Source organism: Bos indicus x Bos taurus, chromosome 14 (genome assembly GCF_003369695.1).
Source record: "Bos indicus x Bos taurus breed Angus x Brahman F1 hybrid chromosome 14, Bos_hybrid_MaternalHap_v2.0, whole genome shotgun sequence".
Taxonomy (NCBI): domain Eukaryota; kingdom Metazoa; phylum Chordata; class Mammalia; order Artiodactyla; family Bovidae; genus Bos; species Bos indicus x Bos taurus.
The window spans coordinates 24,937,320-25,181,385 of NC_040089.1; the positions used below are offsets into that span (position 1 = coordinate 24,937,320).

At 42.5% G+C, this 244,066-nt stretch overlaps 3 protein-coding genes, 2 non-coding genes and 1 pseudogene across 6 annotated transcripts; 1 reads left to right on the forward strand and 5 right to left on the reverse strand.

The window, feature by feature from the left end:
* Positions 1 to 30,820: 30,820 nt before the first annotated feature.
* Positions 30,821 to 41,241, reverse strand: LOC113904194 (cholesterol 7-alpha-monooxygenase). Its single transcript, XM_027561028.1, has 6 exons — positions 41,071 to 41,241; positions 38,678 to 38,918; positions 36,908 to 37,485; positions 34,684 to 34,814; positions 33,104 to 33,279; positions 30,821 to 32,289 (listed from the first exon to the last, which is right to left on the reverse strand). Exons 1-6 carry the CDS (start codon positions 41,145 to 41,147, stop codon positions 31,990 to 31,992), a joined length of 1,503 nt encoding a protein of 500 aa, XP_027416829.1. The 5' UTR covers positions 41,148 to 41,241; the 3' UTR covers positions 30,821 to 31,989.
* TRNAG-CCC lies at positions 38,011 to 38,083 on the reverse strand. Its single transcript has one exon. It is a non-coding gene; the product is annotated as a tRNA-Gly (tRNA).
* Positions 41,242 to 62,857: 21,616 nt separating the features above from the next.
* On the reverse strand, positions 62,858 to 63,021 carry LOC113904515. The gene has a single exon (XR_003514538.1). It is a non-coding gene; the product is annotated as a U1 spliceosomal RNA (small nuclear RNA).
* Positions 63,022 to 95,703: 32,682 nt separating this feature from the next.
* On the forward strand, positions 95,704 to 130,143 carry SDCBP (syndecan binding protein). 2 transcript variants are annotated; one of them, XM_027561030.1, is made up of 9 exons: positions 95,704 to 95,808; positions 111,408 to 111,473; positions 118,504 to 118,582; positions 119,848 to 119,957; positions 122,623 to 122,784; positions 124,337 to 124,512; positions 127,059 to 127,230; positions 127,914 to 128,005; positions 129,031 to 130,143. In XM_027561030.1, exons 2-9 carry the CDS (start codon positions 111,423 to 111,425, stop codon positions 129,083 to 129,085), a joined length of 897 nt encoding a protein of 298 aa, XP_027416831.1. In that variant the 5' UTR covers positions 95,704 to 95,808; positions 111,408 to 111,422; the 3' UTR covers positions 129,086 to 130,143. The 2 variants fall into 2 exon arrangements, with proteins under 2 accessions (XP_027416831.1, XP_027416832.1); XM_027561031.1 differs by having other exon boundaries at positions 122,626 to 122,784.
* Positions 130,144 to 130,668: 525 nt separating this feature from the next.
* On the reverse strand, positions 130,669 to 197,086 carry NSMAF (neutral sphingomyelinase activation associated factor). Its single transcript, XM_027561029.1, has 31 exons — positions 196,867 to 197,086; positions 178,552 to 178,641; positions 172,736 to 172,814; positions 172,564 to 172,631; positions 172,440 to 172,476; positions 165,702 to 165,752; positions 162,835 to 162,906; positions 162,503 to 162,550; positions 162,347 to 162,399; positions 156,773 to 156,902; positions 154,065 to 154,136; positions 152,029 to 152,137; positions 149,770 to 149,946; positions 148,075 to 148,154; positions 147,449 to 147,539; positions 147,289 to 147,352; positions 145,995 to 146,046; positions 145,775 to 145,895; positions 144,897 to 145,028; positions 144,139 to 144,181; positions 143,216 to 143,379; positions 141,591 to 141,699; positions 139,843 to 139,901; positions 137,333 to 137,400; positions 136,456 to 136,523; positions 135,748 to 135,871; positions 134,386 to 134,469; positions 133,437 to 133,587; positions 132,721 to 132,823; positions 132,496 to 132,605; positions 130,669 to 131,357 (listed from the first exon to the last, which is right to left on the reverse strand). Exons 1-31 carry the CDS (start codon positions 196,923 to 196,925, stop codon positions 131,263 to 131,265), a joined length of 2,763 nt encoding a protein of 920 aa, XP_027416830.1. The 5' UTR covers positions 196,926 to 197,086; the 3' UTR covers positions 130,669 to 131,262.
* On the reverse strand, positions 158,541 to 160,194 carry LOC113904197 (annotated as a pseudogene).
* Positions 197,087 to 244,066: the final 46,980 nt, after the last annotated feature.

A 244,066-nucleotide genomic window follows, 5' to 3' on the forward strand; every position in this document is an offset into this window, starting at 1 on the left:
TTTCACCAGCTGACTCCAGTCTTAAAATTAGCAGCCCTGGATGTCAGAGAAGGAAGCCCGACATTTCTTCCTCTGTGTACATACAGAGAGAGAGAAGCCACGAGGGGTCAAACAGTGAGTGAAGAAAAAAATGTTTTCATATGTCATCATCTGGCATAAATATCTAAGGCCGCAGGCCCTGTTAATCTTTACTTGCTGATAGTAAAATCTCCTAGTTACCTTTGCCAAGGTAACATTAGGACATCTGTGTGGGAATCTGGTTACTTACTATTATCTTCACCAGGGGGCGTGCGGGCCCTGGGAAAGAATCATTGTTATCTTTGCCTTGGCTGGTTGGTTCTTGGTTTATTTATTGAAGTATAGTTGACTTACAACAGATACTAGTTTCAGGTGTATAACACAGTGATTTGACTTTTTAATAAAGAGAGGATGAAAGTTTTTTAAGAACTAGGAATTACCCAAGCATCAATATCATTTAGTACTGCTTTTTTCTGACTTTCACGTTATAGATGAGGAATGTGTGCTAGACGCTCAGTCGTGTCCAACTCTTTGAGACCCCGTGGACTATAGCCCACCGGGGTCCTCTGTCCATAGAATTTTTCAGGAACATTAGAGTGGGTTGCCATTCCCTTCTCCAGTGGATCTCCTGATGCAGGGATCGAACCTGGGTCTCCCATATTATGGGCAGATTCTTTACCATCTGAGCCACCAGGGAAGCCCCATAGATCAGGAATACTTGGCTAGAGATAATTAGTGTTTTTAAAGATGTAACAATGTTAAATCATAAAAATGCTGCTAGTATCAAAATGTATTGGGCCTTGGGGCTTTTCAGTGCGATATTGCCCATTAAACATGACCTCAGTTCAGTTCAGTTCAGTTCAGTCACTCAGTCGTGTCCGACTCTTTGCAACTCCATGAATCGCAGCACGCCAGGCCTCCCTATCCATCACCAACTCCTGGAGTTCACTCAGACTCACGTCCATCAAGTCAGTGATGCCATCCAGCCATCTCATCCTCTGTCATCCCCTTCTCCTCCTGCCCCCAATCCCTCCCAGCATCAGAGTCTTTTCCAATGAGTCAACTCTTCGCATGAGGTGACCAAAGTACTGGAGTCTCAGCTTTAGCATCATTCCTTCCAAAGAAATCCCAGGGCTGATCTCCTTCAAAATGGACTGGTTGGATCTCCTTGCAGTCCAAGGGACTCTCAAGAGTCTTCTCCAACACCACAGTTCAAAAGCATCAATTCTTCGGCGCTCAGCCTTCTTCACAGTCCAACTCTCACATCCATACATGACCACAGGAAAAACCATAGCCTTGACTAGACAGACCTTTGTTGGCAAAGTAATGTCTCTGCTTTTGAATATGCTATCTAGGTTGGTCATACCTTTCCTTCCAAGGAGTAAGCGTCTTTTAATTTCATGGCTGCAATCACCATCTGCAGTGATTTTGGAGCCCAGAAAAATAAAGTCTGACACTGTTTTCACTGTTTCCCCATCTGTTTGCCATGAAGTGATGGGACCAGATGCCGTGATCTTCGTTTTCTTAATGTTGAGCTTTAAGCCAACTTTTTCACTCTCCACTTTCACTTCCATCAAGAGGCTTTTTAGTTCCTCTTCACTTTCTGCCATAAGGGTGGTGTCATCTGCCTATCTGAGGTTATTGATATTTCTCCCAGCAATCTTGATTCCAGCTTGTGTTTCTTCCAGTCCAGCGTTTCTCATGATGTACTCTGCATATAAGTTAAATAAGCAGGATGACAATATACAGCCTTGACAAACTCCTTTTCCTGTTTGGAACCAGTCTGTTTTTCCATGTCCAGTTCTAACTGTTGCTTCCTGACCTGCATATAGGTTTCTCAAGAGGCAGGTCAAGTGGTCTGGTATTCCCATCTCTTTCAGAATTTCCCACAGTTTATTGTGATCCACACAGTCAAAGGCTTTGGCATAGTCAATAAAGCAGAAATAGATGTTTTTCTGGAACTCTCTTGCTTTTTCCATGATCCAGCAGATGTTGGCAATTTGATCTCTGGTTCCTCTGCCTTTTCTAAAACCAGCTTGAACATCAGGAAGTTCACAGTTCACATATTGCTGAAGCCTGGCTTGGAGAATTTTGAGCATTACTTTACTAGCGTGTGAGATGAGTGCAATTGTGCGGTAGTTTGAGCATTCTTTGGCATTGCCTTTCTTTGGGATTGGAATGAAAACTGACCTTTTCCAGTCCTGGGGCCACTGCTGAGTTTTCCAAATTTGCTGGCATATTGAGTGCAGCACTTTCACAGCATCATCTTTTAGGATTTGGAATAGCTCAACTGGAATTCCATCACCTCCACTAGCTTTGTTCATAGTGATGCTTTCTAAGGCCCACTTGACTTCACATTCCAGGATGTCTGGCTGTAGGTCAGTGATCACACCATCGTGATTGTCTGGGTCGTGAAGATCTTTTTTGTACAGTTCTTCTGTGTATTCTTGCCACCTCTTCTTGTTATCTTCTGCTTCTGTTTGGTCCATCCCATTTCTGTCCTTTACTGAGCCCATCTTTGCATGAAATGTTCCCTTGGTATCTCTAATTTTCTTGAAGAGATCTCTAGTCTTTCCCGTTCTGTTGTTTTCCTCTATTTCTTTGCATTGATCGCTGAGGAAGGCGTTCTTATCTCTCCTTGCTGTTCTTTGGAACTCTGCATTCAGATGTTTATATCTTTCCTTTTCTCCTTTGCTTTTCACTTCTCTTCTTTTCACAGCTATTTGTAAGGCCTCCCCAGACAGCCATTTTGCTTTTTTGCATTTCTTTTCCATGGGGATGGTCTTGCTCCCTGTCTCCTGTACAATGTCGTGAACCTCCGTCCATAGCTCATCAGGCACTCTATCTATCAGATCTAGTCCCTTAAATCTATTTCTCACTTCCACTGTATAATCATAAGGGATTTGATTTAGGTCATACCTGAATGGTCTAGTGGTTTTCCCTACTTTCTTCAATTTAAGTCTGAATTTGGCAATAAGGAGTTCATGATCTGAGCCACAGTCAGCTCCCAGTCTTGTTTTTGTTGACTGTATACAGCTTCTCCATCTTTGGCTACAAAGAATATAATCAACATGACCTAGATGTCCATTACTGGCGTCTTGCCCACCGACTCTTCTCCCTGGAAAGTATTTAAAATACCCCACTAAAGGTCTCAACATTCAAAAAACTAAGATCATGGCATCCAGTTACATCACTTCATGGCAAATAGATTGGGAAACAATGGAAACAGTGAGAGGCTTCATTTTATTTGGGCTCCCAAGTCACTGCAGATGGTGACTGCAGCCATGAAATTAAAAGATGCTTGCTTCTTGGAAGAAAGTTTTTGACCAACCTAGACAGCATATTAAAAAGCAGAGACATTACTTTGCCGACAAAGGTCCATCTAGTCAAAGCTATGGTTCTTCCAGTGGTCACATATGGATGTAAGAGTTGGACTATAAAGAAAACTGAGCGCCGAAGAACTGATGCTTTTGAACTGTGGTGTTGGAGAAGACTCTTGAGAGTCCCAAGGATTGCAAGGAGATCAAACCAGTCAATCCTAAAAGAAATCAGTCCTGAATATTCATTGAAAGGACTGATGCTAAAGCTGAACCTCCAATACTTTGGCCACCTGATGCGAAGAACTGACTCATTTGAAAAAGACCCTGATGCTGGGAAAGATTAAAGGCAGGAGGAGAAGGGGTCGAAGGAGGATAAGATGGTTGGATGGTATTACTAACTCTATTGCCATGAGTCTGAGTAAGCTCTGGGAGTTGGTGATGGACGGGGAAGCCTGGCATGCTGCAGTGCATGGGGTTGCAAAGAGTCGGAGACTGAGCAACTGAACTGAACTGAAGGGTCTCAACTCTCCCACCAAGACATTCTCTGTTGTAATGCACTGCCATAAACCTTCTTAACTCTTTTTCTTGTTGTTGTTTTGTAACCCATGCCATTGCCCTTCCTGTTTTCTGTAGCTAAATTCTGATTACTCAAATTTCAGTTCTTTATTCTTTTCTATCTGCAGTCACCAGCTCTTACAATGGTGAATTCTATTTTGATTTTTCCCACTTACGAAACTGTGCATGCCCCTTTACAAAACACAAGGCCGCTAGCAGAGACATGAGTGGCAGAATTATAAATAATGATGTGAAAAAATTTATGATAAGAAAAAGGTCAAGTTAGAAAAGATTTGCCCTAGGATTACAGTTTAGTTAGGAGGGGCAAAACTGCTCACCATTTCTAGCCCAAATTTTGATCTCTCATACTATTCCAGAGCCACTTGAAGAAACAGCTGCCTCCAGTTGAGGCAAAGGGAAGTACAAGATGAGCAAAAAGTGAAGAAGCTTTAAAAGACCGACGGCATCCTGTCAAAACGGCACAAAAGCCAGGTTGCTGTAGTTTTCTCCAGCCTAATTTGGCCCCATTTGAGCCAAATTGTTAAGATCATATAGTTAACTGAAAAACACTGAGTTCATGAAAACCCGTAAGTTTTTTGCAGTTACCAAATGAGTCACTAAAATCCCTTTGTCACCGTTTGATGTAGCCATTAAACCAACTCCTTCCTTTGAAAACTTTACGCATTTATTCTGCATTTCCAGGAAGACCATTATATCTCAAAACCAGTAGCCCTAGTTGATAGTGAAAGCTGTACCTAAAAAGGAATACCAGCTAATAGAGGTCGATGGTGATAAATGGAAAAGTGAAGTCATCGTTGCGCAGTCCCCTGTGAAACCACTGGCTCAGACAAGGATTATCAATTGGTATTAAAATTATTAGATGATAGGTGGATGGCGAAGTGAATTTTGTATGTGCCTTGCCCGAGTAACATCAAAAAAGATTACATTCATCAAAGGAGGAGATCTTAACTGTACAACAGAGAAAAAGGAGTGAGGCTAAAATCATACAATATGAAGAATAAGGTCAGGACTTCCCTGGTGGTCCAGTGGCTGAGAATCTGCCTGCCAATGCAAGGGACACTGGTTCGATCCCTGGTCTGGGAAGATGCCACGTGCCATGAGGCAACTCAGCCCATGCACCACAGCTGCCAAGCCCATGTGGCAAGAGCCCGTGCTCTGTAACAAGAGAAGCCACCACAGTGAGAAGCTCATGCACCGCAATGAAGAGTGACTCCTGCTTGCTCCAACTCAGTAAAGCCCGGTAACAAAGACCCAGCACAGTCAAATAAATAAAATAAGATTTAAAATAATAATAATGAAAATTTAAAAAGAATACAGCAATCTGTACACTAATTCAGTGGCCAGACTTGGCACCTGTCATGGTGGATAGCCAGGTACTGTGCATCCCCTGGTAGACTGTCTGTGGCCTGCACATCTCCTGGTGTGTATTCTCAACTGAAAAATTTACCTTGAATCTGTCAAGCCTTCAGATGTTAACTTTTGGTCTACAGGAAGTACATAGAAGTTAAAGCCTACCACAGAGAAGTAATCAGACGAGCCCAGATGAAACATTTTACAGGACAAAAAAAAAAAAAAGACTCTTCTAGATTATAAGACAAGAAAGGAATACAGCTAGGCTGGTGTAGCTCAGACTGGATCCTGATTTGGATAGACCAGACCTATCATATTTTGAGGGCAACTTGTGAAATATGGACAGGGTATGTTGAAATGATAATTTTGTATATGAGATCATGTTTTTAGCTATGTAAAAAAATACATATTTAATGTGTGCTGAAGTCGTCCAAAAGTGTTCATGCTCATTAATACAAAAAAGCTAAAGGTGGTGAAGTTCAGGTTTGGAGATAGGCCTGCATATGACCCCTGACCTCAGCACTAACCTGCTGGCCAAGGCATTCGGACTCCATGCCTTGGTTACCTTGTATGCTATACCTGAAAGGTTGTTGTTGAATCACGTGAAGACACCGGGATTCTTGGCCCCCGGAGGAGAAGAATTCAATCCGGGGCCAGAGACGAGGCTTGATCGCTCAGAGCTTTTGTATAATAAAGTTTTATTAAAGTATAAAGGAGATAGAGAAAGCTTCTGACATAGGCATCAGAAGGGGGCAGAAGAGTACCCGCTTGCTAGTGTTAACAATGAGGTTATATAACCCAAAGAATGTCTGGAGGTTGTAAAGACCTCATCAGACCTACTCCCATAATTTACATTTTAAGATAACACTGTCCTCAGGCAGGATACATCCTTGTAAAGACCAGGTCTACTCCCATAATTTACATTTTAAGATAACAGAAGGTTTAATCCAGAGACTGTACTTAGGCAGGATACATTTTTATTGTTACATAATCCTAAGGAATGTGGAGAAAGAAAAAGGTTTGTCCTTTCTTCCTCCTTGAGAATTCCAGACCCCTCTCTCCTTGGGAACCCCTAGACTCCTTATCAACCTGCCTAGGAAATGACTCTCTCATACCTACCTTTGATGGGTAATGGGAGTTATGTGGGATCATGCACCATTTAACATGAATTTGAGCAGACTCCAGGAGATAGTGAAGGACGAGGAGCCTGGCATGCTGCAGTCCATGGGGTCACAAAGCAGTGGACACAACTTACCAACTAACAATGAGCTACTATGCCACCTCCTTCCCAAAGCTCAACCTATTTTTTTTTCTATTTTACATTTTTAAAAAATCTCTTCATTGTTCCTTGCTATTTTTAGCTTTCACTTGGTTTCATCATTTTCACTCATTATTCTTTCATTTTCTCTGTACTAGGAACACTCAGTGTGAAATTATCCCTTGTTATCTCTCTCTCTGTGCCATTGAGTACTTGGATTACATAATTATCCACTTCTCTTAGCTTTTTTTGTCACTAAAATATTCAAAGCCCCTGCCACTTGGTCACTTTGTGACTCTTAGGTTAGTATCATTTTATTATTGACAATTCATAACCTCCTTCAGCTGTTTATTTCCTAAGATAATCCATCCATCCTTCTTTCTTTCCATTCTTCCTCTCTTTGCTTCCTTCCTCCCTTTCCTCCCACTCTCCCCCTCTTTGCCTCTCTCTTGCTCTCTCATCAAAGAGATAAAAGGGAGGCCACTTTCTCTTCGATGTCCCCACACCTCTGCTATCTCCATACCTCCTGTGTCTCACTCCTCCATGGAGTCTGAGCCCACTTTGCCCCTGACGTACTCTGCTGACCCCTGAGTTGCTTCTGTGTCCACCCTCCAGTTCTCCAATTCCAGCTTTGACTTTGTCACCCCCAGTTGTCAGAAACAGCCATGGTAAGGTCTCCTTTAACCTCCTCTTTCTAAACCCAAAATCCCCTTTCCATGTGATCACCAGTGCTCATGTTCTTCAGCTGCCCGTGCTTAGCGTTCTGGTCTCACCTGTAACAATTTGCATTCAACTGGCTTTCTTAGTTTTCCAGTAACTTACTGAACTCTCTCATTTGATCGTGTTAGGTAGGTAGAATAGGGAAAAGGAGTCCAAAATGGCGGTGGCTAAAAGACAAGGAATGTCCAAGGACCAGAGTGAAGACTTCAGGCAGAACAAACAGCACTCCTGGCTAATCCCAATTTGCATAGGGCAGGCCCAGGTGGAGGAAAAACATATAAAAGGAGGAGCCAAAGTGCTTTCTCTCGGACTCTCTCTCCCCCGGGTGCATGCGCGCTCTCTCTCTTTCTCTTTCTCTCTCTCTCTTTCTCTTTCTCTTTCTCCCTCCCCATGCACTCCTCCAACTCTCTTCTCTTCAAGTCTTGGATTCTCCTGCTATCTTCTAAATAAAATAGAGCTGTAACACTGATTTGCCTAAGAGCTGTAGCACAGTTTGTCCAAGACCCGAGAGCTGTGACACGCCGAGGGCCTTAATGTCCGTCGCTCCAAATCTTTGTTGTGACGAGACAAAGAACCGAGGAACATACATTCGTGTGACAATCGCAACCTTGTTGTTGTTGTTTAGTCACTCAGTCATGTCCAACTCTGCAACCCCATGGGCTGTATCCCATCAGGCTCCTCTGCCCATGGGATTCTCCAGGCCACTAAGAGTGGGTTGCCATTTCCTTCTCTAGGGGATCTTCCTGACCCAGGGATCAAACCCCCATCTCCTGCATTGCAAGTGGATTCTTTACCACTGAGCCACCTGGGAAGCCCTTGATCACAACCTGCTTGTCCCTTATTTGCACATAATGAATTCTTTTCCATGTTTTCATCACATTTACTTTCCAGTTCCTACAATCTCTACTACAAGAACCAGAAGCATTCTATTTTCTGGAGGCAGTTCCCCCAAGAAGACTGACTCTTGTTGACAGATAAAATGAAAATGACAACAGAGCAAAGGTCATTTGTTCCTTTTAAATCTCCTACCTATTTCCTTAGGGATCTGATACATAGAGTCACTGCTGCTACTGCTAAGTCACTTCAGTCGTGTCCGACTCTGTGTGACCCCATAGACAGAAGCCCACCAGGCTCCCCCGTCCCTGGGACTCTCCAGGCAAGAACACTGGAGTGGGTTGCCATTTCCTTCCCCAATGCATGAAAGTTAAAAGTGAAAGGGAAGTCGCTCAGTCGTGTTCGACGCCCAGCGACCCCATGGACTACAGCCCACCAGGCTCCTCCATCCATGGGATTTTCCAGGCAAGAGTACTGGAGTGGGGTGCCACTGCCTTCTCCACATAGAGTCACTAATACATGGCAAACCAAGCTTTTTAGACTGTAAGTCAGCAGAGGTTCTCCCTGCCCCTACTATGAGTAAGTATGCTTTACGGCAGTTCTGGGGGTCCATGTCAGCTGCATGAGCCTGGTGGAATAAACATCACTGTGGAACCAGATCTCAGTTTAACCCCTAAGTGGCTAGTATTCTTGCTTGGAAAATTCCATGGACAGAGGAGCCTGGCAGGCTTCAGTCCATGGGGCCACAAAGAGTCTGACACTGAGCATGCATACATGGCCCTGGAAAAATGACTCAGTTTAATCCCTAAGTGTCCTGAGAAAAGTGACTCTGAGCTCTTGTGTATTCATCTATAAATTTAAATATAAGCTGATAATGTCTCCCAAGGGTGAGAAAATTAAAAGTTGTGTCAAGATAATTTGTCATTGCTCTTCAGTCTCTAAGTTGTGTCCAACTCTCTGGTACCCCCATGAACAGCACACCAGGCTTCCTTGTCTCTTCATTATCTTCACAAACAGAGTTTGCACGAACTCGTGTTCATTGAGTCAGTGATGCCTTCCAACCATCTCATCCTCTGTCGTCCCCTTCTCCTCCTGCCCGCAATCTTTTCCAGCATCAGGGTCTTTTCCCATGAGTCAGCTCTTTGCATCAGGTGGACAAAGTATTGGAGCTTCAGCTTCAGCATCAGTCCTTCCAGTGAATATTCAGGGTTGATTTCCTTTAGTATTGACTAGTTTGATCTACTTGCAGTCCAAGGGACTCTGAAGAGTCTTACTTTCATTTAACTGGTTGGATTGATGAACAGACACCCCACTGCCCCACGCTTGAGGTTTCTGTTCCATACTTCATTGACACAGATGTCAGATTAGACAGTGATTTCCTCACCCACCCAAGCCTCCCAGAAAATCAAAGCTCAGCAAAAACAAAACTCCCCACACAAGGTCTTCTTTCTGCCTCAGCCAGCACCAGTAAAAGGAGACTGCAGGGAAAGAAGAATGAAATCTTACAGCCACACAAACAACCTCAGTCGAACGTTCAACAACTATTTTCAAAGCTCTTTGCCCCGTCCATCCCTAGAGGTTTTTCTTTGGCCACCTTGCTCCATGTCACACTTTCTGGTTCAGGCCATCAGGCCAGTTCTGTGCTCCCTGTTTGGAGGTCAGTGCTCCCTGGAACTCCAAATTCTCTCTCTAGTAAGTGGAGCAAATCACCTCTTTTTTGTCTCTAATCCTAAACTTAACCCCTCAGCTGGACCTGTGGAAGCCCTCACTGGAAATTGGTGGACAGTTAATTCAGTCAGATTTGCCTTCCTTAGAGGTCATGAAAAACATGCTGCCCATCATTACATAATGATTTGGATGATCATAAAAGTGTGGTCATAGTATCTCAGTTAATTTTTAACAGCATTTACCTAGAGTTCATAGACCTAAGAATAGAGGACTCCCTCAGCATAAACATAAGAAGAGGAGCACACACAGGGTCAAGGCTACATGCAAATGCAGTTTGGTTTTGGTGTTCCCAAATGTTGTAGTGCTTTAAAAAATGGCGGGGGGGGGGGCGGGGGGGCGGGACTTAATAAATACTGTTCAAGGTCTCCTCTTATCAGTAAATGGCCTTGATCTTGGCTATTGGGTTCAGAGTTGAGTGGGTTCTGTCTGTAACCTCTTGTGGCTCCTGTTGATTTTGGAGGTTTTATGATTCTTTGGGGCCAGTTCTTGCCATCTCTGAACTTTCTAACATACACACAAGTGCACACTTCACCTCTACTGAGATTTCTTTGTCCTTCATAGGTATAGTTAGGAGTTTACCTCTTTGTGTCAGCCTATTGTTTGTAGGCTTTGAAAAGTGTGCCATATCAAAGTGAACCAAGACAAAGAGAATAAAATAATATTAAATCAATGACCACAATCCCAATAGAAATAACTTTGGATCCTCCTGTTTTATTTGAGATAGGTGTTTTTTAAACACCTATAGAACCTGGAGAAGGAAATGGCAACCCACTCCAGTGTTCTTGCCTGGAGAATCCCATGGACGGAGAAGCCTGGTAGGCTGCAGTCCACAGGGTCACACAGAGTTGGACACGACTGAAGCAACTCAGCAGCAGCGGAACCTAGTATGTGTCCCATATAAGATGAACTGGATGTGAACTGGAGGCTGGCACATGGAGAAAGTTCTTGCTTTCTCTGCACTTCAGCTAAGCAGCCAACAGAAACTGTATCCCCCATGATTTCAGATGTTGCAATCAGCTTCCCAGTTAAGTTCTGTAGGTTAATGTGTGGCAATGAGCTCACTGGATTACATGTTTGATGTGGTGTATTTCTCAAATGTACATGTCTCCTGTGTGTTTCCATAGGAGTTGTGTGGTCTACAGTTTTATGACTACAACCTGAATCCTAGTCTTTATTCACCATTTAGCATCTTTATTCGCCACTAAGAGACCTTAGACAAACTACCCAATCCTGTAAAATGTTATACAACATAATAAATTATAGTGCATCTACCATCTGTTTACTTAAGGTCGCCTTGCTTTGCTCACTACTATCTATGAAGTAGGGATTATTCCTTTTCATTTTGCTAAAATCTGTTTACATCTTAAGGAGCCTGTACTTTTTAAATGATTTGGAATTTGATGAAAAATAAAGTCACCCTCTTGGTTACTATCATAATCTAATAGTCATCCCCCAAAACTCCTCTTATCATTTGATTATAATAACCACAAGTGGACTTAGAAGCCTACTTATTTCTCCCTAAACAGGAAATCAGTGTTGATCAGGTCTTTGAAGATTCTTTCAACTTTCAAATGCTTTGGAGATTTCTTGAGGACTATGACCAGAATGGAAAGAAATAAAATATAAATGTAAGGTATTAATCATTTATGCCCTCAGTTAAGTATTATTTGAACTTTCTGTGCATGAACTGTTTCATATTTAGCTCAGATTAACTCCATCTGTGCTAATTGCCCTATTTGCCTAGATTTTTCAGAAATATCTTAATTTTTCTTTTGGTTTTAGTTTTGAATTAGACAAAATTGTCCAAGCTCACAGATAGACTTAATTTACTGTATGCAAAAAGCAAGATTTCAATGTGAGCAAAGCTTCTTCAAACCAAGCCTTCTATAATGAGTATCACTTCTAATCAAACAAACCCCAGAGTCCACGCAGGCCAAAGGGAGGGAGAATCAACCCAACTTCCCAAAGACCAATTATCACCATTAGTCTGCCACAATGTCACTTTCCAGAAAAACCATCTCAAACATTTTTACCTAAAGTGTCACTTCATAAAGCCAAGATGGATTCTAAGAGTGACAGAGGCAACATTTGGCCTGAGATACAGAGGACTTTTTCTTTGTTTGTTTTGGAATTAAGTGGTAAACAGCCCGCCTGCAATGCTGTACACACAGGGGATACAGGTTCGATCCCTGGTCCAGGAAGATCCCGTGGAGGAGGAAATGTCAACCTACTCCAGTGTTCTTGCCTGGAAAATCCCACAGGCAGAGGAGCCTGGGGGGCTACAGTCCATGGGGTAGGAAAGAGTCGGACACGACTGAAGGACTGAGCACACACATAAATGTAATGTAATATGTAATGGTGTCTAGCACAATGCCAATGCCCTACTTGGAGCACCCATTTTCCTTGTTATTAAAGCTTCAGAAAATACTACTCCAGGTTAGAATAAGTTATTTCAATAGAATTTGTGGCTGGTTGGATAGGGAGAAGAAATAATTTTTCTGAAATCAACTAATATTTATATTTATATCCAAAAGTAATAGTGAACCCTAAAAATAATGTCTCAGGGCCTGATAGTTGTGCTTTATCTACTTTAGTAAACAACTAACACTTGTTCTTATTTTCAGTCTAGTCTCCACTAACATCTGAGGACCCACTAATAGCAGCTAGTCACTGCTATGAGGTACACATCATGTGGTGTTCAAGGCTTTGCAGGTAAAAGTCAGCTATAAAACAACAACGCAAGCAGAACTTCTCCATCTTTTCAGACTGCAGGTTACGCCACATGCTTTGTCAGCTTTGGAATCAAGCCACTGACCGAGGTAACAATCCTGTGAACAGACCCAGGGGTATGGGCTGCCCAGTATGTGTGTGTGAAAGGGCAACTGGAGGGCAGAGAGGGCCAGCACCTGGGGAGCTGCTTGGGCTCTGGGACCCTGGGAAGCCCCAGACCACCCTCAGCTCCAAGCAGGCCCTTCCAGTTACCCTCATGTGTACTGTGCTCACTCACCCTGTTATGTCTGACCCTGAGGCCCCATTGACTGTAGCCGCCCCCAGGCTCCTCTGTCCATGGGACTTTTGAGGCAGGAATACTGGAATGGGTTGCCATTTCCTTCTCCAGGGGATCTTCCTGACCAGGGGATTGAACGGGAGTATCTTGCATTGGCAGGTGGATTCTTTACCACTGTGACACCTGGGAAGCCCACCCCCATATGTCAAAATAGAATGATTTTCCATGTGTACCATGAATGGGAGAAAAATAGAGGATAATAGCTAGCCTCAAATTTTTAAGCAGTGGGGTGAAAGGTCATCTAGTGTAACATCTAACTTATCAATAATTAGATTTGTTTTCTAACAACAAGGTTCCATAGCATTCATTTTACCAGTTGATTTTTTTTGTTGTGGTGGTGGCAAATACATAAAAACTTGACCATCCTACCCATTTTTATGTGCACAGGTCAGTGGTATTAAGGACATTCGCATTGTTGTGCCGTCAATCTCCAGCACTCTTCATGTGACAAAACTGAAATTCTGTACTCCTTAAACAACAATTTCCCAACCTCCTGTCCCGAGCCCCTGGCAACCGCCAGTCTCCTTTCTGTCCCTACAGATTTGACTACTCTGAGTACCTCATGTGTGTGCGTGCTAGGTTGCTTCAGTCTGTCCAACTCTTTGCGACCCCATGGACTATAGCCCACCTGTCTCCTCTGTCCATGGGATTCTCCAGGCAAGAATACTGGAGTGGGTTTCCATTTCCTTCTTCAGGGGATCTTCCTGACCCAGGGATCAAACCCATGTCTCTTATGTCTCCTGCATTGGCAGACAGGTTCTTTACCACTAGCTCCACCTGGGAACCCCAAGTCCCCCATGTAAGTGGGATCATACAGTATTTGTCTTTTTGTGACAGGCTCATGCACTTAGCAGTGTCCTTAGGATGCACATGTGCTGTAGCAGATGTCAGAGTTCCTTCCTTTTCAAGACTGAATAGGGGGATTTCCTGCTGCTCCAGTGGTTTAGATTTCACCTTTCAACACAGAGGGAACAAGTGTGATCTCTGGTCAGGGAGCTAAGACCACACCTGCCTCATGACCAAAAAACCAAAACATAAAACAGAAGCAATATTGTAACAAATTCAGTAAATACTTTAAAAATGGTCCACATCAAAAAATATATATATATTGAAAACAAACCTTACTAACATCCCACTGGGTTCACTTACCACACTTTGTTTAATCTATTGATGATTCTAGATGTTTTTAAGATTGATACAAACTTACTTGACCTTCTGGAGCAAGGTCAGGGTATCTAGAAGCCACTCATGATCCATTTTCATTTACATCCCTCTTAGTTAAATGTGGGCTCCCCAGGTGGCCCACTGGTAAAGAATCTGCCTGCCAATGCAGGAGATGTGGGTTCAATCCCTGGGTCAGGAAGATCCCCAGAGCAGGAAATGGTAACTCACTCCAATATTCTTGCCTTGAAAATCCCATGGACAGAGGAGCCTGACAGGCTACTGTCAGTCCACGGGGTTCCTTTCTCTTGATGGATTGGGGGATGGAGAAGGATCATAAAAATCTAGAATTCTCACCCTGCCATGACCTGAAGAAGACGTGTTTTGGGAAATGGCCCCTGCACCTTATGTGTGACCCTCACAGGGGCTGAAGCCTGGCCTCTGACCTGCCATCTCCCTGCCCCCTCCAGCCTGGCAGGTGCCTCCTGAGTGCCCTTTGCATTTTCTACACTGGCAGTGGCATTTTTCAGGCCTGGTGGGGAGGCATAGCCTTGCTCAAAGGTCAGAAGCAACTGGCATAGATATGTTTACTTTGAATTTAGTTTAATTGAAATCCTGTAATCTTGAGCTCAAATGGACAGTTCTCAAGTATATCTTTTCTGCAGGGCAAACTCAAGAGGTTCCCCCATCTCTTCATTTCTCCAAGAATAGAGCTAAAAGGAACCATCAGAAGCAGCTCAAAGATGCCGCTCTTCGGGTTCTGTATTCTAGGACTTTCCACCATGAGATGTTGGCTTCTCCAGTCCAGCCCTGCCTTTCATATGAGGCCCTTCCCACGACAAGGAGGTCTATTCTCTGTCATTCTTGACATTGAACTATATTATCTTTCCCTCAGTCCCATCTCATCCCTCATCCCAATACATTTCATGCACTTAAATGTATTGCCTACTATGTAAACTAATACAGCAAGTTCTCATTTTTACTCCCCAGAACATTCTGAAACCAAGGGCAGTAAGCAAACCTCTGTAATTATAACTAGAACTTCTGTAAGGCTTCCTGAGCGCCAGGCAGTGTTTTAGGCACTCATGTATTCCTCATAACGTCTCTATGGGGCTGCTGCTTTATAGTCCCCTTTTTAAAGTAATTCCATAGACAGAGGAGCCTGGTGGGCTACAGTCCATGGAGAAGCAGTGTCAGACACAACAGAGCGACTAACACTTTCATCTTCACTTTTCACAGTTTGGAACATTCAGGAAGGTCCATATCATTTAGTTGTTGCTGTTCAGTTGCTCAGGTGTGTCTAACTCTTTGTAACTGCAGCACACCAGGCTTCCTGGTCCTTCACAATCACCTGGAGTTTGCTCAAACTTGAGTCCATTGAGTCAGTGATGCCATCCAACCATCTCGTCCTCTGTTGCCCCCTTCTCCTCCTGCCCTCAATCTTTCCTAGAAGCAGGGTCTTTTCCAATGAATAAGTTCTTCGCATCAGGTGGCCAAAGAATTGGACCTTCAACATCAGTCCTTCCAATGAATATTCGGGGTTGATTTCCTTTAGGATGGACTGGTTTGATCTCCTTGCAATCCACGGGACTCTCAAGAGTCTTCTCCAACACCACAGCTCGAAAGCATCAGTTCTTCAGCACTCAACCTTCTTTATCGTCCAACCATACATGACTATTGGAAAAACCATAGCGTTGACTATATGAACCTTTGTCAGCAAAATAATGTCTCTGCTTTTTCATATGCTGTCTAGGTTTGTCATAGCTTTTCTTTCAAGGAGCAAGCATCCTTTAATTTCATGGCTGCAGTCACCATCCTCAGTGATTTTGGAGCCCAAGAAAATAAAGTCTATCACTGGTTCCATTGTTTCCCCCATTCCCTTTTCCAGGGGATCTTCCTGACCCAGGGATCAAAGCTGTGTCTCCTGCACTGAAGGCAGATTCTTTACCATCTGAGCCATCGGGTAAGACCTTATATCATTTAGTAACTTGCGGTTTTGCCAGCTGATATTTATGTACAGGAGTGAGGCACTCACCTCACGAGTAGACACCGGATCATCAAACCAGCATCACCGTCCTAGCTTAATTCTTTGTGGAAGGTATGTTTTATGGAGGAATTATATGTCACAATGGTATTTGTAAATTTGAAAGAAAGTATTAGTGAAAGTGTTAATTTCTCATTTGTGTCCAACTCTTTGTGACCCCCATGAACTGTAACCTGCCAGGCCCCTCTGTCTATGGGATTTCCTAGGCAAGAATACTGGAGTGGGTTGCTATTCTCTTCTGCAGGGTATCTTCCTAACCCAGGGATTGAACACAAGTCTGGTGCATTTTAGGCAGATTCTTTACTGTCTGAGATACCAGGGAAACCTGGTTTTGTAAATTTGTTAAGTTTAAGTCGTCTTAAAAGTATATCTCTGAGTGCCAAGGAAGCACTTAGTCTGTTTATTGTTAGTCTTTCTTCTCAGAGTTCCTTGCCTTGCATCATTTTCAGTTTACCATCTCATTTCAAGATATTTCATTATTTAAAAATATTTTTTCCTAGCCATATTTTATATGGATGCAAAGCATTAGTTAATTGCATATGTGTTGTGTACATGTGTGAGTGTGTGTGTACATGTATGAGTGTGTGTGTATGTTCGTTTCAACCAGGCCATATTTGGGCAAGAGTAGGGTTTTCTACATTTACCCATCAGCCCTGCCACTGCCCTTAAATGACTTTAGAGTTAAAGGATACCTGATTTACCAAAGATACAGCAATGTTTACATCATTTCACCAGAGGTAACCAAAGCAAGTACTTTGCAAACAACTACTGACCTCGGGTCCCTTGCCAAAATTTCAAACACAATGAGACAGCACTGGAAGAGAGCCAGGGAGAGTTCTCAGTTTGGAGCACTGAGCCCCGGAGTTGTTTTGCAGGATTTATACATCATACAAGTATTGTTAAGGACACAAGAATTATGATGAATAAAGCAAACAGCTTCCCAGAAAACAACCCTTGGTGTTTTGTAAGTGAGCAGACAGAAGAAGCAGCCATCTTGTCCCTAAGACTGGGCCAGTGCCAAAGAGGGTTTGTTTCCAGGCCTGACAGCATGCTTCTAGAACAGTCTCGCCCATCTGTACCTGCAGGTCCTCTCGCCTAGAATGGAGTCTGTTCGTTCTGCAAGTAGAGGTGACACTTTAAATACCTACCCACCCTGGAAAAAAAAGGATCAGTTCAGTTCAGTTCAGTTCAGTAGCTCAGTCATGTCTGACTTTTTGTGACCCCATGAGCTGCAGCACGCCAAGCTTGCCTGTCCAACACCAACACCCACAGCCCACCCAAACTCATGTCCATTGAGTCGGTGATGCCATCCAACCATCTCATCCTCTGTCATCCCTTTCTCCTCCTGCCCTCAATCTTTCCCAGCATCAGGGTCTTTTCAAATGAATCAGCTCTTCGCACCAGGTGGCCAAAGTATTGGAGCTTCAGCTTCAACATCAGTCCTTCCAATGAACACCCAGGACTGATCTCCTTTAGGATGTACTGGTTGGATCACCTTGCAGTCCAAGGGACTCTCAAGAGTCTTCTCCAATACCACAGTTCAAAAGCATCAATTCTTCGGTGCTCAGCTTTCTTTATAGTCCAACCCTCATGTCCATACATGACTACTGGAAAATCCATAGCTTTGACTAGACAGACCTTTGTCGGCAAAATAATGTCTTTTTTTTAATATGCTGTCTAGGTTGGTCATAACTTTCCTTCCAAGGGAGTAAGCGTCTTTTAACTTCATGGCTGCAATCACCATCTGCAGTGATTTTGGAGCCCCCCAAAATAAAATCTCTCACTGTTTCCACTGTTACCCCATCTATTTGCCAGGAAGTGATGGGACCAGATGCCATGATCTTAGTTTTCTGAATGTTGAGCTTTAAGCCAACTTTTTCACTGTCCTCTTTCACTTTCATCAAGAGGTACTTTAGTTCTTCTTCACTTTCTGCCATAAGGGTGCTGTCATCTGCATATCTTGATTCCAGCTTGTGCTTCTTCCAGCCCAGCGTTTCTCATGATGTACTCTGCATATAAGTTAAATACCCTGGGTGATAATATACAGCCTTGACGTACTCCTTTTCCTATTTGGAACCAGTCTGTTGTTCATGTCCAGTTCTAACTGTTGCTTCCTGACCTGCCTACAGATATTTCAAGAGGCAGGTCAGGTGGTCTGGTACTCCCATCTCTTTCAGAATTTTCCACAGTTTATTGTGATCCACACAGTCAAAGGCTTTGGCATAGTCAATAAAGCAGAAAGAGATGTTTTTCTGGAACTCTCTTGCTTTTTCCATGATCCAGCAGATGTTGGCAATTTGATCTCTGGTTCCTCTGCCTTTTCTAAAACCAGCTTGAACATCTGGAATTTCACGTTTCACGTATTGCTGAAGCCTGGCTTGGAGAATTTTGAGCATTACTTTACTAGCGTGTGAGATGAGTGCATTCTTTGGCATTTCCTTTCTTTGGGATTGGAATGAAAACTGACCTTTTTCAGTCCTGTGGCCACTGCTGAGTTTTCCAAAATTTTTTTTTTTTTTTTACTTATAAGTAAACATTTTATATTTTGGTGATTTTTTTTAAAATTTTATTTCATTTTTAAACTTTACATAGTTTAGTTTTCCAAATTTAAAGGGGTCATGTCATTTAAAAAAATCCACCTTTAGGTTTGTGGGTGTTGGAATTAGACCCACTAGGGCTTCTGACATGATTGGACTAAACTCCTTGCAGGCAGGAACTGAATCTTTTCCTTCCTATAAATCACCATTCCTGACCCCAACAGCTCTTCATTCTCTCATGCATGAAAGATGGACGCCATGAGGTGAGCAAGGGGCCACCAAAGACACACCTCACTCTGTACTTTCTCTTTGCCTTGTTTTCAGGCCTGAGACTCGAATAACACTGGGTTCGTCCAGAAGTTCAGTGGGGGTCATTCTTGCTGTGGTCTGAGCACAGTTTGGAAAGGAATTTCCAGACACAGAGTATTTCAGAAAGAAGTGAGTCTATTAGGAACAAAAAGCAAAGGTATTGAGGGCATTGCAAGCATAGTGGGCCAACCTCCTGACAGGGAGAGCTGATCCCCTTTAATGGATTATCAGCCAATTTTTATAGCCTCAAACCAAAATTCCTGCTGGAAGGGTGGCATGAGGTGACTGGTTAGGGTGGGTATTTTTACCTAATATGGGGTCAGGTTGCTTCTTGATTTAGATCAGGGGGGCTTATGGCAACAGTCGCTATGGGACTCAGTCATTTCTGAGATGACCTTGGTGTAGGGCTCTGCATCTGCGGCCTTGGTTGAAGGTCTTGCACCGAAACCCTGGTCTAGGACTCGACAGTTGCAGTTACATGAATGCTGTAGGCTCCGGGTAGTTGTAGTATGTGTTATCTGCTAGCTCCTAAGGGACCCACTGCCTGCAGGTAATACAAGGTACAGGTGAGGCTGAGGCTTGCTCTGTGGTCCCTGTAGTCCTGCCATCACCTGCCTACCCAGTAGAACCTGAGTGGGGAGAGGCTTCCGCATGCATAGATGTTTATGCTTTGTTTCTGACCCTTGGGTTGAGGTGAATGAGTGGTAAGTTGATCACACAGTAACAATGATCTGTGTGTATCAGTTGCTCAGTCGTGTCTGACTCTTTGTAACCCCTTGGACTTTAGCCCACCAGACTCCTCTGTCCTTGGGATTCTCCAAGCAGGAATGTTGGAGTGGGTTGCCATGCCCTCCTCCAGGGGATCTTCCCAACCCATGGAGAGAACCCAGGTCTCCTGCACTGCAGGCAGATTCTTTACCATCTGAGCCACCAAGAAAGCCCAAACAAGGATCAGGATCAGACCAAATCCATGTTCCCATCAAAGCCCTAAGCTCCAAGTGGGAGAAAGGGATTCTCAGCCTCTCCTTCTTCATCCTGAACAGATCAGCCGGGTTTCAGGATTCTGAGTTCCTTTCCCTGGAAAGCAACAGAGCAGGTGCCAGCCAGTTCTGGAATGTGCCCCTCCTCAATGGTTCCACCCCACCCGTATCACAGCGGCTCATCAGTGCCTTCCGGAGAGCAGTTTTGGCAAATACTTGGCTCATTGTGACCCTCAGGGGTCAGCCGCTCAGCCGAGCCGCCACCGGTCTGACTGATTCTGATGCTAGATGCACACAGGAGAGCGGGCTGAGATCTGGGAAGTGAACCTCGGATCTGCTGCCTCACAAGTTGTTCGAGGCTTTGGAAAGCAAGCTGTGGGGGGAATTGTGAGAAGTGAGTTACAGCACATACGATGGGCTGGAATTTCAAACACAAAATGTCTGTGAAAGTAAATACCGAAGAAGATCTTAAGGGAAGTAAACAAGGGAAGAAACAAGGAAACAGTGAGGCAGCCTTGGTGTCAGAAAGGCTGGGAGGTGCTAGCATTCCAGTAATTGATCACGATGCCGATTTCCTTCTCACTGACACAGCTTCCAGGTGGCTTCTCCCCATCGTGTGCTCATCTCTCACCATCACCTGAGGTCACCATGGCAGAGGTGAGAGCAGCTGCAGATCTTGGAGGGGGTTTTTCAAGGCCAGGTTGGGAGTGTCCACAGTGCTGGGGCCTTGTCCTGTTAGCCAGAACCAGACGAGTGGCCCCAGCCTAACTGTGCAAGAGGCAGGAGTTGATGGTTAAGAGGATGATGAACAGAAACTGATGAGCCCATGTCATTATCTGCAATTATCCACCTTTCTGATCAGTTCAGAGCAGCTCCCTTCTTGAGCTAAAACGGGGCCTCCCTGGTGGCCCAGACAGTAAAGAATCTGCCTGCAATGCAGGAGACCTGGGTTTGATCTCTAGGTCTGGAAGATCCCCTGAAGAGGGGAATGGCTACCCACTCCAGTATTCTTGCCTGGAGAATTTAGGAACCAGGCTGGGGCAGAGCTAGATAAGTGCAAGGAACCAGTCCCATTCAGCTTGGAGAAGAGTGGGATGCAGACAGCGGTTCCCAGATGCCCTGAGGACATCCTGAAACTCCCGTGAGACACAGTGAAGATCTTCCAGCACAGGGTGGGGGCTTCTTGGCTATCTGCGTATCTGAAACAGGAGATGGGAAGGGGATCCTCCTTAGGAGCTGCACAGTCATCTCAGCCAGCCTCCCATTCAAGACCTTAAACATGGGATAAGAGTGCCCTTGATGGAGGCCATGTGTGATGGCACTGGCATTTAGGGCCCCGAAGGCAAAAGTAAAATTCAAGGTGATGAGACTCAAGGCTTCTTAGTCAACTGCCCCATACATACCCATATACACACAAACACACACAGAAAAAACGGTGGTTGAGGCTGACCCAGGAGCCCAGCCCTCATGTTCACTCCCCCACCCTCCCCCACCCCTTGTGACAGAGCCTGCTCTGTCTGTCCCAGCACAGCTCTGTGGGCCCTGCCCCATCCCTTTGACCATGGGCAGCACTACTGCCTCCCTGACTTTCTTCTTGCTTCCTCTCCTTTCTCTGCTCATATGAGCTGAACCCTGTCCTCCCAAAATTCATACATGGAGGCCCTAACCCCCAGCACCTCAGATTGCGACTGTATTTGGAAAGACAGACTTTAAAGATGTGATTAAGGTCAAATGAGGCCGTAAGAGGTGGAGGGGGACCTAATCCAACACCACTGGTTCCTTGTAAGAAGAGGAGGAGATAGCAGGGATGTGACTGCACAGAGAAAAGACCGTGAGGTCTGCAGGCCAAGGAGAGGCCTGAGGGGAGCCAGACCTGCCTATGCCTGGATCTTGGATGTCCAGCCTCCAGAACTGTTGAAGCCACCCAGCCTGGTCCACCCCATTTTCTCACATTCTTCCTCATGTCCTGTTAGCTGTGTCCCCCACCTCCCCACCATTACTGACACAGCTAAGCAGAAAGAAAAGAAAATGGTTAAGCTTCACAGTAAGATAAGTAACCTTCTGCTTCTTGTTTCCCTCAGCTACAAAGTGATTGTCCATAATCTGGAGACGCCATGATGTTGACCACCTGCTATAGAAGTACCCAGGTAACCCCTTTAGAGACATCGTGTCCCATCTCCAGTCCTCTTTTTGAGACCTCTGTTTTCAGGGAAATTAATACTATTTCTTACTTGATTTGAGCATTTTCTCCTCTTTTTCCTTGCATTGAAGAATCATTCTGAACAGAATGACCGGCAGGATGTGACAGACTAAATTAGTTTTTTGCATTTCTCTGGAAATTTAAGTCCCTCTTCTAACACAGTTTCTTCCATAAAATAGGCTCAGAGTTCCAAACCTTCTAGTCACAAGTGAATCTTTGGAACATACTCCTTACACATTGTGCTGTATTGTGCTTAGTCACTCAGGCGTGTCTGACTCTTCACGACCCCATGGAATGTAGCCCACCAGGCTCCTCTGTCCATGGGGATTCCCCAGGCAAGAATACTGGAGTGGGTTGCCATGCACTGCGCCAGGGGATCTTCCCAGCCCAGGAGTCGAACCCAGGTCTCCCGCATTGCAGGCAGATTCTTAACTGTCTGCCACCAGGGAAGCCCACTCCTTATACATTGGGACTGTCTAAACATAGTTGAATGAAAGAAGTATAAATCTTGACTTTTTTTTTTTTTGGCAGTACCCTTTTATCATGATGAAACAATCAGCTTGACCTAATTATAATAAGAACAGTCATCTAAGAGGTGACTGGCATTATAGCTTCATCCTCCAGTCTAGAAAACTGTACAATGAGTGGGTTCCCTCACCAGGCCATGAGCAAAGGCCTGATTAAAACCAAAAATAGGCCCAGCTGCTCAGCAGGCCGCACATTTCTGCAACTTCACTGAGTAACAAAACAGAGTATAAACATGGGGTATTCGGTAAACTAATGACTGAATAGGAGCCCGTGAAGTTCTGTGTGATTCCTGCCGGCCTCTGCTCCACTTCTGCCTCCGACACCATCCACCTGATTTTGGCAGAGAACAAACCTGCCTTATCACGCAGCATGGACCTGAGTATGCGACAGCTGTGTTCTCAGATCTGTGTGTAACTCTTTCCCAATATTTCAGTAGATGGAAGATCAATAGAGAGAAGCAGAAAGGTCTGCCCACAAAGCAGCCAAGTAAATCGTTTGCAACTTTTTGGTGCCTGGGCTCAGAAAAACAGAGACCTCAGGGTGCACTCTGCCTCCTCACAAAAGTCATTCCTTCCCTTCGTCACTGTTTTCAAATGTGGGTGCTTCTACCAAGCACAAGGTGCCAGCTAGATGCTTCCCTGAACTGTAGACCTGAGTACAATAGAGAACTGCTCTTCATGTGGGGCTGGCATTCCTGGAATCACTCCCCAAAAGTGATGAAGCAAAGGCCCTTATGGCCAGGTTTCTGAGAAACTGCTGACTCTGCTTGATAGTCAAGTCTCTGTGGCCAGAGTGCTCTCAGGGACACCTGCACTCACTCCTCGGGGCATACCCTGGTCCCTTGCCCCAAGGACAGCCCTTGACAACAGGCCATGTTACCTGAGCACTGAATACTCTAGGGGACACCATCACTAAGCTCCCTGCACCTCCTCCCTAACCACATTCTCCCCACAGGCGAAGAAAATCTCTGGAGAAAAATTGTTCCCTGTATAGATGTCCATATATATATATATATTTTGAACTATAGAAACTGTTTATTAGAAAACAATGGTACAATGATAATTGAGTGCTATGTGAGCTTATTTACCAGATTACCACTTTGAGCTACTGACAGTCATTTTGAATTTGCCCAACTTGGGGAAAAGGGAAAAGTGAAGTCGCTCAGTCATGTCCGACTCTTTGCAACCCCATGGACACCAGGCTCCTCCGTCCATGGGATTTTCTAGGCAAGAGTACTGGAGTGGGTTGCCATTTCCTTCTCCAGGGAACTTCCCAACCCAGGGATCAAACCCAGGTCTCCCGCATTGTAGACAGACATTTTACCATCTGAGCCACCAGGGAAGTCCAATTTGGGGAAAGGAGAGACCAAATCTAGTTACAGCTCTGCCATCACTTAACTGTGGCAATGATCTTGGGAGTGTCAGAACCTCTAGGAACCTCTGTTGGTTTACAAAGCAAAAGGAGAAAGTTAGGATATTGCTATGGTGTGGCTCAGCTGGTAAAGAATCCACCTGCAATGTGGGAGACCTGGGTTCAATCACTGGGTTGGGAAGATCCCCTAGAGAAGGGAAAGGCTACCCACTCCAGTATTCTGGCCTGGAGAATTCCATCGACTGAGTCCATGGGGTCGCAAAGAGTCAGACACGACAGACTGACTTTCACTTTCACTTTCCTGGTTTTATTACTAACTATGGAGAGATTGATAATCTCCACTCTAAGGACAGAAAGACAGGAGGAACTAAAGAGCTTCTTGAGGAAGGTGAAAAAGGAGAGTGAAAAAGTTGGCTTAAAACTCAGCATTCAGAAAACTAAAATCATGGCATCCAATCCCATCACTTCATGGCAAATAGATGGGGAAAAGTGGAAACAACAGGTTTTATTTTCCTGGGCTCCGAAATCGTTGCAGACAGTGACTGCAACCATGAAATTAGAAGCTGCTTGCTCCTTGGAAGGAAAGCTATGACAAACCAAGACATCACATTAAAAATCAGAGACATCACTTTGCTGACAAAGGTCCGTACAGTCAAAGCTATGCTTTTTCCAGTAGTCATGTACAGATGTGAGAGTTTGACCATAAAGAAGGATGAGTGCTGGAGAATTGATCCTTTTGAACTGTGATGTTAGAGAAGACTCTTGAGAATCCCTTGGACTGCAAGGAGATCAAACCAGTCCATCCTAAAGAAAATCAACCCTGAGTATTCATTGAAAGGATTGTTGTTGAAGCTGAAGCTCCAATACTTTGGCCACCTGATGCAGAGTAAACTCATTGGAAAAGTCCCTGGGAAAGATTGAGGGCAAAAGAAGAAGAGGGCAGCAGAGGATGAGATGGTTAGATAGTTTCACTGACTCCATGGACATGAGTTTGAGCAAATTCTGGGAGATAGGGAAGAACAGGGAAGCCTGGTGTGCTGCAGTCCATGGAGTCACAGAGTCAGACATAACTTAGCAACTGAACAGTAACAATAACAACAGAGAGATTGAGTTAAATAAGCATCAACAAGAATGGTTAGACTGTCAACACAGACATCAACTATGTCAGTTTGGAGAATTGGGTTCTGTGTGAAGTCAGGGCAGGAACATGACAGGCCTGCTGTCCATTCAGGAGGAAAAGATAGGAGATATCCTAGTACAGAGTAAGAACCTAAGTGTGAAATGATAGGCTGACCCCTGAGCTGACCTATAAAAGTCACTGACCCCATGGTCTCTGACTCTGGGGTCTCTGACTCCGTGGTCCCTCTTAGTTTGATTTAGAGGGTGGGTTCCTTAATATTAGGCTTTCCAGGTGGCACGGGTGAAGTGCTGCCAGTGTAAGAGATGTAAGAGATGCAGGTTTGATCCTTGGGTGGGGAAGATATCCTGGAGAAAGGAATGGAAACCCACTCCACTATTCTTGCCTGGAGAATCCCATGGACAGAGGAGCCTAGTGGGCTACGTTCCATAGGGTCACAAAGAGTCAGACATGACTGAAGTGACTTAGCATGCATAGCATGAAATCTTTAATATTAAATGTATACAGGTTAATTTCATGGATGTGGTATTTGCTGGCAAACAGGAGGTTTCAGGCCCAAACCTGCCCCTATAACTTGCTGAGCAGGCTTCTTCACAAAATCACTTCTCCTTCACCAGATGTCAGTTTCTGACTAAAACGAGAGCTTAGACAAGTGACGTTGAATCTGCAGTTCTCTTTGAAACATCAGTGTCCCTGTCTTGGTGTCACTTTCTAGGTTTGAGCCTCGGACTTGGTGTCAGCCCAGGCAGATGGAGAAGGGGGCTGGTGACTATGGTGTTGGCATTTCATCTTCTATTAATGAGACCAAGGCTTTGATCCTAACTGCAAAAATGACTCAAACTAATCCTGAGAGCAACGTGAGATTCCACAGTTAACAAGTCCAAGCTGCTAGTGAGTTGAGGGAAGGCCTTCCTGTGTGGAAGGGTGGGACATAGTTTAACATTGCAATACTGTATGGGGTCATGGTTAGAGTCATAATAAAAATGTCTTGACTAAATGGGAAAATTTAGCCTTTAATAAAGTTCTAAAATAAGATCATTTACAAGAAAATTATACCTTGTTTTTGCTTTAATGTAGCCCTCTCACATACTTTCTTTTTTTAAATGAAAAAACAAAAATCTCATATACTAGTACACTTTTCAGAAGTTTAATAAAAATTATAGAACAAAACAACCTTTGGGATTACTCTACAGCAGGAGTTGGCAAACATTTTCCATAAAGGCCCAGATAGTAAATCTTGTTGGTTCTGCAACCACGTGGTCTCTGTTGCAACTACACAGCTTTGTGATTGCGTTATAAGAGCAGACCTAGACAAGAGCACTAATAAAGAGGCAATAAAACTTCACTTTGGGGCCTTCCCTGGTGGTCCAGTGGTTAAGAATTTGCCTGCCAGTGGAGGGAGCATGGGTTCGATCCATTGTCCTCAAAGATTCCATGCTGCAGAGCAACTAAGCCCGTGCACCAGAACTGCTGAGCCCGCGCTACAGAGCCTGCGAGCTGCAACTATTGATGTCTGCATGCCCTAGAGCACATGCGCTGTAACAAGAAAAGCCACCACGGGAAGCCTGAGCGCTGCAACTAGAGAGTAGTCCCTGCTCGCTGCAACTAGAGAAAAACCCTGTGTAGCAACAAAGACCCAGCGTAGCCAAAAATAAATTTAAAAAAAAGTTTACTTATGGACATGGAAATCTGAGCTTTGTGTAATTTCCATATGTCATGAAATATTATTCTCTTGATTTTGTCCAACCAATAAAAAACGTAAAAACCACTCAGGTTTCAATCTGTACACAAACAGGACACCTTTGGCCCACAGTGCTATGGACTGGCAACCCCTATTATACAAGAATAAAGATGTGGAAAGATGTGTGGACACATTCAGCAAGAGACAGGCATGCCTCATTCTATTGCACTTCCCTTTATTCTGCTCCACAGATGCTGTTGTTTTTTGTTTTTTTTTTTTTAACAAGGTTTGTGACAACCCTGCATCAAGCAAGTGTGTTAGCCCCATTTTCCAACAGCATTTGTTACTCTGGTCTCTGTGTCACATTTCGGTAAGTCTTGAAATATTTTAAATATTTTCATTATTATTATATTTGCTATGGTGTGATCCGTGATCTTGGATGTTACTATTGTAACCATCTGAACCATGTTCAAGTAAGAGAATGAACTTAATCAATGCTGTGTGCGTTCTAATTGCTCCATCTGCTGGCTGTTCTCCTGTCTCCCTCCCTCTCCCCAGGCCTCCCTATCTCCTGAGACACCACAGAATTGAAATTAGGACAATTAATAACCCTACAATGGCCTCTAAGTGTTCAAGTGAAAGGAAGAGTCCCATGTCTCTCATAAATCAAAAGCTAGAAATGATGATGTTTGGTGAGGAAGGCATGTCCAAGCTGAGACAGACTGAAAGCTAGGACTCATACCAGTTCAGTTCAGTTCAGTTCAGTCACTCAGTCGTGTACGACTCTTTGAACCCCATGGACTGCAGCATGCCAGGCCTCCCTGTCCATCACCAACTCCTGGAGTTTACTCAAACTCATGTTTATTGAGTCGGTGATGCCATCCAACCATCTCATCCTCTGTCGTCCCCATCTCCTCCTGCCTTCAACCTTTCCCAGCATCAGGGTCTTTTCCAATGAGTTAGTTTTTTGCATCAGGTGGCCCCATCAGCTGGAGTTTCACCTTCAACATCAGTCCTTCCAATGAATATTCGGGACTGATTTCCTTTAGGATTGACTGGTTGGATCTCCTTGCAGTCCAAGGGACTCTCCAGAGTCTCCTCCAACACCACAGTTCAAAAGCATCAATTCTTTGGCACTCAACTTTCTTTATAGTCCAACTCTCACATTCATACATGACTACTAGAAAAACCATAGCTTTGACTAGATGGACCTTTGTTGGCAAAGTAATGTCTCTGCTTTTTAGTATGCTGTATAGGTTGGTCATAAATTTTCTTCCAAGAAATAAACGTCTTTTAATTTAATGGCTGCAGTCACCATCTGCAGTGATTTTGGAGCCCCCAAAAATAAAGTCTGTCACTATATCCACTGTTTCCCCATCTATTTGCCATGAAGTGATGGGACCAGATGCCATGATCTCAGTTTTCTGAATGTTGAGCTTTAAGCCAACTTTTTCACTCTCTTTCACTTTCATCAAGAGGCTCTTTAGTTCGTCTTCACTTTCTGCCATAAGGGTGGTATCATCTGCATATCTGAAGTTATTGATATTTCTCCCAGCAATCTTGATTCTAGCTTGTGCTTCTTCCAGCCCAGCGTTTCTCGTGATGTACTCTGCATAGAAGTTAAATAAGCAGGGTGACAATATAAAGCCCTGATGTACTCCTTTTCCTATTTGAAACCAGTCTGTTGTTCCATGTCCAGTTCTAACTGTTGCTTCCTGACCTGCATACAGATTTATCCCAGTTAGTCAAGATGTAAATGCAAAGGGGAAGTTCCTGAAGGAACGAAAAGTGCTGTTCCAGTGAACACAGGAAAAATAAGAGAGTGAAACAGCCTTATTGCTGATATGGAGAAGGTTTTAGCGGCCTGGATAGAAGGTCAAACCAGCCACAACATTCCCTTAATCAGAGCCTAATCCAGAGCAAGGTCCTAACTGTATTCAGTTCTGTAAAGGCTGAGAGAGGTGTGGAAGCTACAGAAGAAAAGTTTGAAGGCAGCAGAGGTTGGTTCATGAGATTTAAGGAAAGAAGTTGTCTGCATAGCATCGAAGTGCAAAATGAAGCAGCAAGTGCTGATGTAGAAACTGCAGCAAGTTACCCAGAAGATCTAGCTAATCATGATAATCATAAAGGTGGCTACACTAAGCAACAGGTTTTCAGTGTAGAAGAAACAGCCTTGTGTTGGAAGAGGATGCCATCTCAGGGTTTCCTGGTTAGAGGGGAGAAGTCAATGCATGACTTCAAAACTTTGAAGGACAGCCTGACTGTCTCATCAGGGGCTAATGCAGCTGGTGACTTTAAGTTGAAGCCAATGCTCCTTTACCATTTTGAAAATCCCAGGGCACGTAAGAATTATGCTCAACATACTCTGACTGAGCTCCATAGATGGGACAGAAAAGCCTGGATGACAGCACGTATGTTTACAACATGGTTTACTGACTATCCTAAGCCCACTGTTGAGACCTACCATGCTGACAAAAAGATCTCTTTCAAAATATTACTGCTCTTTGACAATGCCCCTGGTCACCCAAGAGCTCTGCTGGAGATGAACTATTAGGTTAATTACTCTTCCCGTGCCTGCTAACACATCTTTTTTGCAGCCCATGGATCAAGGAGTAATTTTGACTTTCAAGTGTTATTCTTTAAGAAATATGTATTTCATAAGAAGTATATATTGCCATAGACAGTGATTCCTCTGCTAGAGCCAGGTAAAGTGATTTGAAAATCTTAGGGAAAGGATTCATTACTCAAGATGCCATTAAGAACATTCATATTTCATGAGAAGAGGTCAAAAATATCAACAGGAGTTTGGAGAAAGTTGTTTCCAAACCTTGATAGATAACTTTGAGAAGTTCAAGACTTCAGTGGAGGAAATAACTGCAGATATGGTGGAAATAGTGGGGGGAACTAGAAATGGGGTCTGGAGGTGTGAGTGAGTTGCTGCTTCCTCAGGATAAAACTTTAACATATGATGAGTTCTTCTGATAAGTGGTATCTGGAGATGGAATCTACTCCTGGGGGAGATGCCATGAAAGTAGCTGAAGTGACAACAAAGAACTGAGGATACGTAAACTTAGTTGCTAAAGCAGTGGCAGGGTTTGAGAGGACTCACTCCAATTCTGAAAGAAGTTCAAACCATCAGGTAATGATTAGCACTTTTTAGCAATTAAGTATTTTAAATTAAGGTATGTACATTGTTTGTTCAGGTATAATACTATTGCACATTTAATAGACTAAAATATACTGTAAAAACATAACTTTTATATACACTCAGAAACCAAAAAATTCTTGTGACTTGCTTTATTGGGTTGGTCTGGAACCAAAGGAGATCCAACCAGTCCATTCTAAAGGAGATCGGTCCTGGGTGTTCTTTGGAAGGAATGATGCTAAAGCTGAAACTCCAGTACTTTGGCAACCTCATGCGAAGAGTTGACTCATTGGAAAAGACTGATGCTGGGAGGGATTGGGGGCAAGAGAAGAAGGGGATGACAGAGGATGAGATGGCTGGATGGCATCACTGACTCGATGGACGTGAGTCTGAGTGAACTCCGGGAGTTGGTGATGGACAGGGAGGCCTGGCGTGCTGAGATTCATGGGGTCGCAAAGAGTCGGACACAACTGAGCGACTGAACTGAACTGGAGCCAAACCCATTATATCTCCAGGATGTGTCTGTATGAAATATATTAGGGAACCATATTAGAAATTTAGTCTAAAACAAATTTTTTGTAAAAGGGGATTTTGTTAATCTTGGGGCACATGTAAATGAGTTTAATTTTCTTGATATGAAAAATAACTTACATGGGAGATAATCCCATGGTTATATTATTAATAAATTCAATTACTAATGAATTAAATAAATAGATTTAAAATCTTTAATGAATTTTATAAAGTATGGAGGAGATTTTTGAGTGAATAATTATTTTGATTTTTCTATGAGATGCAAAATGAGCAAAATTGTTGTAACTTAGTAGGTGATCGCTTTAAACATTTGGAATACTTAAAAATTTAAAACAAAAATTCACACTTTTATTTCTGAAAAGTGAATCATTTCAACATTAGCAAATATTACAATATATCTTAGTATTTGTAGTGCAAGGAAAAAGTTAAATATAATTTACAATATATACATAGAGAAATATCAGTAAAGTATTACAGTTCATAACTCCAGTACTTAAAATATTTCACTAAAGCACTGTTGTACACAGTAGCTGAACACTGTCCTATAGCCTAAACTATATTTCCTTTGATTACAACTTGTTTAAAGATAAAAAGTTTTCAAATAAAACACAATGCCAATTTAATGAATTCTTTGCAGTTTCATATCCAAAACATTCAGATGGTCATTATCATCCAATTTTAATTTTAAAATACATCACATGAGAGCTACATTGTTTTCATGGATGCATGTTAATAACATCAGAAAAAAACCTGCCTTTTCTGGAAAAAAAATCTTCCAATTAATATGAAATCTAATAAAAGTGTAGGTAAAATGATTGAAACCTGACACAGATATTAGAGTTTCCAGCAAAAATAAATTAAATATAAAGAGAATATAGTAAGACCATCTTTAATGTTCTCAAGACATCAAGACAGTCATTTTAAAAGCTATAAATACTAGATATAAGGAAAGCTGAAAAAAATTTTTATTAAAAGGCATGATATAATCCTTTAAAATATCCTCTGTAATATACATCTATGCCCAAAGAGCCCCATATCTGATCAGAAAGTCATGCATTTTCACTAAAACGTGAATGTGTACCTTTTGTATAACCGTGGGAGGTTTATATAAAAATAAAACAGTTTCCTTAGGAAAACAAAAAAAGAAGAACTTTTGCCAAATACTCTGGGAAAAAACAAGCAAAAAAAAAAGACTTTTTCCTCTGAAAATAATAAAGTTCAGTTCCTGGCAATGTGAACACTCACAGACTTATTCAAATGAAAACAAATTATTGGGCTTCTAGAAACTAGTTTCTTTTTTTTTTCACTTGCAGAGTCTGAAACAGCATCTGGAAACCATCACCAAAACGTTAAGATTCACAAGCAAGCACTGCTGGGCAGAAGGGAACCTGCTGCACCGTCGTACTGCCACTAAACACGTCTGCCCACAGGGCACCGGTGAGTGATGGTGCCCGCAGCCTTGTAACAGCACCAGGGGGCCTCCAAGCATATGTTCACGAATGCTTGAATTTATATCTAAACTCAGTATCATATAATGGTGGTAAAATGCCCAAGCCTGCCCGGGATTGGTCCAAAGGTGGACATTTGACACAGCTCTCCACAAGCTCCAGTTCGAAATAGGAAAGCATCAGGATCAAAAACTGCTTGATTTCCTGGACAGCGAATAATCTTCCAGGACATATAGTGACTCCTGACCCAAAGGGCATGTAGTAATATTTTAACTTGAGTCCATTACTGTAGAAGGTGGTCTTTGTCTTCCCATTTTCATCAAGATAGCGATCATATTTAAAAGTCTGCAATAAAGATACAAAGGAAACAAATGCATAAGCTAGTTTAAAAAGAATCTTTTTCTAAACCTGGAAGTTCCAAAGGGTTATTTTCTTTTTTAATCCAATATATGAGTAACATAGCACATACCCTACCTTGAATCAGAAAGTAATAAGAAATAGGAATTTAAAGAGAATTGAGGGGAATGGGAGAGCTTTATACCTACCATCCTACCTGGGTGACTAGTTCCTCCCTCCCTTAGGCAGAACGAGAAAGAAGGATTTACATCAGAAATTAGAGGAGTCAGTATATTAGCCTCTAATTTCCTAGACTTGGGAAGAGGCACTTTTTAAGGAAGGAAGGAGGCAGCTTTATTATTGCAACTGCAGATATAATCTATTAGAGATTGTTGTTGTTGATATTTAGTCGCTAAGTCATGTCTCACTCTTCTGGAACACCATGGGTAGTAGCCCAAAAGGCTCCTCTGTCCATGGGATTTCCCAGGCATGAATACTGGAGTGGTTTGCCATTTCCTCCTCCAGGGGATCCTCCTGACCCAGGGACTGAACCTGTGTCTCCTGCATTGGCAGGTGGATTCTCTACTGCTGAGCCACCAGGGAAGCCTCTAGTAGAGATATGATGTCAAATACCAAGAATAAAAATTAAAATTTCAGCCATCATCCAAATTCTCCAAAATATAATATGAATATTTGACATTAATAAAAGAGACAATCCCTGTGGTTTCAATGATCAAATGAATTCTGCAGTGGTAAATTTCCTCTTTATTTCAGTCTGAGTACACATCACCCGGACACTGAACTTTGATGAACAGTCACTTACCAACGGGTCTGGGTAGATTTCTGGATCTAAATGCATTAACTGTGGATAAAGAGCTATGATGTCATCTTTGCGGATATTATAGGAACCGTCCTGGAGGTGCAAAGTGAAGTCCTCTTTAGCAGTACGGATGTTGAGGGAAGCACTGGAAAGTCTCAGAGACTCCTTGATGATACTGTCTAAAGATTTTAAGAGGAATAAAGGAGGAGAGAAAAAGAAGAAGAAAGAACAAAGTATTTATAAGGCCATGTAATCTAGAGTCTGATATACCCCTAGCAGCCAGTAACACAAACCTAAACAGACTAGGGGAAGCTGGCCAGATCCAAATTTCTCAAACTTTTTTATGTGCTGTGATCAATGGTTTAGTTGTGCCTAATGTATTTTTAATCCAATAATCTGAGTTATAATCTCTTGATATAATCTTGATCATCAATGAGAACTAGACTTTCATAATTTTAGAGAAAAACAATCTTATTTCTACATGATACTAGACATCTAATAATTACAAAAAATCAGTAAATAACTTTTATGTGAATTATTCAAAGTTTATCACTTTTGATATTTAATATACTAACACTTTTTTATGGAAATATTTGTTCAAGATGCAGCTTCACTTTGGTGTCTATGTTGCTGTTTCTGCTGCTAAGTCACTTCAGCCGTGTCCAACTGTGTGACCCCATAGACAGCAGCTTACCAGGCTCTTCCATCCCTGGGATTCGGTGTTTATAAGAACCTGTACTTATCATTACACTGCCTGGGGTTATGTGAGTACACCCTGCATTCTCGTAGGGACATAAAGGGACACAAAGAACATGCTGAGAATAGCTGAAATATATGATGAGACCTTCCAGTTTCTGTCCTTTTAATTGTCGTGCTTTAAGTGCTCATCACACAATTGTGCATAAAATCATAGCACGTTAGCACTTGATTTCACAAATGAGAAAATAAGGTCCCCAAAGTGAAATGACATGTCCGAGGTCTCCACAGCAAGTCAGAGTCCTCCCACGGGGCCCGTGCTTCTTGCCTCCCTGTCCCTTCCGCTAAGACACACTGCCCCGAAAGCATACACTGGTTTCTTTCCTCTAAAGAAACGTAACAAAAGCAAGAGAAAACTTTTTTCTTACTTAAAAACATAGTACTTCTGTATTTCTATAAAATCCAGAGAATCAAACATTTTTCAATGAAATAACCGTCCACCCCATTTCCCAACCCATGCAGCTAATTGTGGTTTCATGGTGATACCTTTTCCCCTTTGATTTCATGCACACGAATAATGTACTAACTATAAGAAGAGTGGTAAAAGCAGTAACAAGGGAGGAAGTGCAGAGAAGAGCTTGAGAGTATAGGGTCAAGAGCTCCATGTCAGGCTGTCACTGGTTCCTCCATCCCATCCCAGGCTGTGACGTAACCTGTAAATGCCCGTCTGCTCACTTGTTATATAGAAACAGTACTAGTCTCCAGGCATAGGGTTGCTGGAGGGTCAGATGGGACATAACGCCTGCAACAAGTAAGTGTGTGATGTGAGCTGACGATCGCGGGTAGGAGGACACAGAAAATAACACGGAACACACACACAAGCACACCTAGCACGGGCATGTTGTCCAGCTGTGTCTGATTCAAATGAATAGGACTGTCTTCAAAGCTAACTTTTTGACCAGCATTCTCTAGTGTTTTATTTACTTCTTCAGTGGCCGCTTTCATTGCCTCCGGGTTTCTATGAAAAGTTAAGAGAAAAGAAAAGATGTACAGAGCATAAGTTTTTTCTCTACCAAAAAGTCTGCAAATAGGCATTTCCCCCTTCTTTTAATCAGATACAGGTCAAGATACAGAGAAGGTGATACAGGGACATTCCCATTTATTTTTTACTCTGTTTTATAGTTGTGCTTTTAAAGTATTTTTCTAGTTACTCCAGGCCTTAGTTGGAGCGTGTGAACTCTTAGTTGCGGCTTGTGAACTCTTAGTCCCTGACCAGGGATCGAATCTGGGCCCCTGCACTGGGAGTATGGAGTCTTAGCCCTGAACCACCAAGGAAATCCCTATAGTTTTTTAAGTCCTTGGATATCAGCAAGAACTGATGAAAGGGTCTCGCTACATAAAAGTAAAACTTTGGCTAGACTTTTAAATAAGTGATTCTAGTGAGGATTAAGTGGTCAAAGTAGTCATTACATGGCAAGTGAGAGAGAAAGTTGCCTCCAAGATAACGATTCTAAAGTACTAGCTAAACTGCCAAAGGAAATTTAAATTCACTCTTAAAATCCCTATGATTCCACATGAAGCAGCTTTTCCACTTGTATGATAATGTATTCCTCTGACACTTGGACCTGTGAAATGAATGTTAGGACACTGACACTCACTGGATCCTCAGCACGTGGTGAGGTGTCCATGGACCAGGATCACAGTCTCAGAAACATCTGATTGATGTTTCTGCATGACTGTCAGGAAATCACTACTATTGCTTATAGGATATAAAACTGCTGTTGTAACCTTGCTGTTAATATGTGAATTTACTCCAGACAGAGCTTTCCGAAGTAAACATTTTAGAAGACATTTAATCTTTGAGACAGATGAGTTTTTTATCTGAAATTAAAAAATATATATATTTTAAAGACATAAAATTAGAAGCCCTCAACAGAACTTTGGCATTCCCAATCCAATTGAAGAGTAATTTTGTGTCTGTGCAACATCCAGTTTAACTGGAATAATTCAATAAAACGTTTGAATGTCAAATTCCCAAAAGACTAACCTTTGGGAAAGAAATCACGTTATGCAAAGTTTATGTTGCATCCAAGTTTTTTTTTTATATACAGTGTTTAAAAGGCAAGGCTATGGCTTTTCCAGTGGTCATGTACGGATGTGAGAGTTGGACTGTGAAGAAAGCTGAGCGCCGAAGAATTGATGCTTTTGAACTGTGGTGTTGGAGAAGGCTCTTGAGAGTCCCTTGGACTGCAAGGAGATCTAACCAGTCCATTCTGAAGGAGATTGGCCCTGGGATTTCTTTAGAAGGAATGATGCTAAAGCTGAAACTCCAGTACTTTGGCCACCTCATGCGAAGAGTTGATTCATTGGAAAAGACTCTGATGCTGGGAGGGATTGGGGGCAGGAGGAGAAGGGGACAACAGAGGATGAGACGGCTGGATGGCATCACTGACTCGATGGACATGAGTCTGAGTGAACTCCGGGAGTTGGTGATGGACAGGGAGGCCTGGCGTGCTGCGATTCATGGGGTTGCAGAGTCGGACACGACTGAGCAACTGAACTGAGCTGAATTTAAAAGGCAAAATCTAGCTAAATTCCATCAATAACAGTATATTATGATTGATTCATAGGTATTAGAGTTGGTCAAATAGTATTACAGCAACCACTGAGTGAAAAAACAGCTAATGTAGGCAGGCTGAAGTGACTTAGCAAGCATGCACGCACTGTCCTTTTTGCTGACAGTTCATCAGCAATCATATAAGGATATTTTTATGATTATAAAGACCAAATTCATGCACTTAAAGAGGCGTCATGAAGAACAACCTGGCCTTAAGGAGAAGGGCTCTGGGTGCAGACAGCCTCATTGACCCTGTACCAGTACGTTCCTTTCCCCAGGATGATCAGTCTCTGCTTCTATAAGATGCATTTACCGGTCACAGCTCTTTTTAGAGGATCAGATGAGCCGATGTAAATGTTGAACATTTACGAGGGTAAATGCCACATTCATGATTGACAGCATGAGAAGGTACCATGAGTTTTTCTTTGAGTTACAATGGTTGAATTTCTGCTTTCAACTAAAATAAAGAAATTAATGGATAATCTGCTAATTACCTAATCATCTGAAACAAGCTCCAGAAAGTGGCTGGAATGGTGTTTGCTTGCGATGCCCAAAGGACTGCGAGGAGTGACTTGGCTCTCTCTGTGTCGTCCAAAGTGGCGAATGTGTCATTCAAAAATCTGACCAGCTCTGAGATGTGGTCTCTTTCTCTGAACTTCTGGAGTCTCAAGCCCTCCGTCAGCTTCTCCCGGGCGTAGTGTCCTGTCTTGAACACGTGGATGGGGAAGCCAGCCACCAGGGCGGGAAAGATTTTGTCAAATTGCTTGAAGTTGTCCAGGCTGTTTAGAATGAGCGCCTTTTGGGCATCTTGCCCTGCGAGATCGCGGCCAAAGAGCGTCAAGTAGCCAGCTTCAAACATGACCCGGTAGCAGAAGGAGTACATCCCCTCGGTCACCCAGGTGGGTGTGGGGGGCTGTGGTGGCCCCTGGGGTCTCAGGACAAGCTGGAGGTTTCCCATCATGGCTTCCGTGAGGGAGCTCAAGGCGTCACCCTGCAGGGTCTTGATGATAGTTTTGCTTATGGTATCAGTGGTGTTTCCATCGCTCGGGTCAATGCTTCTGTGTCCAAATGCCTGATGGGCAATAAAATGTGGGGAGAAAAAGAAATTAAGCCTGACCCGGGACTAGTAAATGAGGAGGGCATGGCAACCCACTCCAGTACTCTTGTCTGGAGAATCCCCTGGACGGAGGAGCCTGGCAGGCTGTGGTCCATTGGGTCACACAACTGAAGTGACTTAGCAGCAGGAATAGTAAACAGCGTGATTCTTCATGATTCTCTACTTGTTAAAAAAGGGGAGGAGGGGGAACCAGCCTTCCCACCTGCAATTTCATAGCAGTTATATTTGAAATAACTCTTCAAATAAATGGCCAAATCACGTCCTTCAAGGCCAACTTTAAGTCCCAGATTATCAGTGAAACTTCCTTCCTTGTACCACTCTGCTGTTCTCTTTCTTATTTTTCTATGCTTCTACATTTATTTGCATGTTAATTTGGCATTAATCAAGAGTATTTCTTTAAAATGTTTATTTATTTATTTGGCTGCACTGGGTCTTAATTAGGGTACTTGGGAACTCTTAGTTGAGGTATCTGTGATCTAGTTCCCTGACTAGGGATCAAACCCAGGCCCTCTGCATTGGGAGTGCAGAGTCTTAGCCACTGGACCACCAGGGAAGTTTGAAGAATTTTTTTTTTATCACTGGTTCTCTTTCATATTCTTTGTAGATATATCTTAACCAGATTTTAAGTTACTTAGGAGCAGAGACCAGGTCTAATATTTCTTTGCAGAAACTCAGTTAATATTGATTCATTTTTCTCTGTAGAAGAGCCTTTTAAAGTGATGCCAAAATATATGGACAATTCCTTAACAAAATTAAACAATTGTGTGGCATGAGTGTGGTAAAACAACTATTGAACGTTAAGTTCCCACGTGCACTTTGGGTGGTGTGTAAAAATTATTGACATGAGTGAGTTTTTAATCTGTCTTATACAGTACCGTCTACTCCAGTAAAACATTTAGTTTTTATTTCACCCTCGTAAACTGGTTAGAAAATGACAAATCTATACCTATTTCAACTTTTTAAATGGTTAGTACCAAGAGATTATGTCCAATTTGGTTTATTGTGTTTCTAAGAATCTTCATGTAAGTGTAGCTCTCTTCAACATCTCTGTCTTTCAATTGAAGTACATCAGAATGGTTAAATAGATTGACATAGACAAGGTAGAAAATAAGCAAGTCTAATGTTATGTAAATGCAAATCTGGTTACCTTTGCAGAAGCAGTAAAGTGAAATTTTTTCCAATCAAAGTATTTTCCATGGCACAGTACTTTATGATATGACAAGGGATTTGTGATGAAGTGGACATAGTTTCCCATCAGTCTGCAGGTGAAAACGTGACCATGTTTCCTTTGATTCGCCCTGAGGAACTCGAGAGGATTGGCACCAAATTGCAGAGCACAACCCAGATACGGAATCAGCCCATTCTCCAGAGGGGGTTCGCCCATCTGCCTGTAAGAAACAAGATGGTAAATATGGAAAACTGTACATAGTTCTTTGTTTATTTTAAGTTTACTACCACTGATGTCAAATTTCAAACTCTATAGTTTATTGATTTTTTTTGGTTGATGGGGCCCTGCTCCTTTACTAAAATAATGAGTCATCTTAACTTAGTAACATGATATGTTGGTAAAAATGATAGATAAATCCATCCATCCATGCATCCATTCAGCAAACACGTATATGTATGTGTGCACACGTGTGTTTCTGTACAGTATGCTCAATCATGTCCAACTGTTTTGCAACTCCATGGACTGTAGTCCGCCAGGCTCCTCTGTCCATGAAGTTTCCCAGGCAAGAATACTAGAGTGGGTTGCCGTTTCCATCTCCAGGGGATCTTCCTGACCCAGGGAATCAAACCCGCATTTCTTGCATCTCCTGCATTGGCAGGGGGATCCTTTACCCCTGCGCCACCCGAGAAGCCCTTACTAAATGTCTAATATATGCTGCTCATTCTTCCCAATCATGAGGATAAAAGGATCAACCAAGGCCAATAAGATTTTTGCTCTCAGTGTAGAAATGAAATTACATTGTAGTGTTTATATTTGTTTCTAGGCATTGTTTGCCTGAGTATCTCAAAATGTTTTATTTTATTGTCTTCTCTAAAGGTAGCATACTGAATGACAGAAAGGATTGCAGAATTGAAGTTTTAAAAATCTTCATAGTTTAAACATTATTCTGTAATGATAGTTGAAGAGGGGAATCTGAGAAATTAGCACATTATAGAATGAAATTGAATAAGATAGGTATTGACATGGTTATTGATTATAATTTAATGCTCTTTCTTATAATCTAGCATTATAATTTAATGTTCATGCTATTTTAAATGTTTTCATTTAATAAAATAAACATTTATTTTCCAACAGAAACCACTCTCCCTCTTTGTAGAATAACATAGCATAAAATAATGATTTTTATTTTTGTAGTTTGCAGGTAAGCAGTTTAATTAAAAATAGAAATTACTAAGCCTGAATTAAAATACTGAAAAGGAAAAAAAAAAAAAACCTGTTAAAAGGTGGACAACCCATAGCAACCTACATAGCTGAAGATATGCAGTGGGTAATTCTGTTTTGGAGACTGACATAGTTGAGAATATTTATATGCCCTCCCCCAAATGCTCTTTGAACCAATCAGAAGTTAAATAATTATGGTGGATATATCTGACTTTATTGTATTTCTTCAACCAATTGTAAATGATGCACACAAATAAGTGATGTCTCATGTGTTTAGCAGTTTCCCAATTCACCATGATTGATTATCATTAGTAATAATAATAGATTCTTAACCCTGATGTTAAGGGGACATGGGTTTGATCCCTGGTCTGGGAAGATCTGACCTACCGAGGAGCAACTAAGTCCATGTGCCACAACTACTGAGCCTGTGGTCTGGCGCCAGCGAGTCACAACCACCGAGTCCACACATCCCAACTCCTGAAGCCCGCGAAGTTTGAGCACCTAGAGCCCGTGCTCCACGACAAGAGGAAGCACTGCAGTGAGAAGCCTGAGCACTACAGCAAAGAGTAGCCCCCGCTCACCACAACTAGGGAAAGCCCTTGCAGCAACAAAGTCCAAGTGAAGCTAAAACTGAATGAATACATAAAATAAAGCTTAAAAAAAAAAAGAATAACAGGATGATCACTGCAGGCTCTATGCTCTTGTCCAGCTCAGCCTGAGTGTATACAGTGCACAAGAACTAGCTAAAAAGAGAACATTTATTTAGTCAGAGCATCTATTTAATCTACGAGATAGAACTGTGGATCCCACTGACCACATCTGTCCTTACTACCCCACACTTTATATGCACACGTGGACACACAGACATACGCACACACACAGATCTTACAAAGTTTCTGTCAGTGATGTTTAACAAGTTTGTCCATTTTTACATTAAGACTAATATATTTCAATGCTAAAAAGGAAACATTGCCATTATATCTCTTGTGAGATATAATAAAAAAGATACTTAAAATTTTTTTTAATTTAAAAATATTAAGTAAGAAAATGCCAGCATTTGTAAGTACAGAAAACCAACTCTATGGTATAACAATGAAAGTTAAATAACTTTAAATGAATGAACAAAAATGCAATTTAAAGATAAAACTTACCTTCTTCTCATTCCAAGTAGGTATAAACAACAACACACTGCTATAACAATCCCCCAAATCAAAGAGAGGCTCATCATTTTGCAAATCTAATGTGAAACCTCTGAGGAGAAGCGTCTGTGATGAGAAAGGTAAGGATGTAACAACAGACTCCAGCTAGACTTTTTATACATGGTAAGATGCTTCACTTGAGTGATCAAAGCAAACAATTAACCATCCCTATTAGGTAAAAAAATAAAATAAAATAACTGGCCTTGAACTAAGTCCACAAGTATCAGAAGAGGTTCCAAAACAATCAGAGGCCTGCCATACTTGGTAAGTTGAAGGTCACTCAAACATATGTTGACTTAACATTCAGACCTGGGAATGACAGCCAGTATTACAAATTTAGGACTCTTATGAAAAGAACAAATAAACCTGTTCAAGATGAACATATCAAATAGAGATGTAAAATATAATAAGGCAAAGAAAAGTAAGTACAAGTTATCATTAAGCTAATGATTTGATCTTGTTACCTTTAAAAAGAAATCAATTTAAATGATTTACAAGAGAGAGAGCTGTAAAGTTCAAAGGAAAGAGAACTGAGTGAAATGTTTCTGCTGCTTCACGTTTCAGTGCTTTTACAAAAGCAGAGAGATTTTACTATATATAGTAACATGTTACTTACCTATCACCCTCAAGAGAGAAAGTTTCCCACAAAAATTTATCCTCCAGCTAAACACAGTCTAGTGTTTTAAGTCTTTATTAAATTTATGACAATATTCCTTCTGTTTTATGTTCTAGCTTTTTGGCATGTAGGATCTTATCTCCCTGACCAGGGATTGAACCCACACCCCCTGTACTGGAAGGTGAAGTCTTAACCACTAGACCGCCAGGCAAGTTCCCCACAACACAGTTTATCTTAAAGCATCAAAACTTTATCAACCACTTTTTTCTAATTGAAAATAAGTTTATTAATTTTTCTGATTGTTAAAGGAGTATAGCTTAATTTCAAATAATTCAAGACTAACTGAAACATATCTTAGTAGAAAGGGAAAGTCAACTCATAATCTACCTCTGCCACATCTCCCCACTCAGAACTGTTAGCTGTTTGGTGTGTATATCCTCCCAAACTTTATTTCTTTGCACACTTACGTAGTGATTGAACGTCTATTCTGTACCAAGAACTCTTTAAAGGTATTCTGACTACAGGTATTAATAAGACCTGATTCCCTGCTTTAATGAAGGCACTATTTTCGTCGAGAGACAGATAATAAAATATAAGTCATAAAATAAGGCAAAGTGCAGAGAGCTATCAGGGCATGAGAGCAACTGTAGGCGTGGTGACTTGCTCCTCTGAGATCAAGGGATTAGCCAAGACAAAACTACAAGGACGAGAAATTCAAGAAGAAAGAGCAAATGCAGAAGTCCTGAGTTAAGGATGAGGTTGGTCTATCTAAGAACCAGAAAGGATGTAGGATACATTGGAGCAGAGTGAATGAGGGGAAGCTTGGTTAACATGTAAGACAAAAGACAGGCAAGAGCTCAGTCACATACAGGACACTTGAGAGAAGGGAAAGAGATTTTGGAGGGCGGCAGATCAGAACAGTGTCTTCAGCTACACAGACTGCTGTGTTGTCAGGTTAACAATTGAACTTGAGTTTGAAACAAGGGAGAAGAGTCAAAGGTGGAAATAGGAATCACAAGTCATCAGTGTTTGAATGATGTTTAGAGCCCAGAAACTATATCATATCACCTTGGGAGACAATGTGAAATTGAAAGTTGTGAGTCGCTCAGTCATGTCAGACTCTTTGCAACCCCATGGACTGTAGCCTGCCAGGTTCCCCCGTCCGTGGAATTTTCCAGGTAACAATACTGGAGTGGGCTGCCATTCCCTCCTCCAGGGGATCTTCCTGACCCAGGGATCAAACCCAGGTCCCCTGCATTGCAGGCAGATTCTTTATCATCTGAGCCACAGGAAGTCCAGGGAGACAATTAAGCCCAAGAAAAGAATAGAATCCAACACCAGACCCCAGAGCAGCCCATTTCTTGAGATCAGTCAGAGAGTGACAAAGAGGAGATGGGGAAGAAACAGCAGGAATAAAACTGAGAGAATACAGTGTCACAGGAAGAGGAAGATGCCCTTGAAGAAAGATGAGTGCATCACACGCTACTCTAAGGTCAAGGAAGAGGACAGAGAAAGGACCGCTGGACTCGACAAGGAGGAGATAGTTGGTGAGTCACACATAGACACACATGCAAAGGTGGGATTCCATTAAAGACTATATAGCACAAAAAAATGAATATCGTGAATGTTTCCCATGACAACACACATCTGTATGTATTACATTTGTATCTGTAAGATCTCTTCATTTTTTTTCTGTGTGTATAGTCTTCCATTGACTAAATGTACTATTATTTAGTTAACTGATTCTCTACTGGTGGGTACTTGGTCTCCAGTTCTTGGCTACAGAATCCATAGATTCATTTCATGCTTTTTTGCCTCCTTAAACAGAAACTACAAATATTTTCTCATGGGGGATTTGTGATCATAGTCATGAATATCCACCATTCCGTAGCAGTACATAGACTTTTCAGTCCATTTAGATATTTCTAGGGCATTGCACCCATTAAATACATTTAGACTGGTGTGCCTTTTTGAATTCCTGTGTCTGTTTTCTATATGACTCATCAAAGGTGAAACCTTTACATTAACTGGGCTGTCACAACAGAATGTCACAATCAGAGTAAACACAACCTAAGAGCCAACCAGTTTAACCCTTGGGTTAACCAGTTTAACCTCTCAAGCAAACAAATGACAAATGTGGAAAAAATGGTACTTGGGGCCTCTAGAAATTATCTGAAGTTTCCGGTGCATTTTTAATTTTGTCAAAATTAGAATGTTTTCAAAATGCTAAAGGAGAAGTACATTCACAACTCCAAGAAAATGTTCTTAAGCCTTGTCTTCCCCATCCCCTCTCAGCACACCACGAAACTCCTTTCAGATATAACCTGGATTCCCTTTAGCCTCATCTATTCTTCCTACTTCTTCTCTCACTGTCCCTCTTCTAGAAAAAAAAAGCCCAGGACACACACACACCCTTTTCTTCAGTGGGCTGAGGAAAAGCAGAGACACAGATGTCCATGTTCATACTTTTCTTTGTGGTTTACATCTTCCTTCTAGGATGTCACTTCTCTCTACCGTCCTGTCCGCACAAGGACCCATCACACCCCTAACATGCTGCCTCTAATCTGCCGAGTGGGGACTGAGATGCTCCTTATGTCATCACAACTCTTCATGGGTTGCAGGTAAATACCTGCAAGGTCTCCTGAGGAGTCAAGCACACCGTTTCAGGCTTGGATGCCATGGCATCTCAGTGTGGCTAGTGCAGTGATCAGAGTATCAGGAAATAGGCAAATGCCAGCTGAACTGGAAAGTCATTTACTTGCTTTTTTATTCTCTACTATGTTTCAAACTGTGAATTTTTATTACAAACACATACATACATGCTGAGCATGTGTGTCTGGCATGGGCTCTGACCTATGGGGTTTCCACAGCAACAAGACAAAAAGTAAGTGCTCTGATGCAGAAAGGAGGATGTTTGAGCTGCCAGAAGGCCTGGCATGAACCGAGCTTATATAAACACTTTAATCCCTCTGTAGTCTATCAATTTCCTCTGTATTTATAGGGTAGTGAAGGGTCCACGCTGATGTTCAGAGGAAGAGCTTGTTCTGAGCCTCAGAGAACACAGAGCCCGAATCCAACACCCCATCCCATGAACAGGGACATACAAAACTTGGGAACTCAAACTAGAGGAAGAGAAAGTAGAGAGAACTGCTCAAGCTATCTGCTTATGTAACCTGATGGCATAACTGGTTCCTTCTATTGAGAAACGCTGTAAACATACTTTACATATGTGTGATTGTTCAAAATAAAATAAGCTGTCAATATGGTTAAACAATTGAGTCAAACCAGTTGTTTTCCTGAATTCACAACCAAAACTAATTCAGTGGTGGAACATGTGTGTATGTGTGTGAGCTTGCATGCTCAGTCATGTCAAACTCTTTGTGACCCCATGGACTGTAGCCTGACAGGCTTCTCTGTCCATGGAATTCTTCAGGCAAGAATACTAGAGTGAGTACCCATTTCCACCTCCAGGAAATCTTCCCAACCCAGGGATAGAACCTGGGTCTCCTGCATTGTAGGCAGATTCTTTACAATATGAGCCACCAGGGAAGTGGCAAATCCAGGATGCAACCTCAGATTTTCTGAATTGAATTTAAGCCTTCCTCTTTTACGGGCTTCCCAGGTGGCGCTAGTGGTAAAGAATTCACCTGCCACTGTAGGGGGTGCAAGAGACTAGGGTTTGATCCTGGGTTGGGAAGATCCTGTGGAGTAGGAAATGACAACTCACTCCAGTAAAGAATACTGGCAAGAAGCCTGGAAAATTCCATGGGTAAAGGAGCCTGGTGGGCTACAGTTCATAGGGTCACAAAGAGTCAGACACAACTGAGTGACTGAGCACACACATTCCTCGTTTATAGCTCAGAACCTATGGGTGCCTGACTCCAGATTAAGGAAGAATAAGCACTCCACCTGCACATTCAAATGTAAAGTTGATTCATCAAACATGTTCTGAGCACCAAGTGTATAGAAGGCCCTGTTAAGCTAGATAGATGATTTAACAAACATTTCATTCATTCACGTTAACTTAGCACCCACTTGCTGTAAAGCACTTTCTTTTTTTTTTTAATTTTGCTATTTATTTTATTTAAATTGATAAATATAAAACATTATTTCTTGAACATGTAATCAATGTAAAGAATTTTATTTTATTTATTTTTTTAAATTTTATTTTATTTTTAAACTTTACAATATTGTATTAGTTTTGCCAAATATCGAAATGAATCCGCCACAGATGTAAAGCACTTTTTAGGTGATGGAGATACAGAGATAGGTAAGACAGGCAGGCTCAAGGGGACACAGGCAATTGACAGAAGAACAAACCCACTATTTGGTTTCTGATAAAGAAAGCATCGTGTGTATGATCAGAAAAGGTCAGGCAATGCATCAACATGTTGTGCCAAGATCCTCGCATGCTTGCTCATGTAATCAACACTAGTACATGGAATCAGACACAGTTGCCTCATTTATGGGTGGCTTCATGCTGTAATGTCCTGGTTCCAGTCCCAGCGCAGCCCCTGCCAGGCCATGTAACAGGGGAACTCCTGTTGCCCAAGGGAAAGACAGGCCCAAGGGCTAGAATTAGAGAAGTTGCTGGCTTTGCTTTTCAGTTTCACCTTAAGCTGAGCCTCTGAAGCTTATCCATGAAGCTCAACTGGACAGAGGTAAGAAGTGAGAACCATGGTCCCTTGGACCCGCTGGGCCCAACCAAGCTCCCCAGAGAGTAAGGGAACTTGGGTAGAGAGAGAAAGGAGAAAGCAGGCAGGGGGATGAGACAGAGAGAGAGAGAAAGGGAGGAAGGTAAGGAGGGCAGAGCCTTTTCCTACTTGTTATGAACTGTGCTGCTACAAACATTCATATCCAACTTTTTGTGTGAACATAGGTTTTAAAGGTCCTATATGAGGCTGAGCACTGAAGAATTGATGCTTTCAAACTGTGGTGTTGGAGAAGATTCTTGAGAGTCCCTTGGGCTGCAAGGAGATAAGTCAATCCTAAGGGAAATCAACCCTGAATATTCATTGGAAGGACTGATGCTGAAGCTGAGGCTCCAGTTCTTTGGCCACCTGATGGGAAGAGCTGACTCACTGGAAAAGACCCTGGGGAAGATGGAGGGCAGGAGGAGCAGGGGATGACAGAGGATGAGATGGTTGGATGGTATCACCGACTCAGTGGATGTGAGTTTGAGCAAACTCTGGGAGATGGTGAAGAACAGGAAAGCCTGGCAGCACTTGGGGTCACAAAGAGTCAGAGATGACTTAGCGACTGAACAACAACACGGAGCTAAGAGTGGATTCGCTGGATCATATGGTGACTCTATTGAACGTGAGGGTACTCATCAGTTAGATCAGTTAAACTGTAACTTGCTAAAGAAATAATAAACTTCACATCAAGTTTGATTTAATTGTCCTGACACCTGCCTTCACTGATCAAGCTTGATTTGTCTACCAAGGTTCGTGGTTCATGGTTCAAGGTTCAAGGTTGCCAAGAGAACACACTGGTCATAACAAACACCCTCTTCCAACAACACAAGAGAAGACTACACATGGACATCACCAGATGGTCAATACTGAAATAAAATTGATTATACTCTTTGCAGCCAAAGATGGACAAGCTCTATACAGTCAGCAAAACCAAGACCAGGAGCTGACTGTGGCTCAGATTGCCAATTCCTTATTGCCAAATTCAACTTAAATTGAAGAAAGTAGGGAAAAAAACTAGAACACTCAGGTATGACCTAAATCAAAACCCTTACAATTATACAATGGAAGTGAGAAATAGATTCAAGGGATTAGATCTGATAGAGTGCCTGAAGAACTATGGACAGAGGTTCATGACATTGTACAGGAGGCAGGGATCAAGACCATCCCCAAGAAGAAGTGCAAAAAGGCAAAATGGTTGTCTTAGGAGGCCTTACAAATAGCTGTGAAAAGAAGAGAAATGAAAGGCAAAAGAGAAAGAAAGATATACCCATTTGAATGCAGAGTTCCAAAGAATAGCAAGAAGAGATAAGAAAGCCTCCCTCAGTGATCAGTGCAAAGAAATGGAGAAAACAATAGAATGGGAAAGACTACAGATTTCTTCAAGAAAATTAGAGATACCAAGGGAACATTTCATGCAAAGATGGGCTCAATAAAGGACAGAAATGGGATGGACCTAACATAAGCAGAAGATATTAAGAAGAGGTGGCAAGAATACACAGAACTATCTCCATGACCCAGACAATCACAATGGTGTGATCACTCACCTAGAGCCAGACATCCTGGAATGCGAAGTCAAGTGGGCCTTAGGAAGCATCACTACTAACAAAGCTAGTAGAGGTAATGGAATTCCAGTTGAGCTATTTCAAGCCCTTAAAGATGCTGTGAAAGTGCTGCACTCAATATGCCAGCAAACTGAAAATTCAGCAGTGGCCACAGGACTGGAAAAGGTCACTTTTCATTCCAATCCCAAAGAAAGGCAATGCCAAAGAATGTTCAAACTATCTCACAATTGCACTTATCTCACACGCTAGCAAAGTAATGCTCAAAATTCTTCAAGCCAGTCTTCAGCAGTACATGAACCGTGAACTTCCTGATGTTCAAGCTGGATTTAGAAAAGGCAGATGAACCAGAGATCAAATTGCCAACATTTGTTGGATCATTGAAAAGGCAAGAGAATTCCAGAAAAACATCTGCTTTATTGATTATGCCAAAGCCTTTGACTGTGTAGATCACAACCAACTGTGGAAAATTCTTCAAGAGATGGGAATACCAGACCACCTGACCTGCCTCCTGAGAAATCTGTATGCAGGTCAGGAAGTAACAGTTAGAACTGGACATGGAACAACAGACTGGTTCCAAATTGGGAAAGGAGTATACCAAGGCTGAATATTGTTACCCTGCTTATTTAACTTATATGCAAAGTACATCATGAGAAATTCTGGGCTGGATGAAGCACAAGCTGGAATCAAGATTGCTGGGAGAAATATCAATAACCTCAGATATACAGATGACACCACCCTTATGGCAGAAAGCGAGAAGGAACTAAAGAGCCTCTTGATGAAAGTAAAAGAGGAGAGTGAAAAAGTTGGCTTAAAACTCAACATTCAAATAACGAAGATCATGGCATCCGGTCCCATCACGTCATGGCAAATAGATGGGGAAACAATGGAAACAGTGGCAGACTTTATTTGGGGGGGGCTCCAAAATCACTGGATATGGTGACTGCAGCCATGAAATTAAAAGACGATTGCTCCTTGGGAGAAAAGTTATGACCAACCTAGACAGCATATTAAAAAGCAGAGACATTACTTTGCAAACAAAGGTCCGTCTAGTCAAAGCTATGGTTTTTCCAGTGGTCATGTGTGGATGTGTGAGTTGGACTATAAACAAAGCTGAGCGCCAAAGAATTGATGCTTTTGAACTGTGGTGTTGGAGGAGACTCTTGAGAGTCCCTTGGACTGCAAGGAGATCCAACCAGTCCATCCTAAAAGAAATTAGTCCTGAATATTCATTGGAAGGACTGATTCTAAAGCTGAAACTCCAATACTTTGGCCACCTGATGTGAAGAACTGACTCCTTGGAAAAGACCCTGATGCTGGGAAAGATTGAAGACGGGAGGAGAAGGGGACAACAGAGGATGAGATGGTGGGATGGCATCACCAACTCGATGGACATGACTTTGAGTAAACTCCAGAAGTTGGTGATAGACAGGGAGGCTTGGTGTGCTGCAGTCCATGGGGTCATAAAGAGTCAGACACGACTGAGCAACTGAACTGAACCGAAGGTTCACGGTAGCCTAAACAAGAGGCTTGTGGGAGTTGTTTTTCAGGAACGTGTATCCAATTTGAGCTGAAGCCTGTAAAACCCTGGTTGGGACCACAGACCCTCCAACTGCACAGGCTCAAATGTCTGATCATGACTTTGTGACCTGAGATGGCCCAAAACATCAGAGCATCCCACAGAGAAGCAAGCAGCTCAGTTGTACCTGCACAACCAGAATGACTTCACCTTTTTCTTATCCTCAGTCACCTTTCCCCACGCTCCAGACCCCCCACCCCAAGGCTTATTCCATAATTAGCCCAAGCCCCTCCCCTCTGGGCAGGTGGGACTGAGGTTTCCTGCATGGCTGTCTTGTGAGTAAGTGCTTTCTCTGAGGGCAAACCTCAGCGTCTCAGCATTTGGCTTGCTGCGAGCCAGGCAAACAAACCTGGTTCGGTAATAGTGTGTTTTTAACTTTTTCCGACAAACTATTTTCCGAAGTGGCTGCACCACTGTACATTCCCACCAGCAAGGTAAGAGGGTTCCGATTTCTTTGTGTCCTTGTCAACTGTTACTTTTGTCTCCATGTTTTTAAGTACAGCCCTCCTGGTTGGTGTGAAATAATACCTCATTCTGGGTTCGATTTGCATTTCCCTAATGAGTAAAAATGTTTTTATGTGATTATTGGCCCTTTGTAAATCTTTGGAACATGTTTACTCAAACCGTTTGCTCATTTTTTTAACTCAGTATTCATCTTTTCTTGTTTACTTTTGAGAGTTCTTTTCATATTCTGGATGCCATACCCTTATCAGACATGATTTTCAAATATTTCCTCCCATTCTGCTGGTTGTCTTTTCACTTTCTTGATAATATCTTTGGGTGAACAAAGGTGTTTAATTTTGTTGAAGTCCCATTTACCTATCTTTTAAAAAAATATTTATTTGGCTCTTCTGGGTCTTAGGTGCAGCACGTGGGATCTAGTTTCCTGACCAGGGTTTGAACCCAGACACCTGCGCTGGGAGTGCGGAATCTTAGCGACTGGACCACCAGGGAAGTTGTACCTGTCTTTTTATTGGTCACTTTGGGTGTCATATCTAAGAAGCATTGCCAAATCCAAGGTCGTGAAGACTTAAGGCTCTGTTTTCTCCTAAGAGTTATACGGTTTTAGCTCTTATACATAGGCACTTGTAGGGAAAGAGCAAATCAGCCAAGTTGGCAGTGGTCACTCTCTCTCGTGCTGCAGCCTCTCACCCCGCAGTTTGTAAATATATGATTGTGCAACAGCTGAGATCACTGAGAGCACTGCACATGCTGGTCACAATGTACCCGCTTGGCCGTGGGCCACTTTTGTTCTGTCAGCATATATAAGCTCCACCTGAAAAGCCCTTGAGGCTGCGTTATGGCTGTATCCACTGGATCAACCATGAGAATACACAGCATGTCTGCTGCTGTGGCCGCCGTACCAGCCATTAGAGAATAAACAAGTCTGAAGTTCATACGGCTCCTCCCATCATCTTTCAGCTTCTTTTTATCCACTTTCTAGCTCATGCCTTGCCTACCCTGAGTTGAGCGAACCAGTAAGATACAGCAAGACAGTATTTGATCCATTCTGTGTTATTTTTTCAATACGGTATGAGGTTGGGGAAAATCTCATGGACAGAGGAACCTGGTGGGCTGCAGTCCATGGGGTCACAAAGAGTTGGGCACGACTGAGCGACTAACACTTACTTAACACTTACTATGAGGTTGAGGAAGTGTGGCATGCTGCAGTCCATGGGGTCGCAAAGAGTTGGGCACGACTGAGCAACTGAACTGGGGATCCAACTTCACTCTTTTGTATGTTGATATTCAGTTGTCCTCCACCATTTGGGGAAGTGAATCTCTTGGCTTCCTTTTTGAAATCCAATTGACCATACAGTTAAGTGTTTATTTCTGAACTCCTTTTTTCCTTCATCAGTAGGTCTATCCCTGGGCTTCCTCGGTGGAGCAAATGGTAAAGAATCCACCTGCCAATGCAGGAGCACAAAAGACAAGGGTTCTATCCCTGGGTTGGGAAGCTCCCTTGGAGAAGGGAACAGCTACCCACTCCAGTATTCTTGCCTAGGCAATCCCATGGACAGAGGAGCCTGGTGGGTTACAGCCCATGGGGCTGAAAAGAGTCGGACATGACTGAGCATGAGCCTATACGTAGGTCTATCCCTATGCCAGGATCGAAGTCTTTTAGGTGGTTAGTTAACTATGCTGGGTCTTCATGTAGCATGCGGGATCTTTAGTTGCAGCATGCGGGATCTAGTTCCCTGACCAGGGATCATACTCCTGCATTGGGAGCACTGAGTCTCGGTCATTGGACCACTGGGGAAGTCCCAAGCACAATTTTTATTACTGTAGGCTTGTACTCAGTTTTGAAATCAGGAAGTGTTGAGTCCTTCCACTTTGTTCTTTTTAAAGATGTTTTGGATATTCTGTGTCTTTTAAATTTGTATATGAATTTTAGAATGAAGTTGTAAATTTCTTTAAAAAAAAAAAAAGCTGGGATTTTGATAGGGAATGCATTCACTCTGTCAAGTTGGAAAGTATTGTTATCTTACCAAAATTAAGTCTTCTGACCCATTAAATGGGTTATCTTCCCATTTATTTCCATCTTTGAATTTCTTTCAATGATGTTTTGCAGCTTTCAGTTTACAATTCTTGTCCTCTTTTGTTAAATTTATTCCTAAGAGTACATCATGCGAAATGCCAGGCTGGATGAAGCACAAGCTGGAATCAAGATTTCTGGGAGAAATATCAATAACCTCAGATACGCAAATGACACCACCCTTATGGCAGAAAGTGCAGAGGAACTAAAGAGCCTCTTGTTGAAAGTGAAAGAGGAGAGTGAAAAAGCTGGCTTAAAACTCAATATTCAAATAACGAAGATCATGGCATCCGGTCCCATCACTTCCTGGCAAATAGATGGGGAAACAATGGAAACAGTGGCAGACTTTATTTGGGGGGCTCCAAAATCACTGGATATAGTGACTGCAGCCATGAAATTAAAAGACACTTGCTCCTTGGAAGAAAAGCTATGACCAGCCTAGATAGCATATTAAAAAGTAGAGACATTACTTTGCCGACAAATGTCCATCTAGTCAAAGCTACGGTTTTTCCAGTAGTCATGTATGGATGTGAGAGTTGCACCATAAAGAAAGTTGAGTGCCAAAGAATTGATGCTTTTGAACTGTGGTGTTGGAGGAGATTCTGGAGAGTCCCTTGGACTGCAAGGAGATCCAACCAGTCAATCCTAAAGGAAATCAGTCCCGAATATTCATTGGAAGGACTGATGTTGAAGCTGAAACTCCAAGCTGATGTGGCCACCTGATGCAAAGAACTAACTCATTGGAAAAGACCCTGATGCTGGGAAAGATTGAAGGGAGGAGGAGAAGGGGACGACAGAGGATGAGATGGTTGGATGGCATCACCGAGTCAATAAACATGAGTTTGAGTAAACTCCAGGAGTTGGTGACGGACAGGGAGGCCTGGCGTGCTGCAGTCCATGGGGTCCAAAGAGTCAGACACAACTGAGTGACTGAACTGAAGTTATTTTATTCTTATTGATGTAATTTACAAGGAATTTTTTTCTCAATTTCATTTATAAATTGTTCATTGTTAATATATAGAAATAAGCTGATTTAGCAGTGTTGGTTTCACATTTTCTGAACTTGTTTATTAGCACTCAGAGATTTTTTCATGGATTCTTTAGGCTTTTCAGTGTATACAAGAGTATTGTTATTTTAGTTGATAAGTCATGTCCAACTCTTTTGCAACCCCATGGGTTATAGACTGCCAGACTCCTCTGTCCATGGGATTTCCTAGGCAAGAATACTGGAATGGGTTGCCATTTACTTCTCCAGTTGATCTTCCTGACCCAGGGATCAAACCTGCTTCTTCTACATTACAGGCAAGTTTTTTACCACTGAGTCTCCAGGGAAATATATACAAGATTATGTCTTTTGAAAAGAGAGAGTTTTCTGTTCAAATGTGTATGTCTTTCCTTTCTTTTTCTTGCCCAGCTGCTCTGTATGTAGCTTCCAGTTGGATGTTGAGCGGTTACGATCTCAGGTGAATTCAGCCCACTGCTGCCTGAAGCTGAAGGTTTCAGTTCCCAGCCAGAGATTAAAGTTGAGTAGAGGAGGTGAGAGCACCAAATCCTCACCACTAGACCAGTGATCAGTGACAAGGCCCTGACCTTTTGGCTTTGAAGAAAAGAATTCCCACAAAGACAGAAAGCAGTGAAACAAAAGAAGTGTTCATTAGAAGGAGAAAGAGGACATGTGGGTAGACACACGGGTGGGCTCAGAGAGAGAGTCTGCCCTCGTGGTGGTGTCAGTCAGTTTTACGGGGCATCTGTCTGGGTTTCCTTGGGCCAACCATTTTTATTTGCCTGGTTCTGAGTCCTTATTTCAAACATCTCAGGATCCTGCCTTGTATGCGTGCAGTCTCTCAGCGAAGATATATTCCTATGAAGAGGCCTGTGGGTAGACTTAGCACCACTCCACTTCTGACCTCCAAGGAGTTTTCTAGTCAGGAAGTTTTCCTTGATTTTCAGAATGAGAAATGTGTGGTCTCATCTTTTAGCTGGCCAGGGCACAGCCTCCTGGGCTCCACAGATATTTTGGAGTTGCAGTCCACAGGGGAAGAACTCCAATTGCTTTCCCTGGGAGGAGTGGGGGGAATCTACTTCTAACTTATTAAGACTTATTTTCTGGCCTAACGTATATCTGTCCTAGAGAATGTTGCACACGTACTTGAGGGCACTGTGTATTCTGTTGCTGCTGTGTGGCCTGCCCTCTGTACATCTATCAAGTCTAGTTTGCGTACACTGCTGTTCAAGTCTTCTATTCTTGTTGGCCTCCTATCTCACTGTTCTATTACTGAAAATTAGGTATCAAAGGCTCTATAATTGTTGAATCGCCTGTTTCTCTCTCAGATTCTGCCAGTTTTGATTCATGTATTTTGTAACTTGTAGGTGGATTTATACTTACAACTGTTTTTGCTAGATGGATTAACCCTTTTATCATCCTAGCAATACCATTTACCTTACATGTGCTTGATTTTTCCTCTATTAATGTGTATTTTTAAGAAATGTTAGACATGTTACAACCATAGCACAAACCAAAAGGTAATATGAAAAATTAAATTTGTGTTATTTAGGAGTTCATTTATTTTTTCAGTAATGTATGCTTGTGCTGGAAATCTGTGGCCTCATGTTTTAAAAACCTAATGCTTATATTGCCCTCTAGTGGAGAGCTGTGTGCACTGACACTTCCTCTGTAGTTAAGGAAACCAGAAGCAACACTCACCTGAGACAACTCTGAACTAGAATAGCAAGAAGAGATAAGAAAGCCTTCCTCAGCGATCAATGCAAGGAAATAGAGGGAAACAACAGAATGGGAAAGACTATGGATCTCTTCAAGAAAATCAGAGATACCAAAGGAACATTTCATGCAAAGATGGGCTTAATAAAGGACAGAAATGGTATGGACCTAACAGAAGCAGAAGATATTAAGAAGAGATGGCAAGAATACACAGAACTGTACAAAAAAGATCTTCATGACCCAGATAATCACGATGCTGTGATCACTGACCTAGAGCCAGACATCCTGGAATGTGAAGTCAAGTGGGCCTTAGGAAGCGTCACTACAAACAAAGCTAGTGGAGGTGATGGAATTCCAGTTGAGCTATTTCAAATCCTGAAAGATGATGCTGTGAAAGTGCTGCACTCAATATGCCAGCAAATTTGGAAAACTCAGCAGTGGCCACAGGACTGGAAAAGGTCAGTTTTCATTCCAATCCCAAAGAAAGGCAATGCCAAAGAATGCTCAAACTACCGCACAATTGCACTCATCTCACACGCTAGTAAAGTAATGCTCCAAATTCTCCAAGCCAGGCTTCAGCAATACATGAACCGTGAACTTCCTGATGTTCAAGCTGGTTTTAGAAAAGGCAGAGGAACCAGAGATCAAATTGCCAACATCTGCTGGATCATGGAAAAAGCAAGAGAGTTCCAGAAAAACATCTATTTCTGCTTTATTGACTATGCCAAAGCCTTTGACTGTGTGGATCACAATAAACTGTGGAAAATACTGAAAGAGATGGGAATACCAGACCACCTGACCTGCCTCTTGAGAAATCTGTATTCAGGTCAGGAAGCAACAGTTAGAACTAGACACGGAACAACAGACTGGTTCCAAATAGGAAAAGGAGTTCGTCAAGGCTGTATATTGTCACCCTGCTTATTTAACTTATATGCAGAGTACATCATGAAAAACGCTGGGCTGGAAGAAGCACAAGCTGGAATCAAGATTGCTGGGAGAAATATCAATAACCTCAGATATGCAGATGATACCACCCTTGAGTCAGAAAGTGAAGAGGAACTCAAAAGCCTCTTGAAAGTGAAAGAGGAGAGTGAAAAAGTTGGCTTAAAGCTCAACATTCAGAAAACGAAGATCATGGCATCCGGTCCCATCACTTCATGGGAAATAGATGGGGAAACAGTGGAAACAGTGTCAGACTTTATTTTTCTGGGCTCCAAAATCACTGCAGATGGTGACTGCAGCCATGAAATTGAAAGACGCTTACTCCTTGGAAGGAATGTTATGACCAACCTAGATAGCATATTGAAAAGCAGAGACATCACTTTGCCAACAAAGGTCCATCTAGTCAAGGCTATGGTTTTTCCTGTGGTCATGTATGGATGTGAGAGTTGGACTGTGAAGAAGGCTGAGCACCAAAGAATTGATGCTTTTGAACTGTGGTGTTGGAGAAGACTCTTGAGAGTCCCTTGGACTGCAAGGAGATCCAACCAGTCCATTCTGAAGGAGATCAGCCCTGGGATTTCTTTAGAAGGAATGATGCTGAAGCTGAAACTCCAGTACTTTGGCCACCTCATGCGAAGAGTTGACTCACTGGAAAAGACTCTGATGCTGGGAGGGATTGGGGGCAGGAGGAGAAGGGGACGACAGAGGATGAGATGGCTGGATGGCATCACTGACTCGATGGACGTGAGTCTGAGTGAACTCCGGGAGTTGGTGATGGATAGGGAGGCCTGGCATGCTGCGATTCATGGGGTCGCAAAGAGTTGGACACAACTGAGTGACTGAACTGAACTGAACTGAACTAGAATTATAGAAAGCACCACATAAACCCAACTTACAGAAAGAGAGCCCAGTCTCACACCCCACATTTTGGAGCCTGCAAAACCTAGGCTTGGAGATCCTCTATTCTGTTGTTGTAAGCCAAGGCACTGGTATTCTCAAAAACAAGGTGGTAAGACCACGAAGGTGCAGGACTCTGGAGAAGCTCCAAACCCAGAGACGCCAGGACTAGTCCTCATGAGCTTCTCTGTCTCTGTAGCCTGTGGACAGAGATGCAAAATCCAGCAGTGGGTCAGCCTGCCAGTCACTCACGATGATCAGCCTGTGGTCCTGGATCTCTGTGTAATGTACTTTCCCCTCTATCTTCAAGTTTTTGCTTTGAAACTTTGGTTCTCAGCAGTTTGATGTTTTTAGGGGTTTTTTCCTTCCTTGACTTTATGGCTTGTGTTATTTCACTGATTTTTGGAAAATTCTTGGCTGTTATATCTTCAAGTAGTCTTCTGCCCTCTCTCACTCTTTCTCTGGGATTCCAATTACATGTATGTTAGCTTGTTAACCCATCTGTTGTTCAGTTGCTCAGTCTGACTCTTTCCAACCCCATGGACTGCAGCACACCAGGCTTCCCTGTCCTTCACCGTCTCCCAGAGCTTGCTCAAACTCATGTCCATTGAGTCAGTGATGCAGCCCTGGAAGGTGGAAAAGGGAGAAGAGACGAGGAGGGAGAGCTTTCTCTCCTGAGAGGAGAGGGAGGCTCCGTGCTGCCCTGGTTGTGTTGTGGGTGACGTCACTGTTGGCCTATATGTATTTGTAGGGCTGTGGAAAGATTCCACTGAAGATAGTCACTACTCTTCTATGCGTGCATGCTAAGTCACTTCAGTCCTATCCAACTCTTTTTGACTCCATGGACTGCAGCACACCAGGCTTCCCCATGCTTCACTATCTCCCGGAGCTTGCTCAAATTCATGTCCATCGAGTCGGTGATGGCATCCAACCATCTTGTCTTCTGTTGTCCCCTTCTCCTCCTGCCTTCAATCTTTCCCAGCATCAGATTCTTTTCTAATGAGTTGGCTCCTCGCACCAGGAGGCCAAAGTACTGGAGCTTCAGCATCAGTCCTTCCAATAAATATTCAGGGTTGATTTCCTTTAGGATTGACTGGTTTGATTTCCTTGCAATTCAAGGGACTTTTTGTTGTTAACCCATAGTTGACAATAACTTTACAATAACAAGAACATTTTATTGTTAACCCATAGTTGTTCCTTATTTTTTTTTTTTGTCTTTATGTTTGTATGATCCCTACTGACTTATTTTCAAGTCCATTGCTTTCCTTCTTCTCTAGTTTTCAGGCTGCCCATAAGCTTATTGAAGAAATTCTTCATCTCTGATCTCATGTTTGTTTCTGGCATCTCCACTTGACTGTTTTATGGTTTCCGTCTTTCCTATGAAAGTTCCCTTTTTCTAGTGAAATTCCCCATCTGTTAATGCGCTGTCCTTTTAATGCCTCTAGATCGGTTGACATTTCTTTCATGGTTATTTTAAATTCCCTATCAGCGCCAACATCTTGGTCATCTCTGAGTCTGGATCTTTTGAACGCTTTATTTCTTGAAGATGGTTGATTTTTTTTTTCCTTTTTGTAGAATCTATTTATGATGAGATTTAAATTCATCCATGTTAGATAGCAGGAACTAAAAACTCACCGTGAGAGAAGAGAACATCTGTACTGCGGATTGGGCTTCAGTAGGAAGGTTTGGACATTTCTGGTTAAGAGCTGACTCTGCTTGAATTTGTGACTGAGGCAGAAAATGGAAAATTAGAATGGTGAGGAGGAACCAGAATTTCTCTCTGCAAACTGGAGCATGCAACCAAGGCATATATACCCAGGACCATTTTTTTACTGTCTTTTTCTGGGCATCCAATTACATGTATGTTAGTAATTGACCCTCAGAAAGCTGCATCCCAGGAGAAAGGACTAACAAAAAATTGCGTAGTTGGACATTTAAAAAATTTTTTATTTTGTCTAGTATTTTAGGGGTTTTAGTGAAAATGAAGAAATTCTTTAAGAAATCAGCAGTACAGTTTCTCTGATATTTATTTTTGCTCCCCAGATAATGGAAGAATGAGGGGTTTTTTCCCCTCACCTCAAACTAAACAAGAGGGTTTCAAAGAACTGCTCCAGGAGCCTTCATGTGCCCCCTGGCATTTGGTGGACACAGCTAAGAGACTTGCTGGAGCCAGGGGGCTGACAGAGAAGAGAGCCTCACAGGAAGCAGCCTACACCTCCAGCATTGGGCAAAGAAAGTCTCCGGCTAAGTCACCTTGACAAGGACACGCCCAGAAGGATGACCTGGAGGAGAGAAACTCCAGAGGAAGGGTACAAGTGGGTTGAGACTTCAGAAACAGGAGCTGAAGGTGGGTTACAAATAGGGGCTTCCTGGTAGGAGATCCCCTAGGAACAGGGGCTCCAAGATTAGACAAAGCACATCATCAGAAGTAAAGTGAAAGTCACTCAGTTGTGTCCAACTCTTTGCAACCCCCTGTACTGTAGCCCGCCAGCCTCCTCTGTCCTTGGGATTCTCCAGGCAAGAATACTAGAGTTGGTTGCCATTTCGTGCTCTGGGGGGCCTGTGGGGTGTGGAGGCATGGAAATGGACTTCAGGAAGTCAGGAGGCCAGATAACCACCATTCCAGTCTATAAAGTCCACCCAACTCACCCTGCCTGGTCAGGGGTTGGGTGGGGGCTGAACTAGCAACAGACATCCAGTGAGGGGGGTGGGGTCAGGGAGGAGAGAGAAGACTGCCACCCCACCCCTCTTTTCCACTGCAATTTTCCAAGCTTCAGTTCAGTTCAGTCGCTCAGTCGTGTCCGACTCTTTGCGACCCCATGAATTGCAGGACACCAGGCCTCCCTGTCCATCACCAACTCCCGGAGTTCACTCAGACTCACGTCCATCGAGTCAGTGATGCCATCCAGCCATCTCATCCTCTGTCGTCCCCTTCTCCTCCTGCCCCAATCCCTCCCTGCATCAGAGTCTTTTCCAATGAGTCAACTCTTAGGTCAGACATTTTCAGGTGGAAGGGGAGAGGCTTAAATTGCACACAAAAACGTCAAAGTGAAATCTACAACTAAGAGAGGAACTGTGGATCTGCTGGCAGATGTCCGCTATTCAGGAACAAAAAATCAGCTATTTTAAACTATCATTCCTAATATGTGTGCTTAGTCGCTCAGTGCTTTGCAAACCCATGGACTGAACCCCACCAGGCTCCTCTGTCCAAGGGGATTCTCTAGGCAAGAATACTGGAGTGGGTTGCCATGCCCTCCTCCAGGGGATCTTCCCAACCCAGGGATCAAACCCAGGTCTCCCACATTGCAGGCAGATTCTTTACTGTCTGAGCCACCAGGCAAGTCCATCAGTCCTAATAAATTTAGAGTTTATCAATAAGCCAGTTAAATACATTTCTCTGGGTAATTTTTTTTATAACTTTAAAAGTCTCTGTGCCCAGTACTTATATATCTTTCCTGTTTCTACTGTTGTTTAAATGTATCTTAATTCTAGATCAGATTTATCTATTTTATTCAACTAACAAACTTTTGATGATAATTGGTCAAATTGTTGCAGGAAGGGGGACCCCTTCCAGGGCCCGAAACTGGGCTCTTGTCTAACACTCGGAAATGAATTGTCCGAGGAGACACATCCGCTGACAAAGCAAGAGATTTTATTGGGAAAGGGCACCCGGCTGGAGAGCAGCAGGGTAAGGGAACCCAGGAGAACTGCTCTGCTGCACGGCTCGCAGTCTCGGGTTTTATGGTGATAGGATTAGTTTCCGGGTGGTCTTTGGCCAATCATTCTAATTCAGAGTCTTTCCTGGTGGCACATGCATCGCTCAGCCAAAATGAATGCTAGCAAGAGGGATTCTGGGAAGTGGATGGACACGTGGTGTCTCCTTTCAACCTTTCCCAAACTCTTCCGGTTGGTGGTGGCTTATTAGTTCCGTATTCCTTATCAGGATCTCCTGTCATAAAACAACTCATGTGAATGGTTACTATGGTGCCTGGCTAGGGTGGGAGGTTTCAGTGTGCTTCCCCTAACAAAATCAGTTTTTTGTTTCTGATTTCATTTCAGCTTTTGTATTTATTGATTCCTTCTCTTTGGGGGTGGTGGCTATTTGATATACTTTGCCTATCTTCCTGAATTGTATGCCTAGTTTATTTTCAATCTTTCTAATATCTGTTTTTAAGGCTATATTTTCACTTGCATACCATTTTAAAGCTATATTTAAGTTGCTAACCCAAGATTGCAGAAGCATCCTTTTTCTTTAATAGTACTCAAGTTACTTTTTTTCCCATAAAGTAATGAGAATCAGAATGCCAAGAGGGAGGCCTCAGATGAATGTTTTTCAAGACAGTCCCATTTATTTTTTACTTAGGATCATTACGTAATTGAATGTTCTCTGCCGTGATTTCTCAACCATCTTTTATTTAGACTTCTCCAACATTACTTCAGAGCTGTGTACAATGAAGGAACTTCCCTTTTTATGTCTTAGTGTTGTAGCCACACATTCCGGGAAACAAACTCACTCAGAAGGACGATGCAGAGAGTGGACTGCAGTTTATTACACCAGAGGGCCCAAGGCAGAGTCTCCTCTTAGCCAAGAACCCTGACCAGTTTTTGTGAAAACATTATATACCCTAAGTGTACGTGCACAAACCCGCTTCCCCAAATTCTGTGAAACTGGTCTGAACAAAGGAAAAAGAAAGATACAATCAAAGTTAACCTGTGATTCACATGCCTTAAGCCTAATTAGTTAACAGTGGAGAATTATCATTAGGCCTGTGGTCATACCCCAATAAGCATAATAGAATGTATGATTCTATGCAGTTATACAGATAATTAGGGTATTATTTTACGCAACAGAGAGTCTAGGTACGAGCCCTGGGACTCTTCCTTCCGGGGGCCTGGTTTTCCAGCTGGTGTGTCGTTTCCATAGATACTGGGCATATAGCTCAAAGTCCACAGTCCAGCCCAAAATGGAGCCCTGCTTTCAAGATAGAGCCTGTTCTGTTTCTTCCTAAATTAGGAGAGACACAGACAGGAGAGAGATCATCACAGACTGAATTTGTGTAACAATCTGGTCATTGCATCCAGAGATAATTGACAGTGATAATGTTTAACTGCATAACTTTTCACTTTTTCTACAGGAGTACTAGAAGTCATGTTCGACTCTTTGCGACCCCATGGACTATAGTCTGCCAGGCTTCTCTGCCCATGGGATTCTCCAGGCAACAATACTGGAGAGGGTTGCCATGCCGTCCTCCAGGGGATCTTCCCGACCCAGGAATCGAACCCATGTCTCTTTAGTCTTCTGCCCTGGCAGGCAGGTTCTTTATCACTGGTGCCACCTGGGAAGCCCTACTAGAAGACAGATTTCTTCAAGTTTCTAACAGATGTGGTCCGAATCATCAAGCAAGTGTGAATTTTCATGACTTAGAACATGCTATAATGACTCAGCAACACAACTCATAAGGAAATAGTCTCAGATTGTGTGGAATTCAGATGGTAAATAATCTGCCTGCGATGTGGTAGACCTGGGTTCGATTCCTGGGTCAGGAAGATCCCCTGGAGAAGGGAATGACTACCGGCTCCAGTATTCTTGCCTGGAGAATTCTATGGACAGAGGAGCCTGGTGGGCTACAGTCTACGGGGTCACAAAGAGTCAGACACGGCTGAGCAGCAACTAACACACGCACTGCTCTCCTCAGTGACACTTCATGTATTCTACCTTTTTCCCAAATGAAGGCAGTACTGTGACTTGGCAGATCACCAGAAAACCTTAGCTCGTGAAGTGGTTTCTAACTATTCCTTATCTTAGTCTACTTTTCAGCATTTATTGATTAGAAATTGTTGGGTGTTATTTGGGGCATGATAAATCCTTGTATTTAGCCATTAAGCAAGACAAAGTGAGACAGCCATTATCTGGTTCAGCTGCAGCAGTGAGATAATTATATGCAAGGGCAGGGCTGACATGCATGAGTGGTTTACCCTGCTGCTTAAATATCACCATTTGAGTTTTAAAAACTGGTTACTAATTAGGCAATGTGTCCACCCTGTCTTTAGGTTTGTTTAATGAATAACTTTATGGACTCGGTATATTGTATTGACTTTTTATATAGCAGTAGATGACGTTATTTTATTTTGGTTTAAACTAATAAAGATGATCTACATTTTATTTATTTTTTTTCTCTCTCTTTTTTTTTTTTCAGGAGAAAGCGCGAACGCAGTCCCCCACTACCACAAATTATGCAGTCGAGTTTCCCACATTTGGGGAAATCGCAGGGGTCAGCGCATCCGGAGTGCAATGGATAAGCCTCGCCCTGGGAAAACCACCTTCGTGATCATGGTATCTCCCCTGCCAGGTAAGTATGATCTACATTTTAAGCCGATGAGCCCAGTGATATTATTTCTGGCTCTAATAGTGTTGATCCACATATCGAATTCTCCTTTCTAGGTGTCTGACTTTCCTTCAGCTGTTGGGGGGTATTTCCCATAGCTTCTCAGGCTATGACCTTCAAAGCAATTTTGATAATGATATTCATTACTTTCATTAAATCATCATTCCTTGTTCTTAGGATCAATGTAAGAACTGCCCAGTAGTGATATGATGTGGCCCCCACTGCCCCTTAGGCTTTGAGCAAGGCAGATATTTTTCAGAAGTTGCGTTGATAGAATGACAGGGTTGCCAAATTGAGCCAGTCAGATCTCCTGTAGGATTAGCTGTGAATCACCAGCAAAAGTTTAAAATCGAAGACCTCTTACTGCAGGGAGGAAGTCAATTCTGACTCCATGTTGGAACTGTGTCTTTGACTTGCTTTTCATTGCTTTTGTTATTATAATCATACAGAATGATTTGCCTCAGAATCCTGCCCCTCTGCCTAACTGTTAAACTAAAGTGCCTTTCTTCAGAACTTTGGCCACCTGTGGATGGCAGGAAGGAAGAATTAACACGTCCCCTGCCTGAGGCTTGCCATTCTAGGAGACATTTGCAAGATTAATGGGATTTTTTACTTTGCTTCCTCACCTCCCGTCATCTGTAATATATAAAAGAACCTGGTATTCAGACCCTGATAAAATAGTTATTTTGAGGCAATAGGCTGCCATCTTCTCGGTCTGCTGGTTCCCAGGTTAAAGTCTCTTCCTTGCCTCAACACCTCATCTCTCAGTTTCATTGGCCTATCATGGGGCGAACAGAGCGAGCTTGGCCTCGGTCACACTCTGGTTAGAAGAAAAACAGAGAACTGATACTTCTAAGAATGTGGAAAATTCATGGGCAGATCTCCGATCTTTATATACAATGGGTCTCTGATATCAGACCCTAGAACTGAGATAGTTTTCTTCTTTTAATTGTTGTTTAGTTATTAAGTCATGTCTGAGTCTTTGCGACCCACTGGACTATAGCCTGCCAAGGCTCCTCTGTCCATAGGATTTCCCAGGCAAGAATACTGGAGTGGGTTGCCATTTCCTTCTTCAGGGGATCTTCCTGACCAGGGATTGAACACAGGTCTCCTGCATTGGCAGGCGGAGTCTTACCACTGAGCCACCTGGGAAGTCCTGCTCTTGATTATCTGGATTTATCAGCTCTGCTTCCTTGTGACATGCATATTTAGCATGCTGTGACTCACTATGACACATCACTGTCTAGTTCATCACTTTATAGGTCCTTTGTACCTGGTCCACCACAGGTATTGATTGGGCACAGGTGTTATGCTGGACAACTTAACCCACACGGATAACTAAATACTGAAAACTCTGACTCACTGCATTGTGACCTTGTGCACAACTGCAGCCCTACCCAGAGATTTCCACAGCCCCCTCCCTACTCCTACTCCCCTAACCCCACCCCTTCTCCAGCCCTGCATCCATTCCTACAGCAAGTCAGAGTTTATTCCTTAGGCTTCCCTCATGGCTCAGCTGGTAAAGAATCCGCCTGCTATGCGGGAGACCCCTGGGTTGGGAAGATCCCCTGGAGAAGGGAAAGGCTACCCACTCAAGCATTCTAGTCTGGAGAATTCCATGGATGGTATAGTCCATGGGATCACAAACGACATCACTGAGTGACTTTCACTTTCACGTATTCTTATTCTGTTGTTTGTTTGTTTTATTGTGCTGGGTCTTCGTTGCTGCTCAGACTTTTCTCTAGTTGCAGCAAGCAGGGGCTCCTCTCCAGTTGTGGTGCACAGTTTTCTCATTCTGGTGGCTTCTCTTGTTTCAGGGCACAGGCTTTAGGTGAGTGGGCCTCAATAGTTGCAGCCCTTGGGCTCAGTAGTAGTGGCTCCTGGGCTCTAGAGCACAGGCTCAGTAGTTGTGGTACATGGACTTAGTTGCTCCATGACATGTGGAGTCTTCCTAGATCAGGGATCAAACCCATGTCTCCTGCATTCGCAGACGGATTCCTATCTACTACACCACCGTGGACATCCCCTGGTTCCAGTTTTTCATGTTTTCCTGGCCCATAGAATTTTTAAGGATTCAGTTCAGTTCAGTCACTCAACCGTGTCCGACTCTTTGCTACTCCATGGACTGCAGAACACCAGGCTTCCCTGTCTATCACCAACTCCCAGAGCTTGCTCAAACTCATGTCCATTGAGTTGGTGATGCCATCCGGCCATCTCATGCTCTGTCATCCCCTTCTCCTGCCTTCAGTCTTTCTCAGCATTGGGGTCTTTTCCAGTGAGTCAGTTCGCATCAGGTGGCCAAAGTATTGGAGTTTCAGCTTCAGCATCAGTCCTTCCAATGCATATTCAGGACTGACTTCCTTTAGGATGGACTGGTTGGATCTCCTTGCAGTCCAAGGGACTCTCAAGAGTCTTCTCCAACACCACAGTTCAAAAACATCAATTCTTCGGCGCTCAGCTTTGTTTATAGTCCAACTCTCACATCCATACATGACTACTGGAGAAACCATAGCTTTGACTAGAAGGACCTTTGTTGGCAAAATAAGACTGCTTTTTAATATGTTGTCTAGGCTGGTCATAGCTTTTCTTCCAAGGAGCAAATGTCTTTTAACTTCATGGCTGCAATCACCACCTGCAGTGATTTTGAAGCCCCCTAAAATAAAGTCTGTCATTGTTTCTATTATTTCCCCATCTATTTACCATGAAGTGATGGGACCAGATGCCATGATCTTCGTTTTTTGAATGTTGAGTTTTAAGCCAGTTTTTTCACTCTCTTTCACTTTTATCAAGAGGCTTTTCAGTTCTTCTTCACTTTCTGCCATAAGGGTGGTATCACCTGTGTATCTGAGATTATTGGTATTTCTCCTGGAAGTGTTGATTCCAGCTTGTGCTTCATCCAACCTGGTATTTCTCATGATGTACTGTGCATATAAGTTAAATAAGCAGGGTGACAATATACAGCCTTGATGTACTCCTTTCCCAATTTGGAACCAGTCTGTTGTTCCATGTCCAGTTCTAACTGTTACTTCTTGACCTGCATACAGATTTCTCAGGAGACAGGTAAAGTGGTCTGGTATTCCCATCTCTTGAAGAATTTTCCACGGTTTGTTCTGAGCTACACAGTCAAAGGCTTTAGTGTAATCAATGAAGCAGAAGTATATGTTTTTCTGGAATTCTCTTGTTTTTTTATGATCCAACAGATGTAAGCAATTTGATCTCTGGTTCCTCTGCCTTTTCTAAATCCAGCTTGAACATCTGGAAGTTCATGGTTCACGTACTGTTGAAGCCTGGCTTGGAGAATTTTGAGCATTACTTTGCTAGCATGTGAGAGGAGTACAATTGTGTGGTAGTTTGAACATTCTTTGGCATTGCCTTTCTTTGGGATTGGAATGAAAACTGACCTTTTCCAGTCCCATGGCCACTGCTGAGTTTTCCAAATTTGCTGGCATATAGAGTGCAGCACTTTCACAACATCATCTTCTAGGATTTGAAGGAGCTCAACTGGAATTCTGTCATCTCCACTAGCTTTGTTCATAGTGATGCTTCCTAAGGCCCACTTGACTTCGCATTCCAGGATGTCTGGCTCTAGGTGAGTGATCACACCATGGTGATTATTTGGATCATAGAGATCTTTTTTGTATAGTTCTTCTGTGTACACTTGCCACCTCTTCTTAATATCTTCTGCTTCTGTTAGGTCCATACCATTTCTGTCCTTTATTGAGCCCATCTTTGCATGAAATGTTCCCTTGGTATCTCTGATTTTCTTGAAGAGGTCTCTAGTCTTTTGCATTCTATTGTTTTCCTCTATTTCTTTGCATTGATCACTGAGGAAGGCTTTCTTATCTCTCCTTGCTCTTCTTTGAAACTCCTAATTCAAATGGGTATATCTTTCTTTTTCTCCTTTGCCTTTCACTTCTTTTCTTTTCTCAGTTATTTGTAAGGCCTCCTTAGACAACCATTTTGCCTTTTTGCATTTCTTTTTCTTGGGGATGGTCTGATCCCTGCCTCCTATACAGTGTTATGAACCTCCATCCATAGTTCTTCAGGCCCTCTGTCTATCAGATCTAATCCCTTGAATCTATTTCTCACTTCCACTGTATAATTGTAAGGGATTTGATTTAGTTCATACCTGAGTGGTCTAGTGGCTTTCTGTACTTTCTTCAGTTTCAGTCTGAATTTGGCAATAAGGAGTTCATGATCTGAGCCACAGTCAGCCTCCAATCTTGTTTTTGCTGACTGTATAGAGCTTCTCCATCTTTGGCTGCAAATAATATAATCAATCTGATTTTTGATATTGACCATCTGGTGATGTCCATGTGTAGAGTCTTCTCTTGTGTTGTTGGAAGAGGGTGTTTGCTATGACCAGTACATTCTCTTGGCAAAACTCTGTTAGCCTTGCCCTGCTTCATTTTGTACTCTAAGGCCAAATTTGCCTGTTACTCCGGTATCTCTTGACTTCCTAGTTTTCCATTCCAGTCCCCTATGATGAAAAAGACATCTTTTTAAAGGATTGGCTGCAATGAATTTACGTCTCCACATGGCATCCCTGTTATACAGCACTAATTTAAAGTTGAAAACTAATTTCTTTACAGATTCTATCACTCTGAATTGTATTGGTAAACATTTAGCAAGTCCACGGGGTTGCAAAGTGTCAGATACGACTGAGCGACTTCACTCATTCACTCATTGCCTTGCTGGGATAAACTTATTTATAGTCAAATATTGCTGGGTATATTCTGGTATACTTTCTCACTCTGTTCACACACCAGTCATCTAGACATCGCTTTAAAGTTGAATGTGTAGACACCAATTACCAATATTACTTGTTTCAGTGCATTGATTCCTCTCATCAGTTACTTCAAAGAAGAGTTTGATCACTTCTCTCTAGATGGGTTTGCTACCATACAGCTCAGCCTCTTCCCACTGGAAACCTCCTAAACATATTTCCAGGCATTTTTAGTACATAATGAAGAGTCCTTGGTTGGTTCTCCACATAGAGGCCACCCAATGAGGGGAGACTGGTACAAACCCATGCCTCTTGGCAGGTTTCTCCCGCATTGACAGGCAGAATCTTTAAACAGTAGTGCCTCCTGAGAAGTCTGGTAGAAATCCAGTCTTTTCTAAATATAAGTGTTTAATCAGATAGTTATACTATAACTTATCAGTAAAGGAAAGAGTCTCTTCTAGATATAACACATGGAAGTCCAGCCTGAAGAGGAGTTGCTATTATCAAATGCAAGATTAGGAAAACATACTGAAAAAGGAAATTAATATTAAAGGATCAACTTAAAAGATTGCCAGCTCTTCGGAATTCTGTGACAGTCCAATGGTTGGTACTCCACAATTCCATTGCAGAGGGTGTGGGTTCCATTCTTTGCTGGGGCATGAAAATCCTGCATGCTACTCCGTGTGGCAAAAAAAAATTTTTATTGCCAAATCTTAAGTTATTTTCACCATGCATTCTTTCTTCTTCTTATTCAGTATTACTTGACCATTAATTTTGCACTTTGGGGCATAGTTCCTAGATAATTCATTTGGACAAAGGTAGGTTTCCCTTTTTACATAAATCTTTTTGGCACATAGTAAGTTGTGAACTTATATTCTGGTTTATTCACTCAATTGCTATCAGATTGTTTCCCTGGTTTATGTAAACAAAAATGCATAAGGATTAAGCAAACAAAGTTTGATTCTAATCCCGATAATGAATGATAAAAATCAAGTCCATCAGCTTTGTTAAAAATAGTAACTGCCGAAGAATTGATGCTTTTGAACTGTGGTGTTGGAGAAGACTCTTGAGAGTCCCTTGGACTGCAAGGAGATCCAACCAGTCCATCCTAAAGGAGATCGGTCCTGGGTGTTCTTTGGAAGGAATGATGCTAAAGCTGAAACTCCAGTACTTTGGCCACCTCATGTGAAGAGTTGACTCATTGGAAAAGACTCTGATGCTGGGAGGGATTGGGGGCAGGAAGAGAAGGGGACGACAGAGGATGAGATGGCTGGATGGCATCACTGACTTGATGGACGTGAGTCTGAGTGAACTCCGGGAGTTGGTGATGGACAGGGAGGCCTGGCGTGCTGCGATTCATGGGGTCGCAAAGAGTCAGACATGACTGAGCGACTGAACTGAACTGAACTGAACTGATCTGTCAATGTTTGGAATGTGTTTTGTTTTTATATTCAATTGATATAGAAAAAATAACACACTAATGTAATTTAAAATGCTTATTTCTATTTTTTTTTTTACCCAAGTGTTTCAGTTGACCCTTGAATAATCAGAGTTTGAACAGCGTGGGTTCACTCATATGCAGATTCTTTTCAATAACTATACAGAAATACACATGGAGATGCTTCCCAGGTGGCTCAGTGGTAAAAAATCTGCCTACCAATGCAGAAGACATGAGTTTGATCCCTGGGTCAGGAAGATCCCCTGGAGGAGGAAATGGCAACCCACTCTAGTATTCTTGCCTGGAGAATCCCATGGAGAGAGGAACCTCCTGGGCTACGGTTTGTGGGGTCCCAAAAGGGTCGGACATGATACAAGAGGTTAAAAAGTATGTTATTCTATTTATAGGACATGCATAGATTAGGCAAATTCATAGAGACAAAGTAGAGAGCAGTAGTTCCTAGAGACTGAGGAGCAGGGATAATGTATAGTTATTGTTCACTTGGGCTGATGAGAAAGTTCTGGAGATGGATGATGCTGGTTGCACAACACTGGGAATGCACTTAATCCCTCTGAATTGTATACACTAAAAAATGGTTAAAATGGTAATTCCCTGTTATACGTATCTTACTACAATAAAAACTTCAAAGAAAAAAAGTCAGACACAGCTTATCGACTAAACAACAAAAACAGTGTGCAAGACTTGAAGTGGATGGCCTATCCTTACAGAGGCATAAGGTCAGTGATGTTTAATATTTTATTACTGTTTTATAACTTTGTTTTCAAAGAATTCCATTACTATACAGTATGCCTCTCTCTCATAATTGGAGGAACTGCATCTCAGCCTACCATCACAAGTGTTTTTTAAAGTGGAACATTTCCAGTGCTATATTATGAAATATGACTATAATACTGGGAGACATGAAATTTTTATAATGATTCATTCATTAGTGTACAAGCTGAGCCACTGTGAAGCTTTCCTACTGAAGCAGTCATATTGGTAACACACTTGTAAATAATGTGACAAAGAAACATTTATCTTTTATTTGTGACGTCTAGTGTTAGTAATACATATAACATACAGAGTTTTCTATCATGTAAGACAGTGTTGATATAGATACTGGCAGTTGATTCATTTTCTAAGCATAGGATGTAAAAGTATTGTACTGATAAATAGAGTACAGGGTACTTCCCTGGCGGTCCAGCGCTTAAGACTGCACTTCCACTACAGGGAGTGCTGGTTCAATCTCTGCTCAGAGAACTAAGATCTTTAATGCCTCAAGGCACAACCAAAAAAAATTTTTAAATAAATATTTAAAAAATACAGTTGAGTGCAGTTGCTCAGTCATGTCCAACTCTTTGCAACCCCATGAACCATAGCACGCCAGGCCTCCCTGTCCATCACCAACTCCTGGAGTTTACTCAAACTCATCTCCATCGAGTTGGTGATGCCATCCAACCATCATCCTCTGTCATCCCCTTCTCCTTCTGCCTTCAATCTTTCCTAGCACCAGGGTCTTTTCAAACGAGTCAGCTCTTCACATCAGGTGACCAAAATATTAGAGTTTTAGCATCAACATCAGTCCTTCCCATGAACACTCAGGTCTGATCTCCTTTAGGATGGACTGGTTGGATCTCCTTGCAGTCCAAGGGACTCTCAAGAGTCTTCTCCAACACCACAGTTCAAAAGCATCAATTCTTCTGCACTCAGCTTTCTTCATAGTCCAACTCTCACATCCATACATGACCACTGGAAAAACCACAGCCTTGACAAGACGGACCTTGGTTGGCAAAGTGATGTCTCTGCTTTTTAGTATGCTGTCTAGGTTGGTCATAACTTTCCTTCCAAGGAGTAAGCGTCTTTTAATTTCATGGCTGCAGTCCCCATCTGCAGTGATTTTGGAGCCCGAAAAATACAGTACAGCACAGCACTATAAATGTGTTTTTCCTTCCTTATGATTTTCTTAGCACTGTCTCTAGCTTTATTGTAAGAGTACAATAGATCAATATGTAACACATATAGCATCCAAAACATGTTCATCTACTGTTTATATTATCAGTAAGGCTCCCCATCAATAGCAGGCTATTAGTTGTTAAGTTTTGGGGGTGTCAAAAGTTATATGCAGATTTTTTGACTCAATGAGGACCCCCCCCCCAACATTGTTCAGAAGGTTGACTATATTTATAAGAGTGATTGTAAAGTTTCAAATGAAGGAAGTGTGTTTGTTTTTATTATTATTCTGTTGTGAATTTCCACATTTTTGCATTCTGGTCAGAAAATATGATCTTCTATGAACTCTGCTTTTAGGGCTCTTTTTGAAATTTTCAGTGTGATCTAATAATATATTATCAGTTTTTGGTGAGTACTTCATGTGGATTTCACAATTAAGTACTATATATTTTTACATGTTAAGAGTAGATTTTGGTTTGACAGAAAACAGCAAAACTCTGTAAAGCAATTATCCTTCAATTAAAAATAAATAAATTTATAAAAAATAATTTCTGTATCCCTTTTTAAGGAAGAATTATTACTTATACAAAAAATTTTAATATCCTTTCTGTTCTCAGTTTGATATTTTCATTTCTGAGTTATAATAAACTTTCCTACTATGGTTGAGGATTTGTCAGTTTCTCTTCATGATTCTGTCAGTTGTATCCTTTTCTTTGTTGTTCACTGTATGTTTGAAGTTGTGATGATAGGCATACACAGTTAGCCCTCAGTGTCTGCGGGATTTGTAGATACTGTAGAACCAACTAGCCTGGAATCAAAAATATTTGAAAAAAAATTTCCAGAAAAGTTCCAAAAAGCAAAACTTGAGTTTGCATGCCTCATATTACTTACATTGTATTTGCAACTATTTACATAACATTTATGTTGTATCAGGTATTATAAGTAATTTAGAGGTGATTTATCATATATAAGGGGGCTTCCAGGTGGCACAGTAGTAAAGGAGTCCACCTGCCAATGCAGGAGATGAGGGTTTGATACCTGGGTTGGGGGTCCCTCCTCCCTGGAGAAGGAATGGGCAATCCACTCCAGCATTCTTGCCTGGGAAATCCCATGGACAGTGGAGACTGGCAGGCTACAGTCCATGGTCTCGCCAAAGAGTCGGATACAACTGAGCAACTGAGCACACACAAAGTATATTAGAGGGGGTATGTAGGTTATATGCAAATACTATGTCATTTATATGGGACTCGTCATTTTATATGGAATCTACCTGCAATGCAGGGGGTCCGGGTTCAATCCCTAGGTGAGCAGTATCCTCTGGAGAAGGAAACGGCAACCCACTCCAGTATTCTTGCCTGGAGAGTCCCATGGACAGAAGAGCCTGGTGGGCTACTGTCCATGGGGTTGAAAAGAGTCACACAACTGAACGACTAAACCACCACGTCATTTTATATGGGACTTGAATATCCACGGATTTTGGCATTTATGAGGGATCTTGGAACCTAGAGGGACAAATGAAGAGCTTCATGATTAAGGAATGACTATCTCATTAATAAAGCCTTTTGCTTTGTAGTCTAATTAGTTTTGTATTTATGTTGTTATCTTCTATATATTAGTATCTGTCTTGAATATCTTTTCCATTCTTGTAATTAAAAAATTTTAGTGTGTAGTTTTTAAACACAAAAGAGCTGAAATTTGTTTTTATTTCAGTATGAATACGTTTTTTTTTAATGGAATGAAATTATCCTTTTCATGTTTATTTTGCTTTCTCATATCTGTCCATCCTGCTTTTTGTTTTCCAGTTATCATTTTCTTATTTCTTATTCCCTTCATACTGGTGTTGGCTTGAGGTTTCTTTCTCTCTGTATTTAATTTTCATTCTCTTGTGGCATAGAAGATACACATGTATATGTGCACATATATGTATTTGAAATTACATATATTTGAAATAATGTATATATTACTGAAATTACATATAAGGAGAATATATACATAGAGGCAAATCTTCTATGTCCTAATAGTTCTGTACTCCAATTCTTATACCTAGAAACAACCTGCTCTCTCAGACAATCAGTTACATTCTAACAGCTAATATATATTAACTGTTACGGATTAATGCTTCAGTGTCAATGTGCTCTTTTGCTTCTTGTGTTCACTTATTTGGGCTTGGAGTTGCTGTGAAAATAAGCTTGCCTTCTCATCTGCCTATCTTCAGGGCTTTTTTCTGGCGGAGCAGAAATCCACCTCAGCACCTGTACACATTGTCTAAGTGCTTCTGAGTGTCTGGAGGGAGGAGTTGTTCCCCTAGGACCCGCCTCAGTGAGCTCCCAGCAGCAGAGTTGCAAGCTGAATCCCATGAGGCTGTGGGGAGTGTGGTGTCCAAGGCAGGAAGCTAAACAATCTCTTGTTTTCCAGAGGTCATGTGTGCTAGGGTGGCGCAGTAGACAGAATAATGACCTCCTAAAGATGTCCATGTTCTAGTCCCCAGAACTTGAAAACATGTTGACTTACATGGCAAAGGGACTTGGCAGGTGTAATTAAGTCATTGGTCATGAGATTCGAAGGCCGTCCCGTAATCCCAGATTCCTTGTAAGAGGGAGGGGAAAAGTAGATGTGGTACTGGATGCAGAGTTTGGAGGGATGCACTTTGGAGATGAAGGGTCCCTGGGCCAAGAAGAGGAAATGAACTCACCCCTAGAACCTCTAGGAGGGCCACAACTTTGCCAACACCTTGACTTCAGCCCATAAAACCCACTTTTGACTGCTGATCTCCAGAACAGCAAGATGATACATTTGTGCTAGGTAACTCACTAAGGGCTCCCCTGGCTCAGCAATAAAGAATCCACCTGCCAATGCAGGAGACATGGGTTTGATCCTGGGGTTGGAAAGATCCACTGGAAGAGGAAATGGCAACCCACTCCAGTATTCTTGCCTGGAGAATCCCATGGACAGAGGAGCCTGCTGGGCTACAGTCTATGAGGTCTCAGTCAGACACGACTTAGTGACTGAACAGTAACAACAACAGTCACTAAGGTTGTTCTATTTTGCTACAGCAGTAGTGGGGGAACAAAGGCAGGTGGTGTCTTTCCCCAGCAATAGTGACCGTCAGGTGTGGGTTTCCTCTTCTCCAAGCTATCTTCAGTGAAGGGCTGTCCCAGCCAAGCCAGCCAAAGTTCTCTAGGTCTGCTTCCTCCTTCCCTGCCCAGACTCAAGAGAAGAGACAGGCGCCAGTCACCTCGCAGGTGGGGGTCGGGGGAGGTTTGCACTTCTGTGGCACAATGCGGTTGTGTTTTGTTGGCTTCTGGGAAGGCGAAGATGGTCCAGGCGTGGAACGGAGGCTGGTGAAAAGTGAAATATTGTTCAGAAACATGGTGGAAACACAGCAAGGAAAAGAAGGGTCCTCTACCCTGGTGGAACCGCCCCTGAGAGCTAGGAGGAAGGCGTGGCTCTACTGCCTCACCCCTCTGCTCCAGCTGCTCCCCTTGAGACTCTTGGCTGTGGGTCTCGGGGGAAGGACATCTCTAGGATTATGATACTACAGTTCTGCACCCCAGCTCTTATATCTAGAAGCAACATGCTCTTTCCAATGTTTGAGTACTTCCCAAGCACAAGTTGTTGGCTGGAGACTGGGTGAATTCAGTCTCAGGACTCAAACCTCACCAGCCTCAGATACACTGTCCCTTCGAGTCTCTCTCTGACTCTGTATCCCAGCTGGTGGGATACAGAGTCTCTTATAGTGCCTCTCTTTGTGTGTGTTAGTCGCTCAGTCATGTCAGACTCTTTGCGACCCCATAGACTATAGCCCACAGGCTCCTCTGTCCATGGAATTCTCTAAACAAAAATACTGAAGTGGGTTGCCATGCCTGCCTCCAGGGGATCTTCCCAACCCAAGAATCAAATCTGGGTCTTTTGCATTACAGGTGGATTCTTTACTGTCTGAGCCACCAGGGAAGTCCTAACTGTTTGGGTAGTCCCATTTTAGATAGCTAGCCCTGAAATTTTATCTAGATCATCCTTTTTGATTCTGGAAGATCTCCATAGCTTCATATCTTAGAGGACTAGACTATAGAGTCCTCTCTTCCAAGAAATCTGACTTCTTTAACCAGAACTGGTTCTTTCTCCTCCTCGTGTAAGAAAAATCTGCTTCTTCAAGATGACCTTTACATCCCTGGCTGTGACTGTAAAGCACGTGGCAATGTCTGTGTGTGTAGTCGTTCAGTCTGACTCTTTGTGACCTCACGGATTTTTTACCATCGGAGCCAAAAGTTAAGCAAATATGGCTTTTGGTGCTGCATCCATAAATGGGCTTGATATGATATTTCTCCTTCTCTGTCTGACTTACTTCATTCAGTATGACATTCTCTAGGTCCGTCCATGTTGTTGCAAATGGCCTTATTTCATTCTTTTTAATGACTAATATTCCATTGTATATGTACCACATCTTCTTTATCCATTCCTCTGTTGATAGATATTCAGGTTGCTTCCATGTCTTTGCTATTGTAAACAGTCTTCAAGGAACATCATGGTGCATGTATCTTTTCAGGCCATGTTCTTCTCTGGATATATGCCCAGAAGTGGGATTGCAGGGTTATATGGTAGTTCTATTTTTAGTTTTTGGTTTTTTTAAAGGAACCTCTATACTGTTCTCTCGGAGAAAGCAATGGCACCCGACTCCAGTACTCTTGCCTGGAAAATCCCATGGACAGAGGAGCCTGGTAGGCTGCAGTCCATGGGGTCGCTAAGAGTGGGGCACGACTGAGAGACTTCACTTTCATTTTTCACTTTCATGCATTGGAGAAGGAAATGGCAACCCACTCCAGTGTTCTTGCCTGGAGAATCCCAGGGACAGAGGAGCCTAGTGGGCTGCCATCTATGGGGTCGCACAGAGTCGGACACAACTGAAGCGACTTAGCAGCAGCAGCAGCAGCATACTGCTCTCCATAGTGGCTGTATCCATTTACATTCCCACCAACAGTGCAGGAGGGTTCCCCTCTCCTCACGCCCTCTCCAGCATTTGTTGTTTGTGGATTCTGGATTTCTTTTATGTGAGAAAGAATTTATGTCTGTCTTATTTAAGCTACTTTATTTTAGATTTCTTTTTACAGCTAAACACAATACTACTAAGTCAAGCCTATTTTTTTCTTGCTTGTTAGAACAAAGAAGAAAAACATGGAGGATTGAGGAAACAGGGATGAAAAAAGCAAAACAATCTTAGGCTTTTAGGGGTGGTGTTTTCCATGAAGTCTTTCAAAGAACAAAATGTGCGGTTTGTGGTGCCGTCACATTTGTTTCGTGAATGGAGTTAGCCCATGCACAGTTGATAAATGGGAGTGATGTCAGTGTAATGATGCTGATACGGGATTTCCAAGAGATTAGGAGCAAACTTTCTCCACAGTTAGAAAGCAAGCCATAGCCATATACAGGCTCCTTAGGAAAGAAATCCTACCGCAGTACCTTTCTTTAGTGAAAGCAAGGACTGGGTTAGTGGCTTCAAGAATTGCTCTACATTTCCCAACATGAAGCTATCTGGTAAAACCATGAAGACAAACAAGGAAGTTGCAAAAGAATTTTCCTTTGTGTTGGGGAAAAAAAAAAAAAGACTCCTAGATCAGATTTCCAATTTTGAGAAACTGGTCTCTTAGAAACACATGCCTCTATATCTCAAAGTGGAAATGCAAGCCCCCAAGTTCAAAGGCTGCCTAAGGGGACTTCCTGGTGCTCTGGCGGTTAAGACTCCACGCTTCCAATGCAGGAGGCACAGCTTTGGTCCCTGATTGGGTAAGTAAGATCCGCTGCTGCATGCTATGGTCAGTCGCTCAGTCATGTCCGACTCTTTGCTACTGTATGGACTGTAGCCCGCCAGGCTCCTCTATCCGTGGGGATTCTCCAGGCAAGAACACTGGAGTGGGCTGCCATGCCCTCCTGTGTCATACATAGTTCACCCAAAATTCACCTGTAATTGGGTAACTGGTCACATCTGTTAGCTAATTGCATTTATCCAAAGGAGAAATAAGATATCTCTTATCTCTGTGACAAGCATGTTGCTACAACTTGGGGCCAGGTGCCTAAGTGAAACTCCCAGGAGACCTGGAGATACAGGTGCTGCATTGGCATGTCCAAAAAAACTACTAAGGAGGAGCGGGAACGCAGCATAGGGCAGGCTCTAGTGGAGGTTGACTGAGCACTTTTTTTTAATAGATGTTTATTGTTTTTGTTGTTGCTCCTGTTACAAAGTTGGGTGGTGTGGTCTGCCCCAACCCTGTTTATTCCATATGCCCTGTTATTTTTAGTGTATGCGTTTGGAGAATGAAAAGCTTTAAGTGAATGCATATATGACTTTATATACAGCTGGTTGTTCAAAGGAAACAGTAAGCATCAGGGCAGACTAGAAGCAAAAATACACTCCTCTTTCACATCTTAACACCAATGCTTCAGTCAGGGTTGGCTCTCCAACCTGCCTCTTTGCATAATTTTATTTTCTTTTGTCATTGACAATAAAATCTTGAAAAATGGAAAGCTTTAAATGTTTTTCCTTTCATGCTTCTTATCAGGAAGCTTCTCATGTAGCTCTTCCAAAGAGGAGCCTGAGGGGATACAGGAGTTGGGGGTACAGGAGACCAGGCAGGTGAGGACCAGATGATGGGGATGGAGAGTCCCCAGGCTGACAGTTGAGCAGATTAGTCAGATGGAGCTCGGGAAGGGAGGTTCCAGGGGAAATGGGGTGGAGAGGATATGATGCATGTGGAAAAGTGACGTCAGTAGGTCTATTGCAGCTCTGTTGGGGAAACCAGGAAGAATTAGCCGTAAGACCATGCAAAGCCAGTTCTAACTTGATTCAGAAACAAGAAACAGGACAGTTCTTGCACCTCCCACAAGGGAGAGCAGGTCACCTATCCTGCACCAGCTTGTGGTATTTAAGAATAAGAAAACAGCTGAGTAATATTCCATCGTGTATATGTAACACATCCTCTTTATCCACACCTCGCTGATTGGTATGGTTGGCTGTCATCAGTAGCACTGCAACGAACACTGGGATGCATGTGTTTTTTCGAATTATAGTTTTCTCCAGGTTTATGGCAGGAGTGGTATTGCTGGATCATATGGTAGGCTCTGGTTTTCTTTCTTTTTTTTTTAAAGGAACCTCCATACTGCTCTCCATAGTGTTTTATCAATTTACATTCCCATCAACTGAACTGAACTGAACAACAACAAGAGGGTTGCATTTTCTCCACACTCTCTCCAGCATTTACTGTTTGTAGATTTTTTTGATGATGGCCATTCTGACCAGTGTGAAGTGATACCTTACTGTAGTTTAGATTTGCAATTCTACAAACTAACACAACATTGTAAAGCAACTATCAGATCAGATCAGTCGCTCAGTCATGTCTGACTCTTTGCGACCTCATGAATCGCAGCACTCCAGGCCTCCCTGTCCATCACCAACTCCCGGAGTTCACTCAGACTCACGTCCATTGAGTCAGTGATGCCATCCAGCCATCTCATCCTCTGTCATTCCCTTCTCCTCTTGCCCCCAATCCTTCCCAGCATCAGAGTCTTTTCCAATGAGTCAACTCTTCACATGAGGTGGCCAAAGTACTGGAGTTTCAGCTTTAGCATCATTCCTTCCAAAGAAATCCCAGGGCTGATCTCCTTCAGAATGGACTGGTTGGATCTCCTTGCAGTCCAAGGGACTCTCAAGAGTCTTCTCCAACACCACAGTTCAAAAGCATCAATTCTTCGGCGCTCAGCCTTCTTCACAGTCCAACTCTCACATCCATACATGACCACAGGAAAAACCATAGCCTTGACTAGACGGACCTTTGTTGGCAAAGTAATGTCTCTGCTTTTGAATATGCTGTCTAGGTTGGTCATAAGTTTCCTTCCAAGGAGTAAGCGTCTTTCAATTTCATGGCTGCAGTCACCATCTGCAGTGATTTTGGAGCCCAGAAAAATAAAGTCTGACACTGTTTCCACTGTTTTCCCATCTATTTCCCATGAAGTGATGGGACCGGATGCCATGATCTTTGTTTTCTGAATGTTGAGCTTTAAGCCAACTTTTTCACTCTCCACTTTCACTTTCATCAAGAGGCTTTTGAGTTCCTCTTCACTTTCTGACTCAAGGGTGGTGTCATCTGCATATCTGAGGTTATTGATATTTCTCCCGGCACTCTTGATACCAGCTTGTGTTCTTTCCAGTCCAGCGTTTCTCATGATGTACTCTGCATAGAGGTTAAATAAACAGGGTGACAATATACAGCCTTGACTGTACTCCTTTTCCTATTTGGAACCAGTCTGTTGTTCCATGTCCAGTTCTAACTGTTGCTTCCTGACCTACATACAAATTTCTCAAGAGGCAGGTCAGGTGGTCTGGTATTCCCATCTCTTTCAGTATTTTCCACAGTTTATTGTGATCCACACAGTCAAAGGCTTTGGCATAGTCAATAAAGCAGAAATAGATGTTTTTCTGGAACTCTCTTGCTTTTTCCATGATCCAGCGGATGTTGGCAATTTGATCTCTGGTTCCTCTGCCTTTTCTAAAACCAGCTTGAACATCAGGAAGTTCACGGTTCACATATTGCTGAAGCCTGGCTTGGAGAATTTTGAGCATTACTTTACTAGTGTGTGAGATGAGTGCAATTGTGCCGTAGTTTGAGCATTCTTTGGCATTGCCTTTCTTTGGGATTGGAATGAAAACTGACCTTTTCCCATCCTGTGGCCACTGCTGAGTTTTCCAAATTTGCTGGCATATTGAGTGCAGCACTTTCACAGCATCATCTTTCAGGATTTGAAATAGCTCAACTGGAATTCCATCACCTCCACTAGCTTTGTTGGTAGTGATGCTTTCTAAGGCCCACTTGACTTCACATTCCAGGATGTCTGGCTCTAGGTCAGTGATCACACCATCATGATTATCTTGGTCGTGAAGATCTTTTTTGTACAGTTCTTCTGTGTGTTCTTGCCATCTCTTCTTAATATCTTCTGCTTTTGTTAGGTCCATCCCATTTCTGTCCTTTATCAAGCCCATCTTTGCATGAAATGTTCCTTTGGTATCTCTGATTTTCTTGAAGAGATCTCTAGTCTTTCCCATTCTGTTGTTTTCCTCTATTTCTTTGCATTGATCACTGAAGAAGGCTTTCTTATGTCTTCTTGCTATTCTTTGGAACTATGCATTCAGATGTTTATATCTTTCCTTTTCTCCTTTGCTTTTCGCTTCTCTTCTTTTCACAGCTATTTGTAAGGCCTCCGCAAACAGCCATTTTGCTTTTTTGCATTTCTTTTCCATGGGGAAAGCAACTATACTCCAATAAAATACTACACTAATAATAAAAGAATAAGAAAACAGGATGTCATCCTGTTACTTGTCAAGAGTTCTAGTAACAACCCTGAACTTCAAATAGATTTACCTGCGGCGTTGTTGTTCAGTCACCCAGTCATGTCCGACTCTTTGAGACCCCATGGACTGCAGCATGCCAGGCCTCTCTGTCCCTCACCATCTCAAGGAGTTTGCCCAAGTTCATGTCCATTGAATCGGCGATGCCATCCACACATCTCATCCTCTGATGCCCTCTTCTCCTTCTGCTCTCAGTCTTTCCCAGCATCAGGGACTTGTCCAGTGAGTCAGCTGTTTGCGTCAGATGACCAAAATACTGGAGTTTCAACTTCAGGATCAGTCTTTTCAATGAGTATTCAGGGTTGATTTCCCTTAGGATTGACTGCTTTGATCTCCTTGCTGTCCAAGGGACTCTCAGAAGTCTTCTCCAGCACCATAGTTCGAAGGCATCAACTCTTCTGCACTCTGCCTTCTTTACGGTCCAACTCTCACAACCATATGTGACCACTGGGAAGACTTGACTGTCTGGGCCTTTGTTGGCAGAGTAGTGTCTCTGCTTTTCAGGACACTGTCTAGGTTTGTCATAGCTTTCCTGCCAGGAAGCAAACATCTGATTTCATGGCTTCAGTCACCATCCGCAGTGATTTTAGAGGTCAAAAAGAGGAAATCTGTCACTATTGCCTCCTTTTCCACCTCTGTTTGCCATGATCTTAGTTTTTTTACTATTTAGTTTTAAGCCAGCTCTTTCACTTTCCTCCTTCACTCTCATTAGGAGGCTCTTTAGTTCCTCTTCCCTTTCTGCCATTAGAGTGGTATCATCCACATATCTGAGGTGGTTGTTTCTCCCTCCTGTCTTGATTCTAGCTTGTAACTCATCCAGCGCGGCATTTCTGATGATGTGCTCAGCGTATAGATTAAACAGGGTGACAGCAGACAGCTGTTCTTTCTCAATCTTGAACCAATCAGTTATTCCATACGGGATTCTAACTACTGCTTCTTGACCCGCATACAGGCTTCTCAGGAGACAGGTAAGATGGTCTGGTATTTAAGAGCTTTCCACAGTTTATTATGATCCACACAGTCAAAAGGTTTGGCGTAGTAGATGAAACAGGGGTAGATTTTTTTTACCTGCAGTAAGGACATGAAATTCTTCCTGCTTTTGTGCTGGTGACCAAGCACAGAGGGCAGCTAGACCTCCCAAAATCCTGGTCGGAGAGCCTCATCACTGTACCTCCCTATGGGCATAAAATTCCAATCATTCATGTTGCTCATCTCAGTATCCTTACCCAGATCTTTGGCTTCAGATAACAACAAGGGCTTCCCTGGTGGCTCAGTGGTAAAGAATCTGCCTGCAATTCAGGAGACTCAGGTTCAGTCCCTGGGTCTGGAAGATCCCCTGGAGAAGGGAATGGCAACCCACTCCAGTATTCTTGCCTGGAGAATCCCATGGACACAGAAACCTGGTGGGCTGCAGTCCATGAAGTCCTAAAGAGCTGAACACAACTGAGCAAACACAACAGCAGAGCACCTCTTTCTCCCAGTTTCCTATGTCAGGCCTGACACCTCAGAGTCCCCTGCTGATTTGATCTACCTCTCTTACAGATGTTAGGTCTACAATCATGTACGCACCTCCCCGCCACTCCGCTGGCCCGAGAGGGTGGCCTGCTTAGGGTCAGTCTCTGGAGAAGAGGCTAGTTCTCAGGGAGGAAAGGAGAACTCCTGAAAACCAGGCAGGGCAATGATAAGAAATTCTGTCTCTCTCTGGCCTTGTGATTGTGCCTTTCGTTGCACAAGCCATTTGCTTCCTCCCTCGTGGTTTTGAGTTACTTCATTGCATAACCTTTCTGAAGGCAGTTTTCAGTAACAACAAGGAATGCAAGCTTAAGATGAAAGTGTAACAGTTGGAGTGCAAATAAAGCAGCTAGGTGACCTCTGTTCATGAGGTTGCTGGGGAGCTGAAAGGAACGCTGAGCCTGCGAAGAAGACTGTCCCAACTTCCTCTTCTCCTGACAGCTGAAATATTCTACCAAGACCGATTATTATAAATATCTTTAGTTCTGAGTTGTTAAAATGTGGAAAACAACTTGGCTTCTAGAAATAGGAAAATACGGTACATTCTAGAATTCCATAATACTTTTCTGTTCCTCGGGCACTGTGCCAGGCATCAAAGACCATTTAAAGCATAGCTCCAGGCCTCAGGAAGTAATGATTAACACAGAAGAAACCACAGGGAAGAAAAGCAAAGGACGTTTCTGTAAAATACTGTAAGGTGCCTGTCCAAAGGTCAGATGAATACAATTGCCTATTATTCACACACTCCGGAAGCTAAAGGAGTGATAGAAACTCTGGTAATTTTCCATAGGACCAGGCTTCAGAAGTTATGCCTTTTCCTGGCTACGTAAACACAGCTAACTGGGTTGATTCGGATCATCTGGAACGCTTTTGGCCACGTGTAACTTGGAACAGAGCGTTTGGCATCCTTTCTAAGGGTGTGTGTATTCACAGCTTGGTGAGGAATCTCAAATAGAATTTCACAGTTAAAATCAAAAACATCTTTTAGCAAACTGAAAAAGTACTGTCCTGTGTGGTAGAGAAATAGCCAGTGATCGATGGAACCCAGGGCAACCCAACTGCCCACGTGGCACATCTCCTGTGGAATGTGGGTGTATTCAGAGACTACAGTGATTTCATGTTCTTAATGCAACCTGATGCACCGAAGTACTCCAGATACTATTAAAAATGAAGCTGAATAGCGGTGGCCACAAAATATTGTAGTTAGTGTTTATATACTAGTTTTGAACACTGATGTGCAAAGAGCTGTATCCTTTCATCAGCATGATTCTTTCAAATCTCTTTCAAGTTTTACGTATTATTGATCACTTTTTAATATTTTCTGTTATAAAAATCCTGTATCAACGGGGGTAAGATATTTAAATTTCTTGCCTTGTAGTTATTAATATCATCATGGTCAGTGTAAGGAGGTAGAAAATAGAACCTTGAAAATAAGCCAATGGACAATTGAAACTCCTTATTTTTAAAGTCACATGTGATTTTACCTTTGTTTTAAAGTTTTTCAGCAGCCCCACAAACTATTTTGTGGAGGAAAGAAATCTCTAAACATCGTAAAATGTGTTTTAATTTTTAGGAAAGCAGAACTCAACATACACCGTTGAAAGGGGGGCCAAATGCCATACTGTAAGTTAATTTAACTTACATTTGCAAGTTATATTTAACTTAGTGGCATGTCAACAACCAACTATATTTTTATCAAATGTTAAGAGACATGGCTCGTGACTGTGATGGAATTATTGTTACAGATAATCACTTAACTGTGGGCAAAAGAACCTCTGATGAAAGAACTGTAAAAATAGCTTTGTAAAAATGGTAAACACCTAGGGGAATGGTAATTTAGCATCATTTACACAGGAATGTTCCATTATCAGATAACCCCTTTCACTAAATGCAAATGTGAAAAGTAATACTTAGCAAGGAATACTTACTCACATTTCACCAATGTTTAGGCTTAACAAAATGATTTCTTTCAATGTTCTTTTTATATATGAAGCCCCCATAGGCATTTAAAAAGTGATCAAGTTGACAAAATAATCATTTACATTTTTTTTTTTTGCAAGGACATATTCCCTTTTAAAGTGAGATCATCTAGAAGGTATATAGACAAATTTGTCCCAGGAAAGTCAGCTGGGGAGTATGCTGAGTGGCGGTTTCACTCCTCAACAAAGCATTGTTCATAACTTTGTTGATATAAAACCCTGCAGAGGGAAGCATATCCGGAATGAAGGCTAATGTCACAAGTTTAGGGCAGTCCGGTCTGTCATGTGGCTGGGATTTTTAAAAGGAAGAGGAAGTTACATAATTCAGTAGAGCAAGTGGCCTGCAAGGGTTTGACTATTTTTGGTCTTCAGGGTGAGGTTAAATCTTTAGAAACAACAATACTAATTATGATAGTACTATTCATATTTCAGGGACCTTTAAAAAGACAAAATTCTCAGTGCTGAAAATTGAATAAAAATGAATAGTAATTATTCACTTCCTTACTTCTTCCTATGAGCAACATTATCAACCAGAAAGATATCTAAGAGGCATCCTTTTAAGTCAGAGCACTCACTGTACTTTAGGTTTCCACTGTACATGGAATACTAAAGAGATTTTAATGTACAGTAATATCTTTGGGTAGAGTAGTAAATTGGCCACACAGTGTTCCAGGACGGTTTCGGAGACAATATTCAAAAGCAGAGACATTACTTTGCCAACAAAGGTCCGTCTAGTCAAGGCTATGGTTTTTCCAGTGGTCATCTATGGATGTGAGAGTTGGACTGTGAAGAAAGCTGAGCGCCGAAGAATTGATGCTTTTGAACTGTGGTGTTGGAGAAGACTCTTGAGAGTCCCTTGGACTGCAAGGAGATCCACCCAGTCCATTCTGAAGGAGATCAGCCCTGGGGTTTCTTTGGAAGGAATGATGCTAAAGCTGCAACTCCAGTACTTTGGCCACCTCATGTGAAGAGTTGACTCATTGGAAAAGACCCTGATGCTGGGAGGGATTGGAGGCAGGAGGAGGAGGGGACGACAAGGATGAGACAGCTGGATGGCATCACCGACTCAATGGACATGAGTTTGAGTGAACTCCAGGAGTTGGTGATGGACAGGGAGGCCTGGCGTGCTGCGATTCATGGGGTCGCAAAGAGCAGGACATGACTGAGTGACTGAACTGAACTGAATACCTTTGGGTAGTCATACCCTACCAAAGTAATTCTTAGCATATATTCATATTTGTGGATCTGTTTTTACATCAGACAACTGAAAGTTCTAAAAAATAGTAACATGTTCCGGAAAATAGCTATCAATACATTCATGTTATAGCTAATGTATGATCATGGTTTAATCTTAAACCAATGATATTTTGATCTTACTATGTTTTCATAAATATTATTCAAAGATAAATCATGTAGAGTGACATGATTACATTTCTTGGTTAATTTCCCTCACTTCTTTTGCAGTGATTTATACTCTAATTTCTTATCATTTTCACCTCCCCACCCCCAGAAGCAAGAATCCTTCACTATGTTCAAATTACTACTTTTTGAGGAATTCCCTGTGAGAGCCCGTGGGTAAGATTCTATGCTTTCACTGCTGAAGGCATGGGTTCAGTCCTTGGTCAGGGAACTGAGATCCTGAAAGACACATTGGCTCAGCCAAAAAAAAAAAAAAGATATGAAAATAAAGCAAGGCAAAACTCAACAAGTTAACTGTGACTTTTTGTGGAGACACTCATCCTAGAGTGTCTGCCACCCAGTTTTCTCTGGGACTGCATAGCCCACATCCCGGAGTCTCCTGTCAACGTCACCCGTCAGCTCTTTGGGACTCTCTGCAGTGCTGACGCCTTTTTGTCATGGGAACCTTCTCATCCTACTTTCCTTTCTTCTTGTATTCTTATTAAGTGCAGCACAGTGCGCATTTCCTCTGTCATTTACAGGGCTTCCCTGGTGGCTCAGATGGTAAAGAATCAGCCTGCATCTTTTCATGTGTTTGTTAGTCTGTATGTCTTCTTTGGAGAAATGTCTATTTAGTTCTTTGGCCCATTTTTTGATTGGGTCATTTATTTTTCTGGAGTTGAGCTGTAGGAGTTGCTTGTATATTTTTGAGATTAGTTGTTTGTCAGTTGCTTCATTTGCTATTATTTTCTCCCATTCTGAACGCTGCCTTTTCACCTTGTTAATAGTTTCCTTTGATGTGCAGAAGCTTTTAAGTTTAATTAGGTCCCATTTGTTTATTTTTGCTTTTATTTCCAGTATTCTGGGAGGTGGGTCATAGAGAATCCTGCTGTGATGTATGTCAGAGAGTGTTTTGCCTATGTTCTCCTCTAGGAGTTTTATAGTTTCTGGTCTTACGTTTAGATCTTTAATCCATTGGAGCCTATTATACAGAGTGAAGTAAGCCAGAAAGAAAAACACCAATACAGTATACTAACGCATATATATGGAATTTAGAAAGATGGTAACAATAACCCTGTGTACAAGACAGCAAAAGAGACACTGATTTATAGAAGTCTTATGGACTCTGTTGGAGAGGGAGAGGGTGGGAAGATTTCGGAGAATGGCATTGAAACATGTATAATATCATGTATGAAACGAGTTGCCAGTCCAGGTTCGATGCACGATACTGGATGCTTGGGGCTGGTGCACTGGGACGACCCAGAGGGATGGTATGGGGAGGGAGGAGGGAGGAGGGTTCAGGATGGGGAACATATGTATACCTGTGGCGGATTCATTTCGATATTTGGCAAAACTAAAACAATATTGTAAAGTTTAAAAATAAAATAAAATTTAAAAAAAAAATCATAAAAAAAAAAAAAAAAAGAATCAGCCTGCAATGCTGGAGACCTGCTTTCGATCCCTGGAAGATCCCCTGGAGGAGGGCATGGCAACCCACTCCAGTATTCTAGCCTGGAGAATCCCCACGGACAGAGGAGCCTGGCGGGCTATAGTCCATGGGGTCACAAAGCGTTGGACACGGCTGAGTGACTAAGCACATAGCACATTTGTCATTTACTTCCTGAAAAAGGCAGCTTCAGAGAGAAGCTTGTGGATTCTTGCTGGTGTCAGAATGTCTTCATTCTGTCACACAGGAATGATCTAGTTTGGTCCAGTTAGACATCATTTTTTTTTTTTTTTATCACTTTGAAGGCATTGTTCCATTGCTTTCTAGCTTCAGGCATTTCTGTTGAGAAGTCCAGTCTCTTCTGATTCTCAATCATGGGTATATGACCTGTTTCTTTTTCCTGGGAATTTATAGGATCTTATCTTTAACGTTTCAAAATATTGCATTGTGGTGTCTTTCTGATGATGAATTGTTCTGGGTTTTCAGTGGTGGTGGTGGTGGTTTAGTTGCTAAGTTGTGTCCAACTCTTTGCAACCCCGTGGACTGAAGCCTGCCAGGGTCCTCTGTCTGTGGAATTCTTCTGGCAAGAATACTGGAGTGGGTTGCCATGCCCTCCTCCAGGGGACTTTCCCAACCCAGGGATCAGACTCGTGTCTCCTGCCTTGGCAGGTGGATTCTTTACCACTGAGCCACCAGGGAAGCCCCAAAACAAAGATGGGCCTTGTTAATGAGGGCCTACATTACAGAGTAATTAGGTCAACTCTGGGTATTTTTAGGTCTTTCCTCCTGAGTTTCTCCTGAGAGGAATCTCTGAATCAACAGCATACTGGAGGCAGGGATGGCTTCAAGTCTGACTGTGGGTTGTCCTTGAAGCTAATGGACAGGTGGACAGTGGGGCTGGGGGGTCTCACTAGTTGGTACATATTTCCATTCCCTCTCCCTTCATTCACTAGAGAGCAGGTCTTCAGTTTCTCCAGACTCAGGTAGTGGACACATTAAGATCCGTGTAATAAGATGTTGACAGGACTGATTCCTTGTGGAGCCTCCAGGGGAGAATGTGTTCTTTATCTTTTCTGGAGTCTAGAGGCTGCCCACATGAGTCCTCTGACCCACAACCACATAGTTTCAATCTTTACTCTCTTCCTTGCATCATCTACTGCCAGCTTTGATTCTCTAGCCACCCCCTCACCCCACCAAAGGACCCTTGTGATTACAACAGACCCAAGTGGATAATACAGAAAGATCTCCCTATCTCAAAATGCTTAACCTAATCTGCCAAGTCCCTTTACCTTATAAGGTAACATATTTACAAGTAGGGGGTTAGGACATGGGCATCTTTGGGGAGGGGTCATTATTCAGCCTACCACCACTGGGAGCTCATGTCACTTCAACTTTAATAAAGGCAAAAACAGTCCTCCCATATTCCCAGCTTCTGAGTCAGCTCATCTTTCTGTGCCACCTCAGCAAATGTACCCTACCTATTTGCTCATCCCACCAACAACTAAGTCTTCCTGATTTTCTTTATCCTAACATTTTTTGGGATTTCTCTGATTTTCTCCATCTCTTCTGTAGTTGACATCAGGACTACTGCAATAGTGTCCTAGTGTGACTCTGCACATTCCAGACTTATCCACACATCCTGTCCATCTCAAGCAATAAGCAGAGTAGTAGTCATTTAAAAGACCAAAGACCCTGATGCTGGGAAAGATTGAAGGCTGGAGAAGGGGACAACAGAGGACGAGATGGTTGGATGGCATAACCGACTCATTGGACATGAGTTTTAGCAAACTCCAGGAGATAGTGAAGGACAGGGAGGCATGGTGTGATGAAATCCATGGGGTTGCAAAGAGTCTGACATGGACATGACTGAGCATCTGAACAACAACAACAAACAACAACAACAAAATCATTTAAATGCAAATCTAATCACCTCTTTTTCAGGAGCTTCTGAACATCCCTGCCTCCTTCTCCAGGTTCATCATAAGCCATCCTTCTCTTCCTGTTGTGTGATGGCCAAAATGGCCTTTCAGCTCCTGAAATGCATCAAGCTTCATTTTAACCAAAGTGCTTTTTTGATTGATCTTCTCTTTGCCTGAAACACTCCCTCCATTTGTCACTTGGCAAACTCTTACTCTTCAGCTTAAGACACATCTTCAAAGATGGCTTCTTTGAACTCTTAAGACTAATTTTTGTTCCCTTATAATATCTTTCCTTGACCTTTTTCTTTTCAAAATTTATTGATGTATAGATGATTTACAGCGATGCATTGATTTCTAACCTACAGCAAAGTGATTCAATTCAGTTCAGTCGCTCAGTCATGTCTGACTCTTTGTGACCCCATGGACTGCAACACACCAGACCTCCCTGTCCATCACCAACTCCCAGAGCTTACTCAAACTCATGTCCATCAAATCGGTGATGCCATCCAACCATCTCATCCTCATCCCCTTCTCCTCCTGCCTTCAATCTTTCCCAGCATCAGGGTTTTTTCCAATGAGTCAGTTCTTTGCATCAGGTGGACAAAGTATTGGAGTTTCAGCTTCAGCGTCAGTCCTTCCAATGAATATTAAGGACTGATTTCCTTTAGGATGGACTGGTTGGATCTCCTTGCATTCCAAGGGACTCTCAAGAGTCTTCTCCAACACCACAGTTCAAAAGCATCAATTCTTTGTCTGGTTCCAAATCAAGAAAGGAGTACGTCAAGGCTGTACATTGTCACCCTGCTTATTTAACTTATATGCAGAGTACATCATGCAAAATACCAGGCTGGATGAAGCACAAGCTGGAATCAAGATTGCCAGGAGAAACACCCAATAACCTCAGATATGCAGATGATACCACCCTTATGGCAGAAAGTGAAGAGGAACAAAAGAGCCTCTTGATAAAAGTGAGAGAGGAGAGGAAAAAGTTGGCTTAAAACTCAACATTCAAAAAACTAAGATCATGGCATGCAGTCCCATCACTTCATGGCAAATAGATGAAGAAACAATGGGAACAGTGAGAGACTTTATTTTTGGGGGCTCCAAAATCACTGCCAATGGTGACCGAAGCCATGAAATTAAAAGATGCTTGCTCCTTGGAAGAAAAACTATGACCAACCTAGACAGCATACTAAAAAGCAGAGACATTACTTTGCCAACAAAGGTTCGTCTAGTCAAAGCTGTGATTTTTCCAGTAGTCATGGATGGATGTGAGAGTTGGACTATAAAGAAAGCTGAGCAAAGTGATTCAGTTGTACATAAATATATTTTTCATATTCTTTGCCTTTATCACAGGATATTGAATATACTTCCCTATGCTATACAGTAGGACCTTGTTGTTTATCATTCTGTATAAACCCTTGAGCTTTTTCTTAAACACTCATCACCACTCTATTTGTGTAATTATTATATTTTAAATTAATTTTTTACAACAGTTTTAGGTTTGCGGAAAAATTGAGCAAATAGCACAGATTGTTTTCATGTACTTCTATCTCCCTAATCACAATTCACCCTTTTCCTAACCTATAGAATTAGTGGTGACTGCAGCCATGAGATTAAAAGACACTTGCTTCTTGGAAGAAAACCTATGACCAACCTAGACAGCATATTAAAAAGCAGAGACAGAATTTTGTTGACAAAGGTCTGTCTAGTCAAAGCTTTGATTTTTCCAGTAGTCATGTATGGATGTGAGAGTTGGACTATAAAGAAAGCTGAGCACTGAAGAATCGATACTTTTGAACTGTGGTGTTGGAGAAGACTCTTGAGAGTCCCTTGGACTGCAAGGAGATCCAACCAGTCCATCCTAAAGGGAATCAGTCCTGAGTGTTCATTGGAAGGACTGATGTTGAAGCTGAAATTCCAATACTTTGGCCACCTGATAAGAAAAACTGACTCATTGGAAAAGACCCTGATGCTGGGAAAGACTGAAGGCAGGAGGAGAAGGGGACGACAGAGGATGAGATGGTTGGATGGCATCACTGACTCAATGGACATGAGTTTGCATAAGCTCTAGGAATTGGTGATGGACAGGGAAGCCTGGCATGCTGCAGTCCATGGGATCACAAAGAGTTGGATGCAACTGAACTTAACTGACTATTAGTATTGTACATCTGTCACCAATGATGGGCCAATACTGATACATCACTGCACATCAGGGTTCTTGGCCATTGTATAGCAAGTTCCATTCCATCAACAATTATTTGACAACAACTGGGTGTCCTGTGGTTTCATTCAACCTGACACTAACTACCCAGAATTATTGTTAGATCCTACAAGTCAAAGGACAAGATCTCTAACAAGACTGCATTCACATCACACAAGAGCCCAAATGGCATCCTCATGATGTTGGCACTTCTGTCCAACTGGTTACACATTCAGTGATTCCCACAGTGCCCCTTCAAGTTTGGTACTTAGCTACTAGTCACTGGAAGCACTGTACTTTGGATTGTGGTTTTATGGCACCCCACTCCACTACTCTTGCCTGGAAAATCCCATGGATGGAGGAGCCTGGAGGGCTGCAGTCCATGGGGTCGCTGAGGGTCGGACACGACTGAGTGACTTCACTTTCACTTTTCACTTTCATGTATTGGAGAAGGAAATGGCAACCCACTCCAGTGTTCTTGCCTGGAGAATCCCAGGGACGGGGGAGCCTGTTGGGCTGCCGTCTATGGGGTCGCACAGAGTCGGACACGACTGAAGTGACATAGCATTAGCATACACAAATAAATTGCCAGGTAGATACATAGAGCAAGGTCTGGAAGAGTCCCCAGGGCAGGAGGTTCTCGTTGTAGACTTGGAGGTGCTTCACTCTCCTGGTACTTCGATATGTTCATTAACCAGGAAGCTCCATCAAGCCCTGGTGTTTAGATTTTTTATTTGGGGTTTTGTTACATAGGTACAATGGATAATATTACTAGCCCATAGATGAACTCACTCTTCAGCACCCTCCCCTTGCCAAAGGTTGGGGAGTGGTGCTGAAAGCACCAACCCTCTAATCTCAGGCTTGGTCTTTCTGGTGATCAGCTTCCATCATGAAGTTTTCTAGGGCCCCTTTTCCCCCGAGCCCTGCTCCAATCAGGAGCCACATTATTAGCATAACAAGGACACATTGGTCACGCATGAAACTCCAAGGGTTCTTAATGCTCCAATCATGGAACTGGAAATGAAGACTTAATATATATACATACATAATTATACTACCTGCTATCCAGAATGTCATGGATCTACCATTACAGTAGCATACAGAATAGCTTCATCATCCTAAAAAAAAATTCCCCTCTGCTTCACATACCTCATCCTTCTCCTATTTTCCAAACCACTGGCAATTGCTGATATTTTTACTGCCTTTATCATTTTACTTTTTTCCACAACATCATATAGTTGGAATCATATAGGATGTAACCATTTTAGACTACCTTCTTTCACATACAATGTGCATTTAAGTGCTTCCCAGGTGGCTCAGAAGTAAAGAACCTGCCTGCCAATGCAGGAGACCTGGGTTTGATCCCTGGATCAGGAAGATCCCCTGGAGAAGGAAATGGCAACATGCCTTTAAGATTCCTCCCTGTTCTCCATGACTTGGTAGTTCATTTTCATTTTATTGCAGAATAATATTTCATTTATGGATGTAGAATGGTTTATGTATTCCTTTATTGAAGGATATCACACTTGCTTCAAAAATTTTGGACGATTATGAATAAAGCTGCTATGAATATTCCTGTGCAGAGTTTTGTGTGGTCTTAAGCTCATTTGAGCAAATATCCACGAGCATGATAATTGGGTGATATGCTGAGAATTTGTTGAGCTTTGTGAGAACTTCCAAATTGCCTTCCAAAGTGGTTGTACCATTTTGCGTTTCCATCAGCAATGGATGAGAGTTCCCGTTGCTCCACATCCTCCTTGGGATTTGGCATTGTCAGTGTTGTGGATTGTAGCCATTCTAAAAAGGTGTGCAGTAGTGTATTTCAAAGTGTTGCTTTAATTTGTAATTCCCTAATGTCATGCTTGTGGACCCTCTTTTCATACACTCAGTTGCTATCTATGGTGAAGTGTCTGTTCAGCTCTTTTGCCCAGTTTTAAACTGGGCTCTTATTGTTGAAGTTTAGGTGTTCTTTAAATATTTTATGTGCAAGTCTTTGATTAGATGTGTAATCAGATTTTTTGATTTGCAAATATCTTCTCTGTTTGTGATTTGTCTTTTCATTCTCTATAAGAGCTTCCCTGGTGATTCAGATGGTAAAGAATCTGCCTGCAATGCAGGAGACCTGGATTCAATCCCTGGGTTGGGAAGATTCCCTGGAGAAGGAAATGGCAACCCACTCCAGTATTCTTGTCTGGAGAATTCCATGGACAGAGGAGCCTGGCAGGCTACAGTCCATGGGATAGAATAGAGTTGGTGTCTTTTAATTCTCTAAACACTGTCTTTCACAAAGAAGAATTTTTAAGTTTTAATGAAGTCTAACTTATTAATTTTTTCTGTCATGGATTGTGCTTTTGGTGTCGTATCTAAAAATTTATGACCAAACCAAAGGTCACCTAGATTTTCTCCTATGTTACCTTACAGAAAGAAGTTTTATTGTTTTGAGTTATAAATGTAGATCTATGGTCTATTTCAAGTTAATTTTTGTGAAAGGTGTAAAGTCTCGTCTAAATTAAATTTTTGAATGTGGAGGCCCAGTTGCCCCAGTACCATCTGTTGAAAAGACTACCCTTTGTCTGTTGAATACCTTTGCTCCTTTGTTAAAGATCAATTGAATATACTTGTGTGAGTCTATTTCTGGGTTCTGTATTCTGTTCATTGATCTACATTTTTAGTCTTTTGCAGTTACCATACTGCCTTGATTGAGTGAGTGAGTGAAGTCGCTCAGCTGTGTCCGACTCTTTGCGACCCCATGGACTGTAACCTACCAGGCTCCTCTGTCCATGGGATTTTCCAGGCAAGAGTACTGGAGTGGGTTGCCATTTCCTTCTCCAGGGGATCTTCTTGACCCAGGGATCAAACCCAGGTCTCCCACATTGTAGGCAGACGCTTTACCCTCTGAGCCACCAGGGAAGTCACTGCCTTGATTACTGCTAAGCCGTGTCCAACTTTTTGTGACACCATGGATGGCAGCATGCCAGGCTTCTCTGTCCTTCATGATCTTCAGGAGTTTGTGCATATTCATGACCATTGAGTCAATGATGCAGTCTACCCATCTCATCCTCTGTTGTCCCCTTCTTCTCCTGCCCGCAATCTTTCCCAGCATCAGGGACTTTTCCAATGAGTCATCTGTTTGCATCAGGTGGAGAAAGTATTGGCGCTTCAGCATCAGTCCTTTCAGTGAATATCTGGGGTTGATTTCCTTTAGGATTGACTGGTTTGATCTCCTTGCTGTCCAAGGGACTCTCAAGAGTCTTCTCCAGCACTACAATATTAAAGCATCAATTTTTCGGTGCTCAGCCTTCTTTATGGTCCACCTCTCACATCCATACCTGACTACATGATTACTGTAGCTTTATAATACATTTTGATGTTGGCACACACAAGCCTGTGACTTTGTTGTTCTTCTTCCATTTTGGGTTGGCTCTTCTGAGACTTTTGTCTTCCCAAAGAAACTTCTAGATCATTTTCTTGATGTTCAAAAAATACCTTGTTGGGATTTTGACTGAGGTTTTGTGAAATCTATCCACTTCGGGAAAACTGATGTCTTGACAATAGGGATTCTTCCTCTTCATGAATACAGACTTTCTTTCCATTTATTTGTATCTTCTTTGATTCCTTTCATTAGAATTTTAGCTTTTTCCATATGGATTTTTTACATATGTTGTTAGATATACCTAAGTATTGTTTCATTCTTTGTGCTGAGTGATATTGTCTTTAATTTCAAATTCCAGTTGTTCATTGCTGTCATATAGGAAAACAATTGGCTCTTGTATGTTAACCTTGAATCCTGCAACCCTGCTGTAATTGCTTATTAGTTTTAGGTTTTTTTGTGTGGGGGGTCAGTTCTTCAGGAGTTTCTAAGTAACTATGTCGCCTGTGAACGAAAGTAATTTTATTTCTTTCTTCCCGTTCCAGTTGTTTTTACATGTCTATTAGTTGGACCAACAACTCTTTGAAGTCTTAAGTTTTCATCTTATTGTCATCTCTTTTATGCTCAGATTTTTATTTAACCATAGGTTAAATTATCATGGCACTAAATAATTTAGCTAGAAATAAAATGCTTCTAAGTTAATGCTGTTTTTTCAAGTACTGCTATTCCATGGTAAGTATGGAAAACGTAGGTAAAATGTGCCTCAGTGTCTTTGCCCCCTAAAGAAGATGGTTGTATCTACCTTTGATGTAAGCACCAAATTAAGACTACCGTATATACCTTATGTTCTTAGGACAGTTCCTAATAGTTTTTCAGTTTTTGATTAGGATACAGGTATTACTTTTGTGGACTACGACACATAACCTTCAACAACCAGCAAACTTAAATCAGACAGACAAAGAGTAATAAAAACCAAAGAGAAAAGTTATAGCGCAAAGAAGGCAGGAGTCCAGAAGGGTTAGTGGGAGGAATGTTTAACAGCCTGTGAGTGTGGTGGAAGTCTAAGGCTGGCCAGGAAATCGCCGAACGACAGGTTCTCAGGACTCTGTTGGAGGTGATGGGAACCAAGTGAGCATGTGCGCAGGTGAACAGCAGCAGTAGGCAGGTGGTACAGGGCCGAAGTGCAGGAATTGTGGGGAGAGGAGCAGGTGGGCTAGAGCGGCAGGAGGTGAGAGCCGCCCCCCGCCCTGTTACCATGGGGACCGGGTCACCTGACCGGGCGCCGCGCGCCTGCGCGGGCGGAAAGCGGGGGCGGTGCGGTGACGCGCGGCGCGGGCGGTCCTCGGGAGCGCGCCGCCCTCTTCCCTCTGGGTTTCAGAAGTCCGAGCCAGTGACCGGTGGCGGAGCGCGGGTCTCAGCGGCCTCGGTGAGCAGCCCTGGGGGGCACCGGGGGACGCTCGCGCGGCGTCTCGGGCGCGGGGACGGGGAGCGGGAAACCTGGGGGAGTCGGGGCCGCTGGGCTGGGGACATTTCGGCGGCGGCCTTTCCTCAGTGGGCTCCGCTTCGCGCCCCTCGCGGCGCCCAGCCGGCCCGGGGGCGTAAGTTTGCGCGACGGCGCCCCTCTGCCCGCCCGCGGCCTTGCGGGTTTCGGGGTCCCCGTCCGGAGAGGGGGCCGGGGAGGGAGCCTGAGGCCCGGCCGGGGACGACGCAGGCAGCCCCCCGTCCGCCGCGACTCTTTGTTCGTGTTGGGTGGGCCCGGGGCCGGTGCGGGGGCAGCCGCCGGCTCTGGTCCCTGTGCCGCGATCCGGGTGTGCGGAGTCGCCCTCGGCGGCGGCGGCCGCGTCCGAACGTCCGGAGTTGGAGGGAGGTGGTGGTCGGCGGGCGCAGCCTTGACTTTCTGGAAGGGGGTGGGGAGGCTGCTCGCGGCGCTGGTTTGTAGAGAAGTTGGAGGAAAGGGAGAAGAGCTCCTGGCTGGGTGAGCGCGGCAGGAAACGTTCCCGGAGGGCTCGCCTTTCAGAGCCTTCCGAGCTTTCCTTCCAGGATTTCCCTATAATGACGGGAAGGCGGAAACTTAACAGCTACGGAAAGTTTCCCCTTTCACCAAAACGTGCTTATATCATCGTGGAGTCTTGTATGATGCCGATTTTAAAAAGAAATGTCTAGGTTTATCTAGTCTGTGTTGTGTATGTGGTCCGCACACCCATTTACTGTTATTTTTAATATCATGTACATTTACTGTTATTTTAAATATCGTGTGCACTTCCTAGAAAGTAGGTTTGGTTTACCAAGCTCATAACATCCAGTGTTTCGAAGAAAAAACTCCTGACTAAAAAGGAAAATGACATGGAAGAAGAGCCACAGGCTGGTTAGCTGTATCTCAAATGTATATAAATGGTCAGTTTAAAGTTTGTTCCTTTAAGCTTTTCTATTTGAGGTTGAGGGCAAACAGTAAAAATGTATGTTTTCATTTGCTCTGTTACCAACTTAATTCTACAAACTTTTGTTCTTTAAATGGTGTGTAAACATTATAAATCAGATTGTGCTACAGAATTAAGGGAATGTCTTTTAATAGGTTCAGGAAATCGTCATCCTGTTATAGTACATATTTATCTTTGGCAGCATTAATTTTTCGTTATGTTTGGGCATTTTAAGAAAGGATGTGAAAATCGTGACTAAAAGAGGAAGTATTTACTAATAGTCGGCTGTTGAACCTACTTTTCAATAAACAGTTCCCTAAGTTGAGCATGACTCAACTATATTTTTTCCTGTTTTTGCCGGATTTAGATACTTTTAGATAGCAAATGCCAAAAGTCTCTAAAAGGATTCCCACCCCTTCAACTGTTATGTGTAGTAATAGATATATTCACAATTATTAATGTTTCCAAGTGCTGCCAAGATTTTTTTGTGTATTAGTCTTTGAGGAAGTAATCAGTTAACGTGACTCAACATCTAAGTGAAGAAAAGCAGGGTACATAGTGTGTACTGTTCCCTTCCTTCAAGGTCCTCTAGCCAGCCTTATTCTCTTACTGTAGGAAACAGCTGTTTTGCATTTCTTAGGTATCTTTATAGGGATATTTTACTTTTCTTTTTTTAATTGCGGTAAAGGACACAACTTGGTGCCTGAACAGCAGGCATCACAAGTGCATGTAAACATTACAAGTGTACAGTTCAGAGGTATTAAATATACTGACGTTGTCATGCAACCATCACCACTGTCCATTCCCTTAGCTCTTTTCATCTTGTTCTCAGTAAACAGTAATGCCCCATTCTCTCCTCCTCCCAGCCCCTGGCAACCATTTTGGTACTTTGTGTCTCTTACGATTTTGACTAGTGCAGCAACCTCATGTAAGTGGGATCAGGGTGTTTGTCTTTTTTATATTTGGTTTATTTTACTTGGTTCATGTTTTCAGAGTTCATCCATGTTATATATTGCAGAATCACCTTCCATTTTAAGGCAGGGTAAAATTCCATTGTGTATGTGTGTGCGGGCATACATTTGTACACACAGTTATACCACATTTTGCTTATCCATTCATCTGTTGATGGACACTTGGGTTGCTTCCAAGGTTGAGCTAATTTGGGGGGAGGGGGGTCTCCTATACTGTTTTTTAAAGCACCTGTACCCAGGGGATGCAGTTGTAAAGAGTCTGCCTGCCAGTGCAGGAGACCTGGGTTCCATCCCTGGGTCGGAAGATCCCCTGGAGTAAGGAAGGGCAACCCACTCCAGTATTCTGGCCTGGAGAATCCCATGGACAGAAGAGCCTGGTGGGCTACAGTCCGTGGGGTTGCAAAGAGTCAGACACGACTGAGCAGCTGAACACACACGTGTGAACACACACCATTTTACATTCCCACAAACAGTGAATTAAGTGTTCTAAATTTTCCACATCCTCACCAAAACTTGTTTGGTTTTTTGGGTAGTTGTCACTCTTGTGTATGTGAGGTGGTATCTCATAGTTTTGATTTGCATTTCCGTAATGATTAGTGGTGTTGAGCATCCTTTGTCGTGATTGTTGCCTATTCCTCTATAGTCTTTGGAGGAATGATTATTCATGTTCTTTGCCAATTTTGTTTTTGTTGTTTTAGGACTTCTCTAAATATTCTGGACATTAGTCCCTTATCAGATATGATTTACAAATATTTTTACCCATTCAATGAGTTACCTTTTTATGCTGTTGATAATGTTGTTTGACACAAAAAGTTTTTTAGTTTTCATGAAGTCCAGTATGTCAGTTTGTTCTTTTGTGACCTTTGCCTTTGGTGTCATGTCCAAGAAATCATTTTCAAATTGAATGTCAGGAATGTTTTGTCCCATGTTTTCTTCTAAGAGTTTTATTGTTTTAGGTCTTACGTGTAGATCTTTGATCCATTTTGAGTTTATATATATATATATATCAGATCAGATCAGTCGCTCAGACCTGTCTGACTCTTTGCGACCCCATAAATCGCAGCATGCCAGGCCTCCCTGTCCATCGCCAACTCCCGGAGTTCACTCAGACTTACGTCCATCAAGTCAGTGATGCCATCCAGCCATCTCATCCTCTGTCGTCCCCTTCTTCTCTTGCCCCCAATCCTTCCCAGCATCAGAGTCTTTTCCAATGAGTCAACTCTTGGCATGAGGTGGCCAAAGTACTGGAGTTTCAGCTTTAGCATCATTCCTTCTAAAGAAATCCCAGGGCTGATCTCCTTCAAAATGGACTGGTTGGACCTCCTTGCAGTCCAAGGGACTCTCAAGAGTCTTCTCCAACACCACAGTTCAAAAGCATCAATTCTTAGGCGCTCAGCCTTCTTCACAGTCCAACTCTCACATCCATACATGACCCACAGGAAAAACCATAGCCTTGACTAGATGGACCTTTGTTGGCAAAGTAATGTCTCTGCTTTTCAATATGCTATCTAGGTTGGTCATAACTTTCCTTCCAAGGAGTAAGCGTCTTTTAATTTCATGGCTGCATTCACCATCTGCAGTGATTTTGGAGCCCAGAAAAATAAAGTCTGACACTGTTTCCACTGTTTTCCCATCTATTTCCCATGAAGTGATGGGACCAGATGCCGTGATCTTCGTTTTCTGAATGTTGAGCTTTAAGCCAACTTTTTCACTCTCCGCTTTCACTTTCATCAAGAGGCTTTTGAGATCCTCTTCACTTTCTGCCATAAGGGTGGTGTCATCTGCATATCTGAGGTTATTGATATTTCTCCCAGCAATCTTGATTCCAGCTTGTGTTTCTTCCAGTCCAGCGTTTCTCATGAGGTACTCTGCATATAAGTTAAATAAGCAGGGTGACAATATACAGCCTTGACGTACTCCTTTTCCTATTTGGAACCAGTCTGTTGTTCCATGTTCAGTTCTAACTGTTGCTTCCTGACCTGCATACAAATTTCTCAAGAGGCAGGTCAGGTGGTCTGGTATTCCCATCTCTTTCAGAATTTTCCACAGTTTATTGTGATCCACACAAAGTATACACACGCATATATATTTATATGGTGTTAGATAAGGGTCCATCATCATTCTTCTGTGTGTGGTTATCCAATTTTCCCAGTGCCATTTGTTGTAAAGATGGTCTTTTTCCATTGAATGGTCTTTAGACCCTTGTCAGAGATGATTTGACCATGTATATGAGGGTTTATTTTAGGCTGTCTCTTCCATTTGTCTGTGTTTGTCTTTGTGCCAATACTATACCATTTTCAATACCATAGCTTTATAGTAAGTTTTGAAATCAGGACATGCGAGTTCTCCAGTTTTGTTTCTACAATTGTTTTTAATTTCTTTTAGCAGTGTTTTGTGGTTTCCATTGTACAAGTTTTTTACTTCCTTGATTGAATAAATTCCTAAGTAGTTTATTATTTTTGATGCTCTTGAATATGGAATTGTCTTTGTGTTTTTTCCTGATTGTTCACTATTTATGTGTAGAATTGCAATTGATTTTTGTGCCCTGACTATCCTGTTTCATTGGTGAATTTATTAGTTCTAATGCTTTTTTGTGAAGTTGTTAAGGTTTGCTAAACTCTAAGCATATAAGGTCATATCTGAAAATGTAGATAATTTTACTTCTTTTCAGAGAAGGAAATGGGAACCTACTCCAGTATCCTTGCCTGGAAAGTCTCATGGACACAGGAGCCTGGTGGGCTGCAGTCCATGGGGTCACAAAGAGTCGGGCACGACTGAGCGACTAACACTTAACACTTACTTCTTTTCTAATCTGGATATCTTTTATTTCTTTTTCTTAACCTAACTGCTTTGGCTAGAACTTCCAGTACTATGTGTGGAAGAGTAGTGTTGAGAGTGGGCATTCTTGCCTTGTTCATGATCCCAGAGGAAAAATAATTAGTCTTTCACCTTTAAGTATAACGTTTGCCATGGGTTTTGCATTATATGGCTTTTATTATGTGGCCTTTGCTTCCTCCTGTGCCTTTTGTGTCTTTATTATAAAAGGTGCTGAATTTTGTCAAGTGCTTTTTATATATCAATGAGATGATTGTGTTTTTTTCCACTTCATTTTGTTGATATGATGTATTGCTTTGAACAGTTCTTATATGTTGAACTAACTTTCTCTCCCAATAATGAACCCCATTTGTTAAGAAGTGTCTAATCTGTTTAATATGCTGTTCTGTTCATTAGTATTTTGGTGAGGATCGCATCAGTGTTCATAAGGGATATTGGTTTGTAGTTGTCTGGCTTTGGTATCAGGGTAATACTGTCCTCATAGAATGAAAGTGTTCCTTTTTCAACTGTTAGCAAAATTTTGAGGATTGGTATAGTTCTCTTTTATATATTTAGTAGAGTTCACCAAAGACGCCATCAGATCCAGGGTTTTTCTTTCTTGAGAGATTTGACTACTGATTCAATCTCTTCACTAGTTACTGGGCCTATTCAGATTTTCTGTTTCCTTGTGAGTCTTAATAGGTTTTGTGTTTTAGGAATTTGTCCATTTCATCTAGGTTATTCAGTTTTTTAGTGTCCATTTGTTCATAGTGCACTTTTCATATAGTCTGTTTTATTTCTGTAGAAACAGTGATAATATTCCCACTTTCATTTTAGCATATATTTCTTTTTTTTTTTCTTAGTCTATTTAGCTAAAGGTTTGTCAATTTTGTTGATCTTTTTGTAGAACCAAATTTAGGTTTCAGTAATTTTAATTTATTTTTTCTGTTCTCTATTTCATTTGTTTCTGTTCTCATCTCGGCTGCTTGCTTCTGCTAGCTTTGGGTTTAGTTTGTGTTTTCTTTTCTGGTTGTTTATTTCCCCCTTATTTTATCACAAATTTGAGCGTGCTTTATATACTGGCCTGAATGGTGCTGTATTTTTTCCAGGTAGTGATAATATTTTGGATCTCTTTCACTATCTTGTCTGTTTAGTACTTCCTCTTTTGTTTCAAGAATTTTGCTATTATAGTTGGTACTTCAGTGAATAAAATTCTACATATGTTGCTTTTTGTATGTAGATATATTTATAGACTAAAACCTGAAGTGGTATTTGTGGGTTGGAGAGTATCTGCATTTACAGTTTTGGTAGATACTGCAACTCACTTTTTATGGAAATTGTACTACTTTACACTTATACCAGTAATATATGTGTTTCTCAAAGCCTCATTACCAGAGAGCATTGTCAAACTTTGTATTTTTGTCTGTTCAATGGGTGGGAAATGGGTAAAAAAATGTTATTCTATTTAGAGTAGATGTCATATGACCATATTTCTCAATGGCTTATCATAACAATCTCCCTGGATATTTATTGAAAGAATTCCTAAATTCCTAAGCCGTTTCATGCAATCTGTGTCTGTATTTTTAACTAGTGCTCAAATACTTGTGATTTGGTGATTTGCCAGGTTTAGAAACATAGCTGTGGAAGACTTTGCATCAAAGTGTGTTCCTTGACACCATCTGGAGTCGTCTGGAATGTATGATTGTATGATTCATTGTATGAATCAACTTGAACATAAGAACCCCAAAATCTTATTCTAAATTTTTGTAGCATTTAAAGGTATATGTAGATGAAATGGGCATTGTCTTTGAGGACAACTGATCGCTCATCAGATGTCATCCATAAAGTTGAGAGATAACCCATTTTAAACTCTTCCAGATTTCAGTCACATTTCTAATACAGCTTACTAGTGCGTTTAATTCTTCCTGCAGTTGGTTATCAAAACTTTTACATTACTGGTTTTAGATTTCATATTCATCTCTAATAGGTTCTAACATTACTGTCTGGTAACTTTTGTACCTGTGTTGTCAAAAAGCAATATTTTTTGTGGGGATGACAATTTATATTTGCAGAGAATTTTTGTGTGTGAAATTTTGTGGCGATGACTGTCTATTTCTCTATTTTCAGAGAATTTTCACTTATACTTTTATAAACATCAATTAGAATAGTCAGTGCAGCAAAGTTTCAAAAATTTCTCTACCTTGCTATTGTAAGGCGCATGTGGAGAAAAAGAGTGAGCCGGGCAGTCAGGCAAGAGAAGGAAATTTATTAGAGGGAAAACGAGAGGGTGACTGGCCTTTAAGGAGATCCAGTGTCCTCCCTTTCTAATGGGGTCTTCTTACACCCCGCCATTGAAAAATTCTCTGAAGGGATAGTTAATTTTTAGCCTGTAGCTGAGTCCTGTAATCATGTAGCTGGAGGTCTGGAATCCAATGGTCTCGTAGCCTTGAGTAGGTAGGTGCCAATTCCTTCCTCCTTCCCTTATTCCTAAGAAAGAATGAAAGTTTTGAAGTAGAACTTCTGAGAAAAAAAATCTTAATTTTAAATTGTATCCCTTGGACCCTGATACAGAGGATTAACAGAGAAGGCAATGGCACCCCACTCCAGTACTCTTGCCTGGAAAATCCCACGGATGGAGGAGCCTGCTGGGCTGCGGTCCATGGGGTCGCTGAGGGTCGGACACGACTGAGCGACTTCACTTTCACTTTTCACTTTCATGCATTGGAGAAGGAAATGGCAACCCACTCCAGTGTTCTTGCCTGGAGAATCCTAGGGACGGGGGAGGCTGGTGGGCTGCCGTCTGTGGGGTCACACAGAGTCGGACACGACTGAAGTGACTTAGAAGCAGCACAAGAGGGTTAAGGGGCAGATTTCTGGACTCTGTTTCAGACTTATGTTTCAGTTTCTGGGTCTAGGACTCAATTTCTGTTATTAACAAGATTTCCAGATTATCCTTATGGACTTAAAAATTGAAGATGCTAGGGCTCACATGGGGTCTAATTGATAAGATGGCTCATTATGTCTGCCTCGCAAATGAAGAATAAAATCATGGTGATCTGCGAGACTGACCAAATTGCCCAAATGGCATTTTGTTTTCTCACTGGCCCCTATCTTCTCAAAGCTGTGAGACCACCAGATTCCAGACCTTCAGCTGCGTGACCACAGGACTCAACTACAGGCTAAAAATTAACCATCCCTTGAGAGAATTTTTCATTGATGGGGTATAAGAAGGACCCCATCAGAAAGGGAGGACACTGGTTCTCCATAAGAGCCAGTCACCCTCTCTTTTTCCTTTAATAAATTTCCCTTTTATTGCCTGACTGCTCAGCTTACTCTTTTTTTCTGCACTCGCCTTAAGATACGATGTTTGAGAACCTTAAGCAGGTTTTTTACTATGGTAGTACTCTGGGCTACTTTTCTATAGAACATTTCAATTGTTTCCTGTGCTGTGAGGTGATACCTCATTGTGGTTTTGATTTGCATTTCCCTGATGGTGTTGAACACCTTTTCCTGTATCTGTTGGCTGGCTGTCTTTGTGAAAATGTCTGTCCAGCTCCTCTGCCCAGTTTTTAATTGGATTCAGTGTACAGGTCTTTCAGCTCCTTATTTAAATTGATACCTCTGTTTGATGCAATTGTAAGTGGAATTATTTTCTTAATTTCTCTTTCTGATAGTGTATTTTTAGTGTATAGAAATGCAACAGTTTTGTGTATGATTTTGTATCTTGCAGCTTTACTGATTTTATTAATTCTAATAGTTTTTGGTGAATCTTAGGTTTTCTTCATATTTATAATGTGTTACCTGTAAATAGTAAGTGTTTTACTTCTTCCCTTCCTTTTGGAAGGGTGCCTTTTCTAACTTTTGCTTACCTAGTTGTTCTGGCTAGGACGTCTAGTAGTGTATTGAGTAAAAGTGGCAAGGTGGGATTCTTGTCACTGCATTTTATACCCCCCTACCCTTTTTATGCTTTTGATGTTACAGTTTACATCCTTTTATCTGTGTTGCCCTTAACAAATGAGTGTAGTTACAGATGTTTGATTTTTTGTCTTCAATGATTATTCTAGCTTTATAAGTAATTAGTCCACCATCTTTATAGCTTTAGGCTATTCTAAATTTTCTATATTTACTTTTACCATTGGGATTTAAACTGTGTTTTCCTGTTACTAATTAGCACCTTTTTGTTTCAACTTAAATCTCTAAAATTTCTCTTGAGGTTGGGCTAGTGGTGATAAACTCCAGTATTCGCTTGTCTGGGAAATTCTTTACCTCACCTCCAAATCTGAAGGACTTTCTGGGTGGAGTATTCTTTCAGCTGTTAGTCCCTTCTGTCCTCGAGTTTCTGCTGAAGAACTGCTTAGTCTTTTGGGGGTTCTCTTGTGCATAACAAGTTGTTCTCTTGTGAGTTTTTAAGAGTCTTTCCTCGTCTTGACGTTTGAGTTATAACATGTCATGGTGTGGGTGTCTTCATCTCTTTTTGGAACTCCCTGAGCTTCCTGGATCTGAGTGTCTGTTTCCTTCCTCCAGTTAGGGAAACTTACAGCCATTGTTTCTTCAAATTGGTTACCTCTTTTCCTTCAGAGACCCTTACCATGCGAATGTTGGTAGCATGGTGGTGTCTCTAAGTCCTTTAAGCTGTTTTCATCCTTTTTTCTTTCTGCTGCTCTGACTTGCACCTCCCTGTCTACTGGTTTGTTTCTTCTCTTCTTCAAGTTCGTTTCTTCCTGCATTCTGCTTCCTCTAGTCTGCTGGTGAACCCTCTGTCATATTTTTTCAGTTTTCATATTTTTTAGTTTTAAGATTTCTGCTTGCTTACATTTTCTGTATCTTTTGAAATTCTTACTTTGTTCATATGTTGTTCTCCTGAACTTAGCCTCTATTGTAACTTAAAACCTTATCGGGTAAATCGCTTGTGTGTACTAAGTCCCCTCAGTCATGTCTGACTCTTTGCAACCTCATGGACTGCAGCCCGCCAGGCTCCTCTGTCCATGGGATTTTCCAGGCAAGAATACTGGAGTGGGTTGCCGTGCCCTCCTCCAGGGGATCTTCCTGACCCAGGGATCAAACCCGTGTTTCTTAGGTCTCCTACATTGGCAGGCAGGTTCTTTACCAGTAGTGCCATCTGGGAAGCCCAATTTTTTTTATTGAGGCTTTATCTTGGTCTTTTGTTTGGATTCTGTTCTTTAGTTTCTTCATTTTTCTTGACACCCTTTTTTAGATAAAACAGGCACCCCATCTGATCCTGAATGACTAGTCGCATAGGAGATGAGCTTTCTCATTCAGCCCTGCACTTGTACCTTGTTGTATCTCATACCTTTTTAATTTTCCAAGCAGCCTACTGTATTGCTTTTGGCTCTCAGTAGCTGAGGCTGTGCCCGGGTCTGTCACTGGCCCAAAGGGGAGGATCCCAGTCAGCACCTAAATTCAGGCTGGTGTGAAGCCAGACCCAGACCCTCAGGCAGCAGCTTTTAAAGTATACAAATGTTCCTCTACACTGAGCCTGGCAGGAGAGCCAGTTTCCTGTGTCTGTTTGCTGCAGTCCTGTTGAGCTGAGGAAGACAAGCCCTGCTGACTTCCGGAGCGAGGCTGTCCCGGAATGTTCCCTATAGGTGACTACCTTGGCACTGGGTCCTTTCTCAGAGACACTGGCTACCACAGATGGGGCAGAGGGGGGTGCAGAGATGGGGCCTGCTGGCCCTTCCAGTCTTTGGAGAGAATTATAGCCCCTGGGTGTATGTTTAATTAGAAGCCTGCTTGCTCTTCAGGCCCCAGCTATGAAGATAAGGTAATAGATCTCTTCTAGAGAGTCTGGGGTGTATTCAGTCTGCTGTCTTTACACTGTGCCCTGGAGAGAACCTGTGAAGAACTGTTTTCTCAGTAGGCCAGCTGATGGGGCACCAACTTGAAATGGGTTTCACAGTTAGACCATCACGGGGTCGCACCTGGGTGCAGCCAGGACCAAGTGAAAGCCCTGTTGTCCTCCTCAACAGACACAGCCCACTCTTGGCTTGTCAGTGATGGGGCACTCAGTTAGGGTCTCCCTGGATACCTGAAGCTGCCTTTGGGGTGAGTGTGTCGTATGGGTTCAGTCCCTCCCAGGTGTCCGTCATGAGAGCCGCTCTCTAGCCCAGTTGCCTGCTCCTCATCTGTAGGAGCACTTGCAGTCCTGTGGGACCCATGAACGGACGTCTTGCTGACCATCAGAGCCTGGCTATCAGGGGGCATCCCTGGTGGCAGCTACAAAAACCAGAGCACCTGATGTGTTGCGCTGTTGTTTTTTTTTTAATAACTGGTTCTGCAATCCTGAATTTCCATCATCCTAAGATTTCTTAAAAAAAAAAAAAAACCTTAAGACTAAACAAGTAGATAAGTATTATTTTAACTTTTAAATGATCGCATGGTTTTAAAAAATTTATTTTTATTTATTTGGCTGTGCTGGGTCTTAGTTGCAGCACTCAGGATGTTTTAGTTGCTGCTTGTGGAATCTAGTGTCCTGACCAGGCATTGAACCCGGACTGCCTGCATGGGGAGTCAAAGGGGAGACCAGTTTAGTGGGTGGTTTGAGGGAAGGAATGAGTCAGTAACTCAGAAAATGATGAGTACTGCCATTTCAGGTGATACTAACTAGATGACTTTACCAGCAGGTTTCCTACTTCAAGAATCAAAGCATCGCAGCTAGAAAGATATTCACAGATAAACCGCTATGGTATTTGAGTCCTTGAGGTCTTTGGTCTGTGTGCATATTTAAAGGAAGTTACTGCAACATTGCCCTGAGGAGGTAGAGGTCAGAAATCTTAATGCTGAGGCAGAATCCTCAAGTATTATTTGTCTTTAGATATTCTGGAAAAACCCTGAGACTGTTCCAAGCATTGAGAAGCTGCTTAGTAGAATCCAAATTGGGGGCCAGTGCTGGAGAAGACCGTCTTGAGAGTCCCTTGGACAGCAAGAAGATCAAACCAGTCAATCCTAAAGGAAATCAACACTCAGTATTCATTGGAAGGGCTGATGCTGAAGCTCCAATACTTTGGCCACCTGATGTGAAGAGCCGGCTCATTGGAAAAGACCTTGATGCTGGGAAAGATTGAAGGCAGGAGAAGGGGACGACAGAAGATGAGATGGTTAGATGGCATCACCGATTCAATGGACATGAGTTTGAGCAAACTCTGGGAGATGGTGAGGGACAGGGAAGCCTGGCGTGCTGCAGTCCATGGGGTCGTAAAGAGTTGGACACGACTGAACAACGGCAGTGGGATGCACAGGGGTACAGAGGCCTTGAACAAGGCATGGAGAGATTCAGGGAGGCTGCAGAAAGCGTAGAGCGAGCCAGATCTGGGCTGGGGTCAGTGAGGAGCACCAGTTCTTTCCAGGAGTTAGACCAGTGAAGCCATGCTGTCACAGTGAGGAATGTGATGACTGGAGTAGATGCAGAGGGCCTGGAGCACTGAGAGCTAAGCTCCCCTCCTCCTGGTTCTCCAGGCAGCTGAAGGGAAGGCCTGGACCGAGACTCCTTTCTTCACTTGCTACAGTGTAGTGTTTATCTGATAGAGTCCTAAGTGAGAGTGAAGTGAGAATTTTGACACTGATGTAATGCAGGTATTTTCAGAATCCTCTTAAATCTCATTAGTGGTCATTCTGAAATTCCAACCATAATTGAAAGGATATCCAGTAGCTTTGTGGTTTTTCACAGAGGTCTGAGTGTTTTTCACACTTCGCATTAGGTCAAAGATTTAAATACACCATACAAGTGATTCAGAAATAATGCAAGAATTTATTGTTCTCATGGAAAGCTGTTAATAGTGTTGTTCAAAGTAGTGGCTGCTGCTGCTAAGTCGCTTCAGTCGTTTCCAGCTCTGTGCAACCCCATAGACAGGAGCCCACCAGGCTCCCCCATCCCTGGGATTCTCCAGGCAAGAACACTGGAGTGGGTTGCCATTTCTTTCTCCAATGCATAAAAGTGAAAAGTGAAAGTGAAGTCGCTCAGTTGTGTCCGACTCTTGGCGACCCCATGGACTATAGCCTACCAGGCTCCTCCATCCATGGGTTTTCCAGGCCAGAGTACTGGAGTGGGGTGCCATTGCCTTCTCCGAAAAGTAGTGGACTTGTTGGGAATTCCCTGGTGGCCTGGTGGTTGGGATCCTGGATTTTCATGGCCATGGCCCAGGTTCAGTCCCTGGTTGGGGAACTGAGATCCTATAAGCTGCATGGCAAAAAAAAAAAAAACAAACCCAAAAACCCAATGAAGGAGTAGACTTACAAGACAATTATTTTTGCTCTCCCTTGTTTTGATGATATTGTCTAAAATATTTAATAAACATTTGTTTTCTGTCAGAATAAGACATTGTGTTAGACAAATGTGGTCCTTGATCTCAAATAGCCAGAGTTAAACATAAAATAGCTATACTGAAAGGCAGAGGGAAACTGCTGAACTGAGAGAAATATCAGACTAAGGTCATCAAAGGTGACCTCACAGAAGGGGCTCTTGACTAAGATTGTGATGGAAAAGCCCTGGAAGGACATTCCAGGGAGAAGACAAAGCTTTTACAAAGATCCCGAGGCACAGAAGCACATAATGCTTGGAGTGAAATTGGATGAGATGAGACCACAAAAATCGTTTCAGGTAAAATGATTGAGGAATCCTTTGTATTTTATAAGAATAGTGAGATTTAAGGTCAGCTTACTTAAACTAACTTTTTAAAGAGTGTAAGTTGGGGTGATACTTGCTGCTGTTTTAAAAGATGCTGTATCTTTTCTAGGCCTGAATGTGTGTGTGTTGGTGGGAGGGGGAGTAATGAGTGACCTCAAAGCTGTTCAAACAACGTCAGTTAATATTTGAAGAAAAGCGTCTGTGGGGAAAAAAATTTTAGAAAACTACTCTGAGTTTTAAACCATTCATCCAGTTCATTTTTCATGGGGGAAAAAAAAAAAGGGGATCTTGTAGGTGACCAGTGGCAGACCCTGACCAGTGGCAGAACCAAGAATAGAACTAACACCTGGATTGCTAGTCAGCATTAGTCTCAGTGAATTTAGAATGGTTTTGTTTATGATGTTGATACATGGGTGGAAAGTGTCAATAAAATGTGATTAAGGAGAAAACTTCTAGAGAACTGATCTTTGGAGACACAAAAGGTAACTGTTTTGTTTTCCTGGGTTAATAGGGTTAAGACGTATTTAATTGTGCTTTTTTAAGAATTTGCATTTTATTCACAAACCGAGGCCCTATTCTCCTCTTCAAAACTGTATCATGCTACTTCTCTTCAGCGTTTTATTGGAGGTTCTATTCCAGGGTGGTTAGGCAAGAAAAAGGAATACATAGGCAAAGGATTTAAATAGATGTTTCTTCAGAGAAGATATACAGATTGGCCATCTAGGTTCATGAATATCCTTAGTTATTAAGGAATTAGGAGTCAAATCTACAGTGAAGTGCTGCTGCACATCCACTCGGACCGCTGTAATTGAAAAGACCGACAATAGCAAGTGTGTATGAGCCCTTTTATATAAGGGACTTGAGCATCTACAGACTTCCATGTATGCAGGGGAGACTTTTAGAACTAGTGCCCCGCAGAGACCGAGGGACAACGGTATTGTAGTGGCCAAGTTAGGGAAAAATTGGAACCCTCACACCTGTTGGTGGGAATGTGAAATAGTGCAGTCACTTCAGAAACCAGTTCCTCAAAAAGTTAAATACAGAGTCACCATATAACCTAGCAGTTCTACTCTTAGCTGTGTCTGAAGACAGTTGAACATTATATGTTTTTGTAAAAACTGGGGTGTAAATGCTTGTTAGCCTTATTAGCAGCATTATTCATAAGTTAGAAAGTGAAAAGTCACCCAAAACATCATCGACTGACTGGATCCCAGAAGTGAATGGGGAAGGGCATGGGGAGTGCCTTGTTGCTGTCTCCGTGCTGGGAGCCTGCTCAGCAGTGCTGGGGACTGTCGCTGCTGCTCCCTGCAGTGGCCTGGCTGGAGGAGGACACTGCAAGTTGGGAGAAAACACCCTTTTCTCCTCACTGTACCTCCAGCTTCCCCATTGACAAAGCTTAGCATCTTCCCAGCTGGAGAAGAGCAGCATTTAAAGGGCCTGTCTCCATCTTCACAGAGCAGCCAGTCGTGGGTGGGTTTTCATTGGGAGGCAGTCAGAGTATCAACCCCTATATCAATTTAGAACATGTTCTGTTTTGTTGGGCTTCAAGGAAGTATTCATCTCAAAATACCTAAACAAAGTTTTGGAGTATGTATGCCTGTAATACTTTGAGAATTTTGTTTTAAATCACTACAAAAAGCAATTCATGGTCACTAAAAGTCGTTGAACAATATAGGAGTGTTTAGAATATAAAAATTCCTTTCCCTTTTATTCCTCCATTTCATTCATGTCTCCTATGGTGTATATTATTTTATATATATACTTATGTAATGTGTGTGTATATATTTTTTTTTGTAATAATGAGGTTTTGTACATAGATAACATGTATCAGCTGTTTTAGATTTTTGTTAGAAGGATATAATTCTCTCTCAGTTGCTAAGCCCTTGTTCGTGTAAACTAGATGAGTCACATAATTGTTCTTTGATTTTCTAAACTATAGAAATGAAGGGACTTGTATTCAGGGAAGTTTCACATTTGTAATGGATATAGCTCGAGAGAAAGGTAGTTGGCAACCATCAGTCAGCAATTTTTAGTATAGCTAGATGGTCATACTCTTTTGTTTTGCAATTTAAATCTTGTGTTAAACGACTTACATATGTTTATGTGTATGCTGCTGGCTCCATGCACTATTTAAATTTCAATGAAGTCTGAATCATAGACATTTTTTGTTGTTTTTCTTTAGAAAAATCCTGCAAAAATGTCTCTGTACCCATCTCTTGAAGACCTGAAGGTAGACAAGGTGATTCAGGTATGTTTTAAATACTTTTCTTCTTCCATGTCCTCTGCCATACATTCTGATTATAGGTGAAGTGAAGTGAGAAACTTAAATAGCAGATGTATTTGTTCAATTTACACTGTATAAACTCAGTTTTTCTAACTAGAACGTTAGAAAACTAGAGATTTCTTCATTTCACTGTGAATTAATGGGTGCGAGATATTTTTTCTTTGAAATGGGACTTAAGACGCTTCGGAAATAACTTGGTTTCATGACTAGTTTTAATTTAAGTACATTTTAAAGTTTGTCTTGTTTAAAATTAGTATGTGTACTGTTGGGTTTTCAGGGATGACCAGTCTTTGAAGTAATTGTCTTCTCCAAAGTTAAACATTATCGAAACGGGGCGGCACATACTGTTTTAGGAGGAGGAGGAGTGTAAGAAGAGCTCAGTGAAAGCCGAGCAATGTGTCTTTTTTTTTTTTTTTCAGATGCAGAAAATTGTTAATCATACAATTAGAATGTTAGTAATAGAGAAGTAATATGAATATACTTAATACCACTAAATTGTACACTTGGAGAAAGAGGATTTTAGAAGTAGAAAGGGGACACTATTATGTAGCACTAGCCTTTTATTTTACGGATTAAGAGAATGAATCCTATGGATTTTTTTTTTTTTTTTTTGGTTACTTTTAGAAAGTTTTATTTGTCTTTTCCATGACACATGGAATCTCTATGTCAGCTTTATATACGTGTGTTTATTCTGATAAGAACTATAATTTATGCCATTGCTTTTTAATAACAATTTTATCAAAAAATTAATGCAAGTAGCATATTTCAGTCAAGGACATTAGGTCTGTGTGTATCTATGTGGTGCATATGTGTCTTTTAAACGTAAGCAGCAGACAGTCTCTGCTCAGCAACAGAGAGTCCTGCTCCAAGTGGCTATGTAAGACAGTACAGTGATTCTAACACTCATTAAGTCAGGCATTTTTGTACTCCTTTGAGTATTAGCTTTGTAAGGTAGTTTCTTCTGCTTAAGAAAGTTTGGGATTGGGATCAAGTCTCGCTGTTCTGTAAATTTTCGTTACTGGTTTTAACTGGAGATAATTGTAGTGTTCAGTGAACCATCCTGTTTCCAGTTTACTTTCAACTTGGTCTTTTATAAACTCTTATTTCTGAATTTCTTCAGCTGTTATTTGTTTTTCTAATTTGACAAGATAAATTAAACTCCGTGTTACACTTTATTCTGGAAATCTTTTTGATATGATAAATGTGATGAAATTCTTTTCTGTTACAAGTTGCTGTTGCTGCTGCTAAGTCGCTTCAGTCGTGTCCGACTCTGTGCGACCGCATAGACGGCAGCCCCCCAAGCTCCTTCATCCCTGGGATTCTCCAGGCAAGAACACCGGAGTGGGTTGTCATTTCCTACTCCAATGCATGAAAGTGAAAAGGGAAAGTGAAGTCTCTCAGTCGTGTCCGACTCTTAGCCACCTCATGGACTGCAGCCCACCAGGCTCCTCTGTCCATGGGATTTTCCAGGCAAGAGTACTGGAGTGGGGTGCCATCGCCTTCTCCATATAAGTTGCTAAAGTACTTCAAAGTTTTTTACCCTAAAGATCATTTTACTAGAGATCTTGGCCTCAGTTTACTCTACATGAGATTGACTACCTAATTAATTAGCATAAAATATTTATTACAAACTTGTGAGAAGAACACAATACAAGTGTTTTTTAGACAAAATGTTCTTTAAGGGTAGAAAGAAATCAGCAAAAATAGTAACAAATGTGTGGCTGAAATTGTTAGCCCCCTGGCAGTGATTGGTTGAATGTGGGGGAGTTCATGAGCGTGTATTTCTCATCCCTTCTCTGGGTATTGATGGGTGGTTTGTAAAATCTCTGAAATCTGTTCGCTTGCCAAGGCTTTGATGCCTGACAGTTTTAAGTGGTTTATTCAGTCATCTCAAATCTGTTTTTTCTTTGCTATTTTATTATTTTTCTCATGTGGTTTTTATTTCCACCCAGGATATCTGAACAAGTATACTTTCTTTTTTAAAAAGCTTTTATTTGAGATATTTACCTTGAAATATAACAGTTAAGCTGTTACTATGACATCTGAGCACTAAGTGATATGAGAGGATGACTCATTTCCTTTTCGTCCTTTTTTGTTAGTTTTTATGAAATTGAACCTAAACCACCGTAGACTTTGAACAGAGGTTTTTTTTATCTCAAAAGCAGCAGAAAAAGAAGGCAAGAGTTGATATTGGCAAATGTTGGATCAGAAAATGAACACGGCTGCAGTCCACCTCAGGCTGAGCTCTTCAAGGAGCAGCTCGTTGTATGGATATTTCCATTTCAAAGCCTTTTATAGTCTGAGCACAAAGCTAGCTGCCTGGAGATGTGACAGAGAGTAAGGAGGGGGGAACATGGTTTTTAAATTCTCGCTGGATTTAAAAAGATTCCCAGCCTAGCCAGTAACATCTCGGACTGCTTCTGTTTTATTTTTTCTTCATTTTCTGTGGTAGTGTTACTTGAGTCTTTGTTTTTGAGGTGCTTCTGTAAAGGTAGTATTTATTTTCTGATCTCTCCTTTCACACCGCAGCGGTGACTTGGCAATTCATATTCTGTAAACTGTTTCACAGGAACCATCAGGCTGTGGCTCTGAGCATGGTGCAGCCCCTGCGCCTCTCTGTCCACTGTGAGTCTCAAACAGGAGCCACGCCTGTGCGTAGTAGACTGAGAAACAGTCATCAGCATCCCGACACAGTGAGCAGAGATTGACTGTGGTGGCTCCACGAGTACGGTGTCTTCTCATGCTTTCTGTAGTTGTAGAAACAACATCCCCCCCCCCCCTTTTTTCACTAGTTTGAGATTTCAAGTGAGTGTGGAATATTTTGCTGCATTTAAATGGCTTATAGTCCTTAAGCCTTTATTGTACCATCTTTCATTTTTACTACAAATTATATAGTAATTAAATATGTAACTTTGTGTTCAGAGAGCTTACTTCAGTATTCCTTGGATAAGAACAAGAGCAATGAATGAAAGAATAGAAATAATAGACCAGTGTAAAAAGGATCAATTTTTTAAAGTTAGTAAATTCTGTTTTTCAGAGCGGTTTTAGGTTCACAGCAGAAGTGATGCAAGGTACAGTTTCCATCTCAGTGACCCTTCCCTGTGCGCCCTCCCCCGCTTGACCTGCACACCACACACCTCTCACCCTACACCAGCAGCATCTTCGCCAGAGTGGTACACTTGTGACAGTCACTGACCTGCTGCTGCTTCCCCACGTCCACAGCTACGCTTGTGCTCGATCCGTGGGCTTGGACGAAGGTGTGCTGATGTGGAGCCACCGTTCGGTGTCACGCAGAGCACTGTCACTCCCTCACAGTCCCCACGCTCTGTCCAGGCCTCCCTCCTCCTCTAGAATGTCAGGGTTGGACTCATACCGTAATTTGCCTTTTCGGATTGGTTTCACTGTCTTAGTAATGTGCATTTTAGGTTCCCCATGTCTTTTCGTGGCTTTGATAGCTCCTTTCTTTTTAGTGAGGAACAGTATTTTTTTTTTCTTTTCCTTAGAGTTTATCCAGGAAGCAATCCACTGGCCACTAGCTCCTTTTAGTTGATAGTTGGTGAGAGAATTTTCAAAATTCAGCATATTTTGAGTTTGTGGATATATTTAAAGTTAAAAAGGTTTGCTTGCTGCATTTTATTTGAATTTAGATTGTGACATTATGAAACAGTAATAAAGAATGACTCAATAAGTCATATCAGAACATGTGGAATCCAAATGAGTGATGTACTTGCAGTACTTTTGTGGACTTCCTTATTTAATTAATCTTCCATCTCTCCAGGCATCTTTGGGACTGCTCTTAGCATCAGTTTCAGAGCTTGGTGATAAAGAGTATAGGTTTAAACTCCTATCACTTAATCAGTATATTCTTGATTAAGTAAAAATTTTACATCTGGATCTTACAACTTAACTGCCAATAGAGACATATGTCTGCTTGAGGAGCTCAGATATATCTGTAAGGGAAAAAGGAACACTCCGTACAGCATGGGCTGTGAAGGCAGCCCTGAGGGGAGCTCCTGGCATACCTGCCCCTGACTAGTATTAAGTGTATATGTTTTCAAAGTTTTGGCAAGTTTTAACACATAAATTACATTACTTTACCATGATTGTTATGTCGGTGATTAAGTATGCATTTTGCATACTTTGTAATATTTTTGTACTTAGTATAACATAACACCCTCTTCCAACAACGCAAGAGAAAACTCTACACATGGGCCTCACCAGATGGTCAACTGAAATCAGATTGATTATATTCTTTGCAGCCAAAGATGGAGAAGCTCTATTACAGATAGCAGAAACGAGACCGGGAGCTGACTGTGGCTCAGATCATGGACTCCTTATTGTAAAATTCAGACTTAAATTGAAGAAAGTAGGGAAAACCATGAGGCCATTCAGGTATCACCTAAATCAAATCCCTTATGATTATACAGTGGAAGCGACAAACAGATTCAAGGGATTAGATCTGATAGAGTGCCTGAAGAACTATGGACGGAGGTTCGTGACATTGTATAGGAGGCAGTGATCAAGAGCATCCCCAAGGGAAAAAAGTGCAAAAAGGCAAGATGGTTGTCTGAGGAGGCCTTACAAATAGCTGAGAAAAGAAGAGAAGCTACCTGGAGAAGGAAATGGCAACCCACTCCAGTATTCTTGCCTGGAAGAATTCCATGGACAGAGGAGCCTGGCGGGCTGCAGTCCATGGGGTTACATGACTGAGCATGTGTGCATGAGGGTGGAGGGTGACGTGTTGGTAGCAATAAACTGGTAGAACTAAAAAAAAAGAAGCTAAAGGCACACGAGAAAAGGAATGATACACCCATTGGAATGCAGAGTTCCAGAGAATAGCACTGAGAGGTAAGAAAGCCTTCCTCAGTGATCAATGCAAAGAAATAGAGGAAAACAATAGAATGGGAAAGACTAGCGACCTCTTCAAGAAAAGGTAACCCTTTGAGTTACCAAGGGAGCATTTCATGCCCTTAGTACACAATATGGGCACAGTAAATGACAGAAATGGTATGGAACTATATAAAAAAAATCCCCATGAGCCAGATAACCAGGATGGTGTGATGACTCACTTAGAGCCAGATATCCTGGAATGCAAAGTCAAGTGAGCCTTAGGAAACATCGTTATGAACAAAGCTAGTGGACGTGGTGGAATTCCAGGTGAGCTATTTTGAATCCTAAGATGATGCTGTGAAAGTGCTGCACTCAATAAGCCAGCAGATTTGGAAAACTCAGCAGTGGCCACAGGACTGGAAAAGGTCAGTTTTCATTCCAATCCCAAAGAAAGGCAATGCCAAAGAATGCTCAAACTACCACACAGTTGCACTCATGCTAGCAACGTAATGCTCAAAATTCTCCAAGCCAGGCTTCAACAGTACGTGAATCGTGAACTTCCAGATGTTCAAGCTGGATTTAGAAAAGACTGAGGAACCAGGGATCAAATTTCCAACACCTGTTGGATCATCGAATAAGCAAGAGAGTTACAGAAGTTCTCCTTCTGCTTTATTGACTATGCCAGAGCCTTTGACTGTGTGGATCACAACAAACTGGAAAATTCTTAAAGAGATAGGAATATCAGACCACCTGACCTGCCTCCTGAGAAATCTTTATGCAAGTCAAGAAGCAACAGTTAGAACTGGACATGGAATAACAGACAGGTTCCAAATCGAGAAAGGAGTACGGAAAAACTGTATATTGTCACCCTGTTTATTTAACTTATATGCAGAGTACATCATGAGAAATAATGGACTGGATGAAGCACAAGCTGGAATCAAGATTGCTGGGAGAAATATCAATAACCTCAGATATACAGATGACACCACCCTTATGGCAGAAAGTGAAGAAGAACTAAAGAGCCTCTTGATGAACGTGAAAGAGGAGAATGTGAAAGTTGGCTTAAAGTCAACATTCAGAAAACTAAGATCATGGCACCTGGTCCCATCACTTCATGGCAAATAGATGGGGAAACAATGGAAACCGTGACAGACTTATTTTGGGAGGGCTCCAAAATCACTGCAGATGATGACTGTAGCCTTGAAATTAAAAGACACTTGCTCCTGGGAAGAAAAGCTGTGACCAACCTATACAGCATATTAAAAAGCAGAAATATTACTTTGCCAACAAAAGTCCGTCTAGTCAAAGCTATGGTTTTTCCAGTAGTCATGTATGGATGTGAGAGTTTTAATATAAAGAAAGCTGAACACCAAAGAATTGATGCTTTTGAACTATGGTGTTGGAGAAGACTCTTAAGAGTCCCTTGGACATCAAGGAGATCAAACCAGTCCATCCTAAAGGAAATTAGTCCTGAATATTCATTGGAAGGACTGATGCAGAAGCTGAAACTCCAATACTTTGGCCACCTGATGCGAAGAACTGACTCATTGGAAAAGACCCTGGTGCTAGGAAAGATTGAAGATGGGAGGAGAAGGGGACGACAGAGGATGAGATGGTTGGATGGCATCACCGACTCAATGGACATGAGTTTGAGTAAGCTCCGGGAGTTGGTGATGGACAGGGAAGCCTGGTGTGCTGCAGTCCATGGTGTCGCAAAGAGTCAGACACAACTGAGCGACTGAATTGACTGACTGAACACCTTCTTATACTTGGTAAAATGTAGATAAACATTTCATTGGGATATGCTGAAATGGCAAAATAAATATTAGCAACTTAAGTATTTAAATTTTTAGGTGTTCTCCTGATATATACTTAATGTAAATATGGTTAAGCTTTTTTCTTTAGGTAAAGAAGGTACTTTCACTTAGACTAAAGTGTAACTATCATTTCATAATGCATTGTGAAAATATTTGCAGTAGCATTATGAAATATTAATTATATGTATTTTCTTTGAAAATGTATTGCTTAATTGTTTGAAATTAGAATTTCTTAATTAAAAGTAAAGGGTTTTAGATTTTTTTTTAATTACTGGATTTAAGTTATATGAGAAGTTTAAGTGAGTCTCTATAGAGTGTTGTTAGAATTCTTTTTTTTTTTTTTTTAGGCTCAGACTGCATTTTCTGCAAACCCTGCCAACCCAGCGATTTTATCTGAAGCCTCTGCTCCCGTCTCTCAAGATGGAAGTAGGTTTATTCTTTGGGTTCCTTCTCCTTGAACAGGGATACCTGTTAGGCCTTCTTTTACTGAAATAGAGAATCCAGGATTTTTTTTTTTTTTTAACATATACAGCATGAAATTGTCTTGCTCTAGTAGTAAGAAAATACAAATGTTTATTTCAAAACAGCCCTTTAATCAAGAAAGTGAACTGTGACTATGAAAGTATGTTTATGACTTTATAAAAATTGTTACTTAAATTTCACCCTTTGTAAGTCCTTGACTTAGGAGGGATTCATTTATGAAAAGATGTAACTCACTGAACTGTCCCCTCCCCTGTCTTTCAGGGCTGTGGGGATTGATAGCGTTCTCCTTTGGGGGAACTTCCCAAATCCTGGAGTCTCTACTCTGACTCCATACCCTTCTCCCTGGTTCCTTTTCCTTCTAAATTCATAGGAATTCAGGACAGAACTCTTAAATAATATGACTTCAGATACAAAAGGTGTGGCAGTCTCAATGGGAGGGGAGTTGGGGGAGAATGGATGCATGTATGTGTATGGCCGAGTCCCTTGTCCACCTGCAACCACTACAACATTGTTAATCAGCTCTACTCCAGTATAAAATGAAAAAAAAATACAACAGGAGTGTTAAATAGGTTTTTATGGCCTGTTGGCTTATAACATTGTTTCCTTTAAAAAATCCATAAATCACATAAAGAGCTTTTGGAAATAGTGTCTAACTCTACTGTTCAGTTAAATACTGTTAATATTTAAATGTACTGTTTCAGAGATTTCATTGCTGTGTATTCTTAAAATGATAGGACACTAAATAAATTTACAAGCTTTAATTTTTTTTTTCCCCCACAGTTCATTTTTTTTGGTAGAAGAATCATTTTATAGCTGTGTTTACTGAATGAATTAAAACATAGCTGATTTGAAGTGTACATTTTGGTCAGTTGTTCTTAAGTGGAGAATCAGTGATATGTGTAGAAAATTCCTAATAGGTTTAAGAGAAAGAAAAGGCAAGATAACTTGGGAAAATTATTTCAAGTCTTGAGTATTTAGAAGTCTGAGGTTTCAGTTAAAATGTCTTCATACTTTCACTTTTATTTTTCTGTTTTCCATTTCTAATTGTCATTACAGAGAAAGGGGTTTTCTAGATTACTAATTTAAATTCACCCTAGATTTTATAAAATAAATGTGATTTTTTAAAATACAAGTAAAACTCCATAATAACAATGGTTTTTAAAAATATTCTACTAATTTTTTTCCTCTACTCATTCATTTGTTATTAGATCTCTATCCTAAGCTGTATCCGGAGCTCTCTCAGTACATGGGCCTGAGTTTAAATGAAGAAGAAATACGTGCAAATATGGCCTTGGTCCCTGGAGCACCAAGTCAGGGGGTATGTATAATGTAATTCATTCTGAATTATATAAAATCATACTTTACGGAGAGATATAAGCTATCATCTTTGTGGCAGACTCACAAATGTATAGCCTTAGCATTGATCTCCTCTCAGGACTGTCTTCTGGTATTGCTTTTTACAGTCTGCTTCCTCTGCGCTGTTACCACTTTCCTAATTGAGTAGGAGTTAAAGGTTCAGGTGCCTTTAACTGGCACATTCTCCTTTGTCTTCTGCATTTAGTTATGGACCTAGTGATTCTGCCACTGCCGCGTTTCTTATACTCATGTTCTTCATTGTAGCCTGCTGTGGCCCCGTCCCTGTGTTTCTACCTCTAACCTAGATTGTTACAGTTGTCTCTTTTTCCAGTAACTCCTCCAGGAACTTGGTATATCAATGAATACTGAGCTACTGCTAACTTTATCATTCTGAGATTCAGGTCTGTTATCATTTTTTTGCTCATAATCTTTTTAAGTTTAAAGCTTCTTATAGTTTGACCCCAAATTCTTGGCTTAAATATAGTGTGTCACAGTCTTGTGTTAAGATTATTGCTATAAGACTATAATACCTTATAGTACTTGTCGTAGGTAAATGCATAACTTCATGAAGACAGCCTTTATGTCTCTGTTGTTGCCATGACCCCCATGCTTAATACAGTACCTGGCTTTCAATTTATTCACCAAATATTTATTGAAACTTGCTTACGTCAGTCAGGGTCCAATCGGAACAATAGAAATCACACTAGATTTTTTAACAGAGATAACAAGAATCAGAGAGGTTGAAGAACTGAAAAAAGCAAAAGCGGAACCTAGAAAGCTGCTTCTAGAACTGGGGCGCACAGGATGGGGGTCGTAGTTCTCAGAGCGACAGTGATGGTGGAGGAGTCCCGTGAGCTGGGCCTCAGGGGAGGGGCCCTGTGACGGGCGCTGGTGCCTCTGGGGGCTGCACGGAGGCTCTTCTGGGAGTGTCTGGAATCTGGAGGCTGGTCACCTGCTGCCAGCAGCATGAAGGGCTGGCCCCAGGTAGTACTGGCAGGAGCAGGAAGCAGACAGGAAGGGGCAGGCCCTGGCACCTCCTCCTCTTGAGGGGTCCTGACCAGAAAGCCAGTGACAGAAGAGGGCTCACCACATAGGGTGGGTTTGGAAGGGACAGAGAGTCTGTGACACTTGTTGTTGCCCTCTCTTCTCTTCAGTGTGCCCACAAGCTTCTCTCTTCATACAGTTGATGCTCAACAGATACTTTCTGGTAAAGAAACCATAGTACATACTTTCAGCTTTACTAGCCAGTATATGCAGAGACCTTGAAAGGCTTTCAGGCAGAAATGAACTTGAGAGACCTGAGAGACAAGACCTAGGTGATGGGCAGATGAGACAGAATGTTGTAGCAAATGCATTGGGGGGTTGGCATTGGAAGGGCTGTCAGGCCAGGTAGTCTGCGGCCTTGTGGACAGGGTAAGGGGTTGGGGGTCTGAGTTGTGGGAATGATAGATATAATTGATTAAAAAAAGGGTTTCTGTGCTTGCTGTGTGGAGGGCAAATAGAAGGGCAAGAGTAGATGGTGGTCATAGTAGGCCTTAGCAGGAGGGGGCAGTGGTCATGTGTTGGTCATATGGATCATAGTAAGAACACTGAGTAAGCACTTAATTGTACTTGCTGGAAAAAAATTCTTTTCCAAAAGTTATACTCCAAAGCTCCTCCCTTTTGTCCTGTATTCCAGCTAAACTAAATTCATTTGCTTAATTTTTTCTGTCCCATTGCCTGATTTCTGTGCTTTTATAGCTGTAAGCATTGAAGTTTTGTAATTCTTCAAAAGTTGTATTTTCTGGGTTTGTGCTTGATTCGTAGTATGGTTCCTTGTGTGTGTGTGGTGTCCCAGTGACTGTGATTCTGAAGGAGATACTCGCAGTCTGTGTGTGTGTGCGGCTGAGGTTTCCCTCCCCCATCATGGCTGCTCTGAGCATCACAGGTGTCAGACCAGAGCTTTTTATGACAGGTTCTGGTTAAGATGCCTTGGTAACAAATATGTTCTTCCCTCACTGTCTTTGGTTCTTAAAACAATAAACTGATTTTGGTCAAGAAAAAAAAATAAGGAATGTGAGGCCTGGTACCTAACGGAGTCCCTAATACAGCTGTTCTCCATACAGTTGGTTAATCCACAGATGTTTACTAAAGGGACGAAAAATAACATTTGTCTTGTGTGTGTCAGCACTTGAATAACAGGTACTTTTAGTCCTTGTAGTGGAGCTGTGAGGTAAGAAGTTTGCCTCTTTAATAAAAGCTAAGTACATTGTTGAAGATAAGGCCATATAAAAGAACCCTCAGGAAGATGCTGTGTGAATTTAAAAGTAAGGTACAGCCTTTATAAAGTTCAAGGATAATATATTTGAGTTGAAAACAAGCCAGGGTACACATAAAACCAATGCCAGCGAATTCATCGGCAACAGAGAGTCATTGAGTCTGCTGGAGATGGTGTCTGGGGGGGTGAGTAACCTGCAGAATTAGTTTTAAAAAACAAAATAGGGTCATTTTTGCAAAACTCAGATCTGAAGGAAATAATTGGCAAATTACATTTTAGGAAACCACAGCAGAATATATTCAGTTATCATTTTGGATTTTCTCAGGGCGTGTGTTTGCGAATACTGACGTGTTGTATGTGTCTCTGTCAGCAGGTGGTGGCGCGGCCTTCCAGCATGAACCACATGGTGGCCCCTATCACTGGTGGCGACATTGGGATCCGCAGGGCAGAGATCAAGCAAGGGATCCGGGAAGTCATCTTGTGTAAGGATCAAGACGGGAAGATTGGGCTCAGGCTGAAATCCATAGACAACGTAAGCACTTTCAGTACTCTTGTCTGATTAGCTGTTACGTGACTGAGTTACAATTTAAAATGTAAATCCTTGATCGGGACTACTTTTAATCTGCTTTTCCACGTGAGATGCTACCCTGTTCTGAAGAGGCAGAGCTGGGACTTGAGCATGACCATGGATGAATTTTTTTCTTTTTTCAGTCCTTTTTCTGGAATAAAGTTCACTAGTCTGCGTGTATCGTAACATAGTTCATACAAGAATGCTGGCATTGAGATAGGGTAACGTGTACAAGTTAAGACTGATAGGTGGGGTCAGTGGTCTTGAGTATTTTTAAACTAAAAGTGACTTGTAATGTGGTTTTGGGTTTGTTATTTCTATCCTTGAATTTGACTTTCATGGGGCATTTTCTAGGCAACAGTGACTTTCTCAAGTACATTACTTTACCTCTCACCTTACCAGATGGAAGAAACGAAACCTGGTTACTCTTTGGGGAGGCACTTAGGATCACTAAGGAGGTGCTGAGTCTTTACCCTGATTTGTGGGTTTCCGAGGTAGTTATTGGGCTTCTTTTCGGTCTTTGGTCTCATAGCTCAGCGCATCCAGCCTTTGCACGTAGAAGATGTGGCGCCTGGCGGAAGATGGCTGAGGCCAGTCCCCGCCCCACGTGCCCCTCAGAGGCTGAGGGCGTTGTGTCTTGGCACACTTGTGGCTCTTGTGAGACCCTCATTGAGTGTGCTGCTCTGGGAAGCTCGCGCTTCACTGCCCTCTCTCCATCCTAGAGAGAGACCACTCTCTCCCCAGCTCCACCCCTGCAGCACTTATCCTTGCAGTGGTTTGTCCAGTGGCCACTCTGCTGGGTGCCGCCCTCAAGTACAGGATGCGCAGCGCCAAGTCTCAGGCAGCTCAGGATGGAGAGGGGTGCAGCCTGTGGTTGCTTTCATCTCTTACTGGCGCATGCCTTTTATACTTGGCCTGTTTATAGTGTTCAGCATCTGAAATTTAGTTTACATGAATAAAAAGACCCCGTTTAGTTCTCAGTTACCTATACTTGAGTTCTCTGTATTTACCTTGTAGATTTTTAAGAACGGGGGTTGTATTCTGTGTACCCACCTTTTTAGGCTGTTTAATAGTAGTGATTATGTGGAATTTAGCAAGCGGGTAAAGGAAATCTTCAGCCCAAAAGGTAAACTTCTGACCTTAACCTATCACTTTCTTTAAATGAAACTTCCAACACTTTACTGTCTTTCCCCCTAAATAATGATCAGGTGCAGTAATACCTGTTTGGTATACTATCAGACTCATGGAACCTTACATTTATTATAGTAATCTGCCTTTATTTTCCTTAGTCTTTTTATTCCAAGGTGGAGGGGGTGATGGAAGTTGGTCAGGTGAGTCATGATGTGAGCTAGAAATTACACTCACATCTTCCTGTTGCCTTGATACCATTTTCACTTTCCTTCTTGGGGGTAATACTTGTGTAGTTTTTCCTTTTTTAAAAAAAATTACTAGAGTAGCTGCCTAAAGAGCTGGTTCCTGATTTTCCAGCACTTACTTAGTAATTTCCGTCCTCCAGGGTATATTTGTTCAGCTTGTCCAGGCCAATTCTCCGTCCTCCCTGGTGGGCCTGCGGTTTGGGGACCAGGTGCTGCAGATAAACGGCGAGAACTGTGCTGGCTGGAGCTCGGACCGGGCGCACAAGGTGCTCAAACAGGCTTTCGGAGAGAAGATCACCATGACCATTCGGGACAGGTGAGCTGACTAAACACTACATGTGGACATTCAGGACTAGTTTTCCATTTTCTTGGGGTTTTAATATTCTGGAAATAAGAGGCAATGCCAAAGAACGCTCAAACTACTGCACAATTGCACTCATCTCACATGCTAGTAAAGTCATGCTCAAAATTTTCCAAGCCAGGCTTCAGCAATATGTGAACTGTGAACTTCCTGATGTTCAAGCTGGTTTTAGAAAAGGCAGAGGAACTAGAGATCAAATTGCCAACATCCACTGGATCATGGAAAAAGCAAGCGAGTTCCAGAAAAACATCTCTTTCTGCTTTATTGACTATGCCAAAGCCTTTGACTGTGTGGATCACAATAAACTGTGGAAAATTCTGAAAGAGATGGGAATACCAGACCACCTGACCGGCCTCTTGAGAAATCTGTATTCAGGTCAGGAAGCAACAGTTAGAACTGGACATGGAACAACAGACTGGTTCCAAATAAGAAGAGGAGTACGTCAAGGCTGAATATTGTCACCCTGCTTATTTAACTTATATGCAGAGTACATCATGAGAAACGCTGGGCTGGAAGAAACGCAAGCTGGTATCAAGATTGCCGGGAGAAATACCAATCACCTCAGATATGCAGATGACACCACCCTTATGGCAGAAAGTGAAGAGGAACTCAAAAGCCTCTTGATGAAAGTGAAAGAGGAGAGTGAAAAAGTTGGCTTAAAGCTCAACATTCAGAAAACGAAGATCATGGCATCTGGTCCCATCACTTCATGGGAAGTAGATGGGGAAACAGTGGAAACAGTGTCAGACTTTATTTTTCTGGGCTCCAAAATCACTGCAGATGGTGACTGCAGCCATGAAATTAAAAGACACTCCTTGGAAGGAAAGTTATGACCAACCTAGATAGCATATTCAAAAGCAGAGACATTACTTTGCCAACAAAGGTTCGTCTGATCAAGGCTGTGGTTTTTCCTGTGGTCATGTAAAGATGTGAGAGTTGGACTGTGAAGAAGGCTGAGCGCCGAAGAATTGATGCTTTTGACCTGTAGTGTTGGAGAAGACTCCTGAGAGTCCCTTGGACTGCAAGGAGATCCAACCAGTCCTTTCTGAAGATCAGCCCTGGGATTTCTTTGGAAGGAATGATGCTAAAGCTGCAACTCCAGTACTTTGGCCACCTCATGTGAAGAGTTGACTCATTGGAAAAGACTCTGATGCTGGGAGGGATTGGGGGCAGGAGAAGGGGACGACAGAGGATGAGATGGCTGGATGGCATCACTGACTCAGACGTGAGTCTGGGTGAACTCCCGGAGTTGGTGATGGACAGGGAGGCCTGGCGTGCTGCAGTTCATGGGGTCGCAAAGAGTCGGACACGACTGAGCAACTGAACTGAACTAAATACAGCATTTTGTTGCAGAAAATAATCAAATGTTACTGATGAGTTTTATATTTATAGTCTTGCAGTTCTGTGTTGCTTTCACTTTCTTACATAGTTTGACTTTTTAAAAACAGTGTTCCGGTTTTGCCTACACCTTAATTCAGAGCTTACAGAAATTTGTCCTTTGAGAAGTTCCTGTCCTGTCTTAATCCATTTCTCTGGAAAATAGAAGAGGTTAGAAAGGTAACAGCAACAGGTGTCTGGACTTTGCCCCCGGTTTCCTGCTCAGGGTAGATACATGGGGGCCTACCAGTTCCCAAAAACCAGCCTGGCCTTCTGGGTGGCTGAGGCTGTAGTCCTTGGTGGGAACATCATCTTTAGCTCATTTATAATGGAGCTTGCGGTACCTGTACTACGGACACCACCACCTTCTCAGCCATGCAGGGGTTGAAGGGCAGACCTTGTAACACATTTTTAGCTTTGGCATTTTTGTTCATGTTGGTTCAACTGGCTTTTATCTACCTTTGTGTTTTCACTTTGAATAATACATGGTAGGTATTAAGTAAACATTTTGCAGACAAATGGCACTTTTGCTCTTAGGTGAGCAAAGTTTCAAAAAGTAACTTGGATCACCAGGAAGACATGACTGCTGTGAACTTTATAATGTAAAATTTGTATTTTGTCATGAAACGTGTGCAGTAACAGGTTGTCAGTGCTCAAGAGCGGACGCCATCTTTCTGAAGCTCCTCCCTTTCTAAGGGACTGGGGGCTTCCGTCTTGCTGCTGCTGCAGCAAAAATACCGTTGTAAAGTTTTCAAAATCAAGATGTGAGAAATATTGTAAAGGTTCTAAGTACTTCCTAAGAAAAATTAAGCTCCAGGAAATACTAAAAAGTTAATTCATTTTTAACACTGATTTTTGTTCAAACATAATGTTAAAGGAAAAAGCACATTGATAAACTGCATGAAGCATTGTGTTAATTCTTTGATACTTAAAAGAAGGAAATCTTGATTAGTTAGTCCAGCCATAATGGAGAGAATTTTTAAACTTTTACACAAGATGTACATACCAAGTAAAATAGTTTTGAAATAATTTATGGTAACAAAGTATCCAGTACAACATAGTGGAAATCCATTGAAATGTTTACCTTGGAATTACAATTTTAATTGAAACTGTTATGCTCACAGGCCCTTTGAACGGACAATTACCATGCATAAGGACAGTACTGGACACGTTGGCTTTGTTTTTAAAAATGGAAAAATCACATCCATTGTGAAAGACAGTTCTGCAGCTAGAAATGGTCTTCTCACGGAACATAACATCTGTGAGGTCAACGGACAGAACGTCATCGGACTGAAGGTCAGAGCAGAACTTACATCATATTGTTTAGTTTTAGAAGTTTCTTTTTCATTTGTGTTGTCGGGGTGGTGCTGTTATTGACCAAAATGGAGACATTCTTTGGGGCGCTGGCTGTGCCCTCATGTTAACCTCTAGAATTGTGGCCTCTGTATGGGTGAGATCTCTGAAGTCCCTTGAACTAGAATTCTGTGAAGACCTGGGCAGTGAAGATGTTGATGAGATTCTGAATGAATGGTTGCTTTTTTGTCCAATTGCTTTTTTTAGTCCAGGGGTTGTAGGAAATGAGTAATAGTTTATGGTCAAATTAGTACTTCATTTTTTATGGTTTACGCCCTCTACAAATTCCTAAATAGAACTATTTTGAGGTCTAAAGGTTTTCATTAAGAATTAATGTTAGCAGAGGGGTGTGGTAATATTGTATATGGGGGCAGTTATTTAATCTCTAGAAAAAGAATGCTTTGTTGGCTAATATATTCAATGTAGTTTACTGAATTTTGTTACCACTGATGAAGTTGTGATTCTAATGAATTAAAACTTGGTAAAGAAACTGGAAAAAATTTAAATACCAGGAGTTAGGATTTTAGAGACATTAGCAAAACCTCAGAACATATATATTTCTTTACCAAGAATAACTTAGTTTTATATTTAATAAAGTCTCTCAGAATTTTCGTTGTTTTCAACAGGACTCTCAGATCGCAGACATATTGTCCACAGCTGGAAATATAGTTACTATTACAATCATGCCTGCTTTTATCTTTGAACACATTATTAAACGGTAAGTAGAGAATTCTTTGACTTGATTCTGTGCTCATGTGATTTCATAGAGTCTCTGTACTTCTTTAATTCTCAAGCTTTTCAAACCTTTGGTTCTTTAGTGGATAACATTGGCATTATTTAGACATTTGAACATTTTGGAAGTCCTGGCTGGAAGCTGAGGAGAGAGAATAAAACAGGGGTGGCTGGGGCTGTCTGTCTGGTAGCATCTTACGTTCTGTCCTGGCTCAGCCAGCACAGTCCTTTCAGTATCTACCTGAAAGATAAATGATATTTAAAACATTAAAAAATGTAACTCCTGTAATGGAAATTTTGTTTACCCAGAAGCTGGAATAGAATGCAGCTAGCTCCTTTTGGGGGTTGTTGGGGGGAGAATTGTCAGGACTAATCCTTGAAGAGCTCACTTGTCTTAAATCAGTGATAGCCTCCCCACCGCCCCCCAACCCCCTACAAAAAAAACCCACACACCTTTCCCTCTGCTGCTGCTGCTAAGTCGCTTCAGCTGTGTCCGACTCTGTGCGACCCCAGAGACGGCAGCCCACCAGGCTCCCCCGTCCCTGGGTTTCTCCAGGCAAGAACAGTGGAGTGGGTTGCCATTTCCTTCTCCAGTGCATGAAAGTGAAAAGTGAATGTGAAGTCACTCAGTCGTGTCCGACTCTTAGCAACCCCATGAACTGCAGCTCACCAGGCTCCTCCATCCGTGGGATTTTCCAGGCAAGAGTACTGGAGTGAGGTGCCATTGCCTTCTCCCTCTAGTTCATAGCATTAATAGCATTGTCTTTTTTAACCATTCAGCCTTAACATATAAGGATTCAAGGACCTGTATCTTACTGGCCAGGATAGATAGCTTATTTGTAATCAGCTAGATTACCTGAGACCCTTAGAGCTGAACTCATTATAAAACCTGCTCCATTCCCACCTGATGCTAACAGTACTGAGTTTGAATTAGAGTTTTCTTGAATCATTGTAGCAGTTTTGAAAAAAGAAACCCAACCCTCAGTATCTAACAAAGGAACTGTCTTGTAGGATGGCGCCAAGCATTATGAAAAGCTTGATGGATCACACCATTCCTGAGGTTTAGAAGTCACGGCACAGTGGAAACTTCCCAGAAGTTCTCCCGTTTACGTCTCGGGCAACTGACCTTTCTATTATGCACCTGAAGCTTTCTAGGAGCCAGCGAGCATATGCTGCATGAGGACTTCCTGTCTTACAGTAGGGCTGGGAATCTTACTGTTCGATCCAGTATATCTTGTTCAGACATCAAGATAGTTGTAGCCTTACCCTGGTTTTACAGTTGAAAAGACTTTTACAGACTAGCTTCTTTACTGGAAACCTGATGCTTTCACAGCCTTGTGAGTAGAATGACTGCTCCAGGCTCAGCTCTGTTAGAACCATCACCTTGATATCAAGCAGTGCTTAGTTCTGTGCTGTATTTGCATTTTTACTGTCACCATAGTGCATTTAGAATTACTTTTCTTCAGTTCTATGTGTGTGTAACACCAGCTAAGTAACACTGGTTTCATTCCATGTAAGCATTATTAGACAGTGTGTGTAGCTGCAAGAGACTTATCGATTGTCATTACATTTTATCTACCTTCACTTAATACGCTTGAACTGTCGCCTTAACTAAGTTAAGCATCTAGAATAAAAGCCAAAATGTAACGATTGCTGCCTTTCTAAACCCAGACGCAGTTCTGCATTCGCCTGAGATGTGCACTGGCCCCGCGCAGCCTGACAGTACCTCCCGAGCTAGCACAGCTGCCGATGTGCATTTGAGACTTTCTAATCCTTCCTTGTGTAATGGAACTTCTTTCTTCTAAAAGTAACTGATATCACTTTTTGAGAAATGAAGCACTATATATTTAATGTAAAAATTCTTGTACTAAATAGAATGAACCTTGACTCTTCTTTTCATGTGTAGATTAAGTGGGCTAAGACCTGATTGTGGCATTTACACAGTATGTAACCTAGCTGCCCCTGGACGGTCTCAGGACACTGTCCTGGTCATGTGTTCCATTTCCTGCCTCCTCCCTGCTCAAAGAATGACACATTATCCTGATTTTTTTTTCCCCTCTCTTTGGCTTATGCCTATTCTATTTTAATTAAAAATGTATAAATAAAGTTAAGTTCTAGTCTGTCTGTTATTGCATCATTTGAAAATGTCAGGCTTGTAGGAGAGTCCTCTCCCAGAGTGGCTAACACCCAGGAGCCTGGGACAAGCCCTCTGTGCTGAGAGGCCCTGAGTGTCCAGAGAAGTACCTTCAGCCTGGAAGCCCAGACACACTGGAGGCCGAGCAGCAGGGCCTCAGCGAGCCTGTTGATTTTCCTGGCGACACCCAAGCCATGTTTAACATTCAGGATACACCAGTGGTTTTTAAGTAACAGAGAAAAATCTTACCTTGCATGCTTTCTGTGGTTCAGAGGTTGAATACAAAATAAATCAGTGCTACTGATTCATGGCTTATCTTGTGTGGAATTCAGAAAAGCCAGCCCACTCAGGTTTTTCAGTGATGATGTTCCTCGTTATCTGTCTGGACTTGGCTCTGAAGATAGTTCCAGAAGTACAGGATTACACAGTACTAAGGATGGTTTTCTAGAAGGATCAACATTTGAAGTACCTAGTACTTTGTGCCAAGTTATTTAAATAAGAAAATGAGAATTTCATTACAGAAAAATATTTTTAATGTCATAGAAAAGATGAGCATTTAACAGCCATAATGAAATAAACCATTCCTATACACAGTAAACTGTTATAAGAACTGCTAATCCTTGCCCAGGTTCTCAGAATCTGGGGCTAGCAGGTAATAGAAAGTGACCACTCCATGAAAACACACATCCCAATCCAGCGGGCATGCCACAAGTGTGTCAATTAGACAGAGTGACTTGGCAACAGCGGAGAATACTCAGGTTTTCTTGCAAAGTCCTTAAACTGTTCAGTGCTTTCGGGAGGTTTCCCCCAGCTGGTTTAGTTATCTTTCAGCTGCTCTTTGACCCAGACTCGCTTTCTGATCGTCATAACCTGGGACAACCGCCTGCCTCACAGATGTTCCCTCCCCAAATCTCCCACATCCTTGTCCGCCTTCGAGGATGACAACTAACAGCTTTCAATGAAGTCACCATGATTTATCAAGTCTAAAACCACAAATTTCTCATGTGGTGAAATTTGTAATTACTGTAATTGCACATTCACCAATTCCTTTAAAAGTTTGGTTTAAAAGTACATTAAATAGAGTTCAAAAACATTCGAGGAAAAGGCACTTAATACTGCAACTTCCAGAACATAATTTGTCTGTCTTCCCCTCCTGTGATGACGCTGCTGCACTGTTCGTTCATCCACATACACGTCACGGCACCTGCGAGGCGAGACACGGGGTTAGGGTGAGCTGCCCAGCTGCCACCACATCGTCTTGTCCTTTGAAACAACCTTTGCCTGAACTCAAGTGCTTAGGACAGGGAACTTGGGAAGACTAGGAGACCACGCAGATGTAAAGCTACAGCTAAAACAGCTGGGAGTCACAGGTGTGTAACATACAAATATTACACCTACAACAAGTCAGGTATCATGAGGGACAAGTGGGGAACTGGTGTGAGTGTGCTGATTTCCGTTCCTATCAGGTGAGCGGAGGAAGGCAGGCACAGACCTCACTTGAATGTACAGTGTTGAGAAGAAATGACCACACAGCAGTGACGGTGGGAAGCGGACGAAGGTGGGCTGTCAACAGTTACTTGTAAGCATCGACCCAAGAATTAACTGTCCTCCAAATGCTCAAAGGGCAAACTTGAAAATGTAAAGAAAACTAAGAAGCCAACAGGCAGAAGGACACAGACGTACACAAGAAAACATCCTTGGATAATAGACACGCCAGGTCACCAGCTGGAGAAGTCCTCCAAGGAGGGGACCTGGGAGGTGGAAGTCACTGGGAGCAAGACTGTTTTCTCTGTAACTTATTATTATTTTTTTTTGGTGACAAGGCATGCAGGATCTTAGTTCCTGGACCAGGATTGAACCTGTGCCCCATGTGGCAGAACCACTGAGTCCTAACCACTGGACACCAGGGAAGTTGGCCTGTTTTTTAAAAACTTATTTGGGTCACAGTTGAAGCATGTGGGCTCTATTCCCTGACCAGGAATCGAACCTGGTCCCTCTGCGTTCTCTTAGCCACTGAACCACTAAGAAAGTTGCTTTTATATATATCTAAAAAAATCTCTATGCATGTGTTAAAAAAATCTATACCTTTTACTTTTTTTTCCTCTCTATATAGAAGTTAATGTAAAAACTTTCCATTTTGGAGTCAAATGTCTGCCAACACAGATCTAAATCCTGAAAGAACCGAGAGATTCAGGTGGCCAGGCTGGCCAGGACCTGGAGGGGAACGTTCACAGCACAGAGGTCCCTGGGGGCTTGTAACCTGCGAAGAGCGTGTTCTCTGGTGGGAAAGGAGGCACTGGAGCATGTAGGGAGAAGAGGCAGGTCAGCGGGAGACACCTTACCCGCGTGGCCCTGGATCCTCTTGCTGACCCTTCCCCCAAGGAGGTCCCAGACGAGCAGCTCCCCAGACTGACTCCCAGATACGACGGAGTTTCCATCCCAGAGAAAGCACCTGCAAGAAGGATTTGGAAGTCATCCCTCGTCAGGAAGGAAGGGCTAGAGCAGGCCCAGAGTGGTGACTGCGAGCCTGTCTGTAAACGTCTTCATCATGAGTAACCCGAGAGTACCTCTGGGGCTCGTCCGCAGTCACAGAAGAGATGAGCATTCCTGTCTGCACGTCGATAACGTTCAGACGGCTGTCAGCTCCTGTGCTCAGGACGTGGCGACTGTCTGCAACACGGGGCAGGACAGGGTGCAGGTTACGGCTTTAGACCATCTGAGATTTCACTTCTGAGTCCAGGAGCCCAGTGTTCACGTGAGTTATTTGTTGTATTAACCAATGAGGACTAACCTCTCTGTGAAAAGCTTCTGTGTTTAAGGCACTGGGCTGATGACCCTTTGGTGTGAATTCATAAATTAATTTCTCCAGTGATTTGAGCAATTAACAAGAATATCCGATACAGCTTTTCTAATAGGTACACATGCTATATGCACTGTGTTCTCCCACAAAGCAGCCTTAACCCACAGGCAAAACCCCTTTTATCAGCAAATAGCATTTTTGTCATTTAGTTGTTCAGTCATGTCTAACTATTTGTGACCCCATGGACTGTAGCCTGCCAGGCTCCTCTGTCCATGGGATTCTCCAGGCAAGAATACTGGAGTGGGTTGCCATTTCCTTCTCCAGGGGAATCTTCCTGACCCAGGGATCGAACCTGCATCTCCTGCATTGGCAGGCTGATTCTTTACCACTGAGCCTCCTGGAAAACTGTGTTTACATTCTTATTTATTTCAAAATAGTAATTCCAGTTCCCCTGGTATCATCTGTATTAAAAAAGGATGCTACCTGGGCTGAAAGCAGTGTCGCCCACAGTCCCCTCATGACATGGAATCTGGTGTAACAGGGTGGCCGTGGTGAGGTCCCAGATGGTCAGTGTGCCTTCCTTGGTGCCCGAGGCCAGCAGTGTGCCGGCAGCGTTCAAACTGATCGTATCCACCTGGAGAAGGAAGCACACGCAGTAGTCCATCAGAGCCACGGTCATGAAGCTGTGTTTCTCAGCCCGTTCTTTCAGCACCACCTATTTACAAGTGAAATCTTCATAGGCCAGTGACTACAATGAAGTGTTACTGGAAAATGCTGTTTGACAAAGAGCCTAAAATTGACCGACTCAGAATAGTGACTCCATGCGTGACAAGTGGCAGGGCATGCCAGGCTGCCTGAAGCACAGGGGCTCCATGAGGATGTGGGGGGTTTGGGGGAACTGGGGAATCTCAAGGTTGGCTAAACTACATCCTGTATAAATATTCCTCAACCCTGGTTATTCTGCTGACCATGAAGATCAGGCAACAGTTCACAGCCTAGAGGGAAGACAATACCACAGGCCTCAGTGCCAGATGCAGCCATGCCCATGAGGAGACGAACCGAGTGAAGAGGGTGAGGTGCCAGCTGAGTTCTGCCCCTGCTGCGAGCACAGGGCCGTGTAGACACGTCGGTGTCCTCACCCTAGACAGACAGCTTCTTCCACTTAAGGTGTCAGAAACACATCCGGTTGCCCAAATAGTTTGAGGATACCCAGATATTCAATGCCATGCTAGGAAACTGGTCTTGTGGAAATCTGGCTGGAGGGCAGCCAATTCTTAAACAGCAAAACAGGGAAAAACAGGCACAGTGGACTTGGAAACCCAAAGGATCAACTTGAACTGACAGCCCCCGTGCTCTCTTCCAGTGAGCAAAATAAAAGATCAAGCCAAGAACCCGCTTCCCCTGGTGGTTTCCGCTGGGCCCAGGTACTCACGCTGACGTCGTGCTCCAGCTCAGCCAGCAGCTCAAAGTGCTGTTTCCTGGCACACGGCATCTCTGCGGGGACCCCGGACCACACCTGGGATGGGATGCATCGCAGAACACTTCCTTTAAGAGCACTGCTAATGCGCAGCAAACACTCTCCTGACTGACCAACTCCCACTTAATAGCTCCCAACAAAACGAAGCGTCTTAAGGCTGTTTCTCTGGCCTGTGCCTGCACTCTTAACTCTGCCATCGTGCTTCCTGAGGGTCTGCTGTGCCCGGGTCTGCTCCACCCCTTGCACTTACTGTTGTGACTTAAGTACTTTGTGAACTAAAATTGAAGTGCAGAAGTGTAGTCATGTCTATTAAGGTTTTGAGTGCTCAGTCGTGTCTGACTCTTTGCAACCCTGTGGACTGTAGCCCACCAGGCTCCTCTGTCCATGGGATTCCCCAGGCAAGAATACTGGAGTGGGTTGCCATTCCCTTCTCCAGGGGATCTTCTCAACCCAGGGATCGAACCCACGTCTCACGTCTCTTGCATTGGCAGGTGTATTCTTTACCACTAGCACCACCTAGGAAGCCCCATTAAGGTTTTGAGAAAACTCAAAAAGGCAAATTGCCAAAAAAATTTAGTGGCTCAGATGATTAGGCATCTGTCTACAATGTGGGAGACCCGGGTTCGATCCCTGGGTCGGGAAGATCCCCTGGAGAAGGAAATGGCAATCCACTACAGTACTCCTGGAAAATCCCATGGACAGGGGAGCCTGGTAGGCTCCATGGGGTCGCAAAGAGTCGGACACGACTGAGTGACTTGACTTTACATGTAGGCAAGAAAATTTACCAACAAAAGTGCCCCCTCTGGGGGAAGCAGAAATGATGCAAAACTTGAAGGAATTCTAATGGTTTTAGGTTCTTGCTTTCTGTTTACATAAAAGCAAACTGGAAACCAAGGATGATGAATGCTGCTGTGGTTCATGCAGCAAAGTTGTGCAAGATTTCAGAGAAAAGGCCAAGTGCGGCCCTGTATCAGTAACGATGAAGGAGTGTGTCTGTATTTTTCAACGATTCTCCACTTATTTTGATACTTTCTGATTCACTGGTCAACTGCTAGCTCACAGCTGCATGAGCTCAGATGGGCCGCTGCGTGTTTCTCTAATGAACCACTAGACCCCCAGTGGAGCGCACAGGGCAAGCTCAGGAAAACATCTCCCCACACTGCACACTAAACACACGAAGGGGATAACCTCCATATCCTTCCATACCACTCTATGAAAAGCAGTGAAAAAGTGACTGAACACATCAACAGCAGGGAGTTGAATGGCTTATACTATTTATATTATCCAAACATTTTAATCTAGAAATTATATATAAACCTTCACAGTAGAGTCCCACGATGCAGAATACAGCCTGTTGTCATGCCAACAGATCTTACTAACAGCATCATCATGTCCCATTAATGTGTCCTGGCGTCTTCCAAATGCTATGGAATAAAAATAGCTAAAAGATAATGAGAATTATTAAGACAGCATTCCAGCTCAATGTTAAGATTCTTAAACACATTTTCAAGAAGCATCAGATTGTTTAATTCTACGCTCACTATGGCCCACTGGAATTACAAATCATTTGTTCTCATGTTATCAAACCAAATACTTAAAATGTGAATTTAAAACTAGAAATTTCTGGGTCTGGCTCATCTGTGTTTTCCCCTCAATTTAAAAACTTAGAGAAAAATAGAATCCAACTGGAGAAATTATTAAAGTCAAATAATGTCTGACTCTTTTGTGACCCCTTAGACTATATCCCACCAGACTCCTCTGTCCATGGGATTCTCCAGGCAAGACTACTGGAGTGGGTTGCCATTTCCTTCTCCAGGGGATCCTCCTGGACCAGGGATTGAACTCATATCTCCTGCATTGCAGGCAGATTCTTTACCACTGAGCTGCCAAAGAATCACATTCAAGTCCAACCATCCTCGTCCGTTCCCTGTTGAAAACAGTGAGGGAGCCCGTGCTCCCCTCCCTCAGGTCCACATAGGGGGCTACATGGCGTGGGGAGTGAGGGAGGGGCCCGCAGATACATACACGTTATTATCCCAGGAAGAGCTTATGACAGTGGCGTCTCCCGGTAAAAGCAAACAGGATGATAAAGCCTGAAATACAAGTGACTCACCATTAATAATTTACAAAAATTAAATGACTCCTTAATGTGATAAAACTATCTGACAAGTTCCCCCCAAAATTAACCCCCAATTCTGGTTATGTTGGTCTTCCTCATATTCATGAAGTTTCTCTTCATCTGGCTAATTCCAGATGCCTCGTTTCCTCCCAAATGTAGAAAAGTGAAAGTGGGTCGAGTGTGCAAGGATCTAGCGTGATGGTTCTCATGGGGTCCAGGCGCCCTCACTGCCCTGGGCTGAGGGACCCCTGCTTACATCAGAGTCGGGGGGGTGCAGGTAGGGACTGTCCTTAAGAATCCCAACACCCACTCTGGGTTACAGACTCAGGTGGGGAAGGAAAACTTCTAAAATCTTTAGGGAATTTCAAAATCTTTCGGATGCTTTACATCAACAATAAAATGTGTTTTTTTTTTTTTGCAGAAGAACTGACTTTCTAGTATTAGATATCAACTTAGAAATGCATTAAAAGTTATATAAGTGGCACACATACATTTAGTCTGACAGTTCCAAAAAAGGCATGATCTGTTGAGAATTCTACTGGATAGCAATGTAAGCTTTCTAGGCTACAAATAAAACCACGATAACACGAGAAAGAGGTAACCTGAAAATTTTCTGATTTAATTTACAAGGCATCTACCTAAGGCATTCTGTAGCTACCACACAGAAATAAACCCAATTATCTGGGAAGAAACAAATGTCGTGTGTGTGTGTGTGTATAAAGCAAACTGCTCCATGAATTTCCACCATAACACTGATACAAAATGAAAACGAACTCAACTCACCATATTTGAGAATGATATGCTTCTCTGTAGCATCCTGGATTCTTTGGAAAACATCTTCAAGGTGGAATCTAATTTAACAACAACAAAACAAACGCATCAGAAAGGCTTCCTGACCCTTAGACATGACCAGCACGTGCTGAGGTAATGGGCAAGGTGACCGAGGGCTGGGTCCCCCACGAGGACTCTCTAGTCTGTGAAGTCTATGACCTATGGCGCCATGACGAGGAGGTCAACTGAGAGCCATGACCAGAGGCAGAGTTAAACCTAATAACTGATAAGACTCTAAAGTTACACATGAGGAAAAGACAAATTTTAATATTAAAGAAAACCAAAAGATCTTGGCAATGTAAGGTTTTTTTTTTGCCTTTTTTTTTAAGTAGCCACATTATAGAGTGATGTACTGCGGGCTTCCCAGGGGGCTCAGTGGTAAAGAATCTGCCTGCCAACGCAGGAGACCCCAGTTTGATCCCTGGGTTGGGAAGATCCTCTGGAGGAGGAAATGGCAACCCACTCCAGTATTCTTGTCTGGAAAATTTCATGGACAGAAGCGTCTGGCGGGCTACAGTCCATGGGGGTCACAAGGAGTCAGACACGACTGACTGACTAAACAGCAACCCTAGTGCTGCATTAGCATTTACGGAAGAGAAACACTAACTTTCTAAATAATAAACTGGGGATTAAAATGTCCAAGCTTTTTAATTTTCTTGCCTAACAGAAGCTTTAGAAGTGCATCAAGGTTACCTCTTAAATAAGACTGCAAATTGCAACGTGCTCCAAACACCCATATTTGAAATATGCAACAATATGTTTCCCAACTTGAAAACATACAAATGATAAATAAAAGGTGAGATGAGCTTTAAATCATTTCTTCTTTATAGCACAATCTAATATTTCAACCTACTTTTTGCCAACACCACATGCAGAAGTGTGCTGGGGTGTCAGACAGGAAACTGCCAGCTAGCCTGGCATGTGAAGATGCTTTCTCAACATCAGAGGGTCCCCTCGTTCTGGGGGTGACCACGCCAGAGGCTGCCACAAGTGGGTCTCCCAGATGATGGGATCGCCTGTGGGGTTGCCCACACTCCTAGATACACACACCTCTGATGAAAAGCTACAACTCCAGGGTGACCGTCAGGGTACATGTAAGTCAGTAATACACATGGAAATATAAATGCACACAGATCAGCAATATGAGCTATTAATAGTGAAGAAACAAACAGAAAATAACAAAAGCTTTTGATTAAAAAGGATGTTGGCAGGTTCACAAAGAAGCCATAGGCTTCATAAGCCTCAGAGGTTTAAAGCCTTGATGCCTGTAAAACTCATGGTTTACAAGGTCAGACAAGTACAGGGAACCTAAGGATTTAACAAACAAACCCAGCTAAGAACGCAGGCTTTGCTAAAAAATAAGGGTTTTTGTCTGGTGTGATGACGGCAGACTGGGGGGACTGGAACCCTGGCCGAGCGTGCCGACTTCCTCCCGTGAGCATTGCCATCTGGCCGCCCCCAGCATGGCCCGTGCACACTGCAGGCGCACTCCCTGGTCCACCGTAGGATCCCTTTCTGGGCTTTGTGGAAACTCTATTTTATGAAATCCAAGGTTGCATTTGACAGAGAAAGGAATGACATGCCAAGGAATGAAAGCCATGGTCCCAGGATCTGAGACCAGCAGCTCTGACCTACTGGAGCGGTGTGGCTGCACAGAATCTGGCCTCAGCTTAATGGAAGAAAAGCAGAATTTCCTATGATGAAGACTGAAGCACAGGTAGGTGGTCAGTTACCGCTACAAACTCTGTCCAAACCAGGCATCTCAAAGTCCATGAGGGGCAGCTAAGCTCTTCCCCTCTCATCTCCTATCCCTCCTGAGCACCTGCCACAATTCAAATGGGACGCAGATGAGACATGCATCAGTTAATGGCATGTCGTGTAGACTTCCAGGAAAAACAAAGCTGTGGCTAGCAGGAAAAGCCCAAGGCTGAGCCCCTTTTTAGGATGAAAACAGTGAAGTTCTCGTGTGTCACTAAGATACAGTTACCAGACTATCAACCAGCCGGCGCAGGGCTTCTGCAGGATTCTGACAATGTACAGGCACATTAACAGCGTTTGAATTAGATTTTTGAACTTAACCCTACAATCAACACCTAATCAAAAAACCGAATTCATACACTACACACCGAGTGACAGAGTGGAAAACACAATCGCACGTCTGCCCCCGCGTGCTGCTGTGCTGCCTCAGGTCAAGCCCTCGCGCCCCAGGGAGGGACAGGCCCGCCGCACACTCTTGCTGCCCCGCCCCTTAAAATTCTAGGAAGCTTATCAGCAATAGAAAGGCATTTTCCACTGTCGTTTTTGGCAAATGAACACTGAGATTTTACGTATTATACCACAAACTAACTGCCCAAATTTTACGTGCCGGTGACACAGCAGGTACAGTCCTGGACTGAGAGACGACGGGACACTTGGACGCTTTATGACTCAAGATAACCCAGCTTTCAGGTAGGAAAACACACCTTGTGAGGTTGTGAAGATGGACGACCCATTGCGGGACACGGCTATTCCAGTGACTGCCCTGTCGGAAAACAAAGTGTCGTGAATTACCATCAACCATGTGCTTGGACGCCAGCGTCCTACAAAAGGCCCTGATTTGAGTGAAAATTCCTGTGACTGTTTTCTTCACAGCATGACTGCTGGACCCATCCCACCTTCCACAAGGCATTAGCAAGTCATGGCTCGGCAATTCCTAATTCTGTTCTGGCGACGCCTATGGCTGGAAAACACCCCCACTCATAGCTCCCAGGCCGCCCTGCGGGAAGGCTGCCCCAAGTCTGCCCACTAGAGAACCAGTGACGCTCGCTGACCACCACGGAAACGCCTCCGTGTGGTCATTTCACTTGCTTGGTCACTTAGCATCTGTTCCATGATGATGCTGTTTGGTCCTGAGAAGGGCTGGGACCCTCTGCTGCAATGCTGGTACCTGGACAAACATCTCCTCCAACAACAAAATGCAAAGAAACTATAACGGACTAAAAATAACTGTGTGCCTGGGCAGCTAGGGCAAATTATGGACAAGAAGATAGAAAAAGATAAAAAAAAATCTGATGCTAGTTCTGAAAAGCTGGGAGCAAAAGCAGGGGACTGCGCATGTCCCCTGCACACAGCACCCAAGGGGTAGAGCAACCACATATGCCACCCCTCTGGCCCGACCCCTGGACCCAGCCCTACCCTCACTCCACTTAAGGAACCAGCTCGCCCCTCCTCGTGGAGCAAGCAAGGGAACCTGCTGCTTGTTCCTGCTCCCTCTGCTGCAGCCGGGGCCCCAACAAAGCCTCGCCAGAATTTCCTGTCTGGCCTCTGATCAATGTCTACAGATCGAGGGGGTCAAGAACCCAGGTCAGTATCAGTCCCAGCAGGTCCTCTTCAAGTTTCCCTCATGTCTTCATGGCCTCAGGTGTCGAGGCCCCTTTCTACCTGCTGTTTAGAAAGGGTGATGAGGGATAGCCAGTGTTACAAGGAATAAGGGGGACCCACAGGTTTCTTTGCAGGAAGCCATGCTCTGACTGGGGGCTGTGGATCGGACGGGGACAGGCCTGTTCCGTTCCACCCATAACCAGGTGTACATGGCATCAAGCGTCAGACAGGGCATCGGTGGCCCTGGAGCAGGACGTGGGGCCTCCTCCCAGCCTGAGTTTTCTTCTCTGGAGCAGGACGGGTCAGCGAGGTCAGTGCTTCCCAACCTTCCCACCGAGTCCATCACCACCCCTGCAGACAGGGGCCTCAGATGCTCACGACCCCTTTGGGGCCAACGCAAGCCTGATTTGGGGGAGGGCGTTTAAAAAAAATTCTTATGAACTTTGCAACGCGCTCTCTCTCCATGTATGCACACACGTTTTTCATTTTTTAAAAAGGACACATTTTCTCAGATGATAACAGTAAATGTGACACATGGGGGAGATATATCCTGTTTCTCAAGAACTTCACACCGTCGGACTCGAGGGCCGTGAGCCTGTCTGAGGAGCACCCAGCCACCTGCCATCAGTATATCCGTCTGTGCTCCAGAACGATCGATGGCCGAAACAACACACACCCACCGTCTGTGCCACACTGACCCCGGGTGGCTGGTCCCTGTGGACGGTGTAGGGGGATAAAAACCAACCAAGACAGCTTTGAATGACAACGGCCCCCCGTGACTCAGCTTAACCTGGCTTCAGCCCAGGCCGAGACCCCACCGTGCGCACGGCCAGTGCAGACACACTCTTACTCTTTGTGGATTCTGTGTTGCTCCTGGGGCTCTAGCCGGGCGATGTTACTCCAGGCCAGGGTTCTGCTCTCTTCTGTCAGGTCTTCAAAAGACTCTTCGCCTGGAGAGACTACATTAAATTGCAACTCAGTCAACTAAGCTTCTAACCAGCATTGGAGACAAGTGTCAGAGTCTCAAGAATTTCCATTAAAATCAAACAACTAAGAGCAAAACACCCACCGAAAAAGAACGACTTTGAAATGCACTTGTTAGACAGCTCCATGTTAGTGAAGGGAAAGAGAATCAGGTGTATGATCTAAATAAAACATCATTTGAAGATTAAGAAGTATCTTTGACTACTAAAGCCTTCGTGCACTTTTAGCAATGTCTGCAGAGTTTTCACTCAACCCTGAAGCTGGGAACTTCAGGAAACACGGCACTGAATAACCATTTCCTTGTCAGCAATCTTTTCAAAAACCTGCCAGTTCCCTAACAACACTGCAGGGTTTTGGTTTCGGTTTTGAGCAGGAGAAAGAAGAGATGAAACCAGCTACTACCACCCTCTTGGGCTGGACTAGCTAAGCCATCCCTTTGCTTCTGTTTTGAGAAGGGCTGGAACAATTTCGCTTTTGAGAAAATCCCCGTGGATGGGTCTGGTGATTAAACTGAGCATGGGTTCAAGGGCATCACGAGATAATCCCATGGTCTTCATGACTCAACCCGTGGAGCTTTCTCTCTCAGGTCACAAGACTGCGGGCAGCTGGACCGCTGAGCCGAGCAGGTCCCAAGTGTATGGCCTGGGGAGCCTGGACGTGCCAGGGACAGAATGTAGAACTGGGAGATGACAAGCAGCCCAACCACTCCGCTCCCAAGGTCCACGCAGGGTTGGATTCCTGGGAGCCTGGGGGTCTGAGGCCGTTTTATGTGAAATGTACAACGTGGATAACTGGATGAAGGGACTCATTCTTTCTTCCCTTTCTAAATACCAGCCGTGAGAACAGGGTCAGGTTCATCTTACCACCTGGCACAGAGGCTCTGTAAATGTCTGTCAAATAACTGAATAAAAAACCAGAATCGAATAAACAGAGCACCCTGCACTGAAGATCTGTACGTGGGGGTGGAAAAACAGGGATGTTGGAAGTCACTCCTGGGACAGGGCTAGGTGACCCTGTTAACAGCAGCCACAGCCAGGACAGATCAACATGAAAACATGAATGGCTAAGAATCAGAGGCCAACTTGGAAAACAACAGAAAAGAAAGAACAACAACAAACGCTGCCAGGTTGCATTAAATTACCAGAAACTAAAAGTGAGTTGATTTCCTTTAGGGATGGTACGGGGAGGAAGGAGGGAGGAGGGTTCAGGATGGGGAACACATGTATACCTATGGCGGATTCATTTTGATATTTGGCAAAACTAATACAATTTGTAAAGTTTAAAAATAAAATAAAATTAAAAATTAAAAAAAAATAAAACAACAAAAAGAGGTCTGTTTGTAGGAGAAACTCAGTGAGACAGTAAAACAGAATCATCTCTAAGCTGTTCAGGGTTCATAACTTGTCTCTTTTCTAGAACCTTCAGAAAATGGCTTAATCAAGAAAGAGAAACAGAAGGTGCTCATGTTGTTATTCTCTTTACAAGATTTACCTGGAGAATCTGCCGTGGAGGCATTGTAACTGGAGGGCTGGGACACGCTTTTAAACTTTGGGGTGATCCTTCGAGGATGGGGTGTCACAAAGAGCTGTCTGGGTGTCTGTCCAAACTCTAAGATCTGGGTGAGCATGGCGACCTTCTCGTCAGGATCCTCGATGCTTTAGGACAGAACACAAACCCCTGTGGTGACCACTGGGGTCAAGCTCCCTGAGTGCGTGCATTTCAAATAATGCAGATCACCAGGAGAGAGATTAACCCTCAAATAGTAACAGCAACTATATGCTAGAACTGTCTAGACTGTATTGTTTATTTGTTGTTCAGTTGCTAAGTCCTGTCTGACTCTCTGTGACCCCATGGACTATAGCCATGGGGATCTTCTGTCCATGGAATTCTCCAGGCAAGAATACTGGAGTGGGTAGCCATCCCCTCCTCTAGGGGATTTTCCCGACCTAGAGATGGAACCTGCATCTCCTGTGTTGGCAGGTGGGTTCTTCACCACGGAGCCACCAGGGAAGGCCCCCAGACCATATTACATGTCTTTAATTTCTGAGGCTCAGTATTTTATATAATGGTAAAAGCGGGCTATAATTCACTGTAACATTCCCATGCCTTTATATCCTCAGATAACTGCATTCATCATTTAGACACAGAGCTCATTTGTGGCTCAAGTAGAAAATTCCTTAAGTGAAGTCGCCCAGTCATGTCTGACTCTTTGCGACCCCATGGACTGTAGCCTACTAGGCTCCTCCGTCCATGGATTTTTCCAGGCAAGAGTACTGGAGTGGGCTACCATTTCCTTTTCCAGAGGATCTTCCCAACCCAGGGATTGAACCCAGGTCTCCTGCATTGCAGGCAGACGCTTTACTGTCTGAGCCACCAGGGAAGCCCAAGAAAATTCCTTACAGACACGTAAATACCTGTTCAAGTCCACACCTCCTTCATAGGTCAGCGGATGAAACACTGGAAAAAGAGACACAAAAACACTATTGAAAGCTGTACTGTTTTCTTCCAATTCACAATGCTCAGAATTTTAAAAACAACAAATTTTAAGTTGTATTCAAAGAAACTGATTTTCACTTTGCAAAATAGCCTTATACCACCCAGCCTGGGCCAACATCAATGAGGACTGTTGGTTTTCTGAGCTGCAGTCTAACTGGTGGTGAGACACTCTGTTATCTGGGTGCGTGTCTCAGTCGGCGCCTTCTCCTGGGTAAGCACAGAGTGCCGTGTGTGGAGGACAAGTGAGGGGTCAGACCACCTCCTGCCACCAGTGCCGAGGAGCCTGGAGGAGACAAGAGCTGACCGTGAAGAGGAGGGCTGCAGCTGGCTCCCATCTGCTCAGTAACACAGAAGCCCCAGGGCCCTTGCAGGAGCTGTTCAATCCTATCCTGACTGAGCTTTAGCAGAAATTACTGAATGGGATGTAGTGGACATGCTGAAGGTAGGATACTTCAGCATAGACCCCTTGGATCACAGAGGAGTGGGTGTTTTTAGACAAAAGCACTTCCTCCTCTTGACTCAGGATCGAATCCGGGCTCTCTGAGCCAGGAGACCCCATATATTGAGACCAGATGCTCTGGCCAAGGAAACAGGCTGGGCTGTGCTGAGCCCATTGTGGGGGGTTTGCTTTTGCTTCCATCAAATGCTGAATGGAGTTTCCATGGCTGCTACACACCATTATGGGCTCCGACAGCATCCTGGCCCTGCTGCTTGTAGCCAAACACCAGGTCGATCCACTCATGCAGGTGCTCGGACACGTACTCACTCTCCAGCGCGGCTCTGCTCTTCCGGAGAAAATCCTCGGGACCTAGGAGGAAGCCGCCATCAGAACACCCAGGGATGCCACCTGACTTCCTCCCATTCCTTTGTTTTTTCCTTTTGGCCAGGCTGTAGGGCTTGCGGGATCTAGTTCCCCAACCAGGAACTGAACCCTGACCCCCTGCATTGGGAATGTGCAGTCTTAACCACCGGACCACCAGGGATACCTCTCCCATTCCTTCTGTCAATCCACATGTCGACAGACACTGGGGCTTCCCAGGCGCACCGGCAGTAATGAACCCGCCTGCCAATGCAGGAGACGCAGGTTCTATCCCTGGGTCAGAAAGATCCCCTGGAGGAGGAAATGGCAAGAATACTGGAGTGGGTTGCCTGGAGAATTCCATGGACAGAGGAGCCTGGCGGACTACAGTCCATGGGGTCACAAACTAACCAACTAAGCACACACGCAGGCATGCAGGCAGGGCTTCTGGGACAGGCCAGAGGGACATGGTCCTTACTGAGGCTCACCCACCCCTTCCATCATGTAAAATATAAATCTGCGGTGGAGGAAGAGGCAAAAATCATTTTTACATTTAGCTCTCTCAAGTACATAATAATGTTTTTACATCACGGTCTCACAGAATACTTACAATTTGGAGTAAGATTTTTACCATCTCCTCCAGACAGAGAATTCTACTGTTGTTTTAAAAAATCTAAGCAACTAAATAACAATACTGAAATTGCACGACTAAGTGGAGGGTTTCCAAGATTCAGCGCTTCCCAGGTGGTACTCACTCCGTGCCCAAGGGGGGAGCTCTACGTCGTTAACCAGCTGCCCTCCTTGTCTCTTCCCCAAATCCAACTTCAGACTGTTGACTAAAAAGCTGACATCATCACCGTAGAATTCCGGGATCAGCTGAAAGTTTTGCGGAAGAAAGAAAAGAACAGCAGCAAACATTTTTAAAGCAGTTAGAAGCCACAAGCCCAGTGAATCATTAGCTTGGTAACTGCTTACCTCTTTAAAATCGGTTGCACCATCCAAACAGTTTTTCCAAGTTTCTGCAATACTAAATATGAAAAAAAAAAATTCAACTGATTTTAAATCGAGGGTATGGAAATAGCCAGGGCGCTATTCTACACTTTACCTAAGTCAGATCATTTCTCTTATTAATTCATAATTCCCAACATTCACATGAGTCCCCCCCACTCCCCTTTTACAGACAAGAAAACTCTGGGTCCACACAGGGTGTGAGCACAGGGTCAGGACATGGACCTGGGGTAGGGACATCCACAAGTCTAAGACAGGAGCCTCCCCCACACATGGCCTCATTGAAGGGCCACTCCGGGCAGGTGCTTAAACATGAAAAATGAGCACAATTATTTTAATAGCTCATTTCAAAAAGGGATTATAAATAGACACGTGCAGAGCTTAGAAAAAGACTAGAAAAGACACAGACCAAAAGATGAACAGTGAGTTCTGTCTCAGTGTGGTCAGATGCCAAGTGAAGTTATTTTCTTCTTTATACTCTCTGCTTTTCATGGTAAGAAAATTACTTTTGTAACTAAAAAATATTTAAACACTCACAGGGAATTGTATTCAATTCATAGCAGGCTTATTTAGAATAATGAAATGTTGGAAACAGCCTAAATGTCCAACAACAAATAAACAGTTAAATTATGTCATACATTAGGAAGGGATACAGTCATTAAAAAAAAAAAAACAAAAACAATCACCATTTTGCAGAACATCTAACAATATGGGGAAAATTTTAAGATTTAATACAAGACTGCAAAAGGCAGGACAAAAAACTATTTAAGGTATGTTCTCACATTTACACACACACACACACAACTACACAAAGCCTAAGAGGAACAGATATAACATTACTGTGTGTGTGTGTCAGTCGCTCAGTTGTGTTCCACTCTTTGTGATCCCTTGGACTGTAACTTATCAGGTTCCTCTGTCCACTGAATTCTCCAGGCAAGAATACTGGAGTGGGTTGCCATTTCCTTCTCCAGGGATCTTCCCAAGCCATGGATCAAACCCAAGTCTCCCACACTGTGGACAGATTCTTTAGCGTCTGAGCTACCTGGGAAGTCCAACCATTTATGTATATATAGAAAACTACAATCTTTTACATACTGGATAAAAGTTTATGGAATAAACAGAAGTGTTTTTAAACTTACACTATATATGTTTTCTTACATGTCCTTCCATTTTTGTTTATATCTAGTTTTTCCAGATAAACATATTGTGCATGTATAAATGAGAAGGTTTAAAAAGTAGAATGTGAGGCACAGATGTCTACCTGTTGAACATTCTGTCTGCATTGTCGAACCTTCCATTCTGCAGGCACAGCATGTACTCTGGCGCTGGAGGGGGAGAAACCAGAGTTAATAAGCTCACAGAATCACTGCAGAGCCCACGTGCACACGTGCGTCCCCGGGAGTGACAACGAAGAAGCTCACCGATCCGGACCAGGTAGAAGAGCACGTAGCCTGGGGAGGAGTAGTGGCTGCCGTACATGAACCTGGGCTCCGGCATCTCCTGGTAGCGGGTCTGCAGCATGGGGAGAGGAGGCCTGTGAGGGCCGGCTGGGAAGACAGTAACTGATCCGGGAGCAAAGCCTAAGGAAACCATGACCTGATCACATCCTAGCCCCTAGTTTCTCTCTTAAATAGGAAAAGGAGCAGATAAAAAGAGGGGGGAAACTGAAGAAACACAGCATTCTTGCAACAAGCATCTTGGTTTTCTTGGCTCAGTGGTAACAATGTCTGCTGGGGTGGGATTGAGAAGAAGAAATTTTACCTATCTTTTGTGCCATTCGCCAAAGGGTAACTTCATCGTGAAAATAAATTGGCAAACCTATGATGAGCTCAGCTCCTACCCACTGAACTGTAAGCAAATGCTAAGCAGCTAAATTCCTCGGGGAAGGAAGGCAGAGGGCAGAGGAGGGTAAAGAATATGCTCAGAACCTTTGGTCTCTTCGAATACACCTCCACCAAGTTTTGGGGAAACGAGTGTCAGGAGCTATAAAAACACAGGCCATGGCTCCTGGGTTGCCTAGAAACCAGGAATCCCTGGGTCCACGTACCAGCAGCCTCTCCAGACGCTCCTGGTTGAGGGCCCCTACTGGCTTACTGAGATCCCGGAAGGTCTCTGGATTTGACAGATCTGCAAAAGAAACAGATTGTCAAAAATTAATTAAAATGAAGGATGCAACTAGAGATGATCATACTAAATGAAGTGAGTCAGAAAAAAAAAGACAAATACCGTCTCTCATATCACTCATGTGTGGAATCTAAAATATAGCACAAATGAGCCCATCTACAAAATAGAAACAGATTCACGGGCACAGAGAACAGGCTAGTGGTTGCCAAGGATATGGTGGAGGTGGGAGGGATGAGCGGCTGCTGGGGGTTAGCACATGCCAACTGTTACATTTAGAATGGAAAAACAACAATGTCCTACAGTATAATGCAGGGAACTATATTCAAAATCCTGTGATAAACCATAATGGAAAAGAATATAAAAAAATACTGCATATGTGTGTAAACTGAGACACTTTGCTGTACAACAGATATTGGCACAACACTGTGAACCAATGATAATTCAATAAAAAAAAAAAAGAAAAGAAAATAGAAAGCCGGCAAGCTTATACTTAATAACATTACCCCCTGAACTGATTCACATGCACACATTTATTTCCAAATAATAAACAGCTTTCTAAAAGTTACAGATCCATTAGAATCACAGTATTTCTGGTGGTTATTTATACAGCTGTAAAGGTTAGAACTTTTGAGTGTTAGCTACAGCCACTCAAGAATAAAATCTAATTTGAAAATGTTCACAATATTGATTTTAAAAAAAGACCTACTGATTAAGAAAAATTATATTCCAAGTAAAATGACAGCAAAAAAAAGTAAACAAATTTCAAAACCCATTATTCTATCAAAATTTATTTTTTAGGTTTGAGTTACTGTGAATATTATCCTATGATAATAGCATAATTGGAGAACTGGGGACCTGAAAATTATCAGATAAATAATATTCCTAGAAAAGCTGTCACCTCTTTCAAGTAAAAGGGAGCAATCAGTGAACTGTCAAAAGTAATTTAATCTTCACAATATCTAATTTTAAGCCATTATAAAATTACTATGCAATCACAATAATTTTGGTAAAATAATTTGAGAGAAAGAAATATACTCTCTCAGTAATGTGATTATTGATGATTCTTATTTCCTTGAGTATTTCAGTACTTTCTAAGTGCTCTACATGAGTTTGAGTAAACTCTGGGAGTTGGTGATGGACAGGGAGGCCTGGTGTGCTGCAGTCCATGGGGCTGCAAAGAGTCAGACACGACTGAGCTACTGAACTGAACTAAGTGCTCTATAATAGTTATTACTTTTGATAATCACATTTTTGAATATGAATTGACATTTAATATGATAACCTGAGATGCGATTTTCCAAGTAAACTCTTCAGTATTTGAAAACAATACTTGTTGGTAATTATGGTAACACTGGCTAAAGATCACATGCGTGTTTTCAGGGTATGGCTTTCAAGACGTATGTGAGTAGTTTCTTTAGGATTAAAAAAAATTCAGAGACAGTAGAGAGAACACACAGAACACACGTAATTCACGTAACACGTGTTATCCAGCATCACGGCGCAGAAACTGGCCACCTAGAGTCACGAGATGGAATGGGTTTTATTCTGCTCACGAATCACAACGTGGTCCTAGGACGGAGCGAGCTCTTTGCTCTGAAAGCCCGGCCCGCGCACGCACCCAGCTCGGAGCTGCTGTAGTCGCCGATGACCCAGGGGAACACGGGGTACTGTGAGAGGTCGCTGCAGCTGCGGTCGGCCAGCGAGTTGAGGTGCAGCAGATACTGGTAGTTGGACAGGAGGCCGCGCTGCCACTGCAGCGTGTAGCCCTCGGCCGTGCGCTCCGGCACGTGGTGCTCTGCGGGGACAGGGGGACAGGCCGGGTCACACCACGCTCAGTGCACGCAGGCCACGGCCACTCAGCAAGTGACGGTCCTACAGGGGCTTGCAGTGTAGACCCTTCAACCCACTGTTGAAAAGCACATTTCAAAAAAAGAAAAGTAGGCTAATCTGTTTTCACAAAAGAGTTGTCTGGTCAAGGATGAGCATCTCTAAGATCCAGGAGGGAAAATGATCAAATATGTGATATGAAACAACATATCTATGAGATATATGACAGGAAACATACTGTATCTATTAAATATATAAAACATCATATCTGTGAGAGATATGACATAGAATATCACATCTATAAAATATAGGATATAAAGCATCACATCTATTAAATAGATATGACATAAAACAAACATGAAAATATAAAGCAAATACATCAATATTACATGGCAACATATAATGTTTACTATATTTATCTGTAGTCTACAACATGTATTTACTAACAAAGAATTGTTCCCAATGTGCTTGAATTTCAATGTCTTTAAGAAGCCATTACCATTTGAAAAAGCTCATTTCCTCCATTTCCTACAAAATCAAAACAAAACCATCTTTTCTTTCTCTTTTAGATCTGGAAGACAGGCACACGGCTGATTTGTCAATGACTATGTATTATTTATGCAAGTGAGGAATACAGAAAAGAACAGAAACTGCTGAAGAAGAAATCAGGTGTCTGTCAGGAGGACGTGATTTCTCAACTAGAAGGCCCAGAGAGACCACCTGGAAATAACCTCAGAAAAGAAGGAAAACACAGATTGTGTGACACCAGTGAGAATCTTCCTGAGAAATGAGTCCATTTTTCTATTATGTTTAGAAAATTCTGCTTTCAATTTTTTATTGGCAGCATAAAACAACTTCCCTCATTTGCTGATTCAATATTTATTCTTAAATACTTTGCCAAGTTTCTTCTCTAGCTACCGGGAAAGGGCTTAAAAAAAAAAATCAGAACACTTATCCTCTGATTTTCCATTCTTAGAACATCACAGAGGAAGTCTGAACAATCTCAGGAATAAACTCGGAAAGGACACTTCACAGAAGCAGACTTTCTAGACCATGGTGGGTTTAAGATTTTAGGACTCACTATGAGAGTTGAGTTTTTTGTTGCAAGCTTGTTACAGTTAGAAAAATTAAATGAAAAAATTAAATTGGCAGGCAGGAGATAACAGTAAACCCGTAGCAAAGCTATAGTTATGGACTGAGTTAAACTGAATAGCTTAATGTGAGAATAAGCAAATATGAACTTTAGTAAAGTTCACTTATAAACTTTAAATTATGTTCTTCACGTGAAAACAAACAATTCCTCCTTGAGAGAAAATTTCTTTTCTAAGGAATTAACTCACTACTTCATAAATGGGTTCACTGCACACTGGAACAGCAAACAAAACTGAGATGGTATTAATAAAATTCCAACATGTACTTAACGCATCCCATTCTAGTCATCTGACAACTTTGAAACCAAGAATAACTTAATTCAACCATACAACTTAATATGTTTGTGCTCAAAAAAAAGGAAAATACAGGTGTCCTCTCTGACAAAAGTGGGAAGATTCACATTTCCCATGGAAGACTGAGCAAGTAGTAGTTAGGAGCAAACTGCGCTCCAGGGTACCATAAGAGCATCGCAGGCTCACGTGTTCCTTTTTTACCGTCTCCCAGTTTTGTGACTAGGACCGCAATTAATGATCACAAACACATGACTGCATACCCCACTGTCTCACATGAGGAAACCCAGTCCTGGCATTCATAAACCAACGGAAGACAGGACTGGACATAAAAAATGACCACGTGTATTCTTTATAATCCATTCAACTTGGGTGTCGTTAAGATACAGAAAAGGCTCACCAAGGGTTTTTTAAAAAACCGAATTTGAGTGAACTATTACCAAATTTCATTTATATTTCCCTTTGTTTTTAAAATGCCACTCTGCTAATGATGGTTACCGATGAGAACAGATAAAGGGGACCCTGGAGAGGTGACAGTGGACACAGCGACTGTTCCACTGCTGAACCACCCCCACGTGAACAGATACAAGGGCGGGTGGGCACCAAACCTAGATACGTAGCGATGTAAAAGTAGAGGTCGTCTCGGTCCTGACGTTCATAGAACTTCAGGTAGATGTCGGAACACAGGTCATCTTCTGTGCAAAACACTTCCAAGCCCTACAAATCCAGGGAGGATAAAACAAAGGGCACCTCAGTGTGAGGGACTCAAGTACAAAAGCCTTTCAATTCAACACTTGCATTTTTTTATTTATAGGTCTTGTGTGCATATTCCCCAGCTCTTCACTTAATTTATATAACATGAGAACAAGACATGTATTTCAGCTAAACTTTATAAAATCGCTTTTAGTGCTGAGTATTTGTATTGGTCATCACATTTGTGAATTTGTGCTGAATCAAAATTGGCAACTTGTGTCTTCACGTATGTTTTTCAAACACAAATGCTTAGCTTTCCTTTATAAATTCAATCATAATTCTGATTTTTATATTTAGAACTCTCAGGCATACTTTTTATACTTTTAAGTACATTTTTATGTATATGTAGCATTTTTATATCTAAATATATGTAGCATTTTTGTATATTAAAAATTATATACTTTTCTGATTAGGTTTTTGAGATTTGTGTATGTTGATTTATACATGGTTGGTTTTAACGACTATGTAATATTTCACTGAATGAATATAATTCACTTTGTGTGCTCTGCCGTATCTGATTCTTTGTATTCCCATGGACTGTAGCCCACCAGGCTCCTCTGTTAATGGAATTTTCCAGGCAAGAATACTGGAATGGGTTGTCATTTCCTTCTCTAGGAGATCTTCCCGACCCAGGGATCGAACCCGTCTCTCTTGCATATCTTGCATTGGCAGACAGATACTTTACCACAAGCGCCACATGGAAACATCAATTACTTGAGTGATCCTCTTATTGATGAAAAACTAATCCAACCATAACTATTTCAATTTAACAAATTGATAATTGAACTCATTCAAATAGGAGCTTGCAATTATTCTTAAGAAAACTGTTGAGCTGTATAGATGACGTGTTGGTGAGGCCAAGACAGGACAGTAACAGAAAGGATGAAAACAGAGCATTGTCCTAGGTTCAAATACAGGCTTTCACATTACTAGTTAACTCCTGGAGTCTCAATTTCTTTGTAAAATAGGGTATCTTGTAACCTCAGAGCGGCTGTGCTGGTGAACAGATATTGTACATAAACTGCCCAGTACACACAAAGTACTTAATCAATGCCAATTTCTTCTCTCTTTATGACTATATTTCTGTATTTTTAACAGCATCTGTTTCCCTAATCCTCTACTGGTACTGAAAATGGAGAATCACTTCTATGTAAGAGAGGCAGGAAAAACAGTTAAATTTAATAAAGGTAAAACACCAAAACAAGCTGCTTTAATATCCACAATGCTTTTGTAATGCCACCAATCACTGGTTCATCTTCAAAGGAGAACAAATACATTGATATTGACATCAAATGACAAGCCCTTGGAGTCCCACCCTTTGTGGGGACTGGTTTCTAGCTTATAAGTGTGTGACTCACAGGAGGGTGGACTTGGGCTTATCCCTGAGATAAGAGGCATGGCAGGCAGGACAGCCCTGGTGGTTGAAATGGTTACCTTATCCGTTTCTCCATCTCCCCAGGCCTGGAGGCAGAAGTAATCGAAGTCCACAGTGACTGTGCTACAGTTCCACTGAGGGCTGGCTCTGTAAGAACTTCTAAGCTCTGCCTGGAGACCTTGCTGGGCTGCAACAGGGTGGCGGCAAGGAGCCCTGGACCGGTTCTACATGTACAAACCCAAAGCCCTGAGCACTTACTTGGGAGGGAGAAACCCAGGGTGTTCGAGTCCTCTTGCTCTGGGAGCCAAGAACATGTTCCCCGCAGCCCTGCCACCTACCAAAAGAGCTGCTCCTTTAAAAACTGCCAGCTTACCCAGAAGAAGGAGCCCTGAGACTCAGAGCCCATCTGCTTACAACACAACATGCGGGCACCTTCCAGAGTGGCCCCGGGGGCTTTAAGTCAATGAACCACTGACCAACCCGGAGACAAGACGCCCATCCTCCAGGGGAACTCACCAGAGGCATGAGGCCGTGTCTCCTCTTGTAAATGCGGCGGATGTCCTGGAGCATTATCTGGACCACGGGTTTCTTTAAAAGTAGAGAGAGAGAGAGAGAGGATGAGCTGGTTGGATGGTATCACCGACTCAACGGACATGAGTCTGAGCAAACTCTGGGAGATGGTGAAGGACAGGGAAGCCTGGAGTGCTGCAGTCCATGGGGTCACAAAGAGTCGGACACGACTGAACAACAAAAGAGAGAAGATCTCAAACTGCAACATTCTGACGCAATTAGAAGCTCCCCTTCGGTATCAGAAAGGGAAAGATGAGCCCATCTTAACTTCCCAACAGGTCACAAGTGAACGGCTAGAAAGGGGGCTCTTAGGACAGGGCACACCCCACTATGTGCCAGCCTGCCCTTTCCACTAGCTCTGTGAGCGTGGACATGTCCCTCTACTCACTCCGCTTTGGTACTCAACTTCTCAGAATGATAATGCACCCATCTTTAAGATTTTTTTTTTTTGATGTGGGCCATTTTTAAAGTCTTTATTGAATTTGTTACGATACTGCAGAAGCAGTTTTACATTTCAGTTTTTTGGCCGCGAGGCATATAGGATCTTACAGCTCCCCGACCAGAGAGTGAACCTGTACGCTCTGCATTGGAAGCTGACGTCTCAACCACTGGACCACCAGGGGATCCCTAGGCATCTACCTTTCAGGTTTTTGGAAAGCTGTTGAGTGATAAAGAGCATTAAAGGATTGGTGTGTACAACCTCACAGGAATTTTGCTTTTTATAGACCTATAGTTTGCTCAGAAACTAATATGCATCTTTTTTAGAGCCCTGTCTTTTGTCTCCTTAAACTACAGTGGTGCTGTTCAGGCGTTAAGCCATGTCCGACTCTGCGACCCTATGGACTGTACCCTGCCAAGCATCTATGTCCATGGGATTTTCCAGGCAAGAACACCGGAGGGGGTTGCCATTTCTTCCTTCAGGGGCTCTGCCTGACCCAGGGGTCAAACCCGCGTCTCCTGCACTAGCAGGGCAGGTTGTTTACAACTGAGCCACCAGGGAAGCCCAAACCTCAGTGTAATAAAGCTCATAAACTATAGTAAAAACGAGAGCCTCTATACTTTATGAAAGAAATTTTCTTGCTTCTCTGGAGCCTTGAAATGCTAGTAAGAGAGGAACAAGGTTACAAAAGGCTACAGGTCCACCCTCCTCCCCACATGAGAGGGAGGAGGAGCCCACAGAGGCAGGGTATGCAGCGGTGGAAGCTGCAAGAAGACTGGCCAAGGCCCCCAGCCCAGACACCTGGGACCCTGAAGCTATGGCACATACTCAGATATTTTTGCAGAAGTACTGACTCAAGCCACAGCAACTGTGGTGGCCCATACAATTTATCACACCACACGGAAGGCCAGTTCTCTGTCCACTGGAGGGCCCGGTGGGTGTGCTGCACCACCTGGTGGACAGACTCATTATAGCACCACGCAGAAAAGGGCTTCCCTGGGGGCTCAGACGGTAAAGGATCTGCCTGCAATGTGGGAGACCTGGGTTCAATCCCTGGGTTGAGAAGATCCCCTGGAGGAGGGTGGCAATCCACTCCAGTATTCTTGCCTGGAGAATCCTCATGATGGGCTACAGTCCATGGGGTTGCAAAGAGTCGGATGCAACTGAGCGACTAAGCACAGCACAGAAAAGGATATATTTGTGTTTCAGTGAGTGTGTGTGGGTGAGTGTGTGTGTGTGGGTGTGTGTGTGTGGTGTGCTCAGTTGCATCTGACTCTTTGCGACCCCATGGACTGTAGCCCACCAGGCTCCTCTGTCCATGGGAATAATACTGGAGTGGGTTGCCATTTCCTTCTCCAGGGGATCTTCCCAACCCAGGGATGGAACCTGTGTCTATCACATCTCCTGCATTAGCAGGTGGATTCTTTACCTCTAGCAACACCAGGGAAGCACATACAATGACTGACCAACTGGGAGAACTTCTTCCATGGCAGAAAACACTCCTGTTCTTAAAGCTGCCGGCCAAAAGGACCAACCGCACGAGCAGAGTATTGGGATTTCTGCTCTTTCAATGAACCGCTCTGAAAAGGGGCCAGATCTAGATAAAGCCTCTAATCTTAACAAGGTTTAGTGTAGAAATCTGAGTCTACTGTCTGGCCAAGTGAGTCTACAGGCATCGTGGAAGAGAAGCCTGCTTCCAGCACCACCCCTGCAGCTGCCCAGTGACAGCATCTCAGCACGCACCTCTGCGCCGCCGGAGAGGACCACTTTCTACCACTTCTCTGGGCAAGACTCAGACCTACTGATTGTGTTTATAATTAAGGAATAACGAGAAATACGACTCAGGGGTACAGATAAGCAGGTACACGGGAAACATCCATTTTCCTTAACCTTAGTAGATTTCACTGCTCACTTGCATGAGTGCAGAAGGTATAAATCTCTAAGGACCCTTTACTAAAATCGGGAGGGGTGGGGTTTCTTCTCGCATCGCTGACAGCAAGTGACCCCGAAGTCACAGAAAACAAGTTAGGGGACGTCAAATGTCAAGGTCACACGGGGAGCCTGTTAAATACCAGATGCTGGATGAGCAGGGGCGGTCATTCTGACTCTCACCAAAATGTGAGAACACAGTAAGGTCAAGTTCAGAGAATGAAAAGTTCACAGAAGACGAAAACTGCAGTGCAAAGGAGCTCTCCCTGGCCCGCAGTCCACTTACCGGGTACCCGTTGAGAGGCTGGAAATAGAGGGTGGTGTCAGTGACGCAGGCGTGGCCAGGGTTCGTCACCAGAGGTGTCACCATTTCTGCTTTGCATTCCATGTGCAGCTTTTCAGAAACACTTTGGAACCTGAGGATACGTTTTCCAGCAAAAGCAAGAAAAATCAGAAATCAATCTACTTTCTAGGCTTAACTTTATCTGAGGGAGCTCCAGGGTGACTCTGCAGAACAGGTATCTAAACACAACACTTAATATAAGAAAAGCGGTGACGTAAGCTAGTCGCCTAAATAAAACTGCCTTTCTTTTAATGGGTACAATAAGTACTTGATTTTGAAAAAATAGATGAGGTTATGTATCACAGAAGAGAAGACAGACAAGTGAAAAAACTTGTCAAACAGGCACAAGAAGAAACAGACAACCTAAGTAGTCTTACGTCAAGTGAATAAATTGAATAAGAACACTTCAGGCCTGTATGGCTTTACCAATAAATTCTACTAAAAATTTAAGGAAGAAATACAATCCTGCACACATTCTTTTGGCAAACAGAGACTAAAGGCATTTCTAAACTCATGTTATATGGCAAGCATAACCCTGATAGCAAAACCTCACAAATACACTAAGATTTACAGAGCAATATCCATGAACAGAGATGTAAAATCCTTTACAGCCACAACTACTGAAGCTCGTGTACCCTACCAGAGCCAGCCCGGGCTTCCCAACAAGGGAAGCCACCGCAACGAGAAGCTGTGCCCCGAGATGAAGAGTAGACGCCGCTCGCCACAACCAGAGGAAGCCTGAGCGCAGCAACAGAGACCCAGCACGGCCAAAAATAAAAAGGAATTTAAAAAGTCCTTTATGAAATGCTAGCAAAGAAAATCCAGTAATATGTAAACAAAAAAAGCAATACATCATAAGCAAGTTGGATTCACCCCACGAATACAAGGTTGTTTTAACAATGAAAAACCAATCAACATAATTCATACTATCAACAGAATGAAAGAAAAAAGATGATCTCAATAAACGCACAAGAAGCACTTCACAAAATTCTACATTCATTTTTGAGAATACTCTCAGCAAACCACACATAATAAGAAACTTCCTCATCCTGATTAAAGGACAGCTATGAAAACCTACAGCTGGCATTCTTTCGCGGTGAAACATTACACCTCTTTCCTGTAATACCAAGAACAAGGCAAGAATGTCTGCTCTCACCACATCTGTTAATCAAACTGTGCAATGAGGCGAGAAGTAGAAATAAAAGCCTTAAGAATTTCTGTGAAACTGTCATTATTCACAGATTAAACAATAATGGACAGATGAAACACTATAGAATCTACAAAAAACCCCCCCAAAACAGATGGCTTTACCAGCAAATTTTCAAAGGTAGTATAAGACACACATCTCACAAAAAGGTAGCAATAAAACAGAATATTACAAACTAATCTCATTTATACACATAAAGTTCTAGCCAAAGCCAACTAATAGTAAATTTTGAATTTGGAAAAGCCATAGGATACAAGGTCATTGTTTAAAAAAAAATGAAAAAAAAAAAAACCCCTATTTTCTATATACCGTAAAAAATGATTGGAAAATAAAATTTTGATAGCATCAAAATCTAGGATTATGCTCAAAAGACAGCAGCATCCACATACTATAATATAAACATATTATATATATATAGTATTAGTATTAGTCGCTCAGTCATGTCTGACTTTTTGCGACCCCATGGACTGTAGCCCGCCAGGCTCCTCTGTCCATGGGATTCTCTAGGCAAAAATACTGGAGTGGGCTGCCATTTCTCCTCCAGGGGACCTTCCCAACTGTACATAAAGGAGACTTCATTAATGTGCATTAGAGGATACCCCAGGTTAACCTGTTATAGAAAACTGTCTTTTAAGTCTTTAAATTCTATACCAATTCTATACCTCTGGTTGGCAGATTGTTTCTTTATTTAGGTTTTAAGGTGAATGACCTGGGGCTATTTGTTTCCATCAACCTGACTGCAAATCTAAAGGCACAGTTGAAATGTCTATTTTTCTTGCCATCCTCAGAAGAGACTGCTGCAGATCTACTCTATGATTCTCATTCTTTTCAGCTTACAATACAAATAGCTTATTATTTTTTGCAACCTATGTCTTATAATAAAGCAGTGCTGAAAAATTAAATAGAAGAATGTTCAGTTGCCATATAGGCTACGAAAATGATTTGCTGGTGATTTTTAAGCTTGATTCTAAATAGATTTACGAAGAATGGCACTTGGAAGATGTGGTTCAAATTTTGCTATTTAAGGTATCTTGAAATTATAGGCTCACTCTCCCTAAAATTTCAAAAAGTGTAGAGCTGAGGCTCTTAAGGGTATAGCAGTGATAAAAGCTTTCACAGTCATTTCTAAAAAGCAACACTTCATAGTTTTCTGTCTCCAATGGTTCTCTAATATACTTGTAGAAGGAAGGCAACAGAAAACCAAGAATAAAAATAGCTGAGCTCTCCACAATTGGGCTTCCTGCTTACTTTCCCTGTTCAAAGAAAAGAGGAGACACCATCTTGCAATAGAGGCTTCATAGGCAACTGGGCTTCTCCAGTGACAGTTGGCATTTGATGCCCCATATCTCTTGGTTCTTCTTGTTGCCAATGGTCGGCCTGGCAATGGTGGTGAAATGGGAGCAATTAATCTGTAGATGAGGGAGGGCTTCCTTTAACAGTTGAAGGGTACTGTCTGGTACGATTCCAAAGACTTGTAGTGTTTTTAATGTGGGAATTTCTCCAAGTTCAAGTAAAGTTTCAGGTATTATGTCATAGCACCGACTGAGTGATAGGTGTTGGAGGTAGTTGAGTTGATAAAATTCTGGAAAGCAGTCATTTTTCAGCATGACACTATCACTTAAGTCTAGGTGGACAAGATCGGGACATCTTCCAACTAAGGTAGAGACATCTGATCTCTGCAGGTTCTTTCGGTACCCGCTGAGGTTCAGCTGGGTGATAGTCTCTGACACAAGCTGTATATAAACATATAACATGTATATATATAAAACATGTTATATATAAACATATAACAGTACAGGGAACTGGATGAAGAGTAAGAACTCTTTGTCCTGTCTTTACATCTTTCAATCTAAAATTAATCCCAAGTATTTTAACGAGGACATTTTGGGGTGTAAATGGGGAAACCTGACTATGGAGCCATGAGCTGCCTGGCATGCAGACTACTGCTGCGTGAGTATCGTGACAGTATGGAGGGCGGCAGAGATCTTCCTGTAACGGAGAAATGTTGAAGTAGTCGCGGGTGAAGTGTGAGGGAGTCTTGCAGTGTTATTTCAAATTGCTCAGGAAAAAGTTATACTCATATTTTAAATACATCATACCAACATACATATGCACATCAGCTGTACATGTATACCTATTTATATAACATATAGACATACGTGTGTTACGTACACACACACAGCAAGCAACAGTACGAGCATGCAAAGTGAAAGTGAAAGTGAAGTCGCTCAGTCGAGTCCGACTCTTTGCAACCCCATGGACTGTAGCCTACCAGGCTCCTCCCTCCATGGGATTCTCCAGGCAAGAGGACTGGAGTGGGATGCCATTTCCTTCTCCAGGGGATCTTCCTGACACAGGGATCGAACCCAGGTCTCCCGCATTCCAGGCAGATGCTTTAACCTCTGAGCCACTAGGGAAGCCCATGCAAGGACCAACGCAAATTACACAAAATGTTGACAAATTAATACTTCGTGACTCACAGGGAATCTGTGTTCACTATTACCTTTTTGACTTGTGAGGATTTGAAATTTTTCAGAATGAACAGTAGGGAAAAAAAATATACTTCAATAAAAAAAAGTATTTCCTTGGAAGTATGATGAAAACTTATTTAGCAAAAGTTTATTTTCTTTCATTTAGAGGAATTATATAATCCTGCAATATTTCACTTTATGTTGTAAATATTTCTCCCCCAAATTCTTCAGCCTAACACTCTGGAGACTGGAATAAGTTAAAACTTTCATGGTGAACCATTTTTAAAATTCATGTCATGCTGAAGCCCAGGATTAAAGTCTAAATTGCTACTTAGAAAAATTATCCATTCTAAGTAGGTCAAAAGAAGCTAATTCTTATTATATAATTCTTATTCTTTTCCTTTCTAAAATGAATGCTATACTTGCCCTTCTGCAACACATTTAACTGGAACATCCTACAAATACAAAAATGAAAAGTAATGCTATGTAGGTGAAACAGAGAAAGAACAAACATAACCATAGAAAAGACATTCTTGGCAAATGACTTTACCAGCAAACTCTCTAACATTTTTAAACATAGTGCAAGGCTCACAAATCTCATAAAGGGAGCACTAAAACAGAGTATTACAAACTAATCTCATTTATACACATAAGCTTTCAGCCAAAGCCAACACGGAATAATCTATTCAACCAGTATGTTCTACTTTGTCCTACTTTGTTTTGCTAAGCTGCAAGGATACAGCAAAACACAAAAATCTAAAGTAAAAATGACATCTCATGACTAGAGACTGCAATAATCCATACCTGAGATTTTATACACATTAGACAATCTATACATATATATTAAGTAAATGGAATTGAACAAAGTTTAGCAGGGTTGCTAAAAACAAAATGAATACACAAAAATATACTTCATTCTACTTGTCAACAATAAAGAGAAAATGACATATTTTAGGATACCATTTAAAACACCACTAAAATATGAAGTACTTGGAATAAATCTAGCACAAGAGAAGAAAGATCTTTACAAAGAAAATTGTAAAAAAGAAAAAAAAAAGACACTAAGGAAGACTTAAACAGAGTTTCATTGCAATCGGAGTAAAAATCCGAGTATACTTTTCTTCTATGGAACTTGACAAGCTGATTCTAACTTGACGCAGGATGTGTAAGACCAAAACACTGAAGACATAAATTAGAAAGGAAATGCCATGCCAGATACTAAGACACAGTGATTAACACAGTGGTACTGCAGACGGAAACACAGACAAATAGCCCAGATCTACTTAACAGAAGGAAATCTACTTAAAATATGGGAAGAAACAAATCAGAGAACAGGTTAATATGAAAGTATAGTTACTTGCAGAAAATATATTGTATACTTAGAAAAGTGAATACTTTACCCTCTGGAGGAGTTTCAAACTCACAAGTGATATAAACAAGTAAGTTCTTTAGAAAGAAAGCATTTTAAAAGCGCATTCAGAAGAGTAGAGAAAAGGGGACTGCAGAAGGAAAGACTCGAGAGTGTAGGGGTGACGAGCTAAATGCCGTCACAGCAACCTGAGCAGTGGGGGCTGGTGGCCTGAACGGAGGCAGTAACGTTGAAAGGATAGAAGCTCACAGACTGGGAGGTTCTGGGGGACACCATTCCCCAGGCCTTCAAGAGGCCAGGAGCCCCCGGACTCTGCCCTGGCATTGAGGCCGGGGCTGTTGCCCCAGGTCAGCAGCTTTGGGGCGAGGCAGACGCCAGCACCCATCATCGATGGCAGACACACTGAATGAGGCCTGAGATGACAACGCCGCTGCTTTCACCACCAGGAATCAAAATCATGGAAAACTTACCTGTTTTTGTCGAACGACGTCCTAGCCAAACGGGACTGCAAGATAGCAGTTATCTGTTAAGACAGAATCATTTAAAAAATATGGCTGTAAGTATCTGTAAGTGACACGTCAATGCAGGTTCATTCACAATAAAGATACAGGTCTTTAGAAACTCACCATGGCAGTTTGGTCCCCCAGTTTGTCCAGACAGGATGCTCTATGAAGCTACGAGTACAGAAATATACACGGATTTATTTCTCTCTCTGATGATAAGAAGATAGTTCCTTAGAAGCAATGAAACACAACCACCATTCTGTTACTCAGTAACAGCTAAGAGCCATTCTAAAACATCTATGACTTCTTCCTAATGTAGAGTTTTCAAGTTCAACACATTCAAGTAAATCTCATTCAGATTTATACCAGAGGTTATGGTTTTGGTGAGATGTATGAACATGAAAATTTTTTTTAAAAAGTTTGCCAGTGAATATCTGAGAAGAGCTCTGACTTACTTGAAGCAGTGTCTCCACAACATCTTCCACTTTCCCTGAAACATCCAGCTCGAAGACATACTCCATCATGCCCTGAAAAAGAGGAAGATGAACTGAATCAGAGGAGAACAAGCACATCAGGACCTATCATTTTGAGAACATTTGCAACCCCTGCTGACAGGTGCAGGCAACTCCCTCAGCCCACCTGGGAGATCTACTTCTGTGTTTACTATTTCCTTCCTTCCACTGCCTTTGGGCTTAGTTTGCTCTTCTTTTTCTAGGTCCCTGAGGTATCTAATTAGGTTTTTTAATTTGAGATCTTCCTCTTTTCTTAAGGTAAGCGTTTAACACTCTAAACTTCCTTCTTAGGATTGCTTTTGCAGCATCCTAGGCGTTTAGGTATGTTTTCGTTTTGATCATCTTGAAGTATTTTTAAAATTTCCCTTTTTATTTCTTCTTGACCCACTGTTTGCCCAAGAAGGTTGTTTAATCTCCACATACGTATGAATCTTCCTGCTGCTATGGATTTCTGGTTTCACTCCACGGTGGCTGTTAAAGATACTTGGAATGACATCAGTCTTGTTAGACTTACTGACTTCTTTTGTGACCTGACGTGTGATCTGTCCTGGAGGATGTCCCCTGTGCCCGTGAGACAGTGTGTCTTACTGTCCTTGGGCAGGATGTTCTGCATGTGTCTGTGAAGCCCATCTGGCTAGAGTACAGTCGAGTCCTGCTTCCCGAGTGATTGTCGGCCCGGATGACCTGCCTATTATTGAAGGTGGAACGTGGAAGCCTCCTCTGTTCAGTGCAGCTGTCAGTCTCTCCCTTCAGCCTGTCAGTGCCGGCTTCACACACTCACGTGCTCTGAGGCTGGGTGCACATACTGTTGTGACGGTTACTTTTTATGTGTCACAAACTGCACTCTTCTCTTCCCCACGAGGGTGAGTATGCTGGGCTGCATCTGCCTGTGTCTCTGGCTCAAAGTCTGGAGCAGCTGCACAAGCCCAGCTCTTTCCTGTTTTGGGAGGAGGGTCCCCAGACATCTAGAGCATTATGGGTCCTGTCAGAGCTCCAGGACAGGTGAGAAGATGGGGACTGGGCATTCCCTCCAATCATGTGCACTGTTCCAGGGGAGGGACTATGGTGAGATGATGCTCCAACATTCCTACACCTTCAGTGTGGCTCACTTCACTCTCACCTGGGCACAGGGCACTCTGAACCGGTTTCTGGATTTCTCACGAAGGGAATTCATCCATGTACTGTTTCTGAACCAGTCTCCCCATCAGAGGAATAAGGGTTTTCCCAGTCTATCATCTCTCATCACCATCGTCAATGTCATCATGCCCCCCTTTAAACCTGAGAATCCTCTGGTGTCCTAATTCACACTGGAACAAAAGAGCTTTTCTTTGCTTCAGACAACCTGACCCACTTCCTTTGACGTCACTTTTCAGCAGATTTGTACCTTGAGTAGGCGTCAGGAGAACCTCTGCAGTGAGGGTGCAATGACCCGTGGTTCTCAGCTTGGAGGGGGATGGTCCTGCCACCCCTGCAGGGCATTTGTCAACATGTGGAGGCGCCACACAACAACAGGGGACAGTGTGTGGGGGGGGGTAGCACTCAGTGGGTGGAGCAGCCTGTAACGTGAGGGACAGCCCCTCACAGTGAAGAAGCAACCTTCCCAGATGCCAACGGCACTGCCTGTGAGTAACAAGCGCTCAGGACTCACTGCTCCTGACTGACCGGCGTGCACAGGTGCTTCCTGCACATAAAACCTGGAGGTGGCTACTGGGGGCCAGTTGTCCCAGCTGCTGCCGAGGACTCGCATGCCAGGCCGGCCTGTGACCAGGACTGCCATCTAGCCAGCAGCAGTCTGCTCAGACGTGGGGCTTTTCCTAATTCAGAGGAGTCATGACAGGAGCATTAGGCCCATCTCTAGGTCCTATAAGGTCTCCTCTGCTACATGCTACATTAGACTACATGCTAAACTGCAGCATGGGTGTGTGCTCAGTCTCCTCTGTTCATGGTATTCTCCAGGCAAGAATACTGGAGTGGGTTGCCATTTCCTCCTTCAGGGGATATTCCTTGCCCAGGGATTGAACCTACGTCTCCTGCCTTGGCAGGCGGGTTCTTTACCACTGAGCCACTTGGGAAGCCACAACATTAAGTAAAGCACAGAGTGGTTGCATGTGATGTCTAGTGACGAGTCCTGTGTTCATGGTCCTTCAGAGCTTCTACCCAATCAGGAGAACTTATACACTTGTTGCTGCTGCTGCTAAGTCGCTTCAGTGATGTTCGACTGTGTGTGACCCCATAGATGGCAGCCCCCCAGGCTCCCCTGTCCCTGGGATTCTCCAGGCAAGAACACTGGAGTGGGTTGCCATTTCCTTCTCCAATGCATGAAAGTGAAAAGTGAAAGTCAAGTCGCTCAGTCGTGTCCGACTCCTAGCGACCCCATGGACTGCAGCCTACCAGGCTCCTCTGTCCATGGGATTTTCCAGGCAAGAGTACTGGAGTGGGCTGCCATTGCCTTCTCCTGAGCTCTTAAATAAGGGTATTTTATAACGTATAAATATTTCTGTAACATTTAAAAGAAGTCCTCAGTGATTCCCATTAAATATGATGCATCTTCTGATTTCAATTTTTAACCTAATAATTTAAGCCTTTCCCCCCACTAATAGACCCACTTATTTTTAAGCTAAAAAGTTAACTGAAATCTTTTGAACTGAAGTCTGTGGCTCCCTTGGATAATTTTGTTATAACTGCTAAGTAACAAGCCTTTAAATACCTGTTATCATTATACTCCATCAAAGAAGTTAACACAGACACAGAACCTTATTGCTCAAAATCACTATGGAAATTGTTGGGGATGAAGGAAAAACCTTACTTACCCTTTCTATTTTATATGGTGCAACAATGTTGTGTTCTTTAATGAAATACACCTGAAAAAGACAAATAAATAGTTGTAAAATAATTAAACGTTGTCAGTGATGAGCTGATGGATGTTACGAATCAAATTTAAATCATTGTTATTTAACCTCTATTTCCAAAAGCATTTGCATTAATGTTAGTATGGCTTTAAAGTTCTGATGTTAAAATAACAAACATTAAATTAAAAAGAGATTCATCAAGGAAACAAGGTAGCAACCCCTGCAGGATCGATACAATGTTTAAGATGGCTTGTCAATGTCATCACTTGAGCCCAGTAACCACACAAGTGAAGGACGCTAACCTAAGTGTTCACTGTCTAAGAAATGATTAAGACAGTCACTGTGGTATGAAATCCATTCATCAACATAGAGAAACCTCTCTTTTCTAGAGGCACAGTTTTCACATGCACCAGGCCACTTGTCCTCACATGGGACACTAGCAACCACATATCACATACACACACACACAACCAACCACATATCTCACACACACACATGCCCCAGAGCATCAACCTCCTCGCACGTGGGCCCTAATCCCGCCCTCCCTCCAGTTAGGACAGAAAATTTGCCTCCCCCACATCCGTCAGCTGTTCAAAAACGTAGTTCCTACGATCACACGATGCACTTTCTCCCGTTTAAATGCACTACAGATTAAAAAACACTCCTTTGGTCTCACATCCTTTTACCCCTTTTCTGTTCATTTTAGTGGTAAAACTCTTTGCCAGAGCTGATGTACTTTCCAGGGCCCAAAGCAGGTTTTCCTCTCATCTGTGTCACTGCAGCCGTTCCTGATGAGGTCAGCGAGGACACACAAGGTCGGGGAGGATGCACAAGGCCACTCTTCTCAGGGCTTGGATTCTGTTTCTCAGACGCGACATAGCCGGGCCCTTCCTGGAGCAGGTTTCTAGCCGGCTGCGCAACACCTGCTCCAGGTTCTCCCGACCTCACCGGCTGCTTCCTACAGCTTCCCAGGGCCCCTGCTTCCCTCCCCGCAGCCCCGGGGCCTAACAAGTGTCTGTCATTCCAGGCCCAGCCTCCTCCTGAAGCCCAGACAGAGGCCTCCAGACGTCGGTGGCGCCTCCTCCAGGTCACATCTACAAAGCCTGCTCCCACATCGAGCCTCACCACTAGCCCAGCAGCACCTCTGTCAGGGTTTCTTCAGAGCACACGGGGACGCCGACCCCTCTCACCCTCCCACAGCCACCAGCCTGGGCCACACGCCTGAGTCACTACTCCCAGATGCTCGCCTGGTGTCCCCGGCTACCCCAGGCACTGGAGAGAACCACAGACGGAGACCAATCAGACCGGGGCCCTTCTCAGCGAGGCATCCGCCGCTGCTGCACTACGGTAGCTCGTGCATGACTTCTCACGTTCTGGCCTCTGGCCTGGTTCACCTTCCTCATGGCATCTGTCTCTGCCTGATGTCAGAGAAGACATCTGCTCACTGCTTGCTGTCCCACTGAGAGGTAAAGTCCCTGGAGAGAGGGACTTCAGATATTTTATTCTTCCCTCTATCTCCCTCCTCTCTCTTGGGCTTCCCTGGTGGCTCAGAGGGTAAAGCGTCTGCCTGCAATGCGGGAGAACTGGGTTCAATCCCCAGGTCGGGAAGATCCCCTGGAGAAGGAAATGGCAACCCACTCCAATACTCTTGCCTGGAAAATTCCATGGACGGAGGAGCCTGGCAGGCCGAAGTCCATGGGATCACACATAGTCACACATGACTGAGCAACTTCACTTCTATCTCTAAAACCTTGACTGTGATACTTACAGGATGCATGAAGAAAGTGAGAAGTGTCAGTCGCTCAGTCCTGTCTGACTCTTTATGACCCCATGGACTGTAACCTGCCAGGCTCCTCTGTCCATGGAATTCTCCAGGCAAGAATACTGGAGTGGGTTGGATGCCCTTCTCTGGGGGATCTTCCCGACCCTGGGACTGAACCCAGGTCTTCTGCATTGCAGGCAGATTCTTTACCATCTGAGTCACTGGGGAAGCCCAGGATGCATGAGTACTATTGTTGATACACACACACCCCTTCCTCTTTATTTTACCAGCAAAAGAGTATATAGAAGCAAAGCTCTCTAAAGGCCAAAGAACTGTGTTTCTAAAGCACTGTGACCTAGTAAGTAATCACACACACACACACACACACATTTTCTTTTCTTGGTTGTGCAGTTAACCCAGGAAACTTAATATTTGAAAGAGTAGCTTATGTCTAGTTGCCCCTTGATATAATATAGCTGATTTTGAGCTTGTTATGAGACATCTTACATAAACTACTGAAAGGCAATAGAAAGATTTTGGTTCTAGGTTTATTAAAATTATATTAAAATGGGTACTTTTATAACAGAAACCACACTTCCAATTTAAAACCTACCTACTCCTTTCAAGATACGGACTTTCCAGAATAAAGCCACAGTGCAGAATGATACTGTAGTAATAATGAGCATACAGCTGTGGGCCAGAATTATTAATAATGGTGTTCCTTCCCCAAAGTAAGAGATGGCGGTAACTGCTTTCATTTATGCCAGTCAAAACTAACAGACATTCTAAAATTAATAGAACCATGGAAGGCAGACCTGGAATATCAAGTACCCTGATATCTCCCAGCTTTCATAAAATAATTTTCAATATACACTAAAAAGGGCCATGAACAAGAGGGCTGCGTGATCTGACCACCACTGGGAGGCTCTCTGCTCCAGACTATTCACCCTGTGAGACTCGCAAGGCTTTGAGTCAAGTCCTGAAGTGAAGAAACCTCTATATCTGTTTCCCACGGCTCTTCCTATATTTCACAGAAAGATACTTTTCTTTGAATACTTCAAGGATCTGGGGCTCTGCAGAGGGGAGGCAACCCTGCTCTCCTCTCTCCCTTTCATTTTCAAGGTGAAGAAGGTGAGATTCACAGCAAAAAGACAGGGCTGACGGGCTTCCCAGACGGCTCAGTGGTAAAGAATCCACCTGACAATGCAGAGGATCCCTGGGTTGGGAAGATCCTCAGAGAAGGAAATGGCAACCCACTCCAATATTCTTGCCGAGAGAATCCCGTGGGCAGAGGAGCCTGGCGGCCTACCATCTATGGGGTCACAAAGAGTCGGACACGACATAGCGACTAAACAACAAAAATGAGCTCTACTCTTACAATTTTTTAAAGATCTACAGGTGAATTAAGTACAGCTGACCCCTGAACAACATGGGCATGAACCACGTGGGTCTACCTACATGTGGACTGTTTTCAATAAATACATTGGGAAATTTTGTGGAGATTTCGGACAATTGGAAAGAAGATGAACTGTGTAGCCTAGAAATATCAGAAAAATTAAGACCTAAGTATGTCATGAGTACATAAAATGTATGTAGATACTAGTCTATCGTATCATTTACAACCATAAAACATACATGATAAATTTATCACAACTTAATGCGCAAACTTCCTGACCAGACGTGGCACCAACTGAAGTGGAGAGAAAATGTAAATAACTATATAGAGACACAGCGTGAAGCCACAGTGCTCCCTCCCTGCAGCTCACACTGCACCACGGCCATAGCTTCCTAGCCAGCCCCTGTGCGGAGGTCAAGTGTTGAGAGTAACCTCAAAAGGCCACAGGACACCGTTCATCGTTCATCTCCCTGTGAACAGTCATCTCTTCAGTAAACTCCACTGCAGTACAAAGTGGTTTCTCCTGGTTCTTGTGCATCGTGTTCAGTGTCAGATCGTAACCTTGAATAACACCACGGGGCCACGTGGTGCCACTAGTGATGCTGGCAGTGCTCCAGAGGAGCCGAGAAAAGTCACGACACTACAAGCAACAGCCGAGCTACTTGATGTGTGTACCGCTGACTGAGCTGAGGTCCACAGCGGGGGCCGCCCCCGTGTCAAGATAAACGGATCCCGCATTAAGGACCATGGTGGAAAGGAAAAGGAAATTCATGAAGTGGTCACGCAGCTAGCCTGCAGGCAGGAGAACCTGGCACTTTCTGTGAAATACTTCTTTATCTCATGTTTAAAATGCAGCTTTTATGTGGGTGCAGGATTGCTGTAAGAAAGCCACACCTATAGATGAATATGAGGTCATCACATGACAACTTAAAGCCAAAGGAAGGTGAAGGAGCTAAAGCTGGAGAACTTAATGCTAGCAAAGGATGGTTTGATAATTTTAGAAAGAGGTTTGGCTTTAGAAATGTCAAGATAACAGGAAAAGCAGCTTCTGCCAACCAAGAGGCAGCAGATGAGCTCCCAGACAGCATGAAAAATATCTCTGAGGAGAAAAGATTATCTGCCTGGACAGGTTTTTACTGCAGATGAAAGTGCCCTCTTCTAGGGGTGGGTGAGCAGGGAATCCACAAAGGACATTCATTAGGAAGAGAAGTGACGACCAGGAGTTAATACGGCAGGCTGAGATAGGCTAAGTCTGCTGTTTTGCACAAGTTCAGTGGAGTTGATGACCAGGACTGTCCTGATCTATAAAGTTGCTGCCTCTAGCCTTGAAGAGCGGAGAAGGCAATGGCAACCCACTCCAGTGTTCTTGCCTGGAGAATCCCAGGGACAGAGGAGCCTAGTGGGCTGCCGGCTATGGGGTCGCACAGAGTCGGACACGACTGAGGCGACTTAGCAGCAGCAGCAGCAGCCTTGAAGAGAAGAGATGACCACAGCTGCCGTCTTTAGGTTGCACAGCAAGAGGGCTGGACAGCAAGGACCCTTTTCCTGGATTGGTTCCATCGATGCTTTGTCCCATTGATGCTGTCAGGAAGTATTTTGCCAGTAAGGGACTACCCTTTAACATTTTTTTAAATTGGACAATACCCTGGCCACCTCGAACGATTTCAACACCAAAGCTGTCAAAGTGGTCTACTTGTCCCAAAACACAGTATCTCTAATTGAGACTCCAGATCAAGGGGTCATAAGAACCTTTAAGGTTTGTGCGCATGGTGCTCTATGGAAAGGGCTGTCAATGCTGACAGCTGGAATATCTTCAGTCTGTAAGGACCGCACCACTGAAGATGCCCAGGTTGTTCAAGAAAAAGCCATGAATGCCATTAAGCTGAAAACCACACGTTCCTGCTAGAGAAAACTGTTCAGATGCTGCGCACAACCACACAGCATTTATGACAGAGCCAATCAGAGTATGGATGTGGCCAAAAAAGAAGGGGGCTGAAACGTTTCGAGACCTGGATCTCAGAGAGATTCAAGGACTAATGGACACCGCACCAGAGGAGAGAACAGAAGACAACCTGATGCAGACAAGCGCTCCCAAACCAGACCTGAGGAAGGAGACGCTGTAAGCGCTGGGTAATAAGCTGACATTAGACAAGCTAGCAGAAGCGCCTGGGTTTTTATTTTTTCCTGCCTTTTGACTTCTTTTTACAACATGGACCCTTCTACGACCCAGGCGCTGAAACTAAAGCCAACTGTGGAAGAAGGATGGGTGCGTAGAGAAACACTTTTAGAGAAAAAAGCAGAAAAAGACAGAAATTATGATGTATTTCTGTAAATTTAAACTGAATGTGTCTGCCTTTCCTGCACCCCCACCCACCCACCTCCTCCACCCCTTCCTCCTCTGCCCGCCGAGACAGCAAAACCAAACCCCCTCTTCCTCCTCGGCACGAAGACAGACGACAAGGATGAAGACCTTTGTGACCATCCATTTCTACTTAATAACTAGCAAACAGTCACCCTGCTGTGCAGTTACTAAACTTGTAAACAGATGACAAACTTATAGTATTGATAAACCCAGTACATACTGCAAACGTGTCTTCTCTTCCTTATGATTTTCTTATAACCTTTTTTCTCTAACTCACTGTACTGTATGACTACATAATATAATACATACAACATATAAAATGTGTTAATAACCATTTATGATCCCCTACAGGATGAAATGGCAACCCACTCCAGTATTCTTGTCTGAAAAATCCCATGGACAGAGGAGCCTAGAGGGCTAGAGTCCATGGGGTCGCAGAGTGGGATGAAACTAAGCATGTGTCATCAGCAAGGCACCAGCAGGCTATTCGTAGTAGTTAAGTTTTGGGGGAGTCAAAAGTTATACACGAATTTTTAACTGTGTTGGAGGTTGTCAGAGCCTTGAACTTTTTGCTTTACTCAAGGGTCAGTCGTATATGTCAGGAGAAAAAACATAATTTATCTCTGTACTGCCAGTGTCAACACAGTGCTGGATGCAAAAATCTATACTGAGTAAACGCGAAATAATAAAAAGTCACGACTCCAAGCTTTATAACTAGACAAGGCTACACAACCCGAGTCCTGCCTGGGTTGCCATCACGAGTCACCTTGAGCTCACTGAAGTGGTGGGCGCTGGCCTCCCACCTCCTAAATGGTGACGAGGCTACAGGAGAACCTGTAGTCCTTCACCTCAACCTCACACACAGTCAAGACTCCTAAGGGCGAACCCATAGCCGGCAGGTAACACACAAACACACTCACCTACCTACCCGAGGAATGTTAAGGATCTCAGCAGGGATCACACCTGCTAAAACGTATTTCCCAGTGACTAAATTTTAAAAGAATTTAAACATCTTTTCCAGCGGTCTTCATTTGAGATTTGAACAAATAATTTCAGTATGCTAAAAAAAAGTGTGTATATGGAAGCCCATACAAACACACACACACATATATAATGTATGTATTTATTCATTTAAATGTTCATTCAGGTTAGAAAAAATATTTACCAAGTGCTCCTTACCTGGCTGAAAATGAGTGAAATCGCCCCAGATACTGTCCTAAAAATGCAGATAAAAGTCATTAAATATATATAGAGAGAGTTTTTTTGGTAGAAGTAAAGTCAAACAGTTGCGACAGTGACATACTTTGCAAAGTGTCTATTGGCTTCATTTTCTCCATGTCTTCCTATTTTTATACAATCCCTCAAAGGAATCTGTATAAAATTGAGAGAGAGAGAGAGAGAGGTTATAAAAATAAGACAAGGTAAAATGCACACAAATATAGGGCTATTTCTCTTCACATTGAAAGTGTGTTTACCTTAATGATGGGTTGGGATATTGCATCCGGTTCAAAAATAACTGATTTTGAACATATTTTTAAGGAGCCTCTGATTTTCCTAGAGATAAAGTACAAAGGGATATTATTAATGAACATAACAAGTCACAGAAGAATCATAACACATTTTAACTAGCATGTAGATGACTAAAGCATCAACTAATAAAAGATCAAAGACAAAGGTATGAAAGGTTGGACAACATAGCAAAATAATTATCCTCATCTCCTAAAGGAAATCAACCCTGAATATTCACTGGAAGGACTGATGCTGAAGCTCCAATACTTTGGCCACCTGATACGAAGAACCTACTCACTGGAAAAGACTGATGCTGGGAAAGATTGAATGCAAAAGGAGAAGAGGGCAGCAGAGGATGGTTAGATGGCATCACCGACTCAGTGGATAGGAATGTGAGCAGACTCTGGGGGATAGTGGAGGACAGAAGAGTTCACTGTGCTACATACAGTCTGTGAGGTTGCCAAGAGTTGGACATGACTTAGCAACAACCATCACCTCCTCCCTGGAGGTTAAAGAAACTCCACGTGTTGTAATACAGTCTCACTGGTTGAGGACTGTCCGGGAATTTTATTCATTATCACTTCACTTGGCCCTCACAACTGAATGAATGTGAAGCAGTTTTCTGATCCTTAAGAAATGCTGATTCCATCCTGTCTGTGGTTAATTCTTTTGACTTTGAATTTCCTACATCTTAAACACTTATTCAGAAGACCATACTGTAACCCTAATCCTTTTTAAACCTGACATTGATTGGGTAAGGGACTTTTTTTCCTTATTTATAATCATGGGAAAATAACAGTTTGAATTTAGCACATAAAATGCTTTTAGTGGTAATTCTGGGGTACATGGGAATTCAAGGTAAAATTGCTTCTTTGAGAATAAGCAATTTTAAAGATGATCTGCCCACTACTATAATACCAAATAGATCAGCTGTCGACCATTTTTCTCCTTTTCTAGGACATGGATAAGGCTCTAGTGAGTCTAGGGCAATGCCTGCCTGAGCATGCTAGAGGCTAGTGTGCCTCACTAGCCTGAAGCCAATAAAAAGCTACACTTTATTGTCTTTTATTGACTGAATGACTTTTATCAATGATCAGACCAAGGCAATAATTTATTATGTAATCAGAACACAGGTTAAGAAATACTGGGAAAAAAGAAACCTTTTAAAAAAATCATCTTAGTTTCCAAGACTATATTTTGTCTACAAGGAAAGCTCCATGGATTTTTTTAAATTACTTGTATGACATTTGAGCTTTTCCTCCAGCCATTCCTTGGTGTCCTAGTGAACCCTTCTCACTCTGCCCATCCCAGGGGTCTCTTAATTGAAGCAATTATTTTACCTGGACTCTAGAAAGACCCACCTGCTCTCCCTGTCCCTGTGTCCCCTCCCTGAGTCAATTATTCTGCCAAAAAATCTCACATCCTTCCTGGCTTACAAAAATGCCAATGGCTTCCTAGCCCACATGATAAAGCCCCATCGCAATCTGAGAAAGGCCTGCCTCTGTGTACACATGTATATGTATCAAACGGATGAGCAGGGTCATGGTAAAGGCCATGATATAGTCTACAATTCTTCTTCCTCAAAGGATCTTTTAAATGTTGATTTTTATATCATTTTTTCCATGCTGTTAATTGCATTTACTTCTCTAACACCCTAAATTACCTAATAATAACTTAAGTACTTTTAAGGCAAAAGCTAAAGAAATACAAATAGAACAGAAAACTCCCAAGTACCAACCCACTAGTTCCTGCAGCTGTTAACATGCAGTCATTTCTGTTTTGTGTCTAACACCCTAGAACCCTCCTGGATTTTAGATAAATTCCCAGACTCCTATACTTCATCTGCTGTGCTGTGCTCAGTCACGTCCACCTCTTTGTGACCCCATGGACTAAGCCCACCAGGTTCCTCTGTCCATGGGATTCTCCAGGCAAGAACACTGGAGTGGGTTGCCATTTCCTTCTCCAATACTTCATCTAAACATACTTTAACATGAATCCCTCAAGTCCTTCAATAAATGACCATCATTACACATCTACAAAAAATAATAATTCCTTAATGTCATCCAGGATAAAGTCAGGGTTCAAATCTATTTCATAACTGTTTTTTATAGTTGGTTTGTAAAAAGCCACAATTCCTTTAGCTGATATGGCTCCTAATATCTGTTAATCTAAGACAGTGTTCATTTCCCCGCTTTATGGACTTTGCTAAACACATCTCGTGGTTTTCATCTATCACACTTCCTTTATGTCAGAGGCAGTGCACACGTACTGCCTTCATATCAGGAGGCCCCAGTGGATTCAGATAATACCCACCTTGACACGTGCATTAAAATATTTCTCAGCAGCTTTTCACCTGCTGGTTTAGCAGCCACTGAAGAGTATGTCTAGACCAGGGGTTAGCAAACTTTTTCAGTAAAGATCCAGGGAGCAAATATTTTTGACTTTGTGGGCCATTTGGTATCTGTCTCTATTCAGCTCTGTTTCCCTGTTGTCGCAGAAAACCAACCAGATACAAGATGTAAACAAGTGGGTGTGACTGCATTCCAATAAAACTTTATTTAAAAACCCAAGTGGCAGCCAGATATGACCATAGTCTGTGGATCCCTGATTCACTAGGGATTGAAATTTTTAACAATCCTTCAGTGTTTGTTATCTAGAATTTATCAAAGAACAGCTTTAATTATCTATGATTTGGCCACCCTGAAGTACAATTTGTACCAGGAAAGCAGGAAAAATGCTTGATGTTTTTTATCAAGTTTTAGAAAAATGAGTCGGTGTCCTACAATCCTTTGAAGTTAAATGATACACACACACACACATATATATATACGTATGAAATTATTTATATCACATATATATATATATCATTATGAACTCATAGGAGTTGAGCCCTTATGATACATTCCAATCCCCTATAGTCATTCTTTTTTGATGCTCAATCTGCTCCATTTTTTTTTCCCCCAACTTTTCAGGGTGGCCTTGTGCCCTTTTAATTCAGTATGCAATCATTTTTGATATTTTTCCTTACCTGCCAGGATAACAAGATGTTCCAGGCTCACCTCCCTCACTTTTCCTGCCCCTAACTTAGACTCAGGCACTTCTCCAAAGAGCCCTCATTGCTTTTACTGGAGAGAGGCATTCACAGGGCAGCTCATTGCTACTGAGCTGTTTCTAGGTCTTTTCAAAAGGCAGAGCTAGAAACTACTTTCTTTTAAAAGAAAAGCATATGACTCCATATAAGCATTACCAACTCAAATCAAAGATCCCAAGGTTTTTACTTAACTCTTTTAATATTAGATCTGTATCTCCTTTGTACTGAAAATCTCGATCTTGGCATTTTTCTTTATCTAACTGTATAAAACTGTGTGTATAAAACAGTTCCAAAATAATACAAAAATACTTAATATTACTACTAAAACAATTTACAATATTTTTTGCAATTATTCCTTAACTGAAAATATATTTCACCAGAGACACAAATTATTGTGTTGTGAAGTTGATTAAAACAATTCTTTTCTGTGATTAATTGTCCAGCTTTCTATATAGCTAGGTTTATTTGTTTCATTTTCTTTTTAATTTTTAGAGTTTTCTGCCTCTCCTGAAATTTAACAAAGAAATAAATTTTATACTGCATATAAATATTCCTATGGTTCCAAAAACAGAGCTATAAAAAAAGGTACATTCAGAGGCATCTAGCTGTCATCTCTGTATTATCTCCTGATCCTCCTTTTTCTATGTAGATAACCATTTCCATTAGCTTTTTGCTTATGCTTTAAAATATATATATATATTTAACTTTTAAAAACATAATCAATATAACAGCCCCATTTTCATATGAAAGATGGCATCCAACACCAAATATTCGTCCCTTGCATTTTTCACTTAATATGTGTTGGAGAAAAATCTACAGTAACACACAGAACCTCTTCATTCCTTTGTTACAGTTTCATAATGCTCCAGTATGTGGTCATTCCATAAGTTATTCAGTCACCTACTAAATTATTTCCAGCATCTTGCTATTACAAGTAGTCCTACAATAAATGATCTTGGACATATGTCCATTTATATACTTTCTAGTGCATCTCTGCATCTCTGAGGTAGTTTCCTACAAGTAGCATTGCTAGATCAATAGGATAATGTACATGCAATCTTGCTAAATATTACCAAATTCACTTCCATGGAACTGTACCATTCCAACCTAATAACTTGAAAATTACAAAAACAGGTTTCAGTTTGCTTGCTTATATTTGTGCTTCAATAATGACCAATGTATTCAATTTTAAGCAGGACATTATTATGACAGCAGAGGAGCATTGGGAGGAAAAAAAGGTATGAAATTAGAGAAAAAAATATGTTCAAAATTCTAGAGGTAAAAAAGCAAGGTTCCACTTTCAATTAGAAAAATAATTATCTAATATGATTGAACGCCAAGGAAACAGATATGCTCAAACCTATCAAACAAAAAGCTAAGTGAGTTTCACTTTGGTTTGTATTTATATAAATAGTACACAGTTTTGATTTAAACAAAAACTACACGAAATTAATGCTTTTGAACTGTAGTACTGGGGAAGACTCTTGAGAATCCTTTGGACTTCAAGGAGATCCAACCAGTCAATCCTAAAGGAAATCAGTCCTGGATATTCATTGGAAGGACTGATGCTGAAGCTGAAACTCCAATACTTTGGCCACCTGATGCGAAGAACTGACTCATTGGAAAAGACCCTGATGCTAGGAAAGACTGAAGGCAGGAGGAGAAGGGGACGACAGAGGATGAGATGGCTGGATGGCATCACTGACTCGTTGAGTAAGCTCCAGGAGTTGGTGTTGGACAGGGAAGCCTGGCGTGCTGCAGTCCATGGGGTCACAAAGAGTCGGACATGACTGAGCAACTGGACTGAACTGAACACGGTTTTGATCCTTTCAGGATTAAAGGATATTTCATTTTTAAAATGGTAAAAAGTAAAGTGTTTATCTAATACCAAAGCATGGTCTAAATTGTAGCCCGTAGTTGTTAAGTGACAAACCAAGAGAATTAACAGATACATTTTAGTTAATTCAAAGTTGGCATTTTAAACCAAAAAAAACACAAAAACCTTCATTATATACTTTTGCACATACCTTTCAAAGGGTGTGGCCAAAGAAACAATCTACTTTTACAGTAATAAACAATAATAATTAAAATATAGAGTATTTTGCTTCTAGTTCAAATCAAATTACTCATTTGAAAGTCCTGATTTTTACACCACATGCACTGATGTTTTATGATCATTACTCTAAAACACCATAACCCAAATAATTGAGCATACAAGGACAAAAGGGATGCAAGAAAAAAGTGATGGAATGAATCAGGGGCCCATCGGGTGGATTTAGGAACCAGACCCAACCTCTGAGGAATTAGTACTTAGCTTTAGAAAGGGCTTCCCTGATAGCTCAGTTGGTAAAGAATTTGCCTGCAATGCAGGAGACCCCAGTTCGATTCCTGGGTTCGGAAGATCCCCTGGAGAAGGATAAATCTACCCACTCCAATATTCTGGCCTGGAGAATTCCATGGACTCTATAGTCCATGGAGTCGCAAAGAGTCGGACACGACTGAGCAACTTTCACTTTCAGCTTTAGAAAATATCTTAAGTTATGACAATCTATACACTGGATTTATAAATCCCTTTCTTCTCATTACTTTCCCAATATAAAAGAAGGGGAAAACTGTGTGATCATACATTTAATTTTAAAACAGACAACAGAAAAGTCTGTAAGTCTGCAGAGATCTAAAATTCCTCCTTACCTTTCCTTCTGGCTGCCCTTGTGCTGAATGTGATGAGCCGTGTGCTGTTCAAAGTAGTACTCCTCCAAGTTAAGCAGAAGCAAGGAAAATCTACATTTGGGGAGAAAAAAAAAAAGGTTAATTTTTTTTAACATATTAAGAAAGCAGAATATTTTACACGTGTTCCCAAAGTGCTTTTCCATCTTTAACATCAAAAAATACTTATTAAGTGTGTATTAAATGCCAGGCATGCCTCTCCATCCAGAAAGACCTGTCTAGTTATGTCAAAAGTAAAACTGTTTTGTTGCGCAGTCACTAAGTCACCTCTGACTCTTTGCAATCCCATGGACTGTAGCCCACTAGGCTCCTCTCTCCATGGAATTTCCCAAGCAAGAATACTGGAGTAGGTTGCTATTTCCTTCTCCAAATTTGTTTACCAAGTGGATCTATTATTTCTTTACAGAAACTCAATTATTTCAAGAAACAAAACTTATTCTTGCCTGAATAAAGCTCGGAGCCTTCCCACCTACAGAGTTCTCGCCCTCTGTTCCCTGTGACTGCACCCTAGGCTCCTGTACCACACACACCACTCCAGTGTCATGGCTCATGGGTGGGTGAGTGCCTCCTGCTACTCTCACAAGAACACAAGCGTCTGAGAGGTAGATCTTTAGATAGTCCCCTGTACTCACTGGAAAAGACCCTGATGCTGGGAAAGATTGAGGGCAGGAGAAGAAGGGGACGACAGAGGATGGGATGGTTGGATGGCATCAGTGACTCAATGGACATGAGTTTGAGCAAACTCCAGGAGATAGTGAAGGTCAGGGAAGCCTGGCGTGCTGCAGTCCATGGGGTCGCAAAGAGTCGGACATGACTGACTCACTCAACAACCAACCTAATGCTTGCACACAATGACTATGTTATAGATAAAATAAGCAAGTTGAAACTGAATGGGATTGAAAAATAGTTGCTTTTAAAGTTTGAAGTGCTTTTTTAAAAACAAAGCTTTAAAGAAATGTATTATTTAGTTATATGGCCACAGAAAGAAACACATGGCAAAGAACTGGAAGCAACTGTTTTGTTTTGTGGTCAGGACCCAGAAACACTGACGGCACCAGAGTTACAGGGAGGGAGAGGGTCTCATGAAAAACGTGGCACTTGAGCTGGGTCTTGAAGTTCCTGTGTAAGAGGGAAAGACATCTAAATACGGCAGAACAGATCTCTAGATTAAATACGGCAGAACAGACCTCTAGATTAAATACGGCAGAACAGACCTCTAGATTAAATATGGCAGAATAGACCTCTAGATCATATATGGCAGAATAGAACCTAGATTACGCAGAACAGACCTCGAGATTAAATACAGCAGAATAAATATGCATGGTTTATTTCTGCTCCCTCTGGGAACAACAATACAAAGTAAACAGAAGTATTTTTTAAATAGTAAAAAGCCATAGACTAAAGAAAACTGGAGGGGCACACAAGCAAGTGAGAAGTAACGGTAAGTTTGTGAGCAAGACAGTGAAAGCGGACAGCCAGTGGATGGAGGAATCAGCAGTGACCAGAAACCAGGAGAGCGGATGCCTCCAGAGAAGGCACCAGTCAGGAGAAAACCCGAAGTTCCACGACTGCAGGAATAAGGCAGCAAGAAGGCAGGGATGAAGCCAAGGTGATGCTGAGAGTCCGAATAAGGCTAGTCACCCAGATTCCTCCCCTGGTAGTTCTCCCGATACACAGTTTTTCAGTAACAAAGTTAAACAAGAGGCTCCCAACTAGACATCAAGCACAGTGCAGAGCGTGAGAAGGTGGTTACACAAAAATCAGGAAGACATATCACACTCCAAGTAGCAGTCCGGTGGATTATCTTTGGAAAAAACTAGTGCTAAAGAAAAGACCCATGGCTACCAGCATTTGAAAGAACATCATCCCACACTGAAGCCCAGCAGAAGAGGCCTGCCCACGAGAATTACATGCTTCACCCTTAAATATGACACCCCAGGATTACCAGCTTCCAGTGTGAAAGAAATAGACCAAGCAAGCAGAAGAATACAACCTGAAGGACTAGAAACGTGTACAGAAAAAAAGGTCCAAAGACTATAATTAACATCCTTACAAAGAAGAAATTATATCCATAAACCAAGATATGGCTCACTTAAAAATTCTGAACCAACAGAAAAGTAACTCATAAACTAAAAATAAGGACAGCAGGAACCAGCTCTACCATCACAACAGGCAACTTTTATTGGCCTGTTCTACACTGTAAAATCCATGAACAAGAATTAATCATAGGCTAAACTGCCAGAGCTCAGTGTAAAATGCTCACTATTAGTACCTACTGTGAATTTCAATACAATCACAAAAGTTGGGATTGCTAGGAACATCCTTTGATGCATCAGATAATTTCCAGGAAAGTATAAATCAGAGAGATAGTTACTAAGTACATTGCCCCTTACTTTTAGCTTGTATTAATATCTTAATAAGCTGAAATGCTTTGCTTGGGCGGGAGCTAGGCAACCCTTCCTCCTTCATCTCCCCACTTCTCTTAGAGACAGGGTAAACTAAAGTATTTGTCAGTAAGACAATGGCATAATTTTGTGGCTGTAAGGCAACGGCACCCCACTCCAGTACTCTTGCCTGGAAAATCCCATGGGCGGAAGAGCCTGGTAGGCTAAGAGTCGGACACGACTGAGCGATTTCACTTTCACTTTCATGCATTGGAGAAGGAAATGGCAACCCACTCCAGTGTTCTTGCCTGGAGAATCCCAGGGATGGGGGAGCCTGGTGGGCTGCTGTCTATGGGGTTGCACAGAGTCGGACACGACTGAAGTGACTTAGCCATACTTAGCTGTAGCACAAGTAGCCTTCATAAACAGCAAGCTCTTCCGTATAAATAAGATATAATCGTATCTTTAATATTGTTAAAATGTCATACTTAGCCAAAGCATAATATTGTTAAAATGTCTATACCAGCCAAAGCAATCTATATATTCAGTGTTATCCCTAACAAACTCTCAATGCCAATTACTGCAGAAATAGAAAAAAAATCCTAAAATTCATACAGAATCAGAAAGCTAAAATAATTGAGAATAAAAAAAACTGGAAGTCTCACAGTTCCTTATCAAAAGATATTACAAAGCTACAGTATTAAAACAATGTGGTCCTGACATGTAGACCAAAGGAACAGAATAGAGAGCTCAGAAATACTCTCATATCTAATGGATCTTCGACAAAGGGACCCAAAGTCACACAATAGGGAAAGAACTGTCTCTTCAACAAATGGAAATCTGGGTATTGACATACAAAAGAACGATCCTGAACTCTTCATAATATATATAAAAATTAACTCAAAATGAATTAAAGGCCTAATTTTAAGACCTGAAACTATAAAACTCCAGGAGAAAACATAAGGGGAAAGCTTCATGACACTGGATTTGGCAATGATTTCTTGGCTATGACACAGCAAGCCCAACAAAAGCAAAAATAGATAAGTGTAACCACATCCGACTTCTATGACACGGAAGTATGACTACTACTCTGCAGCAAAGAAAACAGTCAACAAAGTGAGACGGAGGGATTTCCCTGGTGGTCCAGTGGCTCAGACTCCATGCCCCCAGTGCAGGGGCCTGGGTTCGATCCCCAGTCAGGGAACTAGATTTCACGTGCTGCAACTAAGACCCAGTGCAGCCAAATATTAACAAAGCGAGAAGGCAACCTACAAAACTGGAGAGAATATTTGCAAACCATGCATCTCATAGTGAGTTAATATTGAGAACATATAAAGAACTGCTGCTGCTGCTGCTGCTAAGTCACTTCAGTCATGTCTGACTCTGTGTGACCCCATAGACGGCAGCCCACCAGGCTGCCCCGTCCCTGGGATTCTCCAGGCAAGAACACTGGAGTGGGTTGCCATTTCCTTCTCCAGTGCATGAAAGAACTGTTACAACTCAACAAAAATTAAAGTAAAAAATGGACAAAGGTCTTAAATAGACACTTGTCCAAAGATATGCAAATAGCCAGAAAGTGTATAAAAAAGATATTGAACATTACTAATCATCAGGACACTGCAAATCAAAATCTCATACACTATTACAAAACAATAAACATTGGGGAGGATGTGGAGAAATTGCTGGTGGAATTGTGAAATGATGTAGCTACTATGGAAAACAGTACAGAGGTTCCTCAAAAAATTAAAGCTAGAACTATCATATTCAGGTTCCCTCTGGTGGGCAGATGACTCCTATCCTCCTTCACAGGCCCACAGACTCAGGCATCTCTCACCACCTGCTTCTCTGTTGGTGTCGTTTAGTCACTCAGTTGTGTCCGACTCTTTGTGACCCCACAGACTGTATCAGCTCCTCTGTCCGTGGAATTTCCCAGCCAAGAATACTGGAGTGGATTGCCACTTCCTTCTCCACCTGCTTCTTTAGCTACTCTTTAGTCCTTCCAAGTCATCTAATTGCTCTAGCAACCAGGATATGTTTATAGACTCCTATTCATTAAAAGGCTTGGCTTCTAATGCTCCATGCCTAGAGCAAGAGACAAAAGCACGATGAGGTTATCACCTCACGTGGCTCAGAATGGCCATCATCAAAAAGTCTACAGACAACAAATGCAGGAGAGAGAGTGTGGAGAAAAGGGAATCCTCCTACACTGTTGGTGGGAACGTAAACTGGTACAACTACTACGGAGAACAGTATGGAAGTTCCTTGAAAAACTAAACCTAGAACTACCATCAGTTCAGTTCAGTTCAGTCGCTCAGTCGTGTCCGACTCTTTGCGACCCCATGAATCGCAGCACGCCAGGCCTCCCTGTCCATCACCAACTCCTGGAGTTCACTCAGACTCACGTCCATCGAGTCAGTGATGCCATACAGCCATCTCATCCTCTGTCATCCCCTTCTCCTCCTGCCCCCAATCCCTCCCAGCATCAGAGTCTTTTCCAATGAGTCAAGTCTTCACATGAGGTGGCCAAAGTACTGGAGTTGCAGCTTTAGCATCATTCCTTCCAAAGAAATCCCAGGGCTGGTCTCCTTCAGAATGGACTGGTTGGATCTCCTTGCAGTCCAAGGGACGCTTAAGAGAACCAACACCACAGTTCAAAAGCATCATTTCTTCGGCACTCAGCCTTCTTCACAGTACAACTCTCACATCCATACATGACCACAGGAAAAACCACAGCCTTGACCAGACGGACCTTTGTTGGCAAAGTAATGTCTCTGCTTTTGAATATGCTATCTAGGTTGGTCATAACTTTCCTTCCAAGGAGTAAGCGTCTTTTAATTTCATGGCTGCAGTCACCATCTGCAGTGATTTTGGAGCCCAAAAAAATAAAGTCTGACACTGTTTCCACTGTTTTTCCATCTATTCCCCATGAAGTGATGGGACTGGATGCCATGATCTTCGTTTTCTGAATGTTGAGCCTTAAGCCAGCTTTTTCATTCTCCACTTTCACTTTCATCAAGAGGCTTTTTAGTTCCTCTTCACTTTCTGCCATAAGGGTGGTTTCATCTGCATATCTGAGGTTATTGATATTTCTCCCAGCAATCCTGATTCCAGCTTGTGTTTCTTCCAGTCCAGCATTTCTCATGATGTACTCTGTATATAAGTTAAATAAGCAAGGTGACAATATACAGCCTTGACATACTCCTTTTCCTATTTGGAACCAGTCTGTTGTTCCATGTCCAGTTCTCACTGTTGCTTCCTGACCTGCATACAGATTTCTCAAGAGGCAGGTCAGGTGGTCTGGTATTCCCATCTCTTGAAGAATCTTCCAGTTTATTGTGATCCATAAGACCCAGCAATCCCACGCCTGGAAATATAATTTGAAAAGATACATACACACCAATGTTCATCACAGCACTATTCACAACAGCCAAGACATAGAAGCAACCTGAACATCCATCAACAAGAAGAATGGATAAAGAAGATATGGTACATATATACAGTGGAAAATAAATCAGCCATAAAAAAGAATGAAGTGCCATTCGCAGCAACATGGACAGACCTAGAGATTATCATACAAAGAAAGTCATAAAGAGATAGACAAATATCATAGATGAATCATATGTGGAATTTAATTTTTTAAAATGATATGAATAAACTTATTTACAAAGTAGGAACAGACACTCAGATTTTGAAAACAAGCTTATGGTAACCAAAGGGGAAAGGCTGGGTGGGAGGCATAAATCAGGAGCTTGGGATTAACATACACACGACTATATAGAAAACAGATAACCAACAAGGGCCTGAGAACTCTACACAGTAACCTCTATGGGAAAAGAATCTGAAAAAGAAGGAATATATCTTTATGCATAATTGAAGCACTAAGCTGTACACTTGAAACTAATACAACACTGTAAATCAACTATATTCCAATAACATTTAAAAAATAAAAACAGAACTACCCTATGACCCAACAGTCACACTTCTGAATATATATCCAAAAGCACTGAAAACGTATCAGAGATATTTGCATACCCATGTTCACTGCAGCGTTATTCACAACAGCCAAGAGATAGAAGCAATCTAAGTATCTGTTGATGGATGGGTGGATAAAGAAAATGAGGCATATACATACAGTAAAATATTTTTCAGCCTTAAAAAAAAAGAAGGAAGTCTTGTCACATGCTACAACATGCAGGAACCCTGAAGGCACTGCTGCAGGTGAAATAGGTCAGTCCCAAAAAGACAAATACCACATTGTTCCACTTATCTAAGTATCTAAGAGCAGTCAAACTCCTACTAAGAGAAAACAAAATGGTTGCCAGGAGCTGGGGGAAGGACAGAGCTTCGGTTTTGCAAGATTTGAAAGTTCTAGATATGAGTTTGGGTGAACTCCGGGAGTTGGTGATGGACAGGGAGGCCTGGTGTGCTGCGATTCATGGGGTTGCAAAGAGTCAGACACGACTAAGCGACTGAACTGAACTGAAAGTTCTAGAGATTTGCCACCCAACACGTGAACATACTTAATACTACTATACTGTGACTTAAAACTGTAAATACTTAAGTAAAAAAATAGTAAATCTTAGGTGCTTTTTTTTATAAAAGGGTTTTTAAATTTTTTTTTTATTTTGTTGAAGTATGTGGGTTTTTTGGCCAAAATAATCACATCAGGTACTATAGAACTAAAGGCATTATTTTGGTGAATAATTTATATCCTTCTTAATGTACCAATATGCCTATTTTGTAAGAAATGTAAAACACATAATGAAGGAATATAACTCAATCGCATTATTCAAAATTAAAGGATTAAGAAACCTTTCAGAGTTATTTCCTTTGTACTGAAATGTTCAATTATACCTGCTTGAGAATTTTTGTATGTAAAAATTATTACCATAAATTTACACTGTGTTTTTGAACAATGATTTTCAAACTGCATTCCATGGAGTAAAAGTTTCCACGCTTTAAGAGAACCTAAAAACCCTTTTATAATTTTATGATCTCAGCCATAGTGTTATATCAGTATAACAGACTATAAATTCTTTCTTTAGGAGACCCTGGGTCCTGCTCCTGGGTATTCCTTAGTTCAATCCATGTTTACAGAGCTGTAGTGGCATTTTCTGTAGATAAATTGACTCATTCGGCAACTGAACTTTCCTGAGAAAGATTCTGGCCCATCCTCATAAAGCATCCTGCTCAACACTTAACCAACAATGTAAACAAGTTCACTGTGGGCAGCCCTCAGAGCTAGGCTGCATTCACAGCTGCTCAATGATTGTTCAACACTCCACTGACAAACAGTGTTTAGAATGGAGCCCAAAGATTTTGCCAGTCAGTCGATTTTCTAGGCTGGAGATGCTGAGGAGATTGAGGGAAGGGAAAATGTGCCAGCTCACGTTAGGAGTGTGTTCACAGCCGGCTGTCCTCTATTTCCATCTTTACTCTGAATACCTCAACACGATCCTTGGATTTAGCCAGACTGTAGGGACTCCACTACCTACCTGGAGAGCTGGTTTAACTAACTTGAGCACGTCTTAAAATGGCCTCTGAAACAAAATATGAAATTAAGGGGAACTCCCTGGTGATCCAGTGGTTAGGGCTCTGTGATTCCACTGCAGGGAATGAAATGAATGAAAGGAATGAAATGAAGAAAACGTTGAATGGACAAGGATGAGAACACAGTTCTGTGACCCACTGTTAGAAATGTGCCCCCAATAATGTACATTTGACAGCAACCTCTGAAAAAATGAATCTTACTCCACCTAACTCTATGAACGTCAATTTCTCCTTTCCCAATTCTGCTATTAACACAAAACGAAAGCTTACTCTCTGCCAAAATTCAGCTGAACCAAATCTACTCCATTTTCCCAACCCACCAGTCAGAACTCTGTCAAAAGAGATTAGATTAGCATTAGATGACTTCACAGGGAGTTTATGCTGCAGATGGGTGACAACTTCCTCTTCGGTTTATAAATAATCTGTCTTATCTAGAATGAGCACTAAACCTGTGTTTCTCAAGGTCTTTCAGTTTCTTCACCAAGAGTCACAGCCCTGGGAGCAGGCTTCCAGGAGGGTTCTCTACACCATCAAGAAGATAAAGGTAGAGACAGGTTGAAGGAACAAACAACAGGAAATCCAGATGAATGCTTGATTACTGTTATCTCCAGCAGGGCTTCTCATGCTTTAATTACCCGGGGATCTTGTTAACATGCAGATTCTGATGCAGAAGATCTGATAGGAGCCTGAGATTCTGCATTTGCTAATAGGCTCCCAGACAGAGCTGATGGGATAGCCAAAGACCACACTTAGTGTAACAAGGTACTAAGCCTCCATGAACCAGGCTTGGAGCATTCCTGAATTGTTCTAAATGTCAAAGATACGATAAAAACAAGCACTGACCCAGGATGTAAAACAGGAGCAGCATGCTGCAGTGGAAAGGGGGCCAGGCTGGATCAGAGGACATTTGTTTTAGGCTCAGCACAGCCATGTCTTGGCTACTGGACTCTTGGTCAAACCACTTTGCTTTCTCAGGCCTCCAACTATAAAGTGAGGGGTAGGGAGCCACAGCTTAGATGACCTCAAAAGTCCTTTCTTAACCAGTGTCTGAGCCACCAGGGAAGTACCAGTGGGTTTATAGATTAATTAAATAAACTTGAGTTTAAAGAATCAGCAGGAATTCCATTTTGGGCATCATGGCAGATTAAATTTCCAAAGAAACAATCTCAATACAGAGCCTCTAAAACTGCTGGATTACTGAAAACTTCACATGCTTGGCTGAGGTGATGGAAAAGTAAGGGAAGGTCTTGGAAGAGAGAAACCAAGAAGTCAGCAAGGCACTGGAGGAGGCTTTTCCCAACTGTCTGAGCAGCAGAGCCTGAATTCAGGAGGGGACTGAGATGGGGAGAGGGAAGGAGCAGAAAAAGCTAGGATCCCTAAAGTAACAGCCTCTAGGGGTGAACATCCGTTGGATCACAGAAAAAGCAAGAGAATACCAGAAAAACATCTGTTTTATTGATTATGTGAAAGCCTTTGACTGTGTAGATCACAACCAGCTGTGGAAAATTCTTCAAGAAATGGGAATACCAGACCACCTTACCTGCCTCCTGAGAAATCTGTATGCAGGTCAAGAAGCAACAGTTAGAACCAGACACGGAACAACAGACTGGTTCCAAATTGGGAAAGGAGTACGTCAAGGCTGTATATTGTCACCCTGCTTATTTAACTTATATGCAGAGTATATCATGCAAAATGCCGTGCTCGACGGAACACAAGCTGGAATCAAGACTGCCAGAAGAAATATCAATAACCTCAGATACACAGATGATGCCACCCTTATGGAAGAAATGAAGAACTAAAACGTCTCTTGATGAAAGTGAGAGAGAGTGAAAAAGCTGGCTTAAAACTCAACATTCAAAAAATTAAGATCATGGCATCCGGTCCCATCACTCAACTGTTTCCCTATCTATTTGCCATGAAAACAGTGCGAGACTTTATTTTTGGGGGGCTCCAAAATCACTGCAGATGGTGATTGCAGCCATGAAATTAAAAGACGCTTACCCCCTGGAAGAACAGCTATGACCAACCTGCTGCTGCTGCTGCTAAGTCGCTTCAGTCGTGTCCGACTCTGTGCAACCCCATAGACAGCAGCCCACCAGGCTCCCCGTCCCTGGAATTCTCCAGGCAAGAATACTGGAGTGGGATGCCATTTCCTTCTCCAATGCATGAAAGTGAAAAGTGAAAGTGAAGTTGCTCAGTCGTGTCCGACTCTTAGCAACCCCATGGACTATAGCCTACCAGGCTCCTCCATCCATGGGATTTTCCAGGCAAGAGTACTGGAGTGGGGTGCCATTGCCTTCTCCAATGACCAACCTAGACAGCATATTAAAAAGCAGAGACATTACTTGGCCAACAAAGGTCCATCTAGTCAAGGCTATGGTTTTTCCAGTGGTCATGTATGGATGTGAGAGTTGGATCATAAAGAAACTTGAGCGCTGAAGAATTGATGCTTTTGAACTGTTATTTTGGAGAAGGCTGTTGAGAGTCCCTTAGACTGCAAGGAGAGCAAACCAGGCAACCTTATTCATATTCATTGGAAGGATTGATACTGAAGCTGAAACTCCAATACTTTGTCCATCTGATGCGAAGAACTGACTCATTTGAAAAGACCCTGATGCTGGGAAAGATTGAAGACAGGAGGAGAAGGGGATGAGAGAGGATGAGATGGTTGGATGGCGTCACCGACTTGATGGATATGAGTTTGAACAAGATCTGGAGATAGTGGGGAGCCTGGACAGGGAAGCCTGGCGTGCTGCAGTTCATGGGGTCGCAAAGAGTTGGACACAACTGAGCGACTGAACTGAGGGTGAAAATAAAAAACCACCCACCGTATCTTCCCAGAGGGATATTGCAGGACCTTGGCCCCGGGCAGGGGACATAGTAAGTCTCCTTTACAGCCTGAGACTACAAGCCTGCCTTAACACGTATTAGGGTTAGAATTCACACTACCTACTTAACCCAGTAACAACTCAGAGCAAACAAGACCAGTTCTGTCTCCCCCAATCCCAGGCACATACACATGCAAACACTTTCTGGAAAAACACTCATTAAACCGAGATCTCCAAGAATAAATTCAAAGAGGCCACCATTGAAAAACATTAAATGAAGAAGTAAAATGACTAAATGAAGGTCAGTACAAGCAGCAGACCACTAGTCAAACCTGTAAAGTCTACAGTTAATTTATTTTCTGCATCTGTTCATTACAAGAATAGTGCTTAGTTTCTCAGTCGTGTCTGACTCTGCAACCCCATGAACTGTAGCCCACCAGGCTCCTCTCTTCATGGAGTTTCCTAGGCAAGAATACTGGAGTGGGTTGCCATTTCCTTCTCCAGAGGAACTTTCCAAGCCAGGGATTGAACCTGGGTCTCCTGCATTATAGGCAGATTCTTTACCATCTGACGGGCTTCCCTGGTAGCTCAGACGGTAAAGCGTCTGCCTACAAAGCAGGAGATCCGGGTTAGATCCCTGGGTGGGGAAGATCCCCTGGAGAAGGAAATGGGAACCCACTCCAGTACTCTTGCCTGGAAAATCCTATGGACCAAGGAGCCCGGTAGGCTACAGTCCATGGGGTCGCAGAGAGTCGGATACGACTGAGCGACTTCACGTCACTTTACCATCTGAGCCACCAGGGGAAGCCTGATCATTACAAGAATTAAAGAAATAGGACATCAAAAACACAAAAGATCAGACTTTTATAAAAAAATGATCAAGGCAGCTGTAAGTGAACCAAATGAAATTAGGAATTTAAAAATATAGTAAGTGAAATTAGTTAATTCCTTGGGTGTCCAGTGGTTAGGACTCGGCACTTTTACTGCCAAGGAAGGGCCTGAGTTCAACCACTGGTTGGGGAACTAAGATCCCATAAGCCACGTGGGGAAGCCAAAAACAGGAAAAAAAAAAAAAAAAAAGAAAGTGAAATTAAAACCTTAGTGCAAATTAGGCAACTAGTGAAAAAGTAAGTGGTAAGATGGATTTAAATAAACTACATGCAACACAGAAAAATCAAGATACATATGAAACAGTTGTTATGAGAGATCGGGGGCTTAAGGAGCTGAGCTGAAGATCTAGCTACAAATTTTCCAAAACTATTTCAGCTTGAGGAGCCCCAACTAGCAGAGATGAACCGAAGGAAGCGTCTATGCCGACAAACAGCAAAACAGTACAAAGAAAAGACCTTACAAGCAGCCAGAGAAAGGGCAGATTCCTAACAATGAGACTTGAACAACAGGGGTGTGTTGCAGGCTAATCTCCCCAAATAGAAGGTGGCCCCCTACAAAGCTCCATGGAAACCTGTTCAGTCTTGTGTTATGGCAACAGTCTGGGTCAACAAGGCTTGGACCCCAGTGTCTTAATCATGCCAGAGAAAGTGCTGGCAAGCCCCTAACCATGTTTACAGATACACAGACCCTGCCTCATCCACTGTGTCATGCAGACTCAAGTTCCAGGCTGAGATAGCCCCTGAGCAAGCCAGGGGAGGGGCCAGGCCAACCCATGGCACTAAAGTTGCATGGGACCTGGAGAGCAAGGCTCCATCACAGCATAACAACACCTCTGTATCCTGGCCCTCGGTCACCCCACGGGGCCCAGGCTCCTCCTGAAGTGTGAAGCCTGACCCTGCTGGGGGCTAAGAGCCACACCCAGAGGGCAGGGCACACAGGTTACTGATCTATCTGTACTTTGTTGGGTCTTCTCTCCCCCATCCAATGTTGCTCCAACAAGTCGCATGCATATTACAGGATCTTCAAAATGCTGAGAGAATTAAACAACCAGCAAAATTGATTTTCAAAACAAGGGCCATATAGGGACATGTTCAGGCAGACAAAAACAAACATACTTTACTATCATCAGACCCCCATCATCAAGGACATTCTTCAGGAGAGAGAAAATTCTATAGGGAAGACACATGCAAGAAGGAATGCCAAGACAATGAAAGATATGCATGTAAACTATACATGTATTAACGAGACAATGATACTGTCTGATTAAAATATAGATTGCAAATACTGGACAATAGCAGACTATAATTTAAAATGGGACAAAAGGAGCTAAGTGTCCCAAGGTCCTTATATTGTTAGGAAGGAGGGTAAAGAGAATGATTGGCCTCAGACCTTAGTTCAGTTCAGTCACTCAGTGACCTTAGTTTTCTGAATGTTGAGCTTTAAGCCAGCTTTTTCACTCTCCTCTTTCACTTTCATCAAGAGGCTTTTTAGTTCCTCTTTACTTTCTGCCATAAGGGTGGTGTTATCTGCATATCTGAGGTTATTGATATTTCTCCCAGAAATCTTGATTCCAGCTTGTACTTCTTCCAGCCCAGCGTTTCTCATGATGTACTCTGCATGTAAGTTAAATAAGCAGGGTGACGATATACAGCCTTGACGTACTCCTTTTCCTATTTGGAACCAGTCTGTTGTTCCATGTCCAGTTCTCACTGTTGCTTCCTGACCTGCATACAGATTTCTCAAGAGGCAGGTCAGGTGGTCTGGTATTCCCATCTCTTTCAGAAATTTCCACAGTTTATTGTGATCCACACAGTCAAAGGCTTTGGCAGACCTTAAGTTAAACATAAATGTTAAAATTTCAAGGAAAAGCACTAGAAAAACCAGAAACAGAATATATAACTTCCACATTCTTCAGGAAAAATGAAAGGGAACAAAGGGATCTTGCTAGTTAATCCAAGAAAAGGAAAAAATAAGATAAAAAAGTAAAAATGATTCCAAATATATCTGCAATATTAACAAATATAAGTGGGCCAATCTGTGAAGAAATATCAGAAAGAATAAAAAGTTCAACTACAAACTACAAGAAATAAGCTTAAAATCTAAGGATAAGAAAAGTTGAAAGTAAAAGAATGAAAACATATATAATGCAAACAACCCAAAGAAAATATAGCTATATTAATAGCAGACAAAATAGAAAAAATTATTACTAGATGGAGTTCATTGTATGTTGATGAAAAACTTAATTTGCTAAGACATCAATTCTAAGGTTAAGTAGACTTAATAACATACCCTGAAAATAGTTACAGTGAAGTTGATAGAAATACAAAATGAACTTAGCATCATGAACCCTCTCTCAATCAGAAAAATAATTCATTAAGGAAATAAAAGATCTAAACAATTAATAAGCTTAATGTTAATACATATACAGGATATTGTAACAATATTAATATAAATCTATCTTCAACATCCTATTGAATATTTGTGAAAACTGACTACATATTATTACAATACAAAATTTCAAACTATTATACAGACCTTATTCACTGAGCACAGATTAACAAATTAAAAGAAGATAATTTAAAAATCTTCTGAAGTTGGAAAATCTGAAGTTGGAAATGTTAAATATCTGATGAGTAAAAAATGATACCACAACAGTATTTAGGGGAAAAAAAGCAATGAATTCATTAAATGATCATTTCCATTTTACATCATTTAAAAAACCATACAGCAAACACACTCAAAATCCATTTGTGTGTAGATTCTGGTGTCTTTTTAAATGGTAGCCACTTTGGAAGAAGTTAAATTGAGACAGTAAGAAGGGAATAAGGTGACAGGTATTTCCAGTAAAGCCAATGTAAATTTTAAGTTAACCAAAAAATTTGCAACATTTATTTTTACTCTGTTTTTTGGTTATGTAAGAAAAATAAATCCTATTTCTTTACATCATAGTTATGTCAATTTCTCTCAGCCCATCAGTGTTCCTGGCGGCTAATTGAGTGCTGATTCTGAGTTTATTTTCGACACCTGGCAAACTCCACAGAGGTATGAAAGGAACAGGATGAACAGTCTTTAAAACGAATGATTAAACCAGACTATAACAAATCAGTTTTCCCTCTTAGCAATTATTTTTAGTATAACAAATACAGACACAACTGATAAACATATTAAGTAACAGATTTTATATCAGGCAAGAAATTTAACATCAGCATAACCAAGAGAATTATGCACAGATAGAATGTTTGAAGCACAGCTGAAATCTGAGATATGCCTGTAAAATGATGAATGTAATTTGTGAGCCCAATATAGTATTCATGATCGTCATGTTTTAGCCTGGAAGGACAGCTTTCAAGCCACAGCTAAGTAATTTGTTCTGAAACTGTAGACAGAAAACTGACTCTCTCCCAGTAGGGACAAGCCTCAACTGTCTCAATTTCTCTATCACCTTAAAAGAAAATAGCTGTGGTCCCACCACACCACTCCTAGACCTGAAGATAAAAAATATGTAACAATTAGCTTACTCCATCCTAAAGGAGATCAGTCCTGGGTGTTCATTGGAAGGACTGATGCTAAAACTGCTACTCCAATACTTTGGCCACCTGATGCGAAGAGCTGACTCATTTGAAAAGACCCTGATGCTGGGAAAGATTGAGGGCAGGAGGAGAAGGGGACGACAGAGGATGAGATGGTTGGATGGCATGACCAACTGGATGGACATGAGTTTGAGTGAACTCTGGGAGTTGGCGATGGACAGGGAGGCCTGGCATGCTGTGGTTCATGGGATTGCAAAGAGTCGGACACAACTGAGCAACTGAACTGAACTGAAATCCTGAAATAGAAATATCTAAATAGTGGTAGTTTGTAGAATTCCCTCGTATGTTAACCCACTATACACATCTACCATTCCCAACAATTCCAAAACATGTGAACTGTCTTTAGATTTTTACATTTATCTTCATTAACACATGCAAAGGACATTTCAGAACACCAGTGAGATCAATATGGTTTCTTCCATCTAAGTCTTAACCAGAAGAACAGAGTATTTAGTTTGAATAGCCAATTAGCTCTTTGTTTTCTAATAGTGAAAACTACCCAAAGCTTTACTTTAAAGCATCATCAATAATTGATACCACTCTACCGCTGTTTAAACCAGAAACCTGAGAGTGGGACTGCTGTTTAGCAAGTAAAAATACAGGACAACAGTTAAGTTGGAACTTCAGATAAATTACAAAAATTTTTTCGTACAAGTATGTACCACATATCACATGCGACATACTGGAAGATTTTTCACTGTTCACCTGAAATTCGAATTTAACTGGGCGTCCTGTATTTTATCAGACAACTCTAAGCTAGAATTCTCCCTCTGTTACCTCTCACATGCAGTCCATCCCAACAAGGCTTATCGATTCTCCCTCCTAAAAACATCTAAAATCCATCCACTTTTCTCCATTTCTTCTGCCATCACATTGGTCTAAGCCACCAATCTAAGAATTTCCCAACTGCCTCTCTGCTTCTACTTTTGTAGAAATACCACTTTCTCTAAAAGTATCAGCATTAACTTTATACTAAGAGAAATAAAAGCTAACTTCAAGTTTCCCCTTTCCGGGTCATTATTGAGTAGCTGAATAGCAGCAACCTAAACTCTCTTAAGCAGCATCAGAGGGACCCATGAAATCGCAGCTCTGAAGAGTGAGGACTTTTCAGGGGTGATCTCTGAAACAGCTCCAAGAAAAGTAGCAGTTCTCTTGGGTGTGTCCAAGTCAATGACCTCTATCAATCATCTTGCTAAATGGTGTTTATTGCTACAAAGAGATAAGCTAAGAAAATCTGTGCAGCCACAAGTAAATCAGTAGTTCAATAAAGCTGGTTTAAAACACTCTTGTCTTTCAGAAAGAATTCCAAGATTTAGAAAGAGACTGCTTGATTGTGAGATATTCCTGTCCTTCAAACTGCTATTCTAAGAAACCATCCTGGTTAGTGTGCCCATCAACCCAAGGTTGCAAAGCCACAGAGCAGAGCACTAGAGAATTTAGGTAGTCGGTAAGTAAGAGGCAAGTGAAAAAACTGTGGCACTGACTTTTTCACATTACCGATGCTCAAGAACAGTTGCCACCTCCTGACTAATGAATAATAAGTATTTTGGTTGTGCGAGCTACAGAGAGCGCAGCTAACCTGTCATGCTGCGTGATCAATGGATAGCAACAAAGCGGATTATACAGAGAAATGCCAGTGCAGACTTTAAAGATTTGTGTGATACTGCAGAGCTGTACCAGCTAACCAAATTAAACACAAATTACTGCCCTGGAAGTAACTGGCAGAAAACAGGTTTCTCTGTATATCAAAGAGGCCCCTGGAATTGTTACAAATGACTCTTAGATCATAGAACACGATGGCAATTCAAGTGTTTCAAAGTTCTTACAATGTAAATTTGAACATTCATCTATTTAATACAGAATACCCAGTCTTAATGTGGTTGGCACTGAACAAAGAAACTATTCAAGCTGTCGCCACATGAAACAAGCATTCAAAGGGGAAGTCAGAACAGCCTCTTATGAGAGTGAGTTCCTTTATTGAGGATCCAGTTATTATTATTCAATAAACAAGCCTTTCTGTGGATAAAACCTAATGATGCCACCAAAATCGTTCTTGGAAGCCCCATCCAAGATACAGCTTTTGGTATGTCTTCTTCCCTACAGTGGAAAATAGAATTTCAGCCTCCGGACACCCTGGCAGAGGCGGGTGGAAATTAGCAATTGGAAAGAGGTATGAATGGTTGCACCGGGTCCAGTCAATCTCTAGAAAAAGAAGCATGGATGCTGCAAGAACAGGTAACCCTTAACGCCTGCACTTGTATTTCATGTATAATCTGTTTTGTGGGTCTCCACTGATCACACAACGTGACAAGCTGGCAGCACTTACGGCTCCACGACCAAAATACGTGTAAAACGATTCATTCCCAGTTTCTGTCGGGCACCTGGGACAGCAAGCTGTTTCCGTCACACGAAATACACTGGAAACTGGCTTACAGCAGAAGTGAGCTTATAAAGGGCTTCCCTTGGAGAAACCGAGGATCAGAAACTCTGAATCCTAACTGTTCTGAGACCATTTCAGCCTCCGCCCGCGGGACCCCGAATCCCCCCGGGATGCGCTTTCACAAGCACTCATAAGAAGGTCCACTGCTCGGCGGAGGACGTCTGGGGCGCGGGGGAGCTGGACGCCGGCTTTTCTCCGAATAAGGCCGCTCTTTGAGGCTCTCTCCCGGCCCAGGAGGGCAGAGAGCGGCCCGGGCATATGCTTTGGGGCTGAACTTGGGATGGGAGCACCTGCGTCTGCCCCGCGGGCGGGTGGTCGCCAACCCGCGCGGTGTCGCCCGAGCGAACAGCCCGGGACCGAGTGCGGAGATCCGATGCCCGGGACCGGGGGAAGAGGGCCCGCCGAGCCCGCTTACACCCCGCTCCCACCCACCCTCCGACCCCTGACCCCTTCCGGGTGAGCCGGGCCGCGGCGGCGGGACCCGCGTGGCCGCCCGGGCTTGGGGTTCCGGCGCGGGATGGGCCCGGCCCGGCACCCGCTCCTGCTCCGCGGTCCCGGCGGCGGCCCGGCCTCTGCGCTCCCCGGCGGGCGCTCACCTCTCCCTGGAGTAGAGCTGCAGCTGCTGCTCGCGCTGCCTCTTCCGGGTGAACGCCATGGAGGGCGGGCGGGGCGCGCGGCTCCAGCTCGGGTTCCGCGGCGCCGCCGCCGGCCGAGAGGTTGGGAGCCCGGGAGGCGGGCCGGGCACGGCGGGCCTGCGGGCCCCACGAGGAGAGCGCGCCTGCGGCCTGGCGTCCCGAGCCCGCGCTCAGCGCCGCATCCCCGCCGCGTGGGGCCTCGGCCGTGACTCAGGTCGGAGGAGGGGCGGGCGCTCGCCCGAGGCGCCCAGGACCCAGGGCCCGGCCTGGGGTCCGTCCCTCCGCCCCAAATCGCCGCCCCGCGGCTCCATTTCACTGCTTTTCCTCATGAAGACGGAAGCCCACCCTGAACTAAGTCAGCGTGTGGGCCACGGAGGTTCTAAATAACATTTGAGTCTTTAATTGAAATAACTAGTCACATGATTCTCTTTTTGCTAACAGCTGTGTTTGAGATGCAACTTACACGCGAAACAATTCAGCCATTTAGAGTGTACCAATCAGTGGTTTTTAGTATATTCACAGATATGTCCAACTATTCGTGCAGCTGAAATCCAGCAGGACCCTGGAGGGAGGGGGCAGGGTGGCTCCTGGCTACAAAAGCCTTTCTGGGTCCCTGTTTATGTTTGAAGAAAAATGCTTTAGTCTCCTAGGCCTTCCCTGAGTTCCCAAGGGCAGCTTCATGCAGTTACTAACCAGGGCAGAGGGAAGCAGAGACGAAGGGAAAGCAGTCCAACACGGTGCAGAGCAGAGTCCTAGCTCCTCCTCAGGATGAAGCCAGTGCAGCTGAGCTCTGCTACCCGGATAAGGCCCCCGGATCAGGGGGACGATGCTAACTTCTGGCTGCCCACAGGACTTCCCTCTTCCCTCACCACCAAACAATGAGAAGAAAGGCAAACACCCTTCCTCCCACAGCCCACATTTTGCCTATGAACACTCTTCCCTGAAACCCACTTGGTCTAGCAATAGATGCTCTGAGTTCAGAAGAGTCACCTCGGCTGGAAAAAAGGCCAGAAAACAGCTTGCAAGTTTACTTCATTCAGTTAAACATTAGCGACTGATGTGACCCTGATGATGGAGAGTGACAAAGATTCCCTGCCGGAGCGAACTCCAGCCTTGCCACTTTGAGCCTTCCTCTCCACCAGGCCTTGGCCTAGAAAACCACAGACTCTCAGATCAGATCAGATCAGATCAGTCACTCAGTCGTGTCCAACTCTTTGCGAACCCATGAATCGCAGCACGCCAGGCCTCCCTGTCCATCACCAACTCCCGGAGTTCACTCAGACTCATGTCCATCGAGTCAGTGATGTCATCCAGCCATCTCATCCTCTGTCATCCCCTTCTCCTCCTGCCCCCAATCCCTCCCAGCATCAGAGTCTTTTCCAATGAGTCAAGTCTTCACATGAAGTGGCCAAAGTACTGGAGTTTCAGCTTTAGCATCATTCTTTCCAAAGAAATCCCAGGGCTGGTCTCCTTCAGAATGGACTGGTTGGATCTCCTAGCAGTCCAAGGGACTCTCAAGAGTCTTCTCCAACACCACAGTTCTAAAGCATCAATTCTTCAGTGCTCAGCTTTCTTCACAGTCCAACTCTCACATCCATACATGACCACAGGAAAAACCATAGCCTTGACTAGACGAACCTTTGTTGGCAAAGTAATGTCTCTGCTTTTGAATATGCTATCTAGGTTGGTCATAACTTTCCTTCCAAGGAGTAAGCGTCTTTTAATTTCATGGCTGCAGTCACCATCTGTAGTGATTTTGGAGCCCAGAAAAATAAAGTCTGACACTGTTTCCACTGTTTCCCCATCTATTTGCCATGAAGTGGTGGGACCAGATGCCATGATCTTCGTTTTCTGAATGTTGAGCTTTAAGCCAACTTTTTCACTCTCCTCTTTCACTTTCATCAAGAGGCTTTTGAGTTCCTCTTCAGCACATATGATTTTGCCTGCCACAGTACAAGACCTGTACAAACAGAAGCAGTTTCTGACTACCCAGGCCTCATCCCTGGGTATCCCCAGCTCCCCTGAAGTGCCTATCTGAGGAGGCTTAAGGCTTCCCAGAGGATTTACTATTTATTGTAGCCAACACCTGGGGCTTCCCTGGTGGCTCAGTGGTTAAGAATCTGCCTGCAATGCAGAAGTGGGTTCGATCCCTTGGTAGGGAAGATCCCCTGAAGGAGGAAATGGCTACCCACTCCAGTATTCTTGTTGGAGAATATCTTGGACAGAGGAGCCTGGCAGGCTACAGTTGGGGGTCACAAAGAGTCAGACACAATTGAGTACATACATAGCCAACATCTGACATGGGCCCTGACTGCTGTTTCTTAGGGCATTTACAAAAAGGGCTTACAGCTGTGAATTCTTTCTCTGAAACCTTGAGATGTGTCTCCCACAACCCAGGATTGGCTTCCTAAAGGACTCGAAAGCCATTTGAAATATCATCAGGAAGTTGAGGCCGTCTATCTCCTGCTCTCCCTGGGAAGGCAGCTGCCAGCCAGCAGATAAAGACTTGCATTTACAGCTATCCACTCTGAGATTTTTAACTTCCCAGCTTACCTTTAACAGGAGAAGGGAAAAAACTCTCTCAAAAAGACTTTCTTGAACAACAGCTCAGATACGCTTCTGCTGTTATGGCGGTTGTGTTCCTTGATAATGAAGAAAGGACTGTGGGGGCGGGGGGGTGGTTCCCTCCTCCTCCTTCCACCCCAAACCACCAGCCCCCCAACACCTGTGCCCTTCACTTCGTTCTGCCATTTCCAAGTGCATTTTCCCAACATCAGCCTCCTCTTCCCACTCAGTCAGCTTAGCCTCTGTAATTATCCCTTCTCTCTTCCCTCTTTCTCTCTTGCTTTGTCTTTTTCTCCCTCACTAAGTCATTCCCATCCAAATATATAGTTTCGAACGATGTTCCCCTTACCCCGCATCTCGTTCCGTCTCCCCATTCTTAGCCAGACTTCTGGAAACATTTGCCTCCCTGGGTGCTTTCTCACCCTGCCTGTCTTCAGTCTGCCCCACCTGGACTTCTGTTTCCACTCTGTGTTGTTGTTGTTTAGTTACTAAGTTGTGTCTGCCTTTTTGTGACCCCATGGACTGGCGTCAGGCTCTTCGGTCCATGGGATTCTCCAGGCAAGAATACTGGAGTGGGTTGCCATTTTGTTCTCTAAGGGATCTTCCTGACCCAGAGATCAAAGCCAGGTCTCCTGCATTGCAGGCAGATTCTTAACCATCTGAGCCACCCGGGAAGCAAGGAGATTTAGAACATCGGATTTCTGAAGCTCAGGTTCTTTATGTCTCATCACAGAAAGGATTCAATTAAACAGGGTGGTATCACACTCATTAGACTTCAGCCTTATTCTTAAAAGGGCTTCCCTTGTAGCTCAGTTGGTAAAGAATCTGCCTGCAATTCTTAAAGAAGAATAATCCTTATTTTTCTTAAGGAAAAATTATTCTTTTTTTTTTTTTTTGGAAAAATTATTCTTATCCTTCCTTGGTATTCCCTTACCAGTACTCAAGATCTCTGTGGGAATGATCTGATTACTGAAATGTTATTACCATGGCCCATGTGTAAGCTGATTCTCTCTCTTCTAGCTCATGTGAGAATGTTTCTCAGTCGTGTCTGACTCTGCGACCCCATGAACTATATAGCCTGCCAGGCTCCTCTGTCCATGGGATTCTCCAGGGAAGAATATTGGACTGGGTAGCCAGTCCCTTCTCCAGGGGATATCTTCCTGACCCAGGGATTGAACTCAGGTCTCCTGCATTGCAGGCGGATTCTTTACCATCCGAGCAACCGGGGAAGCCCACTCCAGCCCACTGATTTATAGATAAAATTGGCTCAAAGCTCACAGAATTCAACACCCTTTCCAACATGTCGCTTCCTTTCTCTGAGGGCTTCCATCATCATGACTCTCTCTGCCTCCTGAGATCCTGCTTCTTGACATGTGTCTTTGCTTTCACCACGGGAGCATTTTATCTGCCCGCCTCCCCACCACGTTAATGGAGAGTTGTGAATCCTGGCAGCAGTAACATCAGTGCAAACTGCTGTTAAAAACCCATGTTAGAAACCCTGGGCTCGATCCCTGTTCAGGGAACTAGATCCCATATGCAGCAACTAAGAGTTTGAATGCCATAGCTAAGACTTCAGTTCAGTTCAGTTCAGTCGCTCAGTCATGTCTGAGTCTTTGCGACCCCATGAATCGCAGCACGCCAGGCCTCCCTGTCCATCACCAACTCCCGGAGTTCACTCAGACTCACATCCATAGAGTCAGTGATGCCATCCAGCCATCTCATCCTCTGTTATCCCCTTCTCCTCCTGCCCCCAATCCCTCCCAGCATCACAGTCTTTTCCAGTGAGTCAACTCTTCGCATGAGGTGGCCAAAGTACTGGAGTTTCAGCTTTAGCATCATACCTTCCAAAGAAATCCCAGGGCTGATCTCCTTTAGTGCAGCCAAATAAGTAAACATTAAAAAAAAAAAAAACTATGAATATTTTCTTAGCTGTTTTAAGTCTACCACCACTGAGGAGCCCTCACATTTTTCTTCCACAAAGAGTCCAGGCTTACAAATTCCTTACCCCTCTCCCACCCCACAGCCTTTCTAGGGCTAAAGTGTCCGGCCCCAGGATCCTCTGGGGTCTTGTTAGAAACACAGATTGCTGGCCCCACCCTGGTGTTTCTGATCTACTTGATGGGTTCCCCAATGGCTAATCAGGTGAAAAATCCTCCTGCAAAGTGGGAGACATGGGAGATGCGGGTTGGATCCCTGGGTCGGGAAGACCCCCTGGAAAAGGGCATGGCAACGCACTCCAGTATTCCTGCCTGGGAAATCCCAAGGACAGAGGAGCCTACAGTCCATGAGGTCGCAAAGAGTCAGACATGACTGTGACTGAGCACACAGATCTGAGGTGGGAACCGAGAGTCCTGAGCCCCCAGGTAGTACTGATGCTTGTCTAGAGACCACTCTGAGAAACTTGGCTTTAGAACAAATTTCTTCCCAGTCTTAAAGACAGCAGCACCTCCACCTCCCCCCACCCCCACCCCCTGCCCTTCTCTTCATCCTGGCATCAGCAAATATGCAACCTCAGGTGGGGGAGTGGTGTGCTCACATTTTACTGCAAGCACTTATCAGCACATTTCCCCCAATAAGCAGTTTCCCCTCTAAGAGGCATGAGATGCCAGGTTTAAAGAAAATAAGCCTTGTTTTTCCCCCACTGTGTTGCCTCATCATTGTAATTGTCAATATTATTGCTATCTGAATTTATGATGCAATTACTTTGTAGAAAACACGATGCTGAGTACTTTGCATGCATTTTATTCTTCAATCCCGTTGGGAGCTAATTCTCCACAAATCTTTTACATTTCTCCGTGTTAGGCATCATCAGTCAATTTGCTCAGATTTATTTCCATTCTAGGAGAGTAGAGATCAAGAGTATCCTCTGCCCAGAGACACCCTGGGGATGATGAGGACCACACCCTCCCTGCCCCAGGGAAGACTTGCCGACCTCTCAGGATAATTAATGTAATAGTTCTCTCCAGAGGACAGAGGACGCAGGTTTGCCAGCAGCCTCTGAATAAGGCTGTGGCTTCCCTGGTGGCTCAGACAGTAAAGAATCTTCCTGCAATGCAGGAGACTTGGGTTCGAGCCCTGGGTGGGAAGATTCCCTGGAGGAGGGAATGGCAACCCACTCCAGTAGTCTTGCTTGGAGAATCCCCAGGGACAGAGGAGGCTGGTGGGTTATAGTCCATGGGGTCACAAAAAGTCAGACAAGACTGAGCAACTTTCACTTTCCTGGAGAAGGCTGGGGATTTCCAAAGATTCGAATTCCTGAGCCATGATGCAGGACCACGGTGCGTCCACATCCACTGACCACCTCATCGCTCCAGTGGGACGTGAGGGTCAAGTGGCTCATGTTGCCTGCTCCCTGGTAAGTGACACACTCTCCAAATCCATGTGAGTACACTGTCCCCGTACCTGCTAAATCTAGAGGCATTTGCCAAGCCCATCTAGCAGCTGTCACCTGCCACTCCAGAGGAACTATTTGACTTCCTTCTTGGCAAATCTCTAGACTGTTCTATTATTTCCATTCTTTGGAAGAGAACAGCTAAAGCTTTATGCAGTTTAATAATATGTCCAATAGTAAGTAACAATGCCAGTTGATAAGTGACAGTGACTAGATCTGATCCTGTGTCTGCCTGAGTCAAATCTACTTTCTTTGCAATTATACATTTCTAGTGGCAATTCTGCAGAGAAGGCAATGACACCCCACTCCAGTACTCTTGCCTGGAAAATCCCATGGACAGAGGAGCTTGGTGGGCTGCAGTCCATGGGGTCGCTAACAGTCGGACATGACTGAGCGACTTCACTTTCACTTTTCACTTTCATGCATTGGAGAAGGAAATGGCAACCCACTCCAGTGTTCTTGCCTGGAGAATCTCAGGGACGGGGGAGCCTGGTGGGCTGCCATCTACGGGGTCGCACAGAGTTGGACACAACTGAAGCGACTTAGCAGCAGTGGCTCAGTTAGTAAAGAATCTGCCCACAGTGTAGGAGACCTGGGATCAATTCCTGGGTCGGGAAGATCCCCTGGAGAAGGAAATGGCAACCCACTCCAGTGCTCTTGCCTGAGAATCCCAGGGACGGGGGAGCCTGGTGGGCTGCCGTCTATGGGGTCGCACGGAGTCGGATACGACTGGAGAAACTTAGCAGCAGCAGCAGCAGCAGTGGCAATTCTGAGACCTTAAAGAAAAAAAGACAAAACTAAGAATCAGAAGTCCTCATTATTGTATTAAAGCTCTAAGTAACCTCACAGGAAGAAAACAAAAATTTCCACTGTCAGTGTACCCAAGGGAGCCCCAACATACCTACCAGTGACAGTTGCTCCTGGACAATCTTCCTTGAAGGCAGGGAGGGGGAAGGATCAACTCAGTGTTTCTGACATCCCCTTTCAAAAAAATACCTAGTTTTATTTATCTGGCCACACTGGGTCTTAGTTGTAGCACGCAGGCTCTCTCAGTAGCAGCAAGTGACCTCCTAGTTGTGGCGTGTGGGATCTAGCTCCCTGAACCCAGCCCCCAGAGTCTTAGCCACTGGGCCATCAGGGACATCCCTGACATCCTCATAAAGTCTGCTTTTCCTCAGTTTCTCTTAGTAATTGATAGTATTTGTATATCCACATACCCATTTTCAGTCAGTTTTACTGAGGTATAGCTTACAATAATGTTCCTCAGTTGTAAGTGTGCCATGGATGTATTATGACACATGTGGAGTCATGTGACCACCACCATGCTTGTGATGTAGGAATTTCCATCACCCTAAAATGCTTTCTTGTGCTCTGTTGTCAGGAAGCCTGGTGTCCCTTCCTGATTCCTGGCAACCACTGATCTGCTTTTTGTTGGTTTACTCCTCTTTTCTAGACTTTGATATAAATGGAGTTATGAAGCACGTCTGACTTCCTTCCCTCAGCCCAGAGCTCTTAAGGTACATCCACGTGGTTACCTGGAACACTACTTCATTCTTTTTCTTTTCTTTTTTTTTTGCTGAACAGTAAGCTTTGTATGAAGAAATCACAATGAGTTTGTCTTTTCAACAATTGATGGAAATCTGGGATGTGTTCAGTGTTTTGGGCTAATATGGATAAAGCTGCTATTGACAGTTGAGTACACATCTTTGTTTTCCTTGAATTCACGAACTAAAATGGACTGGAATGGGTGAGTTTAACTCAGATGCCCATTTTATCTACTACTGTGGCAGGAATCCCTTAGAAGAAATGGAGTAGCCATCATAGTCAACAAGAGAGTCCGAAATGCAATACTTGATGCAATCTCAAAAACGACAGAATGATCAGTTTTCATTCCAATCCCAAAGAAAGGAAATGCCAAAGAATGCTCAAACTACCACACAATTGCACTCATCTCACACGCTAGTAAAGTAATGTTCAAAATTCTCCAAGCCAGGCTTCAGCAATACATGAACCGTGAACTTCCAGATGTTCAAGCTGCTTTTAGAAAAGGCAGAGGAACCAGAGATCAAATTGCCAACATCCGCTGGATCATCAAAAAAGCAAGAGTTCCAGAAAAACATCTATTTCTGCTTTATTGACTATGCCAAAGCCTTTGACTGTGTGGATCACAATGAACTGTGGAAAATTCTGAAAGAGATGGGAATACCAGACCACCTACCTGTCTCTTGAGAAACCTGTATGCAGGTCAGGAAGCAACAGTTAGAACTGGACATGAACAACAGACTGGTTCCAAATAGGAAAAGGAGTACATCAAGGCTGAATATTGTCACCCTGCTTATTTAACTTATATGCAGAGTACATCATGAGAAATGCTGGGATGGATGAAGCACAAGCTGAAATCAAGATTGCAGGAGAAATATCAATAACCTCAGATATGCAGATGACACCACCTTTGTGGCAAAAACTGAAGAAGAACTAAAGAGTCTCTTGATGAAAGTGAAAGAGGAGAGTGAAAAAGTTGGCTTAAAGCTCAACATTCAGAAAACTAAGATCAAGGCATCTGGTCCCATCACTTCATGGCAAATAGATGGGGAAACAGTGGAAACAGTGAGAGACTTTATTTTTGGGGGCTACAAAATCACTGCAGATGGTGATTGCAGCTATGAAATTTATTAAAAGATGCTTACTCCTTGGAAGGAAAGTTATGACCAACCTAGACAGCATATTAAAAAACAGAGACATTACTTTGCCAACAAAGGTCTGTCTAGTCAAGGCTATGGTTTTTCCAGTAGTCATGTATGGATGTGAGAGTTGGACTATAGAGAAAGCTGAGCACCGATGAATTGATGCCTTTTAACTGTGGTGTTGGAGAAGACTCTTGAGATCCACCAGTCCATCCTAAAGGAGATCAGTCCTGGGTGTTCACTGGAAGGAGTGATGTTGAAGCTGAAACTCCAATACTTTGGCCACCTGATGCGAAGAGCTGACTCATTGAAAAAGACTCTGATGCTGGGAAAGATTGAGGGCAGGAAGAGAAGGGGATGACAGAGGATGAGAAGGTTGGATGGCATCACCAACTCAATGAACATGAGTTTGAGTAGGCTCCGGGAGTTGGTGATGGACAGGGAGGCCTGGCGTGCTGTGGTTCATGGGGTTGCAAAGAGTCAGACATGAATCAGCGACTGAACTGAACTGAACACATCTTTGTTAGAATATACATTTTCTCTCATGTCCTAGGGGCCATCTCCTGGAGGCTCCCATGTGTTCCCAAGGTAAAGCCCAGCTCCTAGCATGGCACTGATACTTTTTAGGAGCCTTTCTTTATCTTTCCCACTGTATATCTCTAAATATTTTCTGACACAAATTTGTATCTATGCACCCAAACAGTGCTAAGAGCTGGGGATAAATATAAACAAAGCAGAGAAGATTCCAGTCTTTACAGAGCATCTAGTGGGTAAAATTGACTATAAACAAACCAAAATATAAAATAATTGCAGGGAATTCCCTAGAGATTCAGTGGTTAGGACTCTGTACTTCCACTGTGGAGGGCCCAGGTTCAAATCCTGTTTGGGGAAGTAAGATACAAGATACCACAAGTCACATGGTGCAGCCAAAAAAAAAAAAAAAGATCGCAAACCATGAGTGCTAGAGAGAGATGAGATGACACTACTAGCTGCCATATGGCACAGAAAAACTTGGCTGGAGGTGAGAAGGTCACAGAATAACAGGCTGCGAGATAACTGGGTCAGGCACGTGGGCACAGATGCCATCAAGGTTAATGATGGGCTAGGGAAGAGGGACTCGGTTAGCCCAGAGTCAAAGCCTTTTATGAATCAGGTGGATTCCCAACAGGACAATAGATGATAAAGCCTGATGTCATTAACTTCTAAGGAATTCTGGTTCCTGAAGGAGAAAAATATATCATGTGAATATAGCAAAAGGAAGCAAGGAAGATGCTTATCTCTCGGTCCTAAGGTGCACAGGTTTAAGAACCCAGGATTACACAGGACAAAGGACTAAGAGTTGCTATGATTGCTACAGATCAGAAATGAGTAACATAATCTCTGTCCTGAAGGGGCTGTTATGTTAACTCCCAAAGAGTTGGGAGGAGAGGGGTGGAGAGGAGATGAAGTTCAGAGTGAGTGTCCTGACCTAGTCAACAGCTGGAGAAGCTGGGCTACTAATGATAACAGAAGTAAATAGGTGAGAAATGGGAGGACAGATAGTGAAAATTGTAGTTTGGGTCCTGAGTATATGGTTCTCTGGCTTCTGGCTTCTGCTCACTTGTGATTGCTCTGAGCTTCAGAAGCCTGAAAGGGATGCTTGACCAGGTGTAACAACGTGCCTGTCCACACACTCAGGCCTTTGCAAAGCTGTTCTGACTCAGTAATTTCCCTGTCCTCTGACCTCCCATTCATGATACAAGTCAAATTTCACTTCCTCTTTGAGCTCCCCAGTCACCATTTGTACCTACCCACACCCTAAGTGAAAAAGAGCAGACATTTGAATCACCCGGATTCTCGAAGCTTCCAGTTCAGAGTCTAATTTTAGCTCATCCCCTCATGTAATTATTTGTTTACATTTCTGTTTACCTTGCTCTCATAACAGCCTCTTCAGGACAGAGATTATGTTACTCATTTCTGATCTACAGCAATCATAGCAATTCATGGTGTCAGTCCCATGCATATCTTACCAACACAAGCTGATAGAAAGCACAGAAATTCAACTCCATTGGCCTGTTACCTGTTTCATGAAACCATACTTCCTCTTATTTATTGTACTTATCTTGTTCAAGTTTCACAGCATGCTCTTTCCATTAGTACTTTGAGCATAGCTAACAAATCCATGTCATCTTGTTCACGCAGTATAGAATCCTGTGTGCTGTGTGAGTCTATATCCTGATAAACTCAAGTGTCCATGCTTGGTGGCTTGTTCTTTCAATGAAGCTTCTCGCCTCCATTGTTAAGGTCACTTCAACTGCCCTTCTTTGCCCAAGTGAGTATAGACTCCCTTTGTTTCAATATTCAGAAAGCATTCCTTGCTTCACCTTGCTTTTATTCCTTAATTTCTTCACTAGGGCTTAAAATCAGCTTGGAACGTTGACTGAAAACGGGCCTGGTTGTCACTGCGTGAGTGAGTGGAAAATATCACTCTATATGTGGTCTTAACAGTCAAGAGATTTTAGTTGCAAAGTAGACTAGATTTATGATATCTGTTGTGTGGCTTGCCACCTTTAACATATATATCCTTTATTTCAGGGTATTGACAAATGACAAGGTATAGACAGATTACCTGTTTCTAGATATATAAAGAGTGTGGAAATTAGAACACAGTCATGGTTAGGACAACACAAAACATCCAAATCTACTTTAGCAAAGATTAATGAATAAGATATCTGATGAAGAATATGCATATATAGCATTAAAAAAAAGTGTTAGTCACTCAGTTGAGTCCGACTCTTTTGTGACCCCTTGGACTGTAGCCTGCTAGGCTCCTCTGTCCATGGAACTCTCTAGGCAAGAATACTAGAGTGTGTTGCCATTTCCTACTCCAGGGAATCTTACTGATCCAGGGATTGAACCCTGGTCTCCTGCATTGCAGGCAGATTCTTTATTGTCTGAGCCACCAGGAAATACCCACTATATGGCACATTGCTTTAAAAAAATATATGTTTATTTATTTGGTTTTACCAGGTCTTAGTTGTGGCATGTGAAATCCAGTTCCCTGATCAGGGATCAAACCCGGGCCCCCTGCATTGGGAGCATGAGTCTTAGCCATGCTAAGAGTCCCAGCATATTGCTTTATAAATGATATAAACTGCTTTTGAAAATAATGAAACCTCATCAGAATGCTCCCCAAAGATGTTCACAACTTCACGTCAAAAAGGATGAATATTAACTTACATGGACAAAAAGATTCTGATTTAAGGACCTTGAAAGGGCAAGATTATCCTGGATCATCTAGATGTGTCCACTCTAATCACATGAGTCCTTTCCAAGCTGTAGTCACAGGGAAGTGTGAATGCAGAAGAGAGAACCCGAGAGATGGCAGTGGGAGACTCAAGTCACACTTGCTAACCTGGAAGACAGAGGCCATGAACTAGGGGATGCAGGCGCCCTTAATAGATTGGAAAAAGCAGAGAACCAGATTCTCCCCCGGAGCCTCCAGACAGGAGCAGAGCCTTGGTTTTAGCTCAGTGAGATTCCAGCTCTATTGGAAGCCACAGAGTTCATAGTAATTTGACACCGCAGCCATAGGAAACCAAAACAGGACAGTATTGTAAGGCGGATGGAATGGCTTTCCAGAAAGAAAAACCAACCAACCCAGTGAAACCCTGGCTGAGAGTTGTATATAATTTAGATGGAAATGGGGAACATGACTGGAGAACATGAATTACCTTTGATCATTATTTTCCAGACAGGCCTGATGATCACTTAAAACAGAGAAAAAGACAGCACAATATCCACCAAGATGTTCACAGTATTGCTTCAATAGTGGGATTATGGGTAGAGCAGTCCCCCTTATCTGAAGTTTCACTTTCCGTGGTTTCAGTAACCCACAGTCAACTTCAGCCTGGAAATACTAAATGGAAAATTCTGGAAATAAACAATTCATAAGTTTTAAATTGCATACCATTCTCAGTAGTGTTGTCGGGGGAGTGTGTAATCTCCCAGGCTCTGTCTTGCCACAGCAAAAATTTGAAGTGACGGACGGACCAGTGTTACAGCTCAGTTTTATTGGCAGGTAAATGCATCCTTGAGGTGTGAGGGCAGGCAGACGCAAAAGAGGTGAAGAGAAGTCCTGGGCTCAATTTTGGCTCCTCTTTTTATATGTTTTTTTCTCCTCCCCAGGAGCCTGCCCTATATAAATTGGGCTAGCCAGGAGGGCTGTTTGTTTTACTTGAGGTCCTCACTCCAGTCCTTGGACCTTCCTTTGTTCTATTTTTGTGGGCTTTTCCCCTCTTTATCTTTTAGCCATCACCATTTTGGACTCCTTTTTCCTATTCTAACTACCTAACATTCCCCCCTCAAGAGATGGGAGGCCCAATTCTTTGGGAATAAGGGCATAGAAGTCTTTCTGGCTACTTCCTGCTGAACTGGGATGGTGAGGGGCATTGGGCCTCCCCCTCTTGCTAGTCTTAAGCCTCAGAGTCCTTATAGTGGTGTCCATCTAAGGATGAGTGATATTTTCTGTGGTTGGCTGTAGTTTTATATATCCTTGTTGAACTGGCACTGCATGTTGTAGCTTGTTGACCTGGGCAGAGACAAAACAGGTTAGACAATTGAAAATATATGGAGCAATCATAAGCAGCATCAATATGGGGATAATAGGAATTGGTAGGGGTATTAGTCAACTCCAAATTCCCCTCGCCAGGAGAAGGATCCCCCAAAGAGAGACTGTAGCCACCCTGAGAACTCTCCAGCTCATTTTTTGAGATCCTGTAGAATCTGAATGTTTTCCTTGAGGACTGTGAGACTTTCTTTAACTTAGTTGGAGCTATTTACCCAGAAGCATCATGTCTCATTCAAGCTGACTCAAGCCCCTCCTCATTCAGGGATCAGGAAATCTACCTCCTGTCTGTTTTAGAGTATAACCCCTGCCAAGCTGTGTTGGCTTTTTAGCACTATCCTGAGAAATCTTATCCCCAGAAACTTAGTTTTGGGGGTGTTCATTAGACTGGCACTCATTTGCAGTCCTGAATAGGTATCTGAGATCTCCCAGGGGCTCACGGGTGTATTGAGTGTCCTCTTCTGTTTTCTTCCACGGCTTGACTTGTGAGTAGTGAATCCAGGAGTCATGTCCTTGTACCTTCACTGCTGTGGGGGTAGAAAGTATTAAGGATAGGGGCCCTCACATGTGGGATGGAGTTGAGCCTTTGGGGACCCATCCTTCCAGACTTTAATTAGGACTTGAGTCCCTGGAGCATATAGTGGTGGCTCTTTAGAATATTTTGGGTCCTGGTTGACACCCCAAAGTATATATCTTGTTGGAACTGTGTCCAATGGCCATGGTATAAGACTGGAGGGTCTGAGCCTCTGGATCTAGGAAGAGGTTATTGACATAAACAAAAGGTCTCCCATATAGCATCTCAGAAGGACTAAAACAAACCTGTTCCTTAGGGGCAATATGGGTGTGGAGGAGAGCTATTGGTAAAGCCTCCTTCCATCCTAGGGAGGCCTCCTGGGTTATCTTTTTTATTTGCCAATTTTAATAATTGGCTGGCTCTTTCTACTTTTCCTGAAGACCGAGGCCTCCAGGCACAATGGAGATGATAAGTAATGCCCAATGCTTTAGAGACCCCTTGCGTGACCTTAGAAGTAAATGATTTCCCATTGCCACTTTGTAATGACCTGGGCAGACCAAATCTTGGAATGATTTCATGGAGCAGTTTTTTTTTTTTTTTTTTTTTTAACCACCTCCTCAGCCTTCTCAGTCTAGGTGGGAAAGCCTTATCCATCTTGTGAATATATCTATCATGACTAACAGGTATTTATACCCTTGAAAAACTGGCATCTGGGTGAAGTCCATACGCCAGTCCTCTCCTGGGCATGTCCCACATCACTGGACAGGCTGGGCCAGCTGGGGTCTTTGAGCTCCTTGGGGGTTAATTGGCAAGTGGGACAAGAGGAGACCACTTGCCTTATAGTCGTTTGGACGCCTGTTCCTCTAAAGGACCTTTCTAGTAATCTTTGGAGGGCCTTCTCCCCTAAATGAGTGGTGGCAAGTAAGGAGTTAACCAACTTCCATTGGAGGTTCCCAGGTAGAAAAAGGAGTCCCTCCTTGTGGAACCACCCATATGACCTTGAAAGCCCTCTCTCGTAGCTTTAAGAGTCTCACCTTCAGGATATGAAGGAGTTTCTGGCAAATTAGTCTGTGGAACTAAGGTGGCAACCCCTATTAGGTCACTGTTCGGTAATGCTGCTCTCCTAGCTGCCTGATCAGCTGCTTGGTTCCCTCGTGCCACTTCCATGCTCCCTTTTAGGTGTCTTTTACAACAGGAGACTGAAACCTCAGAGAGCAGAGAAACTGCCTCCGAGAGCCTAAGGATTTGATCACCACATTTGATTGGGGTCCCTCAGATGGTCAAGTGGCCTCTTTCTTTCCAAAAAGCAGCAGTTTATATAGCACCAGAAAGGCATACTTGGAGTCAGTGTAAATGGCTACTCTTTTTCCTTACTCTAAAGCTCGAGTCAGGGCTATGAGCTCAGCTAATTGGGTTGAAGTACCTGGTGGCAAAGGTTTAGCCTTTATGGTCTCAAAATTGGAGGCTACAGCAAATTCAGTTATTCTTTTTCCATCCAAGACAAAGCTGCTTCTGTCAATGTACCAGATTTCCTCAGGATTGGTCAGAGGATCTTCTGACAGTCCCTCTCGGGGTTTTGTCCAGTGGTCCAAAGTTTCTAGGCAAGAGTGAAAGGGGAGAGAGCTCTAGGGGGTAGGCAGGAGGGTAGCTGGGTTAAGAACCTCACAAGGGGATATATTCAGGCCTGGATTTTCCATCAGCACTACTTGATATCTGAGGATTCTTTTGATCACACATCCATAAATGGCCTCTCCCGTTCAGGAGTTGTTTCACTTGGTGGCTGGTAAAAATAGTTTGCCCCCAAAAGAGAGTCTTAAAGCATCTTCTATCAGGACTGCAATAGATACAAGATTTCAAAGGCAGGGAAAGATCTCTTCCCAATAAGAAAACAGGACACTCAGGGGCCACCAGAAACTGGTGGGAAAATATTTGTCCATCCCAGCAACAAAGAAGTGCTCAGGTGAATCTTTTTGTTAACTGTTTTTCCTGTAGCACCCAAAATGGTACAGGTTTGGGAGGAGATGGCTCCAGAGTAGGAGGTTAGGACAGAGTAGGTAGCCCCTGTGTCAACAAGAAATTCTCAGACGTACCCGCCACATCCAGTTGCACCCTTGGCTCCAGCTCTGTGATGGTTATATGTGACAGGCGGGATGGCTGGAGCAGGCCACTTCAGTCCTGTTGAACCATCGTGAAGAAAGGCTTGGCACCTGACTTCGAGGCTCTTGGGCCCTGAGGGCAGAGTGCTGCCCAGTGTCCCAATTGATGGCATTTGTAGCAAGCTATTTTAGGAGACTTGTCACTGTTTGGACACTCTTTGGCCCGATGTTGCGCCTATCTACAGATTAGGCTTTTGCCTTGTGCCTTGTCCTTTAAGGACTTGGGGTTTGCCATAGGGCTTCCCTGGAGGGCAGCCAGCATCTGGGCATGCCTTGTCTCTTTCCTTTTCTCCCTTTCCTGGGCCTTGGCCTCCCTATCCTGTTCTCTGTAATAAAAGGTATTGGTGCCTGTCTGGACCATCTCATCTAAAGAGGCAGCAGGGTCCTGCTGCTGTAGCGGTTTTAACTTTATCCCGATATCTGAGGCACATTGGGACAGGAATTTGTCCTTTAAAATCACCTGTCCCTCATAAGAGTCTAGGTCCAGATTGGTAAACTTTTGGAGGGCCTCTTTTAGCCTTTCCAGAAAGGCAATGGGGTTCTCATTGGACTCCTGAGTTATTGCTGAGACCAGGAGTAGTCCCACAGCTAATAGGCTTCCTTCTATTTCCATAGGTGGACTTCTTGAGAGGGGAGTCTTTCTGAAGCGTATCCTACCCAGTACTGTTGCAACCTGAGAGTCAGGTATCCCCGGGTCAGATTTAGGCGTAACAACTTGCTGGAGATCGAATCCCCAAGCAGGTCGAGGCATGTCAGCCTCCCGAGAATTGGGTCCCTGGTCAGGTCGAGGCATGTTGACCTCCTGGGGCCCCTGAACTGGCAGATCTCTGAGCAGGTTGAGGTGTGACAACCTCCCAGGGAACAGGCAGGTTGAGGCAGGTCGACCTCCTGGGACCCCAGGCTGGTGGATCCCTGAGCAGGCTGAGAGGTAACAACCTCCTGGGGACTGGATCCCTAGGCAGGTCGACCTCCTGGGACCCCAGGCATTTCTCTCCCAAAGGTCAGCTATTTTCTGGTTGACCCTCCAGAAGATTGTAGAGGCAACATTGTGGGCCCGGACGGGGCTCAGGAAAAGCACAAGAAACAGGAGGGAAGGGGACTGGGCACAACTTTTGAAAGAATAACATAGCCCAAGGGCATAACACAAGCTGATTAAAATCAAATGGGTCCGAGATGACAAGTCAAATTCAACTAAACCTTGATCCTCAATCTGCAAGCTAAATGACACACCCAGAGGTGCCAGGACAGTTCAGGCAAGGTCAAAAGAGGGAGGAGGGGGTGATTCCTGAAATGTTGGAATGATCCTCCCACTCATTAGCATATGAAATCACCCAGTTGGGGGGGTGGGAACTAACCACACCACATTCCACGGGCATTGCACCCTCCTCTGTGATGGCCCATACCCTGTGGAGTGTGCTTCTCTCTGAATCCAAACAAATCCACCTCTTGCCTACTGTTGTGTCTCTCACAGAAATTTTGCAATGAGACATCAGAGCCTGAGCTTCATTAGGTCCTGAAGCCAGGCACTGTGGGTTCCGGCCAGGCCCAAGTCCCAGCTGGATACGACTGAGTGACTAAACATAGCAGAGTTCCTGCCACGTGGGTTTGAGTCCCAACGGTTTCAAGCACAACTTTCAGAAATGAAAAGATGATGACCTGCCCAATAGTTTGTAAGCAGTGGCATAGATGGAGAGAGGAACTGAAGGACGGGAGGAAAAAGCAGTGGGAAAAATGTACTGAGGAATCCCCTTCATAACCTGCTGGAAAATCTGCTAAAAATACCTGACCTATGCTCACAGTTTTCATTGGCCTGGTCCTTGGCACAAAGAAGATTAAGGACAGAAGAACCCCCACCCACTTGGGCAACAGCTACTAGAGCGCAAAGGATAATGGAGCCTTTGGGACACACTGGGGAGTAGCCTCTTCAGAGTCACTCAATTGCACCCACTGCCATTGGCCTGTTTGCGGGGGGTTCAAGGAAACAAGAAATGAGGGATTGTAAAGGAATTAAGATTTTGTTAGCCATATGTCCTTCCAGACATAGGAATGAGGGATTCCTACCTGAACAGGAGGTCTCCTGGAATCTGAGACTGAGCCGCATGAGCTCTCTGCTGAGTTTGTTTTTGCTGTCCCGGTTTCCAGCACGCTGGGCTTCTTGTCCCTTCCACTGTGCTGGGTTTTCTTTGTGTTCAGCTTCTGCCACAGGAGCTTCACCGAGTTGGGCTTCTGCTGTGCTTGGCCTCCACTTTGCAGGGGCCAAGCCGAGGTTGTTTCAGCCAGGTTAAATCCAAGAAACAGCACCATATATGTCAGAGGAGTGTGTAATTTCCTCAGTTCTGTCCTGCCGTAGCAAAAATCTGAAGTGACGGACAGACCAGTGTTATAGCTCAGTTTTATTGGCAAGTAAAGGAAAATATATCCTTGAGGCATGAGGGCAAGTAGACCCAAAAGATGGGAAGAGAAGTCCCTGGCTCAATTTGGCTCCTCTTTTTATATGCTTTTTCTCCTCCATCCTACCCTATGTAAATTGGGCTAGCCAGGAGGGCTGTTTGTTTTACTTGAGGTCTTCACTCCAGTCCTCAGACCTTCCTTTGTTCTACTTTTGTGGGCTTTTCCCTTGTCTTTTAGCCACTGCCATTTTGGACTCCTTTTTCCTATTCTAACTACCTAACAGTGTGATGCAATCTTCCTGTCCAGTTCCATGCCCCTACGTGGGGTCCCAGCCACAGACATGGTCAGCTCCTGACAGTCAACCCAAGGTTTAAGGCCCTACTTCTGACCCACCAATAGACGGTCAGTAGTAACCTAACACGCTGCCTACACCACTGACTTATCTCCTTTTCATCACATGGGCATTTCATCTTCTCACACTGTCACAAGAAGGGTGAGAACAGTACAATAAAAGATTTTGAGCGAGAGCACATTCATATAACTTTTATTACAGCATACTTTTCCGTTTTATTTTATTATGAGTTATTATTGTTAATCTCTTACTATGCCTATTGCCATTTCCTACTATGCCTAATTTATAACCTAAACTTTATCATAGGTATGCATGTCTAAGAGAAAAACAGTATCTATGGAGTTTGGTCCTACATATGATTTCAGGCACCCACTGGCAGCTGGGGGAACTTATTCCCCACAGATGACGGTGGACACTGTACACATGTATACATATTTCCCCTATCCATTTATCCATATACTTGCTTAGATTTTTTAATTTTTGTACAACAAATATATATCACTTTGTATGTTAACAAAAAAAAAAAAAAAATGGAAGTGAGCAAAAGAAGAAATTATTTACTGCAAAAAGATTTGGTTCAAAGGTCATTCAGGTCATTCATACTGAAAATCATGACCCAAGACCAAGTTTTCCAGTCAGTAATAAATTCTCTTTCTAAATACTCTGAGGTGCAACACACACACACACACACACACACACACACACACACACTCACACACACATCTGTGAATCAAAAATTAGAATTTTAGAAAACCTTCGTACAGCACTATAAGCTTTATATTTTCCTAATATTCAAAAGAATATTCTTGATGGAATCAGTGTGGATATTACCAACTGTGATTTCTTTTAAAAACGTAGTAATAATGAGATTTGTCAACATTTGGAAGTTACAAAATCACATGTGAGTGAAAGATTCTTTCACAGTGGGAGACAGATTGATGGATTGAAAAGTTCACTGATACAGTTTCAGTTTCTCCATTCAACCAGCCTTTAAGACGTTACGACTTGCTGAGCTACTGTTGAACCAAAGAGGAAAGTTCATTTACATGAGAAGACTATTAAATACCCTTCCCTTTTCTAATTAAATATCCCTCTGAGATCAGATTTTCTTCAGATACTTCAACCAGAACAGCATATCACAAGGGATTACAAGCCCAGGATACTGCTAGAATCCAGTTTTCCTCTATTAAACCAGACATTAAAGAAACTGTCAAGTATGAAACAATGACATTCTTCTAATTAACTTTATTCCAAAACATGTTTTATGCAAATATTTATTTTAACAGGCAGTAGATTTATTACTGTCATTTAAAAATATCTTAAAAACATCTAGCTATCAATTTCTAAGATAGTAAATATCCACATAAAAGTTCTCAGTAATTTTTAAGGGTGTAAATGGATTTGGGAGAGGAAGTCTGAGACTGGCTAAATAAGCCATTAGGAAGTTCTAGACTCTAACAACTTCTGACAGAGAGATGGAAAAATTGTTAGCAAGGAGTCTTATTTATTTGACACACATGTTGTCTCAGGAAGGGTTAAGAATATTAGAATTCGGACTTCCCTCATGGCTCAGTGGATAAGAATCCACCTGCCAATGCAGGCAACATGGGTTGTACCCCTGATCCAGGAAGATTCTACATGCCATGGAGCACTAAGCCCCGAGCCACAACTACTGAGCCTGTGCTCTAGAGCCAGGGAGCCGCAACAAGAGAAGCCACCGCAATGAGAAGCCTGTCCACCTCAACTAGAGAGCAGCCCCGAGCTCACTGAAACTAGAGAAAGCCCACATGCAGCAATGAAGACCCAGTGCACCTATCAATCAATAAATAAAATCACAATTCTAAGAACAGTTCCAGTTATCCACGCAGCTTCTAAGGTTTCTAGTTGTTGTGATAAACTGAATTGTAAATGAATTACTTTAATATAAAAGAGATTTTCCTATCCTATAAGTAATAAAAAGTGCAAAAGTATGAAAGATTTTGATCCCTTGCTTCAGGAGAAGATGGTACTTTATTAAAAGAAAGGAGAAAAAAAAATAAGAAGGGAAATGGATACTAGAAGGTAAGAGTTTTGGAGCTGTTCTAGAGAAAATAGCCACTAAGAAACTTTGTGATAGGGACTTCCCTGGCAGTCCAGTGGTTAGGACTCCCCATCTCTACTGCAGGAGGCATGGGATTGGATTCTGGTTGGGGAACTAAGATCCCACATGCCATGCAGCCAAAAAAAGAAGATATAAACTCTGCAATAAACAGAATTACATACCAAGAAAAGACTGGAATCTCTAACTTGGCTGAAGAGATATTTGAAACAAGGGTAATATGTCAGCTAAAATAAAACCTCAAGTCAAGAAACATTCTGTATTCCTGTAGTTTTTATAAAGTATAACATCAATGTAGATAACCAGAGAAAACAATTTTTATCTGTATAATTTCTCAGCTGCCTTGTCACCACTAGCTGGGTCATGGCCATGGTGACAAATAACAGCCCTTAAACTGACAATCTGTAATACAGAGAGTTCACATATGGAGAACTGGGAATTCATTTCAGGTAATTTAATTTCCCCTCTCTATCCAGCAGGGAAAATATCTCAGATATTTTCCAGAGTAAATGATCACATTCCCCTGAAGATGATTCTAGAGGTACAGTATTTTAATGCTAGTTAATTGAGCTGGTGATTCCCTCAACACTCTGGCTTCACTAGCTACAGGCAGGAGCTCAATGGACTGTAACACAGCGCTGGCCCGAAAGGGCTATTGAATAACTCCATCACTGCACACCCTTCAGCCGCAAGGATGCTGACTTGATGGTGATCCAGATGGAGGCTGATGGTTGGAACTCACTGATGTCTTTGTACCACTGGCCATTTTTTTTTTTTAATGCTCATTCACTTAAGCCCTGTCACAGCATATCTACTGTCTCATAAGTTAGCAGTTAAGAGAAAATACAAAAGCTTGTTTTTAAAAAAATTGGATTAGTGGTCTACTCTGAGTGAGAAGCTATGGATGAAAAAGCATATGATTTAATAATAACTGCATTATAACAATCATTACGATGTTGGGTTCCAGATAATTGAGGACACAAACGCAGAAGGTGTTTGTGGATTTTTGGCAATCAGCATCCGTTGCCTCTTTGCCATAGAATACTCATTGCCTTTTGAGGATGATCTCATCTCCCATTGAATTTAATCTGGTGGAACTTGTTAGACAGATGTTTCTGCCTTGCCAAGCTGATGGCTGGGCACATGACCCAAACTTGATGCACCTTCCATGCAACTTAAATCTTGACTAGAGAGCCAGAAACTGAGAACAGCTTCAGTGATTTATTCGAGGCACAAACTAGGAAAAGCTGTTCTCACTCCCATTTCATTCCTGCCTTTTGTGTTCTCTAGTTACCTGGGCTCCTGTCCATAGAACTCTGCTTCTTCAGCCACGGATTCTCCAAATTCCTGATACCTGTCCAGAAAACTTTTTTTTATCAATTAATTGGAGGATAATTGCTTTACAATATTGTATGGGTTTCTGCTGTATATCAACATGAATCAGCCATAGGAATACATTTGTCCCCTCCCTCTTGAACCGCTCTCCCACTTCCCACCCCATCCTACCCTTTGAGGTTGTCACAGAGCGTGGGTTTGAATTCCCTGAGTCATACAGAAAATTCCCACTGGCTATCTATTTTGCTAAAATAAACAAGCAGCTCTGGTAGCTCAATACCCAAAAAACAAACAACCCAATCAAAAAGTGGACAGAAGAGCCAAACAGACACACATCCCCTGTGGGGATCTGTGGCCTCAAGTTCACACAAGCTTCAAATTTAGATACCTAGCTCCAGCTGAGGTTGTGCACACTCTTGCACTGTACATGAGTATTTAAAGCATCGGTTTATTAAGTAAACATGCCCATTGACTCCCCATTTTATCTTTTGGGGGCTTTCTTCTTCGTAGCATCTAACATCCCACAGGCACTGGGCCCCTCTCACCTCTGCTGGGGGCTGGGAGCCGGTCACACAGGCCTTGTTGGCTGTGGCAGGACTGGACTCCTCTCTCCAGGGCAGTGGGGGCCTCAGAGGGGTTTGGTCCACACCTGAGAATCGCTGTGACCGTTTTTCCACATTAATCATCTCTGTCCTCTTTTCTCCACTGCCTGCCAAGGGGAGTATTTTTAGCCTTATTTTACAAATGGGGAAACCAAGGCTAAGAATAGGCTAAATAATTCCCCAGTTCATACTGCTGGAAATGGTCAAGCCAGCAGACTAGTACAGGCCTGACTCCCAAATTCAAGCCCCCTCCACTGACTGCCTATGGCCATTCCACTGCCCTGCAGAATTTTAAGAAATACTGGGCACCACTGGAGAGAAGGGCAGTGTTACAGGCTGCACTGCAGCCCCTCAAATTCAGTATCTGAAGTTCTAACACTTACTATCTGTGATGTGAACATATTTGGAGATGGGGGTCTTTAGTTACAATGAGTGCGTACAGTAGGCCCTTAACAGCATGACCAGGGTCCTCATAAAAAGAGGACATTTGCCCTGGATATGTTCCAGTGTCTCCTAGTTTACAGTCTATGGGAACTCGACTAGAATGCATATCCTACTGTTGTGTGAAAACTGTATAAATCATAATTATGTTGAATTGGTTCATAATGCTTTTCTGGTCAACTATATCCATCTACTTTTCTGTCTGTTCTATTAATTTTTAAGAGTTTGATATTGAAACTCCAACTAAAAACCTTGATTTTACGTTTTTTGTCTGTGTCATGCATGCATGCTCAGTTGCTCAGGCATGTCCAACTCTGCAGCTCCATGGACTATAGCCCACCAGGCTCCTCTGTCCATGGGATTTCCCAGACAAGAATATTAGAGTGGGTTGCCATTTTCTCCCCCAGGGGATCTTCTCAACCCAGGGATTGAACCTGAGTCTTTTGCATCTCCTGCATTGGCAGGCAGATTCTTTACCACTGCACCACCCGGGAAGCCCAATTTACCTATTTAATAAAGTAATTGTAGTATATAGTGGAACTATATGTAACTTTGTTCTGTATTTTCCAAGTCTCCTGTAAATGTGTTATCATACTTTCATAATTAAAAAAATAAAGTGAGATACGATACTCTCTGGTCCCTGTGCATTCCCTGGTCAAAAACTAATGGAGCATCCAATATTCTGTGGCAGCCAGGATGGGAGAGGGGTTTGGGGGAGAACAGATACACGTACATGTATGGCGGAGTCCCTTTGCTGTTCACCTGAAACTATCACATTGTTAAGTGGCTATATCCCAATACAAAATAATAATAAAAAAGAGGACATTTGGACGCAGACATGTACACGTGAAGACACAGGTAGAAGGCGGCATCAGAAGTGCACGACACTTTGGTCTTGACCTTCTAGCCTCCAGAACTGTGAGGAAACCTATTTCTGACGGTTGAGCTGTCTGTCTGCGGCGCTTTGTCTGTCTGTCGGCCTGGAGCAAAGAAGCCCCCTGGGAGGTGTGTCACCTTCTTTGCTGTTTCTTTGTGGTTGACTGTTTTCTTTCCACAGATGCCCCCATTCCTGGCAGATTTCCTGATACAAGCCTCCAGTTGTAGGGCTGTATCAGAGCTTTCTACACCCAGAGCTTTCTACACCTGGTCTTCTCCCGTAAATAAAAGTCATTGTCAAGTTAATCTTCAAAGCCTTTCCTTCCTACCACATGGTGATGCAAAGCAGAAGATTAAGCCATTCAAGCTAATCTTTGCAATCATCAATATGGGCCCTCCAAGTTGAGGTAAAGCCTTTAATTCAAAGACATTAAGAATGTTAAGACATAATTAAAGCTCTTAAAGGATGTCAGGTACCAGGAGTTAATCAGAAGAGAGTTTCTGAGTTAAGGAAACTTTCAGCATCTTTTGAATCATTCTCCAAAACTCATCCAAAAGGATGATTCCACTGAAAGAAATATTTTGGCAGATGGAGGGGTTGAGAAGCTCTGTGTAAATTTACTCATTTACAATCTCATGACTTGTTTGACTTCACTAGTTGAATCAGTTTCTTGTGTATATTTTTCTCTTAAAAACAAAAAATCCAAAGACAGAACTAACCTAATGCCTTTAGGCACCTGTATTTTGTCTTCTGGAGACTTTTTAGTGTGATAATTCCCTCAACCCCTCTGCAATTCTTTATTAAGTTTTAACGTGGTTTAAACTCTCCATATGTAGACAATGTATTATTTCCCCCTCCTTGCCAGAAGGTCTAATAGTTCCCAGTAGTCTGTTTTAGAGCTCCTCCTGGTGGTTTAAAGCTGTTATGACACATCCATCTGTGGCCTCTGCATCCATTTCAGCTTGCGGTGATTGCTAAGACCTGCTAACCCAAACAATCACAGAACTTCTGTTTGCAATAGACTGCAGCAGAATGATGCTCAGCTTTACAAATGAAGAATAATGACTCAAAGTGTGAGTGTCCACAAAGGACAGGAAAGTTCTGTGGGGGCAGGTTACAATCACTCTAGCAAATGCTGTGACTATAAAAATATACTCTGAGATGGTAACACAGGGAAGGAAATGTGGTGTCTTAGCTGAGTCAGTGATCATAAGAGAAGATTTAATCAGGGCTTAGGAGAAGCACATTTATTTTCGGCACTAAGTCCAGAGAAAATGTTTTCTTGGCGGTTCTCATCAGGAGGACAGGAGCAGTGGACTGAACAATGTCTTTAAAAATGCCTACTGTAAACACAATAATGAATTACTCAGGGCTGCCTCTTATAGAAAAGATCTCAAGAAAGATCATCACAGTTCAGTGAGTAACTTTCTGGGTGGGGAGCCTAAGCAACATGGCCACCATAACCAACACTAGGGCACTCTGACCTTGGTCCAGCCATACGAGTAGCGGAAGGGTTAGACTGTGTCCTTCAGGTATCCTCCACAAAGATAGCTTTTCTCAATGACGTTTGTAAATATTTTTAAAAGGTCTCCCAGAATAATACACGCAAATGGTAAATAGTGTGAAATAAAGTTCACATTTTGTGGTAAGACATGAAAAATTTAAACATGAAATACTTCCTCTCCCTTTTGGTTCTCCCCACCGCTGTGCATTGTATGTCTGCACTATGCATCGAGCCTCCCCCAAGGGCAGAAATACCTGCTCAGCCAGCATCAACACGCCATCACCTAAAGGGAAACATTCCTTCTTGATCATGTAAGGGGCCAGGACTGGATTCTGTAAACTCTCAATAATGCGTCATTTGGTGTATAGCCCTCTGTCTCAGAAAAATTATATAACTGTTTCTTGATCTCTTGTGGGTGTAAGAGTTCTTGGAGCTTTCTGAGACTCTGTTCCCGAGTTATAATCCTCAACTTGGCTCCAATAAAATATTCCATTTATTTCTTAGATTGGCTGGCTAATTTTTCATGGACAGTATCAAATAGTAGATAACAGCTTTGACACAAGCAACAGTTTTCCCCGATCCTCCCCATCCTTTAGACTCATTCTTCAGAGGCACTTACTATTGGGTTGGCCGAATGTTTGGAAAAACTCAAACAACCTCTTATCCTGCATGATCTAAATTTCACAGCATTGTGTGTAGATGTTTTCCCCTTATTCCATGGACCTGTTCAATTGGTAGATCCTGCCCTTCTGGACTTACTATTCAGATGCTAAGCCTAAGGAAATGATCCTTTAATCTTCTTATATTTTTTCTCTGTTTTCTAGTCTTTTTTGTTCTACTTCCTGGGATATTTTCTCTACTTACCAACCTTCCATAGTCAATTGATCCTTTATGCCTCTTTTCTCTCATTTTCTATTTTTATGGGCATATCCTTATCCACTTATTATGCTTTACAAATTCTGCTTTTACTATTAACATTGAAGTTCTTTTCCAAGAGCTCTTATTTTGTTCCTGATTATTCTCTTTGATAGCATACTGTTCTGCTTTTCTGTGGTTATATCTCAGTTCTTCCTGAGTATACTAAAAATGCATTTATAAATCTTTCTGTTTTCTAAATTTTCTGTCTTTATATTTGATTTTTATGCTGCTGGGTTTTCTCCTATTTCTAGTGATTCATGATTGACATTCTTATTTAAGAGAAGGCTTGTATGTGAAGTTGCTCAGTCGTGTCCGACTCTTTGCGACCCCATGGACTGTAGCCCACCAGGCTCCTCCGTCCTTGGGATTTTCCAGGCAAGAATACTGGAGTGGGTTGCCATTTCCTTCTCCAGGAGATCTTCCCCACCCAGGGATTGAACCCGGGTCTCCTGCATTATAGATAGACACTTTACCATTTGAGCCACCAGGGAAGTCAAGAGAAGGCTTAAGAACCCCCAAAAGCCAAAATGAGATTAGATATTTATGCTAGGCAGCCAAAATCCACACTAGAAACTTTAAAACTCTCCAGAAAACATTCATATTTTTAGTAGTCTTCTGGATTTTTCCCCAGAATTAAATGCTAAATTTCCTAAATACTTTGAGTGGTTAGGTAGGCTGGTGAACTAGAGGGTATATCCTCTGTGGTTGGTGGTGTTTAGTCACTCAATTGTGTCCTACTTTTTGCGACCCCATAGACTGTAGCCCACCAGGCTCCTCTGTCCATGGACTTCTCCAGGCAACAATACAGGAGTGGGTAGTCATTTCCTTCTCCAGGGGATCTTCCCCACCCAGGGATCAAACCCGGGTCTCCTGCACTGCAGGTGGACTCTTTACCACTGAGCCACCTGGGAAGCCCATCCTTTGTGTACCAGACCTTTTATCAATTCCCTGGTTCTTACTCCCGTCCTCCATCAGGTCTTTTGACTCTGAGCCTAGAGACTCATCCAAGCTCCAGAAGGCATGTGGCTTCCACCTGTCCTGTAGCATCCTCGGAGCACAGTCCTGATGGCTGATCCTTCTGCTGTGTCACCTGACAATATGCTCCCTCCCTTTACATGGTCCACCGATTTGTTGATATCTCTCATATGCTGTTGATACTTCTCATGCTCATTGCTATTATAAAATATTATCTTAATGTATTTCTATCATTTGATTTCATTTGGAGGAATAGAAGAGAAAAGTGCTCAGTTTTTTCCATAAGTACTCAATGGCAGTCAGCTTCAGATTATGCTGTTATATACTCAACTATATCACCTCAAAATTCAAATGTTGAAACCAGCTAGAAGCAGAATGAATCCTGCTCTGCGCCCTGAGCTTTGACACACCAAACTGTACTCTAAACTAGCAAGTGCTCTGCCAAATTAAATATGTTCTGCTGAATGTGATACTTATTGCTTGGCCTATAAGATATTTATTTTGTGTGTGAAAATAATTTTTACTTATAATGGCTGAAAAATGCATGCAAGTTGTAGTGTTGAATCACGTAATCTAAGATAAATGCTTAAAGGGAAATTTCACAACAGTTGCTTAAAGAATCTTTTAGAAAATGTTTGAAGATATAGAATGTGTGGTAGCCAACTTCTAAGATGGCTATACTAGATTTCTGTGGCTGTTAAAAAAATTTCCTGCAGACTTGGTGACTTAAAACAGAAATGTATTTGTTCATAGCTCTGGAGGCCAGATGTCTGAAATGTATCACTGGGTCAAAATCAAGGTGTTGGTGGGGCCATGCATTCTTTGGAGGCTCTTGGGGAGAACACGCTCCTTGCCGCTCCCATTTTCTAGTGGCTCCTAGCTTACTCTGACTTGGGGCCACGTCTTCAACTCTGTCTCTGCCCCATATGTATATTACCTTCTCGTCTGTGTGTCTGTGAAAATGCCATCTACCACTCTCTCACAAGGATATTTGTGATGGAATTTATTTGTGTCATTCACCTGGAATATGCAGAAAAATTTTCCCATTTCAGGATTTTTAAAAAATATTTATTTAATTTGGCTGTATCAGGTCTTAGTTTCAGCACTTGGGATCTTCATGTGGTGTGCAGCTCAGTAGTTGCAGTGTGTGGGCTTAGATCCTGCAGTGGGATCCTAGTTACATGACCAGGGATCGAACCTGTGTCTCCTGCTTTGCAAGGCCGACTCTTAACCACTGGACCACCAGAGAAATTCCTCAGGATTCTTAACTTAATCACATCTGCAAAGACTCTGCCATATAAGGTAATGTTCACAGGTTCCAGGAATTAGGACTTGCTAGTTTTTGGACCATAAAGAGGGCTGAATACCAAAGAATTGATGCTTTCGAACTGAGGTGTTGGAGAAGACTCTTGAGAGTCCCTTGGACTGCAAGGAGATCCAACCAGTCCATCCTAAAGGAAATCAGTCCTGAATATTCATTGGAAGGACTGATGCTGAAGCTCCAATACTTTGGCCACCTGATGCAAAGAGCTGACTCATTAGAGAAGACCCTGATGCTGGGAAAGATTGAAGGCAGGAGGAAAAGGGGACAACAGTGGACGAGATGGTTGGACGGCATCACCAACTCAAACAACATGAGTTTCAGCAATCTCAAGAACATAGTGAAGGACAGTGAAGCCTGGCATGCTCCAATCCATGGGGTCACAAAGAGTCTGACATAAATGAGTGACTGAACAAAAACAAATTTTTGATGAGGAACAAGATTCTGACCCCAAGCACAATGCATGGTTTCTTTCTGCATGACCAAGCAGTTCTCAGATACCAGCTGGATGTCCTGCAAGTCAACTCAATTCTGACACTGTTGACCTAAAGACAGCCTCAGATCCCCCAGGGTAAGGGCTCAGCCCTACAAGACTCTCCCCTTCCCCATCCCATCACTGACCCAACTTTGCAGGCCATTTGCAAATCCAGGTTGTCACCTGTGCTTCTGACCAACTAGTTATAGATTGAGAGTGTTAGTCGCTCAGTCGTGTTGGGCTCTTTGTGACCCCATGGACTATAGCCTGCCAGGCACCTTTATCCTCGGAATTCTCCAGGCAAGAATCTGGAGTGGGTAGCCATTTCCTCCTCCAGAGGATCTTCCCGATCCAGTGATCAAACATGGGTCTCCTGCATCGCAGGCAGATTGTTTACTGTCTGAGCTACCAGGGAAGCCATTAAGGGTTCCAACAAATCCCTCTTTACTTACTAGGTCACCAGTTTATTATAAAAGGGTTTAACTCATGAACAGCCAAATGTAAGAGACACATAGCCCAAGATATGGAGAAAGGAATGTGGAGCAGTCCACCCTCCCCACAAGCCCATGTGTTCACCACCAGCCCTGTCCTTTGGGGTTTCTATGGAGGCTTCATGACACAGGTGTGATTGATTAAACCGCTGGCCACTGATAACAGTTTGATCTGCCCGACTGTTCCCTGGAAGGGTTGGGGGGGGTTGTGACTGTAAATTCCAATCCTCTAATAACATAATTGCTTCCTCTGGTGACCAGCCCTCATGCTTAGGTTACTTCAGGGCTTTCCAAAAGTCACTGCCTGAACAGAACAAAAGATACCTTTATGGCACTTCTTAGGAAATTCCAAGGGTTTTAGGAGCTCTGGGCCAGAAATAGGGATGAAGACTAAATGAATGTTCTGATTATAAATCGCAGGAGAAGAATGGTGTGACAGAGGATGAGATGGTTGGATGGCATCACCAACTCAATGGACATGAGTTTGAGCAAACTCCGGGAGATATGCAAGGATGGGGAAGCCCGGCATGCTGCAGTTCATGGGGTCTCAAAGAGACCAACACGACTAAGCAACTAACAGCAATAAATCGCAATTCATAAGCGGCATGATTCTTTCTGTCACAGGGGTCCCGGTGATGCCCCTCTCCTAGTGCTCACAGCCTTGTTTAGTTCCCTCATTTGTTGTGACCAATAACATAGAGCACAAGCGATGAGGTCAGGTTATAAAGGACTGCAGCTGCCATCTCAAGTTCTCTGCCCGCCCCCCCGCTTCAACCCCCAACCCCTCATCACTCATCATGCTGGAGGAATCCAGCTGCCGGGTCTTAAAGTCAACTAGACAACCTGACGCGAGGCCATGTGGGGAAGAAACAGGACTTCCAACCCAGCAGCAACTGTACATCCCAGCTTTAACTACCTGAGTGAGCCTCCTTGAAATGGACTTCAGATCACTGCAATCCATGTGGCCAGCTTGCCTGCAACTTCACGAGAAAACCTGAGACAGACAGACCCACCCAGCTGCTCCCACATTCCTGACCCTCAGAAGCCATGAGGTGATTAATGCTGTTTGAAGTCACTAAACTTTGAGGTTAATTTGTCAAGCAGCAGTGGATAATACAGAAAGACTAGATTGGTGTGCAGTTAGGGACTGGTGGAAATCTACCGACACTGTGAGAAGCCTCATAAATATCATTACAGTCTATATTATTGTCCAAAAATTATATAAAAGATAGAAGAGTTATAGTAGGAAGCTTGTCTTGATAACACGGGCTTTTAAACACCAAAAAGAACAACTGACAAGGCTGGGACTGTGCTGTCAGGGGGACCATGCTATGATGACTGTGTGTTCCTGATTTCATTTGGGCTCCTATTTTCTGGAAGGCATCCCTTAAATGAGTCTTGATGTCATTGAATCACTAAGTCAAGTCCAACTCTTTTGCGACACCATGGACTGTAGTCCACCAGGCTCCTCTGTCCATGGGATTTTCCAGGCAAGGATACTGGAGTGGGCTGCCATTTCTTCCTCCAGGGAATCTTCCTGACCCAGGGATCAAACCTTTGTCTCTTGCATTGGCAGGAGGATTCTTTACCGTTGAGCCAATGAGTACAGATATAATCTAAAAATTGCAAGTTTAAATAAAAATTAGAAACTGTTTTACCTTTTTAATTTGTAAAGAAGAAGACAAGTTAAAACTTAATTTTGATGGACTGGATTTCTGGTGAAAGTACAAACTAGTGTACTACTTCTCTAGGGAAATTCAGCAAATGTATGAAAAGCTTAAAAATATGCTTTATTATACTTTAATTTTTCTTAATAACCTTAATAATTTGTTAAGATTCAGCTTATAGAACAAATTCAGCAAGGTTGCAGGTTATGAGATCAATATGTCAAAATCAGTTGTATTTCTATATACTTGCAATGAATAATAAAATGAAGTTCAGAAAAAATCTCATTTGAAATATCAAAAAGGAACATACTTCAGAATAAATTTATAAAAAAACTAGAAACCATATACTCTGAAAACTATAATAAAACCATACTGAAGGAAAATTACTGAAAGAAAATACTGACAGAGTATCTAAACAATTGGAAAAATAACATGTTTATGGACTGGAAGATTTACTGTTAAGATGAGAATATTCTTTAAACTGATCTACAGATTCAGTGCAATCTCTATCAGAATTCCAGCTGACTTTTTAGAAATTGACAAACTAATTCTAACATGCATGTGACATTCCAAAGGGCCTAGAATAGCCAAAAACAATTATGAAAAAGAAGAAAGAAGGAAAACACATACTTCCCAATTTCAAAATTAATATACAGCAATGGTAATCAAGACAGTGAGATACTGACATGAGAAAGGTCATATATATGGATCAGTTGAAAAGAATTAAGGGTTCAGAAATAAACCTATACATTTATAGTCAGCTGATTTTCTATAAGGGTGCCAAGACTATTCAATGAGGAAAGAATACTCTTAAACAAATGGTGTTGGGTAACACAATATGTAAAAGAATAAAGTTAGATTTTTACTTTACACCATATCAAAGTAAACTCAAAACAGATCAAAGTCCTAAATGTAAGAGCTAAAACTATAAAACGCTTATAATAAAACACAATGGTAAACTTATGATTTTGAATTTGGCAAATGATTCTTAGATATCACAACAAAAGCATAAATAACAAAAGAAAAATTAGATGAACTGGACTTCACCAAGATTAAAACCATGTGCTTCAAGGACACTACCATGTAAGGAAAATGACAACCCACAGATGAGAGACAATGTTTGTAAATTATGTATCTAGTAAAGGCCTAGTGTCTAGAATATATAAAGGACCCTTATAACTTGATGATGAAAAGGTAAATAACCCACAGAAGATATATAAATGGCCAATAAGCACAATCCAGAGATGCCTGACATCATTAGCCATCAGGAAAATGCAAGTCAAACACACAGTGAGATACTACTTTATACCTATTAGGATATCTAGAATCAAAAAATCAGAGAATAACAAATGTAGGAAAGGATATGGAGAAATCAAAATCCTCATACACAGCTGGTGGGAATGTAAACTGGCGCAGCCACTTTGGAAGAGTCTGACAGTTCCTTAAATGATTAAACATAGAGTTACTATATGATTTCAGCAATTCCACTCCCAGGTATAGACTCAAGAGAAATGAAAACATATCCAAACTGAAACCTGTGTGGGAAAACAGCCCCAGTGTCCACCAACTGATGAATGAATAAACACAATGTGTTACATCCACGAATGGAGTATCACTTGACCATGGAAAGAAAGGAAGTATGGACACATGCCGTGCATGAACGAATGCTGAAAAGTGAAAAAAGTCCTCAGCAGATGATCACATATTATGTGATCGCATTTCTGTGAAATGGCCAGAACACAAAAATCTGTAGAGACAGAAAGTAGCTTAGTGGTTGCTCATGGCTAGTGGTCCTGGTTGTGTGGAGTGTGTGTGTGTGTGTGTGTGCATGTCGTGTCTGACTCTCTAGACACCATAGACTGTAGCCCACCAGGCTTCTCTGTCCATGGGATTCTCCAGGCAAGAATACTGGAGTGGGGTGCCATGTCCTTCTCCAGGGGATCTTCCCCACCCAGGGATCGAACCCATCTCTTCTGTGTTTCCTGCATTGGCAGGCAGATTCTTGACCACTGTGCCACTGTGTGGGGTAGCAGGAACGAAATCTAGGGAGTTATGAGTGTGACAGCTAAAGCTTAAAGAGTTTTTCTTTTTGGAGTGATAGAAATAATTCTAAAATTTACTGTGGTGATGGTTGTGCATATCTGTAAACATATCACAAATTACTAAATTGTACAGTTTAAACAGATGATTTTGTGTATAAACTGTATCTCTACAAAGCTCTTTCAAAAAAATAGGAATGATGACTTTTACATGTTGGAGCTGAAACTAAAAGTGACCCATTATGACATACTCTTTAATTAGTAAAAAATAGTTTTAGTAGGTGAATATTTATTGACATGGGATGATATTTATGATATCTTGTTGAATAAAAATAGCAATCTATAAAATAACAGATATGATCCTATTTTATAAAATACTTTTACATACATAGAAAAATATGTGTAAGGGTAAGTGTTATAAGTGAAGAAAAACAAATTATTGCATATTAACACATTTATGTGGAATGGTACAGATGAACCTATTTCCAGGGCAGGAATAGAGATGCAGACATAGAGGAGAGGCACGTGGACTCAGGAGGTGTGGGGGATGAACTGGGAGATGAGGACTGACATGATGATATATGAAATAGCTAGCTAGTGGGAAGCTGCTATAAAGCACAGGAAGCACAGCTCAGTGCTCTGTGATGACCTAAAGGGTGGGATGGGGGTGGGGTGGAGGGAGGTCCAAGAGGGAGGGGATATGTGTGTGTGTATAGCTGATTCACTTTGTTGTACAGTAGAAACTAACATAACACTGTAAAGCAATTAATATTCCAAAAAAAGCAGTTATCCTTGGTGGGATTATAAATATTAGAAAATTTCTTTCTATACATCAGTACTTTCTACAGTGAGTATCTATCAATTTTGTATTGAGAAAAATACTTAAATTACTTTGTTTCTGCTATAACACAATCAAAAATCTCAGAGAATGTGGCTGCACTACTTGAGGAATTCTCAAAGAAATTTTAAGCAAGAATCTAAACTTTGATAAAGAAATAATCTCACTAAAAGACTCAGTAAGATGTGTAATTCTGGATGACACAACCTAGTGTGCCCTGCAAGATGAATTGGCCTGATTACAAAGAGTGAAATAATGCCAGATGCAGTAACATGGACAGACCCAGAGATCCTCATACTGACTGAAATAAGTCAGAGAGAGAGATATTGTATAATATCACTTAATAGCAGAAACTAAAAAGAAAAGATACAATGAACTTACTTACAAAATAGATTCACAGATTAGAGAACGAGCTTAGGGTTACTAGGGGGAAGGGATAGTTAGGAAGTTTGGGGTGGACATGGGCACACTCCTATATTTAAAAATTATCAATAAAGCCCTACCGTATAGCACAGGGATCTCTGCTCAATGTTGTGTAGCAGACTGAATGGGAAAAGAATTTGAAAAAGAATAGATACTAATGGAATCACTTTGCTGTATACCTGAAATTATCACACTATTGTTAATCAACTATACTCAAATATAAAATAAAAAATTTTTAAAAAGATTAACTGGCTGGAAAATCCTGGTAAGTAGGATACTTTACAGAATAGATAGTAAGCTTTAAACCCATTAAATGTTAAACAATATTTATGAAAGTACAACTTTGAAATAGTTATCTGAATATTTTCTTCTTAATAGCAATTAAGACTGTTTTAAAGCCACTCCTCGATTGGAACAATAAGCCCCTGCTATCTGTGTCTGGGCACTTTTTTCTAAGGGTAAGTGTTAGGTGAAGAGTGAAGGAAATACTGTATCTAGTTCATCCCAAAATGTCACTAAATTTAAAAAAAATTTATTGACATATAAATATATGTCAATTGATTCACAATGTTGTGTTAATTTCAGGTGTACAGCAAACTGATTCAATTATGTATATGTGTATATATTCTTTTTTAGATTTTTTCCATTATAGGTTATTACAGCAAAAATGTCATTAAACCTATAAAGAATATTCAAAAGAACAAAGAAGAAAACCCTGTGTGTTCTTATAAATAGAAATGTAAGGTAGCTATGATGAGTATGTGGGAGAAGTGTAGATATTTATACAAGACTTGATTACAAATCTCTCAAACAAACATTGTTTCATCCATATATAGATATATTATTGCCAGAGTAAGGGTATAGTTACCTAAAATCACTACGCACATGTCATTAATTTTTTTTCTTTTTATTGTTGCCTATTCCAAAAACAGGAAAATATTTATAGCCTGTAACTGCAAGTATTTTTTTTATATCAGTGTAATAAAGCTTTCTTTTGCTCTTAGGTGCCTCAGTTTATACAATAATTTATAAGGTCACCTGACCTATAAGAATATGATTGTGTCATAATTTAAAATATCATGTTTTTATGGATTTAAAATTATATTACACATTTCTCAGTAAGTATATTAAACGTGAATTTTTCCAAATGTGTGGAAATGCAGATGGGCCCAGTGAGAACAGAAATCAGGAAGTAATTCTGTTATAACATTACAGTTAGCATTTATTAAATACCCACAGCTGACCCAGCACTATAGGCACTTTGCTTGCACTATCTCTTTTAATCCACACAGTAAGCTAGAGTTTATGTATCTTGTTTAGCATAACCACACTCTTGGTAAGTTACAGTTAGATTTGAACCAGGTGTGTCCAGCTCCAATTCTAGGGGTTTTCCCTGATACCTCAGGGGAATGAAATGAGACCTTTCTGACTATCTTATAGGCCTGGCTAATTCATGGGTATAGCCCTTGCATTAATGTTGGGCAATAAGTTAGACTTTAGCATCAGATACACGTTTATGCTACTCATTATGTATATAATTTGGGGCAAGTTAAATAAGCATACCCATTTCCTTATCTGAGTATATGGCAGGATACTACTGACTTCACAAAGTTACTGTGATGAGTAAGTGTAATTACTGTCTATAAAGTCTCAGCATTCCTAAGTAACTGCTGGCTCTTATGATAATGAGAAAATTGTCCTTTCAAATCCACAAACTAAGATCCCACCCTGTTCATCTTGGGTGTCCACTGAAGAGAAATGAAGTTCCTACTGTGAGCCACCTTTGGAGTTAGAATATCCTGACCCAGAAGTGAGGCCCTGGAGGTTGATTCTGAGCTGGCTAAGTCGCCTTCGCGTCTTTGGGAATCTCAGGCTTGGACTCTGGGGCATCTGCATGTCACTGAGGACATTCTTGTTTGGTGTAGAAACAAGGGCTTCTTCCTCACGGAGGGAACTGTGTTCTAAGCAAGGACGTGCATGTATAGCAGCAAGAAGGCAGGCCAGCTGGAGACCTCAAGTACCCAAGGTCTCGTGCCCACAGGTTCACACAGCAGAGTGACCACATCCAAAAGGTCATTGGGAGTTTTGCTCTGAGCTGTAATTTCCTCAGGACTTTAACAAAAACTGACTGCGTGTTTCAGTCTGGTCTCAGTGCTGCTGTGGGAAACTGCCGAGAAGTTCGGCCTCCATGCTCTGGTGGGAATGGGAAAAGACAAGAGAATGTGCCATGGTCTAACAGTTTCAGTTATAATACGGTACAAAATGCTGTTCTATGTATATTTGTGCTTCACCGAAAAGGTCAAATGTTTTAGGTTGGTTTTCAGTTCAAAGTTTGCTCCTGATGCTGACACAGATAACACTGAAGTAAATCTATGCTTTCTGCCTCATTTATTCATTCATTCACTTGTTTAACAAAAATATAGGGATCACCAGTAATTGTAAACCAGGGCTTTTCCCAAGTGTTGTGGACATAAATCAGATCCTTGCCCCATTGAAGACAGACACATAAAAAGGAAGATGGAAATCTGAATAAGTTACAACAGCCTTGCTGCTGCTGCCGCTAAATTGCTTTAGTCGTGTCCGACTCTGCGCGACCCCACAGACGGCAGCCCACCAGGCTCCCCCGTCCCGGGGATTCTCCAGGCAAGAATACTGGAGTGGGTTGCCATTTCCTTCTCCAATGCATGAAAGTGAAAAGTGAAAGTGAAGTCGCTTAGTCATGTCCGGCTCTCAGCGACCCCATGGACTGCAGCCTACCAGGCTCCTTCGTCCATGGGATTTTCCAGGCAAGAGTACTGGAGTGGGGTGCCATTGCTTTCTCCCACAACAGCCTTAAAATGGGGCAAAAAAAAAGTTTTTTGAGACTGTAGTAGTAATAATTCTCGAGGGTAAATACAGAACCACAAACAACAGGATTCCTTCGAATAGAAATAACATAGATGTTAGACATACCCCAAAAGACAAATGCCCAGTCCAATAACTCTAGTGTGAGTGTGTGCTCAGTCACGCAGTCGTGTCTGACTCTTTGTGATTCCGTGGACAGGAGCCCAGGCTCCTCTGTCCATGGAATTTTTCCAGGCAAGAATACTGGAGTAGGAAGTCATTTCCTCCTCCAGGGGATCTTCCTGACCCAGGGATAGAACCCATGTCTCCTGCATTGGTAGGCAGATTCTTTATCGCTGAGCCACCTGGAAAGACCCAATAACCCTAGAGGAAGATCCTAATAGCATTCTAATAGCATTCCTACTTGACTTATGAACATCTGAGGTATAGAGAAGTTAACTAGTTTGTACCGACTGCAGAACATGGATTTTAATCCACTTATATCCAACTCTTAATCCCTGTGCTGGACTAAAAATGATTGCTATTACCAACTTACTTGTGCATAGTTTGGTTTTTATTTGGAAAAAAGATAATTTATATGGTGCCCCAGGTATAAAAAATGATTTCTGATTGTAGGACTGTACTGACTACTAACTAATACAGTAGTTCTTAAATTGTTATTTCAGATGGCATTAATATTAAAGGTCAAATATGGTGGGTACTTTTTAAAGGGATATCTGGCATTTTTGGCAACTTGAAGAGGGTCCTGTTGACCCTCCCTCCTGGAATTTATGCCATTGTGTAATCTCCTCCTCTTGAGGGCTGGTTCTAGTCACTCTCTTTAACAAGCACAATATAGCAAAAGTGATTTTTGATGTAAATAAACAATTGAATTAACCAATCAAAGAGGAGACAGCTTCTTCTCACAGAAGAATTCCAACTACTAAGTTTTTTAAAAAGTGGGAAATAGAGAATCACAGTAGGCAAATACCACAGTAACACATGTCACAGACAAGAAAACTGCTGGATGCTAAATTGATTGACAAAATTTTGAGGAGAAGTAGGCCTAGTCTCAAATTATCTCCCCCAAGATATTACCTGTTCAGTGAGAAAGGGAGTAACTACAGTGGAAAATCCAGCAGACATCCACCTAGCCAAGTGCTTAAGTCAAACATAACTGGTGATAAGACATTACTTTGGAATTTTAAAAACAAAATATGAAACTGAAATCATTAAAATAGACTATAATAAAATTAATAATATTTACTCATCAAGATACCACAGGAGACTGAAAAGGCAAATCACAAAATAGAAGATATCCACTCATATATGTGACAAAGGTCATGCCAGAATATGTGAAGCACTCCAAAAACCAGCATGAGACAAACCATTGAAAAAGTGGAAATCACAATGGTCATGAAACATGAAAATACTCTTAACCACATTGATAATCAAGGAAACACCAACTAAAACCAAAAAGAAATAATCACGAGCTCACAGCAAACTGTTCAAAATAAATGAAAAAGAGACCTGTCAATAACAACTGTGGTCAGGATATGGACCACCAAGAAGCCTCATATCACTGGTGGAAGTGTAAATTTATACAGCTCCTGTAGAAAACCTGTTGGCACTTGGTTAGTAAAACTGAACATATATATCCTCCGAGACAAAGCAAACCCTCTCTTATGTGTACACCCTTCCTGTACATCTTCAGAACTGTATGCTGAGAGGTACTGAAACACATGAATGAACACATTAAAAGGAGAATTATTCATGGTATCCTCAACTTGGAAGCATTGAGATGTCCACCAACAGCAGGATGGATAAATAATTCATGCAATGGAATATTATGTAGCAACAAAAATGGGATCATTATATACTCTTCAACGTAGAACAATCTTAAAAATCCATGGTTATGGGGAAGAAGGTAATCTCATACACACATACCACATATCTTGTGATTTTATTTAGGGAAAACTTTAATATTTTATTTAAGGATACTCAGTTTGAAGTTAATTATAAACAAAAGGGAAGGGCAACCAGGGGCCTTTTGGGGTTCAGAGAATATTCTATTTCATAATGTAGGTAGTGGTCACATAACTTTTATAATAACTTGTTAAATGAATACATTTATTTATTTAAAAAAGAAAGAATATGATATCCATACAGTCTGCTTTTGGGCAAATGACAATTTCTGAGTGACACAAAAATACTTAATGATGCAGTGTGTTCAAGTATTTAATTTTTAGAATCATAAATACTTAAGACTTTTCTGAAGTTTGATAGTCATTTTTTTTTTTTTACCATAAGTGCTATAGACAGAAAGATTCCTCACAAAATTTGTTGACAATGACAATCTGTTTAATCAAATTTTGTAGAAAATGTGGGCCAACTTCTTTTATGATAACCATATGTATTGTGAAACTAAAAGTCAAGATTTTCCTTAATTTACTCCATTTTCAGTAAATGCCTCCAGGCATAAGTGGGGATGAAAACTGGGGGCCTCCAGGCATAAGTGTCTACAAATCAGACTGTAATGAAAGCATTCAGAGATGGTACTTCTTTAGCTAGTCCACTTGATGGCACTAAACTAACACGGGATGTGCACTAATCCTCTATAGACATTTGATGCATTAATGTGTTTTCAATATGTTTTCATAATCTTAGACCTTGTGAAATCTAAAGGTCTTTTTTGACTTAGAGCTTTGAATACATTCAGTAGGGAAAAAAAGGATTAAAAATTCTTAAAGAATTAAAGCTGGTTTTGAGCATTAAAGAAAGATACATTAAAAGTCTCAGGACAAACAGGGCTTTTCATGTCCTCTTTACTCTTGCCTTTCCCACATCTCCAAATTATGTACCCTAGAAAGAAGAAATAAATAATTTTGGGCTGTAAGATTTTAGAATCAGATCTCATTGGCTCACTGAAGTACCCTTACCATTGCTCTTAGATGGCATGATAGATATATATGCATTGCAGCACTACAGTCTGAATTCTTTTGTGAGGAGAATGAAATGGAGATGATTTTGCCCCCGTGGTCAGCTTGGGCTGACTACCACAGACTGGGGGCTGAAACAACAGACCTTTATTTCTCACATCGCTGTAGGCTGCAAAGTCTGAGATTAAGATGCTGGAAGACCAAGTGTCTGGTGAGGGCCTGCCTCCTGGTTTGCAGGTCCCCTCAGATGGCAGAGAGGAGAGAAGGGAAGAAGGCTCTCCTGACTTTCTATAAAAGGGCCCAAATCCCATTCATGAGGGCTCCATTCCTATGACCCATTGACCTGCCGTCCCCCCATGCCATCACAGAGAGGATGAGGATTTCAGCACATGGATCTTGGGGGACACCAACATTGTTTAGGACGCTTTGCATAGCAGACACAGGAAGGGGTGGAGCCTCTGCACCCTGGCATCGAAGATGCAGTTTCACAGGCTTAGGCTCTGCAACTTCCTTCTCAGAGGAACATCTTTGTTTGGCTCTTAAAGCAGAATAAGGCTTCTTTGCTATGACTCCTCATCTGTAAGCAGTGGGAAGTGGTTCTTTGCTGGTGAAGAGAATTGGGACACTGAAGAAATGGGAGAGGCTACTGATCCTTTTCCCTGGAGGAGGAAATGGCAACACAGGCTAGTATTCTTGCCTGGAAAATCCCACTGACAGAGGAGCCTGGCGGGCTGCAGCTGTAACGACGGGGCCGCAGAGTCGGACATGACTGAACGACTGAGTGCACTGCTCCTTTTGGGTGCCTTTATTGAAAACAGAGTAATTTAAGTGGTCTTGACTTTCAGTTTCACAGTACACATGGCTGTAAAGAAAGAAACTGTCCCACTTTTCTCTGAGTGAAATAATTTTGCTTTACGTGTATCAATGTATGATATTGCAAAACAATCAGGAAACCTGTGAGTGCTACATGGAGCATCAATAGTGACCCTAAAAGAGAGCTATGGGGATCTCTGTTCTTACATTACCTGTAACTGGTCCTTTCCCTGACTTGTAATAAAGTGAAATAGTTCATCTAAGTGCTTTTTTAAAAATCCTGCAGAGAATCCCCCTTCTGTGTGAAGACTTCGGGGTGCTGTTTGCCTGTCAACGGCCTCAGAAGATGGTGGGCTCTGTTTCCGGGGAGACAGGAAGCTTCTGGAGAGAAGGAACTGTGCCTTATGTTTATCTCTAGTCCTGGCAGCAGAAAACCCAATGACTTAGATGGCTGCTCAATAAACATGAATATGACAACTGGATTGTCATTATGTTCAATCTAACATCTGATCTTATATTTCCTTCCTTCCTGTGAAGGTCTGGTTGTCTAGCGTGTCTATATAAGAAGTAAGGTCATCCCAGCCTAAAGGTAGAAAATGTGATAGAAAATGAAATGCTTTGTGTGCATACTTTTAAATCTAAATGCTATACATTTTTAAAAATAAAGCCCCACTCTGCACTTTCCTTACCACTTCCTTCCTCTTTTGCTGCAAAGTACCAGCAGTTTTGTCCATAATACTTCAGATAACATTTATTTCCCTCAAGAATTGAAAAAGTTTGTGAGCACTCCTTCAGCATTATTTGACAATAAAATATATCCTGTAAGAAACAAAAAATAAATGTATTTGAACAATAAGAATTTAAAAGTAAGTAGGTCTTTTGGACTTAAAAAAACCCAACACGGGCTAAAAAGACACACAAAATCTGATCCTTTTAATCTTTATATTTCTTGAATCATAAAGCATTTGTCAAAATGCCAAAAGCAATATTATACACAGGTAGGATATTAATTATAACCTGAATTCAGGCAGGCAGAGCTCTGTGAACCAAATTTGTGTTCATGCTGCTGCTGCTAAGTCACTTCAGTGGTGTCCGACTCTGTGCGACCCCATGGGCCTATACAAATTCTCTGAAGTATTAGAACAATAGGAAAGGATCACAGGGTATATTTCCTAAAATTTAAAAATATGTAATTTAAAAGCTATGAATAAAAAAATCTTCTGTTTTTTAAATTGAAGTGTAGTTGATTTACAATATTGTGTTACTCTAAGGTATACAGCAAAGTGATTCATACATATATGTACTCTTTTTCATATTTTCTATCACAAGTTATTACAAGATATTGAATATAGTTCCCTGTGCTGTACAGTATGCCCTTGTTGTTCATATATTTTATATACAGTGGTGTATATCCGCTAATCCCAAACTCCTAATTTACCCCTCCCTGCCCCCTTTCCCCTTCAATAACCATTAAGTTTGTTTTCTAGTCTGTGAGTCCATTCAATTTTGTAAATAAGCTCTATTTGTATATATTAAAAAAAAATCCTATCTTTAATGACAGTTTCTCTTGATGTAGAAAAAAATCTTCACAGGCAATATCAAATATTATCATGTGCTTTATGAATAAAAAAATACAATAATTTTATCATATAAGAAAAATTGCTAAGACAATGGTTCATATGGGTCTTTCTAATTTGCTTTAGAAATGTTTTCATATTTTGACTTTAAATGCTGCCTGTTTCTATATTTAAAAAAAATTTAACACACAGAGGAGAAAAGGTGTTCATTGTTTGAGTCTATAAACTAATATTTGGTGCAGATAAAAGTCTCTTGTTCAGGACATGTGCCCTCATTGCCTTAGCACAGTGCCTGACACCCAGTCAGAGCTCAATGAGTACTTACTGAAAGAAGGAACCACTGCACATGGTGGGTGCTACTTTCTCTCAAGTCCTTCTGCTTACTTCCACACTAAAGTCACTGTCCCAGCTCTGGTTCTCATCATCTCTGGTCTGTTTACTGTACTCAGTTGTGTCTGACACTTTGCAATCCCATGGACTGCAGCACACCAGGCTTTCCAGTCTATCACCAACTCTTGGAGTTTACCCAAACTCATGCCCATTGAGTCAGTGATGCCATCTAACCACCTCATCTGTCGTCCCTTTCTCCTCCTGCCTTCAATCTTTCCCAACATCAAGGGCTTTTCAAATGAGTAAGCTCTTCATATCAGGTGGCAAAAATATTGGAGTTTCAGCTTCAACATGAGTCCTTCCAGTGAACACCCAGGAATCATCTCCTTTAGGATGGACTGGTTGGATCTCCTTGCAGTCCAAGGGACTCTCAAGAGTCTTCTCCAACACTAGCCTACTAAATTATCTCTTTGGTTGTTGTCCATGTTTTCTCTTATTCATTCTCTACAATATAACTTTGATTTTTTTCCAAAGCAAATCAGGTCATAATAAGAGCTAATATTTATTAATCCCTAGTATGTGCCAAACTTCACATGCATCACATAATTAAACTCCTGTAGCAACAATGATAAGAAGGCATTAAGGCTCCTGAGACTAGAGATGAGTAAACTGAGGCACAGAGAGGTCAAGCAGAGAGACCAGTCTGGCTCTGGCAGAGCTACCTTTCTGTGACATTATGCGCCTGATAGAAGAGGGTGATTGATGATCTCAATTTGCCTGGAGCCGGTTCAGTGCAGCACTGAAAGTCTGGTGTCCTAAGAAGGTCCTCTGTCCCAGGTCAGTTGAAGCAGTTGGTTACCTTCCACACAGCATAACTTTATACTAGTGTACTTTCATCTCTCCCCTCCCAAGTCCTGTCCTATTTTATCATACATTCTACTTTTCCCTATGGTATAAATCCCATACTACATTCCTAATATTTTTACTTAAATAGTCAGTTGTTCTGAAAAGAGATTTAAATAACAGAAAATTCTTTTCTGTTTTCTGTGCTCATCAATCCTTCTTGATTGATGACTTCCCTGGTGGTCCAGTGGATAAGACTCCACGCTTAGACTGCAGGGAGCACAGGTTTGATCCTTAGTCAGGGAACTAAGATCCCACACGCCAGTGTGATGCAGCCAAAAATAGATAAATAAAATAAAATAGGACAGCCTGGTTAAAAAAATCCTTTGCGTCGATCCAGATTTCCATCTGGTATTCTTTTCATTTTGCCTAAAGGGCTTCCTTTAATATTTCTTATAGTGTGAGTCTGCTGGTGATGCTAATTCAGCTTTTGTATATCTGCAATGTCTTTATTTTGATTTCACTCTTGAAAGAAAATAGAATGAAAAGAAATAGAATTATAGAGTTACAATTTTTCTTTCAGAATTTTAAAGCATTTGATCTACAGAATTCTTTTTTCTTTTATCTACAGAATTCTTGCTTGCCTTATTTCCTTTGTTTTTCTCCAGTTTTACTAAGATATGACATATAATATTGTATTAGTCCAAAGTGTACAACATAATGATTTGCTATATGTATATATGACAAAATGATTATTACAACAAATTTAGTTACAGACAACCACCTCACAAAGCTAAACTTTTTATTTCCTGTAATGAGAACTTTTAAGATTTACTCTTTTAGCAACTTTCAAATATTTAGTAATCTATTGGTAACTATAGTTAGCATGTTGCATATTATATTCTCAAGCTTTTATTATCATATAATTGAAAATTTATGCCTTCTGATCAACTTCACCAGTTACACTTCATCCACCTTCACATTTCTCCTCTGGCTTTTATGAGTTTGTGTTTCTTTTTTTTAACTTTCAGTTCAGTTCAGTTCAGTCGCTCAGTCATGTCCAACTCTTTGCGACCCCATGAATCGCAGCACGCCAGGCCTCCCTGTCCACCACCAACTCCCGGAGTTCACTCAGACTCACGTCCATAAAATGCCACATAAAAGTGAGATCATTCAGCTTTCCTGTCTGATTTTTCCACTTAAGCATAAGGCCTTTGAGATCCACCCATATTGTCAAAAATAGCAGGAATTTCTTTTTTATGCTCCCAAAATATTTCACTGTAGACATATACCACATTTTCTTTATCCATTCATCTGTTGATCAACACTCAGATCATTTCATGTCTTGGCTATTGTAAATAATGCTGCAACAAACACATTACTGCAAATATCTTTTTGAGATGATGTTTTTTGTTTTCTTCAGATAAATATCCAGAAGCGGAATTACTGTGGTTGTATTTTTAATTTTTGGAGGAACCTCTGTACTGGTTTCCATACCTGTTGCACCAGCTTACCTTCCCCCAAATAGTGCACAAGGGTTCCCTCATTCTACAAACCTTTGCCAACATTTACTATTTGTTGTCTCTTTGATAATGGCTATTTTGGCAGGTGTGGGTGATATCTCATTGTGGTTTTGATTTGCATTTCTCTGATGATTACTGATGTTGAGCATCTTTTCATGTGTCTGTTAACCATCTGTATGTCTTCTCTGGAAAAATATCTATTCAGGTCCTCTGCCCATTTTTAAACTAGCTTTTTTTTTTCTAATGCAGTATATGGGTTCTTTATATATTTTGGGTATTAACATCTTATTAAATATTTGATTTGCAAATATTTTCTCCCATTCTGTAGGTTGTCTTTTCATTGTGTTGAAGGTTTCCTTTGCTGCCCAGAAGCCTTTTAGTTTGATGTAGTCTCACTTTATTTTTACTTTTGTTGCCTTTGCTTTTGATGTCAAATCCAAAAAAATCGTTGCTGAAATATATGTCTGAAAGCTTACCCCCTATATTTTCTTCTAGGATTTTTATGGTTTCAGTCTATTGTTCAAGTTTTAAGTCATTTTGAGTTGATTCTTTTGTCTACTATAAGATAAGGGGTCCAGTTTCCCCAACACCGTTTATTGAAGAATTTCCCCGTGTATATTCTTGGCTTCTTTGTTGTAAATTAGTTGACCAAATACGCATGTGTTTATTTCAAGGCTCTCTATTCTCCTCTATTGTTCTATTTTTATGCCTATAGCATACTGTTTTATTACAATAACTTTGTAATATGGCTTGAAATCAGAGTATGATGCCTCCAGATTTGTCCTTTTTCCCAAGATTGCTTTATTGGGGTCTTTTGTGGTTCCACATACATTTTAGGATTTTTCATTCTATTTCTGTGAAAATAAATGCCCCTGAAATTTTTATAGGGATTGTCTTCAATCTGTAGGTACTTTTTGATTAGAAGGATGACATTTCAAATTTTATCTTTGGGGTAAAATTCTTCTATTCTTATAAACAGAAGACAGTTAAATTCCTTAGAAACATGTGAATCCTTTCAGGTCTTGATTTTAATGTTTGTCAGGCAGAATTTGAACAGCATTCAGCCTAGGAATTGGAGAAGGCAATGGCACCCCACTCCAGTACTCTTGCTTGGAAAATGCCATGGATGGAGAAGTCTAGTGGGCTGTAGTCCATGGGGTCGCTAAGAGTCAGACACGATCGAGCGACTTCCCTTTCACTTTTCACTTTCATGCATTGGAGAAGGAAATGGCAACCCACTCCAGTGTTATTGCCTGGATAATCCCAGGGACAGTGGAGCCTGGTGGGCTGCCGTCTCTGGGGTCGTGCAGAGTTGGACACGACTGAGCGCCTTAGCAGCAGCAGCAGCAGCCTAGGAATAACTTCCCTCACTACTGAGATGTGACCCTTCCAGGTACTCTTCTTAAAGTCCCATGGATATGAGGTTTTCCAGTCTGGCTGGTGGCAACAGGCACTATTTCTGGCCCACTGCAAGTGCTGGACTCCATTACCTCTGGTCTGTTGGATGGTTCTTTTCTCAGTCCCTGAGAGTTCCCTTTCTCCCATGTTCTGATCTGGACTCAGCTGAATATTTAAGGAGGACCTCTACTGATCTCTCACTGCACAGTGTTCTTTTTTTCTAGTATTGTTCTACGAACACTAGCTGCCTTG

Coding starts and splice junctions, on each gene's coding strand:
- LOC113904194 (XM_027561028.1), bottom strand. CDS start 41,147: ATGATGAGCCTCTCTTTGATTTGGGGGATTGTTATAGCAGTGTGTTGT. Junction 38,919..41,070: donor CTACTTGGAATGAGAAGAAG/GTAAGTTTTATC, acceptor TGTTTCTTACAG/GCAGATGGGCGAACCCCCTC. Junction 33,280..34,683: donor GGACAACATGCCCGTGCTAG/GTGTGCTTGTGT, acceptor TAAAATCTTTAG/ACAGTATCATCAAGGAGTCT.
- NSMAF (XM_027561029.1), bottom strand. CDS start 196,925: ATGGCGTTCACCCGGAAGAGGCAGCGCGAGCAGCAGCTGCAGCTCTAC. Junction 172,632..172,735: donor TATCCCAACCCATCATTAAG/GTAAACACACTT, acceptor AATTTTATACAG/ATTCCTTTGAGGGATTGTAT. Junction 136,524..137,332: donor GCATATCATTCTCAAATATG/GTGAGTTGAGTT, acceptor CTTGTATTTCAG/GCTTTATCATCCTGTTTGCT.
- SDCBP (XM_027561030.1), top strand. CDS start 111,423: ATGTCTCTGTACCCATCTCTTGAAGACCTGAAGGTAGACAAGGTGATT. Junction 111,474..118,503: donor AGGTAGACAAGGTGATTCAG/GTATGTTTTAAA, acceptor TTTTTTTTTTAG/GCTCAGACTGCATTTTCTGC. Junction 127,231..127,913: donor AGAACGTCATCGGACTGAAG/GTCAGAGCAGAA, acceptor TGTTTTCAACAG/GACTCTCAGATCGCAGACAT.